The 288,358-nt window shown below is 40.0% G+C and overlaps 2 protein-coding genes across 4 annotated transcripts; one reads left to right on the top strand and one right to left on the bottom strand.

Moving 5' to 3' along the window:
* Window positions 1-29,768: 29,768 nt before the first annotated feature.
* On the bottom strand, window positions 29,769-59,738 carry SOCS6 (suppressor of cytokine signaling 6). Of its 3 annotated transcripts, none has more exons than XM_067537492.1 (2): window positions 59,106-59,738; window positions 29,769-31,903 (listed from the first exon to the last, which is right to left on the bottom strand). In XM_067537492.1, exon 2 carries the CDS (start codon window positions 31,776-31,778, stop codon window positions 30,174-30,176), a length of 1,605 nt encoding a protein of 534 aa, XP_067393593.1. In that variant the 5' UTR covers window positions 31,779-31,903; window positions 59,106-59,738; the 3' UTR covers window positions 29,769-30,173. The 3 variants fall into 3 exon arrangements, with proteins under 3 accessions (XP_067393593.1, XP_067393595.1, XP_067393594.1); XM_067537494.1 differs by having other exon boundaries at window positions 59,584-59,738; XM_067537493.1 differs by lacking the exon at window positions 59,106-59,738 and adding an exon at window positions 58,764-58,951.
* Window positions 59,739-112,464: 52,726 nt separating this feature from the next.
* On the top strand, window positions 112,465-283,369 carry RTTN (rotatin). The gene is made up of 49 exons (XM_067537491.1): window positions 112,465-112,684; window positions 113,531-113,718; window positions 114,455-114,653; window positions 116,596-116,685; window positions 118,621-118,711; window positions 120,144-120,258; window positions 120,827-120,977; window positions 122,450-122,615; window positions 125,416-125,597; window positions 134,542-134,657; window positions 140,053-140,223; window positions 142,221-142,433; window positions 143,840-143,952; window positions 145,242-145,368; window positions 147,835-147,960; window positions 152,683-152,799; window positions 162,518-162,657; window positions 162,918-163,089; window positions 165,149-165,248; window positions 173,424-173,512; window positions 176,531-176,648; window positions 176,981-177,077; window positions 178,240-178,308; window positions 180,978-181,166; window positions 182,561-182,800; window positions 184,778-184,922; window positions 186,921-187,075; window positions 190,236-190,455; window positions 194,312-194,440; window positions 196,401-196,508; window positions 198,235-198,393; window positions 202,606-202,677; window positions 208,781-208,973; window positions 210,741-210,823; window positions 216,700-216,811; window positions 218,101-218,299; window positions 219,623-219,713; window positions 223,970-224,123; window positions 224,517-224,654; window positions 225,705-225,916; window positions 238,033-238,138; window positions 246,144-246,241; window positions 247,190-247,267; window positions 258,078-258,204; window positions 271,421-271,623; window positions 276,028-276,295; window positions 279,942-280,045; window positions 280,868-280,937; window positions 282,912-283,369. Exons 1-49 carry the CDS (start codon window positions 112,654-112,656, stop codon window positions 282,992-282,994), a joined length of 6,717 nt encoding a protein of 2,238 aa, XP_067393592.1. The 5' UTR covers window positions 112,465-112,653; the 3' UTR covers window positions 282,995-283,369.
* Window positions 283,370-288,358: the final 4,989 nt, after the last annotated feature.

The raw sequence follows: 288,358 nt of genomic DNA, 5'->3' as shown, positions 1-288,358 counted from the left end.
GTGCACTTAACATAACTTTAAAATATAACTTAACATTCAGTTATAACTAATGTGCAGCAGTACAATTCAATATAACCCACAAAACAGGCAACTCAGAAGCTCAAGTTACCTATTTACCCTCCCACTCCAACAGTTCCCCCCCACACACACACACACCCTTGAAATCCATTCCCCCCCCCCCCACACACACACACACACACACACACACACACACACACACACTTGTGCAGGATTTCCCAAAGGCATGGATGACAGCTACATGGTCTGTATCTGACAGGAAGACTTACAACCTGCGAGCCATATGTAAATGATAAAAAACAGACCTGGCTACAGTTTCTTCTATCTGATCAAATAGCACTGGGCATCTAACCAGCCCCATAAACTGTAAACTTGACCAACAAATAGGGGACACACAGTCTCAGTTAAAGGGCAGATATTATTCACACCATCTCCTCTGGCTATTTCCCCCAGTCAACCAATATCACCGTAGTCTTGGCCTGGATTAAGCCTCAGGCAGCTGTCTCATTCCTGACTCAGTCTCATCCAGACATTGAACAAGGTCATTGGCCACTTTAGCTAGATCATATGAAATGCAGATATAAAGCTGAGTATCATCAGCATTACTGAAAACTTCACAGCCCATTCCTCCTAGATAGATAAATTTAATATACACGTGTTAAATTAAATTATAAACTTGGAATATTCTCATAGCTTCATTTGTTCCCAGGGCTCACCTTTGAGTGGAAGTATTTGCCTCCCAGTCTAATCTCTGCAGTTGAGATGGTCATGGGAAGATCCATTACTAGGAGAAGGCCTTATCAAAGAGGTAGGCCTTGCATTTAGCCCAGAATTTGATCAACAATGGGCTCATTTGATCTCCTCTAATAAAATATTTTGAACTGAGGTTCACCCCATTGAGAATGCATTTCTCTCTGTGCCTGAATCATATCCAGGGACAATCAACCTGAAGTGTCCATCTGCAGAATAGCTGTCTTGGAGGGACATGTCATAAACAGTGAGTGGTCTTGGAAAAGGTCAAAAACTGGTAGTAGCCTGACCAGTGATTGAAAGACAAACATTTTTAAGGGGGTAGTCTAAGAAGAAGACAAGGCAAGAGATCTTGATTGGACTCTTGCCAATTAATCGTGATTTTGGAATATCCATGATCCACATAAAGAACAAAGGAGGGTATTGTTGCCTCCTGGCAGCCAGGAACACAAGGAAAAAGGATAAACTGGGAAATGTTACTTACTATAGTGAATGAGGGTCAGTGGCAAACAGGAAGAGAGATTCAACAGAATCCAGGATGACTTTAGGGACCTGGAAAAATAACTAAACATGGGATTGACAAGTGATCTTTTCAGAGATCTTGCCAGGGACAGACGTGAGAGAAAAGGAGATTCACACAATGCTAAACTGCATAATCCTTACTTGTATTGTTAAGTATTTGGTCACCTGAATAGTCTAGTTAAAATAAATGGGTCTAATTGCATGAGTCAGTGCTGAACAATATGGCCACGATTTGTAAACACACAGAACTTAGTCCTTGTCTACACTAAATAAATAAATCGATATATGTCTACACACAAAAAATAAGTCAATTTACAGCCACCACTACAATTATAGTGGTGGCTGATGTCCACACTGCTCCTCTTGGGTTGGTGGAGTGTGTCCTCACCAGGAGCACTTCCATCGACCTAAAGGGCAGTGTGGGGAGCTGAGAGCCCGGGAGCCTGTGGGCTGCCCCCCCACTGCCCGGTCCCAGCTGGGAGCAGCCACGAAGGGACTTCTTCTCCCCTCCACTCCCCGTCCCAGCCGGGAGCTGGGGGAATCTGTTCCCCGCTCTGTGCCAGAAGGGCAGCCATGTCAACTTCACAGCTCAGCCATGAAATTGACATGGCTGCCTGGAGGGGGAGCAGGTGGAAACTCCCCCACTGAGACTGGGAACCAGCCACTGGGGTTCTCAGCTGGGAGCAGGGGGAGAAGTCAGGGAGCTTCTCCACCTACTCCCCACCAGGGCAGCCATGTTAATAACATGGCTGAGCTGTGAAATTGACATGGCTGCCAGTTCCAGCCGGGGACAAGGAACCAGCTTCTAGGGTTTGCAGCAGCCTGCTACTTGCCCAGTCCAGGCTTGCAGCCGCTGGCATCCCGACTCGCAGCCAGGAGCTGGGCTCCAGCCACCTACGTCCCGGCTTGCAGCTGGGAGGCAGGCTACGGCAGGCTGCGACTTGCCCAATCCTGGCTCTCAGCCAGGAGCCGAGAAACAGCCACCCCTGGCTTGCAGCAGGCAAGGCTTCTTGCCCTGCTCCGGGGGGAGGGGGGGAGTGGGAAACACCTACTCTGGCTTTCTTGTCAATTTCATGGCTCAAGTAGAGCCGTGAAATTGACAAGAATGACAGCCCCTCCATGGCTCTAAGGGGATGCAGTGTCTACACTGACACTGCATCGCCCTACCTCTGCTGGGGCAGTTTTCTTTTGTCAAAAAAACAGAGCAGTTTTGTCGGCAGGGGAGGGGGTGATTGCAGTGTGTACACCAGCACAGGTTTGTCAACAAACACTGACTTCTGTTGACAAAGCTTTCTAGTGTAGACCAGGCCTTAGCAACAAGGCCACTCTAACACTGAGTGTTGGTCTCTTTCACCTGAAGTACTACATTTACAATAAGGCTACATGTAGCCATTAAAAAGAGCTCTTACCTTGCCTGCCTGGCAGTTTTATGACACATCACCTAAATTACAATTGTAGTAATGTGAGTTTCCTCCTTCTCTAAGCTTGCTAAATTTATCCCAAATATAGGTTTTTCATATCCTCACCATGTTTCCTGTTAAATCTTGAGTTCTGACGTCTGGAAATGTAAGTTAATAAAACACAGTCGCGTTATGTGGAACAGTTTTACTCATTGTGGCTCAATCAGTGCCAAAGGCACCCACACCTGGTTATGTGAAATTATTTAAAGTGTGTAATAATGTCCTCAGCCACCAACTTAAGCTGTATCCTCCAGCAGTCTAGCACAAGGAGGACTTTTAGTACCATAGCTCTAGTTCAGAATAGGCCAGAGGCTCATCCAGTTTGCTTTCACTGTTAGTGAGTTTCTAAGGGAACATGCAATACTGGGTGACTCTTTTTGTAGAGAGTGAAAAGAAAGGGACAAATTAATTTCTGTGGAAACTCCATTGAAGTCAATGAAGTATGTCTCAGTAGCCAATAAGTTGGAGAAAAAGGCAAAATAAAAATCCTGTACCTTTTCTTTCATTTCTTACTCTTTTTATCCCTCTGAGCTCTGTTGGAGATGAGCAAATGTAGAAGAATTTCCATGAGGAATTTAACTTTCTTGGTGTGTGGAATGACTGGGAGTGGATAACAATGTCTTCAAACATATTCATTTAAAATAATGTATTTGTAATTGTAATTAACACAAGTCAGCAAGTTTTATTTGGTTTAATGTCGATGGACTGAACACAGCTGGCTGCAAGAATTCTGTACTTAACATTTGAGATCTGAACTGTTGTTTAGTTGCAATTGGTCACATGTATTTCTTGTTTATGTTCTCTATTCCTGTAATCAGGACAAGGATTTAAGGAAGCGACTGGGACTTTGAATCTCTCACAGAGAGGCATTAGGCAAACAGGATTAGGGAATTTTAGACGATTTGTATCTTTTCTGGGACACACAGCCCTCACCGTAAAATTTAGTTTACTGTCCAATTTATTTGGTGGCTGCAGAGTTCACATGTGATCTCTTGTCACATTCACACAATGTAGTTGCATGCACGTGTATGTGTAGTCCTCCCTTCAAAGCTACTGTCAGACACTTGCATAGCTCATTTGATTGCCATCGTGTCAAGGCTCTGGCAAGACGTTTTAGAAATCCTGGCCCTGAGCTGCATCAAGTACTGTGCCATCCCATGTAGAACATGGTCATTTCTTGCATAAATACTTGTAAGTTTAAAATTTGCTATTCATTAACACCTGCATGTGCAATCTACTCACTTTCTGTGGGTATACATAAAATTCAAACTGTTACTCAAATATGTGAGTATGACTGATGCTAATTCACTTTTAAATTTGAGCACACACATTCTGGATTTTTTGGCATTATTTGCTCAGAACTTGCTACAATGCAAATTCTCACTTTTTTAAAAGAAAAGGGTACAGATAAATTAGTGTCATAGCTTTCAAAAACAGGCACTTGTTCTAGTCCATGCTATTAGATTGTCTAAGGTCTTGATAGTTGTAGCAACTGACAGAAAAATCAAATAGCTAATTTATACTTTTAGGTCACAGCTAGCATGTCACATAAAGCCATTTGATTTAAAAATTCACTTTTCACCAGAGTCTGAATTCTGAATAATTTCTGGGTTCCGGATTATTCTCTTGAGGTTTAAGGTAAAGTATGCTACTGCAAACACTACTTAAAAATATATTTAAGGATCTGGGATCACTCTTTTAAATGGATATTGAAGCAGAGAGGCAGAGTTTTCTACCTGCTCACCTATCGGTTTACCAATTTTCTAATTATGCAGTTGGCAACATGTGCAGAGTAACAGACCATAAGCTTCACATTACAGGAGAAAGTGACCGAGAGGAGTAAACTAATACAAAAATCCCCCCACCCCCTACTTTATGAGTGCCACATTTCAGCTTTTCAGTACTAAAATATTTTTTAAAACCACTCTTGACAGTGCCAGAATAGAACTAGGCTCTATCCTGAGCTATGTCTGGGCTGCATTCAGCACACCTCAAAAAGGATGAAGAAGCAAAAGTGACCTTAAGTCATCTCTATTCCCTACACTTCTTCTGATCTTGCGGTTGGCCAGCTATTGAGATAGTCCCCAGCATAATTTAGAGCACCCTCAGGGCAGCTCTAACTTATAGCTGGCTGTTTAGGACCTTAAGATACTGTTCCAGTGGCTGGTGATCACTGGGATATAGGGATGTCCCATCCATATCCACAATACTGAGGGCTGAGAAGTGGGATGGAGCCACTATGACTTTCTGTGTTACATAAGGATTCCTCCAGGCAGGAAGATTCCTCAACAGCTTTCTGTCTACTTTGCTGAAGGCTAATGGCAGATAAGTGCCAACTCAGGTACTGGAACACTTTCAAACTTATTACTGAAGCACCAATGGAGGCAGTGAAGCACTGATAAAAAAAAAAAAAAAAAAACCCACCACAGCTGTAGCTGAAATGCCTAAGGCAAAGACCTCTGAAATTTAGAACACTGTCCCAGAGCTGACCAGAAGATGACCAAGAAAAGTTATCCAATGAGCATCCCACCAATGGGTCCAGCTCTTAGGGGGATCGCCATCACAACTGCAGGCAAGAAGGACTATTATGAGGGTTGCAAGGGCAGAATTTATATACGGTAGAGGATGGTGGACAATAGCCAGTAGGGGGCGTGGATCAAGCTTGGCCCTGCTACTACTGCTCTCAAGGGTCAAAAAATTTTAAGAGCTAGGAGCAGTTCTACCAAGAGACTAAGACTCAGGCATAAGAATTAACCAAGGTATCTTCAGAGAGGCAGAGTTACTGGTAATTTTACCTTTCCAGTGTGAGGACAGGATGACCAATTAGACCAAAGTGCTGAAAGTCATCTGGCTACTCCTTCATGCCTATAAATAGGCAATGAAAGCGTTAACAGATCATACCACACTCTGAGCACACAATTGTGACTGAATGAACAGGGATTCAGGAAATAGCCCAAACTGCTATAGTTATATGCCAGTTTCCTTGCACCTGATTGTGAGAAACTGATTAGACTGAATAACTGTATTATTGTTTGGCTTGTGTAATAGAACAAAAAAATGTCACACCCTTTGGCTAATCGTGTGCTTGAAGGTAGGGCAGTTTTGCATTTCCATTGACAGTGAATCCTCAACTCCCCTCACACCCTTCATTTTACCCCTAATGCGGTATATCTAGATTAGAAAATAGGTTGTGTTTAAAACATGGGAACACCTAATGTGGAGGGGAAGTCTTGTTTTAAAAATGTGTTTTCTGGTCCTGGTCACCTCCCAAGATGACACATTTTAAAACATCACTGTATTTCTCTATCATAGGTGCTATATATATAGTGTGTAAACATGAGCTGTTCCCATGTGTTAGCTAACCCATGTTAAAGCACCACTTGTTTCCCCAGTCTAGACAAGGCTATTGTCACAGTACATGGAGGATATCTATGTCTCATTTGGGTCACTTCTTTGCAATGACCCTATGCTGAACACAGCTTGTGAAGGGACTTAGCTAGTGCCAACTATCGAGGCAAAATAGAGCAAATAGAAACTGGATTTTGAATGAAGGTGTGAATTGTTCAGAACAGGTCATTCTTTACCTCGCAAAGAAGGAGGGTCTGCTGCCTGTGATCACCCTCCTGCCCCATCACAAATGAGATTTCTGTCTGGCTTCAAATGCATATGGCCGTACTGGATTATTCATGCACACCTCAGTCACATCCTGGAGAAGCAGGGCAGTGATTAAAAAATGGCTTTCTTTGTAAAGCTAACCAGTCAGCTTTTGATCTGTATACATAGCCTGTTCGCCTACTTTGTTTTTTTGTGTGTAGATGGCATTACCCTTTTGAGTAGAAATGTAAACGAAGTACAGTGGAGGTTTTCTTTCTTTTATCCCATTCGTTTGTTTAATGTTTCTCACTTCCTGGCTCACAAAGGCAGAGCTGTGTTTGCTGTGGTAACGCAGATCAAACTTTCATTAAAAACAAGGAGGTGGCTAAATATGTAATGATTTTTAATATACCTGAATATAAACAGAATGCTAGGAAGTCACAGGTATGATTGTTAAGCTGGAAGGTTTATGGTGTGCTCTGCTTTGTGCAAGCTGAATGGTGTTGTTGAAGTGACCTCAATCACTTCTGTAGTGCTGAAAGCCTCACCCTTGCTAGCAAGCTGATAGGGAGTTGACAAGCTCCAATCTCCAGGAGTGATTTCTACATGTATATCAGGGCTACTGGAAGTTTGGAGGAGGAGGAAGCCATTGGTTCGGGCAAGCCTGAATGGGTGGAGAGAAGGAAGCACACTCATTGAAGTAAATGGAGAATGTTGTGCTTTGCAGCATATTAGTGCCAGTGCAGGAAGGGAACAGAGCCATGCAGGAAACGTTTCATGCTGTAAATGTAGCTAGGTGCTCCCACAAAGAAGGTTGGTGCTGTCCAAGTTTCACCAGGAAGGGAAGGGAAGGCAAGGCAATGCAGAAGGCTACCATATTGGTCAAACTCCATAGCAGACTGGTGGCTAATGCATGTGACAGGAACTCTGCTGTGGTTGGTCAGAGCTGTAGAGGAGCCAACAGTTGATTCAGTAATTTGTGATTTACTGTTTTCTGGCATGGACGGCAATAGAAAATGATTGAGCGTCAGAGCTGAGAGCCAGCAACATACTTGGACTGGATGCTTAGAGAAAATTAACCATCTGTCAGAAGCCACCAACTGCTCTGTCAGCAAAGTTGGGCTGAATTTTCAAAGATTCAGACCAATAGCCTCTGTGAGGAGAATTCAGCTGATTCAGGCTTCCATCTTTTTCTTTGATTGCTTATAAAGGTACAGTATTTTTGTCAGAGGGTTTTGGAAAGGTGTGATACATCTGTACTTAAAAAGGGAGCAATTGGCAGGAACAAACTATGGCCCAAATTCAGACCTGGTGTGAGTACCATTCCAGTGAACTTACCAAGGGGGAAGTAGGCTCAGTGTATTGTTTGTCGCTAAAAGCAGTAGCATGGTAAGCTATTTGAAGCCTTACAACAAGCTCTGTTTGAAACAGTTTGACTGTCTTTTACCAGTTGTACAAACTTGCTTTTACAATTGCACTGTAACACACTCACTCTGGTCTTTAATCACAAAAACAATCTTTCCTCCCTCATAAAAAAGGGGAGTTGGTTCTACACTCCATTCAGTATTCTATTTAAAGTATAGACCCAGGAGTTTGGCGATCTGAGTTCTGTTCCCAGCTCTGCAGCAAATTTCCTGTGTGACCTTAAGCAAGTCATTTTGGGGCATATACAGCCAGAGATTTTAAAATAGAACTCTCTATTGATTTTACAGGGGATATCAGCAAGGAGATTGATGGTAGGAAATATCATTTAATTTTTTTATGCCTCTGTTTCCTCATTTGTAAAATAGAGGTAGCAGTATTACACCTCATATGGATGGAAGGATCAAGCAATGATATTTATAAAGTGCTTTGAGATCCTCAGAAAGAAGGTGCTATAGAAGTGCAAAGTATTATTGCTATGAGTTAGTCAGTTGCTAAATTTCACCTCTGCCATGGTTCTAAACAGATTCTTTTCAGAATGTAATCTTCAAACCAGCATACTCAGCCTCAGCTCCCTCCACTGTTAGCGTAGAGCTTACATTGCTACTAGACTCACACCAAGTTGGTTGCTCCTTACAATGCCTAGTATTAAATGTGAAGTCACGCAATTTTTCATTTTGAAAAAGGAAATACATGTTCCTGCCCTGATGCCAGCTTCTAACTCACCCCTTCACTGATTCACAGCAGATATAGCTTAATGCCAAGAAAGCGCCTATAGAATTAGTGATGCATTACTAATCTGGAATTTATGTAGGGCTATACTCTGAACCCACAGTCTCAGACTTATTTCCTGACCAAAGATCATTGCTGCTACCTTCTCAGCCCAACCCTCTATGAATCATAGGGCTTGACTGAGGTTTGGAAATTCAGACATTTTCTGTTGCACATTGAGAAACAACTGGCTAACAACTAACACCCCCCCCCCCCCTCCACTTTGCTGGGCTATGAATGTACCCTGCACTAGCCTGATGCAGACCACTTGTCCATGTGGACCCTGCTACTCACATTAACAGTTGGTCAGGGGGCTTTGATCTAGTCATCTTTGAAACAGGACTAGGTCAAAATTAAATGTTTGTGTAGACAAGCCCCTAAGAAAGGTGATCAGCAATGACCCTAGAGCTTTCATTCTGACTGCTGTGGAAAAGGTGGTGTGGCAGAGTACAGTGCTATGAGAAGCAGGTCATGGGTGAAATCCTGACTGTAGTGTAGTCAGTGGAAGTTTTGCTCGTGACATCACTGGGGCTAAGATTTCAGTATTTCACAACCCTTACGCCTATTGAAAACAATGAGAAATAGGTTAGGCATGGTAGACTACCACCCTGAAATATCTGGCTTTCCATGCCAGGTTTCAAGGTCACAGAGTATATCAGTGGCAGAGCTAGGAATAGAATCCATGGCTCATTCCCCTTCTGTAAGCACTAGCCTAATTAATTCTCAATTTATAGACCTTTCAGCTAGGATTTAGGATGAAAAATTAAAGGAAGTAAATATGACTAACTTGACTGAATGACAATTAAGGGGAACAAGACTTTGTAAATACCTGGCAGGGAGATGAATTGTGCAGGTTGATACACAAGTTTATAATTTCATCCCATTACTTTAGTTAAGTCTGGGGGAAAGATGGGGGAGAAGCTGGATAGAAGGAAAACTGTGATAGCAGTATGGTCTGTTTGGGCTTATCTTCACTAGAAAATACAAGTCATGTTAGATTGCAGTCTTGAAGTACTGTATCGGCTACCTTAATTTTCTATAACTCAGTGTAGACAGGGACCTTCATGTCAACTGATTATTGCCAACCCCTACTAGATCAGCTGGTTTAACGCTGATCTGCTGTCATTTAGATGTTAAACACAACTTGACCTTGTCTACACTCATTGCAAAATCAGGTTTAACATATTTAATAGCCTCAAAAGTTATAGGGAGAAGCATCATCCATGGAAAACATTCTGTCATTTGGATAAAACAGTTGTGAATACATTGCAGAGAACAATCCTCCACTGGTAAGTTGATGATATTTAGGCTTTATTTTTATCTCTAATTTCAATGTTTCTATTATGATTGTCCATTTCACAGATGTTTCCCCTTTATCTTTCTCCTGACAAGGTGGTCCATGCTTTATACACTGGGTTTGAATCTCCGCTGCCTCACACCTTGTGTAGACATAACTATGTATAGTGGGTGTAAAATGCTATCAAATGAGGGTCACATTTTACACCTATTTTTAGAGAGGAAGGATAGTCCAGTAGTTTGGTCACTAGTCCAGGACTTCAGAGAGAGGGGTTCAATTCCATGCTCTGCTACAGACTTCCTGTGTGACTATGGGCAAATCACTTAGGTGCTTTTGAAAAGTTTACGCCAAGTCCCTTCGATGAATGAGACCTAAGGCTTGGATCCACAACAGGACTTAGGTGTTGTGACACTGAGTATCATAACGCCTAACTTTTAGGCTCAAAATCACAAGACCAACACTGTGAATCACAAAGCCTGAGTTAGGCAACTAGGGTCCCTATACAATGAATGCAATCCACAAGGCCACCTAAGCTAGTCAATAGGAGATGCCAAAAAGAAGGGGTGTATCTTAGGCACCTGCCTACAGCTCTGACTATCGTGGCTTGTGATCTATGAACCGGCAGACAACAGGCATTCCTCTGCCAGTCTGGTAGGAGTAGTCAGAGGCCATCTATATCTACACAAAACAGGTGAGAGGAGGAAGGAGGACCACTCCTCCCTTATAACCTTTAGACCACTCATCCAGGATGTAGGGGGAGGCTAGTTCAAGTCCCCCCTCTCCCTGATGAGGAGAAGGAATTTGAATAGGGCTCTACCCAGGGCCAGATTTAGAGGCAGGTGCCAGGACTGGGGAGGGTGGAGAGGAGACCAGGCTTGAGGTGTTGTTTTTGTTGTTAGCAACAAAAGGGAAATAGAAGATTTGAAGTAAAATGTTACAGGTATTCTGTATGTGGATTCATTTTTTACTAATCTCCTAGAATGTTCTAGAACTTTGTAGAATCTCATGGAACCTTCTAGACTTTCCGAGAACTACATTTTCCTCGAACCTCCTAGAATATTGTCAGCCATGTTCTCACAGGTATATTTGCGTATATATGGCATGAATAAATACAGATTTAAAAACCCTAGCTTTCAAATTTATCATCTTATATGACAGGGATAAATCATGCATGCAAAGTTGTGAAATGGGCTACAAATGCAATAAAAAATTAGGTATTCAAAGAGTTTAACAAATAGAGGGGGGTACCACAGATGCTCCGTGCCTGGGGTGCCATTTGGTCTAGTGTCACCCTGGCTCTGCCTCACAGGTGAGGGCTCTAGCTACTAGACTATGGCGTAGTCTGCTATGGCTCGCCCTCAATCTCTCCTGTTGAGTTAATCTACTTTAATTAAATTGAATAATTAAATATTAATTGGGCCAGAGAGAGTGAGAATCACTCTATAGCCCAGTGGTGACAGATTCTTGTTCAAATCCCTTCTTCTCATCAGGTGGGGGGAAAGGGGGACTGGTGGTCTCTCAAAGGTAAATGCTTTTACTACTGGGCTAAAGGTTATAAGGGAGGTCCTGCTCCCCTGGCTGCTTGCGTAGATCTAGGTGGCCCTGAGCACGGATACCACACTGGTCCCCACATATGAATTACATGGCTGAACACCTGTCTTCCCCCAGTTTGTGGATCACACTGTGGGTTAGGCAGAAAACAGGCATCTGGATGCCTAGTGACACAGCATTGCACTTGCCTAGAGGCAGAAACATAAATACCAGGGAAATTTTTACTGCAAAAACTTTAGCGCTAAGTGATTTTAGGTGCCTACAGGGCTAGGTGGCAGCCAGGCAGAAGGTTTTATGGATCACAAGTCCCAATTTTCGGCACCATTATCACCTAAGTACCTTTATGGATCCAGGCCTAAGTCTCTTTTAAAAATGGGACTTAAGTGCTTTTGAAAGTGTTAACCCACTATCTCTCTGTGCCTCAGTTCTCCTTGTATAAAATGGAAATAGTACATCCCTACTGCACAAAGACGTTGTGAGGCTACATTAAAGTCTGTTAGGCACTCAAATACAACAGTAATGAAGGCCATATTAATACCTTAGCAAGACTTTGCACAGGTGTAAGTGATTACTCAATGAGTAACCAATTAATGAATCCCATTTTACTCATCTTAATCCACAGCATTTATTTCCATCAATCACCAACTATGTACCTTTCACTATTTTATAAATGCTCTTGCCAGAGCAGTGGCAACCTTTCACCCCTCTATCCTCTGAAGATTAATGGTGGCATTTATGACGAGATTTAACCTTACCTTGTTTTGTTTATTTCTTTCATGCTTCTAAAATTTACATATAATCATAGTAGGCATTCTTTCTATTTCCTGCTATATTATCTGTAGGAATTTTGAAAACTGATTGTAAGTTTACACTGTATCTTTTTCATTCTATGAAACTATTATTAAGTCATCATGCCAGTCATAGAATTTATTTAACAGAAGTATAGCAAATTGAATATGTTCATGTGGCGGGATAGAAGAGCTAAGATTAATCTGTCTGCCACAAAAAGTACCTAAAAATGAGAAATCAGAATAGAGCTTCATTAGCAAGTGGCAAATTTGTTTTCAGGCTCTAAGTAGGACTGGAGTATGCTCTAGTTTCCAGAGCCTTAGTTGGTTGTCTTGTCACCTTTTATGACCTAATCCCTCTGTGCATCTTTCATCTAGTGCTGGCTGACCAGAGGACATAAAAAACTTGGAGGCGTACTTATAAATATTTTAAATTAAATAACCCCCAGTGGAGTATTGCCTCTAGTGGTGACTTTTCAACTCGACCCTCATTCTGCACACACCCTCAATTTACATAATGGACCCATGCCAATTTATACTTTCTCTTCTAAAGCACGCTTATGATGTTTCAAAAGAAACAAATAGATTCTCGGATCCCATAGAGGAGTTTCTTGGTTTGTTTTGTATTACAGCACTTTGGCAACTAACTTATTCCCTACAAATCACCATTGCAGAAATGGTGTCAACTGGGTATATTTCTGTCATGAGAGGGAGAGCAAAGAAATGTCACATCAATGCCTCACAACTTTGCTTGGTTTCAGTTGAAGACTGTGATCAATTCAGGACCAGAGAAGAGATCAGGGCTTTGTTTGAATCCAGCAGAACAGTTTCTATTTTGATATATTGCAGAAAGGGGCTTGTCATCTGCCTGAATGAGCTTCACAGTCTCTTGTTTTACACTGCTGGTTGCAATAAATTCCACGTGAGGAAGTTCAGGCTTTCCTTTTTAAGACAGAAGATCTTCAGCAGCGCTGCCATTGCAACCGAAACAGAGGGCAGAATTCCCACCAGTCAGGAGTCCATCCAGTGGACTATGCCATAATGATCAAATAAAGTGACAAGAATTACATTTTCCCTATTGTCCTCCTTAACTGAGAGCAAGGGATAAAATTGAAATCCCTGATGTAACATGGGCTAAAATGAGTCATTGGCATCGTTGCAGTCCCATGTCAGCTAAACCAGAAAATTGAATATGTCTTCTTCACTGTTGCTGCATGTTGGACTGAGGATTTATGTATTGGGGTTGTCATTACACTCAGAATGCCCTCCCTTCTGGGCACTGCCTGAATAAATCAACAACTTGAGCTTCATAGATTCGGCCCTGAAGAAACAGTTCCTTCTACACAGAGAGAGGTCTAATAAAGACTAGCCTAGTCTCTCTCTCAGCTATAATCACAAATTTTAAGCTTAATTGTCTAATTGCATTTTTTGTGAGTAATTGTGTTTAACTAGCGAGGAAGTTAACATTCCCAGGCATAAAATGTTTTATAAGATACTTCCTTCCAACCCACATTCAAAGTGCTGTTATGCTAGAGCCGGTTTCAAATTGATGATGTTGCAGTTGACTTTTCCTTCAAATGCCAAATCCTTTCCAATATGATAACATCTGAATTCTAAGTAGAGGGACGTTATCCTTTATGAACTGTTTCACTGCAATACCATCAATCACTCTACCAAATGACTTGTGCATGTTACATGAGCAAAATGCTGAACCAATCAATCCCTTTTGTTTATGAGTCTCAGGATAGTGTGAAAGCACCACAGCTGAAAGAACATACATTAATGCATTGGAAAACTCAAGACTCAGCTAATGGGGAGAAGTATGCCTGACACGTCTCATTTTAAATCAGCAAAGAGAGCGAATAAGCGAAATGTAGAACCTATTGCAATTGGCTACCCACACAATGAAACATAGCAATGGGTCACCCCTTCTGTATCAGCATAATCTGATTAGTCGAGATAAAGCGGATAGGATTTTTTCAATAAATAAAGCTCTTATTTTGTATTTCCTTCTAACAACTGGCTATTTTACCCTAATTGCCATCAGGCTACTTCATACAAGGATGTTACAATCCATAAGTAGTCTCAATAAAAGTACGTATGATGTATCCAGTGTTTCATGTAAATTTATTGCTAACCCCTCTGGACCCTACAGCTGTAAATATACAACCACATAATGACAGAATGGCAATTATTATAATATTGGCCCAAAAGGTTTGGGTTCTGGGGTCCAAAGGAAGGAGAGGGGTAATATACAACCATAATCCCTTGTTCAATTGCACAGTACTTCTGTCTTGCATTCTCTTTAAAATTTTATACTGGATTACAGCAGCACAACAGCTGCACTACAAACAAAGAGTAAACCACTGTCCTTCAACTAGAGGGTCCAGAGTCTTTAGCTGGCAAATGTCAATGGTTAACATGTCTAAATGGGCTTTAAATATTTCCCTTTGGATCATGCTGTGTTCCCATTCTATCTACACACTGCCCCTTGTCATTTTCTAATAAATACACACATCAATTGTACTATACATCTCAGCCCACGTTTGGGGTACAGAAGTCAAAGGAGGTGGTAGAGATGGAAATAATATTCAATCCAAGCAATGTGAAAGAGGGAGCAACTTGGAATTGGACAATTTAACCAAAAGTTGTCAACAGTTCTAAATTTGCTAAATGTTACCAATATTCACCTGTCTGGGACTGATGTTTCCTTGATCCCAAACCACAGACCAAAAACACATTCTTATACTGTAATTCTTTAACAAATTAACATTTTTGATTCATAGCCACAAAAAATATGGTTATTTCGGTTCATGGAAATTTCTCTATCAAATTTCGATAAATATTCCTGAATAGATTTTGCACTCGTTAGAATCCACAAATGAGCAATTATCAATAGCCGCAAAAATGTAATTGCCCCAACTTTCAACTGGTAACAGTTAATGAACAGGACAATATTTGTCACCCTATAGTGGCTTGTTAGCACAATTAAGTCATTTTTGTATAATACCATTAGTCATGATTTGAAAACTATTATCCCTCAGATAATCTTATCTTCCAGCTAGTAAGATCAAATTGAACTGCTTGTCTATATTTATAGTGATAATCAATTGTTACAATTATTTATATTTCATTAGAACTTAGGGGTCTCAATCACCGATCAAGAAGTCATTGCACTGGATGCTGAACAACCATGTAGGAAAGAGACATTCTAGCCCCAGACTGTTTACAGTGTTGGTATATGATAACAGGTGAATGAAGCAGATAAAGGGTGGGGAGGGAGCGCAAGGAGTAGAACGTCTCAGTAAAGTAACTTTTTTCTCAAAAATAAAATAGCAACTAAGGTAGAAAACTGCAAAACCCAAAAGGATCAAATTAGTTTATAGCATTAGTGAAGAAACAAAACTGATTCAAGTCATGTATTGACTTCGGGAGTCAGCTCTCAAAGAAAGAGAATTTCATAAAACTTAACCACTCATACCCTTGACCTCAGGCCACCTTGGTTTCAGTTCGTTCTGTATCCAACTACGGCTAATGAAAAGTCCAGACTTTTGCCACCTTCTAGTCTCTCAGATTCAGCTTCATTGAACTCGGGAATGCAGTGTGGAGGTAAATCAACAAACTACTTAATCCCAGATAATTTTTCATGGTCAAGAGAAACATCACACAAAGAAACCGCATCTGCTCGTAAACTGATTTTTAATGCCGCGTGCCTTAATACGATTTTTGAAAGACCTTCATCTATATGTCTGGTTATTTGTATACTTAAACTGTCATATCCATTTCTATAACCATTGAAAGTGCTACATATACAGCATTTTGAATCATTGCATGGGTTATGTAATCATGAAATGAAAGAATTTACTTGTAATGTCAGCATGTGGTAGATTGGATAGTTCCAAAAAAAAAAAAAAATCACAGTTGGCACAGATCAGGTTTAGAGAGAAATATGGCAATTAACACTGTGATTGAAACAGCCTTCTGACATTTCAGGGAAAGATTCCTAACAACCTCCTGCTAATAGCAGAACTACACACATGCAGATAGACTTTAGACTAGCCAGTTGGCATGTAATTAAAGAGTACGTGGCATAATCACAAATGTATCCAGATTCTAAGGGGTGTTATGGGAAATGTGAAAGGAAATTTAAAAAATAAAGACTGCACATCTGAAAACACTGTCTCTCAGTAAAAGATAAGTCACACAAAGGTACTGGACACCTAAGCCACAGTAAACTAACTTCCAGAAGGTAGACTTGAGAGAATCTTATTGCCAACATGCTAATACAAAGATTACTTCCTGGCTACGTCAAGCCAAAGGTGTAACCATCAGTCAGGTGTGATATGTGTGATATACCAAACACTCTCCTTTTCCTTCTATCTCATTTCTTCTGTGAAACCTTATTAGACTTTTCCCCTTTCATTGCCTCATTTCACTATGCCTCTGCATCTTCTCACATTTGAGTTAATCACTTAGGGTGAAACCCTGGCCCGACTTGAAGTCAATAGTACAACTTCCATTGATTTCAATGGGACCAGGATTTCACCCTAGTATGTTATATTTGCCTAAAATAGAGTGTATACTCTTTTGAAACTCTTAAGATTTTCCAAGTGTTCTCTAAAATGTCGTGTACACTTAGTTTGTGCACTGTTATTTACTAAGGCACAGGAAGTTTAAAATTCAAAATGGCTTATTTTGAGCCATCTGATCATATAAAAAAAACCAAACTTGACTGTCCTGACACATGCGCACACACTTAAGAGTATGTAGTTTAGTCCTTATTCAGATAACTAAATCAGTGGGATGACTCCTGTGCATAAGGTTATTCACATACATGGTTTGCAAAACAGCTGCCTTAAAATGCCATTGTAACCTTGACCCTGAGTTGTAGCAGCAACTCAACAACAAATGGGCCTGTCTGACACTTCATCCAGTGAAAATCTTGATTGTCCTGACACAGGCACACACTTATAGTATATTTGCTACCTGCCTCCCATTAAGATTTTCTGAAACAACAGAATATGAAAGTACTACTTTTTAATAATATTTTCACTCAAAGTCTCTGAAATGAGTTTGGATGCTCTACGCATAGTCCATTGTTTCTTGCAAAATGTTCAATTAAAGCATAAGGGTTTGCTTTATTTCACTTTTCAATCTAGGAAAGCTATGATCTGAGGTACCATCTGTTTTTCAGTGGGCTGCACTAATGAACATTTAATTTCAAAAGTGATTCAGGGAGTCTGGAATCATTACAGACCATACTCCGAGCTAGTGGAACCCAGAGAGGATGCAGAAATCAGTAACAAAGTTGGGCAGGATGGGGTCAGCAAGGAAAATGAGGCAATCTATTAATGCCTCCTGTTGTGCAATTTATTAAGCATTATCTATGGGTAATGACAATCACTTTCCTGACTTTTTTAAAGATAGCATAAACCACTATCATCCACAACAGCTGTGCAGTAAAGGGGATTTTGCTCCAGAGTCAAAATCATACTCTCTAGAGGTTATAAATGTGCAAACAAAAATGACAAAGAGGCCATCAGCAGAAGTTTTAGATACCTTGGCATTCAGGGAAATAAGATATAGCATTCATGTTTAGAGAGAGTCCTCAAACGTTCCCAGATGCACATGGTTACATGAGTAGAGAAGAAGTGCGTAAGTATAACTCAATAGGGAAGAATTAATAAGAAGCTATTGCTCAAACATCTACAAAGATTTTAATGATAAAATCTTCAGTTAAAGAACCTGAGAAATGTTAAAAACATAAAAGCTAAGAATAGGAGCTCAAATACTTTTATTTCTATTTGACACTTTCTGTACAGCTGGGCTTCACCAGTTGTTTAAAACAAAACAAAAAAATCCTCAAGTGCTTGGACAATAACCATAAAAAATAAACCTGCATTTTACTCATTGCTTTGTTTAGGAGTGCAGACAGTCCGTACAAACTAGATCACAAAGCAATCAAGGTGCTAGCTCTCTTCATGTTTCCAGAGAAGAGGTAGGAAGAGGTGAGATGAAGTTGAGTGTTCTTTCTGGAAATGGTTAATCACAAACTACATATCACTGAAGGCAGCTAAAATACATATTTTCCTATTATATTCTTATATAACCAATTGCTGTATTTGTCACAGGGATATTTTGTTAGCATTAACAGGAGAGGAAGTGCTCTGCACATTCACAGATGGGATGATCTAAGAGAATTTCTCTATTAAGATACGGTTCTTGAAATTAAGAAAGAAAGAGAACTCCTGCCTTAGAACACACAAAACCTCAGGCCCTCGTGTGGGGAGAGCAATTTCCACAGAGACTTCCAGGAACAAATATGTAACCCATTTACGCACTAATTCTAACTAGAAAACTTCCTCCAAGCTGTTAAGCATCAGTCATTACAGTGTTCATGGAAGTTGGCAAAATTGTAACCAAGATACTCTACGCAGAACCATTTTAATTTTATACAAAACCTTCAGGCTAATGGTATATATAGGATAGCACAAACTGAATTATATTTATATATCTCTTCCCTCCCACTAGAAATAAGAGGCGAGAGATCAAAGAATGCAGTTTAGCTTTAAGTGCCAGTGTAAGGATCCTCCATACAGAATGTGTGTTAGAAACGCTGCAAGGGAAGTCAGGGAAATGACACAAAAAATGATCAAAACACTGGAAAAGCCTAATTTTGCAAGTGATCAGGTATATGCAAACACTGGAGCCAACAGCCACAATGCTGGAGATGGTTGATGTAAATTTGCTGCTTAGCTCTACACTTGTTTTCTTTTTAAGATGGGTCATTTAATTATAGGTGTCTATTTCTCTCAATGCATGAAGAAAAGAGCAAGTGTCAGCATGACTGGCCAAATAAAATCAACTATTTTAAAACTGAATAGGACAATATCAGTTACTTTTCAATATTTTTTTTCTTTTATTACACCATCTTGTATGAAAGAAAACAAAGAAGAACTATAACAAGTACAATGAAACAGAGAAAAATACAAATTAAGTACCACTTAAAGCCATCTGTTGTTTGGAGTATTCTCTTAGTAAGTCAGAAATGATTTTGTCCTTGTTTTCCCACACGACATTCAGAATCTGAAATTAATATTCATTTTTGTTTAGCTCCTTGCTTGTCCTCCAGTGTCAAACAGTGATGTCATCACACCTTTGGTAATATCCTGACAGTAAAATGCTATTGCAGAGACAAAATATTGTCATGATGAAGGTTTTATATGAACACTATTGCTCTAAAAATGTGTTTCAATAGCATATACCAGTAATTCTCAACCTATTTACCATTGTGGACCGCACATGCAGCTCTTTGTGTTCTGTGGGCCGCATCCACACACACAATATACATACTACCTGTAGTGTCAAATGGGCCACGTGTTGATTGGGCCACGGGTTGAGAACCACTGGTATAGACCATCCAGAGTACACTTCCCACATCACTACAATTATAACAGGTTGAACTTTTAGACTCCAACTACGTGGCTGTCTCTTTACAACAGAAGCTGTACAGACTGTAATAATTATATTTTTGTATGAAGGAGCCAACCTGATGGTAAAACCAAGCACATAAAATGTTTCTAAAAAAAATGTCACTTGTATCAAGTTACCAAGGAATTCAAAGGACTCATTAGTGGCCTTCCCCGTTTTAGAAAGCCATTCTGAAGTATCCCCCAATCGGCCAAGTACAATTCTGCTCCACTTCTATTAGCTCAGAGGTTGAGCAACTGATTGTTGCAGATTCCTAGAATGGTTGTGTAAAGTGAATTTTGCTGTCTGTTGCAAATCTTCATCAAACTCGGTTTTCAATTAATTTAAACTAAAGTAACATCTCCAAATAGCCCCAAAACTGAATTACACCAGAAACAGACTCTGCTACTCATTCAAACTGCCAGAAATAACCAGATACTTTATGGTTAAAAATTGCGTGTTGTATCACTTTAAGTTTACCAAGCCATTCATTTGTGTGTTAGGGTTATTGTGCAAAATAATCATATTTATCTTGACAACTTGTTTATAATGTATCTAATTTGCTAACAGGCAGGAACTAATTATATTTACTAATATACTGCAGCATACGATATATAAATAGAGTTGCATATTTTCCACACAGCTGTTTAATAATTTTTAATGCAGTGTGTTCAGAAACTTTGCATCTGCACACTGGGTTGGTGGGAATCACATGGAATTATGGTAGTATATTAACACCAGGGGAAGAAAAGACCTCTTTCTAACACTGAAATATTTTATATTAGCATTGATATAACTCCCCACCTCTGGAGTCAAGCAGTTCAGTAAAAGAGCACTGCTGTATGCTAATGTTTATTCCACTGTTCCAGGCACCGTTGGAAGGGCTCTCTATCAAGCAATACTAAAACTGCCCACAAGCACTGAACTTTTAGGGGAACCTCATTATGGAATTATTAGCAATCAGGATTGTATTGATTCCTTATTGCTACTGCTGAAAAAGTGTTTCCATTCTGATATTTGTCCTCTCCCTTATAACTTACCAGGACACCTGTAGGGATATGATTTTTTAGGCCTCCACCTGAAAGTGAATTTTTCTGGAAAGTTTGATTTTAACTCCTGTTGTGACTCCAAATGGCTATAGGGAATTTGTTCAAAGAACCCTGCCTTGTAAAATAAATTTTCACAATCATTCTTCCCAATGGGATAACTTAAAGGTCTGAGTGTTGAAATTTGGTGTGCAAATAGATATTAAGATGTCCTTTGGTAACCTTAAAAAAATGTTTGTTTTCAAATAATTTTTAGCATTTGACAATGCAGGAATGAGCTGGAAGAGTAGAAAATTCCAGTAACTTGGTACCTGCACATTAAAAATGGATTGTTTGTGTGTGTGTTTACCAGAATTTGCAAGTTCAGTTGCTGAATGAGACTGCAAGCTTGAAATGACTAACAGCTATAGAAACACTGAATTTCATAAACATAATACCATAATATGCAAATCTTGAGGGGAAAACGGTTGTTATCTATAGCTGCCCAACTAGTCAGTGAGGTCAATGTATCACACTCAACTTTATGCATCAGAATACACATGAAAGAAGCATCAGCAATACACCCAGTGAGTTGAAGCTGTACCAATGGAAACAGCTTTCCAGTGACTTCCCTCAACATCTGTCCATGCAGCATTAGATATTAGATAGAACAGCTGAGTTTGGGACAAAGGAATTGACAGAGAAATATATTATATTCAACTGGAATTCTGTGTTGTCTTAGAGACAAAGTGGTAAACTAACCACTTTGGTGGATATTATTTATAATGGGATCCTCATAGAAAGTTCATTGATTTATCTCACTGACATCATTGCTAAGAGGAAGAGGAAGTGTGCTGATTGGACACTCATAGGTCTAATTGGTGCTTTGATAATATTTTTGAAAAGCACATTTAAATTTCAATTTACTTGGGCATTTCCTTGGAGACGGGAAAGTGACTTAAGAAATCAAGAGATGTGAGAATGAAGTAAGAGGCTATAACTTTCATCCTGAGCAGTCAGATCTCTTCATGCTGAGACTTGGTTATGCAGCTAACTGACTGAGGATTAAAGAATCAAGGATGTTGCTAGGGCACATTAGGGCCATCTTCAGTTCTCAGCATTTAAACTGTGATCAAAGTGCATCACTCCATTTAAACTTGAACCTGCGGAGGGCGTAACTTATGAGAAATATACCCTCAGGGTATCATCTAACTAGTATTAGGCATGTAAGATAGCCAGTATTTTTTATTTATATTATGGTACTCCTAATAAGAATCAGGTCTTAGTGTACTAGAAAAGGGCAGAATTTGCATAGTGTGCCCTCTCTACGCTGTGACACAAGACCTGGGGCAGGGCTAGCCCAGGTCAGCTGACTCACCCTCACAGGGCTCAGCCTGTGGGGCTATAAAATTGCACTCTAGACATTCGGGCTCAGGCTGGAGCCTGGGCTCTGAGAACCTGCAAAGGGGGAGTTTTACAGCCCTGCACCCTGAATCCCATTAGCCCAAGACAGCTGACCTGGGTTCGGAGACTCTGTGCTGTAGGTTTTTTATTGCAGTGTAGATATAACCCTAGGGCTTAGTCCTGAATGCACTGAAACTGGGAAAGGTAAATGACCAAGGACAAAAGCAGGTAAGAGCAAGTTGCAAGAAGTGAATGAGCACTCCAGTGGTATTACACTATCAGCAGTGAGTGGTAAGGAGGAAGAAAAGCTGTATTTGGATAGGGTGTCTTGGCAGGGTCCATCTGTGTGCCCGACCTTCTATAAGAACATGTTGTACAGTGCAGCTTAGAAGCTCAGAAAATCTAAGTTAGAAACTATTTCAGAACCAAACTAATGGTCAGAATTGAAAGGCAGACTGAGCCAACAGCACAGTAGCAGACACTGGTCAAAAGAGCATCAGATATTAGAAGATCCTATGCATTTAATTTCCCACTAAAACCTTTTAGTGCAAAAAGTAGAAAGATACCAAGAAACTCAACATCCAATATGAGAGAAACTGGGTTTCACTTCCTCATAGATATCCATGTTCATGAACTACAAAGAGTCCAATCTCCCAATCACTCTTGCCTTTCAACAGAGCTGAGAATAGATGCTTGGAGCATGTCAGCATGCCTTTGTGAAACCTGAGCAAAAGGAAGCCTTTGCTACTTTGCTGGCCCTCCAAGCTGTGGCCATTAATGCACTTTTTCTTACTATATTGCCATACTTGAGCATCAAAAAATGAGTCAGGGCCTAAAAAAATGGGAATAGGGTTTCTTTGACTTCTGGCTTTTGATTCTTTTGTGTGCAAGTTTGGTCATATTTTCAAGCTTTTCTTCACAATCATAAGGACTAGAAATGTACTGTAAAGAGTTGAACATCTCACCTAATCATATGACTCCAGGAGCTGGGGCTTCAAACAAACAAACTCAAATATCACAAGAATTGGCAACACTGAATAGGTAAAAGTTATCCTGCTTTACTTATTCAGAAATAAACAAAGCATTTTCCTACATACCACTTCACTTCACTTAGGACAAATAGCAAGGCAGTTTTGATTTTTGTGTTAGTTTTAAAACTCCCTCAAGTAACACAAAACACAGTGGTTGGGCTAGACTCCTGTGAAGCCCTACACAGAGGCAGGAAAGAATGTGTTTTTAAGAGAAGATTCTAAATCAGAGATTTTTATGTGAAGAACTGAGTTCCCAGCAGTGGATGTGCAAAGCAGTAGATCTGACAGTTCAAAGAACTCAGACAGAACAGGAAAGAGCAGCTGCTCTTTCCTGATGGAGGCAGTGAACTGGGGCAAAGTTGGAATGCTGAATGCAGGCTCTGGGAGAATATTAGTGCCAAAAATCTCTTCAGCCAGATGCCTCCAAGATTGATGTGACATGGCCAAACACAGAAATGTCCTCCAGACTGGTAGATTGAGAGATAGTAAGAGAAAAATATTTTTCCTCATCAGAAGGCTTTAACAGAAAGCAAGACAACGCAACTGTCATTAGGAAAAGGAGGATGTAATAATGATAGTTACTGGAGCTCATTCATCAAGGATTCTACAAACTATTTGCTCCATTAATGTAGCAATAAGAAAATTTTTAATGTTTTTCCCCTCTACATGGTCCCATTCCCACTCTGAATGGCTTTAGATGAGACGAAACAGCAGAATCAATTTCCTAATGTACGACACACTTAGAAGACATAAGGATACAAATGCTACTGTGGACAGTAGGAGTTTGGTTTTAAATAAAAAAACCCACAGAACATATTCAAGAAAGCATCCTCATTCAGGACAGAACTTAAGACTATGCTTGCATTCCATTTAAGTCTATGGGATTTAAGCTCTGTCCTGAACAGGGATGTATTTATACACATGCTTAAGTGCTTTGGTGAATCAGGACTAAAAGAGGAGAACCCAAAATTTAAAAAGTGGAAAATTGTTACTAATAACAAGACAAAGTGTATTAAAAGAAAACAAATAAGTTATATAAATAGAACTAAAAACTACTATTACCATATACAGAGAAAAGGAACAGATTAAGTGAGACGTATACCTCAAATGAGAGATGAAGACCTCACAAGTTACAAAGCCACAGATCTCGTAGAAACCTTTAATACTTATGGGAGAAACAGCATTCAATGTTAAAGCTTTATTCCTTTGGTACAAACACCATTTTTCCTGTGGTGAGGCATGTACATGTGAGGTTAGGCTTTCTTCATCCACTCTTCCATGTGTAAAACAGATGCTACATATCATGGACAAGACTCAGAGCATGTACATCTCAATTATAAACATTTCCATCCTATATAGTCTTATTTAAACTGATAATAGTACTCTTAATAAGCCACTCCCTCCCTCACATTTAAACACAAGTTTATCTACAAGCAGAGACAGCTGTGATCTTGTTAGACTAAATTCATCCCCAGAATAAGTGGGAATCATTGGCTTCAGTGGAACTGAGCCTATTTAATGCTTATACTAGAGCTAAGTTTGACTTCATATTTTTAAAAGCAAAGTTTAAAGAGTTTGATGTAGACAAACAATATAACCACACATTATATTGTACCTTTAAAATCAACTAGAATACACGTAAACAAAAACAGCAGCTGACTTAAGAGACTAGTACAAATGTGCAACTATACATCTCAGTGTATAATCAAATCCCAAATGATTCTTGCAACAGCAGTGGCTAAAAGGAATTATAAGCTCCAACCACCGTTAACCTCAAATAGGGATAAAGCTTCTTCCTCTAACCCACCCGCTCAAAGACTGACCATGTTAACTGCTACAATAATGTATCTTCTTTGAGTTGGAATTTTAAAAACAACACAGAAAAAGCCATTGAAACATATATTAAATCTGTGATTTTGGGAAACTGAGTGTCAAAAATATAGGGGAGAAACAAAAAAATGAGAACTGGTGATGTATATATCATGTTATACAGTAGAACCTCAGAGTAACGAACACCTCGGGAATGGAAGCTGTTCGTAACTCTGAACAAAACGTCACGGTTGTTCTTCCAAACGTTTACAACTGAACATTGACTTAATGCAGCTCTGAAACTTTACTATTAATTATCTTAATACAAATGAAACAAGCACTGAAACAGCTTCCATACCTCATCAGACCTTTTTTTTTTTTAGATTTTTCCTTTACTTTTTTAATAGTTTATATTTAACACAGTACTGGTTTTGTTTGGGGTTTTTTTGTTTTGTTTTTGTTTTTTGTCTCTGCTGCTTCCTGGTTGCGTACTGCCAGTTCCAAATGAGGTGTGAGGTTGACCGGTCAGTTCGTAACTCTGATGTTCATAACTCTGAGTTTCTACTGTAGATATATGAATCCTTTATATAACAAATTGTTAAACCTTTAATATTTTTGAAATTTTGTATGTATTCTCTGACTTGAAAACATCTTACCACCTTTAATTTAACCTAAAGTAGTACCAAATAAACTAGTGATGATGTATTTTTGTACATTTTTAACTTCTATTTTGAAGCTCACATTCAAACTACTTGATGGCATGCCTGAAAATTATGAAGTTTCACTACCTAAAAAAAGAAAAAAACCCAGAAGGCATAGAACCTTTCAAGGCAAGCTTTTTTGGAGTGTTTTACGCTAAAAAATTAAAAACATGACAGCTACATGAAACAGTGATAGCAAAAGCTATCTATTGAACACACATACTTTGAACACTATATTTTAATTGAATGGCAACATTCTGAAAAGTGAAAATGATAGCCAGAGATATAAGCACCTTGTTAGAGTTAGTCGGAGGAAAAATTGCAATTATATTCTGATCATAAGCAAATGACAGCTCTACATCTCATTGATTCTGATATGTCAGCTATTAAAATCCCCCTAAAAATTCAACATTTGTTTCGGGATTTCATTAGTTATTAAATACACCACAGATTCTTTTGTGAATGAATTTTTTATTTACACACTGTATCTAGAAGCAGATACATAAATCCTTATACAATTATTTTTCAAAAATGTGCAAGAAATTACTATAATTTTGTTTACAAACCAAAACACATTAAAATCAATGGACTTTGGATAATTCATTCTGTGGTATGCTTTGTACAAATATCGCACACCTAGTTTGAAACATACAGAAAAGTGTAAACTACAGCAATCTGGATTGCAAGTATTAATTTCATGGCACTCCATTACCGCTATAAAATTCTTTAACCCAATGTGTATTAATACAAAATTCTATAAGAATTTTTTTTATTATTTGTGTACAGGGTTTAGAACACTTTCCAGGTACAGCAAATGCCATAATATTTTGTGATGTTATGAGCTATTAACTATCCCATGTCTATTAATAAAGAATATTTTTAATTTTTTTCTTTGCAGAATTTTAAAATGTATTAAAAGAAATAAGACTGGCAATCATTACTGTACCCACCATTTAGCTTAGAATTTAAAAGTTATGTAACTGAGAACCAATCCTTACTGGAATCACAGGCAATATATTGCTGGTATTATGGTTTAATTTACATTTCCAGAATTCTCACAGTATGAAATGCAGAAAAGAAAAACTGCTCATATTTTGTTTAGCCCAGCAGTCAATGTTCACATAAAAACACCTCTTAGCATGAACAAAATGTGAAATATATACATTTGAAAATAAATTTCTAATTAATAATAGCATTTCCAAGGCTACTAATGGTGGAAGCCATCTTGATAAAAAAAGATGGTATTAATTTATGTTAACAGGAGGGATGGCTCCTGCAAACTGGTCAGAAATATAAATCAACTTCAATTTTGCTGTAACACTGTTGTAAGAATCAGAGCACACTTTTCTGACATAATATCCAAATACAAGTTGCAGTTTTATTCTTCTAATTTGTAAAGCAGAAAGTGTCACCAATAACTTCCACCATCATCTTGTAGCTTCAGAAATCTATTTTATTTCAAAGTTTCATTTTCAAATACATTTTGCAACAATTTAGTTGCAACTCTAGACTGTTGTGCTGAATAAAATAAGCACTCTTTTACTTTAAAGGGACAGTCAAGTAGTTTGTATTTTATTGTTATTTAATTTTTGTTTATCTTCTTTTAAAGGCTGTTTTACACCCTACCATTTTTGTTTTTTTCCATTTGGCAAACACAGATTTTGTTCCTTTATTTGTTATGGAGCACAAACCAACATAGTTTTTCCTGATTACAGTTGTTGCCCTTTAATAATTTTTAGCTGACTTATAAGTAAACATCATTGTGGCTGTCATAGTAATCGCTATAATAAGCAACAATAAGTCAGTGTTGTCAAAACAGGGTTTCTTAATTTGTGCTCCTACTATATTGGCTGGAAGATTGTTTCAGTAGCAAAATGAGAGATTCTGAATCCAGCAGCTTTAAAAAAAAATCTTTACAGAATGGGGGATTTCAAACTACTGAAATTTAGGACATTACAGCATCAGATTATAAAAATATTCTAGGTAGGTCATCTCATAGGTCTAAATTATTTGATAGGTTCCCTTTAATCAACGCTATGGAAAGCTCATCCAAAAGTGGCAATTAGAATTGGACCTTTTACTAAGTTTACAATTCAAGTTACACAGCAAGGAAGGCAACTTAAAATGGATTGGATGAATTTAACTAAAAGTAGTATTTTAGAAGTGACCAACTCTTATATATGCCCAAACGGAAATAAATGAAGGCATGTAAAAGAAAATTAGCACACAAGTTCATATACATTTTCTCAAAACAGCAATGAAATTGGGATATTAGCGTTTCACATGTTTAAGCCCCTATGCAAGTTCTATTAAATATTTATGCATCAAGCATATTTTAAATGCATCTTTAGTTTGTTAAACACTGGGATATATTTAATTAATTTTATGTCATTGCCGAATGTACTACACCATTCCAGAGAATTTGTACTATGTACGGTCCCCCTCTGGATTGTATGGAGGAAAGAACTTTTAAAATGAAGAAAATGTCAGAGGTTTTATCCTAACAACAAATATGCTTCAGATTCCATAAAAATGATTTCCTCTGTCTTCCCCTCAGAAAGAATCAGAACACTGTACCATGCTGTAAGATTATTGTGCCTTTTTTAGTAAAGTTTGTAGCCCTGATTCAAGAGGAGGGAGGGGGGAACCTCCAGAAGAGAAAATTCAGGATTCAAGCTTGCATAAATATATCTGAATGGCAGAGACAACAAATTAAACATATATACTTTGCTGAGAATATTTTTTTAAGTCTAAAAATATTATTGGACAAAAGAAGAAATCATCATCCTCTATCCTTCAAAACAGACAGACTGTATCTGTCTTTCATTTTTCTTTTTCTTTTTTTTAAAACACTGTGGTCCAAAAAATAAATTTAAAAAATATATAAATTTAGCATATCAGTTCAGGCAACCCACAATATAGTGCTAATGAAGCACTTTGCAGCAGTACTGTATCCATGCTACAAACTCATTTCAGGGGACTTAAAAGCCAGATATAGTAAGCAGAAGAAAATGATCCAAAAGGATTTATCATCTCTACAACAGCCTTTTTCTAAATTGGTCTTTACTGAATAGCAACTCCTGCCAACTGCGGATGGGGAAGGTGACATGTTAAAGATATAACATTGATTTAAAAAAAAAAAAAAAAAGGAAAAGAAAGAAAAGTTAAGTCATGGTCACCTTTAAAAATGAAAGCACAAATGTAATACAGCCATAGACAGAAATGCCAATATGATCAATACTACACAAAGAAAATTTTGCAATCCAGGCCCCAGACTCCCAATTCAGAAGTCTCTTTTAGAAGGTCAGATTATCCATAGACTTTTCAAATGCCACTATCTTTGTCAGATGTTAGAAATATTTACTAAATTGATTTGATATCTTTATGTCAAAACAGTCAATTTTCATGACAGCGCCTGAGACTGTTAGCAACAAAGCACTCTTCTGTGTCTACCGTATTAAAACAAAAGCCCTTCTCCTCCTAATTCCAAATACACAAAGGTTAAAAAAATGTAGCATTGGGGATAATTTTAAAGCCCTTCCTCCCCCTCACCAAAAAACTCCCAAAATCAAATTCCAACTATGAAAATGCAGAAGGGAAAAGTAAAAAAATAAAAATAAAAATAAAAAAATAAAAAAATGTGTAGTGTAGAAATTAGTTTTCAAAAGTCTTGTCACATATCATGAATCACTTTAATTCATAGTTCCTACAATTAGGGAGATTTGTAGATTTTTTTCAATTATGCCATTAGTAATTCATGTTTAACATTTATCTAAATACTTCAATTTCCATTTTAATGCTATGTATCATTTTTCAAAACTGTTTTTAAAGGCCATTTTTAAAAGGACAAGAAAAAATTATATGGAAATTCCAAGAAAATTCAACCCAAATTTCTCAAAGGCAAAATAACATGTACAAACTATTAAATCATTTAGGAGAAAGGAGGTTTCCAAAGATATGCTGCATAACTATATTCCATCACACAGCTATATCAATTAGTAAGTTTTAAATTAGGGCAGTTCTATGGAGGTGTTCAATCAGGATGCTGGGAAATCATTTGCACTGTATACCTAAATTTTGTAATATATCTACCAGTTATGTTTTATCCACAATTATCTTTATAAAATAGGGCATTTTAAGACGACAAAAATTCCATTCTACAAGTTTCATTTGACTTTTACTTATGGTTGAATACACATGAAATGAGCTCTGAATGCATAAAAATCACAGTGGATAGCAGCAAAGGACTTGTGGAAATTAAGGAGAATTTGTTCATTCACATTGTGATTATTTTCTGCACATTGATGAAAGATAGCTATTTCACACTTCTAAAGACCTTGAGATCATTCTTTTAAAAAAAACAAAAAAACAGCCCCCGAAAAACAAACAAAAAACACCAAACAAAAAACAAACAAAAAAAGATGCATTACCCTTCTTTACACAAAAAAATGAAATATTGTTATGGCAGCAAAAGATTTTGATAGCAATGAAAATTTGTAAACCGTATTCAATCTTTCTTTTTTGTTCCCAAAGTGCAAGATGCAAGATTCCCATAAGCTTTCAGTAGTGCTTTTCCTGTAAATAATCCTTCATTTTGTTTGGCAAAGGCAGTTTCTGGATCAGGTCTATTCTAGTATACTGACGTATAACAAAACGACACAGGTACTGTAAGGAACGCACCTGCATAAACCGAGATACTGGGTTTGTCAATCTCACTGGGTAAGTTGCAGATCCAGGCAATCGAGACCTTGAATAGCAAAAAGCTCCATTTTCAGAGTCCCTGATTGAATGTTCAATTAGATCAACAATAGAAGTATGTCCCTCCACATCTGGTTGTTCATAAAAGCTAAACCTACCGTTTGAATGTTCAATTCTAGTATGAAGAGTTTTACCATGGGAGCGAAAACTCAGGCTTAAAAGGTAACGGTCATCAGAGCTATCTCGAACAAGAAATGAACCATCGGGCACATTCGCCAGTTTTCCCTCTGCCTCCCAACGTGTGATAGGGCCCCAGTACCATCCTTGTTTTGCAAGTTTTTTCAGTTCCTCTGTGAGGCTCGTCACAACCATAGGACCACTATTTTGTACAGAGTCATAAACTCTTCCAACTCCTGGGGCAGAGTTAGGATCAAAATTCAAATGGCAGCGCATACTTTCAGCCACATGGGCATCTGTGCCATTCAGTCCATTAAAGTTCCTTTGGATTTGATTATTCTGCATCGGAGGTAGCAACGGTGAGAGTGGAGGGACATCACTGTGATTAACTCTTGGGCTTTGCAACATGACTCCTGTGGTACCAATCAACAAGCCATTCACTGCCTGGTCCACAAAGATATCTGGAGCAACAACAACATCTTGAGCCACCTGACCCTCATCTTCATGAAAAGCATTTCCGCCCATTTGAGAAGAAACAGTTGAAACTTCCATGGGTGAGGAACTATCCAAACAGTAACTACGTGATCCTTCCAAAGGATACATTCCCTCATCTAAAGGCACAGTATACTGAATGTAGTCCTGAGGCATTAGTCCAATAACTACAGGCACATGTTCATCAATGTGAAGATGCAGGTCCCCATTCTGAGATTCTGTACTTTTTAATGTATTATTTTGTTCTTGAAACACACTATCTGACTGTAAGTCATGGAAGTCCTTTCGAACACCATTCAGTGCTGGGCTTGGGTTAGAGGAGTGGACCAACGCCTTGACTTTCACTTCCATTTTGATACAAGTCTCTTCTGAGTTTGTCGATCGAAGGGGCCATGGTGTTGGACTATAATGGTGGTTACGGAGGGATGTTGATCTTAGAGGTCTTTGAGCTCTCACATCTTTAAAGGTTATTGGAGCAGACGAGGAAGAAAAGGTATCGTCATCAGCAGAGCTTACAGATGGCGTGCTGCTTTTCCCTTTCTGCTTTTGTTTTGCTGAAAGCCTTCTTTTTAACGTACCCATTAAGCTTTCACTTTTTGATCTATTTTTGCCACCTTTTTCATCTTCACTGTTGACTTCACAGCCAGCCAAATCTTTACCATAGCAGCTGCCAAATAAGGAGTCATCTTTTCCAAATTCACTTAATGATGGCTGTTGAACCACTACAAAGTCACTTTCTTCTTTGCTTTTATTTAAATTAAAGGACTTGCGAATTGTTTTGAGACTAATTTTCTTCATTATGACGAGTTACCAAATCTGGCTGATCAAAAACTCTTCTGGCGTTTTAGCCTTAACACATGTAGAGCAGCCTCTGCTTCATGTATATATTTTATCCAGCCTCATTTAACTTCAAGAGCCATTTCCTGGAAACAAATAAAAAAAGACATTTAACTTCACAAAAGAAAATATTTTAAAGTTATCTACGAGCATTGTAAATAAAATAAAAACTACAGAATTTAAGAGATGGGCACCAAATGAATGCAAAGCTGTACTTAGGAAATCCAGGCAAGTTCAAGAAATGACTTTAAAAGTACTACATCTGCTTTTGAGTCCCTGCCAGGTGTGTTGCTTTTACAATCACTTTTTCTATATTCTTTTCCTCTCTCCTTTCCTGTGTGAAATGCCAATCCAAACACAGGGGAAGCAGACTAACAGTTGAGGATGATACTGGATACAACAAGCTTCCTACTCAAGAGCTAGATTGTGACTCGTCCTAACATGGCTGGCCATGAAAGACCTTGTCTATGTGAGGAAATTTCCCTGTGTAGACAAGCCCTAAGAGACTTCCACCCACACCCTGCCCTTTGGTTCTCACATCACAGGTCCAGGTATGGGGGTGGAGAGCAGATTCAGCAAGGTGTACCTGCTCAATACTACCTCTTACCTCCACATCCCAAGGGTAGGTAGGCAGAGAGGAGTTGGAAGTAGGTGGAGCCTTGGCTCCATGGCCTCCCACCCCTCAGCTGAGATGAAATGGTACAAGGGGTGGTCTACAATAGGCTACTTCCTCCCTACTCCCAACCCAGAGAAAGTGGGACAAGAGGGAAGGAATTGTGATTAAGTCACACAATTCTTTCCCAGGGCTTCTCCTGCAGCAGCACAGCTACATGTTACTGTTTACTCATGAGCCATGCAGCCTTGTAATATACCTTTATAATTTGTGTACCACAACTATATTCACTCAGTTACTAACAACCAACCTTAATTTTTTGGTATAAATGATTACAAATGGAGCTCCTCAAGTGAGTAAGGGCTGCAGGATCAACCCAAACATTAATTTCAGGATTTCTGTCACACTTCAAAATGCCTTTTAATTTAAAGAACACTAAGAAAAAGCATGTGGCTACAGAAATAGATAACCACGAAAAACATTTTCTCGCTATAAAGGAGTAGTAATTAAAATGGAAAGAAGAGTTTCATTCACATAATTGGACGTATAACAAGCCACTAATAATAACAATAACAAAACCAAAACAATCACCCTCAGATCTTATCTCAAGGTAACACTTTTTTTTAAAAAAATGAGGCAAATCAAACAAGGAAATTCAGGGATATGGGTATTTTTAAAAAATCTCTTTCATTCACTTTTCAAAGGTTTTCCAAACTCCCTTTTGGTTACAATGAGTTTGGGATAGCTGAATTAGTCACAAGTGGCAAAGGAGGGAGTAACTAACAGAAAACTACACTGGGTGCTGGTGAGAGAAAGCCGTATGTAGATGAAAAAGCCAACATGAGGAATAGCAAGTAGGTAGTCACTTTTGGAAGTGGGAGGCTGTCTGGTCCAAATTCCATTCCAATATGGCTTGGATCTATGACTGGCTAGCAAGGTTTGCAGGCACTTCTGCCACTGAGCAATTCTTAAACATTTTTTAAAATCTAAGGAAATACTCAATCAAAAAACATTAAAACATATGGATCCAAAAACTGTCAGTCATCCATAAAACTGGTGTACTTCATTAAAACTAAAATCTGAGGAACACCAGAGAAGCTAAGGAAATCACCAGATGTTTATCACTTTTCCTAGCTTTGTCATATAAAAACACATTTGATTTTCAGTTGTACAAAAAAATGTACTTTTCAAGTTCCAGGCAAACACTAATAATTTTGAAATCACTAATAGCTTTTATAAAGTTTAATTCATCATCCATGATAATTTTTTCAGTGTGAAATAAATAGATTCATGGTTTAAAAATGAAAGCAACTATCATACTGATAAGGAATACAAGAGAACTGTGTCACAAAATGACACTGCTATATTTTAAAATGCTGTAGCTGACAATATTTTCTCCCTTGTGGGCCTCTTGGCCTTGTTCTATCAACAATGAAGCTGCACATGTATAACACCACTATATTCCTAGAGCTCCACTTTTTCTTTTAGTTAAGAACAGTGGTTAGGGTTCAGCATCATACCACAGACACTATTGTTATAACACTCAGAATTTCTGAATCTACTTAGAAACTTGAACATTTATCAGATTTATTTTCATCATGCTAGTGCTGAAAGAAAGATCTGCCACTTTCCACTGCAACAATGAACACTATGTTTTAGCATAGAAATCTTCTGAATTGTCAGTCTATAACTTCTGGTAGCTAATATATTTATTAGGTAAATAAAGCATATTATGTGAATGATAGTTATATCTTGAAGTTATAAAAATTTATGCAGGATAATCTTGGTATGTCCCAGGGTACCAGTTTAATTACCCATGAATAAGCAAGGTGATCAAATGAATTATGGTCCTGGCCTAACGCCCATTGAATTCAACTGAAATACATCTATTGATTTCAATGGGCTTTTTATTAAGTCCTATTATGTATTGGACCAGTCTGCATTAACAAGTCACTGAAGCTTGGTCTAACTTAAAAATTATATTGACCTAACTACCTTGCTCAGGGCTATGAAAAAATTGCCACCATAAACACAGATGCAGCTAGATCGATGGAAGAATTCTTCTGTTAACCTAGCTATCACGTCTTGGAGAGGTGGATTAACTACATTGACAGAAACACCCTGTCCATCGAGATAGGAAGTGTCTACACAGCAGCGCTAGAGTGGCACTCCTGCAGCACCATACATGTTGCTGTATAGGGTAAATGCACCCTTAGCCTGTCTCTGTCTCAATTCTTCCAGATGTAAACTGCTAATAATACTTACCTCTGAGAGGTATGTAGGCTTTATATAAGAGCTGTTTATACAGCTCTTTACTGACATTCAGACAGATGTGCCAAGAATGAAGCATTTAGGAACTCATTGGGACACTTTTGCATACACAGATTGGGATATAGGGATGACAAAAATTAGTATATGTATTATTTCATGGAACACATCTTGACATGGTGTTAGTTATAAAAATAGTAATTAACACCAGAGGGGAAACTTCATTAAGAACTGTATAAAAATTACAGTATTATTGAGCCCCTTTACAGAAGTGCTTTCTCAGTGGCACCTCCTGCATAGTCAATTTTAATAAGAGCTCTAGAAAGGTTTGCTTCAGATATCTGCTGCTGTGAATATACTGCAATTTATGCCACAGTATTCCAAAAAGTCTAGTGGACAATATAAATATTTTAGGAATACTTTGAGATCAAAAGTGGTAGAATGCTAGACAGACAAAATGAAATGAGAGTAGAGACAGCCATGGAGTAAAGAGAGAAAGAAAAAAACCCACTGATAGTCCAGAAGCTTTGTTTTTTTACAATCAGATTTTTACTAAATATAATTTAGAAGAATACACAGACTATTAAAGTCTAGGCAGGCTACAAAAGATTTACAAGCCTACTAGTAGATTAACACCCAACAAATAAGTGTATTCATCTTTGTGCCAGCACAAAGAATTCAGATTGGATCTACATACCCTACACTGAAAGAAAAAAGGAGAGTCAGTATCTCAACATTAGTCATATGCAGACATGACATGATTAAAAATCAATGGAAAGATTTATAAATAAAATCTTTTTCTGTTCAGAGATCTTCTGCTAAGAATATGAATAGATACAGAGTATAAGGCCAGAAAGGACCACTGTGATCATCTAGTGTGACCTGTAAGACATGGGCCATAGAAATTCCCTGATCTAATTCCTGTTTGAACCAGATCATATATATTAGAAAAACATCCAATCTTGATTTAAAAATTGCCAGTAATGAAGAATCCAAAACAACTGTTCTTGTTTCAATGGTTAATTACTGTCACTGTTAAAAATTTGCACCTTTTTTCCAGCCTGAATATGTCTAGTTTCATCTTCCAGACATTGGATTTTGCTATACCTTTGTCTGCTAGACTGAGGAGCCCATTGTCAAATTTTTATCCCCATGCAAGTACTTATAAACTATGAACACGTCACCTGAATTGTCTCCTTGTTAAACAGAATAGATTGAGCTCCTTGAGTCTTAACACTGTAAGGCATGTTTTCCAATCATTTAATCATTCTCATGGCTCTTTGCTGAACCCTCTCCAATTTATCAACATCCTTCTTGAACTGAGGACTCCAGAACTGGTCACGGTATTCCAGCAATGGCTGCACCAATGTCAAAAACTGAGGTGATAAAACTTTCGTAATCCTACTTGAGATTCCTCTGTTTGTACTTCTATGGACTGAATTAGGTCTTTTGGCCACAACATCACACTCATGTTCAGTATATTATCCACCATGATCCCTAAATCTGTAGTGGAGTCACTGTTTCCAAGGACAGAGTCCCCCATCTTGTAAGCATGGCCTACACTGTTTGTTCCTAGATGCAGTTCTTTACATTTGGGTGTATTAAAATGCAGATTGTTTGCTTGTGCTCAGTTTACTAAGCAACCAGATTGCTCTGAATCAGCAATCTGTCCTCTTCATTATTTACTACTCCCACAGTTTTTGTGTCATCTCCAAACTTTATCAATGGTAATTTTATGAATTCTACCAGGTCACTGATAAAATCGTTAAATAATGAAGGGCCAAAAACCAATCCTTACAGCACCACATTGGAAACACACCTGTTTGATAAGTCCCTGCTTAAAATTACATTTCAAGACTTGACAGTTGGCCAGCTTTTAATCAATTTAATGTGTGCCATATTAATTTTGTATGCTTCTAGTTTAAAATAAAAAAGGCACGTGGTACCAAGTCAAATGCCTTACAGATGTCTAAGTATATAATCTATTACCTTTTTCAACCAATCTGGTAATCTTATAAAAAAAAAAATCAAGTTAGTTTGACAGGATCTATTTTCCATAAACACATGTTGATTGGAATTGTTACAGTATTGCTGTATTTAAAATGTACCCTAACAGCTAAAAAATGTCACATGTTTGAAGAAGCTTGACATATACTTGCATATTCAAAATATTCAGAGCAGTTTCAATTAAATCATTGTGTGTCAAAATGGTTTAAATAGCACATCTGGCACCTCAGTCATAATGGTTTGTGTGGGAGTATGTCAACAGAAAGTTTGTGTATTTGTATTTATTCAGCCTTTACTCTTTTTACCTATTTCATATGTCTAGATTAACTATAGCCATTTCCGGAGATAAACACTATTTACAATGTTGCCAAAAGATATTACACTATAAGAGGTCAGGTCTGGAAATTAATCTCAGACACACAACACTTTTTCTCCTTAAAAAATACAAGAAGCAAACATCTGTACATGGCCAAACCTGAACAATTACAATTCAAATGATAATTCTGATGTACTAAATAGAAACTAAAAATAGAATCACAAATTGACACAGAGCCGCTCCGTAACATGTATTTATAGAATTTACACTTTCCTATAATTAGGGCTGCAAGTTTGTCACAGTGGTGAAAAAAACTCAGATACTGTGACTTTTCTGTTTGTATGTGTGGGAAGGCTGTGGGCTGCCCCACCAGCCCTGTGCTGAGCTGAGTGAGGGGGCATGCTGGAGAACCAGACTGCCCTGCACCCACTCCACAGTGGCAGCTCCTGTGTCCTACAGGACTGGGCTCACCTCCACTCTAGTGTTTGCCCAGCTGCCCTTACATCATGATTGGGGGGGAGGGGAGGAGTAGGGGAGAACAGCCTGGCCAAGTCTGAATGAGTGGCATTCTGACCTGGTGAGTGTGGAGTGGGCTTGCACAGGGTGGACTCGCTCAGGTCCAACCCCACAGGACACAGGAGCCACTACTGCCCGGAGTGAGCATGGGGTCGGACCCACCGCTGCAGGGTGAGTGTGGGTAGGCTCACTCTCCAGTCGCCCTCCCTGCACCAGGGTCCCCCCCAACTTAGTAGGCTGGAATCTGGGTTTCAGTGCTGTTGCAAGTCATTGGTGCCCTCCAGGCAGGGGATGAAGCAGTCATGGCAGAGGAGGAGAAGGATGCTGGCCTGCTATGATTTTGAAGAGGTAGAGTTCAATTTCATTTGTCAGAGCATTTTTTTGATAAAAAATGCCATGACACATCAGTTGCCCTTCCTATAATTAGATGTTTTAATTAATTAATTTGTCCATGTATTTCCATCAAACAGAATAGGAAAATATTTAACTCGATTTTTAAACTCACAACTGCACTATGGCTACACTTAACGCATACTATAGGTATAAATTTAGAAATACAAAAATCCCAGTTATAATAAGTTATTAGATTTATTATAGTTTGGGATAAAGTACAATAAGGCTTATCTACAAAGTTTACAACACAGGCAAAAACACATCCTGTTTCAGAGCATTCAGTACAACTGTGCACAGAGATAAACTGAATAGAACAATATAGACAGTACCCACAATCAACACTCAACGCATAGCTCTGGAGATTTACAAAAAGGAATTTATGTTTGTTTTAAAAAAAGGACAAGTTTCTGAAACACTTGGTTAAAGCCTAATACTGAAAACAGGAGAAGTACATAGTTAGCCTTGGATTTGGAAGCATCTTAATAGAAATGCATAGTTACCTAAAGTTGTGTATTTAATTACCATAGGTAATGGGCCACTGGTTTTTAATGCTGAATGTGCAATTGATTTGAAAGGGAAATTGTGCTTACAGAAGAAACTGACATAACATAGCCCCAATTTACTAAGAAATATGTGCATCAAAACTTTGCACTACACATTTAACAACCACAGACACTTATTTTTATTCTGTATGGATTCACACCAAGTTTCCAATACACAGTTTAAATTTTTTTAATCCTAAACAATATATTAAAAGCCTGCACTTAACTGAGTCAAATTTCTTTACTGATGGAGCACAACCACCATCAGGTTTCAATATACAGAACTAAAGAATTCACAGTAGTTTAATTACTTGCATAATTCAGATTTCTTATCAAATCGACTACTCAAATTTACCTTAAAATGAATACCTCTGTGATCTGGGAAGCTGTGTCAAAGCCAGCATGATCCAGTGCTATATTTTCATTGCTGTATTATGGAACTACTTGAAGAAGGTTGGGGCAAATAGGAAGTACAGTTATTTCTGTACATATCAATTGTTAAGAAATGGTCCTTTAAAAGCTACCACCATATATTTTACTTAACACCTCATAACTTACCCACAGAAGTTGAACCTTTAGTAATATGGTAAGAGAAGATTCTGTCTAATGAGATTTTCCCACCATCCACCCTCAACACTTCAAACAATACTTAAAATGTTTAATGAAGGTAATAATGTCCATGTCCATACTAGACACTACAAAAAAATTCCAGGTGGGGAAGATTACAAACTGCACAGCAATCTTCCATTTTTTCACTGTGTCACAAGCACATTGGAGACACTGCTGTTTTCTTTTTACTAAACTTTGACTACATTCCTGGGTCAAAGGTGAAAAATTTTGTTTTCAATAAAGTCATTTCAATCTGAATACTTTTTTATGTTGTTCTAAATCTTTCTGAAAACAAAGAAACACAACAGACCTGTTTGGGACCAGCCTCAGCACCGTTTTAAATAACAAGGGGGAATCATACCAAAGCCCTTTCTATCTCCTTGTTTTTCTTTGGAACTCTGCTGCTCAGTATGGGCCTTGTAGCTGAGAGTAAGAAGTGCACATACATTCTTTCATAAGCAAGATGGAAAGAGGTAAAAGCAATTCAGAGGCCCTTATGGATTGGTGAGATAGATAATTCACCGCATCTTACACTTCCACAGTTTAGCAGTAATTCAGGCCCTTTCTAGTCTAACAATAAATAGAGATCTATACCCTAAATATTCATTATTATCCACCAAGCATTTAAACCTTCCAAACGTCTATAAAATAAATAAAACGTCTATAAAAGCCCCTTTTCCCAATGGCAAACAAACTACATTCAGGTATAGCATATCTTCCTCTAGCTTCAAACACAAAATAGCTAGTCTTATCTGTTCTACAATTCTTTTTTACCTGGATATACAAAGCTCAAGTGGAAAAACTACCCATCAGTAATAATGCTCAATCAGCACATACAACAACCCTGGTAACACCCATTAATCTTTAAAATAGCAGAAGGTCCACCTTTGCTAATAGATCGAAAAGTAGGAGGAAAACCACATTAATTAAAAAAAACCTTGTCTATGAAAAGTTTCTGCATCACTAACAGTGCAATCAGTTGTACAAAAAATGACAACAGAATGCAAAACTATTTAAGCTTATGCCAGACTGCAGGGTTGGGATCTGAGGACTGACCTCAGGCAGCATCACCTTGCTTGCTAGTCTTTGGCCTCCTGATAGGAGGTCAATCCATAGCCAGACCCATCACTTCATGGGCTGAAATAGGCCCTTTTCCCTACTTCACCGACCTCTGCCTGCAGTGATTCCCACATGTCTTTCCACATCTGTCTGGTTATAGTTCAAAGTGATATCTAGGTATGTTATTTCTTTGTATGTGACGTGAAAAGTTTTGATTTTTTTCACACAATTGTGTGAGTTGAGTTGTGCAGTATGTATTCTAAGTACGAGTCACATTTCATTTTTCTTAGTGTTTCACAGGATTGCAACTTTGGGCAGTATGTCCTGGCAGCTACGATTAAACTTTAGTGTCTGGGGCAATGATTAGATTTAAAGGGAGGTGGTGTTTGGGAAAGTCCTTTCCCACAGGTAAGATATTAATCTACCTTCCCATCCTGATGAGGATTAGATATACAAGAATTTGAGTTCTCTCTGCATGTGGTTCTCTCATACAGTAACTCAGAAGACACTATGTTTAAGACTGGAACTTTTCAGTTCTATTGAGCCCTGTGACAGTTGGGATGCTCAAAATATAAGAAGTTGGGCAGCTGGTAACAGTTCTAATGTTCTGTTGCTCCCTTCCCCACCCTTTTTCACTGCTGCTAGGACAATGTTTCCTTTAGGTATTATCTTATTAAAGCTGTTTTAATAAAAGTTACAGACCCTTGGCTAGAATTACTTAAAATTGTTTCTGTCCTCATAGCTGAGGGCAGGGAACAACTTTTTAAAATATATTTTATTACAATGTAACAAAAGGTATTCAGCAGGGGACAGTTCCCAAATTTATTTATTTGAAGAGTAATAAAAGCAGACTACAAATTTATGTAATGAAAAAGAAAGGGAGAATGGAAAAGATATTTGTAAGACCATAAAAGGACCTACATTTCTCTAAAGTAGGACAGTGTCTGAAAAAAAAGAAAACACATAGCAGTATCAACAAATGCTTTTAGTTCTGGAGAGCTATAACACTTGTTGAAAAGAGCACAAACCAGTCAGTCATCCACATGAAAGTATTGCCAAAGAATTTTATACAACAGAGTTTGTCTTTTAAATCCCAATGCATTTCAAAAAGCAATTTTAGAAACACAGTACAACTGTTTAAGGTGTGCACTGAGAGGTTAGAAACAATAAAACAAAGCACTTTCTCAAAGCAATTTCCTGGTCAGCATTAGTCTAATCATTCTTTTATTATTACGATTCCAATAGCTTGACCTCCAGCAGCAGTTTTCAAGCCTTTCCCTAAAAGAGAAAGAAAACTGGCTGAAGAATAACAGCAGTTGAATGCTCGTACAGCATTAAAACACTACTCCAATTTTCATGTTGATACTGCAGTTACAGTTTTTATTTTATATTGTGCTGCTTTCAGTTGGTATTTCTGGAATAAATAAACATTGTAAGATTATCCATAGTTCCTGATTTGAAATATGCACCCATCTCAGAGAACACAAGTGCACATGATGTGTAGGCAACTCAACAAGATAGCCCCAAACTCATACCAGGAATGATATCCAAAAGAACAACCTCCTCTCAATGGTCACATAAGAAATTGAATATGGTCAAATTCCTACACTGATTTTTCCCCCCCATTATGCTGTCTATGGAATGAAAAGAAGGGCCAGAAGAAAACATAATCCATGGAACACTCTACTCAGGTTTGTCTACAATAGCAACTTATATCAGTATAACTACGTAGCTCAGGGGAGTGGAAAATCAACACCCCTGAGCAATGCAGTTATACTGACCTCCCAGTATAGACAGTGCTATGTTGATCGGAGGACTTCTCCCACCAGCATAGCCACCACCTCTCAGGGAGGTGGAGTATCTACCCCAATGGGAGAAGCATCAGTGCAGCTGTGCCACTGCAGCATTTTAATTGTAGACAAGCTCTCAATTAATCTTATACATGGGCTGGTCTGAATCTGAAGAGAGAGTGGAAGGTTACAAAGAAACAAGAGAGAGTAATGGTACGTAACTTTTACACTAAAGATTATGTGGACCTCAAATTTAGAAATATATCATCATAATTTACTGTGTGATAGCCAATGAGATTTATTGTTGGTGTAAACTGTAATGGTGACTTATCCAAAAATACTAGGACCAATCACATAATAAAAAACAACACATTTTGTCCCCATTTTGTGTAGTCAAAATGAGGGATTTTTTTAATTTGCATGTGCTATTTGTATGTGTAGGTATGCATTATTATTGCTAAATTTTTTGTAATTTGTATTTTTCCATTTCTTAATACTTGACAAAGTAATGACCCAGATTCAGAAATGTATGTAGTTTGTCATGAACAGACTGATGTACGTATTATTTCTAACCAAATATAACTCTCAAAGGTACTGCAGCAGAACCTCAACTTAGACAACAAATTGTAAGAGGACATGGTGATATCAAAATCAAAACTGAAGCAAGAATGTGAGAATGGTCCACACTGCCATGCTAGTTGTAAAGAGATCACAAGGCTGCCATTGTTCCTCACCACTTGAAGACTGAAGTTGATGCCGGAGAGGTGAGAAAGATGCTGTATGTTTTGTATGTTGCTCCTCTCCCTCGATTAAAAGCTGCTGAACTGTATTTAAAAAATACTGATGCACTTCCTGGCCAGGGTGTTCAACCTGAAAATGAATACTGGCCTTCCATTTCAGTTTCCTTGTAACTATCACCAAATAGCATTTATGCCTTATATTGGACTTTGAAAGAGCACAGACATCATTAGTTATGTCTATAATTCAAAGTACATTATGAGGTCTTACTGACTGGAAAGAAAGGAGGAATTTAACTATTCTACAGCTCAGGTGAGCTGTCAAATACCATTTAAAAGAAAATCAAGGCAGAAAACCAGTTTTCATTTTGAACTGCTGGTTGGACATGCTACTCAGCAAGCTGGCACAAGACTTAAGTGCAAGTTGGTCATCAGGCAGTAAATGGTTCAGTTTCACTTTCCCAAACTTGATGTTTGATCATCTGACAATATGATTTCCCTAACCTGCTGTATATAGAGATGAGCTGGGCCCTAATCCTACCAATCGTTTCACTGGATGTAGAGGTTCATCCCCATGTTTCCAGTTGCAAGATCAGAACCAGTTCATCCACAGACATACTTAATTAAACCAGATTCCATACATTTTAGTGGTTTGTTTTTTATTCATTTGAGTGATGCACTCAGTCTTGATAATATGGCTAACGTTCCAGACAAGTCAATGAGTCTGTTCACAGAAGTAAAGTTACTCACATCCTAAATGTTCACAATATCAATTCTTAACATAATGAGCTGTCAACCTAGAACTGCGTCCATATTGGTGGACTTCCATAAACATGCAGGGCATCAATGAAGGTAACAGGGCTCCACATAGAAGCAAGGATCTGTAGCAACAGGGACTGAATTCATACATTATGCACAGAGAAATCAAGTATTTTCAAAATATCAGAAAAAAATATGGTCTTTGTAGCACTATCCCAACAACCCATGAATAAAATCAATACAGAGGAGAAATTATGTTTTTCTTCATGTACTACTCAAAAACGTGGATAGCTGTAATCTACTAAATAACCCAAGTAAAAGAGCAGAACATGTAGAATGAAGTTACAAAGAATGATTAATTCCATTTAGAAGTAGCTACACAGATCATGCAAAACACTCATACTTGTGTGTCACTGTCCAAGAGACTGAAACAGGTTATAAACAGACACATGAGGGCAACTAGAGTCAGAATTTGATAAAAAGGAAAAATAAATAAATACACATATATACACACACACACACACACACACACACATATAGCTTCCCCAGTGTGTAGAATACATTCAGATTCTATACCTGGAGGAGTTGTACTTTCTTTATTTTAATTAGAGCTCATTTTCTCCTATCGTACTTCCTTGAAGCACCTTCCTGAACTGAATCCCAATCTACCACTGCTGCAGAGATTTTGTATAAACATATCTACCTATATTGCCTCAATTCCTGCTGATTAATTATGGCAACACCTATGACTCCTCAAATTAATGACAGTTTGACACTCCAGCTAGCCTATTGTCAGGAAATAGCTGATGGGAATCTATCTGATCAAGCTGAAATGAATTAACCACTCCTCCTCCTTCAGGTAAATGCTTCTACTTTTAGGAACAAGAGGAGAAAAACTAAATCAAAGCTTTTCTTTCTTTCTTATAAGACACCAGTCTCTATTCCCAACTTACGATAAGATGCAGCCATACTTCATGGCTCCATGTCTAGCTGGCAACCGGTCACAAGCGGAGTTCCCCAGGGGTCGGTCCTGGGTCCGGTTTTGTTCAACATCTTTATTAATGATCTGGAGGATGGGGTAGATTGCACCCTCAGCAAGTTTGCGGACGACACTAAGCTGGGGGGAGTGGTAGATACCCTGCAAGGTTGGGATAGGATACAGAGTGACCTAAACAAACTGGAGGATTGGGCCAAAAGAAATCTAATGAGGTTCAACAAAGAAAAGTGCAGAGTCCTCCACTTAGGAAGGAAGAATCCCATGCACAGCTATAGACTGGGGACCGACAAGCTGGGCAGCAGCTCTGCAGAAAAGGACCTGGGGGTAACAGTGGATAAAAAGCTGGATATGAGTCAGCAGTGTGCCCTGGTTGCCAAGAAGGCTAATAGCATATTGGGCTGCATTAGGAGGGGCATTGCCAGCAGGTCACAGGAAGTGATTATTCCTCTCTATTCGGCGTTGGTGAGGCCGCATTTAGAATATTGTGTCCAGTTTTGGGCCCCCCACTACAAAAAGGATGTGGATAAGTTGGAGAGAGTCCAGCGGAGGACAACAAAAATGATTAGGGGGCTGGAGCACAGGACTTATGAGGAGAGGCTGAGGGGACTGGGCTTGTTTAGTCTGCAAAAGAGAAGAGTGAGGGTGGATTTGATAGCGGCCTTTAACTACCTGAAAGGGGTTTCCAGGGAGGATGGGGCTAGGCTGTTCTCGGTGGTGGCAGATGACTGAACAAGGAGCAACGGTCTCAAGTTGCAGGGCGGGAGGTCTAGGTTGGACATTAGGAAAAAGTTTTTTACTAGGAGGGTGGTGAAGCACTGGAATAGGTTACCTAGGGAGGTGGTGGAATCTCCATCCTTAGAGGTTTTTAAGCTGAGGCTTGACAAAGCCCTGGTTGGGATGACATAGCTGAGGTTAGTCCTGCTTTGAGCAGGGGGTTGGACTAGATGACCTCCTGAGGTCCCTTCCAACTTTAATATTCTATGATTCTATGATTCAGTATTTAGTTCATTTTCATTTACTTATTGAAGGTGCTAAGTGGATTTGCTTGTGCCTTTATGGGTATAGCAAGCATGTTGCTTTGATTTAAAAGAAAAGTAAAAGTTCTTTCATACACCATCTGTGCAATACTCATACAAAAAAAGGGAATTTTAGGTGCAGAAGACGTAGAAACTGAAAGGGAACATTCCTCAGATTTGTAGAGAGAAAGAAAAGGAAATCCAATGTGAGGATTTCTCCCCCCTCCCCCCCCACAAAAATGACCAAAAGGATGGCAAGAAAATCCATTGCCTACCATATAACTCCCTCACAGCCTTGTTCTCCAGACCCAGATAAGAAGAAAATAATAGTTTCTTAGACAAATATATTATTTGACATTTATCTAAAAACATTTGTCTTCTTAAAGTAAGACAAAGGTTAAGTAAAGCTATAAACTTGGATAGAGAACCACACCTATATAAGGATTCAGTTGTTTTACTCAGTTGTGTTTTGTGAAACCAGCTGGTATCCATCATCTCTAGGTTAACTGAAAACACCAAAAGAGTAGAAACACTAACACTGAAAACTGACTATTCAATTCTTAGGCAGCCAATGTTAAATGAAACCTATTCCAATGATATTCATGTATTTGTATTTCATTTATATATGACTCTACACAGACTTGGGTGTATATGGATTTTTTCCCAAAGAAAAAGCTAATCAATTCAGCATAAATGCATATAATTAATGTGCATGCAGCTATTCAGATGCTTAAAATAAATAAGGGGTGAAATACAAATATATGAACCCATCTGGAAAGCAATTACAGCCCCTGCATATAAAGTAAAATTACAGAGTTAATCAGTGTCTTGCCCCTCCCTGAAATAATCACGACAGCACAAAACAATAAACTATAAATGACAGAACATTAACTCATGGTCAGCATATAAACAAAGTTAATAGGTTACTGCCCATGAACTTTACAATTCCCCAGCCACCGCTCAAAAATAAGAGAATGAATGTGGATATTCACTGCAAAATCTTGTCTATGGTTTCTCATAGACTTGCTTCTCAAACTTGCTTCTCAAACTGCTACATAATGTCAAAAAAAGGAATTGATTTGTATGTACAATTTTTAAGATTGTGATAGTTTCTGGAGTTCCATGAGATAACAAGCAAATTTTTTTTTTAAATGTGACTAATTTAGAAAGGGGCAGTAAGGGACCAAGATGTGTGGAAGACACTTTATTCTTATTCATTACATAAAACTTAATATAAATTACCCAGAACATTAGAAATGTACATAATTTTATATCATCTTGGCTTGCAATTTTTTAGAGAATTTTATCCCTAAATATTCCACTTGAGATTATGGGATTTTATTTTAAAATTTTCAGTGCATATTCAAAGCAAAAAGACATGAATATGAAATTCTTGCTAACCTGTAAAATCCTGCTTCACATTTACTATTTACTAAGGGCTCGTCTTCACTTACCTCGGAGATTCGGCGGCAGTCGACCGGAAGGTGGTCTTAATATGCTGATTTCTGAATTGACTGAGCACTTCACTGACCGCTCAGTTGATCCAGATAAGTCGATCTGATGGCAGCGAATTTGCCACCATCAGTGAAGACATAGCCTGAGTAAATCAGTTTACCTCCTTTACCTATATTGCAATCTGTATAGGTATTACACAAAGAAACTACATTAAAAACATTCAGAATTCAAAGTCAAGAACCCCAAATTTGGGAAATACCAGATTTAAGGAAGGACAGGCAGGGGGGAAAAGGGAGGAGATGTAGCATTTTGCATCACAAATACCTCCCTCAGAAACTCAAAGCAAGTGTGAGTGGCAGACCTGCTGAAAGTCTTTGGGTAAAGATAAAAGGGGGGGGAAAGAGGGGTGACATTATGGCAGGAATCTACGATAGACACCAAATCAGGAAGAGGAGGTGAATGTGGCATTTCTAGAACAAACAACAGTAACATCCAAAACACAAGTAAAAGAGGACTTAAAATTATCCAGAACGTCAGCTGGAAAGGTAATACAGCAAAACACAAAATGTCCAATACGTTTTTAGAATGTATTGGGGACAACTTTTAGTTTCAGGGAGTGGAGAAAGTAACCACAAGGACAGAGATTTTAGACTCAATTCTAACCAACAGGATGGAATTGGTTGCAAATATGAAGGCAATTTGGGTGAAAGTGATCATGACATGATAGATTTCATGATCTAAAGAAAGGAAGAAGTGAGAGCAACAGAACAACGACGATGGACTTCAAAAAAAGCAAATTAATAAATTGAGGGAACTGATAGATTTTCTTCCAATGGGTCCTCACCTAAGGGAAAAAGAATTTCAGAAGAGCAGGCAGTTCTCAAGGACACAATATTAAAGGCACAACTGCAAACTACCCCTAGACAAAGGAAAGATAGGAAGAATAATAAGAGGCCAATATGGCTCCATCAGGAGCTCTTTAATGACCTGAAAATCAAAAAAGAATCTACAGAAAGTGGAAACATGGATGAATTGCTAAGAAGGAGTACAAAAAGACAGTGCAAGTATGTAGGGACAAAATCAGAAAGGCTAAGGCACAAAATTAATTACACCTACCAAGGGACCTAAAAGGCAATAAGAAGAGGTTCTTTAAATATACTAAGAGGTTCCCACCTGGATCAGTAACTAGTTAAAAGACAGGAAACAAAGGGTAGGAATAAATGGTCAGTTTTCAGAATGGACATGGCAAATAGCAGTGTGCCCCAGGAATCTGTACTGAGACCAGTTCTGATCAACATACTAATAAATTATCTGGAAAAAGGGGTAAACAAATGAGGTGACAAAGTCTGCAGATGATTCAAAATTACTCAAGACAGCTACCTCCAAAGCAGAATGCAAAGAATTACAAAGGGATCTTACAAAACTGGGTGAGTGGGCAATGAAGTGGCAGATGAAATTCTAGGTTGATAAATGCAAAGTAATGCATATTAGAAAACATAATTCCAATTATACATATAAAATGATCAGGTCTAAATTAGCTGTTATAATTCAAGAAAGAGATCTTGGAGTCATTGTGGATGGTTCTTTGAAAACATCCACTCAATTTGCAGCAGCAGTCAAAAAAGCGAACAGTGTTAGGAAACACTACAAAAGAGATAGATAATAAGACAGTAAATATAATAATGCCACTATATAAATCAATTGTATTGGATCTGGCATTGGCCACAGCTGGAAGTCAGGATACTGGGCTAGATAGACCATTGGTCTAATCCAGTGGTTCTCAACTAGGGGTATGCAGAGGTCTTCCAAGGGATACATCAACTCATCTAGGTATTTGCCTAATTTTGCAACAGGCTACATAAAAAGCACCAGCAAAGTTAATACAAACTAAAATTTCATACAATGACTGGTTTATGCTGCTCTATATACTATACACCAGTGTTTCTCAATTGGGGTTCTGCGGAACCCTGGGGTTCCGCGGGAGCACTGTTAGGGTTCCGCGAGAAAGTGACATCGTGCTGCCGAGAGCAGCTGTTCTCCGCGCCGCCAAAAAAGGGAAGATGTCCCGGATTTTTCGGCGGAGGGTATCGAGTATGAGTGTAATTTAATTGAGAAACGCTGGTAAATAATTTGCTTATTTCAACATTTTTTTTGGCCCCATATGTAAAAATACTGTTAAGAGTTTGGGGGGTTCCGCAATTATTTATCGAGTTCAAAAGGGTTCCATGGCCAAATTTAATTGAGAAACACTGCTATACACTGAAATGGAAGTACAATATTTATATTCCAATTGATTAATTTAATAATTATATGGTAAAAATGAGAAAATAAGCAATTTTTCAGTAATAGTGTGCTATGACACTTTTGTATTTTTGTCTGATTTTATAAGCAAGTAGTTTTTAAGCGAGGTGAAACTTGGGGGGCACACAAGACAAATAAGACTCCTAAAAGGGGTACAGTAGTCAAAGGTTGAGCGCCACTAGTTAATCCAGCATGGCCATTCTTATGCTCCCAGAGAACTGGAGAATGGCAAATACAGTACCTATCTTTAAAAAAGGGAACAAACGGGACCCAGGGAATTATAAACCAGTCAGCCTAACCTTGATACAGTACCTGGAAATTACGAAACAGTCCATTTGTAAGCAGCTGGAGGTAGGACAAGAAGTAATGGGATAAATCTGCAGCAAGAGAGATTTAAATTAGATATTGGGAAAAATTTTATAAGGCTAGTTCAGGTCTGGAATACTTTCCAAGAGGGGTTCGGAAATCCCCCCATCACTGAAGGTTTTTAAGAACCAGCTGGATAAACAACAGTCAGGGATGGTCTAAGTTTACTTGATCCTGCCTTGGTACAGGGGGCTGGACTTGATGACTTCCTGAGGACCCTTCCAGCCCTACATTTCTGTGAGTCTATTAAAACTTTGTTAAACAACACCGTACCATTTAAAAATAAATAATAATAAAAAAAATCACAAAAAATAAGGAAACGCCCACGTTTCAATGCCCATATATTTCTATTTCTGTGTCATTAAATGTATATAATAAAATACCAAGTTGCACAACACTGCTGAGTCAGTGCTGTTGTTGAAGACAAAACTTCTGCTAACCTTACAATATGATCCATGCAGGAGAACAACTATGCATTTGTGGAAAGCCCTATTAACACCCATGGGACTGTGCAGATGGATTCTTACACCCATATGCAAGGGTCTGCCCACGTGATGAGACTGCAAGATCAGGGTTTTAGCAATACAAGAGTAAGGGCTACAGTTAGAACTCACGACATAGCATAAGGGTCTTAGTGATTTTAACTACGCCAGCTTTACATTGCATTAACACTTTTTTTTTTGCATACAGTAGTCCTAGGGGCCGAATCTTGAATAAACTTTAAGCACATGAATAGTCCCAAGGCTATACTCACATGCTTAAAGTTAAGCATGTGCATAAGACTTAGCAAGACCAGAGCCTACGGCTGTAAGACAACTGAGGGTTGTAAACTTTTAAATGTGGTGAAGTGGTTTGTCATAGGTGGGAGTTACAGCTTTATCCCCTTTGTATTTTTTATTTATATATAACCAGTAAAAACCATACGGATTTAAGCACTCCTGATAACTTTTTAAATATACAACTATAAAATAAAGAATACTCCTGCAGTCACCCCTGAGCCACCAACGTTCCAAAAATAAGAAAAGTATTTGAAGGCCTTTCCTAGATTCTCACAATTACAACTGATCACACTCAAAAGACTTAAGCTCTCCCACAAAATCCAGGAAGAAGCCTTCTAACGTGCCCTAAAGATCAACAGATTCAGGCTATTTTGGACGAAGGGGGAAACTGAGTAGGTGAGTTGCAAAGCCAACAGGCCCTAATGACACATGCCCTGCCAGGAGCTTTTACATCTATGGGATACCAGCTCGGCTACTCCCACTGACCACAGCTAAGTCAGTATGGCATGCGGAGAGAGGTATTCTTGGATAGGCAAAGCCCATGTCATTATTGGAGTACAACTTTAAAAAAAAAACCTCATTCCCCAGTATGCCTCTTGACAACTATTAATATTCTTTCTGTACCTCAAATCCACTTGACCTAATGTCACTTTTTCCTTGTATGTCCATCTTGGCTTCCATTCATTCTCTCTCTCCTAATTTGACAGATTACTTTTAACAATTGTAAAGTATGTAAAAGGCAGATTTCTAATATGGAATGAGACTATAATAAATCTTGATAGGGCAGAAAAAAACAACCACGCTGGGCCAAGGAAAGATATGGTTAATGTCTGTCTGGGAGATACAGCCCTACTCTAGATCACTTGCCAACAATATCAAGCCTGGAGGGAAGGCTCTCTAGTTAGTGGGAATAAAAAAGAAAGCAGGCTTCAGAGCTGGACTGCCCTGATAGAAGGATCTTCTCTGAGTAGCCGAGCTTAGGAGAGGTTTGGGGTGGCCTATTCACTTGTTTGTTAAACCCCAGAAAGAGGGTGGGTTTTGATCCTACTCAAGGACTATGGTTTAGAGCATTGAAAGTCACCTACTCACACACTCCTACAAACTTCTATTTTGCACATATCATTAAATGTCAACATCACTCAAAGTAATTAAGAATAAATCAATTAGAGAAAAACTGAAAAAGTAAAAATTGCAAAACCAAGTCTGTTTTGAATATCTCTAGCAGCAGCTTTGTATGCAAACAGCAAACTATGTATAATTTTAAAGAATCAGATCATCTTCAGGTAGTGGTAACAACGGTAATAACTTTGGTGGCATCCTAAGCCATACAATCAATCAGTTTATCTAGAGACTTGTTCACTGCCACTGCCACTCTTCTTCCTCCCCCCCAAAATTATCATAATACGTAAGCATCTACTCTCTATCCAGGCCCTCTTACTGATGAGCATTTTGCACCATGTGACAAACAATGGAAATATAGCTTTTTACTGTGTATTGTGTTAGGGGGCAGGAAGAAGTGTTGCGTATATAAATGGCTTTTATAGCAATATTAGTATTAGTTTCCAGTGACACTGTCATTTTCCAATGTTTGTTTTTGTAACGAGAACATTTAGAAAACATTATTCACACCTGCACAGTCAAAGGCAAAGTAGATTTCATCCAAAATTACTTTTTAGCACGTCACAGTAAACAATCATCATTGTAACAACATAAACCCTGTTATAAACCTGGAATTTTCTAAATCTGTCTGACCACAATATTTAATAGATTACAAAAACAAAGAAAGTTAAATCAAAATACAGGAAGCCTTATATATTGTATACACGTTATTAGGGAAGCAATATTTGGAGAGGAGTGTTGTAGCCAACAAATTTTTTTTGGTGCACCCAAACAGGGTGATACCTGGGCATTTCAGGATTGTTTTAACATTCCTGCAGACAAGTTAGATACTGTATCTGTTAAATGGATCAAAAATCCTTACAAAACAAATAATTAGCCGCTGACTGACACGGCTATGCCAACCAAACATTGTAGTATAGACCTGGCCTTAGATAAGATGTGGCTTACATCCTTGCTCTGATGAATCAGTTGGCTTGGGTAAAGGGTCAGAAAATGATGGTGAATGGTTAAGAACCGACAGGAATTTGTAGAGGTACTGAGCACCAGGATTCCTGCTGAAGTCACTGGGAAGTGCAGGTGCTCAACAGCTTTGTACTGGGGATGAAAACATGCCTTTTTAGGTGCTAAATCTTGAATTTAGGAACTTAACTGCAAGCAGCCAGGTTTGCCAATGTTAGCCTAAGTTTGGTTTTGTTGACTCCTCCCCCCCCCCCAACTAGTGTAAGGTTTTGTCTACACTACCACTTATGCCAGCAAAACTTTTGTCACTCAGGGGTGTGAAAAAACACACCCGTGTGACATAAATTATGCCAGCATAAGTGTTTGCTTAAGCTCTCGCCCATCGACATAACACGGTTAAACAAGCGCTTATGCTGGCAAAATGTATGTCATTCAGGGGGTGTTTTTTCACACCCCTGAGCAACAAAAGTTTTGTGGGCATAAGTGCTAGTGTAGAAAAGGTTTAATTCTATTACTTAATAACAAAAGACAACATGACTGGCAGGAAAAATGCTCTAATACACGATGGCTAGCAATGAGCGCTGCCTTTCCCAGAAGTTTCCAGATCTTCCTCCTCCTTCTCCTGGTGAGAGCAGGGGAATTCTCCTCATTCCCAAAGACAAAACTAGCTGCTGCACAGCACTCAGACTGTTCAGCAGCAGTCACTGGGTCCCTTGTCACACCAGAGACAGTACGAGAGAACTGCTTGCAATCACCCTCTTTTGAGCATAAATAATGGTATGTTGGAGCATTAAATGCACAAAAACAAACAATATTGCTATCTCATGTCTACATCAGCAGCCATGATGACAGGCAAATAGCAGATCAGTAGCAACTACCAGTGGAGGAATATTTTAAATAACGTTGATTGAATCAAGTTAGTTAAAAGCAAATCTCCCCTTCCTATTCTCCTTTATAGTCCGATGACTGCAAACTCTTTAACCTCACCCCAAATGCCTGAATAGCAATATACGATATAGTCAAACAAATTCACCAGTAATGCTGACACAGCCCTAAATCAATTCAGAAAAGCCAAAGTCCCAGGTTTAGATTGCTTGGAGTTGTATACACTTGTAATCTTTCAGAATGGTATATAGCCCACAGCCTTTCAAACATTTAGTTGCTCTAGAGATTTCCACCTCTCCGTGAAACAAGGTATTTCCATCCAAGTGCAATGAATAATTCCATAACAACAGAATTCTTTAAAGTACAGCTCCTGGAATTTTGCAGCAATCACTGGATTGTAGGCAATTTTGTAAAAATTCTGCAGAACATTTGCTATAGAAAAAGAAGGATTTCATGTGACCAGAATAAAGTAACATTCTGGATTATATACTGTACTGAGTCTCCTAGAGACACAACAGTGTGCAGCCGAGGGGGAGGTGATGGTGCAAAGGAGGCTTTAAGTGGCAATGGGCATATATTAGTGAAACCAGGGGCTGTTCTAATTCATAGTAGTCTCTTGATAGCTAATCCCACAGCCCAGAATCACTGTGTGCTATGGCCCCTACTACAAGGCTTGCAAGAATACCAAAATATGTTGTGTCTGCACAGAAAATAATTCTCCCAGGTGCCTTGTAGCAGCCCCTGGTTTCACTAATTCACTATTAATTTCACTGTTTCACTACACTAACAAATAGGCACCTGATCAAGAGACAATCTGTCTCTTTTTTATTTTCCAGAATTTAAGACTAGCTCTCAGAATTAAACTACTAAAACAGACTGTACATAATGTGCTGTTTCGTGATACATCATGTTGCATCTTTAGTATTACTACACAGACTGGGGAAGCACAAGCCATTTTTGCAGCACTGGTGAGTCCACACCTAAGATAGCATGTATCTATACTCCCCAAAACCAGAAAAATATTGACAGATGAGACGGTATAGCAAGACAAGCAACTGAAAGAGGGAAGAAAAAGACTGAAGGGACTGATTTATTAATAAAGTAAATATTACAAGAACAGAAGCAGATATGGAAAACAAGTTGGTAGGAATAAAATTTTAGGAGGTACTTGAAAAAGCGAGCAAAAAGATAACAGAGTATTGGAATAAAATTAAGCACAGGAATACATCATTTAAATATCATGAAGATTGTTCGAGCAGTAAGATCTATTAAACTGTGACACAATCACAAACAAAACAGTGGAATTAATCTAGTCACTTACAAATGGACAAAGCACTTGACTCTAGTGACTAGAGACTATAAAACACAATCCTATACTGCCAAGGGTATTCGCAAGGTGATTTAATAGAATTTAAAGATGGAAATGATCCAAGTTCTATGAACATTTCAACATTAAGGAATTGTACTAGTAGTTCTTTAATTTGTTAATACTATAAACCACTTCATAAGGATAAAATCCTGTATGTGTCCTTCTTAATGCTCCAATACATGATTCTCAAAAGGGTTAATTCCACCAACCATCAGCAATAGCCCTGTGGTCCACAGTTTAAGAACCAATAATTTGAAGTTAGTTCTGACATACTCCAATTTTGCAGAAAGTAAAATCTTGAAAATACACTGCACGCTGTATGTGTTCTATACATTTTCAAGATTATGGCCCTGACCTCATGCTTGGATATGTGCAGGTGGATCCTTATAGGTACATGGAACCCCACTGATTTCAATCAGGCTCTGTAAAGTTATAAGTGTTTGACTGTGTGGATCCAATGGCAGAAACAGGGCAGCGTAAGATACTGAAACATACAGAGACAGCATCAACTTAAAAACAAACAACAAAAAACCACTTCAGTCTGCAAATTTTGCCTACTATTGTTACAAGTTAAGACATAACATTAGAGAAATATTTTGCTACTTTCCTCCCTTTGTTTACTTTCTACATTTGACAACACTTTGTGTACAGTCAGTTTTCACATTTTGTGGGTCTTTCACACACAGCAACAGGGAAAAAAGACTTTTAAAAAGTGAGATTGTAAAACCACAAAATGTCAGGGAAACTGAAATAGGTGAGATTTTATTTTGTTAACTGAGTAAGTTAGGTTGTGTGTGACATTTTAAGCTTCCTTTAAGAAATCCTAAACTATGGGGGAAATGTCATACTGATTTTTGATGTTTTTAATCAAAATTAAGATATTAACAATTCTAATGTATTCTTAAAAAATTCCTATCACCTTTCCAATTTACCTAGGTCAGTGTTTCTGTTCAAATATTCCAATTACAGCAAGAGAGAATATGAAACTAGTGATAAGCAGAATGGCCCCTATCCTATATCATAGTCTTTACCTGCAGTTAAATTGGAGGCCTATGTTTCGAGTGGCATAAAGCTGCCTTATTTAAACATGGTTAGTGAATATTTCAATATAAGCACTAGACCTAACTTGCCCTACTCATAGTTTCACTATGCTCTCTAAAAAACAATCATGTAATTTGTCACCTGAAATTACTTACATGACATATGTTCAAGTTTCCTTTTAGGGATCTTTATTGCCTGATGCTATTGTTGAGCTTTGTTACTGAAATTGCAGCCCTTGGTGAGGAACAACTCAAATACGACCACTGAAACTTAAAGGAGCAGTGACAGTTGAGACCAAATCATCTAGCTATGATAATTTTTAACGTGAGTTCAATCTCTTTTATGCCACTGTCTCATTGCACAAGCACAACTGTAGCATGCAAATTAGTTATAGAGGAAGGATGACTGGTTGAGTGACCTGAGCTGTTGGTCTGGCACTGTCTATAATCATAACAATTAGAAATAATAACTTAGTATATCTGCAGGTTAATTTCTTTAAATATAGCCTTTAAACAAAATGTAAATGAGTTAACTACATGGAAATTTGAAGAGGGCATATTCTGCTGAGATAATTCAGGACAAAAAAAGGTTCGACTCTAAGGGCTGATCTACACTGGGAATTCATATCAGTATAGCTATGGCTCTCAGGGATGTGAAAAATCCACACTCCCTGAGGAAAATAGCTATGCTGTCTTAACTCCCAGTAGATAATGCTAGGCTGACAGAAGAATTCTTCCATTAACCTAGCTACTGTCTTTTGGGGGAGGTGGATTAACTACAGAGAAAAGAGAACCCCTTTCGTCACTATAGTGAAAGTCTACACTGAAGCGCTACAGCAGCGTTGCTATAACATTTTAACATACCTTAAGTGCTAAACTTTTTCAAGGGCTCACTTAATTTGAACTCAACAAACAAATCTTAGGCCATGTTTGCATTACCACTTATGCAGACAAAATTTAATTTGTGGAAAACACACCCCCCTGAGAAACATAAATTTCTTCAGCATAAGTGGCAGTGTGCACAGCGCTATGTTGACAGGAGTTTGTCCTGCCGACATAGCTACCGCCGCTCATTGAGGTGGTTTTTATTATGTTGATGGGAGAGCTCTGTCACTAGCTGTAAGCTTCCTAGTGTAGACACAGCCTTAGTTTAATTCTTAGAAAAGCCATTGTATGGGGAGGTTATGCTGTATACTTCATACCTAAAAGAGGCTGAATCCGTGCTACGAGGGAAAACTCAACTCAACTTTGATTACAGAGCTGTGATCACATACCTTCCGCAATTTTATTATGAAATATCTAAGAGGAAATAAGGAACCTCATTAGTGAATTGCTTAAGAGAAACTAAACATTTTATAAAAGCATTATGAAAGCTAAAGCAGATACCTTTTGCTTCCGCTCATAATTTGCTTTCAGATTATCAAATATAAATGCATATTTTCTTGTGTAATTGATTTTCTAGAAAAAGATCTATTACAACAATTAATGACTACTTGTACTTATTCTCCAACAATCTTCCAGAAAAATTTAAGACTCCTAGTTAAGCAAAATAAATTATTTCATTACTACTATGAAGCGTCCACATGTTCTATACAATCTATTCTAAGGACATGTTTATTAATATGAACAGCAGTAATATCACTCTTCAGTTCTCCAGCAGAGGTGTACACATAGTACTGTACAATTACTTCTGTAGGCTATAACTCCCTAAGAAGGAAGGAGGCCTGGAAGTGGGCATTTTTTTACTGGGGGGATATGTACATGATCTCGGACAACACTGGTAGAAATATATTTGATAGCTAGAAAAGTGAGGTTGAGGCAGGTTAGTGCAAAGACCTAGAGGGGTTACTGGAAGTCTGGTTGTGACAATCTGCCAGATGGAAGTGTTTATACATCTGCCTCCCCTCACCCACCCAGAGTGAGACCTCTTCTACAGCAGTCCAAAAATCATGGAAGCTCAATTTAATTTTGAAACCAAAAATAATGGAATCACAGCAGCTCAACTAGGAGCCTCCCAGCTCAAAGTTCCAACAACTTTGGCAGCTTTGGTGATTTTTGGCAACTTTGGTTTGGTTTTGTTTTTTAAGTAACCGACTAACCATGGGCCAAGACTAGGTTGTAGTTCGTCTGTTTCTGGTGGAGGAGAACACATTGGGGGCAGTGAGTGAGAGATGGGCAGTTTGGGGTGAGAAAGCTGGGGTGCATGGGTGGGTGGAGTGGTTTAGAAATTTCTCCTCTCTGTCTCTGACACAGCAGCATATCATTTCCGCCTCCTACTTACCCCTGGGTGAGAGAAAAGCTACCAAATCACATCCATGCAATAATGAAAGTGTGCCACTTAGATTTGAACCTTCTCCTGAGCCTCTGAGGCACAGGCCAAAGAGGGGGACCACAGCACTACCACGGGGCGCCCGGCCTGCAGGGAACTTGGTGAGAAGGAGACTCTGCCAGCTCCCTCTTATTCCTAAGAACGGGGGAGGCAGCTACAAAAGGAAAAAAACCCTGCTGCTGCTGCTGCCACCAGCTTTTGGAGAGGGAGGTGGGCAGGGAGAGACCCCTGCTGCATCGGGTTTTTTGGGGTTTTGTTTTTTTTTTTTTTTTGGAGGGGGGGTTGTCAAATTCAGACCTCGCCCCCCTCATGGCCCGGAATTTTGGGGGCTCACGGACAGACCCAGCCCCCCTCCTGGCCAGGGATGTTTTTTTTTGGGGGGGGGGGGTTCTCTGTGGCCCTGTCCCGGGCGCTGCTCGCCGCCCTGCAGGCCGCGCCGCGGCCCCGGTCTCTCCGCAAGGCCTGGCGCCGCCGCTGCGGCGGGGAGCGGCGCGAACAAAGGCAGAGCCCGGGTGGGGGCCGCAGCCCGCAGCGGCCGGGGCGGAGACGGCGGTGCCCCGCTGCCGGGGGGAGCTCACCCGGCCAAGGCCGCCGCGTCCCGCAGCTCCAGGCCGCTGCCGGCACCGCGGCCCCCCCTTAGCTTGGCGGGCGGCAACAGGGCCCGGCCACCCCCCTCCACGGCGGCCAGCGCTCCCCAGCCGGGCCGCGCGGCGGGACTCACCGAGAAGGAGCCGCCGTGGCTGCGGGCCCGGCTCCGGCTCCGCCAGGCTCCCCTCGCCGCCGCCGCGGCCGCCTCCCGACTCCTGAGGCCGCCGCTTCCGCCGCCGCCTCCTCCTCCCTCCCGGGCCTCGGAGGGGCGCAAGGGGAGAGCCAGCCCGCAGCACCCCGCCTCCAGCCACAGGGACGGGACGGGACGGGACCGGCCGGCTCGGCCACACGCACGGCTCGGCCGCCGCCCTCCCCCCACTCAGCCCCTCATCACAGCCCTGCCCTCCGCCCGCCTGCCCGGGGCCAGCCCTCCCCGCCCGTCAAACCCCTTCCCTGGGCAGCCTGGGTCACTCACTCCGCTCCGCTCCACTTCTTCCATGCCCCTGCCCGGCTGCTCGCTCAGTCTCTGCCCTCTGGTTTCCTTCCTCCCTCCCTCTTCAGCTCCAGCAGCGGGAGAAACAGCAGCAGTGTAGCCAAATAGCCCCTCACCGAGCTTGGTGCCAGAGCAGCAGCAGAAGGGAGCCGCAGGGCTGGCCGGGGATGCACATGGCTGCGTTGGGACTGGGAGGATATTTACAGAAAGGACTGAAACTGAACAGCAAAAGAACAGCTTTGGTTCTCCCTTCCACTGGGACACTCCTCTTCGCTTGTATTTGTTTATTAAGGCAAGAAATCGAGTCCTTTCTGTTATCCAGTAATCTCCTTTCCTCCTAAATGGTCCACTTTTTGAATCCTCCCTTCTGTATAAGTTTATAAATAAGGCGTATACAAGTGCAGTGTACACGTTTATGATGCTGTCACAACCATAAAATGTGAATAGCGTCACCGTTTACCTTCAGAGGAATGCCTGGCTTGCACCTCCATCCTGCAAGGTGCTGCATACCTCCTGCAAGATGCTCAGTTCTCTTAACTCCTGAAATGAAGAAAGCTGAAACCTCCGTCCTGTTAAGTCTGCTTTGTTTATGTCAGATCCTAGAAGGTGCTGCTGAGCACTTCCTGTGAGGTCAGTAATTTTTGTGGGAATTGAGTGTGCTCAATACTGTGCACGATATCGTGTCCCTTAGGATTTGTATCTTCTTTTCTCCATTTCATCTTCTCTCTTATAGCCTGACATACCTCCTCGGCCCTGAAACGGACATTTTTTAAAAGGCCATTTTTATCTTTAATTTCTGTTTCAAAGAATGCCTGCAGGAGTGTGTTGCTGAATTGCAATCACAATAGCTGTTGAGCTTTTTTAATGTAAATTCAATGTTAATTAAGACAATAAATATTTTTTTAAATCTCTGATTTAGCCTTTCAAGCAAAAAGTCACCAGAAAGAATAAAATTTATTGAAATCTGTGGGCAGCAAGCAGTTTAAAACTTTTAAAAATACTTACTGAGTGATGAAACCTTTGACCTTTTGAGCAATATTAGTGCCATGAAATATGGCTTTACTTCACTTCCTGGTTTGATTTATAGAGTAAATAACTGACACAAACCAAAACCCCAATCTTGTAAATACTTACACACTCATGTAATTTTACTCTCATGAGTAATCTCATAGGAGTCAATGAGACAATTCAGATGAAGGAAGTTGTGTCACTGCTTAACTGTTTGCGAGATCAGGGCCTAACTTGTGACTCTTTTGGGTCCTAGTCCTGTAATTATTTAAACATGTGCTTAACTTATAAGCATCTGAATAGTTCTACTGAATTCATTGATTTCTATTTTTCAATTCTTTTATGGCCTGGGATACAGGATTATTGTATCATTGAATTTAAGCTTTTATAGCCCAATCACGTGAGGTTCAATGAGAATTAAGGGCTCTCAGTATCTCTCAAATTTGAGCCTTCAATTTATTTAGGCCTTGTCTACACTAGAAAGCTAAGTTGACTTATATTAGGTTGTCTTACAGCCACTGCAGTAATTACTGCGGTGGTGCATGTCCACACCACCCTCCTTGCGTTGGTGGTGTGCGTCCTCACCAGGAGCACTTCCACCGACTTAAGAGAAGCAGTGTGGGGCAGTTCCTTATTGGAAGCCTGGCTGACCCACAGGCTCCTGGGCTCCCAGCAGGCTGTCCCCCCTACTTCCCATCCCTGGCAGAAGCCGGAAGAAACCTCCTGGGGCTTCTCCCGTCCCTGTCCACCCCAGGAGCTGGGGGAAGCTGCCCAGGGCTTCTTGCCCTCAGGGAGCGGGATCCAGCTACTCTGGCTTCTTGTTCTTCCCCTGCCCGCACCCCTCTGGGAGCCAGGCAGAGCCATGAAATTGACAAGGCTGCCAGGTGCAGAAGCTGCCCAGGGCTGCTCCCCTTCCTGCTCCCCAGGGGAGCCAGGGTCCAGCCAACCGGGCTGCTCCACTCCCCTCTAGGAGCCGGGGGAAGCTGTCCAGGGCTGCTCCCCTCCTTGCTCCCAGCCAGAAGCCAGGAACCAACTGCCCTAGGCTTCTTGCCTGGTTTCCAGACTACAGGGGAGTCCAGCTGTCATTCTTGTGGATTTCAGGGCAGTCCTGGAGCCCTGAAATTGACAAGAATGACAGCCAACTGGCATGTAAGGAAGGCAGTGTCTACACTGACACTACATCACCCTACCTCTGCCGACATAAGCCCTACACCTCTCGTTGAGGTGGTTTTATTATGTCGGCATAAGAAGGGAGTTACATGGTTAGGAGAAGTCTTTGAATGTGAATTTGAATACCTCCACTGTTTTATGGACAAAAGCTGACTTTTGTTGACAAAACTCTCTAATGTAGACCAGCCATTAGAAACATCTGCTGTATACTTTATCTGTCTTTAGAGAGTGTACATGTCCATTTAATCTTTTATGGCTCTTAATGTGTTTGATACATTTCAATGGATAGTGAGCCAAATTCATCCCAGGAGGCAGTGACTCCGGTTACAACAGGAATAATATTTTTAAAAGAAAAATTTTAAAAGAAATTAGTATTTTTCAGGTATGATGCGCCTAACATCAGAATAAGCATGTATTTTAAATGGATTTATAATATTGTTATAATGGTATGAACAGTACTACAACACACAAGACTTGAATGTGGTACACAGTTCATGCTACAAGGGCGATCATATACAGATAAGTAACCAAAGAAAGTATATTGGGGAGGTAGTAAATATTAAAGTAACCCTCTGGGAATGGTAAAAACTGCTCCATTTGATGAGAGATGTTGGTCCAGATTGATCAGAGTCTAGTCACTCTCACCTTTCCATGTTTAGAGTTTCTAAAAATAATTGGTTCTATGATCTAATCCTAAAACCTTTACTCATGTGACTGGTCTTACTGAAGTAATTGAGACTATTGACAAAAAGACTATATGTCTAGGGCTTTGAAAGAATGAGACCATATTTTTGGTATTGTTTGTTTGAGTAGAGTGTTGTGATATTCATGTCATAGAAGCTATTTCAAAACAATATTAAAATAAGTCTTTTGTTCAAAGGGAAAATTAAAATGGAAAGTCTGGTTCTAAGGTAAACTATTAAGAGGGGGAGGAGGTATTCAGTCTGACACCTTTTTCGGAAACCTACACACCACTTTGAGAAGTATGCATAGGTTTTGGGGAGAGAGCAAGAAAACTAAACTGGATTGAACGCTAAAGGGAGGCATGAGATGCAAGGACTAGTGAGAGTGTGAGGAAATGTCTGAACTTAATATGGTTCACTTGCTGGTTCATTTTCCCCTTTATTGGGTAAACCGTTGGGCACTCAGCACTATAATCCTAAAGGGGCTCAGGGCAAATAAGGTTTGGAAGAGATCTATGAAGAAAGGGAAGAAGATAAGGAGCACCAGGAGGAATTGCAGTAAGTGACTGTTTCAGTCATATTGCAATAAAGTCAATTTCTCAAGTGAGTATTTTTGTGTCTATATATTCTTCCCAGCCCTTCATTTTGTTCAGCGAGTAGCACTTGAGTGAGTAAGGATTTTCAGAATTAGATGAATATTATAGTGTTGAATTATGGAGATACTTTGGTGTGAGCATTATTATTTTTTTAAAACTTTGATGGCATTCTATACTACTTGATGGACAAATCATCTCTAAACTGCTCATCTCACAGAACTAGATAAACTAGATCCTGTACAACTGAAGTCAGTGAAAATGTTGACATTGTCTTTAGTGGGGAGTAGGCTCAGATTTATAGTTAAGGCCAGAATAGTTTCAATTTAGACACTTTTGGAGATTGTTCATTTGATGTTAAAGCAATGAATATTTCATAAATCTTCATCATAATAAAAAAAACTTTTGTTTTTACCAGACCCTCATTTCCCTCCCCCAAAGGCCTAATTCTGAGTTAGCAAATAATATTAGGTGAAGTTAAGATTATTTAACTGTATTCAGAAATAATTGCAGGAGCAAAATAGAGGCCATCTTTAAAAATTCTGGCCCATTATCAGGAATAAAATTAGGGCATTGAAATATGATTCAAGATGGCCAAGGGGAAATTTCAAAGACTTTAAAACACCCTGTTTATTTTTAACAATGATACAGTTTTATTTTTTTTAATGAGTCGGATATTTTTCCTGCTTAGGAAATATTGTTTGCGTTACATTTCATTTCAACTTTATTCTGGGTGAATATAGGCCCCAATTCATCAAATACTTAAGCATGTATTTAGTCCCACCCACATCATTCCCTCTGATTTTTCTGACAGTATTTCTCCTGACATCGGAAAGAAGCCTGTTGCATAAAACAGCTGTTCCCTGGCACAACCACTAGTTTATATTTTATCGTTTGTGTTTGCACTTCACTCAGCATGTATAGTAGTTTGATTATTTAGTTTCAATCTCTGTTTTTAGTCCATTTAACTTTCTTGTTCCTTCACAATCCCGTTCCATGTGGATTTTCAACATTACAGGAGTGGAACTATTAAAATTAGAAAATAAACTGATTTAATGCCTTTTAAAATTTAAGCTACTTTCTTTAATGAAAAATGTCTATACTTACTAAATTTTGTACAGCTCCTTATAAATGTAGGGCTTATGCTACTTGAAAGTGTCCAGTTAAGATGCAAGGTAGATGAGGTAATATGTTTTCTTGGACCAACTTCTTTTGGTGAGAGAAAAGCTTTCCTGCTACACAGAGCTCTTCTTCAGGTCTGGGAAAGGTACTAGGAATTTCACAGCAAAATACAAGATCAAAAAGACAGTTTAGCATAAGTAGTTCCTACATATATAAGGGACCATTCAAGATGAAGTGTCCCGTTAACACCTCTGTAGTCATAGGACTAAAGGGAGGGGGGGGCAAGTGGGTTACAGATTGTTGTAATAAGCCATAAATCCAGTGTCTTATTAAGACCATGACTTTTAGTATCTACTAGAGTTACGAATTTAAGATCCCAGGCTCGTCTAATGAAAGTGTTGTGCAGGTTTCCTTTGAGGATGAGGACTGAGAGGTCAGCTATAGAGTGATGGCTTTGTGAAAACTGTTCACTTACTCGTGATAGGAAAATGATAAAAGACAAAATAACCCTATGTGAGTTCACTGGAGAGCATAATGATTGGTTTCACCCACATAGTTGTTACTGGTGCATTTAGTGCACTGGATGAGATACATCACATGTTTTGATATCACCACACCTACCTTCATAGAACCAGTAACCACCCCAAACACACCAAGAAATCTGTTATCTACAGCCAGGCACTAAATAATATGCTCCAAGGAGAAAGTCCGGGATATACACCTTTACACACTCAAAAATGCCTTTGCCAAACAAGCAAAAACAACGAAAGTCCTGTAGCACCTTAAATACTAACAAATTTCTGTGGGCATAAGTTTTCAAGGGCTGCCACCCACTTCGTCAGATGCAGTCCACGAAAACTTATGCCCGCAGAAATTTGTTAGACTTCAAGGTGCTACAGGATTCTCAGTCTGTATACAGCAAAAACAAACACGGCTACCCCTCTGGAACTTTTTGCCAAACAAAGACACTCCCCCAGAGAAGTGGATCACATCATGGAATGTGCCATACAAATACCCTGAGAGAACTTGCTTCAATACAGAAATAAAACCCCCTCTGACTGCACACACCTAGTTTGTCGCTTACCACCCCACACTGAATCCATAAGGGATATCATCAAACAACTACAACCAATACTCAATGGGGACCCCATCCTGAAAGAAATCTTTCCTCAATCCCCTCTTTTGGCCTTCAAACAACCCCACAGCCTCTCTAAGCTCATCATCAGAAGCAAATTTCCCATAGACCAGGACACATCAGCTCAAAGTGGAAGCAGACCCTGCCAGAACAACAGATGCAAAACCTGCAGACATATCTCATATCTTCAGACTGCTGCAATGGTCAACATCCCGCCCTGTGCACTTTCAAAATCCGTGGGTCCTACACATGCCTATCACAACATGTAGTGTACCTCATACTGTGTATTAAAATGTTCCATTAACAACTAGGTGGGTGAAACCAGACAATCACTCTGCTTTTGAATGAACTCATACAGGAAAATTATAAAAGACAAAAACACCATCTCACCTTTGAGTGAACATTTTTCACAAAGGGATCAATCTATATTTTACCTATTGGTCCTCATCCTCAAAGGAAACCTGCACAACACTTTACAAAGTTGAGCCTGGTATCTTAAATTCATAACTTTGGTAGATACTAAAAATCATGGTCTTAAGAAAGACACTGGCTTTATGGTTGATTACAACAATCTGTAATCCAATCCACTAGCCCCTTTTTGTCCTTTGACTATAGGGGTGTTAACGAGCTACTTTATCTTGAATGGTCCCTTAGAATACCTGCTAGCTTCTTATGCTAAATGGTCTGTTTGATCTTGTATTTAGCTGCAAAACTCCTAGTTAGTACCTTTCCCAGACCTGAGGAAGAGCTCTGTGTAGCACAAAAGCTGGTCTCTCCCACTAACAGAATCTGGTCTAATAAAAGATATTACCTCACCCATCTAGTCTCAGGATTTTACTAGCTGTGAACCAAGGAGAACACAAAGGAGCACTAATCTACAGCTGATTTCCAAATATTAAAAAAGTCTAGGAAACAATACAGTTTTTGGAAGTGTGAATTATTCCTGTGTAGGAATGTCTTAATTGTGATAATTTATCAACTGACATAATGATGTCTTTCCGACCAGAAACAAACATGATATGGGTTAGATTGTGGTTTTACCACAAGTTCTGCATGAGCAGCAGCATGAAATTGTGCAGCCACGGGGTAGATCAGACACCAGATGATGAGTGTTTCAGAGTCAAAATCAGCTGTGCTCACTGATGTGCTGAATCAATGCTGGGCTACAACCTCATTCCCCCATTGCACAGTCACCTGTGTGAGGCCTGGACTACACTAAAGAGATTTGTCAACAAAAGTCACCTCCCTGCTGACAAAACTGCTCTCTTTTTTTGACAAACCATTTCAATGAGAGGTGTAGGGCTTTTGTTAGCAGAGCTAGAGCTTTTGTCAGCTGCTGGAGTGGTGAAACTGACAAGAAACAGCTGGGAGCCTGGCCTGGCTGCTGCAAACCTGGGGTGGCTGGTTTTTGGCTCCTGGCTGCAAGCCCGCTTCCAGCTGCAAGCCAGGACCAGGCAAGCCGCGGGAGACTGGAGCCCAGCTCCCGGCTGCAAGCCAGGATCAGGCGCGATGCAGGCAGCTGCCAACGGGCTCAGCCCCAGAACCTGGCGGGGCGTGAGCGGCTGCAGCCTGGCTCCGAGCCGGGACCAGGTGGGACACCGACAGCTGTAGCTCAGCTCCCAGGATGCAGGTGGCTGGAGCCCAGCTCCTGGCTGGGAGCTGGGACCGGGCGGGACGCAGGCAGCTGCTGCCCAGCTGCCAGCTGGGATTGGGAAGGGGACAGGGAGTGTGCGCTCCCAACAGGGACCTGAGAGGCAGGGCTCTCAGCCCCCCACACAGTGTCCCTTCGGTCAGTGGAAGTGCTCCTAGTGAGGACGCACTCCACCACCAAAAGAGAGCAGTGTGGACATCAGCCACTGCTGTAATTATAGCAGTAGCTGAAAGTCAACATATGTTGACAAATTTTTCTAGTGTAGACAAGGCCTGAGAGGGAGTAATAGTCTTTGTGGAGGTTGCTCCCACTCAGCATTATGATCTGCCATATGGGTAAACCCAACAGCAGATTAAGGAGGTGCTTTACACTCACTTATTCCCCTATGTGGGCATGCAACTCCCTAGTTATGATTGTGCCCAAGGAAGTATAGGCATATATAATATTCCAGCCATAGAGATGATTGTATTTTGTGGAGATGGCAGCTTCTTCTTCCCTGCTGTTTGAACCCCAGCGCTGCTTCCTGCTTTGTAGACCGTGCCTGCTGATTTGAGTCCGACTGGAGGCAGAGGCAATGTGGGACTCCAGCATCAGGCTTTCGCTTTAGGGGTGGGGCAAGGAGAAGTTCACCCAGCAGCCAGTCTCCTTGCTGTTTCTTTCCTCCCTGGGCTGCAGGGCTACATGGACTTTTGGAGGGGAGGGGGCTGTGCCCATGCTTGTCTCCCCTTGTGCACGCCCCAGGCATAAGTAAATATCTTCCTAAATAATTTATTGATGCAAGTGGCTGACGGTTCTACTTTATTTTTCCTAGATTTTCCTTTTGTGTATTCTGTAAATAAATTTCATTTTAATGGAATATGTGAAGTGACTGATTAGATGTACATATATTTCAGAGCACAGTTTATTTCTTTCTTGGAGAGTCTCTCATCACTTGATCTCATTGAGAAGGAAAGCAAACACAAAATATGTGTGACTTTTTTGCTTCTTCCTTCTGGCTGATGTTGGTGTTAAATATGTAATTCTTACTGCCAGTGAAATCCTAGCCTCACTAAAGTCAATGGTACAATTCCCATTTACTTAAAGGGGACCAGAAGTTCACCCTAGCTGCTGAAGATAAAACTCCCATAAGACAAAATGTGGGATATCACAACATAATTAGAGAATGAAGCATAAGCAGTAGCACTGGGAACTACTAGCTTGGGACAGGACCTATAGTTCTCAAAGCTGCTGCTTATACTTCTTTCTCTATTACGTTGTGATATCCCACATCTTATCACTACATTTTTAAAAGAATTTACAAAGGAAATATTTTAATTTAGTCAAAGCACCTATGATCAAGGCTATTTTCCCCTTCTTCTGTATTGTTCAGTGAGTATACAAACTGGGCCACAAAATTGTTTATCTAGACAAAGATTATATTTGGGTCAGCTCTGGAGCAATTCACTCTTCATAAAGCCTCTTTGCTGGGCAGGGGTCAGCCACATGAAATAATAAACAAGTGTTAAGAGGACAATGGAGAAAAGTAGTTTGACTGGAACTCTCTAGTCTACGCCATCCTCTGCCAAACACTGACAGAAAATGGTATGTTTTTCTAAATGAAGATCTGAGCAAAATTTTAGTTTTCAATTAAAATAAAGAATAAAAAAAAACCCTGAAAAAAATGTTTATACCAAAAAAATGTTTACAGGAAATTTAGAATTTTTTTAGATTCCTGCTAAAACATTTTTAACCAATTCTAGTTTTAATGTTTAACTATTTAATTCTACATCAAGAGGAATTATTTTTAAAAAATCTTTGAAAGTAAAGTACAGAAGTCCAAAGCAAACATGTTTAAAGTTTCTGATGAAGATAATGCTGGTTCGTTTCTGGCAAGAGCAAAGTGAAGTGGTTTCTTAGATCAAATTGCTCTAATAATTACACTTATGGTAGACATCAGAGGCAGGGCAGCAAGATAAAATATAGAAAATTGTTTCAGATGACTGCATGGAAAGACTGTTTGCCTACAAAAAAAATAGCAGTTTTCTTGGTTTCTGGGCCAAAACTTGGGCTAAGCCAGAATAAATGGGGTCTTGTAAAGAGGATCCTATAGATGTCAGGGAAATAGGCCAAAGTATCTACATACTTCTGGAATTATTGGCCACATCCCTGCTCCTCTCATGAACTGTCACAGTCTACCCCTACAAGATGCTACAGAAATAGCTAATGCAGAGCACTATGTGGAATAGAGGAAGTGAAGAAGCCCCATAAAGACTTTTCTGCAGCCTCCTCCCTTCCTCAATAGGACGTTTTATGGCCACTGTGGTAAGAATGTGGGGGGTGTTTGTTTTTAAACAGCTATTTCTCTCTCATTAGCAAACTATTTACTTCTTTGCCATAACATTTATTCTATTTAGATGCTTATACACCCTCCTCGTTGTGGTATCTGAGCCCCATTCTGCAACCCTTGTATAAGTTGTCACACTGAAGTAATTGGTTCAAGGGGTTATAGAACTGGGACGCTAGTGTTTATAAAATTCAACTGTTTTGAGTCCAAGAGCAAAAAAGCAACTGCAATACTCCAGATGCCACCTTACATTGTTCCAAAGCAGGCAGTTCTGAGCCCCTGGACACACAGAGGCCACAGGTTTGGGGGGATAATTAGAATTAATGTAGCAGGTAAGAAACCTCCGTGTGTGATTTGACTCTTGCCATAAACAGTCACTTGTGACAGTTGCCAGTGAAAGATGTTTCCTAATGAATGGTTCCATTTTTGAGGAAAGGATCAGACTGAGGAAGTCTTACACTTTGACAGTTCAAGCAAGAGCTGGTCAAAACTGCTTGAACAAAAATGTTTTTCATTGAAAAAATGGCCTTGTTTCAAAACAAATTTTCATTAACATTTTCCACTTTTTGAAAATTATTTTTGACAATCCCCTTTTTTGTTCTCTTCACCCTTTTTCTTCCCCTCTTCCCATGGCATCATGGAAAGAGGGAGGAGGAGGGGGAAGTGAGAAGAGTGGAGGGGAATGAAAATGACATTTTTTATTTTGTGAAAGCGTTCAAATAAACCAAAAATCATTCTTTTTGAAAACTTAAACATTATTTCTACATTTAAAAATTTCGTCATGAAAAATCTGTACCATTTTTCAATCAACTCTAGTTCAGACTTTGTAAAACAAAACGACAACCGATTATAGATAGCACCTTTTTGTTAAACTCACTGAAAATAAAAGTTGGCAAGACCTCAAGAATCACACTCCGTTCACTAGACCTTGGAAAAGAAAGCGACACAGAGCAGTCGATACAGAATCAAAATGTTAGTTCGCTCCCCATGATTATATGCCATTCTGAAATAGTGCATAAAAACCAAAGAGTATCAGATGCAATTGTGATCTGATGTTCTTCCACTTGCTGTACAGCAAGTAGGTATCCCATTGGCTGCCAGAGTTGCAACCACTCCCTCGAAACATGAAAAGGCCAGATGGGACTTAATCTTTTTCTTCCAGCATCTATTAAAAATAAAAAAGTAAATAAAAAGATAAATAGAGTATATTGAAAATATGGGTATCAGTGCCTCTTTAAAAAAAAAACCTCACAACCAACTTCTAAAATATATCCCCATCTCAGGAAGCCTGCAGACTTCACAGTTCTGACAAGTTCTCCTGGGGCTTGATTCTGCTCCCATTCAATTTAGTGGAAAAACCTCCAATGAATGGAGTAGGATCAAGCTCCTCATGTCAAATGTCTCTCTCATTGAATTCAGTGGCAAAACTCCCACAGACTTCAAAAAGTGGCAGAGCCAGGTTTTGCAAGAATGACAGTGAAGGGTTATTAGTGCTGGGCTGGAGAATAAGCCCATCCGACACTCACTCAGCAGTGGTGTCTCCTATCCCAAGGGGATGAGCTTAGCTCCCCACTGAGAGTGTTGTGACCTGGCACACAGGGTCATAGTGCTGTTCAGTTTTAGCCCAGTCATCTCTCTGCCATGACAGAGGGTCAGCTAGGCAAAATTTGAGTGAGTAGCATTGTGACACTGCATATGGGGTTGCAGCACTACATAACCCCATGTACCATATTGCAGTGCCCAAAGTGGAGCCGGGCCCAGCCCCGAGGGACGAGCTGCTGCTGCCAGGTGAGTGCAGCACAAGCTGGCTCTCCAGATCCATGTGAAAATTGGTTTTTATCAATTGCCTAATATGCTTGAAAAAGCATCACATATATCATTAAAGGCTAACAGGGGCAGTTGCATCTCCCCCGCCCCCCCCATCCCCATTAGCTCCACCGGAGACTTCAGAATTTGTTCCCCAGTGCTGTTTATCATGGGCTTGTCATGACACAAAGTTCTGCAGCTGCTACTTTTTATTGAAGGCAGGTTGTAAATAAAAGAAAAGCTTCCTAGTTTCAAACACTTCTTGTGCATATAGAACTCAGTCAGAAAATGGTTGGATTTAAAATGACAGCAAGTTTTATTTTTCAATCAAGCAATTAGGTTCATTGGCTTCTGGAATAAAAATACCAATTTCAGAGGAAATCATATTTAAATCTAGGTAGCTCAGGGAATTGGTGAGGTGGGAACCTTTTCACATCTAGGTCACAAATTCAAATGTGGCCCTCATTAAAAGAAAGAAAGTTCAGTAACAAAGACATCAATCAGTTCTTTAGCCAATGTGCAAAGAGTTGGGAACCTCATGCTCCTCTTTGTACATACTAAACGGCAATGAGAGCAGGGTGAACTTTTTCGCAAGAGAAAATCGTGTTGAAAAGTGATCTTTCTTTAAAACATTAAATAATGTCTCAAAATTCAGTTTTTCATGATGTCTTCATGATAAGTTTTATTGAAATTTTGTTATTGAAATTTTTAGTTTACTTAAAATTGTATCTTTTTACTGAAAAATGGAGATTTGAGTAAATGAAAAGTTTTATACAAAAATATCATGGAAAATTTTGCAGAAGATGGGGAAAAGCAACTTTGTAATTCTTTTGTGAAATTGTTTTCCCTTAGTTATTTTTTGACCAGCTCGAATAGTACCACTAATAGACTCAGTAAAGAAATTTTTGGTGTCCATTGGAGTCACACCCGGAATGAATTTGGCCGATATAAAAGCAGATATAAACTGAGCTACAAACATGAACCTAATTGTTTCTCTTTCCATGTCCAGGGTATGACAGATTGCCTCGCCAATGTGGAAAAGCTTGCCCTACCGATCCTCATCCTGCACTAGTTCTACAGACTTTGATTTCCAGACTATGAGATCTTTAAATAGTATTATGTTCATTTGAAAGTCTTCCACTCAATACAAAAGTATTATTTTCACAAATTTCCCAGTTGTTTTAAGAAGATATCTGTTTAATAATGGAATTAACACCTAGACTAAAATGCAGTAAATATGTATTTTTCAATTTTACAATCAGTTCTTATTTTTATTTTAGAAACAAGACAGTTTGTCAGTTATATCCAAGGATATTTTGAAGGCACTTTATACAATTCATTATGGTGGGGGTAAAACTAACAATTTGACAGTTTCAGAAGAAAAAAGGGGAAATAAACTATATCAAGAGGTTCGGCTCATAAATAATTTCTTAGGTTATTCTTAAAATTCAGAATGACCAGAAATAGTCTAATTGTCTGCCGATCTTCCCCTAGCAGACATTCTCCCACAGCCTCTTTTGAGATTAGTATAATCTCCAATGGGCAGTGGCAGAGCCCCACTAGTAAGAGAATAATCTTCTGAACAAGACTGTCCTTCAACTCTCTGAAAGATTTCTTCATTATTTTGTATTCAAGAGGCAGTTGATATTCTCATAGTTGTTACAGAGATCAACTTGGTGCTATGGTGTCATTACTGTGGCTTTCATAGCTCTTACCGTGTGCATTCTTTGATATTTTCAGTACTCTGGTAAAGTTGCTGATCCTGGGCAGGACAATCAATGGGTATAATCCTGGCCACATTGAAAACAATGTCAGAACTCCCACTGACTTCAATGGGGCAGGATCTCAGCCAGGAACTCGGTCAAAGTGCAGCATATAATACCTAATGTGATATTCCGTAGCTGCAAATGATTATCCAATGGCACAGCATCCTATTCCACTGCACAGCAGTAAATGCAGTGGGTTTGAAGCTACTCCTCAATATGCAACCTAAGTCAACATCTCTAAACCCAGAATTGAGAATGTTATAACCCTAAATGCAGAGCTGCCAATGCTTTCAACTGCGACTGATAGACATGGGCAAACTTTCATAAACTGGAGGCTGATATGCCTGCAAAAGGTGCACATATAAAACAATTACTTTGCATCCACTGATGTATATATATATATACACTGTATGGGTGTATATATGCTTTTGGGGATATAAATCAATCTCTAGTTTCGTTTAAAATCTTGCCTGGTAAAGTAGGTAATGCTTTCCTTCAATAGAAGCTAAAATGTTCAGCAATGATAAGCCTCTAAATGACAAGAATTAACAGGCAGATCTTCAAAGTCACAAAAGGCAGTTAGGTTGGAATCCCTTCAGTCCTTTAATAGGAAGTGGGTTCCTTACTGCCATTTATGCCTTTGAAAAATCTCCCCCTAAATGTGTTAGGGCTGCCTGAACTCAGAATTTCTTTGCTTTTGTGCTCATCTGTATGATCAGATTGCTATAAATAAAATACTTTGTTTTATAAATATATTGATATGAGTCAGTGCAGAAAACATTTCTCACTGTAAAGTTGAAGGTTACTTTGTGAAACTGAAGAGAATGAATGAAATCCGAATAGAGTAGCATTCAGTAGCTACAAGAACCTCTGCTTACTTTGATTATGATCAGAAGAGAAAATTTTCTTATTATAGATGAAAAAATAGTAAAATCTTATGTGCCTACTTTGAAATAGTAAAAATAGAGCATTATTCAGAAAGATATTATGTAACACTGTATATACATCAGTCCTGAAAAACTTTATTAAATATAGCCATTAAATGTTATCTCTTTATAATGACTTTATATTGACTGACTGTCAGTCCTTGCCTCTCCTCCTATGTATGTTTTATTATTTGTATTAGATTAATGCCTAGAGGCCTTATTCTCAGTTGGGGCCTCATTGAGCTAGGCTTTGTACATATAAGAGACAGTACCAGATTCAAAGAGTTTACAGTCTAAATAGAAAAGACATATAAAGTGTAAGAGTGGAAACACAGGTGAAGTGACTTGACCAAGGTCACACAGAGGAACAATGGTGAGGTCAGGAATAGAACCAGCTCTCCTGAGTACTTTATCCACTGTTATTCTGTTTCCTGACTTCTCCTTTCTTAACTTTCTTTGTCTACCTTTCTCCTCCTTTCAGCCAGGTAAGATCTTTGTGAAAACCTTAGGCATGGGGGACAAAGTCTACAGAGGTCAGGCATATAGAGGGGCACCTTCAAGTAGGGTGTTTGCAGGAGAGAGCTTGATTTTACTGGTTATGATAGCAGCAGGGTGAGGGATACCTGTTCATACAGCAAAAAAACGTTGCCTAACTACTATGACACAAATGCTCTAGCAGGGGTGTTTCATGATTAAGAGTCACCAATTAACAGTGTGTCCACGCAGACGAATGCAAAGGGTCTTATCCTCATCTGATGGAAATTGATTTACTTGAGTGAAGCTGCATCGATTTACACCAGTGATACTCAGACCTCAGTGGTTCAGGAGCCAAATTGGCAATCAACGTTATCCAAAAGAACCACAGTAATGTGAATTCATTTTTTCATTTACTATAGCATAAATTTTCATATTTAAACAGTATGACAAGGGAATTATTTAGTTTTTATATATATAATGCTCACAGGAAAATGACTGACCAAGTATTATTTTATCAACTACAATTGGTTAATAACATAGTAAAGCATCCTGATTGGTTGATAATTTAGATTGGTTATTAATTAAATCACAGAGTGTTTTAATATCATGTGCTGCAAAGAGTCTCAGGAGACACATTAAAGAGTCACTTGTGGCTCATGAGCCTCAGTCTCAGTATCACTGATTTACACCATCTGAGCATCTGCCCCATGTTTTTAAGCCAACTATCCCCCCCAACCAGTCATTGTCCAATAAAAAAGTTGGTGTGGCCCTTGCACTGAAAGCTAATAAGGTAACAGCATGCCAACTAGTGTAAATTACTACAAGAAAATGAAGTCACTAGACTCATCAGTACCATATTATGACTGTTTATATGCAAGTGATTTTTACTGACTCTCTAAGGCCTTGTCTACACTAGAAAAATTTGTTGACATAAGATATGTCGACTTTCAGCTACCGCTATAATTACAGCAGTGGCTGATGTCCACATTGCTCTCCTTGGGTCGGTGGAGTGCGTCCTCACCAGGAGCGCTTCCACTGACCTAAGGGGCAGTGTTGGGAGCTGAGACATTCGGTCCCAGCTGGCAGCTGGGTGCTGAGAACCAGCCACCCTGGCTTTCTTGTCAATTTCACTGCTCCAGTGGAAAGCTGGAGCAGTGAAATTGACAGGAATGATAGCCCTTCCACTGCTGTAAGGGGAGGTAGTGTCTACACTAACACTGTATCGCCCTAGCTCTGCGGACAAAAGCTCTACACCTCTCATCAAGGTGGTTTTATTTTGTTGAAAAAATAGGGCATTTTTGTTGGTCAGGGGGAGGGGGAGAGACGGGGGTGATTGCAGTGTGACCAGCACTATTTTGTCGACAAAAGCTGACTTTTGTGGACAAAACTTTCTAGTATATACTAGGCCTAGGATCTCTTTCATATCAAAGCTTAATTTATATATGATAATTTACTGCTACATATCTTACTGTGATAGCCCTAAGGGGATAGGCAATGCATTTGAAATGATCATTTTTATCTAAGAATGTAACTTAATAAAGCATTAATTGCGACTTTTTAACATTCCCCTGTCAATCAAAACATGTTTCACCCATGTAACTTTTGGATGGCGTTAATTCTCAGAGGAAACTTAGATGTTACACTCAGTCTGTGACTTTCCTACACAGAGTCAAAAGACAAAGGCTGCATTGTCTGCTTCTAAGGAAAAACTGCTGGAGGCACTTCTTTTGTGTTTTTAATGAACACCAGATGAAAACAGCCATAGAACAACTATTTACCCATGTGTAGTGGTTTATTAAGTTATGATATGTGGGTTGCGCCTCTTGGCATGCAAGGGTATATATGACAGTGGTCAGATAACAGTGGCCAATTTAGTTACAGGATATTTTTTGTCATGAAGTTACTGATATATTGCTCTGATTGAAATTTTTAACATGAAGTGTGTGTGAGAGCTTACATCTATAGATATTACAGATCTTTCAATCGTTGGAGAAACGTGAAAAGGGAATAGTGTTTTAGTTACTCTAAATGTTACTAAACCAATGTCATTCCTTCATTAAACTGGAAAGTTAGAATTTTTAAAACAACAAATATTGTTCCTTTGAATTGAAAGTTTCTTATATGCAGGGTGTGATAGGATGTTCAGAGGACCAGGCAGCCTAGCAGTCAGTGCAGCTCACCACCATCTCCTTGTCTTTCTGTCAGGACAGGAGAGTGCCTGTTTCCTGACCCTAAGCCAGGAGTGTTTTGGCCTCCACCCATGTCTGGGCCTTTACCTTTTAAGGTTGTGAGGGGGGCAGAGGCTTCCCTCTCCACCAGATCCCAGCCACAGGGCCCTGCAGGAAGCAACACCAGCAGGGTCCTCCCTGCAGAGAGTCTAAATCCACTACCCTGAGCAGCTTCCTACTTATGTGCTCCTTCAGTTTGAGGTCTGGCCCCCTATTGTCCAAACAGAAGAGTCTAAATGAGCAGGGCTCTGCAGGTTCTCAAAGGGGGTTGTGGTTGGAAAAAGCACTGCATATGGACCTTACCCACTCTGTGGTCCCCTCTAAAGCTCAACCTTCTGTATGGCTTCCTGGAGAAGGACTCACCTATCCACCACCCTGTGACTGAGCTTCTGAACTCCTTTTAACCTATTTCTCCAGCTGAAACATGCTTGGCAGACCTGCAGGATGGGGCTACCTGGGTCCAGTATTGTCTTTTAACCCTGTCAGGCCCAGTGTCAGATTTATATAGCCTATCTCACAGCGGGAGGAAGAATGGTATATCAGACAGGGCACTGGGCTAGACCCTGGGTTCCCTTCCTGGTTCCACCACAGACTTCTTCCATGGCCTTGTGTAAGTCATACTGCCTCAGTCAGTTCCTCATCTATGAAATGGGGATAATGTTCCCATATCACTGGTGTCCTGGAAGGATAAAGTCAATTAATGACTGTGATGCACTCAGATAATTTGCAGAGATAGGCTATATAATAATAATACTTAGCTGCCCTGTAGCACTTTTTGTCCACAGACCTCAAAACATTTTACAAAGGAGGTTGGTATTGTTATCCCTATTTTACGTGTGGGGAAACTGAAGCATAGGAAGGAAAGTGACTTGCCCAAGGTCATCCAGTGGGCCAGTGGAAAAGTTAGGAATTGAATTCAGATCTTCTGAGTCCTAGTCCAGTGCCCTATCCACTAGGTATAAGTACATAGAGAGATATGCTTGATAATAAAGATATGTAAAAGGAAATCTGGGCCCTAATACAAAATAGATAAAACCCTTACATGAAATATTATGATATAATGTCAATATAGAAGTGTATCTACCATTTACTGTGTAATCTAGTCTAAGGACATTTTTTTCTAGCTATATATAAACTATGGGCTAGATAATAAGTTTGCAATCTAGTCTAGGGTAAGGAGCATTACTGCATTGCCTGTGGAGCAGGCCAGGAGAGAGACTGCGATTTCCTGAGTCACAGTCTCCCTCCTGGCCTCCTGCTACTCTGGCCAGGGCGTAAACTCTGGCAGATCTATATCTGTCACAGCATCCAGTCCCCAATGCATCAGCGCAATTATATCACTGAACATGTTGGAGAGGTTGAGTCAAAGCTCTGTTGCCTCCCACCTTCCTGCAAAAGAGGTGCTGGACACATTGGCTGGCCCTATGAAGGAGAACACATATCTTTTACAAGCAGAATACAATTACACACAGATAAAATGTGTTTCCATATACGATTCTAATTTTTAAAAATTCCTAATGCGTTTGTATTCCTTCCCAAAGTGCTAGTCTTCCTGTGAATGTAACTTGCATTTAATCCAGTTGTTCTAATGAGAGAAACCATGTTTCATAATAAACTCCTTTTCTGGAAGAATGGGGTAAACATAGAGATTTTCCAGCAGGTAAAAATGTCTCCCTAGTTAATCTTAGTATAGAAAGAACCACTGACAACAGAGGAGTAACAGCTTGGACAAAAGCAGTAGTATAGAAAATGACTTGCTGAATATCAGTTTGCAAGCTTATGTCTGAAGGTTTCAGAAGGACTAACCACCATCAGTTTGACATTACCATGCTTGCTATTTAAAAATATATAGCTTTATATAGATATATAGTGAATCAGTGAAGAATGGGCTGCAGGAAACTAGCATCAAAAGCCAATGAAGTGAAGCAATGATTTATTTATGTTCAACCCACACCAAGAATATGACTTGTACAGCTGAGAGGAGTGTTCTGAAGAAATATTGCATCAGTTTGAAAAAAATTAGCGCTTGCTATTGAAAACAATGTATTAAAATGAAATGGATAATAACTATCTTTGAAGGTGATAGTTCAACAGTTCAGCAGATCACAGGTCATTGACAGCTTTCAATGTCTTAGATTTTTCCTGTAAAAGGCTTGATAATTAAACAAAGCACTGGAGAAATAGTTAATGTTATGCTGATTTAACTGTACTTTAAGTGTAAATGCTACTGTGTAATGCCACACTACCATTTTTAGTGTGCTAGCTTGAGGAGAGCTAGCACAAGTATGTCTACTTGAGATGGGAATCACTGCCTCAGCTTCAAGTGTAGAAGTAGCCTCAAAGTGCTATCAAGAATGCAAACAGCATATGAATAGAGGTAGGTTACTGATCAGATGGAAATGAAAAATTATAACAGATTCGTGTCAAATCATGAGATATTTTCTTTAGATTCCAGCTAGAGATGGGTAGGAAATGGCTGTCCCATTCCATAAATATCTTTGAGATATTCCTCCCAAATCAGATGAAAAAAATTAATCATGAAAATATTTGTGATATGAAAATTCAAAACAAAATCCAGTTCAGGTCTCTTAAAAACATTTTGTATTGATTTTGATCATTTAAAAAAATCATTATAATTAACTTCAATTTCTAAACAGAAAGTTGTTTAAGAGGCAGAAAACCTGATTATTTTTATTTAAAAAATGTTTGAAACTTTTTTCAAATTCTGTTCTAATAAAAAAATTTCTCAAATATAACCCTTTCCCATAAGAGTTTTAGTTTCAACAAATTGGCATTTTTCAACAAAAAAAAGTTTTCTTGAAAAATCCCCAACAATTTTTGGGACATATCTAGTTCCAACATAAAGTTATAGATTTGCTTCAGGGTCCTTTACCCAATATGGCTGCAAGGATTACCTTTTAAACAGTGCTTACTCCAATGAGCAACTGTGGACACAATTTCCTCTCCTAGGGCTCACCCACAAAGTATCATGGTGTGGATAAAATTTAACAGAAGGTTAAACCTGATGCAAAATGGGGTGCTTTGTGTGCCTATCTGCAGGTTGGTGTGCAATCTAGTCACTTGAGTAGCAAACTGAGCATGAAAACCTCCTGAGTTCTAATCCTTTCCCTCCTATCAGCTCCCTATGTGATCTTGAGCAAGTAATTTATACCCAAATTTTCATAACTGGCCTTTTATTTGGGGAATTTCCATTTTTGGATTTAAATACACATAGAAGAGTTCCGAGTTTTCTTTCCTAGATGGTGGAAGAACCTGACTGCACCCAGTTATTTACACTGGTCCCCAGCTCCTTAGAACTTGCAAGAGTCCTGTCCTTTGCAGGCCTTCTTGAATCTCTCCAGTTTATCCTGAGAGTTCACTGCACCCTCTGAAGAGACTGGGTGAAGATCTCCTGGCTGGGAGTTCCCTCTGTAGCTCCAGGAATCAGTCCAGCAGTCTCCTACTTAGAGCAATGATGCTCCTTCCTCCACAGGAGTGCACTGAGTGTGTTTTCCTCCCTTTTAAAGACTTCCTCCCTACGATACATGACTGACAGGGCCAGAAAGGTGGGGTTAGCCCTGCCCCCAGGGGCTCTCTGGTACCTTCCTCATCAGTACACCCCACTATAGTATGGCTTGATCTTGAGAGATGCTGAGCAGTCACAAGCCCAGCTGAAGCCAGTAGGAGTTGCAGGCACGTAGCACCTCTGAAAAACAGGGTCTGGGTGTCCGAAGTTGGGCATGTAAAAACTATGGCGGCTAACATTAGAAAGGGCTCTTGAAAATGTGGCATATCGCTGATCTGATTCTCTTTCCCCATCTGTAAAATGAATCATACTACTAACCTACCTTACAGGGTGTTGTGTAACTTGACACTGGAAGAAATTCATCACTGCTGTATTCTGTTGAAGTCAATGGAATTACACCATAGTTGCTGATGGTTCTTTATCATAATGATTCTTTCTCTGATCACAGTGTTCCTTTTTGTTGATCAGAATAATCTCTCTGGCCTTCAAATCTAGGAATCTATCAACTTTAAATTTCAGGATTCAATTTCAGTATTCAAAAGCAAAATTCAAGAAGGATAAACTCAACATGAATTAAAAAATCTTTTCATAAACCCTTTGAATCAAAACCACCAAGTTCTACACAGCTCTATTCCAGTCTTATTTCATGCTTCTCATAGAGAGCAATCCTGCTCCTAACCCTGTAATAAAATAAAAATTGTACCACCCAGTAAACCAATACAGACATATATTTCCCCAGGACATAAGCTATCTGAAAAGGGATAGATTCCCATTCTCTTGTTGTGTGTTGTTTTTAGTTTTATTCTGTAGCTGTCAGACTTTTATAGTTTATAGATGTTGCATTCTTGACTTTCAGTCTCTGGAAAAAATCACAGGAATTTCCTATGACAATTTGGTTAGTTTTCATCTTCACTGGGAGGGACAGTGTCATGCTGTGTATTGCTCTGTATAGAGCTGATCTTGGTCATAATTTGCACAAATGTAATCAAGTTTTGAGAAAATTAGTCATAGAATAAACAAAGCAATAAAGCATCAAGTGTTCTCTTTGCAACAGTAGTTTAACAATAGTCTCACTTTATGTATAAGTCTTTTGTTTCTGGATCTGGGAACAGCACATGGGCAATTCCCCTTACCCTCAAAGGTCAGATTCCATTATATCTGATCTCCACATTACAAATTAGCAAACAAAGCCACTTGGCAGCTTTCACTGTTATTAGTTTTATTCATGCAAATCCTTGAACGGTTCTATTTAGGACAGTCATTGTTTTAACCTAAGCTATACTTCATGGCTAATGTATGCAAATAGACAATATATTAAGAGACTAAGAAATAAAATATAACGTTAACAACAACATATTATATAATAGAACTCTATTATGAATTTCTCCATGATCTATTTAGCTATGGTAAACAAAGAAAGCTTATAAATATTATATAAAAATGTACCATGTTTGCAATTCAATGCCTATGGACATTGTGGGCCCAGTTTCATTTATTTTTGTCTTTTCTCTTTCTTTCCTTGCTATATTTGAAGGAAAAAAATCATACCATAAATATAATAGAGAGTATATGTGGTATATGGGGCAGATATTACAAAGAAAGAAATAATGACAATACTTTTGTACAGTAGAATATAACTTATAAAGGAAGGCTAAGGTTATCTCAAATTGTTACCGAGGAAAAATAAAGAATTGCTATTGTTGTCAATAAGAATCAAAGGACAATAAAGTCTGGGGCCAAATAATATTAGTGCTAGATGCAGCATAAAAAAATGAGTGGTGCCCAAAATTGCAGACTATTGTAAGGTTTTGTCCTGATTTATTGGTGAGGGAAGGGGATCAGTGAGTTGCTCCATAGCAAGAATATCTCAGAAGTTGTTAAGCCAAGTAAATGTGAAGGGAACAGGAAGGTTGTACTACTGAGAAGCTATGGAGAGGCGTGCAACAATGAAAAGGAAACAAAGGAGGGGGATCCAATTTATTAATGTAATCAGAGTTACCAAGCCCCAGGAAGGCAATGGGCATATTAAATTACATTGAAAAACCCCAAATCCAAGTGTATGTATGTGTGTGTATTTGTAAATATTTTCAGAAAGATTTGTATTAGTTTGCAGTCCCATCAGAGATGTTCAAAGGGTCCTATGGAATGATTGCATTGTCAGCATAGATCAGATTCAGTGTGGTACATTCTATAGAATGAGGCCCTGATCCTTAGTATGGTAGGATAGCCTTGTGTTGCCAGCTTCTCTGAAGCCACTAGAGGATCCCCAGAAATGCTAAGCACCCATCCCGTGAAAACTGGACTCCTTCAAGTTGTATCAAATTGTGCCTCCCAAAATGGAAGCACCCAAAAATCAGTTGTCACTTTTGAAAGTGTACTCCTAAAATAGTAACATATTTAAACATGCCATCCTGATGCAATTAAAGACAAAGAGTACTGGGAATTTAGGATTCAGTATGCTTTCTTTTTGATGATAATAAAGTGGACTCCACAAATTGGAAGTAGCAAATGTAAAGGACAATCCTATAGTAGTGAAGAGATGGACTACTTGGTGTAAAAAGTTTGTAATTTAAATGATTCTTTATGACTCATCAGTTGTTTACAAAATGGGTTTGCCTTGTGTAAATCTGATGTTAGGTGACATAACTTCTTTAGGCTCTTTTCAAATAATATTTAAGCCAGGCTTATTTATAATAACAATTGTGCTCTGGAACTTGATCTTCTTGTAAGGGCACTTACTTTCTGTAAAAGAATAATATTCTGTATTTCATGATGTGGGGAGGGGGGAGGTGGAAGTCCAGCAATTAACGATAGACTGCTATGTATGTGGAGGGTGCAGAACTTTGACATACATGTGACAAAATACCTGGGTAGAATGTATTATTCATTGTGATGGCTAAGACAAATGAGTTTACCTAGTCATAAATTCAGGTTCATCTCAATTTCTCAAGCTTCACCTTATTTTTTAGAATGGGACACAAACTGTTAAATGTCTGCAAATTAAATTTTAAAAATAAGAAGATGGCTTGGTCAAACTTGGCTAGAAATTTTGCTTGCATCCAGTCTTCTGTGTAGAGGCAGCCCTATGGGGCAATCGTATCCTTAAAATTGGTGACAAAACCTTGATGTGGAGTGATTGGATGGACAGAGGAACTAATAGAAAATGATAAATTTAAACCATTTGTAGATCTTCAGAAACAATTTGGCTCTTCCTACTTGTGATCATGGAAATATCTTCAGTTAAAGCATTTACTTACGAATGTATTTGGACCAGATGCATTGGGAGCTCCAGAACTTCCAGAACTTTTATTATTTTGGAGGGAACATCCTGGATTTACTCAGCCAGCAGTATCCTTTTACGATTTTCTGGCCCAAAAAATTGTGCCAAAGATTGATAATTTGAGAGTTGTTTGGAACAGAGATTTGGACACAAAACTATGTGCAACCCAATGAAATACAGTTATATCTAATTTTGAAAAGCAACAGACTTGAGACTACAGCTTATTCACCAAAAGACACTCTTTTGAATATACTGGTCCCCAGGAGCATCGGAACCTTGATAGAAGTAGGGGGACCACAAGGTCCTGCCCCCTCTGTGGCCCCGCCTTGCTCTTCTTCTTCCCTCCGAGACCTGAAACCCTGGTCAAGACCAGGCTGGAAGCTGGAGCCAGGCCATGGTAAGGGCCACCCAGGGAACCCAGGCTGCTGTGCCGATCCCCGGACCTTCCACCTGCCTTGGGCAGAGGGACGGGGTGCCTGAGAGCACACCCAACCTGTGTCCCTGCCCCCCCAGGGCACAACATCCAGGGCAGGTGGAGAGTCCAGGGCTCCCCACAGCAGCCCGGGCTTCCTGGGCTACGGCCCAGCTCCGACTTCTGGCCTGGCTAGGGGGTGGGGCTTTGGGGGGAAGAGAAGGAGCAGGGGTGAAGCCACTGAGAGGTGCTGGCAGCCAGACACTCAGCTGGTGTAAATTGGCTAGTTCCATTGACTTCATTGATGAATAGGGATGGACTTAAGTACTCGCTTAAAGTTATTAACATGTTTTAATGCTTTGCTGAATCCGAGTCTAAATCTACAAAACATCCTGGCTCTTTTGTCTTCAACAGAGCTATGTCACTTTACCCCACCTAAGGAACTGGCCCTTTTATTTAAAACTATAGTGCACTTTGGTATGTAAACACAATTGCAACTTTAATTTAAAATTAAAAGTTTTCTGTCTTTTATTTGATATTTTATGTGACTATTTTTGATTATATTATATTGTACTGTTCTATGCCTGTAATGCTCTGGCCAACCAACCTAAAACACTATAGAGCCTATAAAAGCTCACATATCCAACAATCTGCAGTACCTTACTGTATCTTCCCATGTCTGCAAAATCTTACAAGGAATTCTTTCCATGCCATCTGCCAGCACTACGCACTGAAGTGCAGTCCAACACCTTGAAACACTGCATTAGTCACTGAAACTCTTCTGAGTCACTGTTGAGCTGAATTAGCTGAAATATACCTTTTCTTTCCAATACTAGTTTTATGCAAGCATTTAATGATGTTTACTTTATCTAGGCCACAGTCTCTTTTTGAAGTTCTGAACAATTTTCTCAAACAAGGAAGCTTTATGCTAGGACTATATTTTTCTCTGACTCATCTGTTATCACATAGACAGAGAGGCTTTTTTAGAATGCGGTGTTTTATATCTAGAATCTACTAAAACTTCCAAATGGTTTAGAATCTTTCAAACCAAGAATTTTGCATTCCTAGTCACTCATCTTAAGCATGGTAATGGAGAAAAAATTACAGCTACATTAGCATTCTGTGTCATGAAAAACTACTAAAATAAGATTTATCATACCAGATCAAACCATTGGTCCAACATCCTGTCCAAGCCCAGTCATCTGTTTCTAGCCGTAGCTAATATTCATATGAAAAAGACCCTCTCTATTGCCTAAGACATTGAATTCATTGTGCAATACTGTACATAGTGTTAAGGGTGTGGGAGACACAATTGCTTCCTAACCTCTTCAAGTAATCAGCTGAGTCTCTATGCTGCTCTAACTCATATGAGGCTGGGTTGGAGCATAATCAGGGATCTGTAGCTCTCTCTGATGTCCTCATTTACCTTCTTTATACTGGATGTGATTAGGTTTTCTAAGCCCTATTAAACCAATGAGTTCTATTAAAATAGCTCCCAAAGTGTTTGAAGTGGACAGAGCTTTTCACAAGGCACACATGCGCACACACACAAGTACACACAGAATAGCCAAAGGACTTTCTTTTGTTTGTTTATTTAAAATGCCTTTAGTTTTCTCTTTGTGTAAACCTCCCTAAAACTTGGAAACAAAGCCTGGGAACAAAATCTCCTATAGGAAAGGACTTTTTATTGCTTTTGGACTGGGTTAGCTCACTATTCTATTTTAGAAGAGTAGATTGCATTACATTAACAATGAATAATTCCTGATGAAATATTAAAGTGACAGCACATTCTTGGAGTTCTGTTGGCATTCATACATAAAGCACTTGAGCTCTACTTTCATGGCTTATGATGTTAGTAGAATTTCTTAAGCAGTTAATTATGTTTCTGGTATTCTGAAAGGACTTTATGTATTACTGTATATTTCACTGTGATATATCATAGTATCTTCACAGCAGCAGTGTAGTTAAGGCTGTCTTGGTGTTTTCCTAGTAAGCTCCATTTTCTGAAACTGATAATTTGTCCAAAATCAAAATGTAACACGATCAGGTTTATCATACAAGGTCTCAGTTCTGGAGAACATTTTTTTAAAAATTATATAATAATGCTTAGGTCATTTCTGACTTGGTCTGTTTGAGTAAACTATCAAATGGAAATGTATTGGGATTAGATAGCATGAAAGACATTATTAACAATTTCTAACCATATTTTGAGTCTTCACATCTTTTGAGGGACAACTCTCTTTGGGTGAAATTCATCCCTGTGCAAATAGACAGGACAAAGCCTATATGCCACTTGGGTACAACCTAAGTTCTCAAAATAGGGTTTCAATAGGATTTAAGCAATATATAGATCTTATGTTGGCATTATGTGTAGGGGTGAATTTCTGGCCCTATTGAAGTCAATGGCAAAAATCCCATTAACCTTAATAGAGACAAGTTTTCATCCTTTATATGTAATTGGTAACTGGGCAACTGGGTATAATTTTATGCGTTACAGTTTGAAAAATATATTGATAAAATGAAGTCAATTCATAGAAGGGCTACTAGGAAGATAAACAGCTTGCAGGAATTGATGTATGAGGGAAGATTAATAGAAATGAATATGTATAGCTTGCATTAGGAAAAAGTGGATGAGATGGATGACATGTTATCAGTCTATTAATATGTGAAGGTTGTCAAAATCAAGGAGGGAGAAGAATTGTTCATAAGCATGTCGGGAGGAAAAATGTAAGCATATCAAATGGTACACTGAAAAAAAGATTAATCATCAGAAAAAAAATGTTTCAAGTAAAAACATTTAGAATGGAAAATAATTGCTTGAAGTCCAAAGTGAACAATCATCAGAAACAGTTAAAACAGGCTAAATAAAACTCATAAATATTCAGTGGGGGAATTGTTATTTCTGCAGTAAAGGTGAACTGGGAGACTTTCTCAGTCTTTTCCACCTTGTCTATCTAGCCTGAGATTTTTTAAAGCTACCTCGCAAATGCGGATGCCCAGTTCCCATTAATATTCATGGCAACTAGGCATCCAGATCCCTTAGGAAATTATGAAAAGTTTCAGCCCTGATCCATGATTCTGCATACAATGTATCTCACAAAAAGATATGCTGGTGATCTAAAGTATGGTCTTTATTCTCCCTTTGGTTAGTTATACAGTTCCTGCTCTATTTTCTCTTAGATAGCAGGTTTAGCAATGCAAGCAGGTTCTCCATTAAGCTTTCTTTTACATATTCCTGTAAGAGACAGGCAGGAAATCAGTACTATTCCATCTGACTGCCCATTGGATTGTGTGAATAAAAGCCATTTCTGCGTTCACCGTGTATGCCGGCTTATGCTGCTTTCATGAGTGACTGCTTGGCAGAATGAGGAGAAAATGGAGAAGCCAAGCTAGAGAGGATTTATTAAACATTTTAAAAAGCTGTTTTAAAAAGCTAGGTGGAAGGGTGAGGTAAGAATTATTATATTCGTACTATTTGTAAGTGTGAGAAGTGTGCTTTCACATCTAAAGCTATGTTGACACTGGCATGCATACTCGAGTACTGGATTGTGTACATGCCCCTCATACTTGTTTCAAGGCCACCTATGCTGTGCTGGAAACAGGTATAAACAGGTATAATGTACCCACATCTACACTGCTGCTATTGTTACATGACGTTAGCACAGAGGTGGTATCTCCCAGTTCCGTGCATTGTAGGAGATACTCTAGGAACCATTTTGCTGTGTGTTGTTGGTACTGTCCCCTGCCTTCAGACATTTGCCAATGGCAGCTCCTGATCATGTCACCTCTCACTGTTATTCTCTACAAAATGGGATGCAAGACATGGAGCAATGGGATGATGATCTGATTCTATTTCCACTCCTTATTACAAGACAAATGGTTATGCAGTGCAATAGGGGATTGGTGAGATGCTGGATGGAATTTGGGCTGAATTTTCTGATATGTTGAAGACATCTGACCTTGAGGATCATTCAGCTACCATGGCACGGCTATCGTGCATGCTGGTATTGCCATGGTGTGGTCTCAGGTGGACTATCACTTCTGGTGCAGAAGAACCAGCATGGGATCATATTGTTCTGGAAACCTGGGATGACCAGAAGTGACTTCAGAACTTCCAGATGAGGAAACAGATCTTCATGGAGCTCTGTGAGGAGCTTGCACCAATCCTCCAGTGCCAGAACACTCAATTCAGGGGAACCATACCAGTTCAGAAGTGGGTTGCTATTGCCATGTGGAAGCTGGCTACACCGGACAGCAATAGATCAGTTACAAATCACTTTGAGATTGGAAAGTCAACTGTTGGGGTTGTGGTTGTGCTGGTTTGTGAGGCAATTAACACTGTGATTTATTCAGGGGGGGGGTTGCCATAAAAAGTTTTCAGAAATAATAGCTGGATTTCAGAGGAAGGGATTTCCAAACTGTGCAGGGGTTGTTGATGGTACCCATATCCTAATACTTTGCCCACCATAAGGGGCAAGTGAGTATGTGAACCACATTCTGCAAGGCTTACTGGACCATAGAGGCAGATTCATGGATACAAGTGTGGGAAACTCAAGATGCTGAGGAGATCAGGATTGTACTTGAAGGGGGAAGAAGGGTCTTTATTCCCCAGAAATAATATTGTTCTGTACAGTGAGTCTGTGCCAACTGTTATTTTGTGGGACCTGCTCCTGCCTTGGCTCATGAAACCATACCCTGACAGCAATAATCCTGGAAAAAGGGAATTCAGTTACAAGCTCAGTAGCTGTAGAATTGTCATGGAATGTGTTTGGTAGGCTGAAATCTCATGGTCTCTGCCTCTGCACTCGTCTGGATGCCAATGTGACGTCACTTGCTGTGCATTACAAAATGTTTGAGAGGATAAAAGAGAGTATTTCTGACCCAAGTGGGCTCAAGACAAGTCTGGTCCACAAACTCTGAACAGGCAGCCAGATTCCATCCAGGTACAAACTGGTCCTGGTTCCCAGCTGGCAAGGGAAATCAGGGATGCCATACATGCATATACTTTTGCACAGCAGGGAGACAGAAAGTGACATCTGCCGGTGCAGTGGGGCACCTTCATATCCTGTAAAGCTGCTAGAATGCATGCCAGGAATCATTGGTACATACTTGTAGGCCTACACAGCATTGTGAGGGTTTTGTTTCCCCTGTAGCCAAAGGTCATAACCTTTTGTTTCTGTGACATTGCACACATTCAAGACATCATCACATGATATCTTCCTTGGGTTATCACCTTGGGGTTGGGCTTGTCAAGTGGAGGGTGGAGACCGAACTGCACAGTATTCTATGGTTTTATCTTGACTAGTCACACTTGCTGACAAACCTCTGTTATCAGGAGCCTTCAATCTCTCTTAATGACCTTATGTGCCCAATTTTGAACCTGAAAATATCTTCATACTTAGGATGGAGGAGCCATGCGCAAGTCAAGAAAAATATAACATGTATCCAAACTATTAGATGGAATGTGTAACTGAAATATTTTTTTAAAAGTAAAGTCAGCAACAAATCTTTAAAAAATTAAGGAAATGCAAGTGGGAACACTGCCCAAATGTTAATGTCTCTGAACCTATCCCCTTCTCCTCCTCCTGACAAGGGGGGAACAACCGGAGAAAATGACTCAGGAAAAACCTGGGACAACACTTAAGAGGAATTTGCGGGGCAGACAGTGGGATTCAGAGACTCCCACAGGCTCATTGTTCGCCTCCTGATCTCTCAGGTAGGTTCCCCTGTGAGGGCTTTCAGGTGCTATTGGAGGATGAGGTCCTGGGAGTCCTGCGGGCTCTGTGTTCTCTTCCTGGTCACTCAGGGGAGGAGGAATCCTTGAAACGGATTCCCTGGCTCAGCAGCAGCCTGGGTGGCAGCTGGAGGAGGTGGTGGTTGCTGGGTCCGTGGCCAACCCAAACTCATTCGACCACCAGTTCAATGAGCTTCTCCATTAGGGAATGTTCCTAATTCCTATGGTGTGCCTCCTGCTCCATGGACCAGTTCATCAGTGTCTCTTCCTCTGAATATCCTGCTCCTCCTGTGTCCTGAGGAATTCAAACTGACCCTGGTTTCTCCTGTCCATCCCTATGAGCAGCTCTTCCAGGATCTTCTTCTGTCTGCCTTTGCTGTCTGTGGGATGCTGCTCCTACCCTCCTGGTGGCGTAGTATCACTCTCAGGAGCTGAAGGTCCTGTCAGTTCAAACAAGGGTAGCAATATACTTTTGGCCTTTGGAATAAGCTGAGAAATCCACTCCACATAACATTACTTTGCTGGAGAAGGCCACAATTCTGATACTTTTCAGCATTCCAGGAATGAAACTTAGTTTATCCTTGGTTCTCTGACAAATTTTGGAGCCCATGAGGAAGGAGCAGAGACTAATAATGGAAGGAAAACTGTATTACTCTTTTTTTAAAAATTTAAAACGTTTATACTGTCTCAAGGTGATGGGGTGTGGGAGGGGGAAGTGGGGGAAGGAGCAGTCTGTTACAGGGGCCATGTTTATGTCCAGTTTACAATTTCTTCTTTAAAGGCTGGCCAACATTTGCAGAACATAGTAGTTTTCAATGTACCAGAATGGAAAAGACAAATGGTTTTTCAATCCCATGGAGATCTGGCAATTTATGCCAGAGATATGGTTCTGCTAATGGTCATCCCTCTATATATTGCTGAATGAAGGGGTTTGGTCAGCTATGGCAGTAGACCAAACAGATTTGCACTGCCATTGAACACCAAGACCCAGCTGGAGTTTCTGCTACACCAGAAATTTGCTGAGATATGCTTATAGAAGTGGGAAGCAATTTTACTGGAAATTGACTATAGTCTTAGCCAGCATACGGTGTTTCCATACAAAGGGAAATATGAACAACAAACACCCCTCCAATCCCCACCCTCCATTACCAGAAAATCTTGCCCCTGTGCCTGCCTAAAAGAAGTCAAAGGGAAAGGGAAAGAAAGATCCCAACTTTATTTGGTTCCCTGAAGTTTCAGTTCAGCACCACAAGCCTCTCGCCTCTGCTCTGCAAATCACAGAACCACTACCACTGTGAGTTTATCCAACCACCCAGACTGGATTCTTCTTTCCATCCTCATTTCCCCCAGTTTATGCAGCATAGCTCAGTGTGGGGAGAGGCCGGACACCAGGGACAGGGATAGTAAAAGTTTTGTACTCTTCCAAGGGAGAAAGGAATGCCATGACTAACTTTTCCTCAGACAACCAGTGCTCTACAACTGTGTTCTGTTCCCTTCCCCTTTCCAGACCTAATCCACTTTCCACCGAACCTCATTCCGTACTGCTCCCATTTGTAAGAGGACAGTAAGATCGGGGAGGGAGGGGGGAGAAGAGGTGATAAAAGCACTGAAACTGTAATCTTTCAAAAGACAACTGGTACCATAGACAACTAACTTTAAGTTTTTCTACAACTGTCCAATCCTCAGTTGGGAACTTTCTAACTGTAAGGGGTCTGTTAGCCCCTTACTGAAACTTAGTGGTCTTTTTGGTTGGCCATCTCTTGACGAAGCAGGACCCTGAAACAGACAGCCCCCAGGGCCAAAGGAGAGAGGCCAACTCAGGTCAGTTTGATTGATAGGGTGGGCAGGCCAACGAGGGAGCCAGGAGGGCAGGGGGAGCTCCATCCTCTGTGTGAGCTGCAACTGTCTGCCTGTGCCTGCCTGGGCAGAGAGCGGGGCCGAGCTAAGGACAAAGCACCCAGCGGCTGGGAGATGAGAGAAGAAGCCCAGGCCAGGGAGCTGAGCTGAGCTGAGCGGGGCCACAGCAGCAGAACCAGAGGAGCAGCCAGAGAGTTGAGCTGAGCAGAGTGGGGCTGTGGCTGGAGCTGTCTGGAGATGGGTGCGGAGGCCAGAGAAGAAGCTCAAAGAGCCAAGCTGAGCTGACCCACAGCAGCAGAACCAGAGGGGCCTGAGGAGCATCCCAGAGAGCTGAGCAGAGCTGAACCGCACTGATGCAGAGTGGGGCTGGGGCTGAAGCCGTCTGGAGCCGGGTGTGGTGAGCAGCTGGGGAGAGCAAGGGGGACACTGCAGGGAGACACCACCAGTTAAGAGGCCTTGGAAGGGATCATGATCCAGACAGTGGGGAGAAGGGCCCTGTCCCCTAGAGCCTGGGGGCGTGTGTCCACTGCCAGAGCATGTGCCTGACTCTCTGCATCCCTTCAGCACAGCCAGGCAGGAGGCCTGTGACGTGGGAGACACAGACTGTGAACATCCCTAACACCCCAAAGACGCTGTGTGTGGTGCCCCCGGGCCAGCCTTAGGTGTTTTCCTTTAACATTTCTCCTCTTTTCTTTATTTTTTTAATTGATTGTTGTTTAATAAATTGTATCTGCTTTAAACTGTATGTATCGATCAGTGGGTCAGGGAAGCGTCCTGTGTGGAGAGAGCCCCCCCAGAGTGGGGACACCCAAGCCCGTGCCCTAAGTGACCACAACAAGATTGGGAGTCGAGTCTCCCAGGAATCCTGGGCCCAGCCTTGTCAGGGTTATAGGGATCCCACCACACAGGAGAGTGGAAGGGGAGCCCTCGAGGTCAGGCAGACCTCTGGGTAAAGGGAGTGGGGGCAAGGACTCAGATCCTTTTGCTAGCTAACTCCACCGGGGTATTGTATGAGCCAGGAAAGTTCCCCACAATAGCGGGACCATTTCCCCACTTACATAACCTACCCCCTCCCTCTTCCCTGCTCTACACTGCCCTAGGACCATCACTGCATGACTGCTGGCCGAGAAATGCACAGACACAGGGACAGAATGGGCAGGTCTACACTACTGCTTAAATCCGTGTGTGAAAAAGACACCTCTCCCCTGAGCGACGCAAGTTACAGCAATCTAAACGCTGTCCACACTGTCGCTTTCCTCCTCTCATGCAGGTGGAGTAATTATGCTGATGGGAGAGCGCTCTCCCATTGGCATAGACGCACTACAGTGGCACAGCTGTATTGGTGCAGGTGCACCGATGTAGCGCTTCTAGTGTAGACCTGCCCAATGATTTTTCCTTAAGAATCTGTTCTTAAGAAATAGCTTTAGCCAAATGCATAATAGGGGGTTCGTCATAAATCAATAAAATCACTGCCTTGCTTGGGAACAATTTTGAGGTAGAGTGGAGCAGGGCCTTGATGGAGGGCGGAAAGTTGGAAGAGTTTGGTAAGGGGATAGTGATGAGTGATGAGCTGGGAAGAATTCACACACCCACAGCTGGGTACAACAAACAGTATCCATGCCAGTGAAAACTCAGATTCAGATTCTTCAATGCAAAGCTATTTATTTGAAGCTAGGCATCGCAGACAAACAGCAAAGGTTATACAATGCCTCTCCTTAATAAGTCACAATTCCCCAAGCAGAAACCCTCAGTAACTATGCTGGATTCACATAGTATCCTGATTAGCAAACAAAGCAGGTATAGCTACCAATTCTAGGTGGAGACTGTTTTCTTCTTTTTCTTCTTCTTTTTCTTGAGTACTTATCTGTTTAATGGTCCCTCGTGGTAGGGTGTTGGCTACCCTGAGACCCTCTGGTTCCAAAGTCCCTCTTCAGGTGTTAATTAGGGTGCAGGTGGCATGTGATATTCCCCAGTACTCAGACCTTTTTCAAAGGAGTCACATGTCCCCAAAATATGCTGTGCTAGCACTTATAGCATATCGTGATTATTTATAACTTGTTTATATAATTAATTTTGGGAGGAACAAGAGGGATCAGCTGACATACATATTGTCAAATATTCACAAGCACACCTGATGTCGTGCTGTTCTACAGAGTCAGTTGACCCAGGTCAGTTAGTTTCAAATTCACCATTACACACCTCCCTGTGTACATGCTAGACAAACTGGCTAGTGGCTGACCATGACCATTGATCTCTCGCATCAGCACAGCTACACACACACAGGGCCCCCGGATAAATATTCATGGTTTATGTTAGTGCGAAGTGCAAGTTCGGTATTCTCAGTGCTTTTCCATACAATGTGTCTAGTGCTAAGAGGCCTTGTTCCCAGAATCCTCTAGCACTCAGATTTACCAAGCTTTACCAGACTTGTATCAATCACAGTTTTATATATATATATATATATATATATATATATATATATATATATATATATATATATATACTGCAGAGCCTATTATCCAGGGAGGACAAGTCAGTGCACAGTACTTCAAATGCCCTTGATCTTAAAATCAGAAATGTAGCACCAGAGCAAGCAGGGATATCGGTGGGGAAGACGGGGGTCCACTGTAAGTTACCAGCCTTAGCTTCTAAGTCCAAACCGCAGCTTGGGGGTCCTCCTTGAATTTGTCGGGGTTTCTTCAACTGGATCCTCTGTGTAGAGGTGTAGAATCACATGCTCCTTGTCATCTGGGTTTTCTGGGGCATCCTCCATTGTTCCTGCTGCCTCCTCACTCTGGTCCTCATCAGCATTCTGTGGAACAATGAGACCAGCAAGGTTGAGCAGGGGATCATGATCCATTTCTGGCTCTGTATTAGGACCCCTTGACAGCACCCAGTCAAGCTCCTTGTAGAAGGGGCATGTACAATGAGGCCTCCTCAAGCAACTGTTTGAGTCTTTGGCCTTCCTGTATAGTGTTCCTGGCACTGGTGGAGTCTGCTCAATGCCCACCTCCTCCAGCCTCTGGGAATTTTCCTGTTACAGATGTATTTTCCTGCCGCTCTGAAAGAAATCATGGAGAATGATGTACTCCGACTACACACTGGTCAGCAGCCGAGTGTGGTCAGCTGGCCAGATAGCTACTCTTCAAGCAGGATCCATTTTCACTTGTACTGATCTGTAAAAAGTGCAATGGAAAAAGTGCAATGAGTGGTTATGTGTACAAGCCTTTGGTCACCTTTCTCTCCCCCAACAAAGACCCTGTGTTGTGGCCACATACTTAGAATTGGATGTGGTTCTCTCTGCATCTTTAATGCCACACCTGGATCAGTTCTAATCCATAATTTTATCTATATCTCAAAGAGCTCTCTCTCCTTCTACGTGCTGCCTCCATTGCACTTCAGTACTGGGAGCAAATAACCAAGCTCATTCCTGATCTCAGTCCCTTGTGTACTGGCACAAGTTGCCCATTGGGCTGGCCCAATTATTTGTCACTTTCATTTTATCTATCTCTTTTTTAACAAAAGGTTTAATTAATCCCCTTTTTATTAGTTCAGATGCAATGTAAACAGCATGTCAGATGGTGGGTGTCTGAAAATACAGGGCAGCATAGTTCTGAACTTGCAGCTGGTCGTGTTCAGTCATTATTCCGTTGCACTTTAAGCAGAGTGGGATCTTTTCATTTGATGGTGCACAAACTCTCACACATAATTTTGGGCTAGATTGTGGCTTCAAGCCCACATTGGCAGGTGGGAGGGACCGAGAAGGATGAGCTGTGCACTAATAGCAGCTCCCAAAGATGCCCCCTGTTGTGCTGGGGAGTCACAATCAGCAGCAGCTGATGCTACCCCCTTGAATAGGGAGTAGTGTGCACTTCCTCCTGTGCCAATCCAGCTTTGCTTGTGTGTGTGCATGCATGCATGAAAACAGTGTCATATCCTCTCTTTTGCCCTTTATGAGGTTTCTACTATTATTCTTGCCACTGGAGTCCCCTGGTCCTGGTGTACAAGACTGAGTGTGGCTGAACCTTGGACAGAAGAGTTAAGATGAGGGAAGGGAGAAGGCACCTTCAGTTTTCTCCTCAGACCTGCACAAACATTCGCAGTGAAGCTCTAGCCAGCAGTTGTCCTGAACATTTCATGATGAGATCTCTGAGCAGGGATACAGCCTTCCAATTGCTACATGGGTGGCTTGGAGCTAAAACCTTAAAATCCAAAATGCCTCTGACCAATAGTCTCATGTTGAAACATCACCATCTAAATATTGCCTGAGCTGTGTATAGTGTAATGATGTGAACCTGCCAGTCATACTTGTATTAAATAGTCAGCCAGGGACTGGCCTCTAGTATTTAAAACTTGAGTCCTGGTGGAATTAAAAGGGTTAGATCTAAAAAAATGCTGCATGCTGCACATCAGGTAAATAGTTATATAACATTAACCATACAGACTCGTGCCCCTCCCCCCCTGCCCACTTTCTGAGAGGGTCACACATTTCAAATGGACTGTTAATGTAATTAGTTGTTTTATAATTATATAGCTAATTAAGTTATGGGGAAGAGACCTGCTGGCAGTAGAACCAGAATCCACATTAGAAAAAGAGCAATCTTACAACCTTAGGTCAGCAGGATCTCTATTATATCTGTCTAACCTGAGCTTCCTTCAATATCAGGTCAGTACATTTTCTTAGTGCTCATGGGAGACAAGTTTTATGGATAACAGAATATTTCTATAATAAATCACTTTCTTACAGATAACTATAAATCTGCTTCCTTCAGGCGCTAAACACAGCAGCAGTAACAGACACTGGATTGCTCTTTCTTCTGTCCTTGAAATTAAGAGCTGGAAGGTACTCTGGGCAGTTAATTGGCCTTCTTAGCTAGAGACCTACGTTCTACACATACAATTTAGATTGTTGCATGCTAAATTTTAAAAAGTATCACTTTCTGGTAGGAAACATATATTTCTGACCTGTAAGCGTTATCCATCTAAGTCACAATAGATATGCTGACAGCCGCCATCGTATCATTCATAATATCACGACTGTACATTTTTTGCACTGTACATCAGTCATTCCATGATGTCAAAACATCCTCTGTAAGTAGCATTGGAAGGACTATGGAGATCCTACATGTAACAGGGTGGCTTGCCCGGTGGCCTGGAGAACCTCGGGTTAAGCCAACCTGATAACAGAATGAGCCCCACCTCAGGGGAATAAGGGCTTGTCTATACTTACAGTGCTCCAGTAGCACAGTACCACTTAGTGAAGACATTACCTATGACGACAGGAGAGCTTCTCCCATTGGTGTAGGTACTCCCTGTGACCCGATGTGCCTAGGGTAGCCCACCTGAAAATGCCAAGGTCAGGGCAGGTTGCAAAAAGGAGCAGATTCTCCCAAAACTGATGGCTAACACTGCAGTTAGATTCACCAACCAGTCACAAACAGTGCTCCTGAATCCCACACGGATTATCAAGAAGCGCAAAAAGAAGTCACATAGCCCCCTTTATTGCATTTCAGTCTCTGGCTCCCAATCAGCAAGTAGATCCAGTAAAGAGATAAGTTATTTAAAACTCTATTCTCTTTAAAAAATGTTCTGATCCCCAAAGGGTCAGCCACATTACCAGATCAATATTAGTTTGGAGTTTTACCCAAAATATCACACTGCCAGTCAATCCTTTAGAATACAACATTAAAGATTTATTATAAAAGAAAAGAAACAAACAAGAAGAGAGATGTTAAATGATCAAAGCAATCGGATAGATACATATGACTTCACAGTCCATATATCAGGTTCTTATCAGTGTAGGTGAGTTTGCAGGCTTGTAAATTTCCTCTGGAGCATATCCAGTACCTGGATGGGTCCTTTGTTCAAAGCTTCAGTTGTGGAGAAGTTGATCCAGAGTTAAGAAGCAGGAATGAAGACCAAATGGAGATGGTGAAGCTGCCTTTTATATCCTTTGCCATGTGCCTTGTCTCAAACACTAGCTCATAGCACATGGGTATGGAAAACAGCTTGGAGTCCCATGTCTACAGGCATGTCCCTACCTGTCTTTCTGACTCATCTGCATAGCCCCTGACTTCTCTCCCTGGGCCATTGTATAGCTGATTGCTCTTGATGGGCCATAAAGCAGGCTTGATAGTGCTGATGCTAATCTGTCTGGGGGTGTCACCCAGTTGCACAGCGCAAGTTTTAGATACAGATATATCACACATATTCATAACTTGCAATACAAAGATGATAAATACATATAGATAAGCATATCATATTTAGTAAATCATAACTTTTCCATTGATACCTTACATGGCATATCTTGTAAGATACATTGCAATTTTGTCATATTGGTATTAATAATATTATAAATGGTTACTCATATTTCATACAGCATCACAGTCCCCCTCCCCGAGAGGCAGTAGCTATGTCGACGGGAGAAGCCCTCTCGTCGACATAGTGCTGTCTGCACCGGGAGTTCGGTCGGTATAACTGCTTCGCTCAGTGATGTGAAATCTGAGCAGCAGTTATACAGACATAAGCTGGTAGTGTAAACCAAGCCTCAGGCAAATACCCCATAAAGAACAAAAGGTGGCTGCAGTAAGGGGACTGAAAGCTAGGCTTAAGTGGTAATAAAGACCAGCTGGGGAAAGTGGTGTGTGTGTGTGTGTGTGTGTGTGTGTGAGAGAGAGAGAAAGAGAGAGAGAGAGAGAAGGAGAGAGAAAAGGAAGCAAGGCAAGGCAAGCCAAGCCAAGCAAATAAGCAAGCTAGCTCTCTCACTGTCCAGACAGGGAGGCCCAGGAAAGACCCGGATTTAGGGCTTGTCTACATGAGTGTTTATGCTGGCAAAACTTCTGTTGGTCAGTGGGGTGTTTTTTCCCACCGCTAAGTGACAAAAGTTTGGCAAAAGCACTAGTGTAGAAATCACTATGTTGGTGGGAAAGCGTCCCCAGCTGACATAGCTACTGCCCCTCATATAGGTGGTTTTATTATGTCGGCGGGAGAGTTCTCTCCTGTCAACATAACGTGGCTACCTTAGCGTTTATGCCAGCAAAACATATGTAACTCAGTGAGGTGTTTTTTTCACACTCCTGAGTGACAGATGTTTTCCCGGCATAAGCGCTGGTGTAGTCAAGCCCTTAGTGGGAAAGAGACCGAGACCTAGAGGAGAAATTGAGGTAGGAAGTGATCCAGGGAAAACTACAACATAGGTAGAGCAGATCTAGCTGTTCAGTTAAGGGCCCTGGATCCAGAGTAGAGGGTGGGGCTTGGTTCCTCTAGTGGCACCATGGAAGATGGTGTACAAACCCACTTGAAGGGTTATTGAGCCCAGAAAGGGGGCTACAGGCTGAGGAAGAACTGCAGAGAGGAAGAAGGATTTTTGTTTGTGGTAAGGGCAGTTTTGGGACTTTCAGTTGGATCAACAGTGACCCGGGGAGGGGCGGGGGGGGGACTTAAGGGCTGGAGGGCTAAGTCACTGGCAGAGGAACTGCTAAAGCAAGCATCAGCAGGGGGCACTAACCCAGTGTGAGCTGCTACACTACTCCTGGCCACAAGGGGGCACCTAGCCATGAGTGGACTCACACTACCAAGCAAATTAATTTGCTTTTACACAAATGAAAATAATATTTCCATGTGTCACAATCAACAGCCCGCCAGCTTTATATGAGCACTTTTAAGTCTACAATGAATTCAAATGTGGGTTATTTGAGGGGGGAAGGGGAGCCAGGACTTTAGGGAATTCAGTTCTGTACAAGACACAAATATCAAATATTTGTTGGCACACTAAGTATTTACCACAGGATGTCTTTAGGCTGTCATTGGTATAGTTTTCCTATGCTAATCTCCCATAAAAAGTCATTTCATAGCTATAATGTTTTGATGTGAAACCTGATTGTGGTACTTGCTTTTTTTAGGGGTCTGTTGTGCTGTCTTTACAAGTGTTTAACTCCTGCTAATTATAATGGCAGTTGCCATCAATGCCAGAACAAACCCTTTAGGATTTATCTCCTCAGCAGCTGGAAGGTGTAATTCCCATCTTGAGTACATGTACACATGCTAGCTATGATTGAGGTAGCACCTAAAAATAGCAGAATAGCTGCAATGCGGGAAGTGACTCAGGTTAGCTGCCTGGGTACGTATTCAGGGAGTCAGAGGGGACTATTTGGATGGCCAGCCCAAGCTGCTGCCTGTGTAGCCATGGAAACACTGATAATTTTAGCATACTATCTTGAGCAGAACTAGCAGGTGAATGTCTACCCAAGTTAGGAATTACACCTGCCAGCTTCTATGTAGACGTACCCTTAGTGACTAGATGGTAAATTCTAGAGTGATGGTAGCAACACAAGGCCTAAATGGTGGGGAAGACAAAGAAACTGAGAGACTCTCGGCTTTATACTATTTGAGTCCAGGGTGGGTGGAGGAGCCACCGGATCCAGGACTCAACTGATTGCGGGGGGCAACGAATGAGAAAACAGGAAGGGGCATAAGGGTCAAAGGGTCAGATGGAGGGAACTCTCAGCTTTATAATGGGAATGCAAGGAATTCCTTGTTTTTAGATGAAACTGCCAAGCAATACATGTGAGGCCTCAGAATTCTTAAACTGTCATCTATCTTCTGAAGAAGAAAGCTCAGCTTCAATTTAATTTGCAATGTTTAAACATATGCCCTCTTTGCTGAGTGTGACTGCAGCTCCTGTGTTTTACAATTAGTATATTAACTGAATAAGATCATGGTCAGAAAACAACTTTGTAACAGTGACATCTTGGCGGGCATAATTAGCATCTCACCATGATTTTGGTATCCAATTTCTCAGTTTACGCAAGACAGTTTATGCAAGTACTGCAACCAAATGTCTGAAAAACAAAGCAGTATTCTGTCATGTTACTCACTGCTCATCACCAATGATCAAGACTATGGAGTCAGAATTCAGCTGGCTGGCAGTTCTGTTATGCATTTAATTCCTGAGGCAAAATAGAATAAATCTAGCTCATTCTTTGGCAGCTATTCTGACGCAACAGCTGTGGCAATAGCAAAGACTTATTTCTGTTAACTAAGTAAGCAAATTTGACTGGAGTGGAGGCACACATGTGGCTAAATTTTCAAAGTGACTTCTTAAAAATGTTCCCACCATATTTGGAAAAGGACCTATTTTCACAAGAAAAATCCTGCAGATGCATATGCAGAACAAGCTTTCGTTCATAAAACCATTTGTACTTGCAAATGTTACAGATGCACTTTTGTAGGCCATTTTTGAAAATATGATCCAAAAGGGATCAAATAAAAATTGCTGTCCCAGAACATATCAATGGGCCTTCCAGTCTTTCTCTGATAGTATATAATTCTTAATGCTTCAGAGGAAAATAAAAAAACCTCAATGGGGCAGATGATGTGCAGTTCCAAAGTAACATTTTTAAAGAACAGTTTTTCTTATAATTACTAAACAGCTCATAAGCCAATCCATTCTTATACCCTTATAGGTATCTGGCCCAAAAGAACTCTTATGTAGTCACATAACATCTCTATATCTTTTGCACTGTTATCTTATTTAATTGATCTTAGCTTTAAGCACAAGAGAGGGCTCTAAATAGCTTGTATTGGATATTAAAAATTCACATATTAATAATCTCTTTAAAAAAGAACACATCTTGATCCTCAGGTATCAAGGTGTGGTGGATGTGGAATTGGTCTGTGTGACGGGGTGTACCAGTCCCGAACTGGACAAGAAGAGGTTAACCCCATATTCTGGGCCGAGGAAGCCATGTCCCCTCCTCACTGCTGGGCATGCTCCAACTGGAGCCTCAGTATAAAAGGGAGCAACCCAGCTCACTTGAGGCTGACTTCTGAAGAGAGAGGATGCATAGTGGAGGGTTCCCCTTGGGAGATGCTGGTGCCCCCAGATAGTAAGCAAAATGTCTGGTTACTCTAGTTGCAACTGCTCAGAGATTCCCATTGGGAAGAACTGCAATTGGTGAACCTAGTCACACCTGCTGGGTCAGCATGGTTGATACAGAATATTTACTGTAGTCCAAGGCTCAGCCTAAGAGCAGGAGACTTGCATGATTCCATCCCAGGAGAAGTAAAGGCCTGAGACCTGAAGGGATGCACTTAGAGACCAGAAGGGAGACAGAGATAGGCAGCTAGCCCTGTAACCTTGACACAGATATGGTCCTGATTATACCCTGTAAAACCCACTGACTTGAGTTGGGCACCAGTATGTAGTTTCATAAGTACTGTTGTAATTCTCTGGATTATAAATGGAAGCAAGAATTCTCCTGAACACAGCTGACAGTGGAATTATCATAGTGTACCACCAATTGAGGCATATAATAGCACCATTATAGACTACCTTAATATTTATTAAGTTTTAAATTTCATTTTGGCTTTTAGTCAAAAAGACATGAATCATTTGTCATTTCCAAAGCTGCTTCTATAACCACATTACCACTATTGATCAAGAGTGGCTTCAAGTTTTATTGGGACAAATTCTACTCTTAGTTAGTTAAATCTGGAGTAACTCCACTAATTTTTATTGATGTCAAAAAGCATGTGGACAACTGAGAGGACAATTTGACCCATTGTATTTGGCTGTCATTTGAGAACTAATATAACTAAATAGGGGTTGGAACAAACTGTTAATTTACCTCCAAATAAGTGAGGGTTCAAAAGCTACAGACCGCGACCCTGGTATGTCTACTTGCACTATCCCTGGGGCAGCTGATGTTGCCATTTTTTCCTTGTCTATCCTGGAAGTAAAGCACTAGGTATTCAAAGATAACTGCTAAGCAAAGTAATACACTAGTCTGCAAATTCCTTGAATTTGCATACCAGTGTATGGAAAAACATACAGCAGAATCCTTTGCTTAAAACTGACCACTTAGCAGTAGTTAGGCATACTGAACATTAAAATAAAATGTTTGTTTTTACCACAAACTTTTTCGTTTTAGGGTTTTTTCTCAAGATGAGGATGATTTTATAATGGGTGATTTGATAGTCCAGTTAAAAAAAAAGATTACTGTAAATTGTCATCTTGTCAAGAATGACAACTGATCAAACTAATTTCAAGCTTATTTTAATTTTGCTAATGGATGAATGTTAAGTGACTAGCTTTTGCTAGGGTTCTTTCCCCACCCCAATTAGCTGTTTTAATAGGAGTTTTATGTTGATGTGCCTCCAATTTACAGGAAATTCATCATCTCAAGTCCTTTTCAAACAGAGGACCATACCAGCTTCCTCAAAAGTGATCTTATGTACCTGGATTTATTTTTTCTGAGGAGCACATATTTAGTCCCTGTGCTGTGCAAAACAGAATATTTTTAATTGTTTGTTTAAATCAGACTTTTCCAAGTTGATGCTTACTAACAATTACCTAATTTTTAATCTGATTGGACTGAGCTAGGCCTCACAGATGATTTGTTCAAAAACCTTGCAGTGCCCCCCCTTAAGGTCAAGTAAGTAAAGTTGCAAACTAGGAGAATCAAGGTTAAGGCTGAGAAGCCTAATCTTTTTGGGTCATGAAGCTACCTGAGGGAAAAATAATATTCTAGACCCTCTAAGACCAGCCCCCTTGGAAAGAGGAAGTCACAACATCAACATACAGGTTATGCCAGCCTTTGACCAATCTCTCCCTGCTCCTGAAGGTCATCTAGCAAGAAACATCATGCCATGCCAGCAGAACACCACTGTCTGATGCCTTGGCTGCACTTCCATCTCGTACCCTGTAAGAGTCCAGAAGACTGTGACTGAAGAGTTCACAAACTCACTGTTATATTAAGTATCTTTTTCATTTTCATTTTTGTATTAGCTGGGAGATGTCCCAGCCTTTTTATAGCCGCCTTATTTTTAGGCTATGAAAATGTGGCTGTACGTATGAGCACCCAAAAAGTCCACATGAGGAAGGCATGAGAGAGAAAATTCCCCAAATTAAAACATCCCTAAATATCATCTCATAAAATTGCTCATTAGAGTTTGTTCTATGTTTAAAAGTTTTGAAAAACTTGGGAGTGTCTAATTTCTGCAGTAAATGAGTTGTCAAATTTCTTTTTATCAAAGGTGTTCTGTTACAGTAGTATAACATCTTAGGCAGGTGAGGAGGAGGGAAGGCTTATTCACAACATAAGAACTGAACTCTAAGAAGGAAGCTTTATAACTGTCTGTAAAGTTATAGCTGGACATTATATCATCTGGTTTTAGTACTAAACTGCTTCACCAGCTTTAAATCATAGATTAAAAAAAAAAAAAAATTCTTGGGATTTACAACCAAACAGTCAGTTATCATCTTAGAATGTATAAGAATTGATTATTTTTATAATAATTTGATGTAACTAATTTTGGTAACCAAACCCTGATTCAATATTAAGACCAACTTGATTTGACATTGATATGATCTTGATTTGATAGCAGTGATGTTTTGTGTTTAGTTAGCTTAGATTTGATGTTTTCTTGATTTTATTTTTGTTTTTCAGTGTCTTTAATAAATTTAAAAAAAAAAAAAAGTTGTAGTTCTTTCAATAAGCAAATATGGGTCCAGAACCTTTGAAGACCTGAGTGGACATCACCCAGTCAGTTTAAAGCCTACTCAGCTCCCCCTAATGGAACACTTTGAAAAGGTAATTTTAAGCACATTATGGATAGAACAAGCAATACATTTAGACTTCATGCAATTTATAGTGTGCTTGTGGAGCTCCCAGTAAGGTCATTGCTGATCCAAGGTTGTCTATACTCTTCCCCCTCCCTCCCTTTTTTTAAATCTGTAAGGATTATTGTTTGGAGGAGATGAAGGGAAGGATATTCAGTGGAAGGTTGTCAAGTCCAAATAAGGAATAAAATTGCTAAAACGGAATTGAATTATGAACTTTATAAAACAGTTCAAGTCAACTTGACTTGCAGATCAGATTAATAGAAACTAGGACTCACAGTTGTCAAAGATGAACAGTAATGTTAATCCACGACTGTTTAATTGTTTTAACAAGCTCAGAAACCTTACCAAATTTTGATAGAACTCTGCACTGTTCAGAGACTGATTTTTGTCCAAGGACATTTGGGCAATTACACTTCTTGCAGATGTCATGGTATCAGATTTGTGGGTTATGATGAGCCAAATGGCATTTTGGATACTTGACAAATAGCATTTGAAAAATGTGCATTAATAGAGCCAGGCACAACTATCATGCCTTTGAAGCAGCAACAGAAATAATTACATGGATAAAGAATGATATCCTGAGAAGTTGGTTTCTAAGGACCAGATCAAAAGGCCAGTGAAGTCAATGGGAGTCTTTCCATTTATTTTAACGGGCTTTTGGTCACACCTTAAACTGAGAATTCACTTGGAAAAATCAGTCCAGAGACCCCAGTTATATGAAGGCTTCTCTGAATTCAGGTCTGCAAAGTTTGCTCAAGACAAAAAAAAATTTTTGAGACTTGTACTTGTCTTGACAAAACCATAACAATGTTAACTCAAGAGTTCTGAAGGAACTCAAATGTGAAATTGCAGAACTAACTGTGGTACATAACTTACCACTTAAATCAATTTCTGTATCAGCTTACTAGAGGGTTGCTAATGTGACACCAATTTAAAAAATAAAAGATCTAGAGGCAATCCTGGCAGTTACAGGTGAGTAAGCTTAGCTTCTGTTCTTTACTATAGTTTCAACCAATTTGCCAGGTACTGAACTATCAGACACATAGATGAATACAACTTGTTGGGGAAGAGTCAACATGACTTTTGTAAAGGGAAATCATGCCTCACCAATTTATTAGAATTCTTTGAGGGGGTCAACAAACAGTCACACAGGGGTGATCTACTGGATAGAGTGTACATGGACCTTCAGAAAGCCTTTTACAAGGTCCTTCACCAAAACTTTTTAAGCAAAGTAAGCTGCCCTGGGATAAGAGGGAAGGCCTTCTCCTGGATCAGTAACTGGTTAAAAGATAGGAATAAAGTATCAGTATCCAGAATGGAGAGAGGTGTCCCCTACAGATCTATGCTGGGACCAATGCTATTCAAAGTATTCAGACATGATCTGGAAAAGGGGATAAACAGTGAGATGGCAAAATGTGCAGCTGATACAAAATTACTCAAGAAAGTTAAATCCAAAGCAGACTGCAAAGAGTTACAAAGGGATCTTACAAAGTGGGTGACTGCGCAACAAAATGGCAGATAAATTTCAATGTTGATAAATGCAAAGTAATGAAAGTGGAAAAACATAATCCCAACCATACATATAAAATGATGAGGTCTAAATTAGCTGTTACTACTCAAGAACGATCCTGGAGTCATTCTGGATAGATCTCTGAAAACGTCAGTTCAATGTGCAACAGCCATCAAAGCTAATAATGTTAGGAACCAATAGGAAAGGGATAGATAAGACAGCAAGTATCACTCTATATCACAGAAAGTATGCCACTATATAAAGCCATGGTATGCCCACACCTGGAATACTGTGTACCTTTCTGATCATCCCATCTCAGAAAAGATATATTAGAAATGGAAAAGGTACAGTGAAGGGCAACAAAAATTAAGGGTATGGAACAGCTTCCATGAGGAAAGATTAAAAAGACTGGAAATATTCAGCTTGTAAAAGAGATGACTTAAGGGTGATATGATAGAGACTTATAAAATCATGAATGATGTGGATAAGTGAATAAGGATGTGTAATTTACCTCTTCACATCACATAAGAAACAGTGATCACTCAATGAAATGAATAAGCAGCAAGTTTAAAAAAAAATACTACACACAATCTGTGGAACTCAGTGGCAGGGGATGTTGTGGAGGTCAAAACTATAAGTAGACTCAAAAGAGAATTGGACAAGTTCATGGATGATAGATCCATCAATGGCTATTAGCCAAGGTGATCAGGAATGCAGCCCCATGCTCTGGGTGTCTCTAAGATTGATTGCCAGATGTTGGGCATAAGTGGATCACTTGATGATTGACCTGTTCTGTTAATTCCCTTTGAAGCATCTGCATTGGCCACTTTCTGAAGACAGGATACTGGGCTAGAAGGACTTTTGGTTTGATCCAGTATGGCCTTTCTTATGTTCATAATAATTCTTCTGTGTTAAAATGGGAATAAAGAGTATCCATCCCTACTGTCCAATTATGTCTATATTATTATTTATAATTTTATCACTTTTGAATAAACTAAGAAGGCTGCACATAGGAAGATGCAATACCTACTTTGCCTTCAGTTACAATCATCATTCTGTGGTTGGCCCTGCCTTCTTTTTCGTATTTGTCTACCCTCCCCAAGACAATGTAGTTTGACAGGACAAGAGGAGGAGAGACAAACATTCTTTCTCCTTAATCGACTCCAATACTTTCTGCCTGATACAATGACGTAAGAGCTATTCCCATGATGTAGGCATACTTTTACATAGCATTTTTGTCCCACTGGAAATAACACCAGTTTTTAAGAAATTCTGTGGGTTCCTTTGAAAGCCCAGAGTGAGAGAGAGGTGTCTCTCTGTATGACCCATTTTTATTAGTTATTAACCTGGTGGAAGCTGTATCATAAAAAAAGTCTTTAACCTCAGCACTCACATCATTGCTTTCTGTTTTGTTCCATGACTCAGACTGTGAGGTAGACGTGGAGGTTAGTGCACAGACTTGCAAATACTGCCATAGAGAGTTTTTGGTAACATGAGATTGCGGATCAGGCATTCTAGGTTATTTTCTCAGCTCAGACTCTATATTGATGATAACAATTTCTCTGTGCCTCAGTTTCTCCATATGTAAAATAGGATAATGCTCCCTAAGAATTGGGGGATTTAATTAATGACTGTAAACGGTTTTGATTTAGTCAGATAAAAGGTACTACATAAATACAGAATACCACTTATTTATTAGTGGTAGAGATATGAATTATTAAAGAGCCTCTAATTCTCTGAACACCATGTTGGGAATGTACTAGGGTATATTTTAATGTGATACAGAAATTATTACTCTCTCAATATTTAAAGAGGAATGATTTCCTGTCTTGAAGACTACACTTGAATTAGTGTAGTAACAAAAATATATCAAAGTTTTGCTAGATGGGAATATTTTCAGTCAAAAAATGGCTTGTATCTGTTAAAACTACTTTAAATCTCAACTTGATTTCTTCTCTCTGAGAACTATGTATGGTGGGACTAGAGGACAATCCTAACATCCAAAGACCCTTGGTGACAATTAAACAGTGGTATCCTGAGAACGTATCAAGGTTTACCTCTGCAGTCATAGACCCTCCTGGAATGTTTTATGTGATATATTATCTTTTTTAGGAAATGGAGTACAGCAGACCTCTTTTCAAAGCCAACTATGTCTCTGGAGCTGCTGAGAGGATGATGTAGTGCAGTGTGTACAAATAAACTTGAAGTTCAGCTGCTTTAACCACATACATGAGAATTAACTGTTAACTTTAAATTGTACAATTAGAATCAGTTTAGTGTTTTAAAAAAAAGAGAGAGAGAGAGAAATGGGACTAGTGATTATGCAATGTGCAACCAGCCTGAGCCAAAATCTTTATGTAACCAGACTGGGCCCTTAAATAAAGACACCCAGTTATGCAGCTGGATGTTAGGTATTGCCAAACCTTTCTGGGAGGTGGATGCAGATACAATTTATGCAAATTTCATTCCGTCTTTCAACTTTCCAAATGAACCATGACAGCACTTAATTTAAATGGATGCTATATTGCTGAGGAATATGACACACTTGTGTAGAAAGTTAAGTATTTTTGATAAAATATCACACACCTGTATCTCCAAAGTTTTTGATATTTGCTAAGAGACTAATGCAAAAGCGTATGATTTCTCTGCCCTACGGAAACAAATTCTCAAGTATTAAAGCACTAAATCATTCACCAAACAGAATTCCTTTGATAGGAGTAAGGTTCAGATCTTTTCATTTTGTTTTGAGACTTTTTTGTTTTGCTGTTTCACCATGGGCATCTATATTTGACACCAATGGAATTACAGAGTGCACTAGGTCAATCAGATATACAACGGTGTCATATGGATAAAGTTAAATCAGTAATGATTGCCAAAAGATTTAGATACAAGCAATTTGTATAGAATATTTCATATGAACTGTATCTCAAAATGCTTTAAAAAGCTAAATGAAAATAAGAGGGAGGAGTCAGAAAAACTACAAGGTATGGGCAAAGAAGAAAAGATGTGTTTAACTATGATTATAAATGAAATGAAAGGTAAAATCACCATAGCTGCTTCCAAATTCTACCTGCAATGTTGCACATGGAGACACTTTGTAAGATGTGGACATATTGGGGAATTAGCTACTGTAGCAATCAAAACTCTAGGTAAAAATCTAGAGTCCAAATTAAAGCACATCTTGAAATTTGGCTCAGACTTTAGTAAGAAGAAATATAGGAAAGCTGTTCCTGATGGTAGAGAAGGAAAATGGTCTTACACCATAAGTAGCCAGGTTTTGTGGCAGGACCAAAAGGAAGTCATTGCTAAGGGAGTAGAACAGGAGGAGAGTTTCTGAGAGACGCTGGAGCAAAATTATGGCTGATTTTAAGAATAGAAAAGGCACTTTTAAAGTAGATTTTTAACTAGAAGGGAAGGATGTTATGGTTGTGCCTCTTTCTATAAGGGAGATGAAGGTATGCAGCATTCCGCCCTTACTGGAATATGGACCGCCAGGACTCATAGAAGCTGTAGAGAAAGGAGTTGCAACAGTCAAGTTGAAAAGAGGCATGATGAGGATTTTATCAAAGGTGAAATCAAGATAGTGTCATGCACAGGCATTGTGTTTGAGGTGATCATAGGAAGAGTTTCAGAAAGAATAGGAATATTGGGAAGAGAGAATTCACCTGGAGCGAATAATGGAGGTAAATGGAAACTCTGAACTGAGATAGAAGAGACAGCCATGTTTCAGAATCCTCTTTTTACAGAAAATAAACACATTTCTCTTTGGGACATTTAGCAGAAGGAAAACTATAATCAGGTTAGACCAAAGAGTAGGTCTTACAAAAAGTATCTACCTATTTGAGTATCATCTATAGATAATGACAAAGAGAGAGAAGTTAAATAGAGCAAACAGCCAAGATATGAATTTCTTAGGATACTGGAGCGGAAGATGCTTAGCACAAAGGGGGAGTTTGAGATTAATATGATGGATGGAAAAAGAGATTGAAAGGAGCTGTTTGAAAGGTAGAAACTGACAGGAGGTAAGAGAAGACAGAGCACTGTCTGTACATCTTGTGAACTTGTGGAACACTACAGAGATAAGCTGTTAATCAATGTTGGCCCACTTTAATGAGACTCAGTGAATAATTCCCCCAATGGCATTACTCCTACCCAATTCTTCTAGAGATCAATAGAAATATATACAGTAGAAACTCAATTATCTAAAAGTGAACAGTTAAGCAGAGATGTGTTCAACAAGGGAGCTTGCTGGCTAAAGGCAAGGAAAGTAGCTGCCTACACCAACCATTCCCCTTTGACTGAACAAAGAGAACAGCTATGTCAAACACATACAAACTTCTGTACAGAAATAGATTCTTCAGAAAACTGAAACTTCTGTATCTGAAGGTCAGGATTTTCCTTTGAGGTTTAGCTAAAGAGGAAGGCATGGGGAGAAGTTGCCTGAGCTACTAGCTTCCCCAAAGCCAGCATACTGAAGAGGAGTTGATAGGAAAGAGAAGCTATATTATCCTCTTTCTGTTTAATATTGTTTGTGTGTGTAACATAGTTCCTGTCTTACTTTATTTACTTCAGCAAAGTATGTCAGTGCAGATTTGGGTCTTTGTGTCTGCATAAAAAGGCAAATAAGAGGTATGAAAGGCTAGGTCTTGTCTTTTTAAATGAGCTCAGAGGTTGTGATTCTTTGTTTTTGGTCTAGGCCCAGCATCTCCTGGTTGGATTATTTCAAGTTTTGAGATGCTTCAAATCCTGATCTTTAACATTTCAAAATTTAGAACTTTTTGCCTAAGTTATACAGCAGAGTAAAATAATTTAATAGACAGGCATAATTAGGGATTGCTTAGATGCACGTGGACACCAAGAAAAACTTATGCAAAGGAAAGCCAACTGGCAGGAAGAAGTCAGAGTGGATTTGGGAATAGTTAAGGGCATCTGAAGATTGATGAGGACAGCAGGCAGGGCAGACAGCTGAGAGAGGCAAAGCAGAAGGATAGGTATACATCCCTGGGGTAGGCACTGACAGTAAGTAGGGTCCAGATAGTCTTATCTGCTAACCCCTCTTGCAAAAAAGTGCTTAACCACACCCCATCCAAACTGCCAAACCTTCCTTCACTTCCAGTACCCAATGAAGTGTCCTTAACCAGCATCCCCTAACCTTTTTCTCCTTTGGTGTAGCATTTGAAAATATTAAACAAAACTTGGTCATTATTGATCACCTTTGATTTAGATAGATCAGAGACAGTGATCTGTGAAGGAAATAGCTTCCTGGACTTTTCTCTCATGTAAATATCCATATATTTCAGGAATCCAACATGGGGAAAAGCATGTTCTTACTTCCTTAGTGCTTAGGGTGACTGACCACATTCAGATTGAGAAAGGGCTTTCATTAGTCTCCTACAGATCCATCTAGCCTTGTGCTTTCTTCTGAAGAAATGTTATTAAATCTATTTTAGGAAGTGACCATGTTAGCTAAGCAATTCCTTCTCTTTACTTCACAACTGAGGCACAATGCCATTCCACTAAAAAGCGAAACACTCCCACGGGAACTCATGAGTTTCCCACCAATCTCATTGTGGAAACATGAGTTTCTGTTCTTGTCTGATGGGAGCACTTTACTTTTCATTGTATGACTGTAACTTACAGACAAAAGGAACTTCACTCTGCCACTGATGCTGTTTCTGTAATTGCTCGTGAAAAATTTCTTTCCACTGTTAGACCTCTGTGAATCTAGCCTCTGTGGAAAAAGTAATTGCAGCAATGTTTATTATTACTTTAATAAACCCCCTTAGTATGTGTGTCAATAGAGTAATAAAACAACCTTGCAAACTGATGGATATCTCTGATTAGTTAGTGAGAAGAAAATTTAGCACTGCTGAGCTGTGGGAGAATGAGGGCATCCATAGATGTTTGCTAAGGAAACAGCCCTATATTAGAGACCTCAAATTTTACCAGAAAAGTTTCTAAATTTTGAACTTCATGCACAAAGCATCACATAGCGTGATTCCTTTATTTTTAATCGCTACATGTTACATGATAGGGTGCATAAAAACACCTTTTACTTATATGATGGAGAATTCACTAGGTACTTGATTATCCATAAATTGGTTATTGAGATCATGAGGATGAGTAGAAAGAGGAGAGGGATGATAATAAACGTTTCTTTCAGAATCACATTTAGCATCCCCCATACTACTACTTTACATATTTTTGCCAGGGTGCAAATAAAATAACCCCTTCTGCAATTTTCACTCATACAGTATATCAGCACAAATAAGATGCCACTAGAAAACCCTGCAGGGAATAGAGTAATTTCTTCTAGATTCTCTAAAGGCATGTAACAGTCTTATGAGGGCTGATGTACACCCAAACATGCACTGAAATAACTACATTTTTAAATTAACACTTTTTATTATTTCAATCCAAAATCTGTTTGTGTGCACTCTCATATTTTGTAATAAAAGGAGAGTTAGTAACTCTTGCAATTTTATCAGGTGCCTGATGTTGTTTGGTTTTCTTAAAGTCCCAGCTGCTGGAGTCATGTTTTTGTCTAGGATGCCTCGCTTTTATCATAAAACTAGCCAAAAGTTTCTAGCCCTATGTCTGTGAGGAGAAGCTTGAAAACATGATAGAAAGAACCCACACAATTAATTGTTGTTTGAAATTTTTAAAATAACCTCCTTGGTGGTGGCAGGGTGCACTGACACTATGAAAGTGTCCTGTTTTCATTTTTCATAAGAGGAGATAAATTCGGTCCTACAGCACAGACAAGGGAAGTTACTGAGAGAGTAGGGGGCTAAATTCTTTGCTTTCGTTAATTTCGCTCCACTGCACCCTGGCAAAGCTATGAGCTGCGACCCCTATGGGGCCGGTCTGCAGCGGAGGAGAGGACACAGCATTGGCTAGATTACTCTGGGGGGATCCAGACTCAAAAGAGCGAGGGGGGGAGGGGTGCGTATATTTTGAAGGGAAGTTTGTGCTCGGGCTGCAGGGCAGCTGGACTGGTCCCTTCACTCGCTCGGGGGATGAGGATCTTCATATCCCGCAGCGGGCTCCACCTGTGGGGGACTCAGCGCCCAAGAGGAGCCTACAACGGGGCTGGGCACCGTGCGAGGCTCCCTGCGGAGTCGGGGCCCGTGGGTGGGAAGGGATGCAGCCGGGTCAGGGCTGGGGGCTGCAGCAGCCAGCTCCGGTCTCTCTGCCGCCGCTCTCCTCCCCGGCCCGCTAACCCCAACCGCGCGGCCCTTCGCTGGAGGGCACCACGAGCACCGCGCCCAACCCGCGCGCGCGCCGAACTGCGCAGCGCCTCTCGAGCGCCCCCTGTTGCGGCCCCGTCCACGCAGCTCAGCAGCAGCGGACCGAAGGCGGAAGGACGCCGGCTGCAGCGCGGCGCCAGCGAACGCACGTTCCCGCTGCGCGCCGCCGTGGTATCATGGGAATTGCTGGCAAGGCCGCTTTCAGGGGGCGGGGCCGGAGAAACAACTACATCACCCAGGGTGCTTTGCGGGAGAGGACTACACTTCCCAGGATGCCTTGCAGCCTCACTCTCCGCTCCCCCCCCCCGTCCGAGTCGCCAACGGTCCCTTCTCTCTCTTTCCCCGCTGCCTGGGTTCCTCGCTCTGTTAAGGCTGAGCGGGTCCGCTGGCGGGCGCGGATGCGGCGCTGCGGCGGTTGGGTCCCGGCGCGTGGAGCGGCGCGAGGGGGATGGAGCTGGCCCCGCTCATCAAGAAACTCGGTAACTGCCCCGCGCGCGCGGGTGCGGCCCCGGCCCGCGGGGCCACGGGTGTGCGGGGCTGAGCTGGGTCTGCGCTGCGGGGCGAGAGCAGGTCCCGCTGCTGGCCCCCGACTGCCGTGGGGGCGTGTGTGTGCACACACGTGTGCCGTGTGTTCATACATGCTCCCGGGTGTATCCAGGCGCGCAGATCTATGCACAGGTGCGCACACGGGTAGAGAGACACGCGCACATACACATTTCTTATTCCTCCTCAAGACGCCCAGCGAGGAAACCAAAGGCACCCTTCGCGAACATGAAGTGCTCCACGGACCCTCCTGCCCTCCCCGTGCTTGGTCTCTTGCATGGGGATGGGAACGAGCACAGCGCATTGTTGTTCTCTGTTCGTTCTTGTTTTCTGTATGGTCAGAGCCATTTACTGTTCTTTCCCCTTTTGGGCCCAGTGGGTTAGCCCCTTTTTGGAGTTGTTTCCCTTAGGAGGAGAAATTGATTAGGGCAGTCAGGTGTTTCTTTGATGCAGCGCTGTTTATTTACAGAGAATGAACACAAAGCCCTGTTTCTATGAAAACAACAGAACCAAAGTAGATACTGTGTTGTTAATACAGTATTTTATTTAAAAGTGAACTTTAGAAGATGCTCTGTTGTCTCACACATGAAGACTAAAGTCCCATTTTCCCCCATGACAAGCACAGCATAGAAAGCAACAGCACAAGCTTTCCCCAATCCCTGATGTCCTTGCTGAGACTCCAGACAAGACCACCAGTTGGGATGGTGTTGTAGATATAATTTTCTGAACCTCTTTAATTCCTTAGCACTCGATTACCACTTTTTTTTTTTTTTTTTGCACAGGTCATCTACTTGCCGAGATAAGAGAACGAGCTCTCAAGAATATATTGTGTAAATTAGATCATAATTTGATTTCATATGCTGATCTAGTCCAGGAAAAGTTGCTTTTCCTGCATCTGCTGGAATGGTTCAATTTTCCTATAGTACCAATGAAAGAAGAGATATTAAATTTAGTGAACAACTTGGTAAAGGTATGAAATCATGTTTTTAACAATATGCATTTACAATATTAGACATAAATGGATTTTACCTCCCCCCCCCATACTGTACAGTACTCTTTTAGAGTGCTTTGTAACTATAGAACTTAGAGTAATTTACAAAGGAGGATAAGTATGACTAAAACCATTGTATTGATGTGGAACCAGAAACACAGGCAAAGTAACATGTGAAAAGTGACATGGCAGGTCAATGGGAAAGCAAAATAGCTCTGGTCTCTTGATTTCCAGTGCAGTGACCTGCCTATCCACTTCTGCAACATAGACTGAAATAAGAAGAAAAATGGAGAGCAGAGATCAGCCCAGAATAGGGATAGATAGTACAGTGATTAAAATGACTTTTCTCCATTTATAGTAAAGTTTCTGGTGTTGGTATTACCGGCACAGCTGCATTATTGATGAAAAATGCGTGATAATTGCCTGGTTTGGATGTATGTAAAGAGTTTAATGGCTTGCCTGAAGTGCACAGCTAGTCATTGACAGAGTTTGGAGTGGAACAGGATCTCCTGATTCCCAGTTTCCTGCACTAATCATTATACAACAGCATGGGAAAACATTTGATATTGAGTTGAAAAACTTATTTTCTGTAAAATAATAAAAAGCTGAGTTTAAATTAAAGTTCTTTGATTGATTGCTCTCTCTTTCTGATGTAATATAGAAACCTCACAAAATTGCCAGCAAGTCTTAACTTATTGTTCTCTTTCTGATCTAGCATCCGTCTGCTGTCCAGCAGTTGGTAGGGATTGGTGCAGTGGAATTCTTTTCTCAACTTCGTCCTAACGTGGATCCAAAACTGCAGGCTGTAATTGATGGGATCCTAGATGGGCTCTTTCAACTTCCTTCAGAAATTCCTTCCAGTTATCCAGCAGTGTCTTACCAAGGTCAGCCCTTGTCATCAGAAGACAAACCAGGTAATTTATATTTTGGAAAGTTTACCTGCTTGGAATTAAAAAAAAAAAAAATTACATATATTTATATTTGCAGGTTACATAAAGCCAGTTTGATCAGAAACAAAAGGGGAGGGGGGACCCTGTGTCTTAGTGAAGTTTAGGTGAGCTGTGTTGTGAGGTGGACTTTACACAGAAAGCATGACATCCATACCATCAGCTAATACTTCAGTTCAATTCATACTGCTGTTTTAAGTGTGGATTATGTGTGTGACAGTAGGAAATAAGGATTGTGGTGGGGAAGGAGCTTCAAAGGACTTTGGGCAGGGCTGCAACTTTTTTGGCTATTGAGCAGTGTAGTTCCTTCAACATACCATGCTGCTCTTATTTGAGTATCAGAGTTGGCCTTAACTGTCACAAATTCAAACCAGTTGAATACTGAGAGGTATGTGATAGGCTAGATAGGTACAATGCAAGTTTTTGATTTAATTTTGTCAATTTTCTGCCTTGTTTTGGATAAATTTGTTATAATAATATATGCAAAGGATAGTTGATAGTAGTTTGAGTGCTCTTATTTGGGAGTGTTTTATCTAACTTAAATTTTTTTTTCACTCTATTTAGATGTGATGGTGATACTTGCTGTGTACTTCAGATTTATAGTGCCCGTTTAGATTTGGACCTATTTGTTTTTCCCTTTACACCTCTGAGCTCAAATTTTCTTGGCAGACGGCACTACAGAATTTTGTTTTGTGGGGCTCCTTATTTAGTGATCATGGTGTTTATGGGCAAAAATGATGTCACTTACATTGCTCTATTGGCCTAATCCCCTTGCTTATGGATAAAGGAGTATGGTAGTGTCAGAAGCTATTCTAGCTCTGAGACTGCAGTGTATGAGAGTGGAACAATTCTTCTTTGGCTCTTGCAGCCTTTCCAACCCTTGCAGGACTGCTCTGTTAATAACCTGTTTACTGGGCCTCTGAGGAACCAAGATTAGGCCATTGGCTACTATTATAGAACCTAACTGTTTTATTGTGTAGTTTTTTTGGGGGGGTGGGAAGAAAGAGGGTTTGTTTGGGTTTTTTTTTTTTTGCAGGGGAGCTCAGGCAGTTTTTTTATTTCTCCCATTTTGATTTCCACTTTGTCTGACTTGTGGTGAAACTTCCTACAGCTACGAAGCTACAATCTCTCTCATATGCCTATCCTAAATGTCACAGTGCCACTGCTTTGCGGTAACTTGTTCCAGTGTAAACTGTATGTCGGAAGCATGTGCTAGTTTAAATAAATTCTTTATATCAGGAGCCATGGTTACATCTTCTGTAAATAATTTGCCTTTTTAATTGTATGGAAAATTTAAAAAATCAAGCTAAAAGCATGGGCATGGTTAGACCAAATGAGATGGCTATCTTGGTTCTCTGAAGCTTACATTAATGTGGTAAATGGCAACTTATATTCCTACTCGTATTCCAAAGGGATATTAGAATTGTATAACTTGTGTGAGTATTCCATATGTTAAATATTGGGAGAAAAAAAAAGTTTAATAAACAATAAGGTTGACCATGTGCCTCTAAACTGTCTCTTTTTGGAAATTTCATCTACTATTGTTACAAAATGATGCTTCAGATTAGAGGAAAACATTTTCTCTACTTTTCAGTTTGTTTACTTTGTTGGTTTGGCAGCACTTTTGTATAGTCAGTTTCACTGTTTTGTGTAAGACACAAGAAGGAAACAGAATAATTGGAGAATAATCTTAAAAATTGGAGAATGTGATTGTCAAATTGGAGATTGACAGAGGACTAAGGCAAAATGTAATATCTGAAGTGACTTTTACTCCATTTTTCTGATAGATGAGATTTCTAATTCAAGGATAAAGTAATAAATAATTTAACCACAGAAAACAGAAAAATTGCATGTGTATGAAAATGTGCTTTTTTTAAAAAAAATTTACTGTCATGTTTGTTTGGTTTAGTTTTACCCCAAGAAGAAATAATCACTGGATATTTTCAACAAGACAGAAGTAAAGTGCAACAGATGGAAATCCTTCCCAAAAGACCAGCTGGTATGCAGTTGAAATAGTTCTGTCATATGCATATATTCAAATAGAGGATTCTGTGAAAAATATAATTTCCTATATCTTTTTAATTACAACTGGCATTGTTGGGCCGCCTTCTTTCTGCCATTTGTGAACACTGGCATCATAACAGTGGTAGAGATGATAAATTTAGTTTTCTAGTAGAGTAACAAAAGTAGACATTTAAAAATTTTTTAATGTTTAATATTTTAATATTCCAAGCTCTGAAATCCCTTTGGCAAAGTGACTTAGACAGTTAGGAGCCTAAATACCATTAACTTTCAATGAAACTGGCTCTGATGTGCCCAAGTCTTTGTTGAAAATGTGACTCTATATCTAAATAAATAACAGCACTAATGCTTTTTTATTTGTCTAGTATCACTGAGATAACTATAAGAAATATAACAGCAATGCTGCTGTCACACATGGCCCTGGTCAAGCTTCCCTTGACTAGACAGCAGCTTCCATTCCCTTGCTGCTGTATTTGGACCTCACATGCTGGGCCTGTGTGCTCTTAAGCTTCCTGTGATCTGAGTAGGCTTCAGCACTGTCTCTTCCTTTGGCTTCTTTGGCACATTTCCTGTACATGGGATCTCTGTCTATTACCCTTTAAGGAAATGGGTTTCCGTGAACCCATTGTTAGTGACCAGTGACCCCCTCCCCAGAGCACCGACCAGTGCTGCCCACCCCAAGACACCCCAGTAGTTCAAGCACACCCGTTCCCAGAGTTCCACCTTGTGAGTTTACAGTTCACCTTTTCAGGGACATGGACATGTGATAGCTGAAGGAAACAGACCCAAAGTCTTTGCAAATGTTTCTAAACAAATCACTCCTTTGACCTTGACTGGTCCTGCAGACAGAAACAGCCCCCTATGCCATTTTATGTTCCTCTCTTGCCCTAAGCATGTTTCTTGCATTGTGTGTCACTTAACTTTATAAAGTCCTACTGTTAATAGCTGATTTCTTTGTTCTTCTACTCCAAATCCTAACCCCGTGTGGCAAAGTTGGAGAAAACTGGCTTCCCCCAGACTTCAGCCATTCTGTTGTTCTGTACAGTTCAGATCTGTTCACTGGTTGGTAGCCTTTAATGACTCTTTCTTTCAGACAGACTTGTAGGTACCACTCACCTGCTTCTTAGCACAAGAAGCATGAGACAGCATGTGATGGTCATAAGACATAAAAATACAGACAGTTTATCAAATCGAACTAGAAGTCATAAGTTGTACGTAGACAAATTCCTCATTGTGTCACAACTACTGCAAGACATCCTCTAGATATAGTGCACTAGGCCAGCATGCTGGAAAGCAGTCCATAATGTTCTTTTAATTGTTATATCAGTATTGTGAGAAGATGAAAACTAGGTTTTACAAGTTGACATTGGAGTTTCCATATTTATTTCACTAATTCACTTTTCAGCAACATGTTAGCCAACATTAGAAGGCAAAATCACTTAAATGCAATTTTAATTAAAAGGTCAGTTTTAAAATATGCTTAATTTAACAAGATATTGTCACAATTAAGAAACACAAACAAGTGCAGAAATTACACAAATTACAATTGTGTAGAAATGGGAAATAGAATTCTTTCATGTTCAAGTTTGGAAAAGTACATGTTTTTTCTAGCAGAACAAAAAATATTACAGGTTGATGCATTTAAGGTAAAGAAAATATTGCTGCTTTGTCTCCTTACTGAATCTCTCTATGTAGTATCACTGAGTTACTGCAACTTGTTCGTTCTCTGATTACTCTGCTGAAAACTCCCATTGGCAACTTTTCAAATAGATTTATTTCAATCAGATTTTAAAACTAAAAGTTCTGTTTCTCACTGTACACATGTGCTATAAGTATTGACTTTCCTAAAAAAAAAATACACTGTAATGTTTTTGGAATATGCTTTTTAAAATACTCTTGATATATTTAACAGTAAATAAGACAGTGAAATGTTTGAAGTTTTCCACATTTCCTTGGTTAACGTTGACCACAACGGATAGACATGTTCTTTCATCAAATGAAAGGTACAGTAATGGAGATTTTTATACTTGTTATATTTTTTACTTCATTGGATTACAGCCACTCAAACTTTCTGTTGTTACAAGCACGAACTGCTCCTGCTGTGAATATAATTTAAATCAATTGAGTGAGGATGAAAGCTAGTCTGAAGGGTGATAACATCATACTACATGCTTCCCACTACAGTTCTTAACTTTGTCACTCTTCGACATCAGTTGGTGGGTTTGTGAAGTGGACAACTTGTTGGTAATAGCTGGAATGATACCATGAGCGTACTTTGCATGGTTCACAAAATCATTATTAGTAACTCAGCTAGATATGAACCACTGAGCTGTAGCTATTATGTCTCAATTCTAGTTCCTTGAGCCAAACACTCATCCTTCCTGGTATGAAAGGGTTTAAACCTTGATGTTATCCCCCTTGTTGAAAATGAGCTGATTTTTCTAATGGTAGAATTTTAGACTATAAAAGCTTTGAAAGTGTTGTTGTAAAAACTCCTGATGCTTGGGTCACTTAAGAATAGGCAAAACAGAAGATAGTATGTGTCTAGTACAGAGAATGACGCAGGATTGGAAGATGAACTAGGTTACTTAGCAGACCTGTTCCATCTCTAACTTATATGTATCACTGTTTGCAGAAGAAACAGATTTGTCCACTTTTCCTATTTGATAAATTCCAAAATCTTTAACTATATTTAACAATTAATAATATTTAACTAATATTTTAATTTCCCCTTTAAATCTGACAGTTTGACAGATCTCTGGTTCACAAAACAGGACAAGGTTGCTAGTTTGGCTTGGGTATATAAAAACTATAATGACAGAAGAGGCACATTGGGAAAGAGAGGATGGAATGAAAGAAAATTGAATAAGCAAAGGAGAAGGACTTGAGAAAGGGAAATTGATGGGAAAAGGGAAAAGAAATTATTTTTTAAGAAGTAAAACAGTAAAAAGAGTAAATGCCATTTGTTCCAAATTGGCTTCCTTTATGTAAATTCCTACATTTGACTGAAATTCTCGATGTTCCTTATTTGGGACTCAGATTGTGCTAATTGACTGTGCTATTTTGTTACTGATGAGACTTGAGTCAATTTGCTGTTTAACATAGGGAATGACTAAGTTCACAGAGAATTGCTGATTTTATTATCTGAATTTAAAATTCTGAAGGGTTAAGGAAGTAGTTTCTTCTTCAGAAATCTAGGTTGAAACTTCATTGGATCACAAATGAAATTGAGTTTGGGTGTAACATTTTTCTTGTTTGTCCACAAAATAGCACAACCAGGAACCTCCTCTTGGAAAAGTTATAGTAATGTAATAGCAGAAATTTTGCAGGTTACGCTTTCAAGTGCACTGATAGTTTTGTAAGGAAACGTCTATCTGTGATGACTTTGTGTTCTAATGTTTCTGATATTTAACTGAATTTCAACTTGATTTTCAGCTCTTTGAGAAGTAATAACCACAGTTTGATTTGGAGTACATGTGAGCTTCTACAGGATGTTATTATGCAAGATTTCCCTGCTGAGATTTTCCTTCAAAGACCAAAGATTGTTCAGGTTAGAACTACCATCACCTAAAACTTTCCATTGGGTTACAAAACAAGTCATGTAAAGTAGGAGCTCACATAAATTTTCCTGATAATCTATCTGGAGCTGATGCCTCTGTATTTAGATAGAGTGGACACTGATTAAAAGAATATTTGGTTGAGTGGAAGGAGAAAAGGGAATTTACTAAGAGAGCGCTTGGGGGAAAATTTTTAGATTTTTTTTATCATCACCTGCTTAGCTGTTGGCAACATCTAATCCAAGTATGCTGTGTATTGGTTTTCTTCCCCCACATTCTTTTGGCTAAGATGAATGGCAAGTAGCTGTCATAATAATTGTTTCTAGGCTGGTGATAGAGGCTCATTTGAAACTAATGTGAAGCACACTCTTCCCTTGGGACTAATAATGTTGCTTTCAGTGAGCAAAGCACTTTTAACTGATTTCAGTATGATTTTGCTAACACCAGTTACTCTATTTCTGTTTACAATGCAGGAGTAACCATTTCTTCAAGTAGTGCAGAAGTAACATGCATAAATGTATATTGATGTCCAGTTACCACTGTTAATCCTTTTGTTTTTAGAGCCTTCTGTCTCTACTAAAGCTGGCTTTTGGAAAAGATGGAAAACATCGCTTAGCCTTGCAGGCTGTGTCATGTCTGCAACAGTTATGTATCTTCTTAAGAAATAGGCTTAATTTTCACAGAGATCCAGGTTTTTTCTCAATTGAACAAGGTGTGTATACATAAATATATGAAATGTTGTGGTGTGTGACTGTGGGGTGATTTTTTTAAAGATGATGCTTTGGCACGTTTGAAAATTCCATCCTGTAGTAATGTGAGTTTCGGATGGCTGCATTGTTCGAGTGGTGATGAAACTTTTATACCACACATGTAGGCTGTACATTCAACATGTGTTAAATAAAAATTATCTTAGAAACGTTTTAGGATTCTAAAAATATTAATTGGAATTCTTTCTTATGCCCCTTCACCTGTAAAACTAGGTGCATTAGTTACCATGAGTCCAATTGAACAGGCTGCAAATAGAGAGGAAGATTAAAATTAAAACACCTCAAATATGCCCTAATTGTAGCTTTTCTTAGATATAAAAATGTCATTACTTTGAAGTCTGATATCTTGGTACTTTGCAGAGGTACAAGTGATGAGTGGCATTGGGAAGCTGAGAATCAGTCTAAAACTTCCATTTCTAGCTATGTAGGTCTGTGAGATAGCAGACCTTAAATCTTTTGCTGGTGTAGGACTGACTTTTACCTATCCTGCACTTCAGACCATTAATGTTTTGAGAGGAAAACAAGTTAGGGGTTAGGAGGAAAATGGTTTAAAACAAAGCAACTGTTTGGAGAACTAGAGATGGTGAAATCTTTGTTTTCAGGAAGAGTGCACCAAACTTTAACAGAGTAGGCAGAATTCTCTCTATTTTTTATTGCAAATCTAAATTTGGTATGTGAATTGTGATGACCCTGGATGGGTCATTGAAAGTTGGGTTTGAACCTGGGACTTCAGAATCTAGAAGCAAAGCCTCATGACCCAGCCAAATAATGATTGACTTTCACAAAGACTGAAGGATATCCTCTCTTTCCAGGGCCTATTTCTCTGCCAAAATTTCATCTCTTTACCTCTGCCTGCTTTGATTTTAGAGATGTTCATAAAACATTGCAAATGTGTTGTTACAGAAATGCTGCTATAGTTAGGACTGAGCCAAAATTCACACTTATAACAGGATTCAGACACTTTATGTATGAAGAATGGAGTGCTTATTCTTTGAATAAGAGCACCCTAATCTTTGACCAACAGTTGACCCCAAATTTCTTTTAGGCTTGGATAATTAAAAAATAAATAAATCTTTACTGGACTCTGTACTCCTAGGACTTGAAGTAGAAGTACCAAAATACAACAAAAAATACTCATGTGAGACATGTAGTAGAATTTTCACACCCAAGAAATATGTTTAAATTGTTCTTTTTTTCAGTGCTAGTCTGAAATAAACCTCCAAACCTGAGATTCGCACAGACTAAAGTAGATTGTGCTAACTGTCCTGTGCTTTCCTTGTTGTTTTTCTTACACTACTTTAATGAATAGTGTAAGTTTTTTGCCATTTGTTAACCAGCTAGGACTTTTCATACTTTGCCAAGGGGTTTGTATGACAAAGAGGTGTGGTAAATTAATTTTTCTGCTTTTGTTTATAAGGTACTGCTTCTCAAAATTCTTCTATGTCTGACTGCCAAGAAGCAAGAGGACCTCCCCATTCCCACAATCCATCGCCTGGAAGTAGTAGCCCTAGACCATCTGTGATTGGACGTACGGGTCAGCGTCCCAGAGGTGATGGCCAGGACTGGGATGCAGCGTCTTCCAGGTGAACAAAGTGGGAGGTTAAGTTAAGTTTATTACCTGTTATCATAATTACCTCTTTTGCTCTAGCTATTTTGTGGAAAATATGTAAATCTAATTAGATTATTGAAATTAGGATGCTACCTGGAAAAAGTCATTAAAATAAATAAAATAAAGAAACTTTATTTTTAAATGGTATTCAGGATTTGTCATGTCTTCCTGATCTTTCACATTCTGCTCCTAAAGTGAAAACTGACTGTTTTAGAGATGAACTACAAATATCAAACACTCTTTCAGAAGGCGAAAGCTAAGAAATCAGTAACTAACTGTGTGTAGACTTGGTTTACAATGAAATTTGAAAATCATTAATTTGACAAGTACTGAGATCAGGATTTTTTTGTTTCCCTTCATCAGTTGGTAGCATAAAAAACTTAGTGAGTGTAACTTAATCTGGTAGTTGTCTGTACATGTTTTCATAAAAAGTTTTTTAGGATTTTTGGCATATAAGTGTGATCACATAAAATTTCAATTGTACATGAATTAGTCACACAACTCAAAAAATCTTATGACTAATTTACTGGACACTCTTAAAATGTAGAGGTTAGTACTTGTGTGGTACTCATCTTGCCACAAGGTTTGTAAACACTTCTGCAAGAATCGTTGTCCTTTATTAGGTCACCATTTGGGGATTTAAAAAAACTGAATTCTTATTTAGTCAGTGGGAGTACCTTTTTGAGTATTAATAGTTAGTGGATCTAACCAATATACAATAAAATATTCTAACATTATAAACTACAGTAGCTCAGATGATTAATTTTAAATGTCTTGAGAGCTATTATTACTTTGTAAAAAAGTTATTGAATCTAGTACATTGAGTTTTTATTAAGCAGGTATATCGTATTATAAATGAACCCTGTGCTTTACAGCACATAGAATAAGATCTTTCCCTCTGCCCTGGAGTGTTTGCAGTCTAATTTTGGAAAGACTGAGCACAGGTCAACCCATCAGGAAATGGTAGGTGTGGCTATCTCATTGTTGAATTCCTAGCCATAGGATGACTTGTGGAAGAAATGAACTTTTGGCAGGTTGAAGAGGACATATATGCAATAAATGTTAACTTTTTGCAGATGAAGGGCCATATAGTGATGTGCTTAACCCTGTTGGCATGCCAGTGTTCCCTTAGTCTTCTGGTGTGGCTGCCCATAATAGGTAGCAGCACAGGTAGGGAAGCAGCTTCTGCTAGGCTACTGCTGCCTATCCCATGCAGATGAGGTTAGGGGTGGGCGGGGGAGGACCTTTGGTTCTGTTCCTAAAGCATCTACTTGTGCTGCAATGAAAATAATGTGTGCCATGTACAGGGAACAAAAGGGAGCCAAGAAGTTGGACTATATCTGGGTCAGTGCAACTACTCTCTGCTTCTTGCACGAGGCTTGTGACAGTCACAATTTAACTCAGAGGCAAGATGATGGAAAACTTGAAGCTCAATGAGAGAATTAGATGAAGGAATTAATGGCAAGGAAAGAATTAGGGGAACAGGAAAAAGTGTTGCTTCAAAATTCCCATCCTTATGTCTAATACTAATACTCTTCAGCTTTTTGTAATCTGATTTATTTTTCTGTTTCTAAATATCATACTTTCTCTTCTTTTCTAGAATCTCTGCAGTTCTGCTATCATCTCTGTTTTCTGACTGTGTTTTAACTTCTGTCTGGAAACCTATCCTTTTCCCTTTTCTTAATACTTCTACTTTTTAATTATTTGACTCATCTATTCCTCTTCTTGTAAGCACGTGTGACAGTCAGAACCATCCATTCTTCATTCATCTTTTTGTTTAAATTGCTGTTGTCCTATTAGCCTCCTTCAACTCTTAAGTTCAAAGGTTCTGTAGAAATACACTGTTATCCTTTCAAAGTGCATTAGAAAGAGGGTTTTGTATAAAGACAATATACCATAATATAACCATTTCAGAGATCACTTTCTTCAAACTCTTTATAAAGGAAAATGAACAAAGCTGCTGTCTCTTGAATTGCTTTAGAAATCCTTACAAACATTTAGTCAAAATAATGACTTGTAGGGATGAAAATACTAATTTAGGAAAAACCTTAACTTTACACTATCTTCAGTTCAACACATCCAGCAAATCTAGGAACCTTTAAAGGTAGCTTGAAGGGAATAAAAATCAAAATGTACTGTTGATGCATACGCTTGATTGTATTAAAAGTGTCTTTGAAAGGGGGGAAAACTAGGCACTATTTATCCACTTTATGATGTATAAAGAGGGCCTGTAAAGTGATTTTATGTTTTGCTTGTTCTTTGCATTAGAAAATCAGGTCTTTTTTTGGACTGTTCTTTTCTGGAAGATTCTGTGGGCAGCCAGAGAGGTAGCGCAGGGAGATGACATTGCTGATACCAAGCAAGTGAAACCTGATTTATTGAAAAGTGACTTTAATTCAGACTATTCCACTTTGGGTTGTTTTGTTAACACTTAGTTATAGCACAAATATTTAACACACAGATGGAAGAAAAACTTTTGTCAGTGTTTCAATACCCCATTGCTTCCTGCTTCACATTTCTAGGACCATCTTTGAAGATCTCTGCTAAAACAGGCAACATCAGGTTTGACGTACTATAGATTGCTAAGGAAAAAAATAATGTCCCCCACCACCTTTTTGTGGGGGGGAAAAGCTAGGCTGCCTCTATAAATCATAAAGAAATGAAAAAAATGATACAATCTAATTTTTTACCTCTTCAGGTCACTTTTTTTTAAAAGACTAGTTAAGTTTGTTGTGTATGACAGTGTTAATTCTTATTCTGTGTTTGTTTTCTAGTGGAAGCAGTACTCAGGCTAGTGCAAATTCCAGAATATATCTACAGTCACCACTGGTTGTAGGGCACATTGACCTGCCAGACCTGGAAAATGAGGACACTTTAGAGTTACAGTTCCAACAGCTCAGCCTTCCTCAATTCTGTGTGTCCATCCTGGAACATGCTGTACCTCTTCTAAGAACAGGTGAATGGGTATTAGATGTTTTTTGTGCCTGCAGGAATTCTTACTTTCCCTCATTTTGTATCCCATCCTAGTAGGAGAATCCCATAATCTTTTCAAAATGGGTGCTTTTTTGTGTTTTTTTTTTTAAACAGCCTTTCTGAAGCACATTAACCACATTATCATTTTGTTGTGAGGTTTTTGTTCAGGCCTGTAGAGTTAGATTGGCCAGTAGATCTCCAGCCCTCTTTTGCTCTAAAAAAGGGTGTGAGAAGAAATTGGGTGCACAGGGGAAGGAGGAGACAGAGGAATGTAGTGTGATGAAAAGAGAAGAGGGAATAGTGGGGTTGACTGAGACAAGGTAAAGTGGGACAGGTGTGTGGACTGACAAGCAATAATCAAAACAAAACCAACAAAATCTTTTATTCTTCTGCCACTAGCATGAACGTGGGGCTCTTTTTCCTGTAAATCAAATTTAAATAAAAGAGTACTTTTGAGTTTTTTAAGCTGGTGTCTGATTGAAATACCAATACTGTTAATTTGGAATCTAGTTGGCACAGAATAACTCTGAGCTATTTATTATGTGTATATGAAAAAAGTATAATTGGATTCTAAAGTACCTGACATATAACATTAAATAACTTGATACTGTACATCACAATCCCATAAATATATAGTTTAAACACAGTTTTTAACAATTTAGAAGTCTATTATAAAGAGAGAAGGTTTTAACTGCGCTGTTAATGATCATCATCAGATTAATTATGTACTAAAAAGTTCCCTATCACAATCACCTAAATCTGTAGAGAAATATAGCAGAAAAACAACAAAAAGATCCAAAGGAACTATGTAAGTAGTTGTAGTCTCATACCATCTTTGGTTCCCTCCTCCAGTTCACATTTACAGAGAGGTTCTGAATTCTTAAATTAGCTGCACTACATTGAAATATATAATGTGTTCCTTGATTAACTACTTTTAAATTTTATGGATATAAGACACTTTTATATTACATTGTTACAAAACTGATCTAAGTACAGCAAGCTTTTTTCTTGTTTGAAGGACAGGAGATAAATGCTTTTTCTCTCCCCCTTGATCCTCCCACACCCCTCAAAAAGCATCTAATTCTTGCTTGCAAAACACGATCACTCAGAATAGTTGTGTAAAACTATTAATGCATCAAATACTTTTAATCAGAATTGGAAACATATATGTGTTTGATGTGAGTGGAATTAAGAATATTTTTCTGGTCTCTGTACATGCATCAAATTTACTGTTTGGAGGTTATGTTAAACATGATGTAGAATGTTACAATACTAAATCATTTTCTTTTTACTAGTGTTTTTAACAGCTGTCTCTAGCATTTAGGTTTGCCTTCAATAAACTTATATAATTCACATTTTTTTAAAATAAAAATTCATTTTAATAAAAAATTATTTCTATATAAATACCATCACTATGAACAAAAAGATTTCTCTCTAACCCAGAGCCAGGTATGTAGTCTCTGGCGCTAGCTCTGTAGCTTCCTGGTGGCTGATGGCTGTGGTGCAGCCCTGGTCTACCCAGAATGTTTCTTGGTCTTGTCCATGTGAAAAAATATTCATGTGTGGGAGAGAAACCTTTAGAATTTTCTGTGCTGTTCAGATCTTTTCCTTTTTGATAGACATAAAACCATAGTGTCCATTTGCTAAACATTAATATTTCAGAAGGACTTTAGAAATAAAATCTGCGCATTGTGCCAGTTTTGAGCTTATTTTAATGTGTTTAATATTGTATTTGTTTTGCCTAATCTGTATATTTTTACTGTAAAGTTCCATATACATTTGTTAGCTGAGGACTTGTATGATGAGAGACAACCAATAAATCATCTGTCACTCATGCTTTACCTTCATGTCAAGTAACACATTGGAATTTAAGTATTTGTATATTTTAGTTTTACTTTTTACTTCCTCAACACTGATTTGAATACTTACTGTTGGGTCCATTTTATTGCCAGGAAAGGAGTTTTTTCTTGCTTCTGCAAAAAAGAGAAAGTGGAATGATGGAATCCATAGAACTTCTAACATCTTCTTGCATTTCAATTAATAACTTTACTAAAAGAAAGTTGTGATCAGATGAGTTGCAGAAAGGAACCAAGATGCCTTTCCTGTAAGAAATCTACATAACCTGTCAGTTATATTAGCCAGCCAGCTGAAAAATCCAGGTCACTTTTGACATCTGTTGTTATAGGTTTTATTTTGGTAAATGGAACATCCAGATAATTTTATCAGGAAAAGTATTTTAATGGGCAATTTTTCTAAATTTGTTTAGTATATATTTGTATTTTCAGTTATCTGCCAAAATGACAGAAACAATTTGCATTTTCATAGTGTTAAATCCTGGCACCATTGACATCAATGGCAACATTTCCACTGAGTTCAAACAGGGCAGGGTTTCACTCATAGACTTTAATGCCAGAATGGACTGTTATGATTATGCAGTGTGACATCTAAGGTAATTTAATTGTACAGAATGGATATGTTTCAAGCTAATCTCTGGGCCTTTCAGTTGGGTGTGCCACTGGAAAGCCCCAGATTCGCAGTACAGTCTTCCCTTCAACCTACAAAACAGCTATGCTTTGGCTGTTGGAGGAAGATTGTAGTTCCTTTGGATGATGCATAATCATATGTCTATGCAGCAGTTAAACACCTGCGATGGGGGAAGGGTCCAGAGCCCAGGCTCCAACTTGAGCCCAAATGTCTACCCAGCAAATTTTGGCCCCACGAGCCTGTCAGCTGACCCGAGCCAGCCATGGCCATGCCGCAGGTCTTGTATGCCAGTGTAGACAGACCCTGTGTGTCTAGACCTGGAGTAGTGTGCTTTCTCTCTGCTCTCTTCATCTGGACATGGTGTAATTTTTTCTTACCACCCACCCTAGAGATCAAGTTCTTTACATGGCTTTGTTGGTATAAGTGGGTTGGTTATGTCTCCCACAGAGTAGTAATGGAGCATGAGGAGAAAATAACCTACTATATTCTCAACCTGTTTCAGTAGGTATGGAACCCCAGCATCTGGGGACAACCCTTTTTCCCTCCTGCTGCCCTCTCTCCCATCTTCCCACTCCTTCGGGATTGCTAGTTTAACAGCAGTGTCTGAATTGGCTTTGGAATATAACTGTTGGTACAGTTAGTGGTACTATTAATCTTAGATGATGTAATTTATATGTTCTTTATTATTCTAAACTGGTTAAATTAGTAGAGAAAAATAATTAATGTAAAAAGTTATCCAAATTTTACACTGTAGTGGTGTTTTGGCATATCTTAGATAATGTAACTTGAAAGGACTTTTATTGGAACTTATTAATGCACTGTTTAATATTAAGTTGAGAGTGACACCATTTTAGTGGAGGAATATTGAATCTTTAAGTGACTTTATGTTTTTGGAATATGTTTTTAATCTATAACAAAGTTCTTAAATGGTTCATTTTTGTGGTCTTCAACTTACTGAATATGTAATCCAGTATTTAACTGTCTAGATTTATGTATCAATTTTGGACTTCCCTGAACCAAAGTTTCGTAGATTTTAAGAGCCACACAGCATTCCTGTGGAAGAGTGGAGCAACTACTTGGCCTTTATTTTGTAGCACATTATGCAGTCCATTAATTGCATTATTTATTAACCAATTTGGAGCTCTGTTGATTTGAGGAGTTGGCAGGTGATCAGCTTTTTTATTGGAATAATATTTTGAACTATATTGTGGTATGGGGATGTGGGTTCATTGTACTGAACTTTTTGGGGCTAATTTTCAGAAGTTCATCAAGTGGACACTAGTATCTCTTAGGAAGTCATGTCACAGCCTCAGAGCATGTGACCTGACATTGTGCTGAAGTAGTGTGACTTGATGCCTTCTTCTGCTTGAGTTAAAGTTGGTTCTGCGTCCAGCTGAACAGCTTTGATATTGTGTAGTGACTTGGAGTTGGAAGATGATGGAGATGGAAGGATCAAAGGTGTGTGGACAACACAGAAAGATAGTAAACAAACAATATGTGAGCAGGAAAAGAAGAGAAGTCATTCTGCCAGAAACTATGTGAGGTCTGTCAAAGGTTAAAAGTACAGTCTCAAGGAAAGCTGATTTTGGGCTTTGGGAAGTGTTTTCTCTAACTGAAGAAGGGGAAAACTAAGTGGTAAAAGTAGAAATCATACTAAAGAGCAAGAGGTGAGAGATGAGAGGAAAAATTAGCTTCATCTGTTTTTCAAAGGCCTATCCTTAGATAGCTTCTCCTCCACAAGTCTAGATTCGGGAATTAAAATTTCCAAATTGAGCTCCCTTACTTGGGATCTTGTTGTCTTCCTCCTGGCTTCAATCTGAAGAAGGAAACAAAGAGCAAAGCATACCTTGTCTATTCTTGCAGCTTAGCAGAAAATTATCTGATTCTGCAGTGCAGCAGAAATTGGAAGTATATTGTATTGAACTTGGGGCTATGGAAAATGGGTCTTCCTACTTCTAACAGTCAGATTTTAGTACTAGTTATACACCTTTGTCAGAATTTTCAAACATGCCTGCCTGAAGGTAGGAACCTAAATAAATGAGGGCTTGACTTTAACATAATGAGCCTATGACATTCCGGGATACAATTCAGATCATTGGAGAGCTGTGTCACCTATGTCCTGTGACCTTGAATGCCTTACAATGCCTTGCTGAAATAGCTCCCACCTGGGCCGCTCACAAATAGCCTTCTAGCATGCAAGCCACACCCAAAGTATCTGTGTAGCTGCAACCTGCCAGCCACACTTGGTTACACTGTGGCTTTTACCAGTGTTGGTCATACTGTAGGGTGACTCCAAAACACTCCCGTCTCAGATATTCTCCCAGAAATGTATATCATCATGACTTGTATTCTACAGTAGAAGGAAAATATGAGCTGGGAAATAGAAAGGCTTTGTTCAGATGTGATTTTATTAACTAGCTAGCTAAATAAAAAGCAAATTAGAGGTACCTGGGTTTATACTCTAAATCAAATAATATGAACGTTTTTAAATGTGAATTGTTTAAATGATGAAAGCTTTCTGTTTGCTAAACTAGTCAATTTGTGTAGTTTCAGGCTGTTTACTACTTCAGATTAGTTTTCACAAGAAAAATAGCAAATCATGGCTTATGGTATTTGAGAATGATGATCAGTTTTGTCTAAAATTCTAGAGAAAAGGCTGCTGTGTACACCAACTTTGCTATGTTGTTCCTCAGTCATAGTCAGCAATACCTTTTGCATTTGTAAATAGTGACAGGAATTCCAAACTCTAGTAGCACAACTACGTTTTTCTTTACCAGTATTATAGCAATATACATATTAATTAATATTCTAAACCCTGTTTTACACAGAAGGGAAATTAGGTGTATCATGCTTTGCATCTACATTTTGCTGACTTTCACAGAAAATTAAGATTGATAATTGCAGTTATTTCTGCATACATTAATATCCCAAATTTCCCCTTGCTCTTTAGTAGTATGCTTTCTAAAGGAGTTGGTCCACTATCCAAGAGGTCTGTAAAAGGACTTCAGCTAACTGAACATAGAAATGTTCATTAATTTGAAAGCCTAAAGAAACCAATTTGTACTTGTGACTCCTTACGTGGGTGAGGTAGGGTTACTACTCAGTTTTCCTGCTTAATTTAAAACTCTAATCACACAAGGTTGAGGAAATGCTTGTTTGCATTAACTTCAGACTTTTAAGAACTTCCTAATATCTAATCAGTTTAAAATTGGACAAGTAATAAATGACTGATTATTAATCTAAATATTAGGCAAACATCTTATATGTTTTAAAACCTTATTTTGCTATTTATAATGCAAAGGATAGTAATTCAGGGTATGTTTACATTTCAAGGGGGGGTGTGATTCTTAGCCTATGGAGACGAACTCGCAATAACTCTAATTGAGCTAGTGCACTAAAACTAGAATACAGCTGCCACATTGTGAGTCTGGAGGGTAAAGCCACACTGAGTGTTTACCTAGCATCTCTGAAGGGGATGCTTGATTAGAGCTAGAGTGAGTATGGCTTCCCAAGTTCAGACTCTTACACCCAGCTTGATGCATAGACAGACGCTAAGTTACTATCCTTTGCCTTACAAAGTAAAGAGCAAAATAAGTGTTAAAACATTTAAGGTGTTTACATATTATTAGATTAATTATCAGTCATTTATCACTTGTACAACTTTAAACTGAAGTGTAGATGTAGCCTCAGTGACAGGTTCATTTGGCTTTTAAAAGTGGATAGAAGATATTAAATATATACAATATAAATAGTTCCAGATAGGAAACTTCACTAAGATAAAAGTTAAGGTTATAAATAAATATATAACATTATAAAAGTATTGATTATAAGAAGTCAAAGTAAAAATTGAGAGTTCCAGAACTGACATGAACATATTGCTGGACTCATTTTTCAGCTACTCCCTCTTTAAAAAGGTGGTCAAAATACAGTAGACCAATCTTGATCAATTTATTTTAAATGACTAATTTAGTTCTGTCCTAATAATTGGGAGCTGGCTGTGTCATTTGTCTATAGATGCGTTTCTAATACACCAATCACTAGTATTCAGGAGCCAAATGCAAAATTGAAAGTCGGTTATATCCAAAATTAGATTGAGCTCTTATCCATATTTTAAGTCTCCTTGGACAGGAGTTAATCTCCTTAGCCTTCCTTTAGAAATATCATGGACTCATTGTGCTACTTTATTTGAGAAAGTCCTGTCTGAAGAAATTCTGTTCATATGACTGCTGTCAGTGATATCACACAGCAAAGGTCCTCTGCTCTGTACTAGTTCTTGAAAGTTTCATACTTAGGACTATCAGCTGCAGCTTCCACCCCAATTGTAGGTGATGCTGAAACTGTGAGAGGGTGGGAAAGTGTTGATATTAAGAAAGTTTGGCTTTTTTCCATTGATGGCATTACATTTTAAGGTCCTAGTCCTGTATTTGGACCTGGACTGGGTGCTAATGTCAAGTATTGGTGTGATACTCTCACCATTCTGCTTTGTTTAGCAAGAGGACCACAACATGTTGAACCATCTGTAGTGTGCATGTGGGCTGCATAGTCCTCTCCAAATAGAGTGCATTTAAATAATCTAGTGTGGAAGTCACAAGAGTATGGATCATGTTAGCTAAGTCTTCATCTGAGAGGGGTGGGTGCAGACTCCATTTAGAAAATGCTCTATCTGCTGTTGCTGTAGATGGAAAACTCTCTGGCTGCTATTGCTAATACTAATTTTCATGTGGTTGTACTGAACCTTTAGACTTCATTCCACCTTGACAATTAGGATGGAGATGTTGCCTTCACTAGGTAGTGGAATTACTGCTTTTGTTGGTTCTTAAATGTTTTCTCTTTCCCTTTCCCTTACTTCAGTCTTATCGGGGTACTGTGAACTGATCACTTCTTGACCAGAATCCATACTCATCCAGACTCCAGATCAAGTATCCACCCTCGGGGTCGTGGAGGTGGGGAGAATGGGGGAGAGGGTTACTGTTGGAAATGTAGCATTTTACTACTAACTAAACATATGTTTGAAACCATAACTAAGATAAGGAACACTACAGTGATCCACCTGAGGTATAAATGGGAAACTTAGTGTGTGGACCTCAGGTTTTCTTCCTGAAATATCCTCACAAGTACAAACAAGTCTGTAAAAAGCACTGGAAGCATAGGGAAGAAAGTGTACCGAGTGAGTCAATCACAAGAAGACCGTAAGCTTTGAAAATGCTAAACCTAATTTAGTCCTACTATGGTTTTACCCATGCTGGAAGGCAGGGCCTAATTTGTTGAGAAGTTCTGCTATCCTTTGACAAAGGGGGCCTCTCAAAAAGTAGGGAGCTGCTATCCTGGTACATAGGCTAGTGTGAAAACAAGACCACTAAGACTGGGGAGATAATTTTCTGACCTACCTATCCAGGTGGGAAGTTTTGGTGAGATTTATCCCTGGATTACAAAGATCAATCAATTAACATTGTATCCACAGCAATGATAAAATATGTCTGTAATACTATAAAACTTTATTTGTAAACTTTCTCATCCTGTCCTTCCTCACATAATCAACTGACTTTATTTGGCCATGGTAAATATAAATTAGCCTTTTTATTTATTTTTCCCCCGGGGGCGTCTTCTCTGCGTATCTATTCCCTAGCTGTCATCTCAGATGTGACTTAAGAAGTTCACCCAAGGTTAGCAGTGCTACATCTACATCTTCACTAGGCTACTAAAAATGCTAGCAGCAGGCACAGTAATACAGTAGACGTGTCACTGGTGCTAGCTTTTCTAATAGAGGCTGTACTTATTAAAACAGGCTGGAAAATGTATTAAAGTGTAGTCTCAGCACAAAATCTAGTTCTCTGCTTTTTATTTACTGCAGTGCTTGATAATAAGAACTAATATCTTCCTTGTTTCTGTGCAGGGAAGGAGAAAGAAGTGAAAAATATCCCAGTAGTTCTTCCTTATTAAACATGATGTCATTGTAACTAGAAGAAGGAATTTACTATCTCAGTGAGCTGGCCATTGGGAATCCAGAGTAGTTAAAGGAGACTGCCAGAGTGGAGTGTGAATTTTCTTCACAAGAAGTGTGACTGGCTGGCTGGCTTAAGTAGGGAGATTCGTCAACTAGCATATGAAGTGCTGTCTGTAGTACGAAGAATGAAACCAGTTTAGATCTGAAATGTGGGGGATCCCAAGCACTTTTGGTGAATAGTGAGCTGTCTAGTGCATTAACTCAAAATGTTCTTGCCAGAAAACAAAGAAAAACTAGGCATGATTCAAAGCTATTGTTGGGTATAAAAATGGTAACAGTTGATGCTAACAGTTGATGAATGCAAAAGAAGATTAAATTTATAGATGTTCAGATTTAAAGTATTCTCTGGTCTAAACGAGGCTGCTCTCCTAACATTAAATAATTGAATACACTGTCTACAATTAAACTGCTGTAACATCTTTCATATTTGCATTCATAGGCAGTAGAAGAGTGACAATGCAAGTTCTTGAATTACTTGCTGAAGACATGCTTCTTATTGGTGATGCGGTATCTGAAGATGTTTGGGAGGACCACAGCCTCTTTGGGTTAGAGTTGGTGAGTCCGCGAAGTTTCTTATCTTTAGACTTTGGTTAATGTCAGCCTTTGCTGTAAACATCAGAAATTTTCTGTATTGGACTATAGACAATTCGACTGACCTATCCTTTTTCAAACATTTAAACAGTCCAATAATTACAAAGGTTGATATTGCTGGCATGTGTCCCGACAGGTTATGGATCCCCCAGAGCTAATAATGAGTCCGTTAGATAATACAACAAATTTTATTAAGGGATATGGGGATACACAAGGTAATATTTAGTTAAAAAGATCATTATATGAAACAAGCTGAGAAAAAGACAAAAAAGGGTTAATTTCTATATTTCACCACACTACTGGGAGGGGAAGGAGTCACAGCATATTGTTCGGTACGGAAACGTAATCTCGGGCCGGCTTACACGATTCGCGCTCAGAGTACAGGAGCGGGAGAGGCGGGGCGGACCAGGTGATCAGGCTGGCAGACGCTCTCTCAATTTGGGCATGGGGCGTACCCCTTTTTATACTAGAGAATGTGTCACAAGTTTAGTAGCTCTGGATTGGAGGAGGGATATACATTAGTAAGTGCCAGACTATGACGATTCATGTGGCCTTGGGTGGAGCTGTTATGGCACTGGATACATAGCCCGTTATCAGTGGGCAACAAAGACATCTGTGAACAACATAGGCACTGGGGTGCGTAGGCGGTTTTCTTATGGGGGGGGGGGGGGGTAGCAGCATAACAACTAAATGCTGACAACAACAGATGCAGCCTAATAAGGTCAGGTCACGGTTTTACTGTTAGCACCGAGCGGGTGGGGGTGCGAGGGGTGGGCATGCTGGGAATTATGCTGCAACAGCATGTTTCTCCTACTTTAAACTTTGATATGTATACTCCTCTTCTACTAGAAATATTAAAGTCACAGAGTTTAAGGCTGGAAGGGACCACTAAATCATTTAGTCTGACCTTCTATATATACCGGCTGCCAGCACTACCCAGCATCTGACATTAAACCCAACAATGGAAATGAGACCTACGAGAGACCAGACTGTTGTTTTCCACAGGGAGAGAATAGGAGGGACTAAAGTGCACCAGTGCTTGAGGTACCTGCAATGGCAGGGAAATGATTAAATGAGATACACATCGACAATCCTGGCAAGTGACCTCTCAATCTCATGTACCGAGGAAGGCGACAAAACCCCCGAAGGTCACTGCCAATCTGACCTGGGGGAAAATTTCTTCCTGACCCTACATACAGTGATGGCCAGTCTCGTCTTCCAAAGGTGGGGCACTCCCCGAGTGGACCTCTTTGCCACCAGGGGGAACAGGAAATGCAGTTAGTTCTGCTCCCTGCAAGGGATCAGTGATGGCTCACTGAGAGATGCCTTTCTCCTGCCATGGTCAGACAGTCTCATGTATGTCTTCCCATCGATACCTCTAATACACATGGTCCTCATAAACAGGGCTTGCATCCTGATGGCCCTGTCATGGCTCCGTCAGCATTGGTTGGGAACGCTACTCAAGTTATCAGTGGCCTGGCCTTGTATGCTCCTCTCGCAGCCAGAACATCTCTTAGGATCATGGTCGTCTGCTGCACCCGGACTTAGCCTCTTAGCACCTGACAGCATGGACGCTCCATGGCTAAGCCGGGAAGAGCAATCCTGCTTGGCTCAGGTTCAGAAGATTCCATTAGAAAGCAGAAAACCTTCCTCTAGGGCATCTTACCAAGCCACGCGGAAGCACTTTGCCTACTGGCAGCTCGCTGAGATCTCTCTCCAACAAAATCACCTATCCAGGTGATCTTGGACTATTTGCTTCACCTAAAACAAGCCAACTTCACAATCTTGTCAGTTAAAGTGCGCCTACCAGTGATATTGGCCTTTCATCCTCCTGTGCAGGGCAGAATGTTTTTTTCGCACGAGATGACAGCCAGGTTCCTCAGAGGCCCGGAAAAGCTCTTCCCACCACTGTGGGACCTGGTTCCCCAGAGGGATCTGAACCTTGTTCTCCCCAGGCTCACTGGACCACCCTTTGAAACCTTGGCTTCTTGTTCCCTCATGCACCTGTCCTGGAAGGTCGCGTTCCTAGTAGCGATTACTTCAGTGAGGTGGGTCTCAGAGATTAAGGCCCTGACCTCAGAACCTCCCTACACGGTCTTTTACAAAGACAATGTCCAGCTATGGCCTCATCCAGTGTTCCTGCCAAAGATGATATCTCACTTCCCTGTCAACTAAGACATTTTTCTACTTGTCTTCTGTCCAAAACCTCACAACTCCAACGGGGAGAAATGTCTATATAATCTTGATGTCAGGAGAGCCCTGGCTTCCTACATTGACAGGACCAGGCCCTTCCATCAATCCACACAACTCTTCATTGCGATTGCCTACTGAATGAAAGAGTGTAGCTGTATCATCCCAGTGAATCTTGAAGTGGATCATAGCCTGCATTCGAGCCTGTTACGAGGAGGCTGGAGCCGCGCCCCCAAGATCTGTGACAGCCCACTCCACAAAGGCCCAGGTGTCTTCAGTGGCCTTCCTGGTGCATGTACCAGTACAGGACATCTGTAGAGCTGCTACATGGTCTTAAGTACATACCTTCATGTCCCACTATGCCCATCACACAGCAGGCTCAGGACGACGCTGGCTTTGGCAGAGCAGTGTTGCAAACATCACCCTGTGCACTCCTGCCTGCCTCCGCAGATACTGCTGGTAAGTCACTTAATTGGAAATGGACATAAGCAAGCACTTGAAGAAAGAACGGTTACTTACCTTGTAACTCTTGTTGTCCATTCCACAACACACTCTCCTTTCCCTCAATTGAAGTTGTAGCAAGAAGGAACTCAGAGGAAGGGGGGAGCTGGCACCTTCCTCTATATGGGCGCATTTGCATGCTGCTCCAGAGGGCGCTAGAGCCAGCCCTACGGGTACCACTAGGGGAAAAATTTCCAGCACCAGTGCATGTGGCACACACGTGCCTAATTGGGAATGAACATGAGCAACGCATCTCGAAGAATAACAGTTACAAGGTCATTAACCGTTCCATTTCTTTACACAAGTCTGCCAGATGAACCCTGTTCTGAACTTCATGAAGTCCTGAATCTTTACTGACTAATGATTGCCAGGCATGTTAAATTCTGTGTTGGAGTTTTGATTTGGCTTAAATTCCAGTAGGGACTTCCTAATTAGGAAATGAAACTGAGCCTGCGGAAGAAGGGAAAAAAAAAACTTGCGGTGGGGGAACTGTCTCTTTCCTTTCGTTGTAGTTGGACCCGAGAAGATGATTTTGGGAACCGACTGTTTAGCTTGCTTCTCTAACTTAATGCTACATCAAATGAAACATCTTTGTCTTTTACTAGAATTTTTTGTGTGTGTGTGGTGTACTCTAAATAGATCTACTAGGCTTCACTTCTTGAAGAGTAAATGGTGATTTGAAATCTTTTAAATCAAGTTTTGAGGACTTTAGTAACTCAACCAGAGGTTATGGGCTTACTATAGGAGTGGGTGATGAGGTTCTGTAGCCTGCAATGTGCAGGAGGTCAGGCTAGATGAATCATGATGGTCCCTTCTGGCCTTAAAAGTATATGGGTCTATAACAGGCTTTGTTTTTAATTAGTTCTGGGGGAATATTTCTAATGACCCATTAAATGCTTGTATGTTTTTGGGCATTTGACCTCATGTATTTTCTTTGTTTTAGCCACAGCTTGACAGCCCTGTGAAAAGGGATCCTATGTTTTTCTTCTTATTTCAGATTCTCTAGAAGAGAAAATTGAGTTAGGTTATCCCTTCAAGAAACAGTAGTAGAAGGTGCTTCAGTGCCTAATTTGTCATCTACCCATGTTTCTGTCTGTCTTTTTTTTTTTTTGGGTGTATTTCTGTTCTCTTTGTTGTTTGGAATACTTCCCAATTTTTTGTGATGTGGATTTAATTTGTGTGTTGTTTTCATTTTCCAACTCAGTAATGTAAATCTAATTTATTGGGAAACAGGGGCCCTGTTACTATGAATTGTCACAGATCAACGATCTGTATCATTAACAGCGATGCTACTGTTTTTTAAGAAGTAATAATGCTTGATTCTCCCACTGATTTAAAATACTCTTCTCATATTTTTAAACCAGGAAGTAGAACTACTGTATTAATAAGATGGGGAGAAATAATTTTTTTGTAATTTTTCAGATGAGTAAGAATCCTTTTCAGTTGGCTAGGTAGTTACTCTGGACAGTGTTTACTCTAGAAGAATTATTGTTCAGTTCAGTCACTTGTTTCTTACCATTTCCTTGCATTTGGGGCATGTTGAATCAGATTTATACAGTATTTGTTAATTGTTTAATACTAATTGCCCGTTTTCAGAATTGATCAGCAGCTTTCACATTTAGTATTACTACCACCTTCTTAATCCAGCACTGTGAACAGTGAAGAATAAGTTGAGTTACATAGCTAGGTATCAGGTACCCTTCCCACCTTCTAGATTCTAGCAAACCAAGCTTTGCTAACAGTTCACAATTCAGTCCACTCCCCTCTCTTAGACCCTGTCTACACTTACCTCCGAAATTTGGCAGCAGTTGACGGGAGTTACGCAAGCTACGCAAAAAACTTGTGTAACTCCCGTCGACTTCTCTGCTTCTCTTCTGCGCACCGTACTCACTGCACTGTGCCGACGGGAACTGCGTTCCCGTTGACACAGTGCTATGCCACTTGTGAAGGTGGTCTTAGTTCGTTGATTTCTGGATCGACAGAGCGGGTCTTCACTGATCGCTCAGTCGATCCAGAGAAATCGATCTGATGGCGGTGACTTTGCCACCAGCAGTGTAGCCGTAGCCTAAATATCCAAAGAACTGATTTCGTCTGGTTGTGATCTCCATTCACCAGTGATTCTATCCATTCATCTTCCACTCTAGGCTTCTAAGATGCTCTAAAAATTTTATTGTTTCCTAGTAAGGCTAGTAGGCATAACAGAAACTTTTGATGTTCTGAAGACTCCTCTTTTTATTTACTAGGATAAAGTAGACATTCACAGATTTAAATTAGATCCTAATGTTTCTAGTATTGAAAAGACTTTAAAATGTGTTTATGCAAATATTACAGAGTGATAGAGGATCAAAAAAGGATGGGGGAAACATTACTCTAGATTTATTTTTCTTAAAAAATAAACAAAACAAACCCTCAAATCCCCAAACAAGTGTTCAGTATCTCCAGGAAATGTTCTACAACTTTTCAGTACATTTCTGTTTAAATGCCAAAATACAGTTCAACTTCTTGTGTTATATTTCTGGATTAGAATAATAAAAGAATGCTTAGTTGTAGAACCTATATAAATATTTCACTTTTATTCATGTAAAGGCACTACAATGATACAGAATGTTTGGTGATGAATGCTTTCTATTGATAGGAATTTATGTTGTATCTTTGTTTTCACTTGCAGAAAGATAAGCTGCTTATGGTACTGGGTTCACTTGGAGAAACCATATCCTACCACAAAAGTAACATCAATTCAGAGCAGCCTGAGCTAATGTTAATACACCACAGAATGGCATTTATTAGCATTTCACTTTTCACTGTCCGACTGTTGCAAACACTTCTCCCTGTAGAAAAGGTGAGGGTGAAACAAAGTTAGTAATAATATGAATACTGTTAATGTTTTTATTGATTTGAAAATGTAATCTTGTTTTGCCTTTGCATACTGGAAGAGCACAAGGAGGTATTTTTCTCAGATAAGTTTGGTCAGTGGTGCTGGTAACTTAGCCTGTTTGCAAGAAAGGGAACCTGGTGAATTGCTGAGGTGGCAGGATCATGGAATAGAATGCCCACCTCTACCCTCTTCTCAGTTTTTAAGTTTGCCAGGGCCTTTGGCAAAGGTCTGTTGCAGTTTTCAGTTCCTGCTAAAGACAGAATTTTTGTTAACTTTTTTCAATTTTTTTTTGACAGAACCCAATGTTATTCCTTCCCCATAGCTCCTGGAATGAGAACACAAGTGTGGGTGGGTGTGTGGTGAGAGCAAGGAAGAGGCATAGAATGTCACATTCCACCTTGTGTCACGATATACTTTCATGAGCAGTATGCTCATTCATGTTTAAAATGAGCAGTAGAAGTCCTGCTCTGTATCATAGGGAGCAGGAGCATGTGGCTTGGGGCAAGAAGACTCTCTCTCTGGTGGCAGTTGGCGATTGGAATGTGGGTTGGAACAGCATTATCACAAAAGAAGTACTTACTCTTGAAGATTCATTCATTCATTGTAACTGCTGCTAGCACTGTGCATTGATTATGGATGCATCATTTCCAAGTACCATACCTGGAACCATATTAGATCAGTAGATTAGGTTATGCAGGAAACAAGATTTAAATTGACTTAATTATGTGACTGGTTTACAGAGGGTTTATTTGCTTAGATTGATTAACTGGGAAAGCCTTTTAATAGGATATTTATACAAAAGCATGATTTTATCACTGCTGCGTTTTTCAAGCAATTCCAAGAGATGTGTGGTTTGCGAGACAATGCTGCCCTCTGCTTGTTTATAGAAAATTTAACACTATTCAGGTACAATTATTTTTGTTTCACTTAGTGTATATATTAAGACACTTAAATTTTTGTCTGATGCCTGAAACATTATGTGCCATGATAATACCGTATGTTTTTCAGTAACTTTAAACTTTTTAGGTTACTGTTTGCAAAGAATTATTACATCATGATAAAAACCCTGCAATTATCTATAAATTGTAGACAATCTAAAAAATTAAAGCTCTATTTTGGAATGAAGTCTTTAGAAACCACTTGAGAAGTTTTCAGTTTATATTTAACAACTTGTCTATATTTAAACAGTTTTTTGCCACTTTGGTCTGCAGTGTAACTTTGTTTTTCCAGAAATTTTGCAACCTAACACTCATTGTCTAAGAGGGTCATTTAAGTGATACAAATATGATTTACTATGAATTATATTGTACTATTCAATGCATATGCCTTCTCTCTAGCCCCTAAAATTTGTACATATATCAATTTGTGTATAAGCACTATTTTCATTACTATCATTTTGTGCTCAGCATATGGATTTTTATTTATTTATTTTTTGTCTTATATATGGACAGGAGTTGAGCAATGTAGTTATCAAACTCTGAATTACTAATTTGAGCTAAGTGACCACTTATTTCTATCACACCAACTTCTCATTTGGTAATACGTTGCGAAATCTTGCCACTGTAGAGCTGCAAGTATTTTAATGATACCTGTAGTGATAACATTATAAAAGGAAGGAGCTACAGAAATAATTATGGATCTGTGTGTTACTTAACATCTGCTGGTTATTCATTAGAGAAAATTTAACAAATTAGGGGAGGATCCCATCCTGGGGCTGAACTATGCAGATGTACATTACTTCAGCACAGATATACACCAAAAATGTCTGTGCCCCCCTCAATTTTTCCTAAAAAAGTTGCCTGCATCTGGAAGTCACTTTGCAGATCTTCTATTTTTTTAAAAAAGTACTAAATTACAGAATTGAGGGTTGTACTTGTTAAATAATTCAAAAGTTGAATTTAATGCCTAATGTTTATACTGTATTTGAATAATTTTTTCCTTTTCCCTGAACTTTCCTCAAGGCCAGCAAAGTGTTACCAGAGAATTTGGTGACTGCTTTATTTCTTCTTTCTCTGGACATGCCCTTCTCCTTGGAATATCCAAGCATTCATGAGTCTGTTGCAGCCTATTTGGAGCAGATGAATTCTGAGAGCTACAGCATTTATAAACAAGCTACAAACATTGTTTATTCAATTGACTGCACCTGTAACTTTATGATGGATGTCCATAAGGAGGTATGGAATTCTGGTATACAAACTATATTTCAAAGCCTTTTGAAAATTACAAAAACGACAAAAAAACTAGAGGCCAAAATATTTAGGAGTGAGATTATTCATTGTTCTGTGTTGATATGTATACTTGTCCAAGACATGCAGTTAACAATCAGTTCACTTAGTTCACAAAGTTGAGAAAATCTTGCAAGCGCAGAAGTTTAAAAATAAGGCGGCATCGCTATTTGAATTTATAACCAGAAATGTATCAAAGTAATGAGAAGTGTTTTTGTTTTCAGGGAAAAATGCTGTAAAGTAATTGTGCATTACTTGAAATAATTTAGAACATCTTATATTCCAAGCAGTCTGAATAACATGGCACTTACTACTAGGTAAAGACCGTTGGGCATTCATTATGCTACTGATTTTGAGAGAGAGATTGTTATTTTCATGTGTTTTATGGACATTTACTCCGTTAGGTACTCTTAAGTCCTTAACAGAGAGACAAGGAATAATATGTTTAATTGCATTAAGTGGTTCATGTCCTCTTCCATTACCACTGTAAACTTGTTCCTATTTGTACAGAATACTTCACTCCTTGTTCCATTAATAAAGCCAGTGAGGGAAGAAGTTAAATCAGGCCCAGTACCAAAGAAGTGTAGTGTTAGTTCTGAACAGAAGTATCACCATGTAGTTAAAATGCATTCATCAGTTACATACACAGATTCAGAAACTGAACATATGTTCTTGTACTTAACATCCAACTTAACTAGCTCTTACAATTAAAGTTTAAATTATTCATATTTAATATCTAACTCTAAAGGCTTAGTTATCCTTAACAAATATACAAAAATATCATGTTTTCTGTTTTGATGTGATTAATAAAATTAGTTCTAATACAAATAATATGGATTAATAGTGCAATACTTTATAGACTCTAGTTAAGAAAACACATTGATATTTACTGTAGTCTCAGGGTATATTTCATTTGTAAAAATAGTTCACAGTGTTAAGGGTTCAGGAATATTTTGAGATGCTCTGATTGTGTTATGGTCTTAATGCTGCAAAGTGCTGGATGCTTTCAGTTCGTATTGAAGTTAACGGGAATTGAGGAAGTTCAGCATCTCTGAGGTATTTAGCAGCCCACAAGATAAAGCCGTAATTGTGTGCATTTGTACTAGCTAATGTGGACAATTGATCAGATTGTTATATTTTGTTTTAAATTTATTTAATAGTAACTGTAACTTGTTATCCTGGTTAACCACATGGAATGTTATTTTAATTAGAGAAACAGACTGATCCTGGTAAGATGTAATTGGTGGATACCACCAAATTTTCTAGTCCTCAGAATGTATAGAAGTATCTTATACTTTTTATATTATTAACATTGATAATTGCCTTTCTTTTCTTTTCTTTTCGCTTTTTTTTAGGGAGAAAAAAATCTCTTTGAATTAATAGAATTGGCAGATCAGGCTGTAAATAGTCTTCCTTATCATCAGCACTTTCCCTTGCTTCAGGAAATCATCCACATTTGCTTGAATATGTAAATAAGTTATAACTTTAAATTATTACTGTTTGAGGAAGTACATAGTTTTCTTTGTATAGAAGAAATGTTTCCCATATGTTGCAGGTGAAGTGTGTGATCTTTACTTGTTCTAGATTGTGGTCTTATTCCCATCATTAATGTATCCAGGCATATCTTAAAAGAAAACAGCTGTGCAAAGTTTATTCACTAAACTAGTTACAAAAAAGGGTAGAGCACTAGGATTTTTTTTTTTAAAAGCATCTTAAATGTATTTGAAGGTAGAAGCCACCATTTTAACTCTGACATTATTTGAAAATAGATTAGAAATAACTTTAAAGTTAACAAGTTGAAGGACAACCTGGCATAATTTTGCAATTGAAGCTTAAATGTGATAATGAGGAGTTGCGTGTAAATTCCAATGGGAGCTTATTTACCAAAAATCTTTTTTAAACATAGAATAGGTAAATAATTTCTGCTAGTCTGTGGTTCTTGAAAAGGAGATTCTGCATTGTACTCTTGGTATGAAATTCAAATGTTAGGTGGCTAATTATATTTCAGAATTCTTTTCATTTTAATGTACATAGTTTCTGTGGAAAACTGGTCTCTGACAATTGTGAGCAAGTTATAAAGGCAGGAAACAACAAATTTCATAGTTTGAGGAGACATTTCTTTTAATGCTGTTGGAAAATGTGAATTCCACTCCTTTGTTTTCTGCTGCCAATTAGATCAGTTAAATGTTTATTACTACAAGTGGATTTGCAACTAGCTATTAGTGATAAACAATCACTTTAAAAAATTGTGCTCCTTTTTTCAGTATCCATTGCAAGCTTGAGATAGACTTTGTTTTTAGTTATCTCAATTCACTTACATGTAAGTTGTTTTGATCACATGCCAGATTTACACAATTTAAAGATGACTAAAATATGAAAAATATCACAATATTTATACATTTTTAAAATTCCACAACCCAGATTACTAGTATGATCATCTATAGTGCCACATTACAATTAAGATTAAATTAAATGAAATGTGCATATCAGTGTTACAAGTTGCAGTTTTACAAAGTTGGAGGAAAATACAAAATGACCTCTGAACTCTCTGTATATTGAGTCATTTCCTCTTCAAAATGACAACAGTCTGTATTTTAGGAGGAATGTTACCTATATGCTATGCATCCACTGGATGTCATGATAAATTTTGCAGAAATCTTCCATGTCTAACTCTGTAAAACAAACATGTTTATCAATATGGTACAACAAACTATAACAGCTAATTTATCTTGGGTATTTAACTGTTTCCACTTGTAGCTGGAAGTCTGCCCAGGCTAGCCCATTGCTGCAGGCAGAGAGTCAGAAGGTACTCCTCCATCTGTTGTCCCATCCTCTGCTGAATATAAAAACTGAAGCTTATCATTGCTGCCTGGAAATAGTTAAGGTTAGTGCTACATATGAGTTTTGTAATGTTTTCTTTGAAGAAATGGTGGATTTTTTTTGTCATTTTTATCAGTGGTTTTACAGTTTATTCTGTTTCCAGTCTGCTACATATTGATCTGGATTTGAAGATTGAGGTTTTATTTGTAAAAGAGTGAAGTTTAACTGATTAGGATACAGATCATATTATATATAGTGGCAGGGATTTATATTGTTTAATAAATTGAAATAATGTGTTTAGATTTTTTCCAAAAACCCTCTCAACATCCTGTATCTCATTTTTAATAATTGTACCTCCCTTATAACAGATTAAAATGAAATATTTAAATTAATTTTAGATCATAATTGAGTGATCATTTATGCAGTCTAGTTAGCTTGGACGCTGAAGCTCAACTGTTCAGTTCATTTTTATTTCTGGTTATTTTCACTTTTTGATCCTTGTGCATTAGTGCAATGTCATTTGAGTTGACAACTCTTCTAGTAAAGGTTCACTTATACAAAAAGTTTACTGAAAGTATTAAAGTCATAAACATGTTTTGTGAATCAACATTTTAGACTTCAAGTAATTGATGCAGGATTTCTTTAAACTAATAGATGACCTGAAAGGACAACAGAAATTGTTTTGTGTCCTTTTCTTCTTTATGAATTAAACACCTGTTTAAAGTGTTAAATTTAAGACAAATCAACCTTTTTGTGTATTTACCTAATTTTTACTTTAAAAAAAATCAGGAATATTAAGTCCGGTTTCTTCATTTTTCTGTGGATACCTTATGGATGACTCACATATGTGGATTGACAGGGAATTTTTCATCCTTTAGTCAAAAGGATAGAGTTGTGAGTTCCTTAAAACGTAGCTGTGTTCTGAAAAGTGACTAAGTAGAAATGGCAACTTCTTACTCAACAGCTTACTCCCTGCTTGTAGAGTTGTATTTGTTCACTTCAGTGACAAATATATATTTTACTTCTTTTTACTAGTCTGTCTAAATGTTATCTCTTCCAAAACAACACAACTATGGGCAGAGAGAACTGTGGATTCTTTTTCTCTATCAACAGAACTGCTTACTAAATTTCAATCATATATATTTGTGCAATCAACCGAAGGAATTGCTTGTACACATGTTACATAGAGTGGTTAAATTCACTTATAGTATCTGTGTTACTAAGGCTGATGCATAAAATAGATAGAACACTGGTTGAGTTTCACAGACAGCAGTTACAATCAAACATCATTTTACTTTTGAACAGATGGAAATCCTTTAGACTCAAATTAAAAAACCCCTCCGTTCTTGCCCCAGAAAGCTATCTCTTTGTACTCTGTCTGTACAGTGTCTAGCACACTGTGGTTTAGGTCTGGGACTGAGGCACCTAGGCATTATCGCAATACAAATAATATTCAAACTACTATTTTTAATCACCTTTTACAATTCAATACGTGTTCCAAATGTTTACATTAAATAGATGTTCACAACAACAAAAACAAAAGTTTTTAAGGAGTTTGAATAAAATCCAGTAACTTCTCAGTTGTTTTTCATTTTCTCTTTCATAGTATCTGTGATGTCATAATCCTACTAATTCTCTATTTATCTATCATCTGAGGTAGACAAGAACTAATTTTTTGATGAAAACAATAAAAGGACAGAAACTTTTCTCCGGGTCATGTTATATGAGCGGTACTCTATTTTTTCCTTTGTAAGGCACCTTTAAGGAATTTTGGTGAAATGCTGTTCCCATTGAAGTTGATGGCATACCACATTGACTTCAGAAGAGCCAGAATTTCTTCCATGACTTTTTTCCCTCCAAATATATGTTTTATAATACATGGATTGTTCCTGTCTAACCTAGTTTTTGCAGTTTGGGAAAATATATGCATACTGGATGAGATATTGTATATATAGTTTGACTGATTCTTTTTACTGAAACTTCTTTTAGTAAATCCCTGTGATTTTATGCTATTTGGAAATTTCTCCTGGACCAGAAGACTGAAACAACATTCAGCCTTTAAAGAGAGTTAATAAAGGATCAATATCAAGAACTTGCTTTTGCTTGGGATTCTCAGTCAAAAGACAAAGGCGTCTTCTTCTGTAGTGCACCACTTTTTCAGGACTGTGGTCCTCTGAAACGCTCAGGAAGTGCCTAATAACCACAAATGAAAATTAAGATACCAAGTTGTCACAGCTGGAAAGGGAGGATAGCAACAACCTGTCAAAAATAAAATGTTTGTGTTGTCATATCTATCTAATCTATCTATCTATCTATCTATTTATGTATCTATCTATCTATCATTTATGAAGCAGCAGTAGCACCAACACTTATGAATGCTTATACTGTTTATTTTGGGACATTTTAGCATAGTATGCTCAAGTCCTTATCCCTGGAACACACAAAGTAAGAAACAGTGTCTGCAAGACAAGTTATAGAAATGGGAATATCCTTGAATTTTGAAATTAACCATTTACATTTTTTGTTCAAGGAATGCTTGGGTATCCATAATGTCACAAAACCCGTGTCTTCAATTTGCCAGGGAGTTCACTTTCTTCTTCATCCAAAAATTTTATATGAAATATCCACATTTGGCCTCCAGGAGTCCAAAAATGAGGTACAGTATTTTTAAAAAAAAAAAATCTTACTCTGGGTTGACATTTATGCATAAAGGAATCCATCTCAATATCATCAATGGTATTTTTGGTCTTACATTGAGAGATGAAAAGATAATGTTAATATTATCTTCACGAATTGTAATAAAAGAGTTAAAAGTACCTTTGTTAGGAAAGTAATAATAAAACTGAGAAACCACTAATAATTACACTGCATAGCTTATGTACTGAAAAGCTGTTTATGCAGAGAATCTGTGCAAAGGATTCTTTCCTGTGCATGTACTAACATACAGATGAAATTAACCTTCAGATTAAAAACCTTCTCCAATGCACTGATTTTATTGGGAAGATATAGTAAAGACGGCTATGTTTTGTTTTGTTTTTAATCTTATTATCCTGACTAGCAAATATCCATTCTATCAATATCAAAATAACTCTAAGTACTAGTATAACAAGGATTGTGAAGTGCCTAGAAAGTTAAATGGATATCCTCTTAAGAGTACAGAGAATATTTTTTAAAATTTTGAATACCCTTTGAATTTATATTGATAACAAATAATCTTAGGTCCTGATTCATCATATATATTTGAAGGATTGGGTTTGTAATTTATATTCACTCCCTGGATCTAATTTAGAACTGATGTGAGCAAGTGTAAATTAATTGAAATAAACTGAAATGTAGTTGAAATCAATGTAGATATACTTACTTTTTAGCAGATTTGAATTTGTACTATTGTCTGTCGATGGTTAACTATTCCCTTAAAGCTATGTGCAAGCAATAAATAACAGCTTTCTTTGGCTAAAATTTTGCTTAAAAGCATTCCTTCAAAGATTAATATCTTTAAAAGGCTTAAATAAAATTTTGTTGGAATATATACATTTTGTGCGTGTGTTTTCTAAAATTGTATTTTCTAAAAGAGCAAGTACTGTGATTTCTCTAATTTAGATGCTTCTTTAAAATGACTCCAGTTTTCTGTTTTTTTAAGAAATAAGAACCATATTAGAAATTGAATTTTACTTTTGCAAATACAATTTAAATTGCGCTGAACTAAGGAGGGAAATTGTTGGATTTGGAGTGTATACACATATGCTCTTGATTTGATGCTCTTCTTTTTACCTTTAAACAGGTGGCATTCCCACCATCTTCCTAATTATCTTTCTAACAAAATATATACATTCAGATCAGATCTAGACTTAAACTTTTCCTACAGTTTGCGGTTTGCACTTCGTTACTGAAGTTAAGTTTCAACTTAAGCTTTCAAGCACTTAATATCAGGGTGACTTAACAGAAGATCCATGCAATCCAATGTAGGGACTATGAATTTGCTATGCTGTTATAATCTCAGTCTGTGAAAGATAAATTAGTGAGTTACGGTTATCCACTGTGGCTGTTAAATGTTTTTTTGTTGTTTGGAGGGAGTGGGCATCTAGCTTTTGTTACATATACAGTGTTTTAGCAGCCTGGAAGCTTTAGTATGCCTTTACAGTGTAAAGAAGGCCAGGCTCTCAGAAGATAGTGTTTCTCCTTGTTGCCCATTAGAACAAAAACAACATTCAGCTCTTAAACCCTTTGAAACATATATAGCTATTGGTGATTTGTCGCAAGTGTTATCTGACTCTTAGGCCATGTGTACACTTTACTGGTGTAGGATTACTGATAAACTGTACCAGCATAGCACTTCTAGTGTGGATAAGACTATACCAGGGAAGTTGCACTTATAGTGAAACCAGCCCCCACAAACTAAACAAGCTCTACCAGTAAAAATGCAGCATCGCAGTTTAGCTAGAGATGTCTGCTGGCACAGCTGTGTTGGTAAGGGATCACAACTCTTCGCACTCCCGACTGATGAAGTTATGCCATCAGAAGCCTGCAGACCAGATGTAGACTTAGCTTGCTTAATTTGAGAAGCACATCTTTGGTTAATATACAAGGAGCAGTTTTGACAATTTTCTTGAAGAAAGACAAATGGTCATGTAACTAATTTTAAATCACTTTGGGGAAAAAACAGTATGTTATGGAAATTGTACTTCTCTGGAACATTTAATTCTCAGATAAGAAGGGAAAGAGAACTTGTATAAATCCAGAGACTGAAGGGAAAGTAAGAAAGAGGCCAGTAGGTGTCTGAGTTCATAAAGTGACTAATTTTTCTTATTGAGGAATACTTTCAGTGCATGGAAAGATTTATATTTGTAGAGAATATGAATCAAAGATGTGGGAAGAAGTTATGAGCAAAAGTGTAGTAATGGGATTTGACAAATTAAAAAAACAACAACAATATAACGTGTGTCTTTATTGTATTCTTCACTTAGAACTTTTTCTTTTTGTTTAAGTAGAATGTCCGATATCATAACAGCCATTTAGCAGCTATGCTGTAAGTGAAAATGAGGAGGGATCAGAGCCTAAAATAGAGAAAGAACAAGTTAAAATGACTTAGACAAGTTAGATGTCTTCAAGTCACCACAGGCCTGATAAAATGCATGCTAGAATACTAAAGGAGTTGACCTGGGAGTTATCTGACCCATTAGTGATTATCTTTGAAAAGTCATGGAAGACGGGAGAGATTCCAGAGGACTGGAAAAGGGCAAATATAGTGCCAAAATATAAAAAGGGGAATAAGGACAACTTGGGGAATTACGGACCAGTCAGCTTAACTTCAGTACCTAGAAAAATAATGGCGCAAATAATTAAGCAATCACTTTGCATACACCTAGTAGATAATAAGGTTATAAGTAAAAGTCAGCATGGATTTGTCAAGAACAAATCCTGTCAAGCCAACCTAATAGCTTTCTCTGACAGGGTAACAGCCTTGTGGATAGGGGGAAGTGGTAGATGTAGTATATCTTGACTTTAGTAAGGCTTTTGATATTGTCTCAAATGAACTTCTCATAAACAAAGTAGGAAAATACAACCTAGATGGAGCTACTATAAGATGGGTACATAACTGGTTGGAAAACCATTTCCAGAGAGTAGTTATCAGTAGTTCACATTCATGTTGGAAAGGCATATCTAGTGGGGTCCCACTGGGATCAAGTCTGGGTCCAGTTCTGTTCAATATCTTCATCAGTGATTTAGATAATGACAGAGAGAGTACACTTATAAAGTTTGCAGACAGTACCAAGCTGGGAGGCGTTGCAAGTGCTTTGGAGGATAGGGTTAAAATTCAAAATGGTCTGGACAAACTGGAGAAGTGGGCTGAAGTAAATAGGATGAAATTAAATAAGGACAAATGCAAAGTACTCCACTTAGAAAAGAACAATGAGTTGGCACACATACAAAATGGAAAATGAGTGCCTAGGAAGGAGTACTGCGGAAACAGATCTGGAGATCATAGAGAATTACAAGCTAAATATCCAGAGGGGTAGCTGTGTTAGTCTGTATACAGCAAAAACAATGAGAGTCCTGTAGCACCTTAAAACTATCAAATTTCTGCGGGCATAAGCTTTCGTGGGCTGCAACTGATGAAGTTGGTTGCAGCCCATGAAAGCTTATGCCCGCAGAAATTTGTTAGTCTTTAAGGTGCTACAGGACTCCCGTACAAGCTAAATATGAGTCAACAGTGTAACACTGTTGCAGAAGAAGCAAACATAATTTTGGGATGTATTAGCCAGGAGTGTTGTAAGCAAGACATAAAAAATAATTCTTCTACTCTACTCCACGCTGATTAGACCTCAACTAGAGTACTATGTCCAGTTCTGGGTGCCACATTTTAGGAAAGATGTGGACAAATTAGAGAAAGTCCAGAGAAGAGCAACAAAAATGATTTAAGATCTAGAAAACATGACCAGTGAGGGAAGATTGAAAAAATTGGGTTTGTTTGGTCTGGAGAAGAGAAGATTGAACGGGGAATAACAGTTTTTAAGTACATAAAAGGTTTTTTCAAGGAGAAGGGAGAAAAATTGTTCTTGTTTACCTTGGAAGAGGCAATGGGCTTAAATTGCAGCAAGGATGACTTAGTTGGGACATGGGGAAAAACTTCAAAACTGTCAGGGTAGTTAAATACTGGAATAAATTGCCTAGGGAGGTTGTGGAATCTCTGTTTTGGAGATTTTTAAGAGCAGGTTGGATAGACACCTGTCAGGGCTGGTCTAGATAATGCTTGGTCTTGCCTTGAGTGCAGGGGACTGGACTGGAAGACCTCTTGGAGGTCCCTTGCAGTCTTACAATTCTGTGATTCTTTAAGTGCATTAAAACATCAAGAGTCTTAACTGTGGCATTTAGCCACTGTGTAAATAGGAGGTGGTGCTGAGTTACGTTGCCACATGGACTGCTTGCAGGGTTATTGTTTCAGGAAGAGCAATTCCTCCCCTCATGTCCGTATGCACAAGTTGGCTAAGTTTGCATCATTTGGAATGGTTGAGCCTGCTGAACTAACCTGCTCTGTGGAATGGAACCATGGCCTCACCCTACTTTCCCCTCTTGCCTTTTTGGGATGTGCAAGTCCTTGCACAAACTGTGTAAGGGAGAAAAATCTCCTTACATTCTTCCCCTTTGTGGTTTTTCGTGAAGGTCTTTTGCAATCTAATCTCAAGTGTGGAAGACAATAATAAACTAGCAAGTAATAAATTCTAGTGTGTATTGATTACATTTAGTTACAGGTGTTTCATCCTTCAATAAACTATTTCTATAAAGTTAGAAGTTTAATTTCATACTGTGGGATCAACAAATTGACCTAGCCACCTTCTTCTTCTTTTATTACATTATTTTATTCTTTGTCGTTGTGCAGGTGAACTCTGCTGCCAAGGCCATTCTACTGTATCTCCTGCAGGGGCGATTGATGATGACAGCACTGATCTGGAACAAATTTATTGAGGCCCTCTATCCCATCATTCCAATTTTACAGGTACTCGCAGCTTTTTTTTAAAGTACAGTTTATCTTTACCTGTGGTTAATTATTTTACAATAAGAACACTTCAACATTATCATGTTACACAAGGAGAAGAAAATTCAGCAACAGAGAGAGTGGAACAGAGGAGCAAGTAAATATTCATCTGAGCATGCCAAAATATAAGTATGTTAAATAGGGGACAGTTTTGTATATATCCTAAGCAAATATGGGAAGGTCATTGCAATTGAAGAAGCTAGTACATCCTGTAGCGATAAGACAAAATGTTGGACCATTCTTCCCTGCATCAATTCAGAACTTAACCCTTTCCATTAGCCCAAATTCTTGCCTACAGGTACAGGAAAACTGATGCTTTAATGTATCTCTAACATATTTCTCAAAGTTATTTTCCCCCAAGTTCTGTCTGCTTTCAAAATTTCTAGACAGAAGGAAACACAAAAACAAAACAAAAACCACCAAACTGTAAATTGAAAAAAACAAGGAAGTTTTCCCTTAGGAAATCTTTTTTAAGATCAGAGTCTTGTATACCACAATTTGGAGCTTTAGTTTTTAGCTTTATTTTGCCTAAAAGATCTTAATGTAAAGGAAAATACAACAATTTTCATTGCAATTATATAACATTCTCATCTTCCAAAATGGAAAAATACCAAGTATCTGTCTTTCCTGTCAGTGATTTGATGTCAAAATTAGTAGAGCTCTGCATGGTTACAAAAATTTGGATCTGCATGTGATCCGCGATCTGCAAATATGGTAAACAATACATCTGCAGATCATACATATACATCAAAGATCAATACATCACGGATTTGCAAGTCTCTAAAGATTAGATGCCATAAAGATGTGCAGTGGCTCTTCATGTGATCTTATTTGTTTCCTTTATTCTCCCTCCTCCTTTTGTTTGTCATAGGGTTTATTTAAACTTGCATTTTGTAGTTAATTGACAGTATATTAACTAACACAACTATATTTGAAATTGAAGACAACTAGGAACAAATGTTCGTGTCCTGAAACCAATGTTTGTGAAGTGTCTATATTAGAAGTTACAATTGTATTAGTTAATACATAGTCATTAACACTTGTTAGAACATTTCTTAAAATTCCAATCTAGACAAAAACACATTCATTTGTGGCATGCTGCTCAAATTAGATTGCAAGCTTTTTGTAGGAGGAACGGTGTTTTACTGTTTATGTAGCATCTAGTATAAGGGACTACAATGCTGATTGGTGTCCTGTTGGCACTACCACAGCATATGTATTAAAAATAATAAAGATCTGGTCATTTTTGCTTTCTTTCCTCCATTAGTTTTTGTGTCATGAAGTTTGGACATCTGTGGCAGGTCCCTGATTATTCAAATTTCATGTAACTTAGTGCAATACAGACCTAAATATTCTTCATGTGCATTAGGCACAAACTGGCTATCCTTCACCATTTGGGTGGCATGTCTTATGAAATTTGTTTGTTTTTGTGATTAAACATAATTAATGACCCTTACTGAAGATACAGCCGCACAGGCGTCAGTGTGGTGTGCACAAGCCTCCCCCCTCACTTCCCACATATGTACTTGCTGTTATCATCCTCACTGCTGTTTTTAGTGAGCTAGTTAGAGTACAACACAAGCTGTAGGTTGTACCCCGGCTGCATTGTAGACATACTCTTAAATGAGTACCTTTTGCCCTATCTCTACTCCCTGTCCAGTCCAACAAGAACTCTCGCCCTTCTCTCTTCTCCTCTACCCTAGTAGTTCTATCTCATCCTTCATATCTGTTTCTGATGCAAAAGTCTCCCTTCTTCTACCTGCCTCTAAACCTAGAACTTTGTAATTCATGTTATTCTGACTCTTCTTGATTTCTTCCTTCTGCCTAACCTTTAAGTGGTATCTATCTCCCCAGTTACTACCTGTAAACACACACTGTCACCTCCTCCCCTCCCCCCACTTCCTTCAAATTTCTCACTTCCGTGCCTACTTTTCTTTCTTCTCCAGGCCACTAATCCCTCTACATCTTTCTTTTCCCTGAACACTGGTTCCATATTTTTCCTATTTTAGGCATTGATTCTTGCACTGAGCTTGGTAGGAATAGACACTTGCATGGAACTGTTGCAAACACTGGGGCCTCAGATTACAATCTCTTCAGTGCAGATAACATTCTGTGCTTGTGATTTGCTATGTAAATGTATGTGCAGTGATTTTTGTTAAATAACTAAGTCTGGGTTGTTTTATCATGAAAATAACCACTTCTGTGAGTGCTTTGAATACATTCTGACCTAAAAATAGCTAGAATTATTTTAAAACAGTTCTTTCTAAGCTATTAACTTCCATATTTAAAACAGAAGACCAATTCTAAGAAAGCAGAGGGCATGTCTTGAGTCACATGTTTGCAGATAGTGTAGTTACAGCACAAGATATGCTAGGACTATGTAAAAATCTATTAGTTTTGACTTAAATATGGGAACACCCAACATGTCTTTATTAACTGGTGTGATATTCTGCTTGGGACACCCAGAACTATAAGCACTGAGTTACCCCTCTGCATCAGCAGATGAGAGCTTTGTTGGTGATTTAGTCCTTTTTAGCTCCCTGGCACAGCAATCTGTCTGCTTCACCAGCAAACTCCTCGAGACTCTGCCAATCTAAACCTTGCCTTGCAGGTAGCATACAGTGAACTCTGGGTTTCTGAGTTTCCCTAGAGACGTCTTCTGCAGTGTCCAGTCCCACTCACTGGACACTCACATAATTATAAAGTCCACTGTCTCCAAAGAGCGAGTGTACACACCAGCCTATTAGACTAGCTATAAAGACTCACACTTCATTGTAATACATGGAACTGAGATGGTTTGTAATTGAAGAATAAATTTATTAACAAAGAGCAGAAATTTAAGTGATATTAAGCAAGAAAAAAGAGACAGATATGGTTAGACAAAACAAAATGCTTTCTAGTGACAAAAACTTAATCTTAGCAAGTTACAATCTTTGTTTGAGCATTTCTCTTACTTGTATTGTTACCAGTTTCTCTAGCGCAGTGATTTTCAACCTGTGGTTTGCAGACGCCTGGGGGTCCGTAGACTATGCCTAAGATTTCCAACACCTCCATTTGACATTTTTTGGGGGGTCTGCAAATGAAGAAACCACTGCTCTAGCCCTTCAGGCTAGAGGAGCCAATGTTCACAGGCTCAGATGGTGCTGTTCCCTATGTCCCCTATGTGATGGATAACTAAAATATTCTTTTGCTCCTATAGTACCCTGAATCCATTGTGTCTGCTTCAAGAGACAGGAAGGATTCCTGGGGTGCTTGCTAAACTGTTGCTTGTTAGCTTGATTACTTTGTTTACCTTATATGTAGATGTACTTTTATTGTCTGCTGCCTGTAATCAAGCCACATTCCTTTGTCTAGGGCAGACTGGATTTATGCACTGCCTTCAAAACCCACTTTAAGAGCATATTTTCAATATACCTACATAATTCTTTATGTACAAATTGCGTATAAATCAAGTGATATTTGGGGGCAGGTAGTGAATATGTCCAGCCTGATCTGAGTTACAGTAGGGTAGGCCTTCTGCCACTGAGCATTGAAGGGCTCTAAGGGTCATACCTGGTTTTTTTGGAAACATTTTATTCTTTGAGTGCTTGCTCATGTTCATTCCATTATAGGTGTGTGCACGCCTCCGTGCATGGTTACCAGAACTTTTTTCTCCTTAGCAGACCCTGTAGGGCCTGTTTTGGTGCCCCCTGGAGCCCCGCGCACATGCCACGGTATATGAGGTGCTGCCGGCCCTACGCCCCCTCAGTTCCTTCTTTCTGCCCGTGACAGTTGCTGGAACTGCCTTTACTTGCATCGCAAGTGCTTCATTCTCCATTGTTTGAACTCTTACCATTGTTTGTTAATTAGGTAGTTAGATTAAGTAACTGTTAATAGTGATAAAAACAAAGAGAGTCCTGTAGCACTTTAAGGACCAACAAATTTATTTTCTGCAGGCATAAGCTTTCGTGGGCTGTAACCCACTTCATCAGATGTAAGGAATAGAAATCAGATTGAGGGTATATATACATCTAAGGTTAAGGAACAACAGTGGGGATAATAGTGGTAGTTAGATACTTAGGATATAGTCCCAGCTGGGACGATGCCGAGACCGGGGTATGCCCCGGACACCGGTCTTCAAACCGTGTGCCTCCTGCGGGAAGGTTTTCCTGCTCAGCGACCCCCATGGCAGCTACCTGAAGTGTTTGGGGGAAGCCCATCATAAGAAGGGCAAAATCTGCAAGGCTTTGAAACCCAGGACTCAGAAGGACAGATAAATCTGTTTGAAAGCCTTGCTCATGGAGGCAGCGTTCCGTCTGGCCTCTGAGCCGACCCGCTCCATCTCAGTACCGAGCGTGGGGAAGGTACAGAGTGCACCATTGGCACCGTCCCTAACTCGGCACCACGCCCCATCTCCGGTGGCAAAGAAGAAGCGAAAGCAGCGCTTGGAACGCGGTCACTCCCCTGCACTGTCCAAGCAGGTGGGGCTGGACCATGGAGATCCGCTCGCTGGAGCCAGAGTCTCTGATCAGGGAGTCAAGGTGTCGTTGACACCAGAGGACTTTCAGGCAGTAAGAGCTTTGTTGGCATTGCCTCCGCCCCGACCTCCACTGAGGGAGAAGGGGCTGGTATCACAGGGGAAGCCCATGCTGGGAACCCCTGAATGACTCAGGAAAGCCCTGGTGTGGGGAGGAAGATCTCTGGCAGGCTGGTCGCCTAGTGTGGAGCAGTGCCGCTCCCTTAGAAGTCGTTCCAGGTTGCGGTCATCATGCTGACCCGCATGAAGGCGGGAAACAGAGTCACCCTTCTAATGCCAGTCTTGATCACCGGCCCTGGGATAAGTCCACCCCAGGAGACAGCACCGGTTGTGGTCGCCTGCGGGGCTCCACTCCCCAGGTGGAACCTGCCGTTCTCGCTCTCCAGCACTGAAGAGTTCGCCCGCACTGAGACAGTGCAGAACCTGGTCATCGGAGATAGACTTGGCACTGAGTAGTTCACCTGCACTGAGGTGGCGCCGACCCTGGTTGCTGAAGTCCAACTTGGCACTGAGAGACAAGATGGCCTCAAGGGCAGTGACCACCCCAATGGCCGTATTGGGGCCCCCAGTGTTTCCTGATGGGACCGGAACCACAGTCCATCAAGTTCTCAGGTGTGCAGTCAGTGCCACCGGTACCGGGGAAAAGCCACCATTTGCCCTCGGACGAAGATTTGGACCCACAGGAAGGGAATTCTATGGGGACCGCTTGTTGGTGGGAAGGGGTGCAACCTCCGGACGAAGCAGTCTCCCAGGGTCCCTCAGTGCCTCTGGACAATTTCAGAGCACATCAGGAGCTATTCAAGACGGTGGCCTCCAACTTGTGGCTGGAGGTGGAGAAGCTAAAAGTGGCATCGGACAGCCTCTTTAATGTCCTAGCAGCGGCTGCCCCAGCTCAGGGAGCCCTCCCCTCCTTGAAAGGGCACTCACGATTGTAAAGGCCTTGTGGCAAACTCCCTCTTCCATAGCCCCAACATCTAAAGGGGCCGATAAGAAATATTATGTCCCGGCCAAGGGGTTTGAATACCTGTTTACCACCCTTCCCCTGGGACCCTGGTGGTGGACACTGCCAACCAGAGGGATAGGCAGGAGCAGCCGGGGTCTACATGAAAACACAAAGACAATAAAAAGCTAGATTTGTTTGGGAGAAAGATTTGTTCCACGGCAAGCCTACAGTTTAGGATTGCCAATCAGCAGGCTGTCCTAAGCAGGTATAACTTTAACATTTGGGACTCACTGAGATGCTGTCTGATGCTCTGCCCCAGGACCAGGCACTGGATTTTAATACCATTGTGGAAGAAGGTGCCACGGTGGCTAGAGCAGCGCTCCAGGCATCCTTGGATGTGGCTGATTCGGCGTGCAGAGCCATAGCCTCCGCCATCGGCATGCGCAGATGTTTGTGGCTCCAATCCTCCGGGCTTTCCCAAGAGGTCCAGCAGTCCATCCAGGACCTTCCCTTTGATGGGTTAGCCTTGTTCTCAGACCAGACGGATGCGAAGTTGCATGGTCTGAGGGACTCAAGGGCCATGCTCTCCTCCCTGGGCTTTTACATGCCGCAAACCTTTTTGATGGTGCGCCTGAGGGTGGCGCCCCAGCCTGTTCCCTGGATCTTTCCCGCCCCTTTTAAAATCACCTAGCTCCCTTCCGATCCGAGTGGGCCAAAATTACTTTGGACTGCTGGGTCCTTGGCATAGTTTCGGTGTGCTATGCCCTCCAGTTTCTCTTCTCCCAACAGCCCTCCCCCTCCATCCCTCTTAAGGATCCCCTCTCATGAGCAACTCCTCATTCAAGAGGTAGAGACCCTCCTCAGCCTGGGAGCAGTGGAAAAGGTCCCTCAGGGCATGGAGGGAAGAGGGTTCTACTCAAAGTACTTCCTCATTCCCAAAGCAAAAGGGGCTCTAGGGCCCATTTCAGACAAGTGTCGTCTCAACAAATATATCAAGAGACTCAAGTTTCGCATGGTTTCCCTAGCTTCCATAATCCCATCCCTGGATCCAAGAGACTGGTATGCCGTCCTCGATCTCAAGGACGCATATTTTCATATATCTATTCTCCCCAGCCACAGGCGCTTCCTTTGCTTCATGGTGGCCGGCTCCCACTACCAATTTACAGCTTTACCCTTTGGCCTGTTCTCGGCCCCGAGTATGTTTACCAAATGCATGGTGGTGGTGGCTGCACACCTGAGGCGAAAGGGGTACAAATTTTCCCCTATCTGGACGATTGGCTAATCAGAGGCAGGTCCAGGTCCCAAGTTCAGAACAGTATGAGCCTGACATGTGCCGCTTGCTGCCGGCTGGGCCTGCTGGTAAACAAGCAAAAGTCCACGTTAACTCCTGTGCAGCGCACAGAATTCATCAGTGCATCCTGGACGCTTCCCAGGCCAGAGCTTTCCTGCCCCAGCCACGCTCAGAGGCCCTGTCCTCCATTATTGCCCACTTACACCAATGCCCTACAACAGCAGCCAGACATTGCCTACAGCTGTTAGGACACGTGGTGGCCTGCACCTATGCTCAGGCCACTTCAATCATGGCTGGCCTCGGGGTACGTTCCGAGCAGATTGGGTGAACCCCCAGGTCCTAGCCTCCCTAGACTTGTGGAGGAACCCTCGGGCAGTGTTAAGGGGAGTTCCCTTTGAGGAGTTAGTTCCCTCGGTTACCCTGATATCGGATGCCTCAGACATAGGGTAGGGTGCCCATATCAGTGCTGACTTCAGCATACAGGGGGTCTGGTCGAGGGAAGAGAGGATCCTGTACATCAATGTGAAAGAACTGCAGGCCATTTGCCTGGCGTGTAGAGAGTTCCTATGCTTCATTGCGGGCAGGGTGGTACAGGTGCTGACAGACTACACAGCGGCCATGTACTACACCAACAGGCAGGGGGGACCCCATTCCTCAGCCCTATGCGGGGAAGCTATCCGTCTGTGGGACTTTGTGGTGAAACACGATTTTCACATGATAACCTTTCACCTCCCGGGAGTGAGGAACGACGAGGCGGACTGGCTCAGCAGGTTGTTCTTACCCCACCACGATTGGTCGCTACACCCAGAGGTGGCGTCTATGATCTTCCGGAGGTGGGGCTCTCTCCAGGTGGATGCATGGAACAAGAAATGCCCACAGTTCTGTTCTCTCCGTGGCCGAGTGACCGGGTCAATCTCTGACGCTTTCCTCCTGAAATGGTCAAGGAGCTTCATGTTCCCGCCCATTTCCTTCCTGCTCAGAGTCCTGCTGAAGATCAAGAGGGACAAAGTGAACGTTATCTTGATCGCTCCTGCCTGTCCGCGCCAGCATTGGTTTAGCCCCTTCTCTGGAGCTCCCGAGACACCACAATCTTCTGTCCCAGGTCACCTGTTGCACCCGGATCTGGACTCCCTGCATCTCACGGTGTGGAGGCTTCGTGGCTGACCGAGGATGAGCGAGCCTGCTCGACGCAGGTCCAACAAGTCCTGCTGGGCAGCAGCAAGTCTTCTACGCAGGTCATGTATCAGGCTAAGTGGAGGTGGTTTACCTGCTGGGCAGAGTCCCGGGGTATCCCGCCTAGTCTCTCGCCAATACAGGCGATCCTAGAGTACTTGCAACAGCTAAAGCTCCTGGGACTGGCGGTAGCCTCCCTGAAGGTTCATCTAGCAGCTTATTGGCTTTCCATCAGCCGTTTGAGGGGAGATCGCTGTTCTCCCACCTGATGACGATTAGGTTCCTGAAAGGGGTGGAGAGGCTCTATCCTCAGGTCCGTGACCCGGTGCCTCCCTGTGATCTCAACCTGGTCCTCTCCTGACTCATGGGGTCCCCCTTTGAACCCATGGCTTCATGCCTTCTGCTCCTGCTTTCCTGGAAGGTGGCCTTTGTAGTGGCCATCACCTCGGCAAGGATGGTCTCAGAGATTAGGATGCTGACCTCCGAGCCCCCCTATACTGTATTCTATAAAGATAAGGTTCAGATGAGTCCTCACCCAGCCTTCCTGCCCAAGGTGGTTTCCCAGTTTCATTATAACCAAGATATTTTTCTCTCTGCGTTTTTTCCCAAACTGCATGGTTCGGAGGAGGAGAGAGAGTGGCATTTGCTAGACGTAAGATGGGCCCTGGCCTTCTACATCAAATGCATGAGACCGTTCTGAAGATTGACGTAGCTCTTCGTCGCGTTGGCCGACCGGATGAAGGCTCACCTGTCTCCGCCCAGCACATCTCCACGTGGATAACTTCCTGCATCAAGTTCTTCTATGAGCAGGCAAAGGTGCTGCTTCTGGGAACCATCACAGCGCACTCCACCAGAGCTCAAGTTTCATCTACGGCCTTCCTAGAGAGTCTGCCCATGCAGGACATCTGCAGAGCTGTCACCTGGTCATCAGTGCATACCTTCACATCCCACTACGCGATTGTCCAGCAGGTGCGGGAAGATGCAGGCTTTGGCAGACCAGTTTATCGGTAACTCCGACCCACCTCCAGGGTATTGCTTGTTAGTCACCTATAATGGAATGGACATGAGCAAGCACTCGAAGAAGAAAAGAGGGTTACTTACCAGTAACTGTTGTTCGAGATGTGTTGCTCATGTCTGTTCTATGACCCACCCCCCATCCCCACTGTCAGAGTTGACGGAAAGAAGGGACTGAGGGAGCATAGGGCCAGCAGCGCCTCATATACCGCGGCATGTGCACGGGGCTCCAGGGAGTGCTGAAGCTGGCCCTACGGGGTCTGCTAAGGGGAAAAAGTTCCGGTAACTATGCACGGAGGCGTGCACACCTATGATGGAATGGACATGAGCAACACATCTACTGGTAAGTAACCCTCTTTTTTGCAGAATTACTTTATTAAACAAAGTGATAGTTGCCTAAATTGTCCACATTCGTCTATTTTCTTAAAGTAGATGATGTCATTTTTTAAGTTACTGGATTGTGAGAGTTCAACTTTGGTGTGTTCTGGAAAGGTAATCATTGTCTTGAATTAAAAAGTGTGTGAGGCAGTTCTTTCCCATTATTTTGATCAAATGTGCTTAGAGAGGAACAGCATAGACTTATGAGCTGCTTGCTTATGTGCCCTTCCAAAACTGTTTCATATGAAATACTTAGTATGAGTCAATATAATCTTACCTAGTTTCCATTCATAAGATTTTGTTTTTAGTCAAAAGTAGGCATGTTTATTTCTTAATTAGGTAAACAAGTTTTTAAACATTTTAGGGTTATGCAGACACAGAAGAGACACTGGGTAACTGCATCCTCAGTCTGAGTGAAACCACTTCTGACAAAGGAGAAGGGCTTCTTCCTAGAACTACTAGACTAAGGGCTGCTCTACGGCTTCTCTTCTCAAAAAAGCAGTTGTGAGTAATAATGTCTTTTAATAATTTCAGCGTGTGATTTATGCATGATATTAGCAAGTCTAAACTAAACTGTTAAGACTGAGTTGATTGATTTACAGTGAGGGCTGATTTGAAATGTTGTGGGTAAATGATTAATAGAAGTAAGTCTTAAGCATTATCAGTGTGTATTTCTGAGTTTTGCTAAGTTTGTGAATGTATATCTGAAGACCTAAAATGCTCCACTGAAAAGAACCGTGATCCTTAGTACTTTGTTTCCTTAGAGTCCGTTCTGTGGCACTGAAACATCTAACATTCCATCTCATGAGTGAAGAAGGGGCCAGCCTGAAGCGCCCTCTTTTGCATGGTAGTGTTCTCTCCAATGTTCCTAACTTGTTTATTGTGGAAAGACCTATTGAGCTCAAGTTGGATGATACAAGAGAGTCAGTTTTTAAGGTGAACAAAATGTCTTTTAACATATTTTGTCATAATTCTGACCTTTTTGAACCTGCTTATTAACTCCATGTGAGAAGGCTGCTGCATGTCAGTTATTCCACTCTCTGTAGGTTGCAGTAATCTTTTCCACTGAATTGTCTTGCACCTTAGAAAGAAATCTGCCAAAGAACCCCTACCCTGCAAACTTTAAGAGCAGCTTTTATGTTACAAGACGCAACAGTGAATGAGACAAGGGTTCACTCACTACTCAGCTTCACTAAATTTTACCTTGTGTAGATAAGTTAGTTCCACAATATGTACTGTACTGTACTGTACTCAACTGCACACAATAATAGCTTAGCACACTTTTTAAAATTCTATAATGCATGAATAGAAGGTCATAGTTCTGTTAAATGTAAACCATCTTTCACTAGAACACTCAAAGGCACTTTTCAATGTGAAATATTTCCAGGCCAAATTTCAAGTTCCTGCCACTTGTGCTGCTGGGAAACAAAAGATCAAAAGGCTTTTCTAATAATGGGAAAAGTATGTCTGTTTTTAAGCTCCTTTACTCAAACAGCTGAAATCTTTTTTGCTCAGTTTCCAAAAAAAAAAAATCATATTGTGTAGTCTAAATCTAGAAAATCTCAGCCCAAAAGGTGAAAATTTCATGAAGCTATGAACAGTTGAATGGGATTAGCAGAGAAACAACTATGTAACCTTTGGCAATAGTGGTAGGTAGTTCCCATTATCATTTTTAATTATATACAATGACATCAAAGCAAATGTCAGAGTTTTTTCATACTGTCATCTTGTCTCTAGCTGTGTGTTTGAACAAAATTCCACAGACCCACGCTCTCATGATCAGTCATGATCAGGAATTCTTGTAAAAAGTAACTTTGCTGTAGAAGTACCATTTACAGCAGAATGCACTGTACTAGTTTCTTTCGAAACACTCAAGGAGGACAGTCCCTGCTCTGTAGAGCTGACAATAAAGGACTGACAAGTAAACAAGGTTAGGGGAAGGGGAAAAGAAGCAGGCCTTCAGATAGCCCCAATATCTGCTGCAGAAGATATAGATAGGTGGACATCAACACACACTTTCTGGGTGGCCAACAAGTAAAAACATACTTTTTTGGTCATGTTACTGTTTGTGGAAACTTGTTGAAAAGGAGTTTAATATCCCAGCTGCTTCTGTTGTGCAACCCACCCCCAAATAACAGATGCTTGCAATCCAAGTGCAAGACAATTCCTCACCATGCAAGCAAATCCTACAGCTATAATGTAAGACAAAGTCCAAGACCTATTTGTGGCTGTTGGGTTTTAGGAGATTAGAAGCTCATGGTCTGCAAGAAACAAATGGAGGCAAACAGCAATCAATAAACCAAAATGTTAAATGAGATCTGAAAGATTACATTCTTTCTCCAGCATAAAAATAAGCTAGCCACTCGGTTTACCCCTGATTTTAAAAAACTTATCTAAAATATATCTGTATATATAGAACTTAATTAACAACTGACCTAACCACAAGCCATTTTACAGATAGTCTTTTGCATTGAGCTAAAACTATACTACACTGAAATGTCAAGCATTTACCTGTGTAGTGAACGGAGGATATAGGACTACTGAGTGTAATTTCCCTGCTATTGTAGGTAACTTCGTCATATAATCACAAATATCATGTAATAATAATGTACATTACTGCAGTTGTTAATTACATAAGAAAAATTAGTATGAATATAAATATACTTTAAAAAAATTTCTGCACTTGCATACTTTGAAAACAGATGGGCATGGTATGTTTATAGTTTTTTCCAATTCAGCTAGCTACGTGCTGGAAATTATTAGTTTTTTGTTCCCCCAAAAATGCTTTAGATAAGTTCAGTAATTGGTACCATGATCAGTTCAGAATTAATATATATGCTGCTTGTAATGATTTTTAGAATGGATTGTAGTCACATAATTTATTTATATCTTTTGTTATATTTCCTACACTTTGAAGGAATAAGTGGGCTAGTTGTCCTATTTAACTAAGATACATATATTCTATGTAGTTCTAAATATAGTTTTGTTTTAACAGGTTGAGACTGTTGAAAAACTGTATGGTATTCTTACTTCTGACACCATTGACCTAGTTTTGAGAAAGTCTGCAGCAGAGCAGCTTGCTATAATTATGCAAGGTAAAGTGTTCTGGAAATATTGATTCATGTGCTGGTGAGCTGATTTTCTGCTTGGGATGCTATTTTCAACTTTGAACTACATAACTTTCCCTTATATTACCACACCAATACTGCAAAATTGTCATGAAAATTTCACAGCCCAAGTTCAAAATTTACTTGTCTGCTCTTATTATGCTTGAGAATGAGGGGCGTAGATTTTATTCTCCTATCTGGAAAAAAAGAATAGCTCGCTCTGGATGAGAGGGCAAACATAAGGGCATGTCTACATCACAAACCTAAGTCGATCTATGTTAGGTCAACCGCTAACTACTGCAGTGGCTGATTTCCATGCTACCTTCATTCTGTCAGTGGTTCATGTCCTCACTAGGAGCACTTCTACTGACTGAAGAAGGGCTTTGTGGGGAGTTGAGAGCCAGGACTCTCAGCTCTGTGCAGCTCCCAGCTGGGAGCCCAGTTGCCCCCCAGGTTCTTGCCTCCCCTCATTCCTGATGTTGACCTAATTATTTAGTATAGACCAGGCCTAATTCTGCAAAGTTAAGTTAAACCTACTGATAGGGCTTTAAAATAGGGCTTTTTAGATTGTCCCAATCATCATATCTTTTCCTTTCTTTTTTTTTCTTGAACTTTATCACCTAATATATTCTTGTTCATTAGAAATAATGACACTGTAAAATTCCTGTATTTCCATGCTAGTTATTTCTGCCTTGTGTGGAAGAGACTATTCTTCTTAGGAGAGAGTAAGCTTTTTTTCAGTGTTATCTCATTCTTGGCTGAAACTGTCACTTTTTAGATTATGCAGTCTGTTTTGTAGATTGCAGTATTTTCTTCAAGTGGGTGAAGTCAGTCTTACTCGGTCTTACTCAGGCTTACTTACAAGCCTTACTCAGAATGGACAGCATAAGGCATGAGCTTTTCAAAAATACTTATAACTTGGCTTTTTCTCTCCATTCCGTTAGATAATATTCTGCTTATGCCTAAGAAGCTGCCTGTAATTAAAATGGGCTGAAATGTCACTTGTGAGTTGGAGGAGTTTTTCACAAAAGCAAGATTAGCTTCTATGATTACACTGTTTTTTATCATGAATTTATAGACTACCTGTTGTATTCAATGTTGTAGATTTGAGGAGGAGGAGTTCCATTCCATTCCATTACTGTATGTAATTTGGTTGAAGTGACTGTTAGTAAATTTGTATCACAAATAAAAAAGAATCTGCAGGAGAATGTGCAGCAGAAAATATTTAAATTTTATTCAAGAAGAACAAATTGAAGCAAAGGCATAGAAACATTGAAGGGAGCATTCTGTGGCTCAATGCATGGTCCAAGTGCCCTCAGTAGTCAGAACTCACAGTTCCAGGCCTTATGTGGAATGCACAGGTGCATTCAAGAGTGGATCTGTGCACAGTCTATTCAAAGTCCATTTACAGGAAAGTACTAGTTCTTTCTCCTAGTGAAGAAACTCTAATAGTAGGAGATAACACAGTTCCTTACAGTGAAAAGAAAGATAGTGACATTTCAAATATAAAATTCAGCATTTTCTTATTAGATCATATACATGAATAAAATTCTTTTACATCCTGTGAAATACATTCCATGTTGGCTGCTGTAGTTTTTGACCTTTAGATATGAAATACCAAGCATGACATGAAAATTTGACTCAGGGTGAAACTTTAAAAGGAAACTGCACCCATTTTGCTAAACCCAATAATCTTAAATTCACAAGACAAGAATTACTATCATCTTCAAAACAAAACAAAACAAAACATAAAAACCCCTATCCTCTGATATAACTTCCTGAGTGTCTGATTACAGTTTTCATTTTTGAGCAAGGTGCTCTAGGTCAGTGGTTCTCAACCGGGGGTATATGGCAGAGGTCTTCCAGGGAGTACATCAAATCATCTAGATATTTGCCTAGTTCTTCAAGTGCTTCCTCATGTCTATTCCATATTAGATGTGTGTGTGTGCGTGCCACATGCACCAGTGCCAGAGATTTTTTCGCTTAGTGGTATCAGTTGGGCTGTCCCTAGTGTCTTCTGGGGTCATGCATGTATGTGCAGGGATATAGGGCACTGCCAGCCCTCCCCTCTCATTTCCTTCTTACTGCCTGTAATGGTGATGGAATGTTCTGTTGTTTAGTCATAGTGTATATAGTTAAAGTTTGTTAGTGTTTACTTACCATACTGTAGATTTGACAAAGTCCAGGGATGGGGCATGCCCTCGTCCCCGGGCTTCAAGCTGTGTGCTTTGTGTAAGAAGCCTGTGCTGCTGAATGACCCTCACCAGAGCTACCTAAAGTGCCTGGGAGGCTCACATGCGAGACAAGTGCAGGATCTGTAAAGGATTCGGACCTCGCAATAAAAAAGAACAGGATATTAGACTGAGAGCTCTTCCAATGGAGCCATTTGGCATAGGTGAGGCCCGCCCCGCCCCGCGCCAAGTTCCTCCCGACTCTGGTCACTATCCCCAATGCCAAAGAAGAAATCCAAAAAGATGCACACCAAAAGGGAGTGCTCACTGGTCCTGAGAAGGCACAAAAGGAGCACAAGAAAACAGGCAAGACCTGTTCCGGGCCTCTCATCTCCGCCAGGCCTTGGGTTGGCAACAGTCTCATCCCTTCGGGTCCCAAGTGCAACTCTGGACCTTCTGCTGACTGCTCTGAGCAGCAAGGGCCCCCTGCATCTTATAGTACTGAACACTCTGGAGGCATTACAAGCAGTTGACCTCTTGACAGTTCTCGTGCCTGTGGCACCTCAGGAAGAGAGGCCCCTGCACCAGGACCTGGTACCAGTACCATTGACTGCAGAGCCATCTAGAGGCAAGCCCACGATGAGGCCCTCACAGTGATCACTGACACCAAGATGTTGATATTTGGCCACGCAGAGGTCACCGATGCCCTGCCAGCGGTCACCGGAGCCCCAGCACCAGTCCCTGGAGCCGTGTTGTGCATGGTTGGGCTCATGACACCAATCTCCAGTCCCATGGCGCTGGTCTTTGGAATCGTGACTTTGATCTCCGGAACACTGCTGCTGGTCTCCAGAGTCCTGACATTGGACCCTAGAATCCCAGCACAGATCTTTGGAATCTCGGCATCAGTCCCTGTCTATCCGGTACAGGAAGAAAAAAGCCGGTTGCTGGTGAAGGAAAATAATTGTCTGCTTGACTATAGTTACTCCATTTTTGCAGCTTCTTTGTTTATAAGGCAAGGCCGTTTCACTCTGTGCACAGATCATGGAAAGTTCTTAGGAATGCAGAAGGAGATAATCCTCGGCTGAATTCAGCAAGCTTTGCAAACTTGATAGATAAGTTGTAGTTAGCTGCAAAATATTTGTAAAAGTATCTTATGAATAATAATATAGACCAATAGTTATAGAAAAAATAGGTTTGTGCCCTTGTAAGGGGGATATGTATGGTCTTGTCATGAATGTTTAAGTAGCAATAAATATAAAATTGTCTGTAATCCTTTGTTCGGGGTCTTTTTCCACTGTCCACTTGTGGGCTTGGGAATTGATCTTCTGCAGAATAAACTCTTTTGGAGACTGTCCAGCCTGAAATCCTGTGTGGGTCTCTTATCGGTGCAAGGTAACGAACCACACTTGGAGTCTTTTTCCAACACTGGACACATGGCACCCAGGTTCCTGCCACCACTCTCTGGTATCCTTCCCAATGCAGTGGGGAGTCCAAGCGGCATTGGCACCACCATGGTCCCAAGAGGCAGCTTCTCGGACTCGGAAGGGGAGGAGGTGACCCTGCCTGGGGGACAGACATCTACCTCTACAGCTACGGCTTTCCCCATGGGGCCTCCTGTGTGGGCTTGGGTGCAAGGGCCGTGGCCCATACCATGGGAATTTTGGAACCTATGTGGGTTTCGCCCTACCCCGGGTCACATGTACTGTCATTCTCTGAGGCTTTGGAGAGACGATCATCAGCAGTCACTCACCCATCACCTGACTTGGAGGTTGAGTCAGACCAAGAGACCAAGGCCTCCATTGTAGCCCCAGAGGGGGCCACCGTGGCTTGGAAGGAAGAACTCATCCCTCCACCCTTGACAGTATCGTCATCCCCATCACCAGATGAGCCTGTAGCAGGGCCCTCTGCCACTGTCTCGCATGACGACTTTAGGACTCACCAAGAGTTGCTCAAGTACATAGCCTCGAACCTGGGCCTACAGACGGAGGAACTGAAGGAGCCTGCTGACAAACTTTTTTGATATCCTGGCAGTAGTGGCTCCATCCAAGGTGGCCCTTCTGGTCCACAAAGGTGTGATGAAGCGAGGTAAAGCCCTGTGGCAGACCCAGCCTCTCTGCCCCCTATATTTAAGCGGGCTGAGAGGAAATACTATGTACACATGAAGGATTTAAAATATCCGTACACCTACCCTTCCCTGGCATCATTGGTAGTAACAGCGGCCCATGAAAGGGACAGGCAGGGGCAGATAAGTTTGACTCTAAAGAATAAAGAGGCAAAAAAATTAGACCTTTTTCGGAAGAAAGTTTTATTCAACCACGAGCCTGTAGCTACGCATATCGAACCAACAAGCCCTGTTGGGGAGATACGGTTTTAACATCTGGTACTTCATAGCTAAGTTCACGGACTCCTCGCCTCAGGACTCCAGAGAGGAGTTTGAGGCTATACTTGAGGAGGGGAAGACAGTGACCAGAGCCTCCCTCCAAGCAGCCTGTGACGTGGCTGATTCAGTGGCCAGGACAATGGCATCAATATTACTGAGACAAGCCTCGTGGCTCGAATCATCTGGTCTGTCCTTGGAGGTCCAACAGTCCATTCAGGACCTCCCATTTGATAGTGCAGCTCTGTTCGCAGACCAAACGGACACAAGGCTGCATGGTTTAAAGGACTCCCGAGCCACTTTCCGCTCTCTCGGTCTCTACACCCCATCAACCACCAGGCTCCTCAGGCTCCAACAGCCACGGAGATTTGGGGGCCAGTCCAGAACCGAACCCTACAAAAAGAAAAATAGGGGTTACAAAAGACACCGGTGCTTACCTCCTGCAACCGCTTCCCAGTCAGGCTCAGGTTGCTACCACTCTGGAGAAAGGCAAGCCTTTAAAAGGTGCACCCTGGGGTGACCGATCAGCCCTTACCCAGGATCCAGCCTCCCTCTTATTTTCACACTGCCTTGTACCCTTCCTCTTGGCCTGGACTGCTATAACATCGGATCAATGGGTGCTAAATACAAAGCAGTCAAGTACACTCTTCGGTTTATTTCACTTCCACTTCTCCCCCCACGACCCTGTCCTTCTTCAGGGACCCTTCTCACGAGCAATTTCTCGTCCAGGAAGTGCAAGCCCTCCTACGGTTGGGCGCCGTAGAGGAAGTTCCCCAAGAGTGGAGAAGTTTTCTACCCCAGTTACTTTCTGATCCCAAAGGCCAAAGAGGATTTGCAGCCCATCCTGGACCTGCATGGCCTCAACAAGTATCTCAAGAAATTGAGGTTCCGCATGGTCTCTCTGGCATCCATTATTCCATCCCTGGATCCTGGCAGCTGGTACGCCACCTTCAACTTAAAGAATGCATACTTCTATATTTCTGTCTTATGAGGCCACAGAAGATTCCTATGATTTGTAGTCGGAAAGGAGCACAACCAGTTGACGATACTTCCCTTTGGCCTATCAACAGCACCATGCGTATTGACAAAATGCATGGTGGTAGTCATGGCCTACATCAGATGGCAGGGTATACAGGTATTCATCAATGACTGGCTTATCAAAGGCCATTCAAAGGCTCAAGTCCAACACAGCATCGTCATTGTGCATGCCACTTGCCAAGTGCTGGGCCTGCTAATAAATGAACAAAAATCAACACTGGTATCAATATAGAGGATAGATTTCATCGGGGCAGTCCTTGACTCCATCCAAGCCAGGGTGCTCCTACCCAAGGCCAGGTTCTTGGCCACATCGGAGCTTATAGCCCACGTATTAACTCATCCCATCACTACAGCACGAGCATGCCTCAGGCTGTTAGAGCACATGGTGGCATGCACCTACGTGGTCCAGCATGCGAGGTTACACCTCAGATCTCTGCAAATATGGCTGGTAACAGTTTACTCCCCGGCCAGACACCATCTGGACATGGTCCTCCTGATCTCTCCACCAATACTTATTTCCCTAGCATGGTGGTCGAAACTACATCACATGTCAAAGGGGGTCCCCTTCACGGCCCCATGGCTGATGTTGTTGCCAGTGTCAGATGCTTTAGAGCTAGGGTGGAGGAGCTGGCATTACACACAAATGTCAGGGAGCTCAGGGTGATCTGTCTAGCCTGTGAGGTGTACAAATATTGATGGACAACAGAGCCTCAATGTATTACATCAACAAGCAAGGAGGAGCGTTGTCCCCAACCCTTTGCCAAGAGGCCCTTCGCCTTTGGGACTTCTGTGTGGGTCGTGCTATGCACATAGAGGCTGTACAGCTGCTGAGGGTTAGGAACACAGGCAGATCACCTCAGCAGGTCCTTTTCCTCTTGACATGAGCTGTCCTTACACCTGGACATTGCCAAGGCCATCTTCCAGAGGTGGGGAACTCCCCAGGTGGACCTCTTTGCTACCAGACTGAACAGGAAGAGTCACCGCTTCTGTTCCCTGCAAAAGCTCGACAGCAACTCACTTTCCGATGCCTTTCTCCAACCATGGTCAGGCGAGCTGATGTATGCCTTCCCATCTATTCCCTCATGCACATAGTCCTCATAGAGGTCAAGAGGGACAGAGCATGAGTGATCCTGATAGCTCTGGCATGGCCATGCCAACACTAGTTTGGAATGCTTCTAGATTTATCAGTGGGCCCCCTTTGGGCCTTGCCGGCTCGGCCAGACCTGATCTCACAAGACCACGGTCAACTACTATATCCTAGCCTCTCTGCACCTGACGGTGTGGATGCTTCATGGCTAAGTCTTGTGGAACAGGCCTGTTCCACTCAAGTCCAACAAGTCCTGATAGGAAGCAGGAAATCCTCCACCACAGCGTTATACCTAGCAAAATGAAAGGTTTTCACCTGCTGGGCATCTGAATGGAATCTTTCCCTGGCTAAATCATCTATTCAAGCCATTTTGGATTATCTGCTCCTCTTAAAACAAGGTCTAGTGTTATCACTGATCAAGGTATACCTGGCAGCTGTATCGGCCTTTCATTCTTCTATCCAGAGTAGACCAGTCTTCTCACATGCAATGACAGTCAGATTCCTCAAGGGCATGGAGAGGCTCTTTCCGCCATTATGAGACCCGAATCCTCCATGGGACCTGAACCTGGTTCTATCAAGGCTCTCTGGACCTCCTTAGAGCCCCTGACATCTTGCTCTCTTCTATACCTATCTTGGAAGGCATATGAACCCTATATACCAGCGCATACGTACACGACCCCAGAGGGCACTAGGCCAGTCCTATGGATAACACTGAAGGAAAAATCTCTGACACCATCATATGTGGTGCATGCACACACACACCTAATATGGATTGGACATGAGCAACACATCTTGAAGAACTGTTCTTTTTACACCAGTCACAAATGAAATAATTTTTCAGCACAATTATCACCACCTAAAGCAGTGGCTCTCAATCTTTCCAGACTACTGCATCCCTTTAAAAGTCTGATTTGTCTTGCATACTTCCAAGTTTCATCTCAGTGAAACGACTTGCTTATAAAATCAGACATAAAAATACAAAAGTGTCACAGTACACTATTAATGAAAAATTGCTTAGTTTATTTTATAATCACATGGTATGAATGAGAAAGTGACTGGAATATAAATATTGTATTTACATTTCAGTGTTTTTACTGCTCTATATACTATAGAAGTCATTGTCTGTATGAAATTTTAGTTTGTTCTGACTTCACTAGTGCTTTTTATGTAGCCTGCTTAAAATGTTTTTAACTGTTTAACACACCACTAAGAAGCATCATGAGTGAAATCATGGTTCCATCAAAGTGAGTGGGAGTTTTGCCGTTGACTTAATGGAAAAAGATTTCAAGATATGTTGACAAGGTTATGTGGAGGCTTGCATTGCTGCTGCCTGTACTGTACCTGTTCTATGGATAGAGGGCTTTGGCATTCCGTGATGTAAAACTAGTACATCTCACCAGCATTAAAATAGTGTGTGCTCCCACACAGAAAGTTAAATATAAAACTGATGTGGAATTAATGGCTTTTGCTAATGCTTTTTTCTCTTACAGATACCAAAATGCATGATGTTATGAAAAAACTGGGTGTGGTAGATAAGTTATGTGTTTATTTTACTGAATGTGTACACCGGGATGGCAAGGTAAAAATATTACCATGAGTTTTTTTGTGAATGTTGCAATAAAAGCAGTAGAACTTGATACCTTCCTATTCTTTTAACCACGATCTTTCAGCACATTAATTTCACTCATAACATGACCAAAAGTAGAAGAACTCAAGTATGTAATCTTGCCATGTGTTTGCTTTCTTTACTTTGCTTTTGCTCATGGTAGGTCCTATGTTAATTATACCAACTACACATATTGATTAAGTGATCTAAATTGTGATGGAGGAAACTGTTAATCCCATTAACAGAAAATCATAGAAATGGGCTGGAAGGGACCTCAAGAGGTCACTGAATGTAGCCTCCTGTGGTGAAGCGCAGGACCGAGTAAGCCTAGACCATTCCTGAGAGTTTGTCCAATATGTTCTTAAAAACCTCCAGCAATGGGGATTCCACAACCTACCTTGAAATCCTGTTCTTCAATTTAGCTACCTTTACAGCTAAAAAGTTTTCCCTAATACTTACTCTAAATCTCCCTTACCACACATTAATCCCATTGCTTCTTGTCCTACATTCAGAGGACATTATGAACAATTGATTTTCCATTCCTTGGATCATCCTAGTAGCCCTTCTTTGCATCTGTTCCAGTTTGAATACATCTTTCTTAAAAATGGGAGATCATAATTATACACAGTAGTCCAGATGAGGTCTCACCATTGCCTTGTATAATGGTACTAACACTTCCTTCTCTCTACATCGCCTGATACATCATAGGACTGCATTTGCCTTTTTCACAACCACATCACATTGCGGGCTCATAGTCATCCTGTGATCAACCAAGGTCTTTCTCCTCTTCTGTCACTTCCAGCTGATGGCAGTTTTACATTCTCATTGCTTCAGATATTTGAAATACCTTTTGTGCATCTTTTCTATGGCTGCACATTGAGAATGTATTCAGGAAAGGCAAAAGGGAATAGAAAATCTCAACTGTTGCCTGAAATTCTTTGTCTGCTTCTCAAACTCATGGAGAAGACTATGCAACACTTGTGAATTTGACTGAAGCTCTAAGTTAAGAAGTTTATGAAGAAATATTTGTAAATATTGACACTGGAAAAAGGTATCTTATCTCAGTCACATTAAAGAGTTTGATAGCCAGACTGTGACAAGTATGAAATCTGCTCAAGGATATTGCTGCCATAAATCAACAAAGACCAGCAGAAGAGGTTTAATTCCCACAGTTCTATTTTCCCAGTTTTTATTTTAGCATTATAGCATGTTTTTGTTTACATACATACATACATTACATATTACATAAATAATACTAAGGTAGAAAAATCCATTTGACTTCTAGAATTGTCCATAATTAATAGTATAGTACTAAGGCAAGCAAGCAGAATTTTTGTTATACAGTATCACAGTAGAAACCCTTCAAATGCAGGATTGAGGAAGAGGACTGTTTGTGACTCTAGGATAAAAATTTAGTGCTTAAATTACCCAAAAACCTAAGCAATATTGAAAGTCAAGTCTAGGTCAATACTAAGTCACATAAGCACTTCTGAAAATGTTACTCTTAGTTGGGGGTGGAGGGGAGTTTGTGTGTATCAGAAATTTGGAAATCACAATAAGCTATCACTTATGCTAGTAAGCTAATGTTATCTCTGTTTTGGTTGGTGTGTTTTGTTTATCTGTTGTATGCTCAAACTGGACAGGTGAGAGAGGAAGATGGGTTGACTGTCATAGAAAGTCAAAGTCCCTATCTTGATCTTCCTTAATAAACCTTATACATCACAAAAAGGCTGAATATCCTTCATAAATAAAGACTTGGCTAAAATGCATGACTGGAATATTAAACATTTTGCTAGGTTAATTCAGTCACTAATACTTAAAAAATGCTCTTGAAATGTGACTAGACTGACAGCCCTGGAGAGTGAAGTTCTCTAATCACAGCAGGTATGAGCTGCATCTATACAAGCTCCCCATTAGAGTCTCTCTACCCTGAACTAAAGCGACCCCCGTAGGGTGGTGAGACCATAGTTTATTTCTCATGTGCATTCAATTATTTTTTTTAGTACTTACATTTTTACTGCATACAATATCAAGATAACTTAACACACAAGTTTGAAAAAATACACGTTGAAATATAAACTTTGCAGTAATTGTTTTTTAAATATATAGTAAGTATTCTTTTGGGGAGGGTTGCCAAGGGCGTGCAGGGGAGAGCAGTCTAAATGAAGCCTCAGAAGCAGCCTCTAGTTACAGTGATGCAAAAGTGTATTTTTTCCCCATTACAGCTAAACAATACTGTGATCAGGCTAAATGTTGAGCAGAACTTTATCTTTCTGTGATAACAGATTTCACAAAACACATTTTAAGTATAGAACCTAAGGAAAGCAAAGTAATGGAATCGTCTCTGAAATACTAATCTCTGAAAGAGATATTGGCTTTAGCTCTTGATATTCACTGGACAAACTGTCCTTATATATTCTGCTCTTTAGAATGAGGCATTGGTTCTGTTTCTGACTGGCTCATTGACAAGTTGGGCAAGTTACTTCACCTATCTGTTCTTCAGTTTTCCTATCTATAATTTTAAGATAACAAAACTTAGCCACTGCTGTGCTTCACTTTGAGATCTACAGATGAAAAATGCCATAAAGTGTAAAATATGATTTATAATTTATTTAATCAGAGATATTTGGAAATCTTTCTAATATAGACAGGACTTTAATTTTGTTCTTTGAAATGAACATTCAAAGAGGGCTATGAGGTTAGAGATCCAGAAAAATATCTGCTTATGCCTCAAAATAATTAAACATTTCCCACTGAGTTTGTGATGGTCAGTTAGATTGCACTCATTTCCAAATTCAATCTGATTGGTTAACAGTGTTCTAGGTCTTGGAGCTTTTTGTCTTTTGAGGGAATAAATAGTAGAAATGTATTGTTTCCTTGCATCATAGTTTTCTACTAGTTGTAAATAAAGAATTTTTTCATGTCCTTGACTATATAGTACTGCATATAGGGAGGCATCTACATTAACAAACTTTTTTTTCTCCCCTGCAGGTCATGGAATGTGTAGTGTTGCCATGTCTTACACTTCTACGAAAACTTGTATATGCTGATCCAGTTACACGTCTGTCATTAGCACAGCAGCCTTCTGTCCTGCTCACGTTATTGAGAGGTGACTTGAAAAAGCTTTGAAGTGACATTGATGCACTTTGAATGGAAAGAAAATGTCTGAAATATGACTACATATTTACAAATTCCCCTCCGTCCCCCAAAAAACCAAACAAACCCAAAACTCTCCACTGACACAGGATCAATCTGTGGCTGCTTCAGATAGCATTTTTTTTTTTAAATGACTTACTGCTTTGAGCCACAATTCTGTTCCTGTTGAAGCTGGTTCCAGGACTCCTGTTAAGTTAAAAGTGCTAGATCAGTGCTGTTGTATGTGCTGTTGATTACCAGTGTTTTACTGAAGAATATGTTTTAAATTTATTTTGTTTTATTTAGTTTCCTTGATATTCCAAGATGACCCTGCTGTTCTGACTGAAAGTGCAGCATTGCTTTGTCTTCTTCTGTTTGATGAAGTATCAAGAAAAGAAATATGGTAAGCTAAACTATAGTAATTTAATTATCCCTCTCTTTGTTATCCCTTTGTGTCAGTATCTGGGATTTTCTGATGCCGGTAAGTATCTACATTTTCAAATCTGATTTTCTTATGTTTTTGAGTTAGCACAGCTATAAAAATATTTATCCTGTAATTTAATACGGAGCCTGATCTAAAACCTATCGATATGAAAGGGATGTCAGTGGACTTTGGATGAGGTCCTTAAAATCTAAGGTTCTGATACAGCAATTGGATTCTTGCACCTACATGGACTAACTCCTGTAAAGTCAGTTGCAAGATAGAGGCATAAGAAAATTTCCTTTAACCTCACAACACATTATCATTGTACATTTGTTTCTAATGCATTAATGAAATGTATAACCATTTCTTACAATTTGATAAATACTTTGTTAGTCATGTTCGTACAGTGCTTAGAGCAATAGGACTGCAACCTGACTGAGGCCTCTAGATGCTACTGCAATATAAATATTTCATAATAATTCCCTGTTTGTCATAAATTATAATATTACAAAAGCCCTTATTGTTTGTTTGCATACCTTTTCTGTAAATGCATTCCTCAATTATTTAAACAGTAAGCTGTGGGTCTACTTCATCTTTCTGTTCTCTTAAAATTTGAAAAAAGAAAACTGCTTGATTGATGGTAGCTGGGATTCTATTAAAAAATACTTGTCTTTCCAAAATAAACAGTCTTATGTGCTTCATCATTCAAAACAAATTTTGACTCATTGGGAAGAAAGTTAGTATTGTCCTCCTGCAGTTCGTGTACTTGAAACTTATTGGAAAGAGTTATTTTTTTTTCCCCTCACATGGAAGTAATTTGAACTGGCCACAATACTTTAATGTACTATTGTAATGTTACCATATAGTACACACATAAAACAGATATTCTAGATGCAAATATCAAAACGTGTGTGGTCTACAAACAAGTGAGTATTAACAAATTAATATTATATGAATGTATTGTTTGTTCAGAAATATCCTATGAAGAGCCAGAAAAGAGGAAGGAAGTGAAAAAATAGCTATCAGAATTATGAAGTCATGGTGGAGCCTTAATAGAAAAAGCAGGACTTAAATCAGGCAATAGCAGCGAAAGATTAATTTCAGTCTAGTACTACTGTGTGATGAATCATTCTTTTTGCAGGGTTGATGCTGTACCCAGTAATTGTTCTAACCTATCTGCCTTCAGCTTGCCTGTAGCTGCTGTTAGACGGTAAGCCTATTTACAGTTAACTTTGTTTCTGTCTATGTGCTGCCAACTATTGGGAGACAATACATATCTGGGATAAAAAAAATACAGATACAATAGAACCTCACTAACCTATACATTTTGAAATTCGCACAAAATAATGGTGGTAACTGGGTCTTTCCCCACAACCAATTAAACATTTAAAAGCAAGTGTTAAAGTGAGGTGCCCTCTAGTTTCATGAGATTTCAAAATTTACAAAATGCACTATATACTATAAAGTGTTAAAAGTAAGCTAAACAAAATAGTCAAAGTAAAGTAAAATATATTTTGTGATGCATTAACCTTACTGTTCTGTTTTTTCCACTTACTTGTTAATTTGTATTAAGTTTCATAGGCATCTGTGTTACTTTGGAAAATTATGTTATAAAGAACAATGGTATGGTGTTTTTGCCCAGTTGCTCATTTTATAAGTAAACCAATGTGGAGATTTATCTCAATGAGATTTTAGTTAGTAGACATGAAAATTCTCTTCCATTCAGTGAATTGATCTGAATTTTCTGATTTTTTTTTTTTTAAAATAACTTCAGCACCACTCAAACTGAAGGAATGTTGTTTGCCATTGTGAGCTGCACACAACAGAAAATAAAGGCAGATCTTGTAAACTCTTATGGATGTGTTTAATTTACATTGGTAGTCCTTCTGACTTCAGTTGGACTATTTGCAAGTTCAAAAATGAGCACAGACACAATTGCAAGCAGGATTGGGTCCTCAGATACCAAACATCTGAAATTCTTAGTCATGTTAACTTTCTGCTCAGCTGTTTTACATTTCCTGTAAACCTGTCAGATGCAAAATACTGTTGGCTGCTGAAGGACTAGTGCCCATTGTGCTAGGCACTATGTATTTAATGTATGCATGTGAAATAAACAACAGTCTGTGCATCAAGGAGCTTACAATCTAAGTTTGTGATGAGAGGCAATAGATGGAGAAAAGCAAACTGGTGAAAGGGCAGGGTGACAGTGAAGTGCTTGAATGTATATAATGATTAGCAGTCAGAGCAAGTCATTTGTTAGGCAATATCCTTAGCTTTGTTACTACTGTTATAATACATAACACTATTAAAACTGAAAGAATTTTAAAGATCTAGCCTATTTTTCAATAAGGACCAGAGTTTATAGGGAGCTGTGAACACCTGAAAGTTCCCCTAAAATCAGCACAAGGCTTTAACTAGTCATAGATTTTTTTTTTTTTTTTTTTTTTTTTTTTACCCTGGATAACAAAAATATACCACTCAGTTTTACTTTGATTAATAAGCACTTTCTAACCAGTTTCAATATCAGGTTCTTATGCACCAGAACACTATTAATGTTTGTATTGCTCAGACTTGAAGAGATATTTGTTTTATTAAAAAAAACCCAACCAAAGCAAGTAAAACCTTTGTATTGGAATAAACCCCACTCCCACCCTTTTTTTTTTCCCCACTTGAGGTTGGGAAAGTTGCCTGTGTTTAAATAACCTAGATTTTGGGCTAAGTTTGGCCTTTGTGGCACTGTAAAACGTGGTCTATACAAAAAAGTGACTCATATTTTCTGACCTGCTCTGATTTCAAAATCATACTTGCTTGCCTTAAATGTTATAAGATTTTTTTTTCCAATTAAACTTTTCAATTTGGCCTAGTAAGGTTGTGAAAGTATCAGTGAGTATGTAAAGATAATGCAGTTGTGACTGAGGGCCTAATTTGGACTATAGATCTGTTGTTGATGAAACCATGAGATGAAGAAACCCCAGCTTGGCTGTCAGAAGTCAGGGTGAATTTGTGGGGCTATCAGTTTTAAAATTAAAACAAAAAATAAATTTCCAAACTGAGCAAATTTACATGGAAATCAGTAAGTGAATATGAAACCTCACAATGTATTTTTAGCCTTTGTTAGGGTAAATGCATGCTTTAAATATTTCATTCTAAACTTCTTTGCATGGTTTTCTTTTTTGCGGAGCTTGGATTGTGATTGAAGTGTTTTTCTTTTATTATACAGTTATTTTCTTTTATTATACAGTTATTTTTTGAGTCTTGCATTCTCTCAAATTTTGACCATGTTGATATAGTCTTGTTACCTGTCATGCTGGTAGAAAACGTTCAGAAGCAGATGTACAGAAACAGAGGTTACAGAAGGAAATAAAACATCTGCCATTTAGTGAACTCGCATTTTTGTAGTGGCAGGAATAGTAGTAAATGAGAAGCTAAATTTCTAATTGTTTTACCAACCTAATTCTCCAGTGTTCCTATATGCCAGCCCAGACAGTAGACTATATTTCCTAGTCAAGGGAGATGAAAGCAAAGCATATAGTTCTTCACTTGTTTATCTGTCTCTTACAGGTAGGTAGGTGGTGGTAAGAAAATCTCTTACAAGCTTTGCGGCTCTGTATTCAGTATATTGGAAGTTAGAAAATGGGCTTCTTCATAGTTAAGTAATCTTTCTTCACATAGAGAATCCTTTAGTCTGGGAACTTGGAGCTCCCAGACTAGAGGATGCTTTTGTGAAGGGAAGGACATATTTGAGAAAATTCAAATTGTCTATTTTCTTAAGTGGTAAATATGATTTATTTCTTCCCCCACAGACTTTCAAAAAACCTTGGTTGAAAGATTGAATGTCTTGTTGTTATAACTGAATATTTCAATACAATTTTCCTAAAGGTATCATCTTCCAGTCAGAGTCACTGCTCATCATGCAGTTAGCCCCAACTCTGTTGTTTTGCTGTTATCTTCTGACTCCTTGACCTCAAAGCCTGTGTCAGACATGCTTAAGATGGCTTGGAATCTGTCCTGGTACCATGGGATTGATAACCTATTGCAACTGGTGAACTATGAAACAGAAGCACAAGCGTAAGCCATGATATCTTTATATTGAATCATAATATAATTAAAGTAGTCTTCCTTCACGGTTGTAAACCTTTTAACTTTATATCGCATTGTAGTCCAAACTGTTCATGGTTCAAAATTGCTATCATTTTAAGTGTTAAAGGATCACATGCCAGATGGTTGTGAAAAATGTTCTCAAGGGCTGTTAGTTTATCTATATTGCAGCTCTGTAGTAGATCTAGAGCTTGCTCCTGCTCACATTTATATAGATTGTAATCAAAGGGAGTTTGTTTTTCAGTGGGAGCAGGGTTAACTTGTAAAGCTCTAAGTGTTGCTGAACAACAGGCAGCTCATCTTCTTGGTTTGAGGGACTGCTCAATCCAGCTGTAGTAATCAGTTGACTTAAATTCTTGATCTATTGTTGGTTTTTTGGGGATGGAATTTCCTTAAAACTGTTAATTTTTATATACATGAAGGACCATACTGGTCTGACAAGAAATTGGCCCTCATATCTCTGTGAATTACATTTAACATAATTTTAAAAAGTGCTTACATTTGCTATATTGGAGTATTTTGCAGACCTTAAATATCCTACAAGTTTGCTCTAGTGAAAGGGCATTTAATTTATTTAGTAGGACTGAATTATCTGCCAGTGTATCTGTGATGCTTCCCAAGGTTACCCAGGGCTGTCAAGCATCTTGCTACCACCTGCCCTTAGCTTGAGGAGGTCTTGTCTGTACCTGCTTTGGATCAGCTTCTTGACTCCTTCAGCCTCTGGGAACACAAGCACTACCTCCTCAGGCCTTGCTCTCTCTGTACATGTTAGCAGTAGGCACACACCAACCCCCAAGTCCTCTGAGTGTTCCTCTGGAATTCCCAGCCCCTGATTGAACACTCCTAGGACTCTGATTCTCTACTCACAAAGGAATAGTACACCCCAGTTTATTAGTTTTAACTCAGGATCACCAATCTCCTTAACACACAACACTTTGATAGATATTTAAAATCAAGAATAAGTTTATTATCAAAGAACAGAGATTCAATATTAAGTAAGAATATTGGGAACAAATGGTTAAATACAAAACAAAATCATAACACGCTTTCTAGAACCCAAAGTTAGCTAACAAATTATCTTCCTGTCTAAAGAAGTTTCTTATCCAAAGTTTTCATCATTTTTACCTAGCCTGTCTGAGAGCCGTTTTTCATGAAGTAAACCCACTGTCAGCGTAATTCCTTAGTGAGGGATGAAATCTTATCCCCTCTCCACTGTTTTTATGCAGTTACTGAATATAGTTCTTTACTCCATGAGGTCCCCTCTTCAGATGCTTATCTTGGGGTTCCTTTTTCAGTGCCTATTAAAATCATTTTAAAAGATGCAGATTATTAACTGTCATTCTGTGCCTTTATTTCTTTTTCAGATTTTTAGACACATTAAAGTTATCCTCAGAGGACATTCTTACGTTAAAGATAACACACACAACCAGTGGACTTCAGGATTGTCTTAATTCAATCATTCAAGCAGTGTCTCACAGGGACGTTAGAGCTGCTGTGACTAGGATGAGTTTTTATATTTTAAATGACAAGCTGGCTTTAAAATTTAGCACTGGTTCTTGCAGGACCACTTTGAAAGGTGTGGCTTGGCAAACAGCATTCAACAGGTAAGCATAAATGAAAAATGTGTCACTAGTTACAAAGCAGTGTATCGAGGTTTATAGGTATATTACATAAAAAACCGCATACATTAAAATAATGTTATTTTGCTTGCAAAGCCAAGCACTTGGAAGTTAGGACAGTCTAAATTTATGGTTGTCCAGGCAACTTTAATTTGTTCCCTTTGTGTCTAGTATGTGTACTGAATGAGGCAAGTGCCTTATGGAAAAAGGTATGTGATCATCCTAATTAAAGACTGTTTCACACTTAACAGTGAGGGTAATTAACCACTGGAACAATGTACCAAAGATTGTGGTGGATGCTTTCACTGGCAATTTAAATTAAGATTGGATTTTTTTTTAAAACATTCTAGTTTGGGGAAGTCCTATGCTCTTTATTATAGAGGAGGTCATACAGTGATCCTTTCTGGCCTTGAAATCTATGAATATGCACAAAGGGGCCAAATAGTGACACAGGCAGCCTTAATTTTGGCATTTCCTAATATGCTTGACTTTGCAACTTAAACATTCTTGTAACATAGTTTTTTGTATTCAGTTTCCTAGGTTGTATTTTTCAAAGGACAAAGGTAAACACAAGCTCTACTATGTGTAACTAACATCCTTGCCATCATGCGTCGTCATCAACAGGATTTGAACCCAGAGCCCCTTCATGAGTGCAACACAGAGTACTATTTCTTGAGCTGGAGAACTAAATACATTAGTTGCATCTTAATCCAAAAGAGGATGGGATGGGCTGCTGGCACCATGTGCTGGGTCCAAAACATGGTCAGGGAGAGCCCAAACAGCTCTCTTTTCTACCCAGGATGCAGGAGAGGCTCCTGCCCCAGGTGTGCCTTTAGAGATTGGACTGCTGGGGCCATGTACCAAGGGAATTACAGGTGGAGTCTAGCTTAGAATGGTTCTCCCTTCCTAGATATTGAGAAGGAAGGGGGTGGCTCTCTCTTGGCTCCCTGCATGCAGGAGTTGAAGAAGCTTTTGTCCTGTGTGTTTGGGGCATGTGAAGGAGATGGAATACTGGAGCTGAGAATGGGCGAAGTAGGCAGGAGAGATTGAGGGAGGAAGCCTGGCTTTCTTCCTTCTCCCTCTGCCCCCCATATCCCTCCACATAGCAGCATCTCTGGCAGCTCACAGGTGTTATCTGTGAAGTATTTAATGCTAATGCTACTTTGGTGACAGGTTTAGACAGTCTGGGAATTTTCATTAATTTTGGCACTGCCAAAAATTTCTGATGAATTCAAGTGAGATAGAAAATGGTGATTTGAACACTTTAGAATTCAGCTAAATCTAAATGGAATTGCCTGGAACAAAGAAAAAGCACTTCTTTTTTGTGAGAGGATTCCCCCTGTTGAATAGGAAAGGCCTGCTACAAACAATGGAGATGTGAGAGCTTCTCAAAGAAAAGGTCACAAGAATCTTATCTAATGGAAAAGTTAAGCAACCCAAATAGAGGCTGCTACCGGCTTCCCCTATGATATTAAGTATCTAACCTTTAAAGATATATAGTCTCCTTGGCATTTTCCTGATAAACTTTTCTCCACAGAATAAAGTGACAAGAAAAGATCCTCTTTTTTCAGTATTAAAATATATATGTATATGCTGAAGCGGAATTGACTTATTAATAGCCAAGTATATATAACTTACATTTAGAAAAGCTGCAAAATCTAAAAAGTAAATATGATTAAAACAGCTCAATTTAAAAGGTGAATGTACAAAAAAGGCAGCTAATTCAGCTGTCTTCCCTTTTAGTTATTTTTGGTAATATATTTAATTGTTAATAGCTAGTGATTAGTGAGGTTTGATCTATCTCTTTCCCTGTGATTACTCCTGTTCATATCTCTAAATTTAATTCTTACTACAGAGAAGTCCGTACTGTTATATCATATTCAGTGGAATTTCAGATCTCAGATCATGTTCTTCGGATGTGAAAGTGAAATCCAAAGCTAATATTCTTTGTTTCTACCAAAGGTTTCTGCAAGTACTTCCTGCTTCTACAGAAGATGAGAAGCTTCTGGCAGATGTCTTAAGTTTTTTAAACAAGTTGCTTAGGGAACATAGGAAGAGCTTGGAGGTAGACCATCTAACGTGGATTCTGGAGGTACTGCTTAAACATGTAAGAATATACATAAGGGAAAATATAGATTGTAGACTTCACAAGGTGATATAGCTGCAAACCATCCACAAATAAAGCCTTTAAAAGGCATCTTGATTTTGTTGTTTGCTTTTGGTTAAAGCATTCCTCGTAGAAAACATCTTAGCAGTTTCTGCTGCTCAAAGGAAAATCATATTCTTTTTACAAAATCAAGAACTACAGTTACATTTATCATTAATGGTGGTTACCTTGTAGTCTGTACCACAACTTTTAATATGTTGATGAGTTAACATCAAACAATTGTAAAAGACTCTGCTATTTTTTTGTTGTGTGGATGGCTTTTCTGATGGTAGATGTTCCTTTTGCCAAATGATATCATTGGGTTTCTACTCATACCTTATTAGGTTCATGGCTACATAGTAATGGTATTACTTAAATGGTGGTAATATATTCTCTATTTGGACTGACTGCTGATTTTCTGAAGTTCATAAATAAAACTTCTTTTGAAGTGATACTACAAAAAACTGATAGTTAAATATTATTGACCAAGTGAGTGCAAAATTAAGCACTCGGGACTTTTTCAAGGGGAAAAGGCAGTATGCCACATTTATTAACAGCAACTAAATTAGTAACTAGCTTAAGCCTATGCACCCACACACACACACACACGCGCGCGCCCAAACATACCAGAAAACGTTCTATAGTTATATATAGCTACCGGTCCTGATCGTGGCTTGAGGTCGTAGCTTGGGTCCGTTGCTGGAGTTTGTGGCTCATGGCAGCTACCTGGCCAGGGAAGCTGGGCATGAGGAGAGCGGGGTCTTTGTCGGGCGCGCACCGACGCTCTTCTTTGATGGTGTGCAGAACGTTATTCTTCCCCCCAAAGCCTTGCAGTCTCACCCAGTCTTTTATAGTTTTTGAGTTTGGCTGTGTCACGTCGCTTCTCTGTGACCGTTGATTGCTGGCACAATAGCAGACATGACTTTCAGCTTGTTCTTTGATGTCTTTGATTAAGTTTGTTCTTTTGTTTTCTGGGGTGGATTCTTCTTTTGCTTTTTAGGGATGTGTTCGCACTTTTCAGCTGTTAGGGTGGACTCCACACTTCATCAGGACTGAGAGAAATGTTCAAATGTTACAGACAAAATTGTGAGATGGGGACACGATTTCAATAATAACCATATAGAGGTTGACACAAATAAGGGTATGAATTAAAAGCTATGAATTAATCTACAGGGTTACAATTACAATTTTATTCCCATACAAGGATGAAGTCTGTAGTACTTTTAGGTGCTTGAGACCATGAGTACCAGTTGCTTTATTTTCTAAACTACATAGCCCTAAAAGAAAGATAATTTATTTGATTTTCTACCTTGGTAGAGAAGCTGCATAAGGCATACCATCTGCATTTTAAAGAGCACAAATACAATGGAATTAAGCATAAAAGTAAGTATTCAGTATCCAGCAGCTCCCATTGCTCTCACTTAGGAAAATCTGACCCCTTATGGAAATTGGATGACTTCATTTAGGTTCCTAAATGGGAGCATAAGCACTATTGAAAAGATAGCCCAGTGGGTATAAAATATATTAACAACTAAAAGCCATCAGATTGAGTCTTTCAGGATATGTAGTCAAGTAGGAGGGTATAATTTGAACTAATATCCTAATTGCAAATGTATACCTTTCACCTGCTTTTTGAAATTTCAGGGAAATAATTCATGTGACATTTGCATAATCTTGATAGTACTATTTAATAATACAGCATACTATGTCTTAATGATTAGAACTGCTCTTATGCTTAGGACTACTCAGCACTACCAGTCTACTAAGTACTGTTTAGTAGACTGGCAGGCCAAATAGAAAACTATACATCTTAGGTTTTTAAAAGCAATATTTTTAGTGAAATTATCATACTAAATTGTAATTTATAACCAGTGGATCCCATCTCTTTCCCCTCCAAAATCTCAGTGGACAGAGTATTAGAATAGGAATCAGAGATGTGAATGTTGTTGTTCTCTTTAGAATTCAAGTTCACTGCTAGACCTTCTCGTGCAACCTGAATCCCAAGTGCAGGATGAAACAGATGGCATACAGACTGCTGTCAGGCAACAACTGCAGAAAGAACTGATTGGTCTCTTTAATATGTTGCTACTCTGCTTCACATCAGTTACTGACAGGTATAGTATAAAATAATCTGTCCACATGATTCAGGGTTCAAATGTATGGTATCTGGAACCCCTGCAATTCTGTACCTCAGTAATATAGTTATAAGTACTTGGTGGCACAATAGAAAAAGATTGCAACTATATAGTTTCCATGTATTTTTTTTAAATATGCTCTCTCCAATACATACATGTTTGTGTATACTGTATGAACACAAACTGACTTATTTACTCAAATCAGTTTTTATCTGGATCAAAAAGATCAGACTATATGGTCAGGCTATAAATTGGGCTACCATTTATACCTGGCTTATTGCTAAGTATGAGCCTCTGAAAGAATTGATGCTACATTTCCACAGATTAGTTCACAACAGTCTGTCCTTTGAACAGATGTGGTTATCAGCAGAGTCATCTGTGAATTCAGATTGGAAAAAGCCATCACATTTAGCTGCATTATTTTAAAATAAAATAATAGCGTAAATTAATTATCAAACTGTTATTTGTTATTCCTTGAAAGATTGTAACCATGATAGAAATGTTATGTTAATATCACAAGAACGTATTGTCCCTTGCATGTGTCCCTTTAATGGTTGTGAAAGTATCAAAACTATATTGATACTGGGTGGGATAGGGTCACTTTCCAAATAAAAATGTTTTGCAGCTAAGAGCTTGTTTAAATGAACACTTAGTTTGTGGCAAGCAAGGGTCTGAAACTACCTCTTACTAGTGTGCTGCATACTAAGTGTCCATGTGGACCCTGCTGTCATGCACTAAATATTCCTGATGCACTTTAATCTACTCCCATTTCAAAGCAGTGTAGATTAAAGCATACCAGGCAACTTCTAATGCATGACAGCAGGATCCACATGGATGCATAATGTGCGGCAGGCTAGTGCAGGGTAGATTTATGCCCCAGTATGCTGCAAACTAAACATTTGTATGGACGAGCCCTAGTAGTATCAGCCTATGAGCAAATGTAGAGCAGGTCAAATTCCTTTGAAAATTTAATGAAAAATAACAGTTTTTTCTGTGAACTTCTTTGCCAAAATGTCTTGATGCTTTCTGATCAACTCTAATTGAATGTATCTTCATATAGCATACACATGCTCATGAACAAATGCATGGTGTTTTAGGAGCTGATCCAAAGCCCATTGAAGTCAGTGGGAGTCTTTCCATTGCATTGATATTAATGAGCTTTGAATCAGGCCCTTAAACAACTGCATGTAAAATATTTTGATTCTTTAAAAAATACGGAAAATTTATTGCTTAAAATATACTAAATAAAACTGGTGAACTATAATAACCTTCATTTCTTCAAGTTGGAGGTCTCATCCCACTATGGCTCCCTTCAAGATAACTTTTTAAATTTCCCCCAATATTACTATATGTATATAAACACGTGAAAGACAGAAATCTGGTAAAAAAACAAAAAACAAAAAAGAACTATTGATGTTTTAATAATTTATTGAAAGGTCACATTTCAAATTTGAGCTATTTTCTACACTTAATAATCCTACTTATTGAATATACCAAATTCCAAGATTCTAGCTAAATGGAAACATTGGAAGTTTACTGGTAATAGAATAATCTGTTGTGTGTGTAGGTATGTGTCTATTTATAATAAAATACATACAGTATATGTAATATATAAACATATTTTGTATGTGTGCATATATATGTAATGATTACAATATGTACCATGGCTTTTTTCCTTTTAAAAAGAAGGGAAAATGATGCTTCTACAAAATTTCTTTTGCAAATGGCAACCAATCAGCATTCTTCATAGGTAATTAGAGAACAAATAATTTAAGGGATCTGGATGAGTGATGGGAGGGAAGTATCTTCAATCCTAACTCTGTGAAGTGGAAAACGTGTTTGCCAGTTGATGTGAGGCCCAACATTAGGCCCTTTTATTTGTTCTATACTAAAATTGCTTGAGTACTTTCTACATTTATGGAGATTGGGGTCTGTCGTGTTGGCTATAATAGTTCTAGTTATAGCAAATAATATATTTTCAATTTGTCATCTGAGAAGGGGTTAGAATTGTCATTTCTTTCTACTTATTAGTTGATAAAACATGCACGAACAGATGCTGACTCTGCTGTCTTTCTAGCTGTTATTTATAAGTGAATAAGAGAGAGAGTAATTGAGACATCATCTCATCAACAAATGAGAAATCAGGAAATATTTGTTGTTTAATATTATTACCCCGTTTTTTCTTTTAGGCCTAATTATTTCAGCCACAGGCAAGTCTGTGCAGTTTGGCTTTTATCCATGACTCTCAGCTCCTGTAGGAGGTCTTAATCTGTTTCCACATTACTTTATGCACTCATGGTAGTAGCAGGGTGAATTTCCTATTAATTTGTCTCCATACCTTAAAACAGTAATCAGACATCCCTAACCTTGTATCTCTGCCTAAGTGCATTAACAAAACCTTTATTGCTACCTGTGCTTTTATTCAAAATATTTTTAAAATTGTACCTTTTTCCAACATCAAACCAATTTGGAATAATAGTCACTATCTAATTAAACTAGCCACAACTTACCTGTTTATGGTTTATTCAAAGGAATAGTCTTTTTTTTTTTTTTTTTTCCAGATCTGTTTATTTGCAGCTTTAACAGTGAGCAAGACATCTGAGGGGGAAAAAAAGGGGTCCAAAATCCCTGCTGATCACCACATCTTGCTTAATAGCTGGGTGCATGACCCATACCACTATACCTTTTCTAGCTGGAATCTAACCTGGTAGCACTTTAACTATAGGAAACATCTCTGATACCTTTGTCATCTCTAAAACCAGAATTAATTTTTTAAGTGCACCTACTGAACTTGTTACTTATTTTCTCATCATAACAAGGTATCCACAATTCTGGAATTTTTCTTCCCTCTCTTTGGTGTGTTCTTTAGTATATACAGGGTTCTTTCTGTGTTGATTCATTTTTTAGTTGAGTGAGTGTTCCTATTTGTTCAAAATGAAATTTTAGCTTTCAGAACTGAAAAACCTCAGAAGCTGCAAATGTCAAACTTTGTTCTGCTTTACCATATACAAGGGATTTGGATAGCTAGACTTATAGAACTACTCGGTACAATAAGATGCCAGTGGCATCCAATAAAATAATCCATTAGATTAATTTTTATATTTTCAGTTGACATATTTGCCTTTTGTATTTGGAACAGGAAAGGCTTGGAACTTACTGACTGTTTTCGAACACAGCTGGCTCTGAAACTGCTACAGTGTTTACGGGTAACAGATGCACCCCACTTTTATGGATTGCCTTCTTTGGAGAGAACATTACGAGGAATGGTCCATGTCACTGCACACCCAGGGTGGAGTTCATACTCTGTAACAACTGAGCCATTCACAATTTGTATGAAATATTTGACAGGTCTTCTTGAGGTAAGTAGCTTTTCTTATCACTTGAATATTAATGGTAACAATAATAAAACAAAGTACATATTACTCTTGTTAACACTGTTTGTTTTATTAAATGAAATATGATTATTCAGAAATTTTGCTTGGCAATGTTGTGGCACAGTGATTTCAGTGAAAATTGAACAATGAATGAATTCTGGGTATGTGTGTACCATGCAAGTTGCAGGGAAGGAGTGTTGCATAAAAATATTCAATTTCACCATTTAGAAATCAACAAATAACTTATGAATGGTGGAGTGAAGCAGATCCATTCTGACCAATTTGAAATGGTACATTTCAGTGACTTCGTGTTTAGTAAATTGGCCATATTTGATGCTCTATTGGGCCTTTTCAGAAGATCTTATGAGGTGTACACATTGGGCACCACCACTACACTTCTAAGTGACCTGCTAAGTTATTCATGCATGAAGGTGCAGCGTGGTCTTCCCTTTCTTTGCACTTTGGTCCTTACCCTGTTCCAAATGAAGTTAATGACAAAATTCCCACTGATGTAATTATGTAGGATTGATCCCTTTATGAGCTTAGTAAAAATCTATGCAATATGTACTGTGCATATATAATTTTCAAAGAAGCCTAATGGGTGAAATCAAAATTAATTTAATCCAAAATAACTAAAATCTATGCCAAATGAGGACTATTTTTGATGCTCAGCTGTTCTAGCTGTAGGGCTGTAGGGCTGTGCAGCAGTTGTTTTTATGATGTCCTCACTGCATATTAAGAGGTGGGGCCCTTTGTCCAGCTGGAAGAAGATAATGGGTTGCCTCCTTCAACTGCAGGCATGGGTTTGTCCAGCAGATTGGTAGGAAGGGGGTCGTTGCCCCCTTAAGACCTTCTTCCTCCACCCCCATAGAATAACCTGTTCCAGGTAAAGAAGCAGAAAACACTACAGCCAGACCAGGTCAGTGGGAGAGAGGCTACAACCTCCCCCCAAACAGCTGACTAGAAGAAAGGGTGTATTTATATATAGGGCAAAGCCGTCTTTAACCTTCACTGGGTTAGCAGCACCCATAGTTCCATCCATGGAAGTGGTTAGAATACCAAAGTTCATTGTTATCAGCTCTGGGTGTTACATTAGTTATCCCTCTTCTCAGAGGTCTGGGAAGATATTTTCCCTCACCACAGGTTGGTTGAGGTGAGGTGGGTTTTTAGCTTTCTCCACAGTGGGTTAGGGCTTGGTGGGGTAGGAAAGGGGAATTAGGCCATTATGGGTTAATGTCGCAACTCATTATGTAAACTTGTGGCAGAATGTCTAATGCAAGTATGCTCTGTGTGGAATGGATACGATGGTCAAGTAAAATTGATTGGTAAATGACTTAAAAGACAAATCCTTTAAAGGAGCAAGAAAGAGGGTTTGGGGTTCCTATGACTGGTATGGCAGGGAGTCAGGCCCTCTTTTATAGATCACTTCTTAACTCCCATACAAGGAAGGTATGGTGGGGTCACAGAAGTGGGGTGGATGGGATCCAGATTGGAAAGGAGGAGGACTAATGGCAGCCCTTGGGTATATGGAAACATGGAATTACCTGTACTGTACAGTCTTATCTGCTGAGTAATCCCAGATATTTGAGAATAAAGCTGCATCCAGTGCCCACTACCCTTCTTCCGTCATAGCCAGATAGTGGGAAAAGGTTTGTTCTTCTTAATTTTGAACTCCAATATGGCAAGTAATAAACTGAAGACTAAACTGTGGAATAAACTGTGGGATGGACTCTGAAACCAATCTGTAGAGACAAGTATTAGTCTAAATTAAAAACAAATCAGTCCTGTTTGTTATGCTCTTTTCTTTGTGCCTCTGTTCTCTCATTTTTGTACTCTTGTTAGTTTTAGACAAGAACATCATTAAATAATAGCATGTAAACAAGGCTAGTAATTTTTCAAAATGAGAGTGTCTTTTGTGCGTTGGACTGAGTTTTATAATTAAGGAATGCAAAAAAGAAAAATCTACAGGATGTCTGCCTATGGACAAAAGTCCTTTAGAGCTACAAAAAAAGAAAATTGTGGTAGATACGTAAGATAGCAGTAAGCTAGGGGAAAGGTTTCAAGGTTGTCTAAAGAGACAACTTCATTGTTTGTAAGCCCAAAAGCTTATCCTAATTTTCTGATACCTTTATTTTTGTGGCAAAGTCCATAGAATTATTTTTACCAGAAAAGCTTATTAATCTCTTTTCTGAAATAAAATATTGCCAATAACTTATTATTTTTAAGCAATCTTATAGTATTGTAGAATAGCTGCAAAGTGGAGGAAAACAGTTTTGTAGATTTTAGCTTTGGTCTTCCAACAGGTTATCATAAAGAATGAAGAGAGAGATACATCGGAGGTTGTTCTTTAAGATTCAAATCTTAAATATTGTTGACAGCTTTACTAGTTCTCTGAAAATAGTCTTGTAATAGAAACATTTTACTTTTAATCTAATTGTCAGCTTCTGAAATAACTGAAGACCTAGTCAATGAATGTCTGGAAGTCCTGCAAACAACTGATTATAGTAATCAAGTTGTGATGAAACAAAAACATAGAGTTGAACAGCTGATTTAGAATGACATCTCAACTTGGCAAGTTCCTGAAGTGGAAGTAAAATAATTGGATCCACTTGATTGATGAGAACTTCAGATGGGAGTCTAGAATAAAAAATGAGACCAAGATTATAGATGTTGTCACATGGTAGAAATTTTACCATTAAACAAAGTGGTCAGAGATAACAGCTGGGATGAAGGCAACAGGAAACCAACTGATAACATTTAGGTCCTGTCTGCCGTGAGTTTGATGCAATTTAAAGTGAACCAAACACAACAGATAACTTGCTAGTAAGTTGGTTGGGTTTGTTTATTTGGTTTTGGTTGATTGGGTGTTTTTTTTTGTTTTTTGTGGGGTTTTTTGGAAGGCGGTGGGTTTAAGGAGGAGGAGAGTCAAATGGACAAGTTGTAATAGCAATGTTTTTGGTAGAAAATGTGCTTTAGGTATAATTCTTACACCTGATGGTTACATCCGTTTTTGAGACCATCTCACTGTTCTGCAAGTTTTAATGTATAAAACCAAAATTTCTATTTATATTGGTGCAAGTCATAATAAACAGCCCAAAATGATCCCTCTTCTTTTGTAGTGTGAGTTTTGTACAAAGTGCCAATCACCAAACAGAAAGCTTTGTACAGAAAGCTTCTTATAATAACAGATCTGTTTTTAGGAAGAAGTATGACATTATCCACACCATCTACTTTGTTTTGAGAACTAACATAGCCATAAATAATTTATTCATAATATTGGACTATCCAAGGGACAATTCTGAAGAGCTATGTTAATTCAAAATAAAATTAGTCTGAGACGTGTGAAGTAACTTGGGACATAGGGGTTGTAGCAAGCTGGATATGTGAATTATTCAAGGCTAAAAATTAAACACGTTTAGCTAAACAATACATTGTAATTCCAGGCACACTAATACAAGACCCAGAACAAAAAAAAAACCTGATCATGAATAACTGTGTGTATGACAACCACACACAAGATCCATTAGGTCTCTGGTCCGTAGACAAATGAAGAACGCTGCAGACCTGAGAGCCAAGGGAAGAGCAGGACATTGAACACAGGGTACAGCCATAACACAAACCAACCTCTGACCAAGTAGCTTGTTATACAGAAATGTAAGGTACTCCGAAAATTCCAGGGGAAATGTATGTTTGGTAAAGGCTGCTGTTTTCACTTAGTCATGATTTAAGTTCATTGGAGTCTACAAGACTGTTTGTTTGTATTTGTCTATGTATTCCTCACAGTAAAACTACCATAACATTGTTGTTTTATTTTGTTTTTACTTTTTTTATTTTATTGCAGGTCATCTCATCTTTTTATGTTGAATGGGGAGGAAATGCTATGTCCTTCATGGGCAAAGGTGTCACAAAGAGCACAGTGCTTTGCTTGCTTCACTTGTCTCATGAAATGATGGCTCAGGCCAAAAATATGGTGAGAGCACTGAAAGCTGCTCTTAGTTTGTCATCTGTGTGATTTAAGCATTGACATGTTGTTACTAACAAAGTTCAAACCTGTAGTCTAGTTTTGCTTGAGTTTAGACAGCAGAAAAATAGATTAACTGGTGTTTTCCTTGGAAATGTGATGCTTTAAATTACTGAATTTGAACACTAGGGAATGCTAATATCACTATTTTAAGTGTACCACGTATACTAGCTAAAGTCCAATTCTTCTAACCTTACTTATTGAGCAGTATCACTCTACAAGTAGTCCTGTGGACTTCAGAGGAACTACTTGCAGAATAAGGTACTACTCAATGGTAAGGATGGGAAATCAGGGCTAGAAGTATGGTATTCACCTCTAAAATAACGCCTAAACACAGTGAGATTCTGGACTATTCTATTAAATGTTTTAAATCTTGTGCAGATTTAGATAATCTATAAAATTGCTTAAGTGAAAAGTTAAACTGGCTAATATGAGTATAGTTTGATTTTGTTTAATTAAATCCTCATAATGTAACACCCAAATGTGCCATGGTCACAATACAGAGGGGACTCAGTTTGGCAAACTTCAGTTTTTTAGAGTAAGGTGAAAATCATGGTCCTGAGTTTAAACTGCCTAAAAGCAAAGCCAGAATTTTACTATATTCTATTTTGGGAGACTGAAAATCCAGTATAGGAATGCTCTCTGTTAAGAATGAAAAAAAAATGAATTCAAGAAGTTCACACAGGTTGCAGAAAACAGATGTATTTGATTCTGCTATCCTTACTCATGTTGCATAGTACTTTGCTCTGCAAATAACCCCAATAAAATCAAGGAGGTTCCTGGTGAAGTAAAGTACTACAGAATTCAAGGGTAGTAAAGTTAGTACCTGGAATAGCATTTCTCACTTCTGCAGCTTTAAGAATTTAAGATCACAGAATTAAGCTGTGACCCTTTCCTTTTAGCTCAGCATTTATTTTTCTTTGTTAATTTAGAAACCACTATACCATATTAAAACAATAGTATTGCATTACAGACAAGTACGCTTTTCATTTTAATTAATTTCATGTCAGTTTATAATGCAAAAAGTGCTGTGTACTGCAGAGTAATACTGTTAAGCTTTACTTTTTGCCTCCTTACTGTTTGGTGAAACTACAGCTCAGTGTATCAAGAAGACTTGTGCAAATTACTCTATTTCAGGTTAAACTTAATCTGAATTATCTACTATACTAAAAATCAGCAGAGCCAAGATAGTAATCATAGACATGTCTTTCAAAGTTTGGGTATCATTGTTCACCCTCAACTTTGCAATAGATATGTATAGCACTACCTAGGTAAGTGTGCTCCTTCCCCTAGATGATTACAATCTAAGGAAATAAACCTATAGGGAGAACCATTTTCTCTTTGCAGAATCTGGACTGAAGTAATGTGACAATCTGTGTGTGACGTCAAATGAATTGGGGCCTGCGAGGAGGGAAGGGAAGGGCAGGAGAGGTGGAAGATAGGCACAGTATTAGTAGAAAAATCATTTTTTTGTGTTACAAATGTTAACATAGTGTTAACTCCTTTTTTGTCTTACTTTTCATGTAGATATGTAAATATCAACATTGGAATTTAGAAATGTAACGGTGTAATTCTTAAGCTAGAACAATTCAGAAATACTTCCAACTGGAATAATATGGCTATTTTAGATTTTGGGGGAAACTTTTTGGAATTAATCCACATTTATGAAATTTAAGACCCCAATCCTGCAAAGATTTACACACATGGTTAACTTTTCTCAGTGCGTAAACTTAAGCATGCGTCTAAATCTTTGCAGCATGAGGGCTAAAATCTTTGCCATACAGTATAAGTGCTTTATCTACTGAAATAAAGAAAAACAAATAGCTTACATAGTTGGAGGGCAGAATTTTTTTTGAACATTTACTGTCTGAAACAAATCGTTTTCATTTGTTTTGTTTTTTCTGATCAGGACTGGGTGTCTCTCTGGTTCTTGCCTTACGATAAAAGTGAAGAACAGATTTCTTCTCAACTAGGTCTGGCATGGCTTGTTCCATTATGGGTAGATAGAGATCCCGAGGTTAGTGTATTCTGGCCTTAAAACTGTTGTTCCAAATATTGCAAATCTAAAAATTCTGTTTAATATTGAGACTTAAACTAACTTGGCACAATTTTAAATGTGTGTTTTAAAAATGTATTGTAAGTAATAATCACTTAGAATTTTTCTGTCAATGCATTTTAAAATGAATCCCTATCCTCATTTCCCTGTCTCCCCCCACCTTCTGTTCTGTTCTTGATCCTCTGGGATAGTGGCTCATCAGGCCCTAGCATGGATGAGATTTGTTTGCATTAGTTTAGAAACATTTTTAAATACTCTTTTAAAAAGTTGTTTGTAGTGTTGTAGCGTTTTGGTCCCAGGATATTAGAGAGAGAAGGTGGGTGAGGTGATATCTTCTATTGGACCAACTTCTGCTGATGAAAGAGACAAGTTTCAAGCTTAAACAAAGTTATGCTTCAAGTCTTTGTTGGAATGGTACTCAGGGCATGTCTACACTACAATATTAAGTTGACCAAACTTACATCGATATACAGCCGTCACAGTAATTAAATCACTTTTGCATGTCCACACTACATTTCTTTTGTTGGCGGTGTGTGTCCTCACTAGCAGTGCTGGCATTGATGCAGAGAACAGTGCACTGTGGGTAGTTATCCCAATATGCAACTCACCATCCTCTGGTGCAGAGCATTTTGGGAAGGGTTTGCAAAACCTCCTGGGGCAAATGAGTTGTGCAAGGGTGACTGAGAACATGGTTTCAGTGTCCCATGATGCAGTTTTCTCCATCCCATAATATCTGCATCCCGTAATGTTACGTGCCTCTTTTCAAAAGCCCTGCAAACCCATGTATCCATCTTGTCTGTAAGAAGCATGGATCCTACACTGCTCTTCAGTATTGTGCTGACTGTTACGAACACAAAGCATCTGGTCCTTCAGTATTTTCAGAACTGCCAGAGAAGCTGCGAGGAATATGACAGTGCCTTGCAGCCTGCTTTGCTGAAAGACGTAGAAAGAAACAATTAAAAGTTGTTGTTGGCAGTCGCAAAGCAGCTCCACATGGTGGAGTGCTGGTTCTGGATCCAAGAAACAAGCACAGAGTGGTGGGATTGCATCATTATGCATGTTTGGGATGACGAGCAGTGGAGTTCCGTCCTGTCACATAACGCAATTAAACAAGCGCTATTACAGTGGCACAGCTGTACCGCTGTAAGTTTTAGGTGTAGACTAGCCCCTAGTTTAAACACTGGTGCAGTTTACAATTAAAAAGAGTATTGAGATGTTGTTCTTCTTTCATAGGACAATTTTACAGATATTTGTGCATGTCAGATAAGGATTTACATCCATTTTCCTGCTGATCAGTTAATATTAAATGGGGAATGCTGTACTGCTTTGTTTACACTTGTTTAATGCAAATATATACAGCAAAATGCTCCTTTTATATAATGCTACAAAAATAGAGGTGAGCACTTCCCTCAGATCACTGAAAGTTGTTTCCATATGTAATCAGCTTTCTAGACACGTCTGATCTGTTTGTTATGTTGAGAGAATTATCTCATAGAAATACTGAAAGCTATATTGTTGATCTTTTATATGCTCTTCTATGAAAATAAAAGTAATTAATTAATAGCTTTTCAAGGGAGTTTAGAGGTAATGAAGACTGCATGCTTTATAATAAAGGTTTAAGAATAAATTATGAAATGTTAACATTTCATACTGTGAAATGCAGCTTCTTTCTTCTAATATGTTCCAGGTAAGGTTCACCTCCCTTGGAATTGGATCAGCTCTTACATCTCTTGAATTAGGATGCACTGCATTAGCAGACAGCTGTCAGAACATTTCAGGAGGGTTATGGGGAACAGTGATAAACATCCTTCTGGACCAGTCAGAATGTAGCTTGGTACGCAGAGAGGTATGTCGTTTTTTGTCGTCCTATTATCCATGAATACACACTCCTTATGAATGTATCTTCAAGGGAAAAAAATAGTAAAAGATGCTTCCTTCCATAAACTGTAACTGAGAGGAAAGCTTCCAAGACTTTATTTCAGGTGACACAACTTTCTTGCTGCTTTGTAAGTTAAATGCTATCTAATTAAAATACATCTTTTTCTGTCTTATCTTAGCATTCGCATGAAAAGCGCCAAAGAGACATGACTGCTAATATAAAGCAAAAGTAATTTGTTTCAGTGATATGCTAGTTTCAGGGGGCTCATAAAAACAGTGAGTTGCATACAAAGATATTGTTGGCTGTTACTTTCTGTAACCATATAAGAATTATCTCTAGCTATTCTTGCTATACATTTTTATAGCATTTTGAAGTCCAGGTTACAAGTGGTTTTAAGTTCATTTTGATACTGTGTATATAATGCAGAGGCAACAACATACTTGTCTGCTTTTCCCTCTGTTAAAAGAACTTGAAGTTGTGTTTCACCTTATGCTCATTACTTAACTTTGCATATTAAACTGTTGTTTTTCTTTTATTAGACAGAAAAGTTTATCAAAAATATTTATTGGTAATAAATGACATGTATGTCCTACAGATTGTAAATTAGAATCTTAACCTCTGAAATTAGAGACCACTTTTACGTTAGTAGCTAACACCAAAGCATTGTGTGAAATAACCTTTTAATTTATACACACAATTTGTATCTATTGTCCAATAGCTGCTTACTAAATTTAAATAGTGTAAAAAAGGACTCTAGAGCTCTGTCTTTCCACATGTTATCCCATGGGTGGTTTGTAAGCAACAGAAGCTGCAAGGTGATGACTATTGGTTTGTCTCTTACTAGCTAAGAACATCATGATATTTAAATATAAAGCACAATGTTTTGTTCGCTTTCAAAACCAGTGTGCACTACTGGTCTCTGTTGCAACTTCTGTTAAATTCTGGAATATGCTAGTGTTTAAAGTGCTGAAATTTTATTTATTCGTTGACACTCTAAGGTTGATATAACATGCACAATTCATGGAGTATGATCAGAGGTATATTTTGCCCAGCGTACCAGGTATATATAATACAATAAACAAAAAAGCATCTCACCTTAAATAGGAAATTCTTATTTCTTGTATGTTGATAAACCATTCCCAGGATACCTCTCATGGGTTTGGAGGAAGCATTATAAACAGTTCAGAGATTGAGCTGTAGGATGATGAAATCACAGAAATGTATCTGGGAGGGACCTCTAGAGATCCTCAAGTCCAGCCTTCTGTGCTGAGGCAGGATCAAGTAAACCTAGTGCATCCCTCAACAGGTGTTGATCCAACCTGTACTTAAAAACATCCATTGATGAGGATTCCACAATCTCCCTTGGAAGGCTAGTCCAAGACTTCACTACCCTTATAGTTAGAAAGTTTCCCCTAATATCTAACCTAAATCTCCCTTGCTGCATGTTAAACCCATTATATCTTGTCCTATCTTTAATGAATATGGAGAACAATTGATTACCATTCTCTTTATAACAGCCTTTAACATATTTGAAGACTGTTTTCAGGTCCCTTCCTCTGTCTTCTTTTCTCAAGACTAAGCATGCCCTTCTTAACCTTACCTCATAGGCGATGTTTTCTAAATCTCTTATTTTTGTTGCTCTCTTCTGGACTTTATGTCCAATTTGTTCACATTGTTTTTAAGGTGTGGAGCCCGAAACTGGACACAGTACTCCAGCTAAGGCTTCACAGGTGCCAAGCAGAGCAGGACAGTTAACTCCTGAGTTTTACGCACAGCACTATTGTTAATACACCCCAAAATAATATTAGCCTCCTTCACTACTGTGTAGTATTGTTTGCTCATATTCAGTTTGTGCTCTACTATAACCCCCAATCTTTTTCTGCAGCACTACCACCTGAGCCAATTATTCCCCATTTTGTAGTTGGGAATTTGATTTATCCCTTCTTAAGTGTAGTACTTTGGCACTTGTCTTTATTGAATTTCATCTTGTTGATTTCAGATCAATTCTCTAATTTGTCAAGGTCCTGTTAAATTCTTATGCTATCCTCCAAAGAGCTTGGTGTCATGTACAGATTTGACAAGCCTCCTCTCCACTCCAATATCCATTCATTAACAAAAATATTGAATAGTATCAGAACCAAGACTAACCCCTGTGGGACCCTACTAGAATATGCCCTCCCAATTTGGTGATGAATCATTGATAACTACTCTGAGTATGGTCTTTCAACCAGTTTTGCATCCACCTTATAATAATTTCATCTTGATCACATTTCCCTGATTTGCTCATGAAAATATCATGTAGGACTGTATCAAAAGCCTTACTAAAATCAAGATGTATCATGTCTACTGCTTTCTCCTATCCCAAAAGCCTGTAATATTGTTAAACAAGGAAATCAGCATGGTTTGCTATGTTTTGTTTTTGACAAATCCGTGCTGGCTATTCCTTATAACCCTATTATCCTCCAGGTCCTTATAAATTAATTGTTTAATAATTTGTTCCAGTATCTTTCCAGATATTGAAGTTAGACTGACTGGTCTATAATTCCTGGGTTGCCTTTGTTCCCCTTTTTGAAGATAGGTACTAACTTTGTCCTTCTCCAGTCCTCTAAGACCTTACCATCTTCCATGAATTATCAAAAATAATTGTTAATGGTTCTGAAATTGCTTCAGCTAGTTCCTTAAGTACCCTGGGATGAATTTCATCATGTACTTGAATACATCTAACTTATCTAAATATATTTTCATCTATTCTTTCCCTATTTTGGCTTGTGTTCCTTCCCCCTGTTGTTAACATTAATTGTGTTGAGTATCTGGTCAGCATTAACTTTTTTAGTGAAGGCTGAAGCAAAATAGGCATTAAAAACTTCAGCCTTTTTGAAATGAAGCTATGGGGTTTGTTCTGATATCTCAACTCAGAGCTAGTTACACTCTGATCCAAATTGGGGTGAATCTATGAGCTATTTGTTAATTTAACGTAACACACTTCTCAGCTTAAAATGAAATAGCAGTTTTCTTTCCCTATAGCCATAATGAAGCTTTGAACTGCATGAGGCACTCACTCTTTATTGAAAAATAGAGCTAGGAATGTTCAGCCAATCATTTATATATTTTTTAATTGTGTTGAAAGAGTTTAAAATAACATCTGTAAATGTCTTTTCAGTTTGCTTCAATGACCACAGCGCAACCAAGACATAGTTAGACTTAAGCTTTATAATTGAGTTTTAAGCCATTAAAAACACTTCAGATAAACATTTGCTTAACAAATTACCTATTCCAAATAAGACCACTTGTGAACATTACGGCATGAAAAAAGCTTTAAAAGAGTTTAAACCTCTCATATTATAACAATTAATGTCCACATCATCATAGAGCTGTTGGGATCATCTTTGAATCATTTTACAAAACACAATAAATGATATTAGATAGATGTTTATTATTAGATAGATATTAGATGTTTTATCATTCAATCCATTGTAAAAAAAAAAAGAAAGAAAAAAGGAAGAAAAGCCCTCTAGATTACTTAAAGGGGAAAAGGTGGCACTGGGACTGTGTTGTTTGTGTGGCAGCATGTGCTTGGTGCTGTACAAATAAAGACAGTGTCCTGCACCAATAATCTTACAATTTAAACAAAAAGAGTCAAGCACATAATGCACTGAATGATCATTGCTGAAGGGCTTCGCTGAAGTGTAGTGTCTTAAAAACAGTCAACAGTCAACTCATTCTTGTTTAAGTTTAAAGTAGTTTCAGTTACCGCCCCGCCCCAGGTTTCCTCTGCTTGTGTTTTTACAGTCACATTTTTCTGTTCTTTTAAAATATTTTTTTCTTCACTGCTGCTCTGTAAAATCCACAAAAACGGGGAAATTAACTGTACTAGGAAAACAGTGAAACTGTTATACAAAGTGCTCTCAATTTTGCAAAGTAAAGATTTTTTTTCTCCAATGTCTGTTATAGTAGTTTTAGGTGGTGATTGTGATTTTTTAAGTTGACTGTATCCCTTTTACATTTTCTAGAAGCTTGACATTTGAAACAGCCTCAGGAATATTTAAGTGAGCAGAGTGATTTGCTGATTAACATACCAATTTGACCTATGCTTTTAGAGTGCTGTTGAATCTGGTTACTTTGCTTTGTTTAGCTGCTACAGCAAGATGGCAGTATCGATGCTTTCATTTCCTTTTCTAGGCTGCTTTTATTCTTCAGAACCTTCTTGTGATCCCAATGCCAACTGAAGAAGTGAAAGATTGTGCTTGGCAGGTGAGTGATTATTTCCATTGTAGTGGAAAAGGTCAATGTGGTGGAAGTAGATTAATTGAAGTTAGAACGATGTTGCATCCTCAGATATTTATTGCATAAGTATAAATGAAAAAAATCCTTCTGTGTAAACATCAGAACTGATTCAGATATTTTTAAAAGAGAAAAATATGAATATTCATATTATTTCATATTTTCAGTAAGAGGTTGAGAGAAAAAAATATCTTTTGTTTAACTATATGGAATGCAGTATAGAAAGTGCAGCTGATAGTCTCCTTTTCTATTAATGATATTACATAAGAAATTTAGATTCCTTGAGACACATTATTAATTTGTTTTGGCCAAACTGAGAATGCGATATTACTTAGACAAGAAAGGCATATATTTTATTACATTATAAAACATCTTAAAAGTTTCAATGGGTGATTGGGAAATGAGGACTTTGTTTCCCCCCAAAAATAGTGAGAATCATGTATAAATAAATCATGTATAAATCATGTAATCCTAAATAAATCAATCAATCATGTATAAATAATCTTGGTCACTCTTTTAAAATTTATTCTCCTTCAATGGCCTCTTTGCATTTCAGCTTGTGGAATATGGCATCCCTTGAGATGTGGAACTGCCTTGAAAAGCCATATTCATTAGTGGGTGCACAAGAGACATTGAATGAGGGTGATGTCCTCTCCCTACTCTGTATGAGGGAGCACACCCCTCAACCACTTCAGTTCTTTGCCATCGTCACAGAGAGTGAACAGAGCTCATCTTTGTGTTCTCAGACTAGATCTTCCCCTTATCCTAAGGGATTTTCTTGTGAACAGTCAATTTAGAGTAGCACAATGTAGAGTTCTTCCCATGTCCCAGAAGTCTTTGACTCCTTAATGGGGCCATTTTTAGCCCAGAACCACATAAGGATTTCAAGAATTACATCTACTTAACGTGGCGATCATATCAAAAACAGACACCCAAATTCAATGCCTTTTGTGGCTGGATGAGACCTACTTGGTAAGTCAGTGTGCAGTTTATCATGCCTTTACTAGCTGTGCCATGAGAGAGAGAGAGAGAGAGAGAGAGAGATATGCTTGAGGCTTGGCTCATCTAGTTCTCAGTGTATATAGCCTGATACTCTGACAGGCTTGTTGAGGATGCAGAGACCAGCATCTGTGCCAAGGTCCTCTTACACAGGACCCAAGATGCACTTTCTGCTTCGGCTTCAGTGCTTCCTTCTGTCACAAGCTTGAAACCAGAATCTCTTTGGCATTATACTTGGAGCAAATCCCTTACCCAGTACTGCTGGTTATGGCTAAATCTAAAGCAGAATCAAAGAACAAACCAGGATTCATAATTAAGTCCTCAATAGCCTTGGTGATAGTGGAGAAGCACCCATCTAGCATATACTCCTTATTTTGCACCATTAACCTCAGCACTAGTTCTGTGCCTGTCTCAGCACCAGAAGCCTGTTCAGGCACCCATTTGGATAAAAAGGAGAAGAGGAATCGTATGTCCCCGCAAGAGAGGCAAGAACAGAATACAAAAGAAGAAGTGCCATCTCTCTTCTCTTCTGTACTATGTCCCATAAGTGCTTTGAAGATGTAGTCAGCAATGCTGTTGCCTCTTCTTCCCACTCCTCCAGAGCAGGATGTCATGACACCAATTTAACTTGGACCTCTCACAAGTTTAGTTTCTGCTAACACCCTTGATTACTCTGTTTTGAGAATCCCCTGACTCAAACACAGAATACCAAACTTCTTCTCTTGCCTCAAATCCAGACATCATCATACAGGGGCACTCTTCAATTATTCATGTAGTCCTATGTGCAGCACTTCTCCTTCGGAAGTTACAAGACAAATATCAGCACTGTTGCCAATAGCCTTTCAGGAAACTGTATGTCTGTTGGCACCAGTGCCCTCATCAGCACCTGTCTCCCATTCTGCATAACCATAGCCTTCATTGTCTGCACCACTCCCCCAGATCTTCAAGAAGTTCTGCCTATATTGCAGGAATGGACTTGAGATATTTTCAGAGGGACTCTACAAGACCCCTTGGGAGGCACATACAGATAGTGCCTCACAAGAGGATCAACAGCAGGGAGGAAAACATTCCCAACTCTTATCTGTGGAGGTCAGAATACTATCATTGTAGTGTATGCAAAAATAAATCTGCTTCATTTCTTTACACCTTGCAGGAAAAGAGGACATGAATGTAGACTCTCAAATCTGGCCCTTGGCTTAGTCTTTATACAGGACAGTTAAATTTAGCTGATGTATTTTTAGGCCTGGTCTATACTAAAAAATTAGGTTGATCCAGCTACATCGCTGAAAAATCAAAGCCCTGAGCAACGTGGTTAAGCTGACTTAACCCCCGGTGTAGGCAGTGTTAGCTTGACAGAAGAATTCTTCTATCTACTGAGTTACCATTCTCATGGAGATCAATTACCTGTGCTGATGGGAGAACCCTGCCTGCTGGCATAGGTAGTGTCTACACTGACGTGCTACGGCAGTGCAGCTGCAGCATTTCAAGTGCAGCAAACCCGTAGAGTTATGAATTCTAGTATAAACACATTTGCAAGGGGTAGCCATTGTAACATTTAAAGTATTTTCAAGATGATCATGAGGATTCAATGATTTTAATATTGGTTATATTGATTACAAAGATTTTCACGGAGTTGCTTTGTCCTTTTTTATTAGAAGAAGTTTCAAAGGCTTAAAAGTGAGGTATGAAAGAATGGATCAAATCATAATATTCCAAATGAGGTGTAACAAATTTGTAACTGCTATTTGTACTGATTTGAGTCAATGTAATTCTTATTAAGAAATGCAGTTTAACTGAAATTTCATTTGTCACTTAATAAGTATTCATGCTGAAAGATATTATCAAACAAGATTTCAAGGTAACTGGTTAATTTAATACACTAGAAAGTCAAGTCACCAATTTAAAATGTAAAATTATTACCAGGATTAAACTTTATACTGGAAAGAATTATAGCTTCCCCCCCTTCATGTCAAGTGTAAGGTGATTTATCTGTAAACCAGCTAACACAAGAAAGAAAATTCAAAGGAAAAGCTAACAGAGAATATGGAGGATAGTAGGGATAAGTGTCAAAGGCATGCAGTACATTAAGATTTTTATCCCCGAGGCAAACATTTGATAGGTTGTTAATAGAGAGTGCAGACCAGATTTTGGATGTTAATGTTTATTGCATTGTTAGAGCAGTTATTTTTCTTGATGTCAATGCAGCAAGCTCTGATTCGCTCACATCATTAAAATGGCATAGCAAACTTTTGCCATGAGTAAAAATCAGTCCATATAATTTGATGTTATTTGATCACAACACAGTATGTTATCTCAAGGTTGCTGAAGTCAGTGCATGCTGTGAACGTAATTGGTGAAAGACTCCAGTGCTTTTTAGCAATCTCCTGTGGCCATGAAGTGCTTGGCACAGGATTTTTAAACTGGCATAGGCATCTCTGGATATCAAAAACTTGGACTCAATGTCATCACATTTATTGTCTGCAAAATTCCCTGAGTATGCGGTTGATGTGGTTGATATAATCAATCCATAGCGCTAACACCTCTGTGCATGGAGTGTAACACTGTAACTCATTGTTAACAAATTACATGAAGCACAAAATTATTTGTCAAAGTAATTGTTGCAGTCTCACTGTGTTTCAAATGGTGCAAAAGGCAAATGTTAATTATTTGCACTGTTATGTATCGTTGCTGAATTATGCACACTGAAAAGAAGAAAAGGTACTGCTGGATTATAACTCAGAATAATTTTATAACCCAGAGTAAACTTTGTTCTTCTTCTTTGTTACACACTTGTTTTTCTTCCAGTTAAACTTAAATTTTGCAGAAATTGATATGTTAGGGCCTGATTTGAGGCCCATTGATGGCGATGGGAGTCTTTCCATTGATTTAAATGGCTATGGATCAACCTCCATCCCCTCACATGCCAAAGAGAGCTTCCTATCACCAATGGCAAGTTGTTTTTTTCTTTGAAGGAATTTTTTATAATAGTTTTTTTTAAAGCAGTGTGAACTGCTATTAAAACTCCTTTTCGGAGTAGGCCTTTCTTGGAACATGCTTGTTTGTTTGAATATTACTCAATGTGAGTTCCATTGCCAAGTAACTTTTGATAATTTTTTGCAGTCATTTCAAATTGGCTCTAGTGAAATCTAGTTGAATGAGTATTGAATTTATTATTCTGTTGGGAAAATATTTTTAATCTAAGAAGTCATTATAATAGTCTTAGATTGAAAACAATCCTGTTAAGTCTTTCTCTAAAGGTGTAACACAAGTCTTCAGATATATTTTTTTCTAAATTCACTGCCTGAAAATGAGTTCTTAAGAAACTTCTTGTCTTTAAAATCATTCCTTATGCCTCCTTGTATCCTTATATTTATTTAGCAATGTCAGAATTTCTCTTACTGATTGGTATGTATTATTTTCTAAATAGGTTGTTATTTCTTATTGGATTAGACTGAATGGATATATCTTAGTGTTACGGTAGTTTCAAACTGTGGCTAACCTTGTCACGATACTTATTATTAGGGTCAGAGAAATTAAGCATATTAGAATGCTGTGAAGGTCAGTGTCCTTTAGTGGATCTCTATCACCCCTGAAGCCCCTCATTCTGAACTCTTAATTTTATTTATATTGTTATTAAAAAGTATGGAAATTTCTGAGCAAAGAGTATGATGTGCATTGTAGTGCATACCCTCTAAGTGCATGCTTTAGCAGCAACATCTATTGGCTTTTGAGCCAGGATTTCTAAAATTGCTTAAGTTATTTTAGCAACTTCAGCTTTCTTCAAAGCTGTCCCCCCCCCCCCCCTTTAAAATAAACTCTGCCAGTTGCTATTTTTAAATAGAATTAAGTGAGAAGTTACAACAGCTTTCTAGAGGCTGATTATAAAGCTTTCTTGATGATATTAACCAGGGTTCTTTCAATCCCAAAGCTCTTGGTAACTTTACTCTGAGTGAGATGGTGTCAGGAAATAATCAATGGAGACACAACTGCTAGTTGGCTGGCACAAACAGTACAATACAAAAGTGGTCTCACTTAAAGCTATACTTCACTTAGTCTCAAGTACTTATACATGTCCATAACAGGTTAATAAAACACCCCCAACCCTCAATAATTGGTGAGGTTTGGTGTTGCTCTAAAGTGGTACAGGGGCAGCCATCCAACTGGTCTGTCTTTCATAGGGGCCATAGGGGGCCTCAATCTGTGTCCATGAAGTGATTCCACTAGTCCAAACCTCTCCCCACTTATTTATTTTTAGTAGACAATCACATGTCAATAAAAAAACTTGTTAGGCAAGCAGTTTCAAAAGCTAAGCAAGAGGTCCCCTCAGATTACTAATTACCCAGATGTCTTCCTGCGGAGTTTGCATGCCTTGAGGCCCTGACAGACACATCCCAGAAGGCAAATATAGATAAGCTTCTTATTTTTCTCCTAAAACACAGACCCCCCCTCCCCCCCCCCAGCACATTCAACAGAGACTTCATCAGGAAGGGGCACAAGGTCAGGCAAAGGTTAATCAAGAGGCTCACTTCCCAAACCCCCTCCCCTCCTGGCTTACTCATGCTAAGTTGCACAGGCCTGCAAAATAGCCTACTAGTTTTGGCTGCTATTAGCAACAAGTATAATAATCAATATTACATTATCAGGAGTGGTCCATGGCCTTTTACTGGTCTGTCAAAATCTCCCCGTACAATGGTTTATACAGGAGCAAGGACAGATTGAGATTCATACAGTTATATTATAATTGGCCGCCAGAAATCTAGCTTTTTCTAACTAAGTTGTTGAAAAAATACCAGATTTTTTAAAAATGGACTACTTGTGATTTATAAAAAAAATGTCCTAAAATTGCATTCATTAGTGATTAATTGCTTACAAATCCATACAATGTGTGACTGAACATGTTGCCATGATGCAGAACAAGTTTGTTTATTGTAGTTAAATATAATCTATATGGTGAGATTTTTCTTCAAGTAGGCTGTATGGAAAAGTTTTGGGCTTTGTTTCTTCCCCAGGGAGTATGTTTTGTAATGTAGATTCCTGTAAAGAAATACATTTTGAATTACCCTTGTTTCCTCAGGGGCCTTGTGTACATGATGAAGAGTCTGGTCTGTCTCAGATAGGAAAACCTGCCCTTCTGGCTCTATTATATCATTGCCACTTCTATGAACATTTGAATCAGATGGTGAAGCACTGTTACCTAGGTCTATACACATTTGATTTGAATTGTTCTGTGGGAGAAAGACAAATGGCAGAAAAAAATGGCATAAATGGTAAGTGACATTGTTTATTACTTCAGTGGTATGTTTTTAAGCCAAACACTTTTCTAGCTTGGAATTCACCTGTTGATGTTTTTACAGAACATTGTGCTTATTCATTGCAACTCTCATTTTAAATTTAATATATGCTTAAAGAATTAAGTTGTGTGTTATAAAGATAGAATTGTTGGTCTCTTGAAGACGTAAGAATGAACTTTACAGTTCAGCTAGTCCACTATCTTAGGGACAATTATGTATTTCGTATATATGTTCATGGAAGATCTAGATGGAAAATATCTGTTAAATCATCCAGTCCATCTTCCTGAAAAAGGTAAAGATAATGGAAAAATACTTAAGTTCATTTAACTTTTAATAGGTGTGACTTTCCTGTACGATAGCAATGAGACAGCTCAGGGAAGCATTGAATATGTGGTCTGCTCTTAAAAGAGAGGCAGTCTTGCTAGCCTCTTGAGAAGACACAACCTGTGTGTCTTAAGACACCTCCACAGGGGCTCTTTACAGAAGGGTGCTATTCAAATTTACTCTGATATATGACATAGCAAGGAATGTTGTGTGGCGAATATAGGATATTATTTGGCACCTATGGTAGTCAATGACAGTATTTTCATTGACCTCAGTGGATGAATGATTGAACTACTGATGCAAGACAGGAGAGGAGAGTTAGCTATGACTCTGTATATAGGTTGTCCAAAACCATTCTCTTGATTTGTTATATCATCTTTTTTGCTACAGCTTTGCACAGACTCAGAGAATGCATGGGTAGGACATCAGCAGTGAAATGATTATACATAACCTTGAAATCACTACTCTTTGAGCTAATTTTCAGCAGGACATCACCCATACTTGTTTCTTATATTAATGTACTTAAAACTGCTCTATGCTACAGAAGGGTGCTCTTCAATCAGAAACATAGTTTTGGAAAATCTGTCTAAAATCATCTTAAGGTCATTGTTGTCTTACTATTTTCTTCACATTACATTCCTTTGTCATCTCTCACAGTAGGTTTCTCTTGGCTTATCCTATGTAGATGTCCTGAAACAATTTCTTGGTATTTAATATCTTTTGCTTACTTACACTCTACAGTTACTTGAAAAAAGTTCACCCAAAGGTGCAAAATATGTGTTTCTAAAGGAAGAAACAAAACAAAGCCTATCTACGGCACTTAGTGGATTTTTACTGTTGCAATTTTTAGATATTTTTAAATACGTAACCGTACAACCTTGTGCTGTTCAAAGCTAGATGAGGTTGGGTTTGATAATTATTTTCATGGGTGACCTCAAAGGAAAGTCTACTTTAATACCATACAGTGTGGTGTTGGTGACATAGCATGTGACACTTTTCACTCCCTGTCTACCTTTTCTCTCTCTTCTGGAGTCCTAATGATGTTGGGGATTTGGAGAGGTGGTGAAGAGAATTGAGGTGGTGGGAGTACCGGGCCCCCTTTAATAGCTTTATCTTTAGAATATAGGCATACGCTAAGGGGAGGGGCTAAGAGGAGTTCATGTGCACTTGTGTGGACACTGCTAGTAAAAGTTCCATTGTCTGAACTACACCAGGCTGATATATCCCCTCAGTGGGAATATGCAAATCCTGTCTCGAACTCCGGCTACAGGTAAATAACCTTCAGTTTCTTAGTAACTTTATTTTCTTGGTTGATTCTACCTACCTTACTTTCTATGCTTTCTCTAATTTTTTCCCCATAAAATTAGAATCTCAAAACACAGTAGTTCAAAAGTTAGCTATTATTTCCTCTTTCTGCAGATTTTGATGACTCTATTAATCTTTGGGGAGTTCCAGCCAGTCAAAGTCAATCTCCACGTTCTCAGTCAACATCTGATACTATGGTAAATTCCGAAGTAATGTATGCATATTACATTTAATATTGTTTATATAATATTTTCATATAATATAAGAGCTGAAACTGAAAATTTCAAAACTGAGCTATATAATCAAGTTTTACACGTCCTTAATTTTAGTAAATTGAGTCCTCTGCATTTATACATGTATGCAAGTACAGAAATAATGGCTCAATTTGCCCAGTTAAATATGCTGGCAAAGTTTAACTCTACAGTCTCTAAATCTCATGAAATTTCCTAAAAATTGCTTTCTAATTAGCTCTGTTGAGTAAATCCAAATGAAGTCATTTCTAGATACACTTTTTACTTTGTCCAAACTACTCTTTCACTGTGATCCAATATTTACCTCACGGTGTTGCATCAGCATAACATATCCCAAAATCAGGACAGTGTGTCAGCATATAATTTATATGCAGATGCAATATCACATCTTTTGGGTCCCCAAAATGTTTTTGGAGTGTATGAAAATTCCACAATCAGTGTTTGGAAGACACAGGATTACTGTGTAAAAATTGATATAACTTCAATACTGCAGGATGTTTTGCAAATCTTTCTGGCTAGAATGATGGTAACTGCAATTCAAGACTGCAAGCATACACTGTCCGTCAAGATATCAAATGTAAAGCAGGAGAAATTGAAATGGATCCTCAGGGCTCAAAGAAGAGATTTCAGGATCTCTGAAGAGGAAAAAATATTGTACAAGCTGATGTAAATTCTACATGTCTTGTCTACTCAAGGTTTCCCAGATGGTAGGTCATGACTCCCCAGAAGGCTTTGAGATGTTGCACAAACATTTTAGGTTTAGCAAAAATATAATTCAGTAAACTTAAAATGATTTAAAAAAAAGGAAAAAGATATAACAGAAATTCTTTAATGGTGTGTACCTTTGAGGTCACTGTGTTGTTATATAACCTGAACACTTGAGGTGAAACTAGCTGTCTGAGGAAGGCAGATACCTCATTATCTAGAACTTCCAGACGTGTATCTTTAAATTTGATCTTTATCTAATTAAAGGTACCAAGAAATATTGCTCCACGCCCAACAGGTGTCATTCTTTCCCCATCACACCTGAAAGAGAGCCTAGATTTCTTAATTGGTGAGGAACTGCAGGAGCATTTATGTATCGTGCAGATTAAATCTCACTGACCCTAAATAACTGAGAGTTGCCAGCTAGTAAACCAAATACAATGATCTCCAGCAGGAACTGTTCTTTGATATTGTAATAATTTCCAAATTCTTTGCCTGAGTGCATTTCGGTAAATGGAAGCTGCTCTTTGAGTCAACTGATTGAACTTCAAGATTCTTTATGGAGACAACTACTGCCTGTTTTCAGTGAATTCCTAGCTCACGGCAAATATCTGTTGTTGTTGTGTGGTTTGTTGTTGTTGTAGCTGTTTTTTTTTTTTGGACATACTGAAAAACAGTGGCGTTCTTTTTCTTTTAATGAATAATGATGGTTTTGAGTCCCACACTTTTTCTTTCTTTAATTAAGCTATCTGATATCAAAGACTGAGTTAAAAATGGGTTCCTACTGATCTTAAACAAGAATAATATGAAATTATTGTAGTTATTTTTGACTTCACCTACTTTTAACCTTCTTCTAATGTAGAAATAAGTGCTTTTACCCCAGTTAATCATAGAAATTGGCTATTGCTGACCAAACTAATATAATATCTAGTTATTATGTAGCAGTTTTTCATCCATAGAACTCAGTATTCTTTACAGAGGAGATAAGTACAGTTATCCCTATTTTACAGATGGAGAAACTGAGGCACAGAGAGGTGAAGTAATTTGCTTAAGATAACACAGCAGGCCAGTAGCGGAGCTTGGAATAAAATTCAGGTTTTCAGTGCCCAGTCCCAGTTCTGTGATCTATCTGTTGATCCACACTGCCTCCGTAAGAAGATCATATATTGTAGCATCTCTCTGGATTGCTGATTTTATACCATATCTGCATCTTTAATTTTGTATCAGGTTATAGTATGGATAGTGGAAACATGTAACTTGTACTTCTCCGAGGAAGTGCTTCTTTTCAGAAGATAGAGAATAGTAAAGTGTGGTGGAAGTACTCAGAAATAAGACATTTCTTTTTAACATTCCCTCTAATTAATATTATCACTGAATATGAGTAACAATTATTATTATTTTATTTATTATTTTATTGGTTTTTATATTACAGAAGTAGGTGACGAAAAGCCTCAGTCAGGACTGGGGCCCCAGCATGTTCAGTATTGTACTAAGATATAGAAAATCACAGTCCCTGTCCGGGAGTGATTATTGCGTCAGGATGACCAGTTTGCGGTAACTTTTACAGAAAGTGGCGCAAATTAAAGGAACTAAAGCCATCCCCCAAATGTGACCATCCTTCCCTAGGGAATTTTCTCATTATTTTATAAATGTGTGTTTATGCTCTGGATCCATGGCTACCAGAGTGTTATACAGTGAGGTGATTTAAACTTTGGGGTGGAGCTGTCATTAGAATTAATTACTGAAGGTCTATTAGGACAATGCCAATAGTTCTTTGTTTAAATACTAATGGTAAAGAAAAGAACCTTAATTTGTAACTAATGATAGATGAAGGAACTCAAATTTCGTTTCCACTTTTTTTACATTTATGCTTTCCATTTTATTAGCTAGCTCACAAATACTCGTTACTCTCTGTCTTTCCAAACTTCAAATTCTTTGGTTTATTTTTTATGCCATAAGAAAGTTGAATAGAGGACAGAGGTAGTGGTAAAAATATCCTTTTACTGGATATGATGTCCTGTATCCTAGTTTGTCATCATCAAAGGTGATTTGTGAAGGTGATAAGATCTTTCCTTCCTGGGACAGCAGAACACTGTGAAAATGACATCATTGTATTATTGTAGGTGTTCTATTTAGATAGCAGAAAAATTCTGTTTTTAAGCTTTATCTTGCTGTGAAGCCATTACCAGCAAAGGCTTCACTGGTGCAAGAAGCTAACCAGGTATATTTTTGTAACCAGTTTAAATTAATATTGATTTTTACTTGTCTAAGACCTAGTTTTCCTTTTCTTGGGCTGTAACATTAAGGCAGTTTGACAACTCAAAGTAGGGATAAGGAAAGCTGTAAAGTGTACATGGTTTACCTGTACTGTATTCTGTGCTACAAATGGTTTCTTGAAGTTTTGGATTACCATAATTGAGATTCCTTCTCTAAGATCATTCTGTATGTAGTAATGATCTCATGGTCTCTCTCAACGCTTTGGCACACTTAAGCCTTTGTTGGTTTATGTAACATTATTTACTAAAGCTTTTTCTATGACTGTTGGAGAGTTTCTTTAAAAAAAATGGAGTTCAGACTTTAGTCAATCATTAAAAAGATTTTCAGAGTTAAGGTACAGTGTTGTATCAGTGCAGAATTGGCCATATGTGGACATCTCTTCTCTTTGCTGACCACTGTGAGTGTTGCTTTGATGTATTTGGGCTCAGGATTTTTTGTTAGTCAGTCTTCTGACTTTTTTTTAAGGAGTTTGGGTTTATTTTGTTTCTGGATCCTGATCTCTACTCAAGTTGAAGACAACTGTGCTGCATCTTTCTTTCTGAATGTACCAAGGCAGGTCAGACCTGTCCCTTGGGGGTGCGGGGATTGGCCAAACCCCTTTGTATCAGATTGTCTGCTTCTGATGATGCAAACAGTGATGATTCAACACTCCTGCCTTATTCATTAGCTTCATAACTTTTGAGATTAATTTGAGGACAGTTGCAAGCAAGGCTTTCTCATTATCCATTTCTCTTAGTGGACCCCATGTCTGTCTGTCTCTGTCTTGCCCCCCACCACAGGTGAGAAAAAGGTGAACCCCATCTGAGAGGAGACCTTCTCAGGAGCCTCAGATGGGGAGCTTCTGCCATGATTGCTCCTAGATTGCAGATCCTCACTCTGTGAGGGGAAGGAGCTCAGAGCTTGTTATGGCTTCTGCATCTCCCAAAATCGGCAAACACATGCTCAGAAACTACTTCACAAAGAGGTCAGTCCTCTTGAGCACTTGGGATTCAACAAATTGGTATCTGCTTATTGTTCAAGGATTTTTCTTCCTGAGTAAGTCCAAAATTCCCTCTGAACAACCTGGTCTCGTCCACCTCTAAAGGGATAAGCAGCAGGTTCTGTCCCAGGTTCTTAAGTGGTCAGTTAAGTTACTTGGCAAGGAAGCTGATATCTGTTTTGACCCGCCATCTATGCAAAAGGAAGCTCTGAGTTCTCTTAGGATGATCCCCTGCACTTCCTCTCCAATTATATATTGGACTATGAGGAGCACCATGTGCTCAGGATACCTCCCCCATCATTGGTTATGACCTAAAAGGAGAGAACAAACAAGAAAAGTAGTTGGTCCTCTGGGTGACTACCAAATGCTCAAAAGGTAAAAGGAAATCAAAAAGGCAAATATATATATGTAGAGAGACAATGAAGCCCAAAAGCTGTCCTGATGCTGATCAACTTCTAAACCTCTAACATCTCCTCCAAAGAAGGGAAGCTCCACTTTGGATCACAGTAACAATGAAACTGAGAAGTATAAGGAAAGAAATGCTGGATGCAGCACACCTCCCTTTGGAGGCGTGCTGGCTCACCACCTTAGGAGCACTGAATCCAGAAGCTCCTGAGAAGCAGAGGGCCACCTGTGCCTGGACAGTGGCCCCGCCTGCACTCTACCCCTTCTTCCCAAGATTCTCCCCACCTGCTGCTCACTCTTCTCTTCCTCCTCTCCCTCCCATCGCTTGCTCTTAAGACAGGAGGGGGCAGAAAGGAGTGAGCAGTGGGTGGAGGAGGTGCTTCAGGGGAGGGGGCAGAGAGGGGCACCCACCATCAAAAATAAAAGTCAGCACCTGTGCCACAAAGGACATAGTTTCTGCAGACAGAAAGATAGAAGCCACCCTTAGAAGCTTCTTTAGAATCCCTGATAGTTCTATTTGCAGCCACATGCTTCACTAGAGCCACAATATCCTGGTACAACAGGCTAAAAAGACCCAATCCTCTTAATAGATTCAACATCAGATTATTGAAAATATCTGTAGCTTCTGCATTTGTGGTTCCATGAAACTGGTAGCAAGTGTTGTAGCTAATTCAGTAGCGGGGTGTCACATCTGGCTTAAGCAAATAGCTATTCAAAGCAAATACTTGGTGCCTCAAAACTGTCTAGTGGACTCATGTTTGAGGAAAGATTGATAAGATGATATCAGATAACATGAACAAGCTAAAGCTGCTCACTCCAGTGAAGTCCAAGGATGACTACAAATGCTTATGCAAGGGCAGAAGCTCCCTTTTAGACTGATCCAAAGCCCAATGAAGTCAGTGGTACCTTTCGATTGATTTCAGTGGGCTGTGGATGAGGCCTTTTGTTCCAATCTACAGAGAAAGAGAAGGGAATCCTCTTATTCCAGGGGTAAAAGCTGGACATGGAACACCCAGAGGAAACCCAGATCAGGTAACAAGTCCAACCCGTCCTTCCAGTCCAAACAGTCACTTGACTGCTGCCAAAAGTCTCCATCCAGAAATAAGTCTGGGGGCAGTATATCCCTCTGCTCAAATACCTGGTTCCAGTTGACTTCAGACTGGTGGGCATTAGAGAATGCAGCATGGATACTTGTTCCACGTTGCTTATTCATTACTTCTTCAAATTCAAGAGACGCAAAGAAATATCAAAGTGGCACTGCAGAGCTTTAGTTGAGGCCAGGTTTTTTATGTAATTCCAGGAACCAATTTTTGAACACTGAATATTATTAAAACACACACTACACCCCCACACCAAACACTTTGCTCCTGAAAAATTAGCTGTCTTTGGATTAACAATAAACACCTTAACATTAACAAAGAATGAATCAATTGCTTTTGCTTTTATGACTTCCTAGATCCTTTCTGCATCGCCATCATTGGGGAGCGTTGATGAGCTGCAGGCACCTGCCTTGCTGGGATCAGCTTGTTTTGTCCCTGAAACACCAGTTGACCGACTTATGGCTCAAGGTAAAACCAGATTTGAGTTTAATTTTTAAATGTATCGAAACCAATGAAAAATGTTTGTCCATGGAGTGAAGGGAGATTAGCAATGTTGCGCAAGGTTTTCTGTTGAATTAACTTGACCTGACAGTAAGAAATCCATTATCCTTGTAGGAGTGGAGAGAATTACACATAAACATTAAATACAACAGCTATTTCTTAGGGTCATAGCTAATTTTAAAAAATACATTTTTGGAAGTTGGCTGGCTTAGTGACTTTTGACCCACATTTGAACCAGTAATCTAGAAATAAAAGGTTCTATGTACTAACAAGTTTCTAATGACCAAAAGTTGCATGTGGTGGCTTTTTTGTGGCCTATCAGAAATAAACTTATGGGCTGTCAGTTTCTAATGGACAGATGTCCATATTGCACACTTGGTACTCTTAATGGTGGTCATACTAATTTGTCCATATTGCACACACAGTCCCACTACTTGGTGCTCTTATTGGTGGTCTCAGCAGTGAGGCCATGTTACCTGGGCACTGCATCTGAGCTTTCCTGGCATGGCTATGTAAAGAAGCCTGCACTAATGTTTTTAGAGATACCTTATTTGATGAACTTCGGTTTTCATTGTTGTCACTCTGTCAACCTTCCAGAACACTAAGCTTCAGTAGAGAAATAAATGTCTCACACAAAGATATTCTATTACAAATTTCATTGTCCCATTCTTTCTCCTTTTCTCCTAATCTGTAGTCCATCTAAAAACAAAATGTCAGTCCCCTGTAGAAGAGTGGTTATTTTAATACTGTTTTTTAAAGTGATTGTTATCTGTTACAATGAAAAACTGTATTTTTAACATTTTCAGGCAAATTAGCAAATCTTATGAATATGCTTCTTTGGATTCATCAGTCATAGAATCTGGCCACTGTCCTACTTAATTTATATAATTTGTGATTGTATATTTTTATGATCACAAATGATTAAATAAAAACAACAGTTAAGAAAAACACTGTATAAGAAATATTTAGTTCATTATTTTACACTTTTCCGCTTGTCTTTTTTTCTGATTATTCATTCAAGTCTCTTGCTCCACAGTTTGCCAAGGTGCATTCCGTATTGGACTTCTTGTAGTTTGAGGTGTGATCATATGAAACTTCATATGTTTTTGGTCCAAGAAACCCTTGTTTTACTTTTAAAATTCTATAGGGAAGTTTGATGCACTGGGTAGCAAATAAATTGGTAAGTTCTTTGTATTATCTAATTGCTCTGCTTTATCATATGGATGTGGGTTTTTGTTTTGGTTGTTGTGTTCTAGGTCAGAGTGATACAACCACAACAGCATCTCCAAGTCCACATGATTCTCCCCAGTCTGCTGTTCTGCCTAATCAGTGTGCTGTAGTCACACCTCCTCTCCTGTCAGCTGTATGCAGCCTGCTGGACAACCTGCTGGTGGTTGTTCCAAAGGATACTGGAATTGCTCTTCAACAAGCACACTTACTAACAGCTCTCAGTAGGTAAGAGATCAATAATTGCTGAGCTACAAACAGGTGTAGCAATAGAGGAGAACTAGAATAGAATAGAATGAGCAATACCCATGTTTCTAACCACAACTTTGTGACAGGTATTGATTGGCTCCCGGGTACTCTGAAATTTTCACAAATGCTTTTTTAACTGAGGCTAGCAGATGCATGTGTTCAGTTTTTGCTCAGAGAATACGTACTCACTTCCATATGGATGGTTCTCATTGTTTTGGGCGAGTCTTTCGGGTACAGGTTTATGCTTGTATCCCCTCTTTCCCTCTGGTAATTATTAAATAAATACCCATCTGGACAAAGATTATCATCCATTTTTGGAGAGTTCAATATGTAATCTAGTCAGACATTCAGAGTTATGATTACATTTCATTGTGATTTTTTTTTTTAATTGCACAAAGTGTATGTGTATATTGAAAAGTTTGGTTTGGAGGGGAAAGTAGAGTTTGAGAGCATGGGACTTGTTTCTTCACTCTCTCCTCTATCTCTAAGTGATATTTGGCAGCTATGAGAGGACTTAGATTAGAGACCCTCATTATTTTTGTTCCCTTTTTTTAAGAACGTAAAGCAATTAAATGCAAAAACTGTTTAATGTTGTTTTAATATTGTATTATCACTCAAATTAAAGTTAATATATATATTTAGAACAAAGATACTTACAGTATGTTACTAAACACAGTTTAGTTTTCAAATTGTAGAGGTTGGTCCACCTGTGACATATGAAGCACTTCCAGGTATACTGGTCTTCAGAACTGCCTTGGTTACATGAAGGAAGAATCTGACAGTCCTTTTAAACAGTAATGAGGCTTCTTGCTACTTGTTTCTTAGTGCAGGACATTCCTTTAGAATTTCCAAGACTTTTATTAGGGGCTTGTTTACACATTACATACTAGTGTAATTAAAGCAGTAAAAACCCTACTAGTGTGGATGCAATTACGCCAATATAATAGTGCTTATACTTAAGATTATTCCTGTACAGGAAAGGGAATAAGTTATCCTAGACTCAAGGATCTCTCTACTTGTATAACAACATCCACTCTAGGGGTTGTACTGGTAAAACTATTTTGGTTTAAAAGAAAAAAGAAAGAAAGAAAAAGAAAAAGCATCTTTTATACTGCATCTGCACTAGAATTTGTACTAAAATAACAATTACTGAGGGATATCATCACATCCCTGTTTTTAGCCTAAATTAAAGATATGTGCTCTTATTTTTAATAGATTATTAACTTAGTTTATCTGTTGTTTTGCATGAAAGTTGAAAAATATATTGCTCTAACAAACTGTTTATCCTATATTTTCCATTAGTCTTGTAAATGCTAGGTTGATTGAAAGATATATATTGGAATTGAAAGCTCCTCTGCCTCATCCATGTCTCACTGAACACACAAAAGTTCAGGTTAGTTCTTTGTGATAATGAAATGCACTGTATGATTAAAAAATCCTGAAGTCAATTAAAGACCTAAGCTATCGAGTCAAATACTTACGTAAACTTGAGAGGAAAATATACTATGCAATATTCACAGTTGGCTATTCATTCTGTTTTTTAAAAAGTTACACATAAAACTGTCAAACTATAAAACATTAAATTGTTAGTTTTTAATAATCCAAACCATCAAGAAAAAACATTTTCTTTAAAACTTGATTTAAAAAACCCCCAAACATTAACCTGTTTCTGTATGTTAACTTTTTACCTAGTGTGAATAGTATAGACAAACTAGAAACTCTCCAGGTCATAATGTATGCTAATAATGACAATACAGCCATTGCCATTGTTGATTCCATTCCTGCCACAATAATTGTACTGAAACACCGTAATAGCCATTATGCCAAAAACATTATATTTGAAAAGTATCTATTAAGTTAAAGTACAGTGGAGCCAGATAAAATAATTTGGTGCTGGGTCCACTTTTCCATGAAAAAGATGTTATGAATTTTTTAAATAAAAGGAGACCATCAACAAATTGCTAGCATACTGTTACTCCACGTATTCTGTTCTAAAAATGTAACCTTATGTCTTCAGAATGAACTCATTGGTTATACAAAGCATGTAATATGCTGTGCATTATAATGTTTTATACTGAATAGTTTCAACCAATTACTGACTCATACAACTGTTGTTTTACATTTCTGTTTAGCATGCAAATCCTTGCACTTTGGCTGCACTCATATTTCACCATTTAGTTGCCCACAACAAACATGGCCATCTCAGTTCAGGCCCTAGATCTTGCAAACATTTAAGCAAATATGTAACTTTACACACAAGTAGCTGAACTGTTGGTGGGACAGCTTGCATGTGTACAGTTATGCACGTGCTTAAGAGTTTCCAGAATTGGGGCCCTAGTGCTAAATAGATTTTCTTTCATAGAATAAATAATAATATATAGAAAAAATATGGGAAGAACTTATCATAGAAATTTCTGAAAGAAATTAAAAAATCCAATTCCTTGTGCATGAAGGCTTGCAGGCGTTCCTATGGAAAACCATTCCCGGAGAGTAATCATCAGTGGTTCATAGTGAAGCTGGAAGGGCATATCAAGAGGGATCCCAAAGGAATCAGTTCTGGGTTCGGTTCTGTTCAATATCTTCATCAGTGATTTAGATAATGACACAGAGTACACTTATAAAGTTTGCGGATGATACCAAGCTAGAAGTGGTTGCAAATGGTTTGGAGGATAGGATTAAAGTTCAAAATGATCTGGACAAAATGGAGAAATGGTCTGAAGTAAATAGTATGAAATTCAATAAGGACAAATACAAAGTACTCCACTGAGGAAGGAACAATCAGTTGTACACATACAAAATGGGAAATGACTGTTTAGGAAGGAGTACTGCGGAAGGGGATCTAGGGATCATAGTGGATCACAAGCTAAATTTGAGTCGACAGTGTAACAGTCTTGCAGAAAAAGCAAACATCATTCTGGGATGTATTAGCAGGAGTGTTGTAAACGAGACACAAGAAATAATTCTTCTGCTCTACTCCATGCTGGTTAGGCCTCAATTAGAGTATTGTGTCCAGTCTGGGTGCCACATTTCAGGAACACAAATTGGAGAAAGTCTAGAGAAGAGCAACTAAAATGATTAAAGGCCTAGAAAACATGATCTATGAGGGAAAGTTGAAAAAATTGGGTTTTTTTAGTCTGGAGAAGAGAAGACTGAGGGGGGATGTAACAGTTTTCAAGTACATAAGTTATTAGAAGGCAGACAGAGAAGAATTGTTCTCGTTAACCTCTGAGGAAAGGACAAGAGACAATGGGCTTACATTGCAGCAAGGGCTGTTTAGGTTGGACATTAGGGAAAAGCTTCCTAACCTTCAAGCTCCTTAAGCACTGTAATAAATTTCCTAGGTAGTTTGTGGAATCTCTGTCACTGGAGATTTTTAAGAGCAGGTTGGACAGACACGTGTCAGAGATGGTCTAGTTATTATGTGGTCTTGCCTGGAGTGCAGGGGACTGATTAGAAGACCTCTCAAGGTCCCTTCCTGTCCTTTGTTCTATGTATTGAGAAGTCATTATCCACTTCTCAAATATTTTGTGAGGCTGACCGTTGTTGTCTGGGGTGAAAAACTGAAGCCAAGGTCTTCCACAACATCTAAGTTTTATTCAAAAGAACTTTCATAGTCTTAATATGTATATGACTTTGCAAAAAGCTGCCATGTTCTCTTATCACACAATTTACTTAAACTACCAAAGAGACTTGAGAGTCTGGGAACACCCAAAAAGATGTAATTCACTGACACTGCATAGCTCCTTTGGAAAATTTACTAACATTTTTTTAAATCTTCAGTTACAGTGGTAATTTTCAGGATATGTGCATATTCTCATTAGTGTCCCCATGCTGTCTTTTTCTGTTTGCTTCACAACCATCTGAGGAATATTGTCTAGTCCTCGAGGTTTCTCCACAACTTCCTCCTAAGAAATTTCATTCTCTATCAGTGATACTTTTGGATTTCACACCGCTGTTTGCAGAATGGGAATTTTCCATCATTTTGTACAATAAACATTGATGGTGAAAAAATTCTTAATTTCAATCCACATCACTTTAATTGCCCCATATCTTTTAATTGATATATATTTGAGCTTGGCAGGATTCAATTTTAATTGATAACTCTCAGTAAATGTCAATTTAAGCTGACACACTGAAATCAATGACAAAAAATCAATTGGTAACTGTAAATGTGCTACAGGGATTGGGTGTCACCATCTCTGCAGCCATGCAGGGAGTACTCTGCAGCCCTGCTGTCATGGAAGTGAGTGAGTGGATCTGTGCCTGCAACTGTACAGGGCTCCTTGTGCTGCCTCATGGCTGGTGACATACAATCCCTGCAGGCACAAATTGTGGGGGGAGGGAGTCTGTTGTCCTGGTGGGGCAGAGCAGAGACTCTTGACCAGGATTGTCAGGACTGTGAGGAGAAAGTCCCTGGCTGCGAGGGAGACCACCCCACTGTTGAAAATGCATCCTGCTGACACAGACCTGCTCTCTCACTCATCAGGTAGGCATACCAGGGTCTTTGCTCTGCCCCACCAGGACTGCAGCCTTCCTCACACCTTGCGCCTGCAGGAACCAGGTGTCACTGGGCTTGCAGCCATGGAGGAGTCCTCTGCAGCTCTGCTGTCACAGCCCTACCTCCTCACTCCTATGACATGGCTGGGGACACCTGATCCCTTGTAGATGCAAGGTGCGATGGAGGCTGCAGTTGTACTAGCCCTGTAGAACAGACGCCTCTCCCTCTCCCTCCTCCAGCCATGACTACTAGGAGGAAGACAAGCCCTGGGCTGTGGGGAAGGCTAATCCACTGATGAACAGTTCCTGCATAGGGTTGGCTCCCACACTCCTGGCTGGTAAGTATGTGAGTGGGGCCAATGACACCCAATTCCTGCAGGCACAAGGTGCGGGGAAGGTTGTGATCCTGACCCAGCGGAGCAAAGACTTCCCAGCCCACGGTGGAGGAGGCCACCTGATGCTGAATTACTCCAGGAACTATTCAGCAGCAGGGTAGCCTCCCATGCAGCCTGGGAAGACAACTCCTTGTAAAGCTGGCCGGGGTCTTCGCTATTCCCCAACAGGACCCCAAGCCTTCTCTGCACCTTATGCCAGCAATGTCACTAGTTCCACAGCAGCACAAGAAACCCTTTGTAACTCCCATGTGATACCCTGTGCTGAGTGGGCAAGCTGGGCTATGGAAGCTGCCCAGGTCAGGAACTGGCAGTAGGGTGCCTCCCCTGCAGCCCAGAGATAGTCCTTCTGGCTGGGGGTCTCTGCTCTGCAGATCCTAGATAACTGCAGCTTCCCCTGCTCCTTGCTCCCCAGTGTCTTGGGCACCTCAGCCACAGAAAGAGCTCCCTGCTGTCAGTACTGCCCTAACCCTAAGTCCAAAACTTTCCACCCACAACTTTAAAAATAAAAAGTTAAGAATTGAAAAAAAAAATTCCTAAGGATTAAAATTAAAAAAAACTTTAAGTAAGAATTGACAAAATTGTCACAATTAAAAAAAATCCCAATGAAAATCAAATTCTGCCAACCCTATACATATTAATATATTCATTCCAAAAAAAGTGCATTGTGTGGTATTATCTAAAGTAGGTCTTAACATACTGTAAAATCAGGTTGCAGGTGCAAGAATCCAGCTGTGTGTCCTTTTTACTGTTTTAACAGGTTTTATTCCTACTTCAGTACTTGTCTTCAGTGTCCAGGCTTCTACAGTCATGCTTATTGGTAGACACTCACCTTGTGATCCGGGATGAGCTAATGAAACCTCTTTTGGGAAATACCTTAATGATCCTCTCCATTCGCTCTATGGATGGCTTGGGTAATATATAGATACTTCTCTTGTATAGATAGACGGGTGCAAGTCATACCCAGCAAAATCAATACCATCTTTCCTAACACTGGATGTTAAATGTAGAGTTACATGGTTCATTTGCTACATGCTAATATTTAGAAGTTTATATCTGCTAGCTATTTACTCTTTAGTCTTCAAGCAGTTTTACCACAGTATTATGAAATGGGGAGGAATTCAGTTAAAATTGGTTTTGGACTGAATTATTTGTGTGTGGGGCTGAGGTGGTCGTGTTTTTTTGTTTTGTTTTGTTTTATAATGTCATCACTTCTTATTTTAAAAATAAGTTCCTTTGGTCAGGCTTAGATATCCAGATTTGTATGAGTGTGTTATTAGCTTGATCTTCCTATGTTCTGTTTGCAGATACTGAGTTAACATCTGCAGTTCGCCAAACATGGACAGACTTGTTTAGCCTTCTGGCTACACTGTTAAGGAAAAGTGGCCAAATCGCTCTTCCATCTGTGACAGCAGCTCTTGGAAAACATTGGACTGCAATAATTGGTAATGCCTATTCTTAGATGGATTTAGACCTTGCAGCTAATAATGAGGATGACCTCTGATTAGATGCTATCAAATACTTATAAAGGACATGTCTGTAACTATAAACAAAATGTGTCTGCTTTTTACTGAGAAGAGATGAAGTGTATTTTTACCCTTGTTTGTTTTTATATAACTTTTTCTTATGTAAAACTTTTCCTTAGTAAAATCATTTCTAAGCTGTTACACAGCTTCCTAGATTTTGTCTGTATGGGCTTTTAACAGTTTCTGGTTCTAAACTTTGGGATAAAGTAAATCAGCTTCAATTGGAGGCTGAAATGAGCAAAGGGTACGTTGTTTTTTGTTTGATTTTTTTTCCTTACAATTTATGTAAAACTTAAGAAAAACAAACAAAAACATACAAGCCTGAAAAATATGTTTTAAGGGTCACAAACTTTTCTTGCTGTGTCTGAGTCCTTTTGTAGTCACTATTTATTATATAATAGTTTAAACTATTACCCAAATAATTTAATTATTATAATTAAGACTCTGCTTGAACAAGATAATCCAACATGTGCCTACAGTTAAGCACCTGAGTAGTCCCATTGAAATCTATGCTTATGGTTAGGCATCTGCTAAATAATTTGTTGAGCCAGGACCTAACTGCACTTCAGCCAATATAGTCAGCATCTAATGAAAAGCTTCTGATCGTTGCTTTCTTTAGTATAATGCAAACTCTGGTCTAAAGGGAAAGGAATGCTAAAAAATGCAAGCGACTCGTGTAGCAAGTGAAGGCTGACTAACAGTTTCAGTGCTCATTTGTGTTTTTGTCAAGTGTAACATGGAACACTTAATCATTCACACTCTCCATAAATCTAAAATGTAGAATACAAAAATATATTTTTAAATGTAGGAGCAAATACCTAGGGCTCATTGGTTGCCTCTTGCAAGCACCAGTGCTGTTCCATGACCCAGGCACATGCCGTTGATCAGTCTGTTCCAGTTCTGAAATGTTTAACCATGTCTCGATGCTGAAATAAAAAAAGTCTGTTGTTTGTTTATTTGTCCTTTTAGATACAGTTTGTGACTGTGTGCATCTGTCTAGCATGTGCCCCAGCTTATATGTGGCCAGTTTGCAATTCCTTTCCATTCTCTTGGCCGAAGAGGGAAAAAGACAGCTCCAAGATAAACAGAATATTTGTCCCAACCCAACAATTATTTTTCTTCTAGATGAAGCTGAAGGAAGTTTGGCATCAGTAGCCAAGCTTACTGAATTAATAATTCAGGTATAAATTTATATATTAAATAAATTGTGATGGTATTATGGTTTTGATTATATGACTGAGATCATGTTTCTATTGTAATGCTGATGTCTAATTAAAAGTTAGGCCAATATATTCTGAGAACTAGTTTTAGTAAAGAATCCAGAGCACTTCAAACAAACTGATTTATAAACTGCATGTAGAAATCACTTTTCCCACCACTGTTATACAGTTTTCTTTGAAGATGACAGCTGTTTAACACCACATTTCAACACTATAATAGTTTATGGTAGGAAGTAAATACAATATCTGATTTAAACTGCAGGGGGAGATTTTACATATTTAGAATATAATTATGCAAATTTAAAATTGGCCAAAACATTTAATTATTTCCAAATGATTCCTACCTTTCCAAATGTGCCATGGAATGTTTAAGGATAGAGACCTTGTTTTTCGTCCTGTAAATGACAGCAGCAAAGTGCCCTTTATCACCACACAATCAGAAATTAGGAACCGAGAAAACCCATTTGGTCAATTAGTCCATCCTTTGCCAGTGTCGGATTATTGCTTACAGAACTTTCATTAATGCATTGTACAACCTAGTTTTAAATGTGCCAAGCATTTAACTTTTATCTCTTTTGGAGATTGTTCCTCAGCATAATAGATCTCACTGACAGGACAATTTTCATATCAAGCAAAATATTTTCTCTCTCCTAATTTCATCTCATTACTCCTGTTTATACTTCCTTATACTGCCCTAAATAATTCCTTTCCCTCCTTAATATTCGCATTCTTCAGCTGTAAATGAGTAATATGTCTTACATTTCTTATCACTTAGACAAAATATATTAGACACTCTATATTTAACTTCTATTTCCTCATAAGTCCTTCAGCTCCCTATCATTTTCATTGGCCTACTCTTAACTACCTGCAATTTGTCATTGTATATTTGGTGGTAATAATAAGATTTCATGAGAAACTGTAACAAATGATTTACTAAAACGGAAATATTCACATCAGTCTGTTTTTCATTAGTTTTAGTCTCTTGAAGCTGTCAAGTTTGTCTGGCAGAATTTATTCTTTATAAAGCGATATGACTTACTGCTCTTGTTGTTCTGATACCTAGATGCCCAGTGATATTTGTCTTAATATTGCATTATTTTGCCATAATGCTGGAACAGTAGTTCTTTTTCAAGTATGTGTCATTGTGGATCATACTGTAAATATGCATTTGCTCACGCACATGAGACTTGAAAATTTTTGAGTAGTAATGACTGTCAGGGCCTCTCATATGCCCTGTGACACCTCAAGCTCTTGAGCATGGAAGGGTGGTGTGAACGTAAGAATGGCCATCCAGCCCAGTATTCTGTCTTCTGACAGCAGTCATCAGTGCCAGAGGCTTCCGAGGAAATGAGCAGAACAGAGCAATTACTGAGTGATCCATCGCCTGTTGACCACTCCCAGCTTCTGGCAGTCAAAGGTTTAGGGACACCCAGAGCATGAGGTTGCATCCCTGACCATCTTGGATCTGTCTTCCATGAGTTTATCTAATTTTCTTTTAAATCATTTATACTTTTGACCTTCACTGCCTCCCCAGGCAACAGTTCCACAGGTTGACTATGCAGTGTGTGGAAAAAATACTTCCTTTTGTTTGTTTTAAATCTGCTGCCTATTAATTTCAGTGGGAGACATTTGGTTCTTGTATTATGTGAAGGCATACATAACACTTCCTTATTCACTTTCTCCACAACATTCATGATTTTATAAACTTCTATCGTATTCCCTTCCTAGTCACTCCTCTTCCAAGCTGAACAGTCCCAGTCTTTTTAATCTATTCTAATCACCATATGGGAGTTGTTCCATACCCCTAATCATTTTTATTGCCCTTCTCTGTACCATTCCCAATACTAATATATCTTTTTAGAGATGGGGTGACCAGAACTGCGTGCAGTATTCAAGGTGTGGGAGTACCATGGATTTATATAGTGGCATTATGATATTTTCTGGTTTTATTATCTAACCCTTTCCTAATGGTTCCTAACATTCGTTTAGTTTTTTTGACTGCTGCTGCACATTGAGCAGATGTTTTCAGAGAACTATATCCACTTTCTTGATTGGTAACAGCTAATTTAAATCCCATCATTTTGTATGTATAGTTGGGATTATGTTTTCTAATTTGCGTTATTCTGCATTTATCAACATTGAATTTCATCTGCCATTTTGTTGTTCAGTCACCCAGTTTCATGAGATCACTTTGTAAGTATTGCAGCCAGCATTGGAGTTTAACTATCTTGAGTAATTCTGTATCATCTGCAAATTTTGCCACCACACTGTTCACCCCCTTTTCCAGTGGCTACAACCCTCAGTTCCCTCTTGCTGCTTGTGGCAATGAGACAGAACTTGCAAGTGTCTCACATGCTAATTCTTAGCTCAGGCTAACTTCATATCTTCAGAACAACTACTGATGTCCTGATTTCTACTGGTGTGATCCCTCTAGACTGAACTTTCTGGTCAGACAACCTCTATACACACACACCCCCCTCATATAGGACTCTTCTAAAGTCTCAAAACCTGCAACTTCAAGCTCTGGCTGTCCATGAAGGATGAATACAGTAGATGTCTCCTGGCTTCGGGGAATTGCACATCTGAGCAGAGGCTCAGTATGTTTGTCCTTCTCTGCTAGAATACACAAGTCTCAAGGGCAGAGCTAAAATTCCACTTACGTGAAACAACTTTGAATGCAACAAGTTCCAGAATTTAATTAGTGAACATGCCACTATCATGGAACACCCCATCAGTCAGAGAGGCAACACCTAAGATTGGCATGGAGAAGACGGTGCAAAAAAATAAATAAATCTGGTACCAACATTTACAGCTCAAGCACCAAAGTCAACCTCAACATCAGTGTCAAAGCCAGCACTGGCACCTTGGTGTCCTGTCAACCAGGCATTGAAAGGGGGCCACTCCATCATTAAGAAAGAGATCTCTTCAGTAGTACCCCTAGTGAAGCTACCAATGCCAGAATATCAAGAGGAGCCAGATCAGATCCAGAAACAGAGCGACATCACCTCCCTATTTTGCCACCAAAGGATCTCTCTTTGTTGCTGGATAAAGAGTTATGTGCTTGGCATCTAACAATTTTAAAGCATTTCAGGAGCTCCAACTGAGGATTGCTGGAGAGTCAGACGTTCTTTATTTCAAAGAAGTCCCACAACCTGTTAGACATTCTGTCAGCTTCTGGTCCAGCAGGATCACCCTCCTGAATAATGAGGAACTGCTTGACCCAACCAAAGCCTTGTGGCAGACAGCAACCACTACAACACCAATGCTGAAATAGCTCAAAAAGAAGAGGTATTAGGTGACCCCCCCCGAGGGTTTCAGTACTTCCACTCACCCCATCGCAAGCTTCTTAGTTGTACTGGTTGTGCAGGAGAAATCAGGACTGAACAAAAGTATGCCTAAGGACAAGAACTACAAATGACTCAACCTCTTTGGAAGAAAGTTGTGCTCTTCAGCTTCACTGCAGGTGCATGTAGCTAATTGTTAGGCCCTGCTGGGACAAGTGTGACTTTCTCACATGGGACTGGGTGAGTGCCTTTCTCACAAAACACCCTCATGACAGCTGAAAGCAGAACCGGCGCTAGGCAGAAGCAGACTAAGCAATTGCTTAGGGCCCCAAGCAGCTCAAGAAGGCCCCCTATTAATTGTTGGTCTGTGTTGTGTGTGCGGTGTGCCCAAAAATATTCCTGCTTAGGACCCCCAATGGACTAGCAGCAGCACTGACTGAAAGGTTCTTAAGGGCATCATAGGGAAACCCAGTTGGTGACAACCTTACAAGCAGCGATGGATGCCTCAGGCATGTCAGCCAGCTTTATAGGCACTGCAGTGACCATGCAATATGTATTGTGGCTTCAAGCATTGGTCAACCAAGGGAGGTGCAGGCCATGGTCAAGGACTTGCCCTCTGAGGGCTCAGAGGTTTTCAGTGAGCAGACAGACAATGTTCTTCACCCACTGAAGAATTTAAAAGCTATCCTTATGTTCTCTGGGAATTTATAGCCCTGTTCTATACCTTAAGCCCTACCATCCTCAGCCCCAACCAAGACAGCACAGGCCGTTCTACCATCCATGCCAGGAAGCGTCTAACATAGAACAGAGTGCATCTAATGTAGCAGTGATCTGTTTCTCGTTTCTAAATCATTACTTCTTCAAGTGCTTGCTCATGTCCATTCCTAATTAGGTATATGTGTATCACATGCACCAGTGCTGGAAATTTTTCCCCTGTTAGTATCCATAGGGCTAGCTCTAGCGCCTTCTGCAGTGGCGTGTGTATGGGCAAGTATATAGAGTGCGGCTGGCCCTCCTCCCTCTGTTTCTTCTTACTGTTGGTGATAGTGCTGGAACATTCTCTTGTTACTGCAAGCTCTTTCAAACTAGTGGTCTTCATTATTCCTCAGTAGATATAGTCTAGTTTACTCATTGTTAAGCATTAGTGTGGTAGATATAGTATTAGGTTTAGCGAATTGGTCCAGAGACAGGGCATGCCCTGATCTCTGGGTTTTAAACTCTGCACTTCATGTAAGAAGCCTATGCCAATTAACGACCCCGACTAGAGCTTCTTGAAGTGCTTAGGAGAGGCTCATGTGGGAGAGGTGTAGAATTTGTAAAGGCTTCAGGCTTCACACTGAGGAGGATCAGGACATTAGGTTAAGGGCGCTTCTAATGGAGTCGGCACTTAGACCAGCATCAGAACTGGGCTAATTGGACTTGATGCCGAGTGTGTCCGCTTCAGTGTGGAGTGCCCTCCAGTGCCAAAGAAGAGGCCAAAGAAGAAACACTAAATGATTGCATGGTGATAGTCGCAGCCTACCTAAGACAGCAGGATGTATAGGTCTTCCCTTGCCTGGACGACTGGCTCATCAAGGATCGCTCAAAGATGCTGGTCTAATGCAGCATCAAAGTCTTCTGGGTCACCTGCTGGCCTGTTAATAAACATACAGAAATCAATGCTTATACTGGTTCAGGGGATAGAGTTTATCAGTGCAGTTCTAGACTCCACCCTGAACACTAAGCAAGAGTGTTCTTACTGGAAGGCAGGTTCCTGGCAATAACAGAGCTCATAGCACAAGTGTCTCACCACAGCGAGGGTGTGCTTCAGGCTGCTGGGTCACATCGCAGCCTGCACCTATGCGGTCCACTATGCCAGGTTGCACCTCAGATCTCTGCAAATGTGGCTGGTGATGGTATATTCCCCATCCAGGCACAGTCTGGACATGGTCCTCACAATCCCTCCACCGATACTTATCTTCCTGTTGTGGTAGACAAAACTTCATCACATATTGAGAGCAGTACCTTTTGCGACCCCGCATCCAACGTTGTTGCTGGTTTCTGATGCTTCGGATCTAGGGTCGGGGGGGGCTCACCTGTCTACCTTCAAAACCCAGGGCCTCTGGGCCAGAGAGGAGCTGGTGCTACACGTAAATATCAGGGAGCCCAGGATGAACCATCTGGCCTGTGGAGGTGTTCCTTCACCAGCTGTCTGACAAGGTAGTTTGAATATTGATGGACAATATGGCCTCAATGTATTATATCAACAAGCAAGAGGGAGCCAGGTCCCCGGCCTTTTGTCAAGAGTCCCTTCATCTGTGGAGCTCCTGTGTGGATCACAACATCCACCTGGAGGCTGTGCGCCTCCCAGGGGTCAGGAACACAATAGCGTGTTGCCTCAGCAGATCCTTTTTCTCTTGCCACAAGTAGTCCTTGTACCTGAAAGTGGCCAAAATCATCTTCAAGAGGTGGAGCACTCCCCGAGTGGACCTATTCACTACTAGGGGGAACAGGAGGTGCAATCAATTCTGTTCCCTGCAAGGGCCCCGAGAGTGACTTGCTTGTTCGATGTCTTTCTTCTGACATGGTCGCACAACCTTATGTACACCTTCACGCCAATACCCCTGATCCACAAGGTCATTGTAAAGCTCAAGAGAGACAAGGTGTGTGTCATCCTCATAACCCTGGCATGGCCGTGCCAACACTGGTTCGGGATGCTGCTCGATCTGTTTGTGGCCCACCCATTGGGCATTCCCATTACAATCGGACCTTCTCTCTCAGGATCATGGCTGACTGCTTCATCCAAATGTAGCCTCCATGCAACGGCGTGGATGCTCCATGGCTATACCTGGAAGAGTGGTCCTACTCTGCACAGGTCTAGCAGGTCCTTTTAGGAAGCAGGAACTGTTCCATCAGAGCCCCATATCTGGCCAAGTGGAAACGCTTCACCTGCTGGGCAGCTTATCACTGTAGCTCCTCACCTACATCATTTATCCAAGCTATCTAGGGCTACCTGCTCCACCTAAACCAAGAAGGTTTGGCCTTGTCGTCATTTAAGGCACACCTAGTGGCAATATCGGATTTCATCCCCGTATACAGGGCAGATCGGTCTTCTCACACGAGATAAAAGCCTGATTCCTCAGAGGCTTGTAAAGGCTCTTTCCGCCAAGGTGAGACCCAGTCCCTCAGTGGGATCTTAACCGAGGCTCACTGGACCACCCTTCGAGCCCTTGGCCTCCTGCTCTCTTCTGCACCTGTCCTGGAAGGTCACATTCTTGGTGGCGATTATGTCAGCAAGATGAGTCTCGGAGATCAGGGCCCTGATCTATGAGCCCCCTTACACAGTGTCTTACAAAGACAAGGTCCAACTGTGCTCGCATCCAGCATTTCTGCTAAAGGTGATATCTCAATTCCATGTCAACAAGGCTATTTTTCCTACTGATCATCTTTCCGAAGCCCCACAATTCCAGCAAAGAGAGGTTTCTCCATATTCTCCATATCAGGAGAGCTCTGACATTCTGCATCGATAAGACTATGCCTTTCCGCAGATCAATGCACTGTTCATCACGGTAGTTGAATGAATGAAAGGGCTGCCACTGTCTTCCCAGAGAATTTCATCCTGGATCACAGCCTGCATCTGAGTCTGCTATGGACAGGCGGGGGTCATGCTGTCAGCTTCACTGCCGGCCCACTCAGCAAGAGCACAGGCATCCTTGGCAGCCTTCCTGGCATAGGTCCTAATATAGGACATCTGTAGAGCCGCAGCCTGGTCTTCAGTGCCTACCTTTGTGCCCCTTCTGCAGCAGATCCAGAACGATGCCAGCTTTAGCAGAGTGATATTGCAATTAGCACACCCATGAACTCCTGCCCACTTCTGGAGATACTGCTAGTGAGTTACTTAACTGGGAATAGACATGAGCAAGTACTTGAAGAAAGAATTGTTACTTACCGTCATAACTGTTGTTCTTAAGGTGTGTTGCTCATGTCCATTTCACGTCCCACCCTCCTTCCCTTCAGTCAGAGTTCTGGAAGAAGGAACTGAGAGGGAGGGGGGGCCAGTGTTGCCCTATATACTGGTGTATACACCAGTGCAGAAAGTGCTAGAGCTGGCCGTATAGATACCACTAGGGGAGAAATTTCTGGCACCAGTGCATGTGACACACACACACCTAATTGGGAATGGACATGAGCAACACATCTCAAAGAACAACAGTTACAAAGGTAAATAACTGTCCTTTCCTGTGATTGATCCAATACTGTTTTCTCTAATTTCTTGGTCCTTGCTCCAGTTACAATAATAGGGAATGTGTTAAGGGATGAGTTCTGAGAGAATAGACTTTTGACAGTTGTTTTCTCAAGACAGTTCAGGGTGGGGTGGGGGAAAGAAAAATTAACTTTTGAGCAATGAATAAGAATATAGTATAAGTACTCTAATTTACTTAGAAGCATTTATTTACTCTTAAGGGGTCACAATGGTATATTCAGATTACAGAAAAGCGAACATAATAGACCAATTAGGAAATATATATCAAATATTAATGGGATGTGAATGCTTATTACTCTAAGTGTTAGACAATAATATAGACAATTAGCATTTGAACAGGTAGGAAAAAAGCCTGTAATATTTATTAAACAAGGGCCTAAAAATGGTTGTGTGAATCATGAAAGCTCTTTGTTTGGCAACTTCAGTTGGAAGAAACGCAAAATGTAATTAATGAGCTGGGGAAATTTAACAGATTAAAATGTTTAAATCTTTAAATTTTTATCATACACTACTCTAACATGAATCCCAAAATTCCATTACAGAAATAGCAGAATACTCAGCTAAGATAAACTTATCCACTGTTAGAAGAATCGCTGTTGTATGTAGAAAACAAAACGTTAGCCAAGATTAGCAGTGTCACTGAACATCTGTTTCATTTCACCAGATACTTATTGTGAGGTGTTTTTGGCTTTCCAGATACATTTAATAGCAAACTGAACCTGCTGTGTGTATTCAGGGCTCTTCAAGGCTTGATTTACACTGGTACCACTTCCACTTAGGGAAGGAAGCTTTATTTTGCTTCCAGAGCTTTATAAAAGCTTGATGTTGGAGACTGCTTGCATAATGACGCAGCACAGCTCCCAGCCGTTCTGGCCATTCTCCTCCCTTCCTAGAACCAATGCATTTTGAATTGGTTAATTAATTACATACTCGTTTGGTGAAATAAATTCACACTGTCACAATTCTACAGTCTTCCAGACCCTTTCATCCTTTATTATACCAACCTAAGATCGCATACCTAAAGGTGAATGAAGCTCGCAGTTAATTTTCTGCTATTGAAAGACTTCCCAGTTTGGGGATTTAGAGAGAGATTTTCAGTGGCCCAACTCCCACAGACTTTGACAGGAATTGAGTACTTACGTCATTTTTGTACCTTTGAGAATTTCTCTTATTTCCTACCACTAATGTGTATAATTCTTTGCATCCCAAACGTAGTCATTCTCATTTAGCTTCCATTTCCCCCACTTGTCTTGTTAGTATCTGAGATGCCTTCCATTTCTCTGCATTATTCATTTCTCCTGAGGTGATTTTCTTGAACTGCCATACTTCAGCCAAAGTGGTGAGCTTACACATAAGAACTACAGTATCATATTTTTTCTAGTTATGTTAAATCTGTTAGCAGTGGTTGATGAGCTGTTCATAAACAGTACTTCATTGTAGCTTTTCATTTGCTGAGGTCTTAGCAAAAGAGATTCCCTCTCCCATCTCACCCAGTTCACCTACATCAATATTCTTTTAGCTCCCGTTCTTACAGTATTCTACTATTCTCTTTTGTAGAACTGTTTTCATTAGCTATGACTTATTGCCATCTAAATCTTTATCTTCTTAAACCTTTTGTTAGCAATATACACAGAACCACTTAATGCCTTTTGTATTTTAGTCTCTTATCAGCTGCCCATAATGGGTATTTCTACACCGCAAAGAAGAATCCGCGGCTGCCCATGCCAGCTGATTTGGGCTTGGGCTGTGTGAGGCTTTTTCTTTGCAGTGTAGACTTCAAGGCTCTAAGACCTTGCAGGGTGGGAGGATCTCTGAGCTCAGGGTCCAGTCCCAGCCCAGAAGCTTACACAACAGTGAAGCAGCCCTGCAACTCAAGCTGGCTGGCATAGGCTAGCTGCAGGATTTTTTTTTTTTTTTTTGCTGTGTAGAAGATATCCATTCCCGTAATCAAGATTTTTATTTCGCTGTCCTTTTTCTTGTTCCTTGTCCATTGTTCTTTTTATTCATATTTTGATTCTTTTTTCCAGTTCTGCCTGTCTGTCTTAAGCTCTGCAGTAAATAATAACCCTAAAGCAAGCATTATATTATTGCACATTTGGGACTTGAAAAATATACAAGACAGTGACTAGCTAGAGGACTAATGCTAATAGCCAGAGGATGATATGTAAGATAGAGGTGGATGGGGTACAATCTATGAAGTCTTGGTGCAATTCACTCAGGAGAATTTCTGTTGCAGGTGGTATGATATTTACTAGGGTGCTATCTTTGTTGATAACAGTTTAAATTCCCTGTAGTGCACTCCAGATGCTGGAAGGGAGGGGACCCTTCCCTCAACCCCAGAGCCTCCTTACTGCTATTGTGTGGTTATCCACTCTACCCTTTCCACAGCCTTCTGGCTTCCCTCTGTTTTTAGGGCCCTCCTCTGCTGATTATCTCCAGTGTATGTCTATTGTTCTGTTCATAGGTTTACCAAGTAGCAGCAGAGTGAATTTTACAGTTCTGTAGAAATTGATGGCTTAGCAGCTCCTCCCCCACTTACTCCCTAGAAGTTACGCATTGGTGAGTGGAGTTTTGCAGCTTTCTTGATATAGCAAGATCAGTATACACAATATTTAGAAACTCGAGACTTTACACTAAACCTAGGGATTAACATAGTCACTTTCCTAGTACCCAGCTAATTTTCATGTGCACTTTTCCCCATGCAAAAGATAGCGCCTGTATAGACATTTGTCACAGATTGACAGTTGTGCAGGAAAAAAAATTCCCCCAAATTAATTTTTCTAACTTCAATATGTTTCTCTCCAATTAAAATAGATAGAAATTTCAGTTATATTGCATAGGTCCTTGCTATTTTAGGGAGCGTTGCTGAGGAGGCGGCATGCATCAGTGGATACAGCATATGTAGGACTTGGAAACAACTCCTGACACTTCAACTGACTTGTTGTGTGACCCTGAGCAAGTATCATTTATCCCTATTTTACAGACAGTGTGACTGAGTTTTACCATCTTTAAAATGGGTATAGTGATACTTATCTTTTGTAAAGTGCTTTGAGATCTATGGATGAAAGTGCTCTAAATTCCAAGTATTTTTTTATTACTACTATTAACTAGAAACACAGTGAGTTGATTGAGAGATTTTTTATGTGCAAAAGTGAGATGGGGAAACTGATACTTTTGCACCTGCAAAAAATTATCTACATGTGATGATTTATTTTTAGCTTGATAAATACTCTAAAGAAATTCACAACAATCCATTAGCTAGTGACATCCTCTAATTCCTTGAACTAGTGGATTACAATTGGAAGCCAGTGCAGGAATCCTGAGTAGGGGAAGGTGACATGGCTGGAGAAGACAAATCAAATTGCATTTTTGGTAGACTGGAGAGACCCAAAAGGAAAAATGGTCACAGTGGCTAAGACAGAAGAGAGCCAGGAACTTTTAGCAATGGAGACAAAAAGGAAGAGATGATTTCATGGGGTCTGCTAAAGGAAAAATTAACCAGGTTTGGTAAGCCTAAGCATGTGTAGGCAGAAGGATCGATGAGAACTATAGAAGACCAAGATTTTGAGCCTGTGGGATAGAGATGATACTGGAGTTATCAAGAGTGACAGAAAAGCAAAGAAAAGGGGGAATATGGCTAAGAAAAAGAAATGCATTTCTTCCGTTTAAGTTGAGAAAGTTATGGGACATCTTGGAGATGTTTCTGAATCAGCTGTAAATGTGGGTATGGATTGGGAGATATCTGGTGGGTAGGAATGTACTTGTGAGTAGAGCTGGTTGGAAATTTTCTGACAAAACTGTTTAATCAGAACATGCTGATTGGTTGCATCTGAAATGTTTAGTGAAAACAACACAATGTTTGATGAATTTTGGTCAAATCGTTGGTAGGTTTTCCACCATGCGGACAGCCCTGGGGCCGAGGACACTAGGTTTCCAGGCTCCCTGATACTGAGAAGGAGCCTGGAAACCCTGGGGACTCTCAGCATTCCAAGCCCCTGCAGCAGAGCTGTAAGCTTAGAAACCCCAGCTCTAGCTTGACCTCTAAGGGCTTCCAGCCTCCTTGCAGTGGAGATGGGAATACCTGCTCTAGCTGAGGCTCTCTTGACTTCCAAGCTCCCTGCCATGGAGATGGAAGTCTGGGAGCCCTAGCTCCGGTTCCCTCGTGCTTGGAGCCTACACCCTCAGCAGGGATCCTGGAAGCCTTGGCTGGTCAGTTTCACAGCTGCTATTTAGTGGTGGGTAGCAGTGCAACTAACAAGAATCACATCAACATCATTGACCAGATGCTGGGAAACATTTCATTTTGGAAATGCTGTTTTGGTGTTTCTGAAACAAAATGTTTCATAATCTCTGGCTCATGGGAAATTTCAAAATGTTGAAATTTCCTCCAAAATGGAAATTCTGAATTTTGATCAGCTCTACTTTTGAGTTATCAGAATGAGAATTTAAAAGGGTATGTTTACTTTTACAGGCATAAACGTGATCATGAACATTTCTGCAGTATATGTTCTACTTTTACAGTGTAGTGATAAATCTTGCATTATTTGCAGAACTATGAAGGAAAATCCTCTAGAGATGTGCTGAAACGAGTTGCTGCAGGTGCTTTACTATCCCTGTTGGCTGTCAGTAAAAGTGCCCAGAAATGTGCTTTGGAAGGTGAGCCTGAAGACTTGCATAGTACAATATACTTAAAATACTCTGTAAATCAAATGCTTGCCAGTAGTTCTTTTTTCATTTTCTTTGGTCTGAAAATAAAGGTGTTTTTAAGAAGCTGCTCTCTATATTTATAAATACAATTTTTGATTACTGAAGTTTATGGTTATATGTAAATGTCAGTATCCAGTGCAATCTAACACATTTTTGAATAAATCATTGTTTCTTTATTGGACAGGACATCAAATATTAACAGTAATGTTGTAACACAGGTTACAGCCCATTGCATTTCATTTACATTGATCTAACTTTCTAGCCCTAGTCAGTAGTGACCATCTGATGACTCTAACCTTTGTAAAATGTGTTTGGTGATCACCACTCCGTTCCCAGTGGATAAGTGTTCACACAAACCACCACTTCATTTGGCAGTCATTAGTACTCTTGCAGATATTCTCAGCATAGACCAAGGATTAATTAGGTCTGAAAATTTTCTTTCCTGTCATCCAGAGAGAACGATCCCTTCATGATAGGGTTAAGGCATGTTGCTGTGCCTGCGTGGGGAAGCTTTCATTGCCATTGTTATTGCCTTTGTCTTTGCCGTACCTATTCTGTACATCAATGTTTCTCAACCTTTCCAGACAACTGTACCCCTGAAACTTGAGCCCTGCCGACCAGGGCTGAAACCCAAGCCCCACTGTCTGGGGCTTAAGCATGTAACTTAGCTTTGCAAGGTCCCCTGTGTCATGAGGCCTCAGGCAGTCACCCCTAATGTCACCCCTAATGTCAGCCCTGCACTTGTGACACTTCCTGCCAAACCTGTTCCGTGATCCCCCTGGGGGTCACAATCCCCAAGTTGAGAAACACTGATCTGAAGTTGATGTACCCCCTGGAAGACCTCTGTGTACTCCCAGGGGTACACGTACCCCTGGTTGAAAACCATTGCTGTACATAGAGGAGTTCTGTCTCTAGAACAGACTGATAAATCTGGCATCTTCTTGCTTTTTACTTCATGCACTTTGCTAACTTTTAAAAAACGTGAATATCTTTTTTTATAATGCTCTTTACAGTCCACTGCAGAATACATTGTAGTGCTCAATACTGTGCATTATCATGATATAGTGAGGAATAAAAGCAAAGCAAAAGAGACAGTAATGAAGCTTTTGACCTTTTTTACTTTAATTCCATTAAAAAAAACAAAAGCTGGAAGATCAAAGTAATTATATTAATTTTTAAGGCCAGAACTTTACCCTGAACCGATTTAATTGTATCTTGGCATTCCAGAAAACACAAACCTGTTTGGTGACCCAGGTCATGTGGTAAAATAGGGGGTTATTTTTATCTAGTCTCTCTTAAGTGATTATAATGTTTTAGAAACTTGTATTCCATTAAAAATGGGGAAAAAATCCTTCAAGGATTTAAAGTTGCTGAAGTAATTAGAATAACCCTCATATGAAAAGCATAAACTATAGCATCTTCATTTTTTAAAAACGCTAAAATGTTAAAAATCTCTAACTGGCAATTTAAGGGAATTTACATCAATATTAATCTACCATTACAGTTTGTACATCTGATTAGTACAGCTTATTTAGTAACAGCCTTAACTCTGACCTCAAGACACGCTTATGAACTTGCCTTCCACTTACAGACTTTGCAGAGATTGTCTCTCCTAATCTCCCCCTCCTTTTTCTGTCTCAGTAGAGTTTAGGAGATCTATCATCCAGAACCTCTTTGACTGGTTGACCAAGATCCGTGGTAATCCTCAAATTCGATCTGCTAGTTGGATCGTCCATTTCTCCAGACTGCAGACAAGCTGCAGCTGGGTACTTATGGGGGATGTACCAGCCATGTATTTTGTGCTGCAATGGAATTTCAGTGGTTTTAGAGATAGTCCACTATGTCGATGTGGGCAGCCACAAACCATGACACACATTGTTAAGGACTGCAAAATGACTCAGCTTCCTGGAAGTATTCATGCCAGGAACATCGCTTATAAAAAGTCTGTGGCTTGGCTTGACTGGATGCATACACCAAATAAATAAGAGTTCTATAGTGATGTATTTATTCCCAGTTTCCCATACTGCCTTACAAAGTGTGCAAGAGCTTTTGTAGACCATAGAATGTTGCAACAACCTTAAAGGTAGATCAGTAGTCCACTAATATTCATTTCAGGAGATAAAAGGTAGTGGGTCTTGCCTGATCTATACCTTACGAGGTGTATTGGGAAACCTGCTTCACTCCATTCCCTGGTGCTCAAGTTTCTTCTGAACTGCAGCTTTCTGCATTCATCCAGTGCATTGAAGTGCCTCTTAGAAACTTTTGCCGTCAGCATTATCTTTAGTACTCCGTCAAGTAGTGTCACTATGGGAGCCCCACTTCAGGTGCACACGTGCCCCACGCATCTTCAGTTGGAGATTTTCATTAGCGGTGTCCATTCATCCTATACATATTCCCTGCACAGCCTCTGTGCCCTGCACCAACAGTATAGAGGGCTGCCTGGCTGATGAACCACTTTCAGTTCCTTCTCTAACGCCTCAGCCTGTGATGGAGCTTGAGTGTGTCTGCCTCTAGCGTGCTTTGGCTAAAAGTTTTTCTCCTAATTGCTAGTTTAATTTTAGATAGTATGCTAGTTATATTAGCTTAGTTCAACAGTTAGGAAGATTGATTTTGTTCCTCTCCCTTTCTTCTGAGGAGGCTTGCCTTCCTTGGAAGGACATGCTTGGCTAACCAGGGTTCAAATGATACCTCACTTACAGGGAGCTTACGGCCACTCCAAGTGAATTCGCTGCCTTGGAGAGTCCCATGTAATTCTCTTTGGTCCTTAAATCCAAGGTGAGGAAGAACTGGGAGATTAAGTGAAGCTATTAATGATGGAGCGCTCCCTTTGCTCTACTTCAGAGCCAGGTCAGGAGAAAACCCCTGTATTCCAGTTTCTTTGGGCAGATCCAGTGCCCCTTTGACTTGAGCTCAGCTCTCCCCCAGAAAGGGAAAGACTCCCGAGACCTCCTCAGATGATCCCAGGAAGAGGAGCTCTGACTTCCGTCATAAGGATCCTGCTCCTAAAAGACTTCAGCGTCCCAGAAAGTCAACTGTCTCAGAAGCTCCACTTCTCATGTCAGTACCACAGAAGCTAAGGACTCCTCTGGTACCAGAGGAGCAGGAAGGCCCTAAAGCTCTTCCAAGAGTAAACACAGTTGACGCTTATTACAGTGCAGACATGGCAGGGAAGAAAAAGAGAAACATTCCTCCAGACCAGTGCTGTTGGAATCAGCTTTATCGCTGGTACCTCCCCATATGGATTCCTTGGCACTGTGCAAGCCTAAGTTTCTTACACTGTCAGTGCCTACCTCAGACCTCTTTAAATTTTTGGTTCTGTCTATATCTAGAGACAAACAGTCTGTCATGTTGGTATTGCCTCTCCATTCAGTACCACAAGAGTTTAGGCACTCAGGCACTCAAAAGATTTCATTGTCAGATGAACTGAAGTCTCCATTGCTTATGAGTACTAAGTGCCGCATTGTACCAAGACCCACTTGATCACCAGACTCCCATTGGTCTCTGGTACCTCCCAATTCACCACCTGTTTTGGCTGGGACTCCTCTATTGGACAATGTTGAGGAAGATGATGGAGACTTCCCTTCAGTCTCATCTGTCTCGGTGCTAGGCTGTCCTACCATCCATACAGGAACCCACTCTTTAATGCCTGCAGAGAGAGAGAGGAATTTGGGGGAAGACATTACAGGTGATGGGAACAGCCTGGGATGTCACCACCTCTTCTGTGTGAGCTCCTGCAACGGCTATGCTGGGAGTCCCTGGGCAACATACCAACAACAATTTTTCAAGGCATCGAGTCTCACCCACTGGGATAAGAGAGGCATGCAGTCCCCTCCACCCTAGCCTGTTCCTCAGGAGGAGACGATTGTGGTGCAGGAAGCTAGTGCAGATAAGGAGGCTACCCATCAAACTATCATTTCCTTGAGGCAATTATGCTTCCACCACCATCTGTGGCTGATGATTTCTGGCAATTTCAGGACATCATAAAATGAGTGTTGAATGTTCTACAGGAACTGCTTCAAGAGGTCAAGGAATCACAGCACAAGTTGCTGGACATTCTGCAGTCAGCAACACCAACCAGAGTTGCACTATCTATTAGTGAGGTGCTTTTGGTCCAGCAAAGATGGTTTGGCATACCCCAGCAACCATACTGCCAACTTGCAGACAAACAGATAAAAAAATGTTGTCCCCCCACCAAGGACTCCAAATGTTTTATTCTCTCACCCCCCACCTGATTTTCTCAGGGTGGATGAGGTTAATGAATGGGGAAACAACACCACACCAAGTCAACTAGTTATGACAAAGACCAGAAGTGCCTGGACCTTTTTGAAAGAAGTCCTACTCATCTGCAATCCTGCATTTTTTCTGACATTAAATTACCAGGGTATTATGGCAAAATTATAATTACACAACTACACAAAAATTACTGCTTTTATTGAGCACCTTCCAGTGGAACAGAGAACAATTTCAGGACATCATTGCTGAAGGATAATTACTGGTCAGGACATCCCTTTGTGTCCCCCTAGATGCAGCAGAGTTTGTGGCTTGTTCCATCTCTATGGCAGTAGTTTTGCGCAGGGCATCCTGGCTTCAACTGTCCGGCTTTCTCAGAAAGCTCAGAGCACTGTAGAGGACATCCCCTTTGATGGTTTCAAGTTGTTTACAGAGACAGCAGATGAAAGGCAAAACTTTGAAAGACTCCAGGGCCACTTTGATATCTGGAAATTTACATTCCTACAAACAAAAGAAAATGTATTAGATCATAAGACATCTGGAGACCTTGTCCAATCCAATGCCTGTGTTCCAAAGACCCGCTAACCTTCTCTCACACCCAAGGAAGAAACATAGATGTCAGATGAAAAGAACCACTTATCCACCTGTCTTGAATACTCAGCCGGCATCAAAACATCAGTTGAATGTTCAGATCCTCCCCATTCTTCACCTCACCAGATGCACGAGTTTGCCCACCTCACGCCATTTGAAGACTGACTTTTCAATTTTGAACATTCCTGGGATCAGATTATTACAGACAGATGGTACTGAAGGCTGCAACATTGGGCCACACCATCCATTTTACCTCCCTCCCTCCTTTCAATCACCCTTCCTCATCCCTCTTTAGGGATCCCTCTCATGAGCTCTTACTGAGATAGGAAATAAACTCCCTTCTTAATTTAGGACCAGTAGAGTACGTCCCTGCTCAACACAAGGGGAACATGTTTCTACTCAGTGTGTGTCTTCATACAGAAGAAAAATGGAGATGGGAGACTGATTTTAGATTTAAGTCTACTAAACAAATTTGTGGAGTTTCAGAAGTTCAGGATGGTGAATCTGGCGGCTTTAATTTCTTCACTAAATTCAGGGGATTGGTTTTTGACCCTCAACCTCCAAGACACATTTCCACTCATCCACCTGGACCGAATACTCAGCTGGCATCAAAACACCAATTTTGACCTAACCGGTCTATGAAAATGACCTTTTGGGTAGCCATCACATCAGCCTGAAGAGTTGGAGAAATTGGGGCCTTAATGGCAGATGCCCCATTTCATGGTATTTTTCAAATACAAGGTTTCCTTATGTCCCTAAATTCCTTACTCCCTAAATTCCTACCTAAGGCATCATCTGAGTTTCATCTTAATCAGTCTATTCATTTACTGCTTTTTCCCCCTGAAACCACACAATTCTCAAGAGGCGGCTTCTTTTCATACTTTAGGTATCACACAAGGTTTGGCATTCTATCTGGATAGGATCAGGCTATTTTGGAGGTCTCCTAGGCTGTTTGTTTCCATAGCAGACAGATTTAAAGGATCCACAGTCTCTTCCCAGAGGCTATCAAGGTGCATGTTTGGGTGTATTTTTGCATGTTATGATACTGCCAGCGTTCAGCCTCCTTTTTGGGTGTTAGCACACTCTACAAGGTCACAATCAACATCTATGGCATTACTTAAAGACATTCTAGTATACAAGATCTGCAGAGCCACTACCTGGTCTTCAGTGCACACCTTCTTCAAGCACTTTGCCCTGGTCCATTCCTCTAGATCCAATACAGTAATTGGAAAGTGTGGTTCGGTCGTTAGTTCTGGACTTGATTCCAAAATTCCCTCCTTCCTGTGGGGATGATGCTTAGGAGTTACCTGAAATGAAGTGTACCTATGGAACACCACTCAAAGAAGAAGAAAAGATTACTGACACTATGCAGTAACTGTGTTTCTTTGGGATTTGTGTCCTTATGGGTGTTCTATTACACGTCCTCCTTCCACTCTACTTCAGAGTTTCCTTAGTGGGACTTTGTGGTAGAGAAGGAACTAAGAGTGGTTCGTCCATGTTGCCTTATATAGCCTCAGAACAGGGCATGAGGCTGTGCAGTGTGCTTGTGTAGGCAAAACAGACATCACTAACAAAAATCTCTGATTGAAGGCATGTGGGGCGCATGTGCACTGCAAGTGGAGCTCCTGTAGGGGGACACATCTAAAAGAACCAGAGCTACTGTGTATGGTAAGTAACCTTTTCTTCAGAGAATGGAAGCTTGTATGTAGTTTTTCAATAATGTGATTTATTACTAGAATATTATACATTTTATTTTTATTTTTAGTCCTTACAACTATTCTTTGTGTGTGTATTTATAGAACCTACTGCCCTAGTGAATTTTAGAATACAGTTTGAATCACTCCACTGGATACATAAAGACACACAAATATTACACTTGCTCAAGTTTCAAAAAGGAATATTTTTAAATCTTTTTTATCTAGTTTCTGTGAAACTAAGTATATTTATCACTGAGCATTAAACTTAAAGTTTAGAAAAAACAAAGGCTTTATTTCTCAATCTAAAGATATCATCTGTATAAGATTCCCATTCCTGGTTCTTGGTTCCGTAGCATGAGCTGGCAGTAGTCTACTGGCTCTTAATGTATGTAGATGCTTGAAGACAGTGAGCAGGATAGAGCATGACCTTTACTGAACATAGTCCACAACACTAGCCAAGTATAATTATTGCTCTCTGAATGTTCCTTCTTGACTGTACTTAGCAAAAGAACTCCCTAAAAGAGCTATGCCACATCAGTTACTCCTCCAGTTCTTCTCAAGATCACAGTGACTTGACTCATCTCAGAAGGGCTGTATTTGTATGTAGATCCCTTTGTATCGTCTGTTTATTACTCTAAATTTGTGAAGCACTTTGGGATCTTCTGGGAGGAAGAACACTATGTATAGTACATATAAGACATTACATTTTAGCCAGGATGTGTCCCTATCCTCTATTTGCCAGAAGCTGGGAATGGACGGCATGGGATGGATCACTTGATGATTACCTGTTCTGTTCATTCTCTCTGAAGCATCTGGTATTGGCCACTGTTGGAAGACGGGATACTGGGCTAAATGAACCATTGGTCTGACCCAGTATGGATGTACTTATGTTCTTACATTCCCCATCCATTGTCACTTGTAAAGATTGTTGTTAGGTCAAGTACAGTAATTAACTTCTACCATATAAAATTACCTCACATATCCCCACCTGCCTGACAAATCCCAGAACTGTTAAAAATCAATTAGCCTAGGAGGGGACAGTATGCCTTGACGCATGCACACAGATGCAGAGAGAGTATTAACAGGTATACAACCCTAACTCTCAGTTCCTGGCTTTTTTTCAACTTCGTTGATGGCTCTCTGACCCCTTGCCCATAACATCTTAATGTGAACTGGACTTAGGTATTGAATGCAAATTCATGTTATTGGGTGCCATTTGAAATGCCCTACCCACCTGAATATTTTGTGTAACAAGTTGGGTTTCTTGTTTTTACTCTTGTCTCATTTCCATCATATAGAGAGCCTTAATTATGTGGAAAGCATAAAGTTGAAGAGTTGATTATCAAACAAAATTCTAATTCTAATTTACAAGTGAGGGTTTTTTCGTATTTTTGAATATGACTAGGCTTCTGAATTATATGGATTTTGTCATTCAGCTGACCTTATAGACAGCTGCATGGAACAGATGAAGCACATTCATGCACAGCTGAACCTAGAGTCCCTGAGGCCTGGAAAAACAACACAGAAAAAAAAGGTAACTAAAATATACAAGGCTGACACACAAAATTGTATCTACAACAGAAGATGTTTTTTTCAGCTATTCTTTGATATTCTTTCTTGGAAGTGAGAGTGCATTTGGTTAGAGTATTGCCTAGTTACTGTGTTTTCATTGAATAATTAAACCTTTCTGTAGAAAGAAACAGTTCAAACAGGGTCTCTCTTCTACTAATCTTCAGTCCAGCTAATCTTATCTTCTTGGACTCTTCACCCTTTTGGAAGGTAATTATGAAGAGAGGGGTGGAACATGATCCTAAAAATATGTGGAAGCAAAATATGGTATATATTATTGATGAGTATCCTATTTGTATGTTTGCAACTTTCTAATATCTCTGTGATTTCCATTCTGTTAGTTTTTAAGTATAGGTTGTTGGCTTTTTGGAAAGAGGATTGCAGCTAGGATTTATTAATTAAGTACAAAAATAGCTTATAGTGTATATAGAATCTGACCGCAACTTTTGATTGCATGTTGTCTGTATTTTGTTTAGTTAAAAATAGGAAGAAACTTGTTACAAAAGTCACTTGTAAAGATGACTTGCATATTTCCTCTATTTCATCCTCCCCACCTCTTTCTCATTGCCTTGCCTTTTTGAGAAGCCTTTTATTCATCATTTAGAGTGCCAGCCAGAACATTAAAAGTGATTTAAAAACTAGCATTATAGAGATGAAACATGGACTCTCTCTTATGTCTCCATTCCTTTATGCTTGATAGAACAGAAATAGGTTTCTGTGGTGGATGAACTTATTAAAATATCACTTTTCAGAGATGGTTAGCATGGTAGCATCCTACAAGTAAAGTTTCTGTGGTATGAGTGGAGTGCTTGTGTGTTACAATGTAGCCATTAAGACCAACATGCTGCATATATAAAATGAATTCTGCTTTCTTAGGATTCTGCTTTCTCTTGAAACATTTTTGTCCAAATAGGAGGATAATCTTATCAAGGAACTAAAAGTTGTTCTGCAGCTCCTAAGAAATTGCCTCTTTCGAAATGAAGAATGCAAAGTAAGTGGTCACACTATTTGTATTATAATATTACCACATACAGCTAGTTAGAGGTCTAAGAATAAAGATTGCAGATATGTTCTATTTTAAATATTTTTCACGTTGACTAGACCTCATCTTAATAATGAAATGGCTTTAATTTCATTGTTGTTTCCTCCAGCAGAGAACATTACATGCACACATCAGACCCTTAATTCTGATACTGAAACTTCAGCTTCCAGCCATTCCCACCCATGGTTTGGTTTTGTCATCATCTCCCTTGCTCAGAGGTCCGTTTTCATTCTTGCACTTCTGTTCCTGTTCTTCTTCATCTATTCAGTTTTCTGTGTTTTTTAATTTTTCTTTTTTCTTTTAATTCTCTTTTATCACCTTTTAGTCTCCACTATTTTTTTCCTGAACTTTCATACTTGTATCTCCCCACTCTACTTCTCCTCCTACTCTCCTGCATTCTTCCTCTCCCATTCACCATTCTTCATGCTCCTTACCCTCACGCCTTTCACATATTTACACTCCATTCATACTCCCACCACTCATCCAATCACTATCCCCACTTTTACCCATTCGCGCTCATTCTGCATACCAGCCCCTGCTCTTCACAACATTCAACTCACCATCAGCTCTCCTGTTGCCTTAACCTCAGTGTTAACCCCTGTGCCATTAATGTAACACACCTTCTCTTGCTGCCTAAGCTCCCTCTCTCTTACTCTGCTACAAACCCTTTCCTTATTTAAGTTCATCCTTTCCTTCTGCCCACCAATAGCTTCCCAGGTCCCATTATTCCCCAATGCCCTGCTTATAAATCCCACTCCCTACGTCCTATACCCACCTCTTCACCAGTTGCCACATAATCCTTAACTTTCCATTTCTCGGCTGGAGTCCCTGTCCTACTGCCATCCCCTCCCTTCTGTCTTCCCCACTACATTCACTTGCCAGTGGGTCACTCTTTTTAGGAGAGAGAAATTCTTTAAGGGACAGCAGCTTCTTTAGCTTTACTATGTTTCCTCTTCCCCTGTAATCGTAACTCTGATGTTGCACCCTCTGCTGCTTTTAGCCAGTGTGTTGCAGGGACTCATGGTAGAGAAGCTATAGCAGCTCCAGTCCCACCAGGAGTTCTCCAGTTGCAGCAGTTGTTATCAGAACCTGCGGTATAGCAGCTTCTCAGTAAACACTAAAGTGCCTGTACTGTGGCTGATTCTTGGGCCATTATAGATGGGGCTTACCCCTGCAGTCCCTAATGACCAGCTTTTGCTAGAACAGGGCACAACAGGGCTATGCCTTTTCCCTCATACAGGCAAGCACTCTTCCTTTTTCACCAGTGAGGCAGTCACCAGATCAGATGATTGTTGAACATTTAGCTTCTTCATAGATTCTACACGTTTCTCTTAATCTCCTTCAATGGGATCTGCAGAGACAATTTCATGGAGAAAGAAGGTTCTTCTTTAGTGCTTGCTCATGTCCATTCTGATTTAGATGTGTGTGGGTGCCATGTGCACTGGTGCCGGAAATTTTTCCCTTACTGGTACCCGAAGGGCCGTCACTAGCACCCTCTGCAGTGGCGCACATATGTGTTTGTATATAGGGCGCTGCCAGCCCCCCTCCCTCTCAATTCCTTCCAGAACTGTTATGAGCAGTAAGAACAGCTCTCTTGCTCTTGCAAGTCTCAGTTTTCCTAGTGGTTTTAGCTGTTTCTAGTGTATATAGTTGTTAAAGTAGTTCTTAGAAGTTAGTTTGTTAGTTAGCAAGTTTACTCAGGGTCAGGACATGCCCCGGTCTCCGGGATTTAAACCCTACACTTCATGCAAGAAGCCTGTGCTCTTGAGTGACCTGCACCAGAGCTGTTTAAAGTGCTTGGGGGAAGCTCAAGTCTCTGAGAAGTGTAAGATCTGTAAGAGCTTTCGCCCATGAACTAAGGACCGGGACATTAGGCTTAAGATCATTCTGTTGGAGTCAAAGCTTCGACCGGTGTTGGAGCCAAGATCGGATTCGGGGCCAAGTACCACAGCACCAACCAGAAGCGCTTCTCCAGCATCAGAGTCAACTCAACATCATTTGGCATCCCCGGTGCCGAAGAAGCGCCTGAAGAAAGCGCACTCCACAAAGGAGTTTTTGTCGGCGCTGAAGTTGGAATCAACCCCGAGGGGGTCTCCACCTGTGTGGGTACCACTCAAGTACCTACAGGAAACCAAAGGAGAAGACGCAGTCGAGGTATAGCCAGTGCTCCGGCCCTCGGCACCTCTCCCAGACACTGGAACTCTGACGTAGTGATGCAGAGAAACAAATGGCATCGGCGCCCCCATGGTCACCAGGGTATGCCTCCTTGGAATTGGGAGAGGAGGTCATCATTTCCCTGAAAGGACAAGCTACAAAAGCTACAAGCTACCCCACGGTTTTCCCTATGCCACCGCAGATGGGGGGGTGGTCCCAAAGACAGTGGGCTGGGACCTTGGTGATTTTGGAACCCATGTGGGTTCCCTCGACCCACGGTGCCTTACCCTCTCTTGTCTGCGGGAACTTCAGTACTGTGTTCTTCCAAGGACCCAACCATGGCACTGGTCTTGGATGTCAACTCGGAATATGAGGAGTTGCTCTCGGGAAGCCCGTTGTTGACCACCCCAACTAGGGAAGAGGTTTCAGCCACCCCTCAGCTACTGGCCTCCTCCTGGTCCTCACCAGACGAGACAGTAACAGGCACTTCTCATGCTTTCCTGCTGGATGACTACAGGTCACACCAGGAGCTGTTGAAGCAGGTAGCAGCTAATCTGAGCCTCAAGTAGAGGAACTCAAAGAACCTGTAGATGAACTCTTTGGTGTCCAGGGATCTGCAGCCCATTCCAGGGTGGCTCTCCCAGTGCAATGAAGGGAAAATGAAGCTGGCCATGGCTTTGTGGCAGACCCGGGCTCTCTGCCCCCTACATCCAAGTGGGCAGAGAAAAAAGTACTATATGCCTGCTAAGGGCTTTGCATATTTATATACGCACCCATCCCCAGGCTCACTGGTGCTCACAGCAGCTAATGAATGTGACAGACAGGGACAGGTGAGCTCGACACCAAAGAATAAAGAGGCCAAGAAACTAGATTTATTTGATCTTACAGTTTATTCAACAGCAAGCCTGCACCTGAGGGTGTCCAACCAACAGACATTGTTGGGGCGATACCATTTTAACATCTGGCAGTTGCTGGAGAAGTTTGCTGACTCCCTCCCTCATTCCTCCCAAACAGGAGTTTGAGGTGATCCTCAAAGAGGGTAAGACAGTGGCCAGAGCCTCATTACAGGCGGCATCAGATGCAGTGGATTCGGCTGCACGGTCCATGGCCTCCGCGGTATCAATGAGGAGAGCGTCATGGCTCCAGTCGTCTGGTCTCTTGGAGGAAGTCCAGCAGTCCATCCAGGAACTTCTGTTTGGCTTGTTGATGATTCTGTTTGCAGAGCAGACCGACTCCAGCCTGCATGGGTTAGAGGACTCAAGGGCCACACTATGTTCTTCAGGCCTTTATATCCTGTCCTCATCGAAGAGATGCCTTAGGCCCTCCTGAAGCAACTCTTCGGAGGCCAGTCCAGAGGAGAACTCTATAGAAAGAGAAATCAGGACTACAAGTGTCGCCGGGGTAATTCGCTGGTATCTGCTTCGAGATCAGGCCCAAGCTGGCATTCCTCAGGCGAAAAACTACGTTTTTGAAGGTGCGCCTGGGAACGACCTATTAGACAATACCTGAGATCCAGATTTCCGACTGTTTTCCTCCCACCTTGCCTTTTTCTTCCCAGCCTGCATGGCCATTATGTCGGACCACTGGGCGCTAAACACGGTGGATACCGGCTACTCCCTGTAGTTTTTCTCACTCCCGCCCTCCTTCCCCGTCCCTTTTCAGGGACCCCTCTCACGAGCAACTCCTCATTCAAGAGGTACAAGTGCTTTTGCAGGTGGGGGCAGTGGAGGAGGTCCCTCAAGGACTGAGAGGCAAAGGATTCTACTCCTGGTACTTTTTGATCCCAAAGGCAAAGGGAGGCGTAAGGCCTATACTGGACCTATGGGCCCTAAACAAGTTTGTCAAAAAGCTAAAATTTCTTATGGTCCCCCTAGCGACCATTATCGCCTCTCTGGATCCAGGCTACTGGTAGCTGCCTTCAATTTGAAGGACACTTACTTCCATATCACTATTTTCCCAGGCCACAGGAGGTTCCTGCAGTTTACAGTTGGCACACAACACTAGCAGTTTACAGTCCTTCCATTCAGCCTTTCCACTGCACTTTGAGTATTTACCAAATGTTTGGCAGTAGTAGCAGCCCACCTCAGGCGCAGGGGAGTACAGATGTTTCCTTACCTGGACAATTGGCTCATCCAAGGTCACTCAAGGGAGCAGGTCCAGCTCGGCATCAAAATCATGAGAAACGTGTTGATCACTGCTGATAAACGGACAGAAATTGGTACTTACACCAGTCCAGAGAATAGAGTTCTAGGGGCAGTCCTAGACACTATTCAAGCCAAAGCACTACTTCCCAGGACCAGGTTCCTAGCATTGACGGAGCTTTTAGCCAGTCTAAGATCCACCTCCTTACCATGGCGAGGGTATGATTCAGCCTCCTGGAACATATGGTGGCTTTTACTTATGTGGTCCAGTACGTCAGACTTTGACTTCAGCCACTCCAAATGTGGCTGGCAACAGTATCCTCATCCAGGCATTCCCTGGACAGAGTTCTCACGGTCCCCCTCCCTCACCCACAAACTCACCTCTGTATCATGGTGGATGAACCCACAACAGTTGCTAGCAGGAGTACCTTTCAAGGCCGCAAAACTGACTCTGTCCCTGGTCTCAGATGACTCGGATATGGGCTGGGGTGCCCACATTGGTGCCCTACGAACTCAGGGCCTTTTGACCAGAAAAGAGCTGGCTGTCCACATGAATTTCAGAGAACTCTAGGCCATCCATCTGGCCTGCGAGGTGTTCCTACCTGTCCAATAAGGTGGTGTGGGTTTGTACACACAACACAGCGGCAATGTACTATATCAGGGGTGGCCAACCAGTCAGAGACTAAGAGCCAAAAAATAGCTATAGATACCGCAAAGAGCCACATTTACCTTTTATGTGTGTGTATTGTGGTAAACGGCCGGTTTCCCTCTAGTGGGTCTTGTGCTTTGCTCCCATAGCGAGCCAGGAAGTTGCCTGTCACCCCGTCTTCCCTGGGGGTGGGGGATAGGGACCCGGGCCCACCTGCTCCTCCGGGTCCCAGCCCAGGGGCCCTATGAACAACCGCTGTAGACTCTGTACTTTGGAGCCTCAGCCTCTTCCCCTGGGCTACTTTCCCCCCTCAGTCCTTCTGGCCTCTCCGGCCCTATGTCCTTGCTGCCCCTTCCTGGGATCAGTACCTCCTTTTGGGGTTCCTCTGCTCTCCCACACTTCGCTACTCCGGTCTGCTACTTCGCTCCACTCCGCACAGCACAACACCTCTGCTTCCTCCAGCTTGTGCTCTGTGTGTTTGGGGCAGAGCCCTTTTATGGAGTACCTGGTTGATCCTTAATTGGCCCCAGCTGCCTCTGGTTAGGCTGCAGGGAATAAAGCCCTGATCATTCTGGGGCTGATGTACCTCCCTTTGTGTACTCTCCTGCTGCCCTCTGTCCTTGTTATATCACAGTATATATATACAGTACAGTATAAACACACACATACATACTGGACGCACATACATTGAAACAATAATTTACAATAAGACAAAACAATCAAAATGTTTATTGTAATGTATTTTGCAATTTTCGACTCTGTGGGACTTTTGGCAATCCTTGCTTTCAATGATCCTTTTAAAATCTGGCTTGTATTTGGTTGAGGCCACTCGAAGTAATTCCGTCACGTGTGTGTCAGTTAGAACAGATCGATGCTTAGATTTCACGTTTCAATGTTGAGAAAATCGATTCACAAAGGTGAGTTGACCCAAACATTGACAGTAGTCTGAGCGCAGCCCGTTTGACTTGGGGTATTTCTCCATCGGTACAGTTCTCCAGAACTCTAAGGGTTCCTTCTTTTAGAAAAGACTTAAGTTTGTCGTCCTCAGAAAGTTCAATCATCTCAATCTGAGACGTTGTTTCATCTGTGACTAACAGGGCTTTCAAACAGTCAGCGTCAGCACTGAAAGGGTCGACCAGGAATGTAATCTGAGGCCTTTTCAGCTGTAGATCATGGAATCTTTCCATGAAACCATCCTGAAGTACTTCGATCAGTGTTGCATACTGTGTTGTGCTCTTTTTCAAGATTTTGGGTGCTTGTTCACTTGCATTTAACACTGAGGGAAAATGTGTTAGTTCCCCCCTTTGAAGATGCGCCTTGAACAGCTTGAATTTGTTGACAAACGCAAATACACTTTGCACCAGGTCCAGCAGCATCTTTAACTTGGAGATCCAGGTTCAATCTGTCCAGATGTCGCAGCATGTCCACCAGAAATGCCAGATCTAAAACCCATTGTGGGTCTGAGAGCTCGGGGTATTCCTTTTGCTTCACTTCCATGAACAGCTTCACAGCGTCCAAAAGTTCAAAAAAACCGAAAAAGCACTTTACCTTTTGAAAGTCACCATGCAGTACAGTGAAGCAGCAGGTCACCGGAAAGGCCTTGGTCGAGCTCAGCAATGAGATTCTTGAATTGTCTGTGGTTGAGAGCGTGTGCGCGAATATAATTTGACTATTTCCAGGACGGGTTTCATGACGTGATCCAAATGCAGCTTTTTAGACACTAGTTGCTCCCGATGTATGATACAGTGAAACAACCAGAAGTCAGGGAACCTTTCGTCAACTCTGCATAGCCCCACAAGTCCATTCACAGATCCGACCATAGATGGCGCTCCGTCCGTTGCTATTGCTGCAAGTTTCGGTAAAGGCAGATTTGTTTTTTGCAAAAACATCCATCAGTGATGTTTCACATCAATGCCCCGGGTTCTGTCTTTTAATGGTACAATATCTAGGAGTTCTTCGTTGATTACACAATAATTTGACACAGTCCGTACAAATATTGCCAATTGAGGTTTGTCCTGTACGTCACAAGACTTGTCCAGCACGATAGTGAGGTACTCGCATTTCTGAAGATCAGAATATAACTGTGATTCAGTTGAATCATTGATTTCAGATATTCTGTGCTCAATTGTATGGAGTGAGAGTTGAAGATCTGAAACCATTCTTTTCAGATTATCATTTTCTAGAGACAAGATGGAAACAACATCTGCGAGGCATTTTTTAACAAAGTTGCCTTCGTTATAAGGTTTTTTAGCGCGGGCAGTGTTCCAAGCGACTATATACGAGGCATGTGTAACAGTCTGGGAGTGCTTGGCAAATTTACAGAACACTTGAGTCTGTTTCTCGATTTGACTTTTCAAAGTTTTTAGTTTGTGCGAGCGAAATTCAGTACCTTTTGGAAATTCCCAATCGATGTTAGCATGTTGTGTGTTGAAGTGTCGCTGGAGATTTGAAGATTTGAAATGTGCCAATGAAGTCTGGCATATCAGACAGAGTGGTTTGCCATTACATTCAACAAAAAAATATAAACTTTCCCATTCCGCTAAGAACATTCTGTGTTCTTCTTCATATTTGCGCTTATTTTTACATTTGTGTTCCATGTTTAAAGAGGGTTACCACTTGCTGCAAACTAAAAACAAAATTTCAGACATTTCCAAAACGTTCACCACAATAATCGTCAAATCCGCACATGCACTTTTTTTATTTTTAATAAGAAGCTATGCGATTGGTTAATAGTGTAGCGATCCAGCTCTAGGCTTTCTCTCCGGACTATTTTGCATGGACCATTGTTAATGGACAGCGTGTGAGTGCGTACCCAATCAGTGTACAGCAGAGTGTGTGTGTGTCTGCGCACAGCCCATCCTCTTGCCCTGTTAGTATAGAGCAGACCTGGATATTGACTTTCCCCTCATGTCCTTAAACTTTAAACTTTAAATGCATACATCACACAAGTAAAAATCAGTAGTAGACGCAAAAATATTAACCAACCATTTCCTAAAATGTGAAATTCTATGTTTACTCATAAGAGCCACATTTGTATGAGCAAAGAGCCGCATGTGGCTTGAGAGCCACCGGTTGGCCACCCCTGTATTATATCAACAAAGTGGGAGTTAGATCCTCAGTCCTGTGCCGAGAAGCCTTATGTCTCTGAGACCTCTGTGTGGACCACAACATTCACCTTGAAGCGGTCCATCTGCCTGGGTTGAAGAATACCCTAGCAGATCATATGAGCAGCTCCTTTTGCTCTCACCACGAGTGGTCACTCCACCAGGAGGTAGCCAACCACATCTTCCAAAAGTGGGGAACTCCCCAAGTGGACCTGTTTGCTACCAGGGAAAACAGGAAATGTGTTCGCTTCTGCTCTCTCCTGGGATCAGAGGATGTCTCCCTGACTGATGCTTTCCTCCTCTCGTGGTCAAGGCATCTCATGTACACGTTTCCCCTGATACCTCTCGTATATAGAGTACTTGTGAAAATCAAGAGGGACAGGGTATGAGTCATCCTGACAGCCCCAGCATAGCCTTGTCAGCACTGGTTCAAGATGCTGTTGGAGCTCTCGATGGCTTGACCTTGGTCACTTCCATTGTGCCCAGACCTCATCTCCCAGGACGGGTCAGCTGTTCCATTCGGACCTCACCTCCCTTCATCTGTTTGCATGAATGCTTCATGGCTGAACAAGGAAGAGTGCCACTGTTCAGCTCAGGTTCAGACGATCCTTTTGGAAAATAGGAAGTCTTCCACGAGGGCATCCTATCTAGGAAAGTGAAGACGCTTCACCTTCTGAGTGGTCCATCAAAATGTATTGCCGACAAAGTCTCCTATACCGGTGATCTTGGACTATTTGCTTCATTTGAAACAGGAAGGCTTAGCCTTCTCGTCTGTCAAGATTCATCTGGTGGCGATATCAGCTTTTCACTCATCAATACAGGGCAGATTGGTGTTTTCCCATGAGATGGCAGCTAGATTTCTCAAAGGACTGGAAAGGCTCTTTCCTCCAATTAGGGAGCCGGTTCCCCAGTGGGACCTGAACCTTGTCTTGTCTCGGCTCACAGCTCCGCCTTTTGAATTGTTGGCCTCCTGCTCTCTCATTCACCTGTCCTGGAAGGTAGCCTTTCTAGTAGCAATTACCTCTGCACAAAGAGTGTCTGAGGTTAAAGTCTTGACCTCGGAACCTCCATACACAGTGTTTTTTCAAGGACAAGGTCCAGCTTCACCCTCATCCTGTGTTTCTACCAAAGGTCATTTCCCACTTTTACGTTAATCAGGACATCTTCCTGCCAGTTTTCTGCCCAAAGCCTCAGCTCTAATGAAAAGAGGCGCCTTCACACTCTTGTTGTAAGGAGGCTCTAACCATCTACATTGATTGGACCGTTTCGCTGCTCTACACAACTCTTCATTGCGATTACTGACTGGATGAAGGACAGTGAATATCATCCTGGATTACAGCCTGCATTCAAACCTGCTATGAGCAGGCAGGAGTCATGCCTCCAGCCTCCCCGTCAGCTCGTTCCATAAGGGCTCAGGTGTCTTCAGTGGGTTCCTGGCGCATGTGCCCATTCAAGATATATGTAGAGCTGCTACATGGTCGTCCATACATACCTTTACATTCCACTATGCTATCATGCAACTATTTCGGGACGATGCTGGATTTGGCAGAGCAGTACTGCAATCCTTATGGCCATGAACTCCTGCCCACCTCCAGAGACACTGTGGGTAAGTCACTTAAATCAGAATAGACATGAGCAAGCACTTGAAGAAGAAAGAACGGTTACTTGCCTCAGAACTGTTGTTCTTTGAGATGTGTTGCTCATATCCATTCCACAACCCACCCTCCATCCCCTCTGTCGGAGTTCTGGCAAGAAGGAACTGAGAGGGAAGGTGTCAGCAGTGTTCTATATGCGAGCGCATACACATGCCACTGCAGAGAGCGCTAGAACTGGCCCTACGGGTACCACTAAGGGAAAAATTTCCGGCACTGGTGCATGTGGCGTTCATACACACCTAAATCAGAATGGACATGAGCAACGCACTCGAACAACAGTTACGATGTAAGTAACCATTCTTTACATTCAGAGAACTTCAGTCATAGGCAGTATTCTCTGCAGAGCTACACTTTGCTGCTTTTTTTGCTCCTCTGCATTTTCTAGAATTGTAATAACTAATTTAGTTGAAGTAGAGTGAAACTCAGTCTGTGTAGGCGGGTGAGGCTTTGTAGAATCACAGTTGGAATGTTACAACATCTTCAATTTCCTGTGCACACTCACCAATAATTAAAAAGTTCCGGGATAACAACACTGACTTGTTAATGTAGATCTGCAGAAGTTATATTCAGTTGCTGGTAAATAACTTTCAGTTTAGACAGTATAAGGATGAAACCCAAAAAAAAAAAGGCAATGCACATCTATGAGAACTTACTGCCAAGTCAATGGACGTCAATGGAGACTCAGTATCAAGAAAATAGCAAACAATATCAGTGCTAAGTAGAGACAATCTAATGGAGTCAAGATGGAACCAGTTAAATCAAGTCTCACTGTTGACTTGAATTAAAATGTTCTCGAGGCAGCATGTAGAGACAACATTCCAGTATTAAAACAAGGCTTTCTTCTCCCTCTATTACCATTTAAAGCAACCAAGTACATTTTAACTCTGAAAACTAAGGTACATTAAAAGGACCCTTCAAGGTAAAAGGAATTTTTAAAACAACTCCATATATGTTAAAAATTTTTAATTTCCTTTGTTTGCTTTCAATATTGCACAAAATACTTTAACACAATATTCATTATTGTACTGTATGTTCCTTCTCGTCCCTTGCTGTTAGGTGGCAGCACTCGAGGCTCATCTTGTCCCTGTCTTACACTCTCTGTGGCCATGGATTTTAATGGATGACTCCTTAATGCAAATAGCTCTTCATCTGCTTTGTGTCTACACTGCAAACTATCCCACAGGTAAGAGACTCATGTTTTGGTATAATACGTAACGACATTTTAACCAGACTAATTTATAAGTAAAGGAATAAAATAAAGGAAAAAGAATGATTACCTTTAGTGCCAAAAAGGTTCTGTTCTCTTTAAAAACAATTATAAAGAAAAAGGATGAAACCTGGCCTCATCAAAGTCGATTGGAATTTTGCCATTGCCTCAATAAGAGTCAAGATTATTCCTTAGGTTCCTGTTCTGAGGAGCATATACTTTAAATCTGAAAGACTTTCTTCATGTCTGGGTGGGGGGCAAAGATTGAGCTTTAAAAAATCCTATATTAAACAGACATTAAAAGTCAAGCCTCAGTGCTACTAAAATTCCCACCATAGACCGACCACATTGTAATATATTTTGTGGAAATACCACCTTCAGGAATTATGTGGTAGAGAGTAGTAAAACAATACTTTCTTTATTAGTAAAACAATACTTTCTTTATCAAGAACACTCATGGGTTAGCCATTGTTAAAAAGGCCACATTCTTGCAAGAAAGTGGCGATATGGCATTATGAATTGATGGATTCATAGAATCTTAAGGCTGCAAGGGAGTATTAGATGATCTAGTCTCACTTGTGTTTTGCAGGCTATTAAATTTCACCCAATTATCCCTGTATTGAGCCCAATATCTTGTGTTTGACTAAAACATAACTTTGGTTTGACTATAACTATATCATATCCCCAGAAAAGGCATCCAGTCTTGATCTGAAGACCTCAAGAGATGGAGAATCCACTACTTTCCTTGGTAGTGTGTTACAGTGGTTAATCACCCCAACTGTTAAGAACTTGTACCTTATTTCTAATGTGAATTTATCTAGCTTCAGCTTCCAGTTCTTCTTTGAGTGATTGCTCATGTCCATTCCACTATAGGTGAGTGCACGCCACCGTGCACGGTTCCTGGAACTTTTTTCCTCTTAGCAGACCCCGTAGGGCCGGCTCTGGTGCTCCCTTGAGTCCCTCTCACATGCCGCGGTATATGAGGCACTGCCGGCCCTATGTCCCCTCAGTTCCTTCTTTCCACCCGAGATGGTTGCTGGAACTAGTCTTGCTCTTTGCAAGTACTATTCCCCTTCTTGAACTCTTTATTATTCGAAGTACTTCAGTTAGTTTTAAGTAGTTGTTAAGTAGCGTTAAGTGTTGTTAAGTGTAATTAGATAAGGAGTTCCTGAGGGACTTAGAGAAGCCGGGCCATGCCCCGGTCGCCTGGATTTAAGCCGTGCACCTCCTGCGGGAAGGCTTTCCAGCTCAGCAACCCCCACAATCAATGCCTTAAGTGCCTGGGGAAGAGCACAGGAAAGATAAATGTAAGATCTGCAGGGCTTTTAAACCGCAGACCCAGAAGGACCGAGAGATCCGGTTAAAAGCCTTATTCATGGAGGCAGCGCTCTGCCCTGTGTCCAAGCCATCCTGCTCCACCTCAGCACCGAGCGTAACCTTGGTGCAAAGCGCACTGCCGGAACCGACCTCAACTCTGCACCAAGCAACATCCCTGGTGCTGAAGAAAAAGCACGCGGACACTCCCCTGCGCTGTCGGTACGGGCAGGGGTCAAGTGTGGAGATGCACCAGCCACGGCCTGTCGAGTCTTCTCTGGTGCCTGCATCTCTGAGCAGGGAGCCTCCCCTGAATCCTGGGAGTGGGAGAGTGCCGATGCCATCGACACTGGAGGCTTTTCAGGCGGCATGAGCCTTGTGGCCTTACCTACTCCACCTCCGCCCCCCCCTCCGCCGAGGGAGAAGGGGCTGGTGTCCCGGGGCAAGCCCGCGTTGGGTCCCCCCAAAGGGTGGTGGAGATCCCTGGTACAGGGAGGAAGATCTCCCACCAGACGGCTACCAGGGGTAGAGCAATGACGCTCTCCCAGTAGTCGCTCCAGGTCATCGTCATCGAGCCAGCCTGCTTCGTCTCAGGATGCAGTCCCCCTCGGCGCCATCATCAGTCCGTGGCACCGGAGGCAGTGCAGGCCAAGAGGAGGCACCAGGCGAGGTCCTCCAGGCATCACTCAAACAGCTCCTGTTCCAGATCCCCAGCACTGAGGAGTTCACCTGCACTGAGGCGGCGCAGAACCCGGTCACCGTTGGAGGATTTGGCACTGAGGGGTTCGCCCGCACCAAGGTGGTGCAGAACCCGGTTACCATCCAAGAACCCTCACCATGCAGTTCCTGACATGAAACCCGGTTGCTGGGGTCCAGCTCGGCACCGCCGAGTCTGGAGCGGCGCCGGTCTCGGTCACCGAAGGGCAATAAGCGCTGCAAGTTGTTGGTACCGAGACTGCGCTCCGATACTGACAGCTCTTCGGAGTGTGCCTCCACTCGCCAGCACCGCTCATGGCAGCAGAGGCAGTCCTTGTTGTCTTCCACGTCAGAGGTGTTGAGAGGACTGTCCCCGGCACACCACGGCACCCGAGACCAAGGTCAGGCATGGCACCACCGGGCTAGTGGCTCGGGGTCTCACAGCGGGGACAGTTGTCGGGACAGCCAATGCCCCCACAAGGTGTCACAGCAGGTGGCACAATCAGCCCCAGTTTGGCCCCAGGGACAATGGCCGCAACAATGGCCTTATTGGGCCCCATGGAGCATCCAGATGGGACCGGGACCCCAATCTACCCTGTCAGCGGGGGTTCAGTCCATGCCCCCAGCACAGAAGAAGGCCTGTAGACACCATTCCTCAGATGAGGAGTCGAACCCCATGGAGGGACACTACAGGTGCATCCCTTCGTCAGGTAGGGGAGCACCTGCAGGATGTGCCTCAGCAGTCCTCTTCCCTGGACGAGGCAGTCTCCTGGGACTACGGGGTGCCACTGGAGGATTTCAGGGCGCACCAGGAGCTGCTCAAGAGGGTGGCCTTTAACTTGGGACTGAAGATGGAGTTAGAGGAGTCCGATGATACCCTCTTCAATGTGCTGTCGGCGGCTGCCTCAGCAAAAGTGGCCCTACCTGTCCACGATAGCGTCCTCAAAATTGTTAAGGCCCTGTGGCAAACTCCTTCCTCGATCACCCCTACGTCAAAGGCGGCTGAGAGGAAGTATTATGTCCCGGACAAAGGGTTCGAGTATTTGTTCACTCACCTGGCCCCAGGAACTCTGGTGGTAGACGCAGTCAACCAGCGGGACAGGCAAGGTCAGCCTGGTTCCACTCCCAAGAGCAAAGACAACAAAAAGCTGGATTTGTTTGGGGGAGAGATTTATTTCACGGAAGCCCTGCAGTTCAGGATTGCCAACCATCAGGCCCTCCTGAGGAGACATAATTTTAATTTGTGGGACTTCCTCAGGCGGTTTGCTGAGGCCCTGCCCCAGGATCAGGTCGCAGACTTCACCACCATCCTGGATGAAGGAATCACGGTGGCTAGGGCAGGGCTCCAAACGTCAGTGATGCTGCTGACTTGGTGGGTAGGGCCATGGCCTCCGCCATTGCCATGAGAAGGTGCTCATGGCTGCAATCCTTGGGCCTGTCCCAGGAGGTGCAGCAATCAATTCAGGACCTCCCCTTTGATGGGTCGGCCCTGTTCTCCGATCAGACAAATGCAAAGCTACACGGTCTGAAGGTCTCCAGGGCCACGCTTCGCTCCCTGGGCCTGTACATGCCACAGGCTTCCAAACCACAGTCACGGCCCCAGACGCAGCAGCAATCAAGGCCTCTGCCTAGACCCTTTCAACCTTACAGAAATAGGGGGGTTAGAAGACGGAATCAGCCCCCTAGCTCATCCTCAGCTCCCCAGCAGGGGCCCCCAGGGGGTTGGGCAATTGTAGGAGTCAGTTTTGATGGTGCGCCTGAGGGTGGTGCCCCTACTGCTCTCCTGGATCCGCCCCGCCCCTTCCTAAACAGGTTAAGACCCTTCTATTCCGAATGGGCAAAGATCACGTCGGACCGTTGGGTCCTTGGGATAGTCTCTGGGGGCTACGCCCTAGAGTTTATTTCTACACCCCCCAACAACCCTCCCCCTACGTCCCTCTTCAGGGACCCCTCTCATGAGCAACTCCTCTTGCAGGAAGTGGACACCCTCCTCAACATAGGAGCGGTGGAAATGGACCCTCAAGACAGAAAGGGGAAGGGGTTCTATTCGAGGTACTTCCTCATCTCCAAGGCAAAGGGGGGTCTAAGAACCATATTAGACCTGCGTCATCTAAACAAATATGTCAAATGACTCAGGTTTCGCATGGTTTTCCTAGCCTCTATAATCCCTTCCCTGGATCCAGGAGACTGGTATGCTGCCCGCGATCTCAAGGATACATACTTTCATGTGTCTATACTCCCCAGCCACAGGTGCTTTCTTTGCTTCACGGTGGCTGGCTCCCACTACCAATTTACAGCCCGAGCCTTTGGCCTCTCTTCGGCTCCAAGGGTGTTCACCAAATGCATGGCAGTAGTGGTGGCCCACCTGAGATGAAAAGGATGATTGGCTGATCAGGGGCAGGTCCAGGTTCCAAGTGCAGGAGAGCGTGACCCTCACTTGCTCCACGTGCAGCAGGCTGGGACCACTCATAAACGAGCAGAAGTCCACACTAACCCCAGTGCAGCGTATAGCATTAATTGGGGCCACGTGGATGCTTCGGAGGCCAGAGCCTTCCTTCCTCAGTCACGTTTTGAGGCAATGGTCTCTATCATCTCTCAGCTGCACCGATGCCCCACAACAACAGTCAGGCACTGCCTGCAGCTGTTGGGCCACATGGCGGCCTGCACGTACATAGTGAGACTAGCTCTCCTGAGACTCAGACCGCTTCAGGCGTGGTTGGCCTCGGTATAAGTGCCGAATAGACACCCACTGGATCGGGTGGTCACAGTTCCCCCGCCCGTCCTAGCCTCCCTAAACTGGTGGAGGTCTCCCAGGGCAGTGTTTGAAGGGCGTTCTATTCAGGGAACTGGTCCCGTCGGTCACCCTAATCTCTGACACCTCAGATATGGGATGGGGAATCCACATCAGCGCCAACCTGAGCACTCAGGGGCTCTGGTCGGGGGAGGAGAGACACCTGCACATCAACGTGAAGAAGCTGAGGGCCATTCGCCTAGCGTGCAGCGTGTTCCTCTGATTCCTGACAGGCAGAATGGTGCAGGTGCTGATGGACAACACCACAGCTATGTTTTATATAAACAGGCAGGGGGGGAGCGTGCTCCTCGGTTCTCTGCAAGAAAGCTACCCATCTGTGGGACTTTGCCATGAGGCACAATTTCCACTTGACTGCCTCTCATCTCCCCGGAGTGAGGAACAACGAGGCGAATCGCCTCAGCAGGTCGTTTCTACCCCCCCACGACTGGTTGTTGCACCCAGAGGTAGTGATTGTAATCTTTCAGAAGTGGGGTGTTCCCCAACTGGACCTATTTGCGTCGGCCTGGAACGCGATGTGTCCGAGGTTCTGCTCGCTCCGGGGTCACGAGACTGGGTCGATTTCCGATGCATTCCTCATCGACTGAACGGGGATACTCACATATGCGTTCCCACCCATTCTGCTCCCGCCCAGCGTCCTGCTGAAAATAAAGAGGGACAGGGTGGATGTTATACTCATCACTCCAGCTTGGCCGAGACAACACTGGTTCAGCATTCTGCTGGACCTTTTGATCGCCCCACCCCTGGAGCTCCTGAGTGGCACGACCTTCTCTCCCAGGACCACGGTCGCCCGTTGCACCCAGACCTGGACTCCCTGCACCTCACGGCCTGGAGGCTCTGTGGCTGATGGAGGGAGAGAGAGCCTGCTTGGTTCAGGTCTGACAAGTCCTGCTGCCCTCTATACAGGTTGTGTGTCAGGCTAAGTGGAAACGGTTTACCTCTTGGGCGGAGTCATGGGGCATTCTGCCCAGCCTCTCGCCTGTGCAGGCGATCCTGAGTACCTGCTCCAGCTAAAGCTCCAGGGTCTGGCGCTGGCCTCATTGAGGGTTCACCTAGCGGCCATTTCAGCCTTCCATCAGCCGCTAGAGGGGAGATCCCCGTTCTCCCATCCCATGTCGGTCGGGTTCCTCAAGGGGTTGGAGAGGCTTTATCCGCAGGTCTGTGACCTGTGCCTCCCTGGGATCTCAACCTGGTCTTCTCAAGACTCACAGAGCCCTCCTTCGAACCCATGGCTTCATGCCCTCTGCTCCTGCTTTCATGGAAGGTAGCCTTCCTGGTGGCCATTACCTCAGCTAGGAGGGTCTCTGAAATTAGGGCCTTGACCTCGGAGCCTCCTTATACAGTATTTTATAAGGATAAGGTGCAGCTAAGGCCACATCCAGCCTTCCTGCCCAAGGTGGTTTCCCAATTTCATTGTAACCAAGATATTTTTCTCCCCGTGTTCCTTCCCAAACCCGCACGGTTCAGAGAAGGAGAGGAGATAGCATTCGCTGGACGTGAGACGAGCCCTGACCACCTACATCGAGCGTACAAAGCCATTCCGGAAATCGACGCAGCTCTTCGTCACAGTGGTGGACCAGATGAAAGGCTCACCTGTCTCCACCCAGTGCATCTCCTCATGGATTACATCGTGCATCAAGTTCTGCTATGAGCAGGCGAGGGTGCTGCTTCCGGGAACCATCACAGCGCACTCAACCAGAGCTCAAGCCTCGTGTACAGCCTTCCTGAAGAGAGTGCCCCTGCAGGACATCTGCAAAGCCGCCACCAGGTCGTCGGTGCATATCTTCATGTCCCACTATGCCATCGTCCAGCAGGCGAGAGAGGATGCAGGATTCGGCAGAGCCATGCTGAGGTCAGCTCACTGGTAACTCCTACCCACTTCCAAGGTATTGCTTGTTAGTCATCTATAGTGGAATGGACATGAGCAATCACTCGAAGTAGAATACAAGGTTACTTACCAGTAACTGATGTTCTTCGAGATGTGTTGCTCATGTCCATTCCACAACCCACCCCCTGTCCCTGCTGCCGGAGTTGGCAGAAAGAAGGGACTGAGAGGGCGTACCTCATATACCGCGGCATGTGTGCGGGACTCCAGGGGGCACCAGAACCAGCCCTATGGGGTCTGCTAAGAGGAAGAAAGTTCTGGGAACCGTGCACGGTGACGTGCATTCACCTATAGTGGGATGGACATGAGCAACACATCTCGGAAGAACATCAGATACTGGTAAGTAACCTTGTTTTTTTGGTTCTTGTTATGCCTTTCTTTGCTAGATTAAAACATCCTTTAGCACCCAGAATTTTCTCCCCATGAAGATACTCATACACTGTGATCAAGTCACCTCTCAATCTTATGAAATGTGGACAAGTTAAGATAGCAGTAGCAAAACTTTTCTAAACACTTGATAAACACTATATTTTAGAGGCATCTGTGTTTTTATTGTGCTTCCAACAGCCTCTGTAATTACTCTTTTCATAATAAATGTATCTCAGCATTCTGGGCATCAAGGGTAAATACAATGAAACATACTTATGACCACCTGTTATTTGTGATCTGCTATAGCCAACCAAATTTCTGTGCCAGTAAGATTTCCTATCTTCTCCATATTAATGCACTCTGCAGTACTGTCAACAGTGTTCCCAAGTAAATAGAGAGGAATAATTCCCAACTCAAGGTGAATCAGCTTCGGGCCCTCCCTTCTTTCAGAGAGAGAGGCCATTGGGCAATGGTCATCCAAAGAGCTTCTGCCTTCAGCCAGCCATCTCACAGAAACTGAGGAATGAAGGTCTGCTATACTCTCTGGGCTGCCTTCAGCTGGGTTTCTGCCTTTTAAGCTCCTCCATCCATTTTTTACTTCTCTCACAAGTATGATGGGACAGGGCCACCTGAGTTCACATTAGCTTGTTAACCCTGGTTGCCCAATGTGGCATTTGTATACCTCACCACAGGTTCTCTGAAATTTCTCTTAGAGTTGTCTATGTAAAGAAGATGCACCTATGTAATTTAAATCAGTTTAAACCAGTGCAAGCAGCCCTGTGGACATTCTTATATCAATTTTAAATTGGTTATATCAGATTAGCTTGTGCCTAATTTATCAATGCAAATTGAATCAAAGTAAGCCAGGTTTAGAGTGTCAACACACAAAGTTGCACTTGTTTAACTAAATCCATATAAAAAGACACCTTACTTTAATGGTGCAAATTAATATATGGACCATGCTTTAATGTATTTCAGCCATAGGCCTGTTCAACTGAATTAACTGTTTTATTCAGCCTACTGAAGAGGGGAATGGTCAGAAAAAAAAGACAGATCAAGTTTAGGAACTTCTAAATGATGAAAAATATTGTTAAAATTAACATATTGTAAAAATTTGATGGATTACTTGAGTTATCTGAAAGATCTCTTTTTTTTGTTAAAGCAGTGAAGGACTTATATTGAACAGTCACCCTGATTCTGAAACCTGTTCCAGGTGGACAGACTGCTGTATTTGCATGGAGTTCCATTGACTTCAGTAGGACTCTGCCTGGGTGCAGCAGTCTGCCCACACACTCCATGACCTTTCAGGATTTACCTATGTTGGTGAAACAACTGGAATACACTTGTTTTTGTTATCCTCGTTTAAAAAGGATGTTGAAAAACTTGAATCCCCAAAAGAGCCACAAAAATTATTTGAGGGCTGGAGAAAATGCCAGAAAGTGTGAGACTTAGAGCTTAATCTGTTTAGTTTATCAAAAAGAAGACTGAGAGATGACTTGGTCACAGTGTAGAATTTAGCAAAGGAAGGCATAACAAGAATCAATGCTAGAAGTTGAAGCCAGACAAATTCCTAGAGTTCTTAAAAATAAGGCATACATTTTTAACTGTAATGGTGGAATAATCAAGGGATGTGGTTGATCCTCCTGATATCTTCAAATCAAGACTGGATGCCTCTGAGGAAGTTCAGGCATTAGCCAAACACATGCAGAGGCAATGGAGTGAAATTTACTGATCTATGATATGTTGGAGGCCAGACTAGATAGGTGATTTAATGGTCCTTTCTCACCTTAAACAGTTTGAATTTAGGTTAGAAGGAAGTTTCAATTTTTTAATTTTCTTCTGCTTTGCTTATAAGGGGATGTGGTTTCTGTTTAATCATGTTCATTCTTACTATTCAGGCTAGCTGCAAGATGAGCCAACCCACTCACCTTATCAGTTCATTAAACCACTTCCGTTAGCGTCCTAGGAGCAAAGAAATGTTTGATGATGCTCATCTATAAGCAACTACTATGAGATGAACTATCCTTTTTTTCTCTTGCTGTCTACTATGTATTGTGGGATCCAGCTCAGTTGTGTATGCTGGATGCTATTGCAATATATATGTTAAATAAGTGTAAAGTAGGAGTGTATCTGTAATACCAAAAAAAAAAAAAAAAAATTGGGGGGAGGAGGAAAATTGATTCTGACCTGGCAGTTTTGCAGAATAGTATATTGCTTGCTCATATGGTCCAGCTTGCATGAAATGAATACTTTCAGAACATTAGTTTTTTATTTCATAAATAGTATTTCAGGAACAACTTTAAATTTCTAAACCAGCTCTGCTAATTTTTCCTGTAAGCAGTAACTGTGCACATTACCTTAGATGTAGAGGCTGTGAAACAATGTCCTGATTTTTGTGACCTTCCTCTCTGAGCTGTAGCATGAGATTAGTTTAACATCTATACCACTAATGCCCCATTTCTGCAAATTGGTCCATACAGGTGGACTCCACACAGAATAACTTTCAGGAGTGGGGTCCATTTAATATTACATCAGTGGCCATTTTATCTTTCTGGATTTCACACATTGCATTTATACTACATTTTATAATCTAGACATAGCTAACTTTGAGGTTAATCTTATACCTTGCTTTTCTTTTTTGAGGTTATAAGAGTTTTCCTCACACCATTGTGGGAAGAGTAATAATGACATTGAGTTCTGATTGAGTATATGATGATATTTATTTAATAACAGCCATTCTTTAAGGTTTTAATATAAATAACTGAAATAAAATAGAATAGCAATAAAATAGAAATTTACTAAATACCAAAAAAAATTTCTATTTGTCATTCAATAAGCATAACTGTAATTGTTGACTTGATTGCTGGAGAGTTGTTTTCCCCCACAAATTCAATCAAAGGTAACCATATATTTAAGAACATTTTTTCCAAATGTTGAGTAATTTTTTTAAATAAGGTTTCCTGTTGCCTTTATTTGTTAAATTTTATAAACCAAGATTTTTTTGGAAGATAATGTTTCTTCCAGTGATTTGCAATATAATTTCTAATTGCAGCTCTCCAGAATATCAGGATATTCTTTAACTGAAATATTATCTTTCCAACAGAATTAGCAACAATTGGACCAGTGGTCCACTGCTTAAATTACAATTGGTGTAATATATTTAATTTATTCACACAATGGTTTCCAAATTTTTTTTAGGGTGAGCTCTCCAAATTATATATGAAATCCCTTAGTAACCTACAGCCATCTTCTCTTGTCCTTTTAACCTTACTTATGTAATGTAGCTTAGATAAGTAACGTAATAATTTTCTTTTGTATTACAAAATGCTGAAGGTTGATGCACCTGGCTCTTCATGTGTATTTTTATTTCTCTCCATCATTTTTTTCCGTCTGCGACACTATTTTCATTTCCTCAGGAAAGGCATAATTTCTTCACTCTAAAACTTGAGATAGTTGTGATATTCGACTATTCCTTTTTATACTCCTTATCTGTAGCAGACAGTTTTTCTATTACATATTCCTCGATATGTGAATATAGCAAATTTTAGGAATTGTGTTTTCCTTAATCTGTCTAAATGTGAGGATGGAGTGGAAGTTAAGGATAATCTAGGCATGGCCCAATATCTAAACAAATACTTTGCCTCAGTTTTTAATTAGGCTAATGAAGAGCTGAGGGATGGGGCAGGGAGGCTAATGGGAATAAGGATATGAAAGTAGAAATGACCACATCCAAGGTAGACGCAAAACTCCGAGGTAGAAGCAAGGATTTTTAATGAATCTGTAAACTTAGGGGTTGTACCGTATGACAGGAGAATTGCTAACATAGTTCCTATTTTTAAGAAAGGATAAAAAATTGATCTGGGTAACTACAGGCCTGTTAATTTGACCTCATTAGTATGCAAGGTCTTGGAAAAAATTTTAAAGAGAAAGCAGTTAAGGACATTGAGGTTAACGGTAATTGGGACAAAATACAACTTGATTTTACAAAAGGTAAATCATGCCAGACCAACTCGATCTCCTTCTTTGAGAAGATAACAGATTTTTTAGACAGAGGGAATGCAGTGGATCTAATTTACCTAGATCTCAGTAAGGCATTTGATATGGTTTCACATGGGGAATTATTAGTTAAATTGGAAAAGATGGAGATTAATATGAAAATTGAAAGATGGATAAGGAACTGGTTAAAGGGGAGACTACAACGAGTCATATTGAAAAGTGAAGTGTCAGGGTGGAGGAGGTTACTAGTGGAGTTCCTCAAAGATCGGTTCTGGGACCGATCTTATTTAACCTTTTCTTTACTGACCGTGGCACAAAAAGTGAGAGTGTGCTAATAAAGTTTGCAGATGACACAAAGGTGGGAGGTATTATCAATACAGAGGAAGACCAGGATATCATACAAGAAGATCTGGATGACCTTGTAAACTGAAGTAATAGAAATACGATCACATTTTATAGTGGAAAGTGCCAGGATCATGCATTTAGGCACTAATAACAAGAATTTTTGCTATAAGTTGGGTATTCATCAGTTGGAAGTGACAGAGGAGGAGAAGGACCTGGATGTATTGATTGATCCCGGGATGACTATGAGCCACCAGTGTGATGTGGCCGTGAAAAAAGCTAATGTGGTCCCAGGATGCATCAAGCGAGGTATTTCCAGTAGAGATAGGGCGGTGTTAGTATCGTTGTACAAGGCGCTAGTGAGACCTCTTTTGGAATACTGTCTGTAGTTCTGGTCTCCCATGTTTAAGAAAGATTAATTCAAACTGGAACAGATGCAGAGACAGGCTACTAGGATGATCCAAGGAATGGAAAATCTGCCTTATAGGAGGAGATTCAAAGAGCTTGGCTTGTTTAGCCTAACCAAAAGAAGGCTGAGTGTAGATATGATTGCTCTCTGTAAATACATCAGAGGGAGAAATACCCGGGAGGGAGAGGAATTATTTAGCTTCAGCACCAATGTGGACCCAAGAACAAATTAATATAAACTGGCCATCAGGAAGTTTAGTCTTGAAATTAGACCCAGGTTTCTAACCATCAGAGGAGTGAAGTTCTGGAACAGCCTTCCAAGGGAAGCAGTCAGGGCAAAAAACCTAGCTAGCTTCAAGACTGAGCTGGATAAGTTTATGGAGGGGATGATATGATGGGACGGCCTAATTTGGCAACTGACTGATCTTTGAGCCCAGTGGCCTGTGAAGGGATGTTAGATGGGGTGAGTTCTGAGTTACTACAGAGAATTCTTTCTGGGTGTCTGGCTGGTGAGTCTTGCCCACATGCACAGGGTTTAACTGATTGCCATATTTGGGGTTGGGAAGGAATTTTCCTCTAAAGCAGATTGGCAGAAGCACTGGGGGTTTTTCACCTTCCTCTGCAGTGTGGGGCATGGGTCACTTGCTGGTGGATTTTCTGTATCTTGAAGTCTTTAAACCGTGATTTGAGGACTTCAGTAACTCATTCATAGGTTAGGGGTCTATTCCAGGAGTGGGTGGGTGAGGTTCTGTGGCCATTGTGCAGGAGGTCAGACTAGATGATCATAAAGTTCCCTTCTGACCTTAAAATCTATACAATCTAATAATATCACTGATGGATGAACACTTGCTTTCCCCCAATATCTGATTAAGTCCGCCTTTACTAAACTAGGATCAAAATCCTTATTTTCATATATTAGTTGTACAGGAGATTGGAGCAGATTTAATGTCTTTGAGATGGAATCTCATATTTTTAGGTGTAGAATATAAAGTGGAAAAAAGACTTTTTTTTTCCATTACAGTAACATCTAGAAGTCCTAAGTAATATCATATTCCCATTGTACTAGAAGTTTTACAAACGCATAGTGAAAGACAGGCCCTGCCTGGAAGAGCTTACTATCTAAATAGATAAGACCGAAGAAAATAGAGGGGCAGAGGTGACGTGTCTTGTCCAAAGTCACACAGCAGGTTAGCAGTAGATCTGGGATTAAAACCCAGGTCTCCTGACTCCCTCCCCTTGGTTCTATTATCTAGACAATGCTGCCTTTCTAGAAATATTGGTATGCTGTGTACATAGATTCCCCCATCCAGCCTGGTCATTTCTGTAGTGAGGCAGTCACATTTAAATGTTAAAACTATGTTTCATTCTTTAAGGCTGTGGTTCTCTTTGCTGGGCAAGCAGTGGACCGTCTCCATTTCAGACTGCACAGAGAAGTGCGGCCAGCAACTCACTAATGCACATCATCATCAAGTTAGCTTCCCAAACACCAACTGAGAACAGTGCAATTCAGCATATTGTCTTTACTCTTCTTTCCAACCTTGCTGTGTCTCATGACTGTAAGGGTGTTATTCAAAAGGTAAGGAGGCAACATTATTTATTATTTGTTTCTATGTTTATTTTTTGAGCACCTAGGGAGCTGCAAGGTGCATCACAAAACCAAGACGACATGTTTCTGATTCTTGAAGGCATACAGTCTAAGGCCCAATCCAGCAAACACTTGCAGATATGATTTACTTTGTGTACGTGAGGAGTCCCAAAGATGTGAATGGGACCTATTTAAACATTTGCAAAATCAGGCCCTAGACTCAACATGATCTAATTAAGAGAGAAGGGTAGGGAAATTATAAAGATGGCTATCATGATGCAGATACCCTTGTTTATTCTCATAAGTAGTGTAATTCAGGAGTTCTTAACTTTTTCCAGAATAGGGATGCATCTTACTGTGTGTCATGGACCACTTCCTCTCCCTTTCTTGATTCCGCAGACCATCTTCCTATCATTCACAGTTGCATAATATCCCTAAGGCAACTGCAGGAAAAGTAATAATAAAAACACATGTATGTAGTTTAATGTCTCCTTAATGCATTGTGTTTTGAAACCAGTTAATTGTACAGAATACTTTTTCTCTTTCTCTCCCTTCTGTTCTGTTTTAATTTCTCCCACTCCCTTGCACTTTCATCTCTGTTTAGTTGCCTTCTCTTCCTTGGCACGTGTCCCTCTCACCTGTACAGTGTTCTCTCCTGCTTGTGGCTGATAACATCTGTCTCCTTTCCTCCTCTTATGTAGCACTGGCCTCTAGTAGAGGCAGCTGTTTCTTCCCTGTTTCCAGCTTGTTTTGCTTTGCTCTCCAGTAAAGATTCTGGAGAGTTGTAAAAGAATCTGGAAACAAGGAAGAGCACCACGTGACCATCCAGTACTCAGTTCACAGAGTACTGTTTAGGTACTGGTTTGTATCGGATGGGAATCTTACTCTAAGTAGAGTAATAAGTAAGAAGTGATATACTACTGGCCCATACAGGCTCTTTCCAAAGGGTATCAGTGCAGCTTCTCGCAGTCAGAGGTTTAGGGACACCCAGAGCATGGCGTTGCATCCTTGACCATCTTGGCTAATAGTCACTGAACATATCCTCCATGAACTTATCTAATTCTTTTTCGAATCCATTTGTACTTTTGTCCTTCACTGAATCCCCTGACAATGAGTTCCACAGGTTGACTGCATTATGTGAAGAAGTATTTCCTTATGTTTTTTTTAAACCTTCTGCCTATTAATTTCTTTGGGTGATCTATCCCTGGTTCTTGTACCATGTGAAGAGGTAAATAACACTTCCTTATTCAGTTTCTCCTCACAATTCATGATTTTATTGACCTCTCATATCTCCCCTCAGTTGTCTCTTTTCGTAGCTGAGTAGTCCCAGTCTTTTTAAGCTCTCCAAGTATGGAAGCTGTTCCATAGCCTTAATCATTTTTGTTGTCCTTCTCTGTACTTTTTTCAATTCTAATATATCTTTTTTTATTTTGAGATGGGGTGACCAGAACTGCATGCAGAATTCAAAGTGCGGTTGTGCCATGGATTTATATAGTAGCATTATGGTGTTTTCTGTCCTGTTATCTCTCCCGTTCCTAATTGTTCCTAACCTTCTTTTAGCTTTTTTGACTGCTGCTGCACAATGAGCAGATGTTTTCAGTTAACTATCCACAGAAATTAAAAGAAATTAAAATTAATTTCTTTTAAAATTGTGTAGTTCCCCTTTTGGAAGTTAAATGCTACTGTGCTGGGTTTTTTTGGTATTTTCCCCTCAACAAAGATGTTAAATTTAATTACATTATGGTTGCTATTACTGAGTGCTACAGCTCCTGTTGGCCAGCTCCTGTGCACCACTTAGGAATAAATAAAAAAAATGTCCTTGCCTCTTGTGGCTTCCAGGACTAGCTGCTGTAAGACGCAGTAATTAATGGTGTCTAAAAATTTTATCTCTGCATCTCATCCTGAGAGAGGAGGCACATTCCCAGTCAATATAGTTGAAATCCCCCATTATTAATGGATTTTTTGTTGTTGTAGCATTTCTAATCTCCCTGAGCATTTCACAAATCATCGTCACCATCCTGGTCAAGTGGTCGGTAATATGCTTCTACTGCTATACTCTTACTTTTTTCAATCATGACATTTCTACCCATAAAATTCTATGGTACTGTTTGATTCATTTCAGATTTTTATTATATTTAATTTTATGCTTTCTTTCACATATAGTGCCACTCCACCACCACTGCGACCTACTCTGTCATTCCTATATATTTTCTTCCATTATGTGGGATCATGTGGTGATGTCTTGTTTGATGTGGTATTTTTTGAAATATGTGCTTGAGATGGTTCCTCAGTATTTCTGCAGTCCTACAGAACAGTTCTGCGTATTTGGAGTTGTATGTAGTGGTCAGAGCGTTATAGATGGTGAGCCTTCTGTGGATGATGTTTTATTTCTTGCATTTGCTCAGGAAGTAGATGTCACTATTAGGTTTGGCTTCCTTCTTCACGTTATGGAGTTTCCATTTTAAACAGCAAAATTAAGTCTTCCATTGTTGTTGTAGCCATCTTGGTCCCAGGACATGAGACTTACTTCACCCACCTTGTCTGATTTTATAGCTGTCAGTATATATTAGAAGCTGTACATGAGTAAATAAGAAGATAAACTTTTGGTGGTATAATTTGATGCATCTGTCTTGGAGAAACAGTGATAATAAAAAACAAATATACACTTTTAAAGAGGGTAGCACCTAAATGAAGTATCTGTAAAATTTTCAGTAGAGTTCTTTTTTAGTTGCATACATATAAAGGCTTTTTCTTTTCCCTTATTTCAGGTGTATGCCGAAAAGTTCTCACTTTCTTATCTAAACTTTCTGAAAGAATTTCATTCTTTTGAATTTTGCTAGCTTTCATTATATTAGAATATAAACTCTTTGAGACAAGGACCTTGGTGGTACTGAAATAAACATATTAAATAATTATTCCTTGCCCAGTATTTCCTCTTCTCTGGCCTACACTATTTGGCACTGATGCTGCAAAAGCTGGTAATAAAACATGTTTGGTGTTATCTGGTTGTATTTTATTTAATGTCTTTGCAGAATCTGTTCAAAATTAAGATTATATTATTACTGGAGCTCCTTTTTGATTAAATTGCTGTGTTCTTAAACTTCCTTTCTCTCCTTTCTTCACACGCTATCAATGTATTGTACTTGAAGCTACTTATCCATTTGAAAATAAAATTAGCATAATTGTGTATACAGCTTAATATATTTAGACATGAATTACATTGAAATTACTTCTGTCAGAGTTTCTTTTTCTGAGAAAGTGTTTCTGCTGGAAGATGTCTCAATCCTTTTGTTTTATTTATTTTCTTTTCTTTTAACAATGTTAAAGCAGCTGTCTGCTTAGTGAAAAGACTTGACTATGGCTCTCTCCAGAGCTTATCACTTTGCTTTGGCTACATAGGTTAACTAATTGAGCGATTTCTCCCTCCTCCCCGCTCGCTGGGTGCTGCCATCACAGCTCTTCCAGGTCCTATTGGGCTTGGAGTACATTCCCTTATGTGAGAATTAACTCATCACTATTATACTTCATGTGATCGAAATCAAGAAGAGTCTGTCAACAAGATAAAAGATGTTTTGATTTGTTGATTTAACAAATGCCATAATGTGTTGCCACTTCAGATCTGAAAAGACTGACACTCAGCTGCAAACCTTCCTTATGGTGGAGACCAACAACACAGATCTTCTCTTCCATGCAGTGATAGAGTTTGGCTTCTGTCTGCTCTGGAGTTCCCTAGAGTGGAAGCAGAGTTTCTGGATACCATGAGCAAAGCCAGGGCAAGCAAATCAAAGACTCTCTGGGGTATCTGCAGCACTGAGGAAGCTGTATTCAGGAGGATGGAGGTTTCACGGCAGCTGTACAGAAAAGAACAAAGAAGGATAGCTACTAGGGGTGGAAGGAGTGGGCAAGCTCTTCGATACCCTTTGTTTCTAGAATATTAGAGTAGATGATGCACTTTCCTGTAATGGCTAAGAAGTTCTTGCTCTTTCACCATACTTTATGTTCTTGAATGCTAAAATACTAAGCTAACAGCTTTCTTAAAATGTAAATAAAATGTTCATACTGTTTTGATTTTTGCATTTACAGATTGTGAGGATCATGTAAGCCAATGAACTGAGAATGGGACAGTGTAACTATTAAAATTTTCATTAGACAGATCATCAAGAAAGCACCAGTAGTCATTGACACTACGAGAAGCACTTACTTTTGAAGCACTTTTTTATTGCTATCACAAAATATTGCAGAAAAAATATTTTGACTAATGTGGGAGTAGGAGACTAACTAATGATGGGAACATGGGATAGGGAGGACCAGTAAACTGGCTATATGGAAGAGTGTCTGTGAAAGCAATGTTATTTAGTAATGAAATAACATTGTGCATTTTCTCTCTTCTGATAGAGTAACTTCTTACAGAACTTTTTGTCTCTGTCATTGCCTAAAAGAGGAAATAAAAGCCTTAGTACATTGGCTAGCCTTTGGCTAAAGCTGCTACTGAACATATCCTTTGGAGAAGATGGACGGCAGATGATCATGAAGCTAAATGGTGGCTTAGACCAACTGGTGGAGATGAGCAAATACAAACACAAGAATAATCACCGTATAGTCCTTCTTATTCTGCACAACATCTGCTTTAGTCCAACTAACAAGCCCAAGATACTTGCTAATGGTAGATATCTAAGCTCTTATCCAGATGTTGTACTACTGGAATTTAATGAAATTGGGGGTACTGATAGAAAATCCAGTATATTGTTTACAAAAGCATTTTTTATTAAACTGAAGCGCTCAATTGTGTAACAAAATTTTAGGAAATTATAAACATCAAAAACTGAAAGAAATATATTAAAGAAAATAACACTATAGCAAATATACCAGACAGCTAAAATTATTTTTATAGGTTCATCTTTGAGTGCTGGTCCCTATGGGTATTTGCTGTGGGTGCACATGTGCTCTGTGCTTCCAGGACCAGAAATTCTCCAATAGTAATGTCCAATGGTTTGTCTGCACCCTTCATCTTGTTCTTTCAGCTGAGGGAATAAAGAGTGGCATGTGTCAATCTGCCTCTCCAATTCTTTTTCTACTACTCCTGATTTGGGACAGAAACCTTTTGTGTCTATAGCCTTTAGCTTGCTCTAAGCTCTATGCTCTGAATACTGTAAATAGTTTAATTATTTTAATCATTTTAGCATTTAATTCTTTCGCAGTTTTAGCAGTGCTCAGGATATTTATGTTCCCAGTGCTCAGGATATTTATGTCCAGGGTCCTAGGCTTCAACCCTTGCTTTGTCTGACTGCTGGTCTTCTCAGTAAGCAACCTGCACAAGAACTGCCTGTATTGGCAGGGGGAATCACACATCCTATCAAAGTGAGATCTGATGTTCCTTCTCTTGTACTTGGCAGTCTTGGGAGTTTAGACTTTGACAGCACCTGATGGAACTCTCCATAAGACCTTGATTGGATATGGGACCCTTCTGCTCTCTGCCTCACTGTCTGGAGCCTTCGACCTGGCACCAGCAGAACCCTTAGCAGGCCCAGAAACTCCATGGATCAGAATCACGAAGAGAGTAAGGAGACACACCCTAATAAGAAATCAGACAAATCAGCTCAACAGTCCGGGAAGCCGAGAACTGCTTCTTCCCTTTTCCTTGCTCCACGACCCACCCTCCTTCCCCTTTGCTTAAGAGTTTCATCTTGCAGGACTTTGTGGTAGAGAAGGAATTGAGGGTGGTTTACCCACACAGCTCTCTATATCCTTGTTATGGGACATGATGATATTTGGAGCCCCATGCATGGGTTGAACAGGCACTGCAATAAAAAATATCTGATCAAAGGCATGTGAGGTGCATGTGTACATGAAGTAAAGCACCCACGGGGACACATCCCAAAGAACTCCAGTTACTGCACAGAGTGAGTATCCTCCCCTTCTCCTGGATTACCTTCTCTCTTTAAAGTCATCGGACCTGTCCATTAGCTCATTGAGGGTATATTTAGCAGCTCTTAATGCCTTTCACCAACTGATAGAGAACTTTTTCAGTTTTCACCCACCACACAATGGTAAGGTTGAAAAGACAATGTCAGAACATTCCTGTTGGTATCAAAACCTACTCTTGCTTGAGAGCCAAACCTTGTGTTATCAGCATTTATTAACCCATCATTTGAACCCTTGACCTCCTGCTCCCTCTTATACTTACCAGTGAAAGTAGCCTTCCTGAAAGCTGACACCACAGCCAGGAGGGTGTGTGTGCTTGGAGCCCTTATGGCAGACTCAACTTATACAATCTCTCATAAACACAAAGTATCCCTCAGATTTCATCCCAAGTTTATCTACAAAGTTCCTTCTGACTTTCACTTGGAGCAGACGATTCACCTACCTCTGTTTTACCTGAAACTTCCCAACACTAGGGAGGACAGAAAACTCCAATTCCTAAATGTACACAGAGCTCTAGCGTTATGTCTAGGCAGATTTTGAGAAGATCTCTCAGATTATTCATCTCCATTGCTGAGCAATGAACGGAGAGGCAACATCTTCCCAAAGGCCATTAAGATGGATTTCCAATGGCATTCTCCTCAGCTATGCACCTGAGGAAGCCCTTCCTCCTCAGTCTGTGAAGGCTCATTCTAAGAGCGCTCAAGTTTCTCCAGTAGCCTCACTGCAAGAAATCCCTCTCTTGGAGATCTGTAGGATGGCAACTTGGGGATCCATTCACACATTGATCAGGCTGATTCAAGCCTTGGCTAAGGACACTTCCTTTGGTTCAGCAATCCTGAAAATTATTGTGCAGCACATTTCCTTGCACCGAACTTGTCGTTAAGCTCTGCTTGGGAGTCACCCACAGTGAATACCCATAGGATATGAGTAACTGTGAGACAGTTACTTTATAGTAACTGGAGTTCTTTGTGATGTGTAGTCCCTGTAGGTATTCACCACCCATATTCCTTCCCCTCTACTCAGTTCATATGATTCATGGTAGAGTAGGAACTGAAAAGAAGGAGACGGTCTGTGCCATTCCTTATACCCTCATTTGAAAGCTGAGGAGTTGAATGGTGGAGATGTGGACCAATAGACACTGCTTTTGAATCATTTCTGGTCCTGGGTGCACAGAGCACATTCACACTCATAGTGAATGCCCATAGAGATCACACATCTGAAAGAACTTCAGTTCTTGTAAGGTATATAACCTTCCTTTATTCTGAGATCTTGCTATTTTGAAATTACAATAATATAACTTGAATGGGAAGGTTTTAACTAGACACTTAAATAGAAGACCATGCCTTTATTAAAAGAATTGAAGAGGAGCACTGTGCATCAAACACTTAGCTTTTAAATAATCTGGTTTAGAAATACAATTTTAAAAAAATACTTGTTAGTTATTAGTATGTTATCTTTCAATCAGACAAAACCTAGGCTATGCATATTCCTTGGCAACCCTCCTGCAATCTATGCCTCTTATGTCAAGCCATGCTACTTTTCTCCAGATATACTGATCCTCTTATATACTATAGTGTGATAAGTATGGCATAAATACTTACTGTAGTGAGATAGAAAGAACTCTCTTTGATTGTTTGTAGAGGCCAGGACTATTTAGACAGGATGCTCCACTGTTCCCTAATGGAGCTTGAGAAGCTCCCAGCTGAAGCTGTCCTCAAATTTTTCCAGATCTTTGTTCAGTGTCTTTGAGTAATAATTATTACTCAACTCCATAGTCTACCAAATGCATTTATATTGTGGAGTGAGCAGTCAGATGTGTTGAACAAGAAGCCAGCTGGCTTTAATTCCATGGAAAGCCCAGAGGTAAACCTTGGAGAGCAGAGAATCTGAGAAGGTTTAAGGCAAAAAATGTGACAGCAGTGAAATCAAGCAGGTAGCAACCACTGTAAAAATTGGCAGAATGTCTTAATTCTACTCCATTGTGCTGGTAGTGTTGATACTGTGTTTCTATCAGGTGTTACTACATAATAAAGTTATTTTAAGATCTCTTATGTGGTTCAAAATGTATGTGCAACAGTCAGCTATGCACATTGTAGTGGCTATAATTTTCAATACCTATTCTTTTTATGGCTTAATCTTCATTTTTAGTATAGACAATTCCATTTTGCTGCTTATATTTATAAATATTAATTTATAGTGCTTACAAGTATACTAGGTACTTATTCATTTTAAACTATCTGATTATATAAACTTTGTACTTGTTGTGCCATACCAATATTTATCATATAAATAGAGACAAATTTGCCGGAATAAGAACATTTCATAGGTGGGAATCTGTCGTAATGTGCTTTGCTAGTCTTTGTGTGTGCTTTTGTTTTCCTCATTAGATAAAGTCATTGCAGTGCTATCTGCCTGTTTAGAAAGTGACAGCCTCACTGATCAGCAAATAGGAGCAGCTGCACTTTGGTCTTTGCTTCACAATTATCAGAAGGTTAGTATTTAGAAAATGCTTCCAATTCAAGAAAAATCAAAGCACTTAACCTGCAGTACATCCTTACATTTTTGCTATAATGTTGATCTACTGCAAGTTAGATGTCCTGGAAAATGTATCCTCTATGTACAATTATAAAATTACGCCCCAGTCCTGCAATTTGTTTGGCATGGGCAGAATCCCATACCTGGGCAGATCCCACTGAAATCAATAAAGCTCGATGCAGGGATCCATCCCCACGGAACAAGTTGCAGGATTGGGGCTGTAATAAGTAAATCAAAATCCTACTCACTGGAAGATTCACATCCTTTAAAATTGTCTTTCATTAGAATTCGATCAGTAGTTTTCCTTTAAGAAGTGATACACAGAGGAGAGTCAAATTATTTTTCACATCAACCAAAGTAACATGACTGTGTTCCTGTAAGTTATCATATAGCTTCTGAAATATGCAGATGATATGACATTTTTATTGGTTTATAACTCACACAATATATGCTTTTGTACTGTGCTTTTTACCATGAAGTTTGCAAGAATGTTATTTACTTGTACTTGCCAACTTAATATTCAAAGCAGTACTTGCTGACACACCAAGCCATGTCTTGGGAAATGGGTTCCATTATTGCTGCAATTCATTGTTTTCCTGTTTATTTTTCACAAATGCGGTATTTACGATGGTACAATCATGTTGCACTGTTAAATTCCTGAATGCCATATTCTCTTGGCTTACTGCCAAAAAATAACTGTGGAGACATAGCCTGATTTTCAGAACATCAGCATGTGGGAATAAATGTAATTATTGGATTATTATTCTTTGTGCTATAGGCAAAAGTGATTTTGAAGAATCCATCAATAAAAAGAAGAGTAGATGAGGCTTATTCTTTAGTGAAGAAAGGTAAGTTATTGGAGAACTTAGTTTCTACCTCAAAGGAGTAACAGCCAATTGTGCAATTTTTCTGTGAAAAGAAATCCTTAATACACTATATTGCCCTGTAGTACAACTAAAAGGAAACATTTTGTTGTGTTATATGTGCTCTAAAATTTTGGGTTCTGAGCGATGATCCTTTTAAATCCACATATGCTTTTCTGTTCAGCATCTTCTTCCAAAATAAAAAAATAAACCTTCTGGTGACAAATTGTAAATAAGATTTGTGAGGTGGTAATTGCTAAGGATTAGTCTGAGAGATACATTTGATTGTGCTGGCAGCAAAACGATTTTGTTGCCACATACTTTCTCTGTGCTAAAACCTTGTATTTTGGTGATAAGAAGCACTGCCCAGTTAAAACTGACCTCACTTAACCTTCCTGAATTCAGCTACGCCAGGGAGACCAGAATACGGTGCCATGCTGACAGTACTGTTCTGTAAACTGGCTGGTTTTTACTTTGACTTTGAATGGCTTTTTAAAAGCATGTTTACTGTTTTAAGAAATTGCAGTTAGCTATAATTTGAATAGCTTTTACTTAATAGATAACTGTACCTGCAAGCAGTCCAAAAAAAGAAAATTCAAAAGCATCTCTATTTGGAAATTTCTCTGAGCAGGACTGTGGAGTGGGATTGCAACTCCAGTAGCTAATATGTGGGCTTGCTTGTTCCACTCATCTCATTGCGACCCTGCTCTTGCAAAGACTTATATGCGTGCTTACTTTTAAAAACAAGTACTGCTATTGAGTTCAGTCAATCTATTCATGCACTTAAATACACACACAAATCATTGCAGGATTGGGGCTAAATTGCCATATTTGTTTACAAGACAGAGTGGCCAGCAAATGGCTGCTAAATTGAGACCATTTTTGTTTCATTTTGGAGTAAGCTAGCCCTAATTAGATGGATTTTTGCCAGCATATCTGATGACCATCCTGTATTAGGAAATAAATTTAAGTTCCAGGAAATGAATGTACTGTGGCTTTCTTGCCACTCATTTGTGTGTTGTGTTCTATTTGTACTGTTCCAGCTTATTTGTTTAATAAGTTAAAAGTACTTGCAATTGGAACCTCTTGTTTGCCTGGCAAAATCATTTTACTTTACAGCACTTTGTAAATCCATAAATACAGTGTATGCTGTGAAAGATATTATAGTACATCATTTATTTTAATAACTCCTTGCATTACTGAATTTTGCACATTAGCAGGTAACCAATTAGCACAGTTAAAATACAAGGATAGTGCATTATAAAGTTGATTATTTTTATTACCGTAGCACCTATTAGCCCTAGATTGTACTATTTATTTGAACAGATTAGTTAAGTTTTTAATTATTATAACCTATTACAGTCATGCACGGTTGTCAGGAAAACTTAACTCAGGAAAATTTATCTACTAGCCTGGTCTGGGAAAGCTTTCATCACTTGATGAGGCTGACCAGGCTTCCCACTAGGGAACTTGGCAGGAATGTATTTGTTGGTGCACTTTAGAAATCCTTTCAGAGTGCAAGTGGCTTGACTTCTGAAGTGCACTGATAGCCTTGTTTTATACCTCTCCTTCCCAACTCTGCCTGTGCTGTGGAGGAGTTGTTGTGAAAGAAGCATTGTCTCATTCATGTTGGGGCAACTGCCAGGGAGCTTGATCAAAGGCCGCACCTCCTTGTCCCAATTGATTGAAAATTTCCAAAGGTATTATATTAGTAAATATTCTCTCATATATTTTTGTAGAAGCAAAGACCTAACAATATGAGATGCCAGTACAGAATACTGCTGTTAAGTATTTGAGGGGAACACGACTGCCAATTTGTTGTGCCAGATTATAAAATGTGTGAATTAGCAAGAGATTTTTGCATCTGTGGGTTTGATGTAGCCTTTGAAGGCCTAGTATTTATGTGAAATACTGAATGTTACCAGAAAAGCTCTGAAGTCTTGTTTTTCTCCTCTTTAGCTTTTTCACAGCCAGAAGGAAACCATCTAAAAGCCTACCACTTCAAATGTCTAGAGAATCTAGTGAGGCTTCTCAATAATTGACTGTTTGGTGAGTTCTCATATTGAAGGTAGATTGCTTACTCCATGGAAGACTGGCATTTAAAGAAAAATCTTCTAATCATGAGATTTGTGGAGACAGCGTGTCAGAGAACAAATTTACTGCGTCTTTGAGAAGAGAGTTGATCACCTTATGCCAAAGAAATAACATAGAATATGTTTGAAACTGTATGTACTGTATTCCCAATGGGAAATTGGGGGTGATGCTGCATCTGGGAAATGCAAAAGAAGAATGAGAACATAGGGGGAAAAAGGGCATGAGAAATTAGTAATTTTATTAAATTATGTGTTGAAATTATTACTGGAAAATATTAGTGGTTGGTTTGAGCTCATCTCAATAAAGTTTTTTTATTAAAATAAATATTCATTGTGGATTGTAATTTTTAGATGTGTAATGCATGAAAAAGTAGAGACTACAACTCTTCACTTAAAAAAATAGGGGGAATGAACTTTTATATCTGCTGTACTGAAACCCTGGTATATCATAATAGTTAGATATAGAGCATCAACATTAAATCTTAGTTTCCATGGATTTTTCAGTTTAAAGTTAGAACTTTTACAGTGACAGTTATATTAACATAGCAGCTCTTATGTCTGTGCAAGTGTTTGAGGCTCTTCTGTTAGAAAGCAGAATGGAAAAGTTATAATTACAACATTGTAAGAGACATTTCCAGAAACTATATTTATTATTTGTAGAATTCTGGTGCTTTACAAAAACCACAGAGACAAAGTGCTACCTTGAAGAGATTAAACTGTTAGGCAAGACTGTGTATCCTTAAATTGCTATCATGTCATTAATATCATCATGGTTTTTCCAGTAAATTCTAGATACATTCAGGAACACCAGAGGGTGAAAAAAGTGTTACCATGTAGTTCCTGGCTGAGAGCTCCATTGCAAGTGCTTCTGAGATCCACTACACGGCTGCTTTGCTTCTCCCCTGGTACACATGGTGTTTTCAAGATTCCCCCAGTGAGAAATGACACACAATCATTTTAAAATGAGCAAACAGCAGATTAAACATGAACAAACCTCTTTAAGCAACACCTGAAGTAGAGGCTTGAGTCCCCATTTTTAACTGCCCTGCTTCTCCCCCAAACCAGACCACAAAAGACTGTAGCATTTTTGAAAATATATCTAGCGTTGCTTATTTCTGAAATTAGATTCTGACAATACTTATAAAACTGTGAACTTTACAACATAATTGCTATGAGGCAGATAACGATATGAAAGCTTATTGTAAGGATTTAGTGGCTCAGATGAAAATCAGCAAAATCATGGGTGATTTTCCTGAAAGGCGAAAAGAAATCCGTTAGACCACCAAGACCTCATTCTCCACTACCTTGCACTTTGCGAGGATAAATGACCATGCAAAGCTGTTGTGATATGCTGCCATTTTGACCTAGTAGTGTTTTACACCCACTTTAAATAAGTGTAACTGACTGCACAAATGCACGGCTGTAGAGAGTCAAGACCACAGTCTCTAATTGATAAAGTAGATTATAGAATTGTAGGACTGGAAGGGACATCAAGAGGTCATCTAGTACAATCCCTGCACTTATGGCAGGACTAAGACCTGGTTTACACTTATCTGGCAATTTGGTGGCAGTCAACGGGAGTTACGCAAGCTATGCAGAGTATACAGCACTTGAGGGAGTGGATTAACAGCATCCATTTCTGGATTGATTGAGCAGGTCTTCACTGACCGCTTAATTGATCCAGATAGGTCCATCTGACAGCGGCGACTTTGCTGCCGTCAATACAGACATACCCTAAGTATTATCTAGACCATCCCTGTCAGGTGTTTTTCTAACCTGCTCTTAAAAATATCCAGTGATGGAGATTCCACAACCTCCCTAGGCAATTTATTTCAGTGTTTAACTTACCTGACAGGAAGTTTTTCCTAATGTCCAACCCAAACTGCCCTTGCTGCAATTTAAGGCCATTGCTTCTTGTCCTATCCTCAGAAGTTAAGGAGAACAATTTTTCTCCCTCCTCCTCCTAACAACCTTTTTGGTATTTGAAATTATGTACTTGATATTCTGTATAAAGTTGTCACCACAGTTCTAATATATGTATTTTGTGATTCCCTGAGGAACTGGAAACGTTCTGCTTTCCTTCAGAATCTATTGTTTAAATGTATTTGGCCCAGAAGATTTTTCTGAAAAGGCAGCTAATGAAGGCACATAAAATGCCAACTGTCCCACCTCATTTGACAGAGAGAGATAGAAAGCCAGGTCTTTCACTGCCAAATTCATTAATTTTAAACATAAGGAATTGATTATGCATTTAGCAAGAGAGAGAAAAGAGCTGTTATATCAATGTAAAAATATACTTTTTCCAAGTTTACCATGTGGATCCAATGAGGCAGAGAAAACAGTAATACTTTATCTGGCTATCTCAAAACCTAGTTGTATTTTGGTGATATAAAAAGCTATTTTCTCTGTAGAGGTACAGAAGTTGAAAAGTTCTTCACTATTGTGAGGAAAGAATCACACGTACACACAAGAAATAGAAACCATACAAGATTCCACAGCTTGAAGACCTGTCTGGATAATTGCAAACATGATGACAAATGACCTGTCTACATTCTAAATTTTTGAATTCTGTACAAACAAGAATCCTTTGTCTAATTGGTACCTGATATTGATGTACCTAATAAACAAATAGTGAAAGAAAAATTTCACTCAAATCCAGGTGCAGTAGAATATGGATGTAATAGAATTTGATCTCATTTTGAATTATATCATTTTGAATTTATTAAACTACTTACATTTCTTTATCCAATCACTCCTATTGTAAAATGCATGTAAATTCCAGTTATATTTGTTGCTACAGCAAATCTTACTCTATTAATTTGTATGTTGAAATCCACAACCAGACAAATTCTTTATATTTTTCAACATTTTATTTATGAAGTAATAATGAGATGCAGTTTTAACTGTCCCCTATCATGTCATAGATACATATGGCCTAGAAAATCTAGGTCTACAGGACCAAATTTGTGTTCAAGCCAGCTAAAATTTTTAATGTAGAATTTCTGTCAGAGACTGAAGAGGTTTTTATTCAGTAGGAAAGGTTTTTTTCTCTGATCTCCATAAGGTTCATGCGCATGCTGTCATTTTCAACTCTTGTATACTAATAACTCATGTTAAAAAGTGCCCCCGTTGGTAACACACTAAGAAATTTCTATCATAGAAGCCAAATACTTAATAAAATCAGAGAACATATAACAGGCTAATGGCTCACCAAACACTCATCTGCATCTCTTATAGGAAATGACTGAAAAAACCACATATATTTATTTGTCAGCTTCCTGTACAAGGGCCCTTAGAGCTACTTGTACAAACTTAGAGATCCTTGTACCAGACCTAAAGACTGAAGATGGAAAGTTACTGAAAATTCATAAGCAAAAAAAAAAAACAACCTACTTTCATCAGTAGATCTCAAAGCACTTCACAAAGGAGGTAAATATTATTATCCTTGTTTATCAGATAACTGATCTGATATTCTTACGCACATTTACCCATAGGCTAAAACCTAACAATCTTCTAATTGATGGAGCATATGATTAATTTAACAGCCCAAACCTTGTGAGCTGTGATGGGATGTTCACCCCATTCCAGCCCTAAAGGGATTAAGGTGGCTCAGAAGGGGCCAATTAACTTTATAGGTGACATCTGGGGGAGAATCAGGTTTGATTGATAAGCACTAATTGAAAACGAAGCTCACCTGAGCAGGAGCAGGCTGGGCTCGTAGAAAGCCCGGAAATGGAGAGTAGAAGGGTACTATATGGAGAGAGTCTCCAGTCATTCTCGGCACTGAGAGGTGGTATGAGGAAACCCTGGGATCCTGTCCCTGATGGAAGGGGTATGCCACCCAGGAGTTGTGGGGAAGAAAGCCTGTGGAAGGCAGAGTAGGAAGAAGCCCAGGGAAAGGGCAGCAAGGGTTGAGATTGTGTAGATGTTGGATTCTGAGGATAAGGTCCCTGGGCTGGAACTCAGAGTGAGCCTGGGTTCCCCAAACAATCACTGGGGAAGTGGCACTGGCTGGGAATTGGCATGGAGGACTATCTGGGCCAGTGTACAGACAGTTGGGAGTTGTTCCAGAGGGACATTTATACCCAGGAAGAGGAAGATTAATGATCTAGCTGAAGGGCTGAGCCAGAAAGGTGGAGTGCTGTGAAGTATGAGATGAGAGAGCACTACAGCAACAGAATGACTGATAGAATGGGTGAGGTGTGAGAGCCAATCCCCAGACCTGGCCACCTGGGGGCACCCAGCAGTGAGTGAATCCTGTCACAATTAGGTGGAGAATGGAGGCATGAAGGTTGCCCCGATACAATATAAGTGTGAGAGGCTGCATTGGAAGAAAAGGGAAAGAGATAATGGAGCCGTGTGTGGAGGCCCTCTTTGCAGAAGGCAGATACACCTTACTGAGTTGGACCTCAGAGTTACTTCTCCTGCTTAAGGGGGCTGACAAGCAACAAAAGGGAATCCCGGCACTACTTATGCAGGTCCAGGATAACAGCAGTGACAGTGGGAAGCACAGTTATATCTGCAGAGCTATTTGATGAAACTGGAGGAACAGCAGTATTTATATAGGCTGTTGCAGGAAGAAATTAGCAGAGGACTCAAAGGCTGGGAAAAGAAAAGAGATTCTGAGGTTAGCAGTCTGGCTAAGGAGGTGTCATGCCTGTGGGCAGAGGGGAGATACAAAAATTGACCCTACCTGTATGGGAATAAGAAGTCCTTAGACTGAAGGTGGAAATGCAGGAAAGTCCTGCAGCTAACCTGTTGGGAGAGCTGGAAGGGGGGGGTGCGCCTGTTTGTTCTGTGGGGAATTGGGACATGTAATGAGCTATTGCCCTCGCAAGGAGTAGAACCATGCTCAACGGAAGGGCAGGGTCCTGACTTAGGGGGCTGAAGAAAAAATTGGTGGACTGCAGCATGCATACTGATATAGTAGAGAAGGCCAATGGGGCTGTGATGACAAAGGGTGAGAAGGAACTGAAGGAGAGAAAGGTTATTACAAGGACAAATCTGAAGGAGGCAAGGATAAACACAGAGACTAGCTAGTATGCAGTAGGAACTCAGACCCTGAGAGAGAGGATGCTGAGGTAGTGTGCAGAGCAAGGGAAGGAGCTACAAGAGAAGGCAGTAGCTGCAGAGCAGGCCTTACAAGTAGCTATATGAGACCTAAAACATCAGAGCAAAAAGGGGTACATCATGGAAGAGAAGGGCAAACTTCTCTTGGTGGGTGAACTAGAGCAGAAGCAAAATGACTTCTGGCAAATGCAGGTTTGGAGGCATCCATACCCATGAGAGCTGCAGTCTTGATGGGGAGGGTAT

Source organism: Emydura macquarii, unplaced genomic scaffold, assembly GCF_026122565.2.
Source record: "Emydura macquarii macquarii isolate MOO-44397 ecotype Brisbane River unplaced genomic scaffold, CSIRO-AGI_Emac_v2 contig_431, whole genome shotgun sequence".
NCBI classification, from domain to species: Eukaryota; Metazoa; Chordata; order Testudines; family Chelidae; genus Emydura; species Emydura macquarii.
The sequence above is the reverse complement of the archived record's forward strand: the minus strand, read 5'-3'. Positions and strand labels throughout refer to the sequence as shown.

Coding starts and splice junctions, on each gene's coding strand:
- SOCS6 (XM_067537492.1), bottom strand. CDS start 31,778: ATGAAGAAAATTAGTCTCAAAACAATTCGCAAGTCCTTTAATTTAAAT.
- RTTN (XM_067537491.1), top strand. CDS start 112,654: ATGGAGCTGGCCCCGCTCATCAAGAAACTCG. Junction 134,658..140,052: donor GCCTCTTTGGGTTAGAGTTG/GTGAGTCCGCGA, acceptor TTTCACTTGCAG/AAAGATAAGCTGCTTATGGT. Junction 173,513..176,530: donor GTGTACACCGGGATGGCAAG/GTAAAAATATTA, acceptor TCTCCCCTGCAG/GTCATGGAATGTGTAGTGTT.